Below are 244,829 nucleotides of genomic sequence, written 5' to 3' on the forward strand. Positions count from 1 at the left end.
GTTTTTGCGCCTCGGCTGAGAGTTACATCATATGTGTGATTGCACAAGTCTTGTAGAAACAGCTCCAAAGCTTTAGCTGCAAATTTTAAACAGTTAAAACGATGAGAACAAGTACACACAAAGCTGTATGAAAAAAAACCAAAAAAAAAAACATCAACTTACAGACAAGAAGAGGGACAGCCATTGCTATTTTCCCGACATCTTCATCAGTTTGCATAATTTTCTTAATCCTTGTCTGAAACAAAATTTGAGGTTCAACTACGTTAGAGAAAGATAATCAAGAAACCAAGACAAGAACATCTCAACCCTATACTGAAATTACAAGACACTATAAGTCTATAAGAACTCAAATCTTTAATATTAGCTCATGTTTAGTGACTTTAGTCCTAAACAAGATATCTCAGCAGATTATTTTATCCCTAGCCATGAACAAACTAGCCCTACAATCCCAAGGCAACATACCGCAATAACTCACAACCCTAAAGAAGAACCGTGAAGAAGAAAACAACAAAAAAGTCAACGAAACTACATTCATAAAGTGACAAGACACTCTTCTTAAAGGCTATCTTCATAAGAAGAAGAGCAAAACCTAACTAACATGTATAGAAACAAGAAAACAGAGAAACTGATTTTGTCATACCGCTGGAAAACGAGTTTGGAGCTTCTTCTTCATGGCTCTTGTTTTGTTTCAAAGGAAAGAGAACCAACTCCGTAAGTCAGGGGGGGGGAGAAACAAGATAAAAACCCTAAAAATATAAAAAGAAAATCTTTACTTTCCGTGCTCTCTGGAGTTTTATATAAGAAGATAAACTCTAAATATACTAATGTTGATACCTATCTAACACGACAAGAAAAAAGGAAAAAAAGTTTGGATTTTTTTTTCTTTCTGTTAAAGTCTCTGTTTCTGACCCGGTCTTTCTCGGACCCAAATCAGCCGATATGGACTACTTTCTTCTTCCCCAATTCTTTTTTGGGTTGAAAAAAGGAAATAAATCATTTACCTACGTGGGTTCTTTTTCTACCTCAAATTATAAAACAGGTTATGAATCATTTGATCTCCTAATCAAAAGTATCTATAAAGCTTTTACTAAGTTTGACCAAAATAAAAAAAATATTTTACCAAGTTGAAGACGTGTGCAATTGTGAAATTTAAATCCTAAATTATATTGTACAATAATAAAATTTTGTTACTATTGCTAGAAGAGTTTTGCACACAATCCAGTATATAATTTTAGACAAATATATAAACTATTTAAGAAATATTTCAATGAAAATATCTTATATTGAAGCATATCATAGCATAAATTTCATTGAGTATTTTAATGAAGTTTTTCTTATAAACATCTATTAAAAATGATGATAATAAATATTTGAGATATTTTGAAAATAACTATTTTATAGTTCTTTAAAATAAAATTTAATTAAATATTTTAATATTAAAATAAATTAATTTTAGAGAAGTTGCATTGCATATACAAACATAATTTCATAATTTTCACTGATGAAAGTTGTACATTATGGCTCTAGTTTTAATATTTTAATAACATTTAAAGGATGGAATTGGTCTAATAACATATTCTCTTCGTTTCATCAAAATAGATTTTTTTAGAAAAAAAAAGTTGTTTCACAAAGATGTATTTTTGTGTTTTCTATTAAAAAATATAAATTTCAAAAAAATTAATTGACTTTATTGAATTATTATTGATTAAAAGTTATTGAAAATTATAAAAAATGATACATTTATTATGTTAGTTTAATATATTTTCTTAATATGTGTAAGAATATTAAAAAGTCCTTTTGTAAAACGGATGGAATAGCTTTTTATTGTTATTATTTTATTTTATTTTTGAAAAAAAATAGCTTTATTAACATAAAAGGGAAATAAAATGGAAAAATAGGACAGCCACACATGTTAATCTCGCAAGCTAAGCATAACCTCTCTCTAGTCTAGTCCACAAACCTTTTGAACTGGACTCGCAGAAAACCAGAAGACTGATCACTGTATCTGATCTCAGACCGAGATAAAACAAAACATAGAGAGATATGTCTGTTTCTCTGAGTAACACTTGTCTTCCACTACGCACAGATTCAGTTCCACAAAAACCTCTAGTTCTCAATGGAGTTGTCCGTTTTCATTTACAAAGATCATCTCATGTTTCCTCATACCGTTTCGGTTTCAACTCAAACCCATTCTTCAGAACTCATACCCCAAGATTCTCCAAGTGTTCGCCTCAGAGAGTGTCCGATAAACGCAGAGAAACACAAGTAACTACTGAACAAGAGGAAGAAGAAGAGGTTGTCGAGTTTCAGAGGCTATTCTCTAACCTTAACCGATCAACACTAAAGCGAGAATCCGGTACAAAGTTGTATTCTTCATTTTTTCATTCCAGGAAGCATATTTGGATTGAGGTTTGGTTTAAGTCTCAACTTTTTTCAGGAAGCTTGTCCAGTGCTATCTTCTTGGTTGCTGGCACTACAGTAAGTCTTCTTCTTTCTCATAACTTGAAAGTTGAAACGGTGGGAAGGAACCAAACTTGTAACTCTCTATCCCTTTTCTTGATTTAGGTAGGTGCAGGGATACTAGCTATTCCAGCTGTCACACAAGAATCAGGTTTCTTGGCCTCTGCAGTCGCTTGCATTCTCTGTTGGGCGTTCATGGTGATTTACAGACGCTTCTTGGTTTCTCTGTTTTTGTTTTTTTTTCTTGCAAGTTGGTCATTAGAAACATATGTTTGGTTTCAGGTTGTCACAGGTTTGCTTGTTGCTGAAGTGAATGTCAACACCATGTCTGAGCTAGGCTCTGGAGGCGTATCTCTCGTATGTTCCCTCTCAGACCGACACTTCTTAGTGATGTCCTGCTTTGACTTCTTGGTGCTATTTTTGGCAGGTCTCGATGGCGAAGAGGACTCTTGGATCTTTTGGAGTTCAAGTTGCATCGTAATCACCCTCTCATTCTCATTTTATAACTTGCTTTCCTTAGTTGTTCTCATGTTTGAAACAAGCCTTTGTGTTGTGTAGTTGGTCCTACATTCTCATACATTACACCCTCCTCGTGGCCTACATTGCTCGGTCTTCAGGCATCCTTACGAACTTCCTCGGCATTCCAATGTACTCAACCCCAAAATTGATTCTTATATATGCAATGACAGCTCTGAGTTTTGTGGTAATGTACTTATTTCCCTGAGAGTCTTGTAGATGGGAGAGTGCAACTCTTTTCTCACTTGTTCTTGGAAGCATATGCTTCTTTGGAAGGTTAGCTTTCCATTTTAGAGCAGAATAGTTGTAGACTCGAGTAGATAATCAGAACTTTCTCCATGTGGTTGTAGCCAGAGATTCATAGGTGCAACCAATGGAGTTCTGGTGTTTGGACTAATTGCATCTTTTGCAGCACTCGTGGTGAGAATATTTCGTTAAATACCTTTCCGAGGAGTTAAATGAAAGTGAAAACCAAACAATAGATGACTATTTGTTAGACAGTTGCGAGTGGAGACTTGCATTGGGAAGCTCTTCTCAAGGCCAACTTTGAAGCTGTTCCTATGAGTATACCCATCATTGCCCTCTCTTTTGTTTACCAGGTAGTCTCATGACTCAACTTTAAGTTGTTGACTCCAAGATGAAGAAACTTTCTAAACTGAGTGTGTTTTTTTTCCTTGCAGAATGTGGTGCCGGTTCTCTGCACAGATCTTGAAGGTGACTTGCCGAAAGTAAGGTGACATCACACCCTGCAGTAGTGATAATGAAACTCACTGAACCAGTCTTGACTAACTCAGGTTTCTGAATGTCTTTTATCTTCAGAACCGCGATTGTTCTTGGCACAGCCATACCACTTGGCTTGTTTCTTGTGTGGAACGCTGTGATTCTTGGATCGTTTCCAGATACTGGTGTGGCAGCTGAGAGGATGATCGATCCTCTGCAGCAGTTGAGATCAACCAGTGTCACCGTTGGTGTAAGTTAAAGTTGTTCTTTGCTTACTAATAAACTCTCAACAATCACTTTTAACTCTTTGTCTTGTTTTTGATCACACAGCCTTTTGTGGAAGCTTTCTCTCTAATAGCAATCGCAACTTCTTATATAGGATTTGTCTTAGGCCTCACTGACTTCTTCTCTGATTGTGAGTATCATCATCAAACAACTGAACTTCATCTTTTCTTTTCAAATCTACTGCCCTTGTATAACCTTTCCGTATTTGGAAATTTTCAAGTACTGAAGCTCCAGACCAGACAGAACAAGCCTTTTCTTTACCTTCTTACACTGGTTCCACCGCTTGTCCTCTCCCTACTGGACCCAGAGATTTTCTTCAAAGCTTTAGATTTTGCTGGGACATATGGAGGTACAATACAACAAGTTTCTTCTTGAGAGTACCATTAAACCCAACAACAAAACTAACTGCTGTTTGCTTTGTAGTTCTGGTGTTGTTTGGAATCCTACCAGCTGCAATGTCTTGGTCAGATAGGTACGTGGTCTCATCATCAACAGCGACACAACTCGTACCAGGAGGAAAAGTAACGCTTTCTCTTGTCATGGGAGCTGCAGGATACGTGATTGTTTCTGAAATTATAGAGAACTTTTCAAAGTACTTGAGTGTTTCTTAACATAATGTAAAGGGATAATAAGCATTGATAGCATGTAACATAGGTCTTGCAACTAGAGAATAAGCATCTCAAGCAAACAACAAAAGATAACAAAACTTGGAAGGAAATCAAAATGTATCGTTTGGTAGGGGGAGAGGTTTTTAAAGTCTCTAGATCTTGTTGAATGCGACGATGTCAACACTCTGGATGTACTCGTTGTTAGGTTCACAGGTGAGGTAGTCTTCAATGAGGTTGTCTGGGGACACGAGGTCATCAACGATTGTGAGCATGATCGTGAGCTTCTTGATGCCGTAACCAACTGGAACCAGTTTTGCTGCAACAATTTAAACATTCGATTAGAAAACTGACCAACACAATCACTGCAAGCATAGACAAATGGAAAAATGGTAGACGTACAAGCTCCCCAAAGAAGACCAGGCATCTCAACAGCGCGAACACACTCCTCAAGTTTCTTCATGTCAGTCTCGTCATCCCATGGCTTAACTTCCATGAGCACAGAGGACTTTCCACCTAACAAAAAGTTCAAAATTCAAAAGAGAATAAGAACTCATTCATTTCTGCTACTCATACCCCTTGCTTTACATTACAGAGATTGTTATTAATTGACTAAGTGACTAGATTCTCAATGAACACTAGCTAAGCTAACAATAGTATAAGTTCTGCTCTCCATAGAAGCAAAAAGACACAAGCTCGTATACTAAATTGAGTTGTTTCAAGACAATGGCTTACTCTCTTTGGGCTTTTTGGTGTCCTTCTTGGCAGCCTCCCTCTCCTCAGCTGCTTTCTTTTCCTCCTCGGTCTCGTCACCAAACAGATCCATGTCATCATCATCATCATCAGCTGCAGCTGATGCAGGTGCCTGTTCACAATTTAACGAAAATATCTAAAACACACAACAAATAGCTAAAATACGTTACCACTTCCAAACACATCTAGTAGTCCTATCTAAGTCTCCTATACCATATTCAAAACATTCCTCAACACTATAATGATTAACCTTTTCAAGGTCTATGCTTTCTATTAACAATCAAAAAACTAAGATCATATCATTCAAGTAGAGGTACCTCAGCTTGAGCAGGAGCAGAAGCAGCAGAGCCACCGATACTAACTCCAACGGCTTTTCCAGGGAAACTGCAAACAACTCAAAACTCGTAAGCTCTTGAAATTCAAAAAGTTAAATCCAAATCTTAATAAATTTGATCTAAAGGACGAACCTTTTAGCTAGAGATGAAGCGACGCAATCGAACCACCTGCTAGCATTAGGGAAAGCATCGCTAGGTTTCACCGAAACGGCAGCGTATACCTTCACATCATCCACAGACAACTTATCTCTGCGAAAAATTAAAAAAAAAACTCTCTTTAGACTTCGATCGAAAAGCAATTGAAAGAAGGAGAGTGAGAGAAACTTTACCCGGAGATGTAGGTTTTTCCGGCGAGGTGCTCCTCCACGGATTTGAGGCCTTCCTCTGTGTGTAGATCTGAGAAGGTAATCGCCATTGATGCTGATTTAGGATTAGGAGGGAGGAAGTGGAAAGAGAGACGGAGATTGAACGAAGCTGCTTTTTAAAACCTATTGACTGAGAGAAGAAACCCTAAACCCGATTTAGAAATAAAACTGGTTACGGGCTAAGGTGGATTTTTATAATTGGGCTTCGTTGTGGGCCTTTGTATTGCTACGGTTTAGTGCTAAGAGATATATATTCCGGGAAGAAGAGAACACATTTGAATTTGTTAGTTTTTTTTTTTGGTTATTGTTGAGACTGTGTAGTGTTGTATCGGATAATCATTAATCAGGGTTTGCTCTGAATTTATGAAACTTAAAACATTTTACGGATTGAATGATTTTTTTTTTTGTTAAATTATATTCAATCCAAAAAAAAAACTCAAAAGACTGTGTGTTACATTGGGTGCTTTTTAAAAAAAAATAAAAGTGTTTGAATTATTAGAGTACACAAGACAGGCCCACGACAATACCAACAAGCTCATTTCTATGTTATAAATCCACGTGTGTTAGGGTTCCTTTGCAAGTGAGTTAGTAGTATAAATAGGATTGTAATGTGTTGTGACAAAGTAACTTTGCTGCCTTGAAAGGCAGCCTCACTTCTCCTTAATGAAATATCAATTTAAGTTCTTGTGTTCTTGGTGACAAAGCTAAAGCTTCTTCTCTTCTTTACTTTCTTGTTCAATAAAGCTTTAATAAGCTATCTCCATTTCTGTTTAAATAAAGCTCTATGAGCTCAATCTTTCTAGTTTCATAAACACTTACATGAATGTGAATAAAGAATAACCTAATGAAAGACTATCCTAACTGCTTATTCTTGATCCAAACCAGGTCATTGTTGATCATGATGTCTCTACAGTTATGGATTGAATGAATATGAAAAATGGATGGTTCTCTACATATTAGTCACAAATTTTGGTTTTCAACTTGTTATGTCTAAGACCAACCATGCAGTGGTCCTGAGCATAGCGATTAGCGAAGTAAAACATTGGTCTATGGTCACCAAATATTTTTTAACAAGTTATATTGAAGAAGATTTTCATATTGTTAGATAAGATACAATATTTATATAAAAAATTTATTTTGTTAAAAACTTACTAATATGTTTATGCCCGCCAATATTTCAGGGACGCCCCTTCCATGCGAATAATCATATGTCGGTGTATATGACATAAAGAAGTCTTCTTTGGTTGGTTGAAGGAGGCTTTTGAAAAGGAAAGACAATTTATCATAGTGTTACTATTATCATCCTATCTCATTTTTGGATCTCTCAACCAATTTGTGATCGATCCATTTTTGTCAGAATGGCCTTATCAAAGAATTCTTATAACGTATATCGTATTCACAACTTTTTTTCTCCTTTCATTATTCACCAAACTGTGTAGCTTTTCTATCCATGTTTTTCTTCTTTTAAACGTAGAGCGCATCACTTTAATAAAATGAGAATGATCTGTAATATTCGTTTCATCATGCAAATTTGGTACGATGGAGATACGGCAACCGCTATTTTTAGAAAATACTGATTTTAATACTACATAAAAACAAAATATAGGAAACAAATTATATAGACCATCGCTGGACATAAGAAAAATGTGTAAATATATTAAGATTAAGACAAAATTAATTCAATGATGTTACGTTTCTAATTATTAACTTCTGGTCGGAAGCATATTATGGGACTCGTCTCTGAAACGTGAAAACCAACGCGGTTCTTTCTGTTTTATTAGTGCCGATTTGTCTTGTTCTGTATCAGTCTTGAACTCGTTTCGTTTATAAAACGCACGTAAAATGTAGTTCATACTTTGTAATACAGGGACTAAAGTTTCAAGATCACTCGTTGCTTCAGCTCTCTAGCTAGTGTCCTTGTAAGATCTTCTATTCACTCTCTTTTGCCATCGTAGTGTAATCTTCTTTTAGCCTGTTCTTGTTTGTTTCTAGTAGCCAGAACTGGTCATGGGCAAAGCCGAATTAAACATTGGTCTTTTAGTCCCAACAAGTTTTTGAAAAAAAATTATATAGGCCCTCAATTTTGTAAACTATCTTGTAGCATCTGCATAGTTTTGTTATTTTGACTCGAGAGCTGAGTTTGGTACCAGATGCTGATTATTTTGTTGATATTAGTTCATTTACTTGGAACAAATGGTTTTTTTCTTGCATACATCTGTTCTTGACTTGTATACGGGTTTGTGGTTGAACTAATAATTGGTACGTTTTACGAGAATTTTATTTCTTAGGATTTGGTCCAGCTTTTGGGCTCTTTCTAGAGCCATTGGCTTCAAATCGCGTCGCAAACTTATTGGCTGGAGGTGACTTAGAGATGGCAGAGAGGAGAACCAGCAACGGAGGAGACGTTGTTATCAATGTTCCAGAGAAAGAAGGATTTAAAGATTCAGCACCATCACCTTCTTCACATGTACCGGCTTCACCAAACTCAGACACGGTGACAACCAAACTACAGCCGTTAACCATTCTCCTTCCTGAAATCAACAAATTCTCTGGCAGCGTTCATAAGCCGCCTAAGATTCCAAGTCCCGTCACCGAAGGTCTAACTCGTAGGAGATCTCTTTCGAGGTCAGTTTACTCCAAGTCCAACTCAAGGTTTGGTCAACAACAATCTTACCGTTTTGACAAGACTATAGTCGAGGAAAATTCTGGAACCCCTACGGAACCGTTTGGTTCTGCTTCATTTTCAAAGCCTTCTCTTCACAAGGCTTCCCCTAGTAACAAATCGAATAAAAGCACTAGCTCAGTAGCCCTGAGTAAGGTTGATGAGGACGAAACTGATGAACATGAAGAAATCTACAAAAGGGTTAAACTACACCAAGTGAAGCGTAGAGGAATAAGACCTCTAGCTCTTCTTGAGCTACTAGTTTTTGTGGCTATTCTCACCACGTTGGTTGTGTGTTTAACTAATGGTTCGGTGAAGAAGCATCGCATTTGGGGTTTAGAAGTCTGGAAATGGTGCGTCCTTGTGATGGTGACGATAAGTGGCATGTTCGTGACAAACTGGTTCATGCATTTCGCGGTGTTCATCATAGAAAGAAACTATCTCCTACGTAAAAAGGTCTTGTACTTTGTCCATAGTTTGAAGAAGAACGTTCAAGTCTTCATCTGGTTCGGTCTGATCCTGGTTGCTTGGGTGTTTTTATTCGAGGATGACGATAAACGCTCTCGCAAGGCCAAGAAGTTTCTCGACGCTATAACTTGGACTCTCGTCTCCCTTCTCGTAGGTTCAGCCATTTTCTTGGTGAAGACGTATGCATTGAAAGTTCTTGCTTCGAAGTTCAACGTCAGAAACTTCTTTGAGAGAATTCAAGAATCTGTCTTCCACCAATACGTACTCCAGACTCTCTCGGGACCTCCGCTTATAGAAGAGGCAGAGAGAGTTGGACGTGAGCCAAGCACTGGCCACCTTAGCTTCACTAGCACCAATGGAACGGTGGAAGAGAAGAAAGTGCTTGATATGGGTAAGGTTCACAAGATGAAACAAGAGAAGGTCTCGGCTTGGACAATGAGAGTTTTGATTGAAGCTGTGGGAGCTTCAGGTCTCTCAACCATATCTCATACTTTAGATGAGTCTAGCAATCGGAAGAAGAGATCTGATAAAGAGATTACTAATGAGATGGAGGCTGTGGCTGTAGCTTATGATATTTTCAACAATGTTGCTCAGCCAAACTCGAGGTAAGTCAACACACAATACTCTACTTTCTTCTAGCTAGGTTTCATCTTAGTCATTCAAACTCAAGGTTATAAAATATGGTAGCCAACCGTACCATTTCATGTTATACAATTATTTATATAGATTTATATAATTCGAGAGTATAATAGCGTTTAAGAAGGCATTATACACTTTATATGAAGATGCATTATTTATATAATTCGAGAGTATAATAGCATTTAAGCAGCATTATACACTTTACGTGGATGCATGGAATATTCAAAAATCTAAAATATTAATATTACTAAGTTATTATTTATATTAATTTTTACTTATTTATTTATATGATTATAGCTATTAGTTTAATTGTTTTTATACATAATATGAAGTATATGTTTTTACTAAGTTATTATTTATACATAATTTGAAACTATTTATATATGTTAAACTATGTTTTTATACATAATATGAAGTATATTATATGTTAAGTTTTTTTTTTTTTTTTGAAACACTTTCAGTTTTCTAAAAGGTGAAAATTATATATGAAGTATATTATTATATGTTCAGTTTATAGAACACTGACTAAACTTGACCTTGCTTGTTATTTTTCAGTTACATAGAGGAAGATGACTTGCTGAGATTCATGATTAAGGAAGAGGTAGACCTTGTACTCCCATTGATAGAATGTTCCGAGACCGGAAAAATCACACGTAAAGCTTTTACAGAATGGGTGGTAATATTCTTTCAAACACTTCCCTTGGTTTATTAGTGTCCATGCCTATATAGAGATATTGTATAAAGTTTATAGTAGGTCGGTGTGTAAGCATGTGTTGATGTTTCTTGACAGATTAAAGTTTACACAAGTCGGAAAGCGTTAGGGCACTCACTGAACGACACAAAAACAGCGGTTAAGCAGGTGGACAAGATTTTGACTGGAGTCTTGTCTGTTATCGCTTTCATCATTTGGTTGATACTTATGGATATAGCAACGACCAAGTTCTTGGTGGTGTTCTCCTCACAATTTGTTGGTCTTGCCTTTATGATCGGAAGCACTTGCAAGAATATATTTGAATCCTTTGTGTTTGTCTTCGTGATGCACCCTTATGACGTCGGTGATCGTTGCATTATCGACGGCGTTGTTGTAAGCGACTCTAAACATTATTTCCTCACTATGTTATTCATTGAAAAACTAACCCATATATATTTGCCGGTGTTAAAAAAATTGTTAAGTTGTAACTAGACACGGATTATTCGAAATTTATACGAGACGGAACCTAGTTGTTAATAAATTATTGATTTATTTTTATATTTTTTTATTTTATATATTTTACATTTATATTAGATATTTGTTTTAAAGTTTAATTATAAAATTATTTTTATGAATTATAAAAATTAGATATACAAAAAAGTAATTAGACAAATTTGTGGATTAAAAATAATATTATTGTTTGATTTAGGAAATTTAGACTAAGTTAGATTGATTTAACCAAATTTAAATGGTTTAAACCAATTTGAGTCACAAATATTTGCTAATATTACTACTCCTATTTTTAGAATTTACACCACTGATATTTGCTAATATTACTACTCATTTTAAACTTCTAACCCTTCTTTTCTTTACTTTGAAGTTGTTGGTTGAAGAGATAGATCTGTTAACTACTGTGTTCCTCAAGATTGACAACGAGAAGGTGTTCTATCCAAACGCAACTTTGATATCGAAACCAATAAGCAATTTCTACAGAAGTCCAGATATGGGAGATGCAATATTATTCTCCATCGCATTCTCAACGCCAGCGGCGAAAATTGCCACTCTCAAGGAAACTATATCAGAGTAAGTGTCGAAACAAAAATTACCATCTTAAACTACTCACTCACTGTGTATTGACAAAACATTGGGGTGTGTTTTGATCAGATATTTGGTGCAGAATCCGCAAAATTGGTATCCTAATTTCCTTTTCTTGGTGGATGCCATTGAGAACGTGAACAAGCTGAACTTGAATCTGATCGTCACACACACCATCAACTTCCAACACTTCACAGAGAAGAGGCTCAGGAGAACTGAGCTGGTCATCGCGGTTAAAAGAATCCTCGAGGAGCTTGAGATCGAGTACACCTTACTTCCTCAAGATGTTCATCTCATTGGTCACAAATGATCATTTCCTTTTTCTCCTTTTGCATGTATTAATTCCACTTGTACTTGTTATTAGCGCATGATTTGCTTCGGTTTAATTGTACTCAAGAACTCGGTTTAACATTTTCAGTATTGATTTGTTAATGGATTTAAACCATTAAGCACTATATATTAAGTGAAATAATCTGATTTCTAGATTTGGTGTGGACAATTACCAATAACAAAGCGAATATATTGATGAGGAAGATGTTTCTTAGTAAGCAACATAGTTTCTCAAACAAACTAAACCGGAATAACTTGAGGAACAAGCAAACGAAATCCCAAGCAATGAAGAAAAGGAGACTGGTTCTTGAGTGTGAACATGGGTATGGTATTAATCTTGAAATTGAAACCGGTTCTTGTTCAAGTATGCCGGTATGCCACACCATGACCATGAATGAATCGTGCGTTCTCTTCGCTATAAACTTCTGTCTCCTTCTCCAGCCTAATCATATTTCAAATTTCATTTTGTTAGTAAATATTGATCAATAAGGAAATATAAACAAAGGAGAAAATGGAAGTTACGCGAGAGAGATGGTCTTGTTGAGCGTAGCAGCAGATAGGAAAGAAGGAGCGTTTAGATACATCAACTCTCCTTTCACTCTCTCTTCAATTCTTTGATCTATTTCATCCATTTGGACCTCAAACTCTTGGTCCGATGCCATCACCCATCCCCATGTGTCCGCAAATGACGGTACATGTGCAGTGTAAGCCTTCACGTCTGTTTACATTACATAAATATTCATCAGAATGAACCCACCACGTTTCTACAAAACACACACAAGAAGTCTTGCTTACGCTTGAAGACGTGTTTCATGGTGTTGTAGATTGATGTAAAGACCTCTTTATGAGTGAAAATTCCTGCTGGTCCAGCCTATAATTTTTTGAAAAATTTGACAAACATGTATATTAAAATAAAGTGTTTTAATTATCTTTCTCTTAAGTTATAAACAACATAAAAATGATGCAATACCTGAGTCACAAAAATGCCATTAGGGCTAAGCTTGGGTTTGAGGATGTTTTGGTAGAAGGATTTGGTGTAGAGTTGGTAACAAGGTCCACCTTCTACTGGGTCTGCTAAATCTCCCACTATGATATCAAACTTCTCATCCCTTTTCTCCAGTTCAGCCCTTTTCACATTCAAGTTAATAAGTTATTATAATTAAGAGAATTTCAAGTCTTTTTAATATAAACTCAACATAAATATTGTTTAAATTTGCTCCAGTGTCCTTACTTTGCATCTTTGATCACAAGTTCAAGCTTCTTGCTACAAAAAGCTTCACTATTAACGGTCAGAAATCTCCTGCAAAATTCAACAACTTCCTGAAAAGAAAAAGATTTATGTGTTAGCAATGAGTTTATGTCTCTGCTATAAAAACTGATCAAATATATACATAGAGAGATAAGAAGTTAACCTGATCAATATCACACATGACCACTTTCTCGATCGTCTTGTGTTTTAGTATTTCTCTTGCAGCAGAGCCTTCACCTCCTCCCATTATGAACACTGTCTTGGGGCTATTTAGAGAGCACACAAGGGTAAATCAAATAACTAATCCAATTGTACTAACATTTCTTCCAATATTAGTTAATCAAGTTTAACTAGTTTTGTTACAAAAATAGAAGTGCACCATACTTGGGATGGAAAAGGAGGGCAGGGTGGATCAAACATTCATGGTAGATAAACTCATCTCTCTCTGCACTTTGCATTTTCCCGTCAATCACAAGCACCTGTTTTAATTAAGTAACATATGCTTCATACTATCTAGTCTCCAGTAACATATAACGATGCTATAAGATATTTGTTCTTAATTTTTTTATGATATTTGTTATTAATAAAAGCTATACAATATTGATACTAATAGACGAAAATGTACCTTGCCGAAATGTTTGGTGTCCAGAAGAGCAATTTCTTGGTACTCACTAGTTCCTGTATGGAGCACACTGTTGAGAGCAAAAGACCACTTGAGATCATCATCGATGGTTTCTTCGTACCAATGGCAGTCCTTCTGGTTAGACAGGAGGGTTTGAATGGGTGAGGTGTCTTTGTGAATCTCCGGGAACCCATTTCCAAACATGATCTCTACGGCTTCTCCCATATCCAACAAGTAAAGAAAACAGAGAGATAGATATAGAGGAAATAAAAGAGAGGAGTGATAAAGATTCGTGGTGAGATATGTTCATAGAGAAGCCAACCTTTGCCCTTTTATAGAGGGTGCAACTGGAAGTACTTTTATATGAATTATACGATTCGTTCTGTTTCAAAAAAAATAAAATGAATTATACGATTCGCTAGGTCCCTCCTAATGTTCACTATTTACGATGGCAAAAAAAAGAAAAGAAAATATCTATATACATTCTCGTTTTCAAAAAAGAAAAAAAATTATACGATTCGTTAGGTCCCTCCCAATGTGCACTACTTCACTAGTTACGATTGGAAAAAAGAAACCAAAATATCTATATACCATCTCGTTTTATGAATGGGATAATGAAGTTTCTTTGTACAAATTATCCATCTCGTTAGCATGAGTAATGATTGCGACAGATATCCACTGCCATGATTCCGCGGCATGCTTATATTTTGCATTTTAACGTTTTTATCACTTCCTCATGGTGACATCATAAGAATAATCCTTTATATATTAAATAAGAAGCATTTTTTAAGACTTTCCTTAATTATCTCTTAGTTATTTTTTCAAGGATGCATGAAAAGGCTCCATTCTTTTTTTTGCTTACGTGTCGCGCTCACATCGATTCTTACAAAACCATTTAATGTGAAACCATTAAATGTTTTCTTATTTGATGATTTTTTTTTGCAAACTCCTTTTCCATGTCTTTAAGCAGTCGACGTTTTTTTATTTTTGTCAGACCGACTACAGAGTCCTTGAGCAGTCGACGTTCCATGTCCTTGATACTAAACGCATCGATGGGTATCGAAAGCATAGAAGAAGACGATATGAGGGTGATCGACGTTCTTTACTAAGGTTATAAAGAAAGAGATTTTGTAAAGCAGGCGCATCGACGATCTGAATCTCCATCGAAAAGAAAAAAAGAGAAGAAATGGAAGGTTTGATTCCATTTTTGTACAAAGCCATGGTCATGTATAAAAGAGAAGGAAGCTTTTCGTCAGTTTTTCTCAGCGATCATCATTCTCATCAACTTCCGGTTACTACAGGAGATTTCCTGGCGACTCCTCCGGTATATTTCGAACGTCAGACCTCAGGCGATTTCGGACTGACCGTCTTGGATTGCTTAAAACGACGCCTTCTTCACCATCTCGCTTGCCCACTAGGAACATCATGAAACATACGTAAGGAGTGTTCTTGAAAATACTATTTACATAAAGAGATACAAATCTTTCTTGACGTGTCCTCTTATCCTAAGGTATATTTCTTATGAATAACTACCCAAGGACTTAATAGAATGATTTTATATTATGATCTTGATTTTTAATTTGATATTATTAGGGACGTTCAAATACGTTATACCCAGATTTTCCAATTGTTCTGAAGACTCAGAGGTAATATATTTATTGACTATTAGAAATTTTGTTTTAAGTTGTAGACCTTTTATTATCTACATAACAATTCGTGTGTTTTAGGGTTCTGTTCTGATAGCTAGTAGTTCTGTGCGTGGCTCTAAGTCTAATCTGAAGACAGCTGCTAAACGTGAAGGATCCCATATCGAAAGTTTAGAGGCAGCTATCTACGAGGGAACTGTTAACAAATATCGACATTCGGATTCGATTAAGAAAGTGAAGACTGAAAATAGTGGCTGAAGAATTATTGGAAACCTGTCTACGATGAAGATAGGCTTTTCTCTTTTATTGTTATAAGTATTTTAATTGTTTTAATCTTCGTATTATGCTTGGTTTTTGGGTTCTGTTTAACAATTTTGGAAGTCTGAAGTGTTTTATTTTTTAACCTTTTTACGTACTCTAAGCATATGTTGGTCGTTTTTAATATAATCCCTCTTATCATATTTTGTCTGATCGGGTCGATTGGTTGAAGTTATCTAATATATTTGGGCAATATAAAATACCTTAAAAAGAATCATTATTTCTGTAAAGTTTATTTTCCATGGATATAGTCTATAGCTTTGTAAATATGAATATATCCCTTTTATAAAATATCCTATACAAATTGTTATAGCACATACTATATACAAGTACAATAAACAGAAGAGAGCAAATATATTTTGTCCTTTTTAAAATCGAATATAATATTATTGTACGTGCATTTTATTTGACCCTTAGATTCCTCAAATAAAGAATTATTTTTTAATCAATGTGAGTATAAAATTATTTTAAATTTGATATAGTTACTATATGTTAACATATATGATTTTTTTTTTTACTTTCAGGATTCAATTCCGTGCATTTTGATTAAACTTCAAAAAAAATTTAGACTATAATTTCTTATCGAATCAATTAATTATGTTATTTTGGTTTTTATATTAAAATAAATTATGTGTTTTAAAGGGTGGAATCACATTCAATTTTTTTTCTCTTAAATTTTTTTATATAATAAAAATAACTATATTTTATTTATTTAAGGTAGTTATAGTATTACTTTTCAAATGTTATTGTTCCACTAAAAAACCAGAAATTCCGGTGTTTTTCACTTTCTCTTCAAATATATATTTATGTCTTACAAAATCATAGTATATAACTTAAAATAATGATACATATGCTTCATTCCGCGCAAGGCGCGGGTTACTACCTAGTTTATAGTATTACTTTGATGAATATTCTGTTTTTCTTTTCAATTATATAATCATCTACAGTATCAAAATTTTAGCGTTACTAGAAGTAATATGGTTTACTCTTGCAGTTACAGTTTACTCTTGCATCTTGTAAAGATTTTTGAGAATGGCAATCCGATTGAAAAACTCACCAAAAAAGATTGAAAAAACCCTAGTACACTCTTTATTGACAAAAATATATATAATATATATAGTAATATAAAAAAGTGTGCTCCTCAAGTTCAAATGCTCTTTAGAAGGAGTCTCGAGCTGCTCTCACTCTAGTCCCAAGATATGTATGGATGTTTGTTGAACCGCTAGGACCGCTACTATTAAAACATGCAATTGGTGAATCATATATATCATATGGATGTAACAAAATAGATTAAATCGGTTGAAAATAAAATAATGTAACTAGCTCCCTCTTCATCTTTTGGTAGCCACTATTCAAAAACCCATGATCTATATTATATGATTATAGGACGGAGAGAATGGTGAAGGAGTGCAAAAAATACGATGCACCGTTACCAAGTGGATTGTGCAAATATGAAATACACATCAGTCTCTCACTGCGACACATCATGAAACAACACGCGCAGTCTCTTTCATCACAATATTTCCACACTGTCATTATCGCTGGGTCCACCCAGATACACGCGCTACAAATGTACACTTGTGTGTTCCCCCATGGACGCTTTGGACGATGGTTCGACACACTATAAAAGTTTTCTAACACATGAAGCCCACATAATTTGATACTTTGTGTTTTGTAACGAAAAGTTAGAGGTAGACTGTATAGATATTTCTTATATTTATGCTCTATCGGCTAATGTAATCAGTTTCATAAAGAATGAATGGTTACCACAAAAATTTGGAATGTCTTCCCACTTATATCAGGAATAACCGGATCATCTGTTACCAGACTACCTTATAAACTGTTTGGACCAAACTCAAACTTCTTATCGCTGCGACTAATTGTGTCAAGAGAAATTTAAATTCTAGAGTGTTGTAACACATTCCCAAGTCTCATAGCCATGCGGGCGTAGACTGTATAGCTGGATTACGTTTGAATGAAATTTGAAGTTTGTATATATACCATCATCGTAAGCAAAACAATAGTCCCAATTAACGATCAAATAAACATATGAATTAATTAGAGGAACAATAGTCCTGATTACGTATACTACACGGAACCGTAAATATATTTGAAGAAACATAAGAATTAGATTGGGACCCACGTATGTGGTATGGATATGCACTCTTGATTAAGCGTGGAGCTAATCCACTCAAAAGTGAATGATATCTTTGTTGGAGACTCCACTCTATATACTATAACCTTTTTTGTTTACTTCTCTTTTGCCCCTAAAGAAGAACTTTTAATCTTTGTCGAGTTTAGGTCCTTTAGTTGAAACAAATATCACTTATCATCAACATCACCATCATAAGTTATTATTCATAACCTGATAACCATCATCATCGATAATTTACCAACGTTAATACGATTCTCATGTATTTTGCGTACATAAGATCTTGAAGTGAAACCAATTCTCCTCGAGACACCCTTTGTATATAGCATGGTGGAGAAGCCAAAAAAATAAATAAGTGGGACATTAGAAATGGGCTACTATGTACACTAAAAAGGACAACCACTTTTATTCGTGTCTTCGAAAGTGGGCTGCCCAATGAATAGCTTGCCGACGGGTTGTCCTCCACACTTAATATTATATCATACTATATGTTACGAATAGGTCATTTAAAAAACAATTAACATATATAATTACCGATGATGTGAGTATACATCTTGGGTTAAAAGACCAATAAGGATTGCGTGAAAGCTGACTTTCGAATGATGTCAAAGCGTGCCTAACTTTCCTCCAACATATACGTGGTAAAAGTGGTTCCACTTATGACTTACCCGACCACACTCCAACTATGCATTGCATGTTTCTATATTGATACACCCTATTAGATCTTTTTCGGACTTTGAAGTTCGTATCGTATTTGAATAACTCGTTAAAATAACTTCAATTCAGACAAAACCTTAATTTTATTGCCAACCGGTTCGAGTTGTCTTCGCTATTTTCATTGTATAGCCTTATTTCAATTCTCAGAAGTTGGATAAAAAAAGGATAAAAAAGACTAGACGATTGCTTCTATTTTCTATAGTAGAATATTTTTATTCATTTTACGAATTACTTTTCGATTGTCAATGTTTCTTTACTCTGACCTCAGAAATGAAAATGGTTTCTCACCGGAAAATGTTAAATTATATCTTGAAAGCTACATTTTGAAATAGAAATTGAGCTAAAAGATTGAACTTGTATCGTTAAGGCTAATTTCCTAGATGGAAAGGCATAAAATTGAATCTTAGCTGGATAGTTTTTCACTGACTACATATTTTTAACAAGTATACAGCCGCCTTTGCTGGATACATGCATCATTGTAAGTTGGAAAACATTTTGATCTGAGCTTGTTTGAATACTGAGGAGCAAATGAAACTGCACAAGATGAACAAACTATCTAAAGCATCTCTTAATGCAATGGGGTTTTTCCCAATACCATCTAACATTAGTTCTTAAAGTTAGACAACAACATGTTACATGTACATGCACATGCACTAATCAGAAAACGGAAAGAATGTTTGGTTGTCGAGTAGTAAGTTGGGCCAAGGGGTGATTAACAACTTAAAATGCTGTTTTGTGAGCTATATATCGTTGTAGCACATGACCAAATCAATCTTTTTGAGCATCACTTGTTTACCTAAACCAAACCGGGGGAGGTAATACAAATATATACCGTATGAAATGATGCATGCCATGGGCCATAATGGCAATGGAAAGTATTTGAATATAAACCGCTCCGATCAATATCTAAGAAATTGTTAAATGTTTTGTAAACGGATTTTTCAGAACCTATACAGGGTAAACGAATCATTTGTTTATTTATTATATATATATATATATATATATATATTAAAATGTATCTAATTAGAAAATTTCTTTGACGAAATAATCAAAATTAAATATACGAAAAATAAATAAAATTGGAAAGAGAGAAAGTTATCTATTGTCTATATGGTGAAAATAATAGAACTAAATTAGTCATATTTCATTTTAGTGTTACTTGATTTAAAAAATCTAAACAAATTTAAATCAATTCAAACCAATTAAATCAGATTTTATCTATTCTATTAAAAGAGAAGTCATGACTTAGTTCATGTGTGATTTTTTTTAATTTGGACCACTCCTTAAAAAGTTATTAAAATTAACTTTGTATAAATATTTCATTTATTTGAATTATTCTAAGACAAACAAATCAAATAGATATTCCTATATTTACTTTAAAATTATATCTTAATAAAATATTTTCATATCTTTTATTTACAATATAAATATATAATTTTTTTTATTAAAATAAACTTTTTAAATAACTAAATAATTTCGTGTTTATTTAACATAAATGTATATTCATTTTTCACTTAAACAAAACTTTTAAATATTTAGTTAATGTCGTGTTTATTTTAAAATAAATTTATATTTTATCTATTCTATTAAAAGAGAAGTCATGACTTAGTTCATGTGTGATTTTTCTAAATTAGACCATTCCTTAGAAAGTTATTAAAATTAACTTTTGTATAAATGTTTAAATTATTTGAATTATTCTAAGACAAAAAAATCAAATAGATATTCCTCTTTTTACTCTAAAATTATATCTTAATAAAATCTTTTCATATCTTTTTATTTACAATATAAATATAAATAAATAAATATAAATATATATATATATATATATATATATATATATATATATATATAATTTTTTAATTTAAATAAACTTTTTAAATAACTAAATAATTTTGTGTTTATTTAACATAAATGTGTATTCATTTTTCACTTAAACAAAACTTTTAAATATTTAGTTAATGTCGTATTTATTTTAAAATTAAATTTATATTTCATCTATTCTACTAAAAGAGAAGTCATGACTTAGTTCATGTGTGATTTTTTAATTTGGACCACCCCTTAGGAAGTTATTAAAATTAACTTTTGTATAAATATTTAAATTATTTGAATTATTCTAAGACAAACTAATCAAACAAATATTCCTATATTTACTCTAAAATTATATCTTAATAAAATCTTTTCATATCTTTTTATTTACAATATAAATAAATAAATATATATATATATATATTTATTTATTTATTTATTATTAAAATAAATTTTTTAAATAATTAAATAATTTCGTGTTTATTTAACATAAATGTATACTCATTTTTCACTAAAACAAAACTTTTAAATATTTAGTTAATTTCGTGTTTATTTTAAAATTAAATTTATATTTCATTTTAACTAAAACGAATTTTTAAATTATTTAACTAATTTTCTAATTATAACTAAACACGTGTACAATTTTGTATTAATCTGCGATATTAATTTAATATAATATTTTTCAATAAATCTTTGATCTTACCAGTAAAAAAATTCAATTTGGAATTTTGTATCAAATGATTTAAAATATGAAAATTTAAAACAAATTAATTTAATTATTGTGTGTGAACTATAAAATTATTGTGGTTTAAAATGTTATATTAAAAAATTAATAATATGGTAAATATTACAATTAATCATGTAAAACAAATAATTATGTGTGTAAAAATAAAATAATCACCCGCACGGTTGTCCGGGTCGAAATCTAGTTTTGATTATAACACCTAAATCATATTTTAGAACTTTGGTTTCTGATTATTAATAAAGATTTGAAATATATATAAAAAAAATCAAGAATCACAAATGCATACTCCAAGTTGCTTTGATCCAAGGAAGTCGGACAGCAAAGGGTGCAGTTGTTTGAGGTTGAATTCGAACAAGAATTTTGAAAATAAAATATATTGTAAAATCGCAATATAACTGGTTTAAAAAAATTACAAATAAATAAAAGAAATTACTAGAAAATAAATAAATAAAATTTTTGTGTTATCCATTTTCCGAAGTAGAAACGTGTAAACTACCTCTGGTTGTAAAATGGCAAAATATCTTCCCTCAAACTTCTTCTCAGTCTCTCAACCATCCCCGTCGTAAACGAATAGCGAGCCAGAGGATAACCCCATGGCGTCCAGCTCCTTCGCCGTCCTTCCTCTGCTTAACTATAATAGCTCCACGACCAATAGATCTTCATCTTCGATTCGCTTCTTCAACCTCCCCAAATCGAAACACCGGTCTTCCAGACACTCAAACCCTCGTTCTCCACAGGTTCTTGTCTCCTTGTCATTGAACCAACCAACTGATGACGAATCCTCAGACGCCGCGCTTTTCCTCGAATCCAACTCAATCGCTGATTACATGCGGTTCAAGCGCCGCTCCGACGACGGCGACAACGGCTCTAGCGAGCTGCAGACAGCGATCGTCAGTTACAAGAAACGTTTCCCTTGGATTCTCCTCAACCCTTTTCTTCAGGTAACGCCACTCTTACTTGTTGTTTTCCACTTAAAATCGAGAGCAAAGTAACATACTTTCCATGTGTTGTTGCAGGTAGATTTGGTCTCAACGATTCATATTGCTGATAAAGAGTAAGAGCCTTTCTTCTCTTTATTTGTTCGTTATGTAGCTTTTTGGTGGGAATATAAATAGTTGAATTGTTGCTTCCTCTGTTTAAGCTGCTTGTGTAGTGTTTCAAAAAAAAAAAAAAGAAGCTGCTTGTGTTGCCACTATGACATTAAGGTTCATAGCTTAGTACTCTAATAATATGGTTTAGGCTGCGTTTAAATGGTTCTAAATTTGTTTAAATCGATCTAAATTAGTCTTAATATTTAATATGTAAGGGATCAAGCAATAATGTTATTATAGCATACTCATAAATTTGTCTTATTTATTTTGTTTTTATACCTAGTTTTGATAATTCATCAAAATAATATACTAATTAAACCCAAAAACTAAAATATCTCATATGTAAAAAATATATAAAATAACTCAAATATTCGTTAACGCTTAGACCCGTCTAGGCCTGAATATTCAGCCTAATTGCTACTTCTCTACAAAGCTCAGTAAAGCTAGCGATTTGTTGAACATTGGTACTGATTGATGATGTTTTTGTTTTTGCTTTTGTTTTTGTTTTACAGCAGTTTTGGGTCTGATAAAGGTTTTTGTTTGGTTTCTTGTGATGACAATGTTGTTATTAATATGTGGCTATGGGGTTGGGTGTGTGTAGGTACTTCACAGCTCTACAAAAGGAGCTTGAACCATATGATTCCATCTTGTATGAGATGGTGACTAGTAAAGAGTCTTTGGAAAACAGAAGAAACCCAATTGCTGCCAAGAGGCTCAAGACTTCACGTTCAAGAGGCTTCAGTATCCTCGGCTTCATCCAGCGGCAGATGGCAAGGGTACTAGCTCTTGATTTTCAGCTAGACTGTCTAAATTACGAAGCTAAGAACTGGTACCATGCTGATCTCGATTTCGAGACGTTCACCTTGCTTCAGGTTTGTTTCTTTAAAACTATCTCAAGAAACCCGCTAGTCATTTTCATTGTGCTGATTCATACGTGGTAACAGAAGGAGAAAGGGGAAAGCTTCTACTCATTTGCAAGGGACATGACTATTAGATCAACGAAAGCAATGATACAACCAGCTTTGGTAACCGAAGGTCTTGATACTTGGAGGTCAAAGCTTCTATGGGTGTCACGTGTCTTCCCTATGCCTCTCGTGGGTCTCTTCCTTATTGTGGCTTTCTGTGCTGACTTCGAGAATCAGACGGAAGACTATCCAGAGCTAGAAGCACTCTCACGGCTTGATATTGGTGCTGCTATGAAGGTCTTCCTCGCTAAGAGATTAACATCCGAGTAAGCACACATCTCTTTATAGCTAGTGAGAAGTTAACAGTTGTGTAATAACTTTTTTTTTTGTGTGGTGAAGGCTAACGCAAGGGACATCAGAGATAGAGGAGAAATCAGTAATCATCGGCGAGAGAAATCGAGCAGCTACCGAAGCTTTGAAAAGAGCAATAGAGCAAGGAAGCAAAAGAGTTGCTATTCTTTACGGAGGAGGACACATGCCTGACTTGGGGAGACGGCTTAGAGAAGAGTTTGATCTTGTTCCTTCTGAGGTGAGATGGGTGACAGCTTGGTCTATTAGTAACCCAGGGGACATGGAGACGACTTCGTTCCCGTTTCTGAGGACATTGGCTGATGCTTTGCGTTGGCCGCTGAACCGGTACCAGACCTTGGCGTTGCTAATTTTTTCGTCCGTTCTTGCGTTGGATCTTTGCTTTTGGGAGCTTTTCTTGGATTCTACCATTGACTGGGGTTCACAGATTGCAGCAGAGTTGTACAAGTTTGTAGATAACACAAAACTTGTGTGACAGCTATTTGTAATTCACACAATGATGTACAAACAATAACTTATAGTATTTAAACAAGCTAAGTCTACTCTGATACGTTCCATATCATGGTAGACTGCCACATGTGAAACTTCTCGAAGACAAAGCATGAACCTGTGGAGAGGCAAAGAGAAGAAACAAATGCAGAGGAAGTCAACACTTCCATTGACTATAGTGACGTGTCAAGGGAAGAGAAATACTACTTATCCCAGGCTTTGCTGTTGAAGTGTTTCTTCTTTAAATAAGATCCTACTTTGTGTTTGATGTTGTAGGAAGTGTGAGAGGCCATGAGTCTCTTTGATCATGATCTGACCATAATAAGATCATAATTGAATAGTTAAGATGGTCATAAAATCTTGATCTAAGATTCACTTCATTTGTTGTTATTATCTTGTATTTGGTGTTTGAATATCAATGAGAAAATGCTCTTTGACCAAGAGAACAAGAAAAAATATTCAATTTTTTATGGTTCTTATAAAAATACACCATTCATAAGGAATTAATTTTTCTTTATATTCCTTATCATTTCTTTTTTTTTTTTAGAGAATAACAAAACAAAATGATTCCTCATTATTTTTGAGAAGGAACAATCATTCCCACTTATTTTTTTAATTTTATTCTTTTTCATTCTTTATTTATTTGTTACTAGTGTTTCCCAAATGGTCACTAGTCACCAGTCACACATAAATAGTTTTAATTTTTAGCAAACAATCGTACACAAATTAAACGAATCTTGTAAAAAAAAAAAAACAATGGTAAGGGGGTCATAAACACACCACCAAGAAAAAGAACGAAAAACAGAACAATAAAATTAACTAATTTTTTTTTAGATTTCAAAGCATTTATGGGAAAGCAATTACTTGTTGAAAACATAATTAATTACTTGATATTTTGTATAAAGAAAACAAGTAAAGTCACGACTTGGTGAACAAGTTCTCTGGTATCTAAAGCTGCGCCCACAGACAGTTGAGAAAAAACGCATTATACAGCCCACTGCGTTTAACTTTGATACTCTCAAAAAGCTTCGTGAAGAAAAAAAAGATAAATTCTCTTCATCCAGATTCATCTTTTTACGATACTTGCTCTAATGGAGTCCGTCTTCTCAAACGTCGTTCGTGCTCCCGAAGATCCTATTCTCGGTGTAAGTCACTCTTACCACTTCCAACGCTCTCTACATCGCTCTTACCTTCCTTTTTTCTTGCGTCGTTTCGTTTATGGAGTTTAGAGAGTTTAGATCCATATTGTGTTTGTAGATTAACTCGTTGTGTTAAGATACTTATCGGTTACTGATAATTTTTATTTAGGCTTATGAATCGATAGTTTGCTTAACATACAGTAATGATCAGTGATCTAATCGATAATTTTATATATACTGATTAGATCATTAATGTTTGAGGTTTTATGATTTTGTTTGTAAAACAGGTGACGGTTGCTTACAATAATGATCCAAGCCCAGCTAAGCTCAATTTGGGTGTCGGTGCGTATCGAACTGAGGTTGTTTTCTTTTACTAAGCATCTTTATTGGTTAGCAGTTAGCCATTTTTTTTAAAGTTTTGGTTTCTGATTAGTTTTTTTTTTTTTTGACCTTGACTTTTCAAAGGAAGGGAAGCCACTTGTTCTTGACGTGGTGCGAAAGGCAGAGCAACAGCTTGTGAACGATCCGTGAGTTTTTCTTGTGAATTTTTCTCTTTTTAATTATTGCTTGCTTATTTTGCTAATGACTAGACGATTTTCTTTTAAGGTCCCGGGTCAAGGAATACATTCCTATTGCTGGACTTGCTGATTTTAACAAACTTAGCGCTAAGCTCATCTTAGGTGCTGATAGGTAAATCTATATTCACTCTCAATTTTTTTTTTTTGTTGGTCTCTTAATGTTTAATTTATACTCTCCTTTGTATTTGTTTATGATATTTTCTAAACGTTTCTTGTTTTTCCTGGGCAGTCCTGCAATTCAAGAGAGTAGAGTTGCTACTATCCAGTGCTTGTCTGGTACTGGTTCTTTGAGAGTTGGTGCTGAGTTTCTCAAAAAACACTACCACCAAGTATACAACTTCTCTCTGTTTAGTTTTTTTTTGAAGGTTATAGAATTAGGTAATCAAAGAGCTGTTGCTAACTGGGGTTCTCATTCTTCCAGAGTGTCATTTTCATTCCAAAACCAACTTGGGGGAACCATCCCAAAGTTTTCAACCTGGCTGGCTTGTCTGTGGAGTACTACCGTTACTATGATCCTGCAACCCGTGGACTTGACTTCCAAGGTCCGTTTTTAATTATTCCTTAAATTTTGTCTTCCAAGGCATTTGATATAAGACTTGACCCTCGATGCAAAAAAAAAAATAAAAACAAAAATAAACAGGCTTGCTCGAGGATCTGGGCGCTGCACCATCTGGAGCGATTGTCTTACTTCATGCATGTGCTCACAATCCCACTGGAGTTGACCCAACCTCTGAACAGTGGGAACAGATTCGGCAACTAATAAGATCTAAAAGCTTGTTACCGTTTTTTGATAGTGCATATCAGGTAACTCATACAAGTAGTCTTGCTTTGTTATGAAACCCACTATAGTATATGTTTGAATCCTCTCAGATGTAGAAATACTTAAGCCTAACTTCTTTTTCCTAACGCATTTGCAGGGTTTTGCTAGTGGTAGCCTTGACACAGATGCACATTCAGTCCGCACCTTTGTTGCTGATGGCGGTGAATGCTTGATAGCTCAAAGTTATGCCAAAAATATGGGACTCTATGGGGAGCGTGTTGGTGCCCTTAGCATTGTAAGAAACAAGACTTCTCCGTTTCATCTTTGCTTCTTTCCCTCTGACATTATTGTTAGACATACTTTTGCATCTTTTCTTCATAAGAATTAAATCATATGCATATCTCAGATGTTTAACAATGGTATAGTACAAGAATACGGTATCCAAAAAAGTCATTTAATATTTTTGATATAATGTGAAGGTCTGCAAGTCATCAGATGTGGCTAGTAAGGTTGAGAGCCAGGTGAAACTTGTTGTGCGACCCATGTACTCGAGCCCACCTATTCATGGAGCATCAATTGTTGCCACCATCCTGAAAAGCAGGTAAATGTTTATCCTGAAAAGGGAGAGCAAACTAAGAAACCCATGCTTTGGTTTGCAATTACATACTTCTGAAACATAGATTTCTACCAGTTCTTCCCACGCAGTAATTTGATAGTATTATGCTGTGTTGAGATTGTTATGCCAAGTTTTAAACTCTGGAATCATGCTTAAGTCACCAACATTTTCCTTTGTATTATCAAAGTTTCTAAATAAATCTGTTGGTTGATGTAATATGTTTCTGCTGCTTTATGTTTCTAACTTTTTTTGTATACATCTTGATAGTGATATGTACAATGACTGGACCATCGAGCTGAAAGGAATGGCTGACCGCATTATTAGCATGCGCCAACAGTTATTTGAAGCTCTACAAGCTAAAGGTTCATTTTTATCTCTTTTCAGGGCTTGCACTTGCATTATCACTATAGGTCCTACTCTGCAACGTGTTGTTCTTGACATTTTTTTTTCTGGCTGTGCAGGCACACCTGGTGATTGGAGTCACATTATCAAACAGATTGGGATGTTCACTTTTACTGGATTGAACAAGGAGCAAGTTGCCTTCATGACCAAAGAGTTTCACATTTACATGACGTCTGACGGGTGAGGCCAAGCTTATCTCTCATTCTTTTGTAAGATAGTTCTAACAGGTTTAGCAGTAATAACCAGATATGAATGATCTAGTTACATTATATTCTTAGGTACGTGAACCAAGATAGATGCTTATAAGTTCTCGAATATTCAGTCTTGCTATTGGAATTATTATAGTTGCATGAAACAAAGGAAATGTATATAACATATTAATTAATTTAGTTGATAACGGTTCTGATCTTGAAATTGAGAAATTGAAGGGTAATCTTGTGTATTGCAGGAGAATAAGCATGGCAGGTCTCAGTTCGAAGACGGTGCCTCACCTGGTTGAAGCTATACATGCTGCAGTTACCCGCGTCGCCTAAACTAAAGCGAGACGATATTTTTCTTGTTTCGTCGAATAAAATGAAATTTTCAAAAACAAAAAAAAAACATCTTCCTTGGTTTATAGACTAAGGATTTTTCCCATTGGTATCATATGTTTCCTCATATCTTTTTGGCCAAGGATGTTTGAACCAAACAAACCGAGTATTGCGACACTGAAATCTTCAATGTTGAAGGAAAATATTGGTTATTAGTATAACTACTTGCAATCTAATAATGACATATGTAATATCAAAGTTCACTTAATTATGGTTTGGCTTATTTGTTAAAGCACTTTCTAAAAATGTCGATGCAATATATATACATCTCATACTGTGATGGGTCGTAAAAACAATGATCATAAGCGCGACTTTTCAGAATGATAAGTTACACACAACGTGAGTAAACGATTAAACCACATATCGGAAGTTAATTAACCAAATCCTTTTCGATTAATTAGGATATACAGATATGTTTAGACTTGGTTAAGGGTCGGCGTCTTACATGCTCTCCACTAATCTACTTTCATCCCTTTTATTACCAGTTGACTCTATAAGTATTGATTCTATTCATTTTTTTAATTGAAACTTGAAGTTACATTTGAAACTAGCAAGTCAATTTTGAGAGTGATTGACCATGATATTCATATTCAAATCCAAAAAACTGCATTTTGTTGACAAAAATAAAAAGAATTGATGCTTATTTCTAAATAACTTTATGCTTTGGACAAATCTCTTAGATAGTACAAAAAAAAAATGACAAAATAATAACGGAATTTTTTTTTGCAAAATAGCATTAGTTAGATGATAAAATGATTAAACTACTATAAACCTTAAACTTTTATCCTAACACCACTACTAAATAATAAATCATAAACCACATTAAATCTAAACTCAAATATAAACAAAGTTTTTTAAAATTGTTTTAGTGATATTTCGATTTTTTTTTTCTGATGTATACTATCTTTGGAGCAGAAATGTATTTTACATATATTCCGAAGCATTTCTCTTTATTCTCTATGATCCAAGGCTTTATTATAATACTTACTAGGATAAGATCCGCGCCTTGCGCGGAATTAAGTTATTATTTTTATTATATTTTGGAGAATGAAACAATAGTTTGGCTTCATTTAGATTACGGGTGTTCAATCCGGATATCGGGTTGGTTTCGGTTCGGTTCGGCTTTTTTCAGTATTTGGTTAGTAAAATATAACTACTATTCTAAATCCATATTTACTTTGACTTTAGTCTTTCACATACTTTTGAAAGATTTCAACTGGACGACAAAATTTATCAGCCAATCTTGTTGCTTTAAATCATTAGTGTTTATATATATATTATTTAGTTTGAATATTTATTAAATAAAAATTCATATGCGTTATATTTTATGATCATTTGTAACTTATTATAACAAAAAAATAATCTATTGATCACAAAATTTTCAGAGTGGGAATATTCAAATTTCTAATAATATATAGACGTTTTGAAAAATTCAAATATAACATATAAGAAAAAATATAAATGTTTTTATTATATATTTAATGTGATTTTTTAATATCTTTCAATAATATAAAATGAAAAAAAAGAACAAAGATACCAAAATTATTATCAAATATTTATTATTCATAATAATTAATTTTCATATATACGTTAATCATATTAGGTAATTTCGTAGCTTCTAATTAAGGAAAGTGCAAAAACAATTTGGTAGATTATTTATCAATTCGATAGTTAGTTTAATAAAAAATATAATGTAAGTCAAGATGGACCAACCTATTTTTCTAAGAATAGTATATTTTATATAGTCATTTATTAAATGAGAATTTATAATCATACAGTTCTAGGATCATTCATATCATTTTATAACTGAATATTTAAATCATCGATAACAAAATTTTCAATGTGAAATCTTTAATAAATTTATAATTTATAAATGTTTTTGAAAATTTATTGAAAGTTTTAATATTAAAATATTTATGTAATCTTATGGTATATAGTATAATCTATATATATATATATGTTTTATTATTAAATGATATTTTTTACTCATATGGTTTTAAAATAATATGTATCTTCTTATAATATTAAATAAAAGTTCATATTAATACAATTTTATGATCATTTGTAACTTATTATGACAAAAAAAAATCTATTGATCACAAAATTTTCAGAGTGGGGATCTTCAAATTTCTAATAATTTATAGACGTTTTGAAAAATTCAAAATATAACATATAAGAAAAATTATAAATGTTTTTATTATATATTTAATGTGATTTTTAAATATATTTTAATAATATAAAATTAAAAAAAATAACTAAGATACAAAAATTGTTATCAAATATTTATTATTCATTATAATTAATTTTCACATATACGTTAATCATATTAGGTAATTTCGTAGCTTTTATTGAAGGAAATTGCAAAACATTTTTTGGTACGTTATTTATCAATTCGATAGTTAGTTTAATAAAAAGTGTAATATAAGTTAAGATGGACCAACCTATTTTTCTAGGAATAGTATATTTTGTATAGTTATTTATTAAATAAGAATTTATAATCATACGGTTCTATGATCGTTCATATCGTTTTATAACAAAATATTTAAATCATCGATAACAAAATTTTCAATTTGAAATCTTTAATAAGTTTATAATTTATAAATGTTCTTGAAAATTCATTGAAAGTTTTAATATTAAAATAGTTATGTAATCTTATGGTATATAGTGTTTAATATATATATATATATATATATATTATTTATTTTATTATTAAATGATATTTTTTACTCATATGGTTTTAAAATCATGTGTATCTTCTTATAATAAAAATGTTAAACCATTGATCATTAATTTTTAACATAATAATTTTAATAGTTTTAGTCATTTATTGTCGTTTTTAAAAATTCAAAATATAACATATACGAAAAAATTTAAATTTTATTTTTATAGCTAATTTGATTGTTTAATTTATTTTAATAATATAAAATTAAACAAAAAATGATGGAGGAGATATACATTGTTATCAAATCTTTATTATTAAACTCATTAATTGTCATATATATATTAGTCATTTATGGTAATTCCGTAGGTTTTATTTAAGGAAAGAAAATATCATATCATATCATTATATCATATAGTTTGACCAACTTATATATCTAACAACATATAAAAATCGAATGTGGACCTACTTATTTTTCAATTGAATGTAATTGACTACCTAATTGAGTGCCACCTATGCATTGGGGCCTCTTTTAATTAATACAAAATTGAAGTTACATCTTTTCAAATGTTCCTCAATTAATATATAAGGGATTCTTAGGTCCACCCCCTAGGGTGAACCTCTAGGTTCACCAACCAATAAGATTGTCTTATTTTATATTTGATATCTTTTAAAAAAGGAAACAAAATATTATCAAATTATATTATGTTTTTAAAATTAAAAGGTAAAAAAAAATAATAATAATTACAAAAAAAAATATTTTACGTCGTCAGCATAACATTAAACCCTAAACCCTAAATTCTAATCCCTAAACCCTTAATCCTAAATCCTAAACCCTTGGATAAACCCTAAACTCTAGGATAAATCCTAAACTCTAGGATTAATCCTTAACTCTAAATCAAAATCACTATACACTAAAACATTCAAGCGTTTAGGGTTTAAGGTTTTAGTCGTTTTTTATTTAGAGTTTAGGATTTACCCAAGGGTTTAGGGTTTACCCAAGGGTTTAGAGTTTACCTAGGGGTTTAGGATTTAGGGTTTAGGGATTAGGATTTAGGGCTTAGTGTTTTGTTGACAACATTAAAAATACTTTTTTTTTTATTCTTTTTTTCTGTATCTATTATCTTTTTTAACTTTTTTATTTTAAAAACATAATATAATTTAAGAATATTTTGTTTCCTTTTTTAAAAGATATCAAATTTGAAATAATGAAATCTTATTGTTTGGTGAACCTAGAGGTTCACCTTAGGGGGTGAACCCAAGAATGACTATTATTATAATTGCCTAATTGTTTAGTAGTCTCAATTAGTGAGCGCTAGCCCTTACATAAGACATGTTAAGCAGCATGCTTTATGCCTCTTATTCTCTTAAGCCACTAACCTGAGTACCTTGAGGTAGATTCTCTGGCTAGTTTTAAAGATAAAATAAGAAATGAAAAAGTCCCAGTATCTTTAACCCCCCTTCCATAGTTATATTCTTGTTTTCTTACAACATGCACCGCACGTTGTCTCTCCAGCCCTACAAAAACTACATCAACGTTTCTCTGTTTCATTCATGCGCACCAACTCAAAAACAAATTTTAAAAAGCTGGAAAATACATGTAAAACATAAAGTATTTTCTGCTTCTTTTGTTTATGTTAAAGAACAGAGACAAAGTAGAGCGAGTGACTAGTTCTTGATCTGTACTTTTCTTTTGCTTTCTTCTTTTCCATTTTTTGGATTACATTTTCTTCTTCTTCTTTTTGGTTACATATGATCTGATAAAAAGAACACAAAAATAGAGAAATAAAAGAGTGCGGGGGGATAGATAAACTGTGAGGAGTACTTGGGAATGGTGCAGTCATTTGGACGTAAACTAAGTTGGCCAAGATCTTTCAGTTTTAGAAAGATGTTAGATGGTCTGAATTCTGGAAATTCATCCTTCTCTTCTCGTGGGGACGGCAGGCAAACACCTGACCACGAACTTGCCGTACATGCTACACCATCGGCCCAGGGGACTCGTAGAGGCAACCAAAATAGAATATCAGGTATATTAGACCACTTTAGTGTAGATTGTATTAATTTCTTTTCCTATGTTCGATTCCTTACATTTATTTGTTGCAGATATGGAAGTGATGAAGGAAAGATTCGCAAGACTGCTGCTTGGAGAGGACATGTCAGGCGGTAGTGAAGGCGTGTCCTCTGCGTTAGCTTTGTCAAATGCCATCACCAACCTCGCTGGTAGATATCTAACATTACCATAATAAAACTTTAATGTCTAGTTCAGTATTTGAACTGTTGAATGATTTACAAACTATGTGGCTTTTTTTTTTTAATTAACTATGTGGCTTTTGGTATTGGCAGACTCCATGTTTGGTGAGCAGATGAAATTGCAGCCTATGTATCCGGAGACAAAAGAGATTTGGAGGAAAGAATTGGACTGGTTATTATCTGTGGTTGATCACATTGTTCAGTTTGTTCCTTCAAAACAAATGGCCAAAAATGGGGCAATCACTGAGGTTGAATGCATACATTATTAGTCATTATACGTACATAACCAAAAACTCCTTGTGCTATTTATCTTATCAACCCTTTTTTCTTTTGTAGATCATGGTGACAAAACAAAGAGATGATCTGCTGATGAACATTCCAGCCTTACGCAAGCTTGACTCGGTTCTTCTCGTGAGTTTTTAACTGCAACCGCATCGAATACCACTTGATTGTTTCAAAGGAATAACATAACATTATATTTCATTTTTATCAAACACCACACGATTTGTAAATAATAAACATAAATGAAAACGTCAAAGAGTATATATGATCATGATATATATTCGTTTTTTTTTTTGCTAAAATCATGATATGATGATGATGATATATATTCACACTTACACCTGGTAAAATACGGATAAACGGAATTTTTTGTCTATTTTAAGAAGATAACAGACTCAAGAATAGATTTAGATGAGTTGCAACCATATATTATACTCCCTAGCTTTTAATATTAAAACGGATTTTATTCGTTCCAATTATTTGACATTTTCAACATTTTATGTTATATGATTTTGTACTATTCCGTTTGTTTTATCATTGGCTGAATTCAGTTAAACAGACAATTAATATTGTTTTTTCTTAGAACTGTAAAAATTAAATATTTTTAATCTTTATGACAATGCTAAAGCGTATTTTTTAACATCAACAATGCTAAAGTTATATCTCTTTGTTGTATAACTCCTCTATTGCGGTGCCATCTTATTAATGAAATATATCTTTTGGCAGGAGACTTTGGACAACTTCAAGGACCAGAAAGACTTTTGGTATGTCCCAAGAGATGTTGAGGATACAGAGAACAATGGAGACTGGAGAAGGGATGACAACTGGTGGTTACCAGTGGTTAAGGTTCCATCGGATGGTTTGTCTGAGGAATCACGTAAACTGTTACATAGTCAGAAAGATTCTGTGTCACAGGTCCTTAAAGCCGCCACAGCCATCAATGCTGTAGTATTGTCTGAAATGCACATTCCTGACAACTACATTGACTCTCTTCCAAAGGTTATTTTACTTCTTCTTGATTAATGTTCTTAATTATTGTTTTCTACTAACGTTAAGATAAGAAACTGATGTATATAGTTATTGTGCTTGTAGAATGGGAAGACGAGCCTGGGAGATTTCCTTTACAAGAACATAACGGATGAGTACTTTGATCCTGACTACTTCATCTCTTTCTTGGAATTGTCAACGGAACACAAAGTTCTTGATCTAAAGAACAGGATTGAGGCTTCCATGGTGATATGGAAGAGGAAGATGAACCAGAAAGAGAAAGACGGAAAATCACAGTGGGGATCCTCTGTTAGCTTAGAGAAGAGGGAGCTTTTCGAGGTCCGAGCTGAGACCATTCTGGTTATGCTTAAGCAGCAGTTCCCTAGGATCCCACAATCCTCACTTGAGATCTCCAAGATCAGAAACAACAAGGTTAGTATTTTGTTGGATTTAATTGGATAATTTAGATTTTTATTTTTGGTTAATTTTCAGTAATTTTGAAAGATGTTTGGGTAATTTTGTAATTTGTTATAAGCCGATCCGAACTGAAGAAAGAACCGTAGAAAACCTTGAATAGGACTTATAAACATGGTATCGAAAATACGAAAAAAAACCCCCACAACCCCCACACACTCGAACAGGGCTGGAACGCTCATGCCAAGTAACAAACAACAAAGACAAAACAAACATCAAAACTTACTGAAACTTAACAAGAATTTCAAATGATGGCTTTTACAGGACGTGGGACAGGCTATTTTGGAGAGCTATTCAAGAGTATTAGAAAATCTGGCTTCAAAGATATTGTCAAGAATAGATGATGTTCTTGAAGCTGATTTGTTAGTTCAAAGACAGATGATGGCAGAGGCAGAGAGAAGGTCAGAAAGCGAGGGGGGATATGAATACGAAGAAAGCGAAAAGGGGCTATCAGCAGAAACGCCAAACTCGAGAAAACTATCTGACTTCATAGGGTGGAGATTGTCATCAGATACAAAAAAGCATAGTTCGATGAGTGATATAGAGTTCTTTTATAGAACTGAGCAGGAGAAGCCGATGATGAAGTCTCCAAGAGCTCTACCCAAGAAACTTTCGTATCTATCAAAGTTAGAGAACATGAGAAGCACGAGTGAGAGACACTGATAATGATAACAGGTAAGTGTAGACGAGAGCAATATGTATATAGAAGAAGAAAAGAAACAAAAAGAGGGAGCGAGAGAGAGAGAGAGTAGGGGAGGTTAAAGTGTGTGTAAATATAATGAAGGCACTGGTTTAGGATTTGGACATGACTATTGGTGTTTGATGACATTTGTGGTACCTACCTGGTTGATCATGTTTGGTTTTGCTTGTTTGACTATTGCTTCCTGTTGTGTACCATATTTTGGTTATTTTGAAGCTAACAGCATTGTATTGTATTATGAAGCTAACATTGTAATGTGTATAACATTGATTCATGATGGATTTTGAAGCTCAATTGGATGATTTGTGTATTTGACTTTGCTGGTGCTGCCCATCCTATCAAATTAAAATTATCAACACAGTCTTGTTACAAAAGTGTTGTCATATATGTATCCATTCATCCTAAAAATTTCAAATCCATTTCTGATCTTCGTTTAAATAATTATCAATTCAAAAGTACTGTTTATTTTAGGGACCCTTTATTTTATTCAAAACAGTTCAGAAAAAATGGATACGAAAAAGCAGGACAGAACAAAATATCCAAATTATCTACCTCATTTAAAAAAAAAAAAAATTTAAACTCTATTTCTCAAAAATTCCTAAGAATATACAAATTTACTCAAGAAAAATTTAACGTTACCTAAAATATCATATTAAATTTTATTTGTATTTAAATAAATAGAATTAATAATCAATCATACATTGTTGTTTTTTTGGTCAATCAGTGTTTTTATTTATTTTCCATATTTTTTGCCCATATTTAACTTATAATAACGGGGATATTCAACGTAATGGTATACGAACAAACCGAGCAGAGAGTTCGATCGCCGGCGGTAATCAGAATGAAGGAAGACATACAGAAAATGGTGGCCGTAGGGCTCGTGTGGGGAGCCACCAACGCCCTGATCCGCCGCGGAGCACTCGCCTGGGACAAAAAATCATCATCATCATCTTCGACGATAACAGAGTCTCCTCCTCTTCAGATCCCATCAACCTTCCGCCGCAAACTCCTCGCCGCTCTCCGCGACTGGATCAACCTCCTCCTCTTCTGGCAATACTCCGTTCCTTTCCTCGTAAACCTCTCCGCCTCCGCCGCGTTCTTCGCCCTCCTCGGCGACTCCCCGATCTCTATCGCCGTTCCGGTCACCAACGCCACGACCTTCGCCGCAACCGCCGCGTTCGGGGTTATTCTGGGGGAGGAAACTCAAATCGGACTTGCTTTGGTAGGTACGAGCTTTATTGTATTTGGAATCTGGCTTTGCGTTGGTCATTGATAATCAGATCGATACTGATCTGATCTGTGTGATTGGAACATTCTAGAACCGTCACTCTGTTTCCTGTGAGATATAGAATTGGTTTCATTCTTGTTCTAGCAGAGATAGATAGTGATAGTGCTTATTAAACTGAATATGGCATGCTTCGTTTGCATGGTCGCTGCAGTGTGCAACTATAGCAAGTTGTAGCTTCTTGTTCGTTTTGATGTCGCCCGACTGATATAACGAGTAATCCCAAGTAGTTACTTCTCTATACAGATGAAAATTTAACAGACTTAAAATTTAATATTTTTGTGAAATGCCAGACCGGTGAATAGGTGATGAAACTACTCATTGGAGAATTTTTACCAATCAGTTGGATTAGATCTAAAAGGATGACATAGACATTAGACTAACCATCCAGTGGGTTGTTTACCCAAAACTCTGAAAACCCAACTGATTAAGAAGGAAAATAGGCTAAAGTTCTGATGAAAAATTAGGACGAGCCAAGGAATCATTGATAACACTAAGGAATTTGGATACATTAATCATGGCATATACCAAAATGTATAAGAAAAACAAAAAAAAATACTGATTATTACTAAGATTTATTTTCATTTAAAGATGCTACTGGCATAAGACAAAATTGGTGATTAGACGATCTGAATCTATTCACCAATGCTCTAAGATTTATTTTCACGTAAAGCTGCTACTGGCATAAGACAAAATTGGTAAAAAAATCCCCATTAGACGATCTGAATCCATTCACCAACGCTGGGGACACCTTTGTAGACGGCAAATATAAGATAGTAACCCGGTGGTGCCAGGTTTCCATTGGGTGGTGCAGCGGCTTGGATTTCAAAAGAGTTGCCTCCCGAAGGGTTGACACTAGCCACACCCAAGAGGAGCATCCTCATGTTCATCGAGATACTATGCGTTGTAAAGGAAGGTGCTAACATGTGAGCCTTGAGATTCTCCTTGGTCACGTCCTTTTGGTTAAGCTCGACCTTCACCTTAAAGACTTTCCCGTATTTGATCTGTTTCGGCGTCCCGTTGTTGACGATCTTCGGCCTCATGTTGGCGAGAGCCGGGTCGAGGTAAGGCGGGGAGAATTTCTCAACGCGAAGCTCCGTCGGGAACTCGACGTTGTACCTGTAACCATCGTTGGTGTTGCTGCCGCCGACAAGAACCTTACCATCAGGTAGAGCGATGGCGATGGAGTGGTACATGCGTGGGATGGCTGAGGCGGCTAGCTCCTTGAAACGCGTGCCGCGTTTAACACGAGGCTTGTACAAGATGGGAGCAAAGGCAGGGTCCTTGCCGTATCCCCAGCCCGAACATCCACGTTTAGCTCCGTTGACTAGTATCACGTCTCCGTTAGGGAGGATGACAGTGTCGCTCATGACTCTTGGCGTAGGCATCATCTCGATCTTCCACCGCGGCTTACGGCTGTTGATGCTTATCCTCGCGCAATCCTTCAATGCTGGTTCGAAGTCCTTCTTACCCGCACGGTTATACGCGTCTTGTTTGGAACCACCGCAGACGAGGACATCAGCAGGGATGACTTTGGCGTTGTTCATGTAAAGTTGGATGGGGAGGAGCGCGGAGGAGCCTGACCCGGGGTAGTTACGGGTACCACCCGGGAGCTGAGGGAACTCTTTGATGACTTGGTTTGATTTGGGGTTTAGAAGGATGGAACGGTTGTTCGCGAAAATAAAGAGGTTGCCATCAGTGTTGAGCCATACGAAAGGGTAGAGGTTGTTCTCGTCCGGGTCGTCTGTTTGTTTTAGGAGCAACGAGTCGAATACCTTCTTGTTGTTGTGTCCTTCCTCGGGGATGTATTCGTAGTTCAAGGCGTCACGTCCTCCAATCACGAAGAACTTTCCGTCAGGAAGAGAGGCTTGCGTTGAGTACCATCTCTTTGCAGCTAGGGCTTGAGGGTATTCAATCCATACACAGCTTGGACAAGCAGCTAGGTACCTCGCCGTGTTGGCTCCTCCTCCATATCCTCCAGTGCTCACCAGTGTCCCGTTGACTGTCAGACCTCCCGATGAACACCACGTATCAGTCGTAAGCTATCATCAAAAATGTGAATGAAGATATTTTAATGCAAGTCCAAGTATCACGTATGCATGGCCGGCTTTGAAACTTTGAAAATTATAAACAATTTAGTAAAAAAAAAAAAAAAATTTGGGGATCTATGTTTATATATATTAATTCAAAAAATTTAGAGGTTCAAGACCAATATTTCACTTAGTTATCTACATGTCCGGCTGTGTTAATAAATGCATGCATGTGAGTAGGGATGATAACGTACGGATAGAGGCTTAATGGCACCGGTGTTGATATCAACGAGAACCGAATGAGCCCAACAATCGACCTTGTTAATCTTGGGGTCGACCACGTGACATGCTACACCTGGAGGCAGCTTAATCTGTGAGATTCTCCAGATGGTTGCGTCATAGAACTGGACTTGGTTGATAACTGGCATCAGAATGGCATGCATCGCTGACACACCCGAGTTTGGTAAGAATAATTCCCATTTACCAGGCCAGTTTGTCTGAGCTTCTGCGCCGCCTCGTCTTCTTCCTCCGCCTTTTCTACCTCCCCCTTGTTTCCCAAGCTTACGGTTGTGCGATCCAGGTAAGAACGGATTAAATGGTAGAGGAAAGACGGCTTCCGACACAGCTGCCAGTACAAGGACAGTTACTGTCCATATGAGTCTTGTTGATGCTCTCATTTTTTTGTAAGTTTTGTAATTTTTAGATTTTTAAGATTTTTAATTCTTTTTTTTTTTTGGTTGTGGAGATGAGAAGTTTGATGCTTATTTGGATTATGAATGTCGGAGTAATCAGCTCTGGTGTAAACGTATTTTATAGGTTTATTTTACTTGAGTTTATTTTTAGCTATTGCTATTTTTATGTGTGTGGTAAGAAGACTCTACATCAATCAATTTCTAGTTTTGTGGAGAGTCTTTGATAAAAGAAAGATTTAGGTTTCATATTACCTCTTTTGGTCTTTGACGTGGTCATGCAGTCATTAACAACATTATTTGAGTCTTTGATGACAACTTAAGCGGAGATTACGACGACAACAAGCAGTGTCAAACATGTATCATGCCGATTCGTTTCAGTAACTTCTACTCGTGTATTCAATGTGAAAATATACACCCTATACATTAACATCTACTCACCCTAGTGAGAGAATATGACCGTGTTATGGACTATGTTAGGGAATACGGATACATGCAACTCGTACTCATGTGTGCAAGTGTGGGTTCTCTTACGAGCGTTGTAAAGAATGATGTTACACTGCAGTGCACCAAATTTTTGTTTATGAAAATTATATGAGACATAATATGAATATCATGAATTTAGTGAACATGTATTTACAAACAACTATCTTGTATCTACATGAAGCAACGTAAACCTACCTAAACTTCTCTTGTTTTTAGGATCGGACCATAAAGAATCATCAGATTTAAGTCTTGTAGTCAATGAATTATCTTTTTAAATATAATTTCCGAAACTAAAACATAATGAAATGAAAGATAAAACATAATGAAATGAAAGATTCATCTTTCTTCAACGAAAGTTTGTACTTTGTACCCAAATTGGAAGTAAATGAGACACAGGAGGCCAAGCAACAAAATGGTTCTTGCTTGTTTTGAAGTCTCATATTACATATTAACCCATATTTGGTTCACAACTTACAAGCTTCCATGAAGCCTTTCGTTTGCAGATAAAACAAGAATAGATTCGTGGTTTAGACGCAGTTTAACATTACAAGCTTTATTTTTCGGATGGAGATAAATATATTACAAACTAGCTTTCACTGGTTGCTTCTGGCTTCACAGATCTGCACGCAATGTAGACAAGAACCACTATTTAATAACAAAAGCAAACCATCCAAGCACTGAAAATGTTTGAGACGTAGTGAAAGCAATCTACATAAACATTTAGTTTCTAACAAGACCGTAACAACTTTACCTCATGAATTGAATCAAGAAGAGGATCCAACATTTGTATACATTACCAAACTAGCAACTAGATTATCATTACCTATCTCACTTTTAAATGTCCTAAACTCATAAAAATACAAAAACAAATAAAAAAATTATAACCTTTAACCTCTTGAAACTGAATCAAGAAGAAGACCGTTTCCCTTCACAATCAAGACTCGCGTCGAAATTCTTCGAAGGGTATTTAGCGGTCACGACACCGACCTCGAAGACAAGGTTATCACCGGAGGATCGAATCCCGGTGATGGACCACCACTGGAAAAACGCTTTGACCCGAATCCCACGGAGCTCCGCGATCTGACCCTTGGTGATCCGACCCGTTACCTTGTTGGAGTAAGTGGCGAGGTAGTTGTCGGGAGGAAGCGTGATTTTGCATGTGCCGTGGAGGAAGAGGGAGAAGTCGCCAGAGGTTTTGTTGATGTAGTAGTCTTTGACGGATAGAGGGAGGAGACCAATCGGGAAACCGTGATCAGTGAGCTCCGCGTGAGCACGAGTCGGTGCTTTGGGGCTCGGATCTTGGAGGGAGAGAGGTAAGAGGATGAGGAGAGAGAGAAGGAAGAGAGATGTCTTCATGTTCGTTCGCGGCGGAGAAAACAAAGCTTCGAAACCGTAGAAGTGTTGCAGAGTTATCTGTTTTTAATTGACTTTTCAGTTTCGGAGACTTGGTTTCGTCCTTTTTGTTGACTTTTTAAACCTTGTTTATATACGGCATTATTAAATTTTGTGAAAATAATTTTTATAATCTACACAGATTTATTGGAAAGGTTAATTATGATATGATCCTCTAATTAAGTTCGAGGACATATATTTGAACAAAAAAAAGTTAGGACATAAATTTTGTTTGTAACTATTTTCACAAAAGTTTTTTTTTTTTTCAATTTTCCAAGTTAAACTTGATCTATCATTCCAAGCGTAACGAATTTTCACCTTACATGAATTAATATATACTGCTTTTGATTAGAATGTTAAGTTCATGGTTGAGATAAAAAACATTACAAATGCAAATAAAATCTTACTGTGTTTTTTCTAAAACGGCTGTCTGGATAAACATTACTGCATAAACAATTAAGGACGAAGGTACTATTATTTCATGTTTGTGTTCTTCCTTCGTTAGTGTTGAGCTTTCGCCTAACCCCTAACCTTGATAAATTTTGTTAGGTGGGTAAGATGGTTAAGTTGGTTAAGTTGCTTAATGGTTGATTTAAGCTTAATGTATATGTAAGACATAACCAACAGCTTGTTGGTTTAGTGTTAAAGGAGTCATGAGTCTGGAACGCATTCCGCCACTCGGATTCAGTTTTCACTGGAAATGACTATTTACGTGATTTGTGTTTTTGGCAAAGATATTGAAATCTCCGTTTTTGATATTGAAATCTCCGTTTCTCCTAACTTCCATATCTCAATCGGTTTCTTTATGTTACAAATCGAATACCCGGCCCACAAAGCATTCATAGTAGTCTAGAAGAGACTAGCTAGTTATTGTTTATTTGAGCACACAACCTAAAATACGACTTTAACTTATAAAACCTTAAACAGTGTCAGGGTTCGGGTTTGGCGGTGGTGGAAAGATTAAATCTGCACGCTTGAACCGCATCGTCAATGGATAGGAACACATACTCCTTTCCTATCTTCTCTACAAAATGTGATAACATCATCTTTTCCAAGACTTCAAATCTTGGGTTTATTATCACCATCTGCAATCAAAAAAAGTATATATATTATCTTTTTGAGTTTTTGTAAAATATTATAAGGACGCTTTTTAAAAAATGAAGAAGGGTATAAACCTTGATGCCTTTTGATACAAGTATTCTCCGCACTTCCAGTAGTGTTTCCATCCCAGTCATGTCAACGCTTGAAACCCCTAAAAGACAACACTATTATAATTAGCAATTAAAAATGAGAAAAAATAATATATATATATGTAGTGACAAAATCTATCAAGATATATATGTTTGATAGTGTGAAAAAATAAACTAGAATCACCAGAGAGATCAAGCAGAAGAAACTCAACGCCTTCAGGTTCATCACGAATCCACCTCAAAATCCTTTCACGGACGTAAGTACTGTTGGCAAAGAAGATAGGAGAACCCATTTGAAGAATGACATAACCAAGCATCTCCTCAGCACCAGGGTACTGTTCTATGTCTCGAAACATAACCGAGTTTGGTATTCTTCCCAACTTACAAGTCGAGGGCCGTGCAACGTACAACAACGCTCTTAGGACGGAGAATCCAACGGAAATGATGAGACCGTAGTCCATGCTAATGAAGGACACACCGAAGAAAGCAGACATGCAGACGACGAAATCAAACTTGTCAACTTTGAAGAGGTGGTACATCTCCTCGTAGTCGATGAGGCCCAACATGGCTGACATAATGATGGCCGCGAGAGCAACTAGTGGTGTGTAACTGAATACAGGCGCTAGGAAGAGAAGCACGAGCATCATGCAAAAGCCCATCACTATGTTAGACATTGGTGTCTTTGTCCCCGCGTTGTAGTTCACTGCTGTTTTTGAAAATGGCCCTGAAAGTTCAACCAAGATTTAGCATCACAAGCTGTTATATTAAAGTTAATTAAAATTAATTAATCACCGGTTGTCAAATAGCAAGACGTAAAGGAGCCGATTATGTTCATAAGACCAAATGCTATCATCTCTTTGTTACCGTCCGTTTGTTCGTTCTTCATTACAGCAAAGCTTCTTCCGATCGCAATCCCTTCCTGAAATTAACCATTTATCTTCTTATAAAAATCACACATATAGGTTAAATATAGGTCAAACATCAGCTATAAAGAAACCATGGTGAAGAAAATAATCATTTACAGCCAAAGCGATGAGCCCAGTAACGATTCCGGCCTTCAAAACCAGCGGCAGATACTTGGCATCGAAGGTCAAATATTGAATAGAAGGGGGGTTTAGTCCTTTCTTTAAAGGCCCAACCTGCATGCAGAAACATACTATTAATAGAAACCCTAGTTGCTGTAAATCTTGTAACCATTCCGCGAACTTTATCTTTGTTTGTTATTGTATACATTCTATGCATTGCTAGTGTGCAACAGCGCAAAGAAATGTGCTCACAGTTTTGATCCCGTGTTCTGTTCCCTTCACCAAATAAGCAACTAGGCAACCCACAAGGACGACCACCATTGGACCCATTGCTGACACCCAGAATAGCTGTGGTTTTATTTTCTTCTGCAATAGGTACAAACATATTATATTCTTGTGAGACAATTGAGAAAACAGTTGATTTTTACTATTCAGATATACATTTTAGAATAAAAAGGATATAGCATGTGGATAAATAAGAAAATATAGGTTTTATGGTCAACTGAAATTATTCAAATTATTATGGTTTTCCATAAATTCCAAGTCAAATTGGGTATATAAAAAAGGCAAGGAATGATTACAAAAGAAAAACAAAAAAAAAAATACAATAGTGGAAGATTTGTGAGGGACCAATGATTTTGTCTCAAATAAACGGATAAATCATTTAAAGAAATAAGATAAAGAGAAGAAGAAAGTATACGATGTATCGAGTAGATTGGAGGAAAATAAGAAAGCAGACCCCAGCAAGTGAACTTTGCCATTTCCACTGCACCAAGTAACACCCTCCCAGGTTAAATACAATTAGCCACCATATAGTTCTTATTGGATACTGTTTAACAAAGAAAAAGAATTGAAAGTGAGACCTCATCACGGTGGCTGAAGACTGAGTGGAGAACTGAAACGACGTCGGTTTTGTGCGTAAAATGGACTATACCAAAGACGCCCTTTAGTTGTTGGAGGAGAATAATGATAGCTGTCCCTCCCATGAAGCCTGTTATGGTCGAGTGTGACAAGAAATCCACCAACATCCCCAACCTATATACACATGCATTTCGTTAATTCATTTACAAGTAACTAAAAGTTAACTTTTTAACGTAATAAAGAATAGCATAAAGCCACTATATGATATAAATTATAGTTTTTTTACATCCATTAGAAATTATAGTTAAAATTTCCATTATGACATTGTGGTTAAGTAAAAGGGAGATAGAGCTTGATATATAGATTAGTAAAAATAAAATAAATAACCTGAAGAATCCCAAAGCAAATTGGAATACACCAGTGACGAAAGCGGATGTGAAGATCAAATGAAGGTAAAGATTGGGATCCGTTTTCAACAGTTCCTCCCCGAATGTCTCAGCGATAAGCAAAGAGCATGCTGCGACTGTACCCACCGCGAGAGTGTGTGAACTTCCTAACACGGCGTACACAAATGGCGGCACAAAGCTTGAATCTGAATTCACATCATTTGTACCAATAAAAATGGAAATATAAAAGAGAAAAAGACTAGGATAGCACCAAACCAAGTTTTTGTTCCCAAAGTAGCACTCAAGGTTCAAAGTCACAAAAATAGGTTTCATTAAAGAGGTAAATATACACTTATACTCTTTGGGTTAATTAATCCAAACCTTAGGGTTTAGAGTTAAGGGTTGGGTTTTGGAATTAGGTTTTAAAATTTTATAAAAAATAAATACTAAAATAAAAAATAAAAATTTTAAAAACAGTTTCAAAAAGTATTTTTAAATTATAAAAAGAAAATTTGAAAAAGAATAAAAAGAATAAAAAAAAATTTTCAGAAAAAAATTTATAAAATTTCGAATCTGAAAACATATAATCTGAAACTATAAAAAAAAAATTTTATTTTTATTTTTTTTGTTTGTTTATTTAATTTTAAACTAAAAATATTAGAGATATTTTACTCTTTAATGAATGTCATTTTTGTGATTTTCTCCTTCTAGTGCTATTTTTGAGACATAAACTTCAAAAGGTGCTATTATTGGAGTTTAGTGTCATAAGAGCAAATTAGTAAGAGAAACAAATTATGTTAAAAAAAAAATAAGAGAAAAAATATAATTGAGACAAGCAACACTGAATGTCAGTCTGTATGGACAACATACGTATTGCCAATATCCTTTCTATTTTTACGTTGAATATCTCATATTATTGTTTTGATTTATGTTTATTTTCCTCGAGCAACCTTTTTTTTTTAGTTACACAAGATCAGTAATTTTGTATTTACGATTTGGATTTAATTTCTCAGCTAAATGACTATATATATATATATATGTATGTATAGTGTAAATTGTCATAAATGAGCCTTTTACAAAAAAAAAAAGTTTTCATAAATGATTCATGAAAGAAAACCACCTTTTTCTAAAAAAGTTACTTTTGTAATATTTAAGTTATTTTTATATTAGTCGTTTCAGAAAATGAAAAGACACTCTTGAATTTGGCTGGCAAAGAAAAAGAGACTCTTGAGAAATCAATTTAGAGCAGGATTATTGCAGGTGCTAAGAGGAGTGCTTAAGGGTGGGTTCCACCAAAAAAGGAGAAGCAGCGATGCCAAAAACGCCAGATCTGGCGCCGGTGCTTAAGCTGTATCGCGGGCCCCACTGACACGTGGCGGCCCGCGATTTGTTCGTTTTATTTATTTTTTTTTTTAAATCAGAGAAAAAACCAAAAAAAAAAAAAAAAAAAAATTAAGCACCCCACTTAGGGTGCTAGGGTTAAAGATGCTCTTAAGTGGCTTCGTACTGTTCAGAATCAGATTCAGTGTTAATATTAATTTAACAATAAATACAAGTTTTAATATGGAGAAGAATAAAATTATTGGCACCATCGTGGCATGACGGCACGGTAGAATAAGCGTTGAAAGTAAAATCAAAGCGAATAACCTTAAACTAACAGGGTTGCTATCAAAGTGAAAGTCCATTACTATAACCTGGACCAACCATATTCAATTTATGCTGCTGGATTAGTTCCAGAGGTGAACTAGTCCGAGATTGACAGCTTGGCTCGCCTAATTGTAGTGCATTTTAAAATAATTATATTAAAAATACAAAGACATAAGTTCGAGGGAGAATTTTTTTTTTAAAAAGGGGAGAATTTAAAATTTACAAATATTTGTAAAACATATACCGATCGATTTTATAATCAACTAGAATACATAAATGAATATCACATATAACACACGTTCCTTCTTACTTTATTTTTATTATTGTGCAAAAATCAAAAATACACCTTTATGCGAAATCACTTGAGACAAAACTACTAAATCTAGCTTTCATGTATTAATGATATTCAAAGGATGCAATTAATAATTCATATAAAAAAAAGATTTTGCATGATAAAAATATATAAAAAGGGAAAAGATCTTACATAGGCCAATGATGGGAGGGATACCGGCAAGATTAGCATAACTGATACCCTGAGGAACGGCAAGGCTGGTGATGGTTATTCCAGCAAGCACATCGTACCTTAGTTTCTGCAGATTGTACTTTGGTAGCCACTCAAAGATTGGAACAAAATACTGCAATGTCTTTTTTGTTTTCATCAAACCATTTGGCTCTTGTGATATTGGTTTAAACGGATCATCAGGAAAGAAAGTTTCCTTACATTTACAACTAAATTTAAGAAAAAAGCTTCTCGGGGCTGAGAAGTTTACTCCTCGACCCTTTGGTGTCGAGGAGTTTGTTCTTTCACTCTCCATGGTTACAAAACCAAGCAAGCAAGAGGTAAAATCTTTGTCTTTTCTTTTCTATATTATTGAGTTGGTTGTAGAGAATGGGAGAGTATGGGTTGTGTTATATATAGATGGATGGCCAGAGATAGTGGGAGGTGATGTTATGGATTTATTCAACGTGATGAGTAAATAGTGTTTGTCTTTTTTTGGTAATAAATCTCCTAGTCTTATCTCTACAGCATTTGATTCGGTTTCTCTATATTTACACAGTGCCAGTAAGTAATTTGACAAAAACATCTTTCAAAACTGAGTGTAAACTGTTTCTCAAAAAAAAAACGGAGTGTAAATTTATGATAATTAGAAACAACGATATTGACAAAAGAAAACAACGATATACGGGGAAAATATTATTTTTCCTATTTTTGTTGCCAACAAATGTTGTAGGCCATCTTAATTATATGTTTAAAATATATTGTAAGAACATACTAACGCAACAATATTCGTTAAAATATTTCAAAAAGAAAAATGCTGACGTGTTGCATGAGTGGCTTGAGAATGTCTTTTTTGTCTAAATTAAATTTATAAAAAAAAAAAAAAAAACTAAATACATTTAATAAATAAATTAAACATGTGTGGCGTATCCACTGTCTCTTATGTATTAAATGATAAAGATTGAACATGTTTATCATTATCTATGAGAATCAAATCAGGACCTTAAGAAGTGGGAGATTATGATTATAAAAACTAAAAGTTAAAACTCTTCTTCAGGGAATAACTCATCCTTTAACGAAAGGGCAATCCATTGAATCTGAATCAAAGTTATATCCCAAAGATCGTCATCTTCCTTTTGCACCAAGATCTCTTTCATTGTACCAATCATTATGCTTAAAAGATTCAGACACAACCTCTTGAACATGTGTTCATTCTTCTCAACACTCGTAACTAAAAGGTTCTAAGCTCAACGCTTCCTACAATCTATTCTAGGTAATTCAAGAAGACGTTCTTGAGCATTTTCATTGCTATCTTGAGCGTTCCTTCCATGCTTGTTATCTCTCTTTCCACGTTTTCGCGCCTCAGAGTAGTCTAGTAGCTTAGCAGAATGTTTTGTAATGATCTTGCTGACAAACTCTATTATTGTGTCGTAACATGTATTAATGATGCAAATCAAGTTTAAACTCTTACATGGATACTCATCATCAAGTTGCATAATGACTTCTTTTACAAGGATGAAATAAAATTGCATATGGCATCGGCCATCTGAGAATCATATTCAGGTCCTTCCGTCTGGAAATGGCTAAAGCCCTGTTCGTTTCAAGAACGCAGCGGCAGGGAGGAGCGACCAAAATTTAAAGAGAAATAAAAGGAATTAATAGGAAAGAGAAAGCAAAAGAGAAAGCAAAAGTGAAGAAGGAAATCATTAACAGTTTTTTGACGCTGACTCTAGTCGCAGAGTTCTTAAAACGAACAGGGCTTAACTCCTTCAATGAGGTGCGTTTCGGTGCGTCCCGCTGCAGATTTAAGCTTCTTCTTGAGCTGGCTAACGCTGGTGAAGCCGTCTCGTGTTCCCATGACGAAGAGTTTGGGTTTGGGGGATGAGAGAATGGCCTTGTGGTGCCGTCCAAAGAGAACAGAGGCTAGTAGACCAAATGGGTATCCTAAACTCACGTATCCCACCACTTGCTCTACTTGCTCCACCGCTGATCCTGCGATTGGTACACCTGCCGTACTTGACTTCATTATTTTTTTTTCCTTTTATAATATAAAGAAATTGACAAGGAATATCAATTTTGTCTTAGAGTATTCATCAGAAAAGTTATTTGTACTCTGCTCAGCAAGAAAAAAATATTTGAAAACAATTAATTAATCTAACACAATGGTAGGCTACATAAACACACATTGAGACACATAAAAGTTGCAAACTTATATTAATAAAAGTTATGCTTGTAGTCTTTAAAAAAAGGCAATTCTTACAAATATTCATTTTTAAAATTTTGTCACAAAAATAGAATTCAATAAGAAAATTGACCAAAATAGCCCTTTTTATTTTGAAAATATTAATATTAATTTAATGTAAAACTATCCAAATCAAAGTAAAATACTTTATGGTAGTTGATGCAAATTGTTTTTTCTTAGTTGATGCAAATTCATTTGTATCAATCTACAAATGATATTAACAAAATAAATAAATGATACATAATGTCTTATTTATTGTAGTGTAACAATTATTTATTAATACTAGTATAGACATATGTACCTAATTTTTTTTAATTCCATAATGTTTGTTTTTATTTTTAAAATTTTTAAGTTAGATAAAAAAAAATATAATTAAACTTATAAACTTCAATATTCATATTGGTGGTCAATGTATTAAATTATGTTCTTTTTTTATAGTTTTATTTATGCAATTTTTTCTATAGTAATAATCTAATTAGGAAACTTGAATTTGAAACTAAAATTTATTATATTTAGACTGAAAAGAAAGCCTGTAGGACTATAAACAATCATAACTCCTAAAATACCAATAAAATAACAATAGCTTAGGTATGTTTTTTTTTTTAAAAAGAATAGCCTAGGTATGTCCAATCCGGTAAAAATAAACCATTTAAAACTGAACCGAACCAAAATAAAAAAAATAGTTTGGATTTTTGGTGGTGAGTTTTTTACCTGGACACCGTCAACAACGCATAGATCACCAACATCATAAGGATGCAAACTTAGACAAAGATAATGGATTCGAAGAGATTTTTGCAAGTGTTTCCGATTATAAAAGTCAGAGCCACCATTTGAGTGGAAAAGAAGAGCAAAACCTTAGTCGTTGCTACTTCTGGAAGCAGTGGCGAAATGACAAGGGTGACCACCATCAAGATCGCTGTCACAAATTCATTTTTAATACCTTAACCTGATCATTTAGCAACAACAAGACAAGTGGTTAAACTCAAGAAACACAGACTCTGACTGGTAACAACCAGTGGCGCTCCAATATTTTTGAATTCTTAAACAATGTGCTTTAATCAATCACTTGCATTCTGGGCCGGTCTTGGCAATAACTATTCTATAAGAACAAAGAGCAAGAAAGTGTTTGAGGAGACTTACCACCCATTCTGTGAAAGCTTTTCTAGTGATTTTCCCAGTCTCAGCAGCACCATCAAACATAGGAAACACAAGATCAACCTCTTCCTTAATCATGAACCTAAGCAAATCTTCTTCCTCTATGAAACTAAAACAATAACGAGAAGGTGTGTTTTTGGTCAAATACATTTGATCTTTTGGTTAAATCTGCATGGCCTATTCTGGTCTATATTCCACATACAGTCGATGCATGGATTACTCTTACAAACACCATCTATGTAATCATCATAAATATCAAACGAATGTGCTTCTCGACCCATATAAAACGACAATAGAAGAGTGTTATTCCAAAAATGTTTGGTCTAAAATCAAATGACCAAGAACTATCCGGTGCGAGAGTTTTGACACCGAGATCGTTATTCTTATACTTAAAATAGAGGATTAGTGCTAAGCCATCACCTAGACGATTGCTTGTATAATTTTTACTTTTATTTAAAAAAACTAGGTGTTTGCGCCGGGTTTTTGTACATTGATATGTTTCAGTAGTTTTAAAACTATTTTTGGTGTTTGATAAAAAAAATATTTATCAAACATATAAATATATTTCAATTTATTTCAATTTATGCATACAATGTTTTAAGATTATTTTAAAATAAGCAAAATTTGAATACATCTAAAAATATTTTAGCCTTTTGCGTAAATGGATCTTTTGACCTTTTTATTAATTTTTAAAAACTGGATATTATGTTCCTAAATTTTAGAAAGATATACAATGAATTTAGAATGCAATTTAAACAAAGTAAATATGACTCAAAACTAACCCATGATTTTTTTTAGATTTTCATTTGCTATATTCACTCCAAAAGTTCGGATTATTCACGAAAATGTCATTACTTTTTTTTTTAGAATGAGTTTTTTGTTCTATCATCCTCATCTTCTTCAAGTATTTACAATATTGCAATTGCCTTCAATACACCAACCATCATGAACAACCAATTTGAAGCTCTTAATGCATCTAAAATCGATTTATACTCCTTCTATCTCATTTAATATGAACTAGAAACAACATCTCTTTCATTTATTGGTGCTTACGATTATTGGTGGGTCGTTTTCGTTTGAGCTTCTGTGTGCTTGGAAAAAACTTTTGTGTGCTAAAAAAGTTATCTCACTAATTTAAGGTATGAAATCGATTTTTTTTTTCAGATCTGTTCGCCAGTATGTGTAAGTCTTCTGGCAGTAGAAAACTTACACGGAAGTTTTCTGGTCAATTCAAAAGTTAGTTTTGCAATTTACTTTTATGTTTGTTTTCTAGAGACGACTTTTCTAGAAATCGTCCGGTTTTCTTTGTTTACAAAAAATTTTCGAAAATACCACATAAGATTTTCTGGTAAGTTTTCTAAGATAAACATGTTAATTTTGTATTTGAACAAATTATGTTAGAAATTAGACTTTTCCTAGACGACTTACAAGAAAGTCGTCCAATAGGAAGTGACGTGGCAGGTGAGAAGTGAGCATTGTTTTACTTTATTGATACTATACTAGACTAGACTAGATAGATATTATTGGTTAACTACATTGTTTTGAAAAAAAATTATATTAATGCTCTGTTGAATATCAATATTTACCCAATTGTCCATTTAAAGTTGGAATAGTCTTTATAAGGTTTGCAATATATATGTATTTCAGTCTTATTTTGGTTCACTTTGTTCGGATTTTTTTTTCTAATATAAAGTAACTTTATCATCGAATATGGATAATTCTGTATGATTACAGTCCAGAGTTTAATCAAATCATGAATTTTCAAAGAAATTCAGGTTTCAGAGAAAAATATATATGTAAATTACTCATTCCAAACATAGCATATGTCATATCTACCGGTACTCTCCTGAAATCTGCATGTAAAACCACCCTGACTACCATTGTATATATTCCACGAACACAAATAGCATTGCTTATCACCAACTTCTCGGTTATCATCGTAGATATCAAACGAATGGGATTCTCCACCCCACTTAAAATTACAAGAAAAGCGTGTTGTGCCAAAAAAAGCTGGTGTAAACTTGAACGACCACCTACTATCCGGTGCGAGAGTTTGGACACCGAGATCGTCATCCTTAGACTTACAATGGAGTGTTAGTGTTAAGCCACCACCAAGCTTATTGATAATCTCCACCGTTCTCTTCCCACGAATACCATCAAAAAGCTTATTGGTAATCTCCCCTGTTCTCCCCTCAGTAATAGTTTCCACTTGTGACGCCACCAAATGGACGAATAGGGATATGACCACCACATAAACTTGCCATTTCTTCATTTTTGCTATACTTTTTTAAGTTCAAAGTGTATTCTACGAATACTATTTGTAGTGGTACTCATAAGAAGCCTTTGATGAGCCCATCTCGTTGTTGATTCTATTTGGTAATTTTTAGGGTCAATAGTACAATGTATATTGAAGCAAAAGTCAAAGCTAATACCTAATCAAAACGTTACATATCACTTTACAGATTTACATTAACATATATGTAAATATATTTTCCCATAATTGTTTAATTCATGGTTTAGTGTGGACGTGCATCGCTAAAAATCTTATCATAAAAGATAAAACCATTGATATTTTTTTTGTTTTGTTTTAGGTTTGCAAATTAAACTGACACTACGTCAAAACTATTGGTTAGAAATTTTGTAATATATGTGATTGTGCTACCAAAAAAAAATGTTGAGAAATGTTTGTAAGAAACTCTAACAAAAAAAATAAACTAAAAATTTATAGATACATATATTGGTTCAAATCTTTATACTCAGAAAAATTAAATGTAAAACTAATCCAAACGGAACTAGATTCAATAATAATTTAAGAACTAATCCCAACAGATCCAATGATCCACACCTAATCTGAAAACATGAATTTGTAAGATCAGGGGCGGATCTACTTTATATAAGAGTGCAATTGTACCCACCCACAATTTAATTAATGATCAATCTAATTTGTTGCACCCACATTAGAATTTAAATAATATTTTTCGCAATGATTAATATATGTCTCTCAAATCTCAATGATCAATATTCTTAATGACTATATTACTGATTCTTATTGACTGACTGATGATATTAACATATAATATGGTCAGACTTTATGACTTTAAAATCTTTCAACTTTAAAAATCTCAGAAATCCATGCCGAAGGGTGTCATCACTCGAGGAACTCTGTTTTTCTCAAATCGTCTGACTAGTGACCATTAACATATAAATATGGTCAGGGGAAAACTGATATACTTAATGACCATGTTAACATATAAATATGGTCAGGCGAAGTATGCCATATATTATTGACCATATTCTTACTAATTAATATATGTTTCTCAAGTCTCAATGATCGATATTCTTACTGATTATTACTGACCATACTAATATACACATCTGGCCAGGCGAATACGTACTGGCATATTAATAGATTTATATGTTAATATCGTCAGTCAGTATTTAATATGGTCAATAAGAATATTGATCATTGATAGACGAATAACTGATAGTACGTGACGGAGGATAGTACGTGATGGAGGAGAGACATAAACTTGGTATAAGCTTAAGAATTTTGTAGTACCAGTTGTTAGAATGTTAAAAGACTGTGAAAAAGTTGATTAAACAAGTCTTGTAATAAATTGTTTAAAACGATTTAATAAAGCAAAAGCTGTTTTTTTGAGAGATTGTCTCTCAATCTATTTTCTGAATTACTTAATTATTGTTGTATCTTGCACTTACATCAAGTGTGCGTTAGGGATATCATATGAATAGATTTTTGTTGTTGAATAATTAATCTCCCGATTCATTTTTGTCAACAAAGAAGCTAGTCCGTTCAAGAAAATGTTTGCTTACTTCTCTTCTATTAATAAAAACAATTCATCCTATTAAAAGCTTTAAAATATTTCACGTATAGGCATGTAAATATAAGTCAAGGATCTCTTCAGCTTGTAAATGAAACTTAACCTACTCTGGTTTAATAATGTGCAAAAATACAAGAGTATCTCCAATGTTTTATTCTAAGATAATTTTTTTGATAACATTTCTAAAATGATATTAATATTCATTATAGAGAAAAAAATAAAAATATATTAAAGTAGTTTTTCCTTTGAATATTATTATAGAGGCAAAGATAAAAATGGGTAGAGATGATCTACTAAGTGATCATTGTTTGATAACATAAATACATGGCTAATACAAAGCAAAGGGGGAAAGCCGAAACACTAAAGCAAGATTAAGGTTGAACATAGTGATTAGTAAAAGTTTTTATAGAGAGAGATAGATATTAGGTAGAGAACAAGGTGGCATATATTTCTAAGAACACTTGGATTATAACACTGTGGTGTTGAAGAGAGTTCAACGATAGAAAACACTGAAGAAGCTGTTGTAGCTCGGCCGCTGCAAAGATCTGTCTCTCAACAATCATCTCCACCATTGACTTCCTGAAATCCTGATACGGATCATGTGACTTCTTCACCACCGCAAAACTCTCCCCCTTAGAGTAGTCCGAGGAGAAGCTTCTAGAAGAAACGAGTGTATCTCTATCGTCACTCTCTTCTTCTTCCTCGCTACACGACCAGCACCAAGACCCACTTGACTTAAAACTAGAGGTAAGAAGAGGATCAGAACCAAACTGAGATGATCTCTGCTTCCTCTTTGTCTTAATCTTCTTCCTTATATCTCGAAAGGAACGGCTTCCTTCGTAGAAAGGGTTTGGAGGGAAGGCATAAGGCTTAGGTTTGTGACGGTCCACGCGTGGAGCTTTGGTAAGGAAGAATCTCTCGGAAGAGGTGGTGTGGCTTGCAACAGCAGAAGTGTCAAAGACGTCGTATAGACCTCGTGATCGGCAAGAGTTTAGAGATGACCTGACTATGCTTGGAACCCTGAGCCTCATTCTTTTGTCCATGTTTGACAATATTGATGGAGAGAGTGAGAGAGATAAGGAAAATGACTATTGAAGAAGACTCATGTATTAAAGGAGTGTATGTCATACGAGACTTGTGACTTGTGAGGTAAGGAGAGATAATCTGTTATTTTTTCTTTCTTGTTTTGGTATGCATATTTCGTAATATTGTTGATGATACAACATTTTACTTACCCATTATGCAATGTCTTTTGTCTTTTATCTGTCGTCTTTTACTTCAAACTATTCGAATAGCTGACTCCAAAAATATATGTTTGGAATTTTCCTTCTTGATCTTTTCTTTCTGTTTTTCTTTTGTGTATATTCTTTACTTGTTTTAACTAATAAAAATATATTTTAATTTGAAAATTTTGACAGAAAATGTGTGTTTGTAATGCTTGTCATCTTGCAGAAGTCAGTTCTTTTTAGCTTTTCGAATTCCCTACCATCATGGAATTTTCTAAGTTTTCGTAATATGTAAAGAGCAGAATGATTATCTCTCTAGTCTTTATTTTTTTCTTGTATATTTTCTTATTTGTATTTTTATTACTACATTATTATTTTGTTCAGTTAAAGTTCATATTAATACATTTTACTATTTTTGTTTGTGTGTGATAAACTTTTTTAAAGGGAAAAATGTATGATAATAAATTTGATGGTTTTGCATTCTATTTGGTATAACATAGTGTTCCCAGCAAAAGCGTAGATGATATACTTATGGTGATGAATTTGTTCCAATGTGCTTGCGATGTATCTAATGTGACTCTCTACCTATGTAAATATTGGTTGTGTTGGATAAAATTTTACAATCTTGAATTTACAAATAGGTGACAAGATGTGTCTTTCTATGCCAGCAAAATGGTTACAAGATGTATCTTTCTATACTGAAAAATGATAACAAGATGTATGTTTTTGTCTCCGTTGGTTTGAACTCAACATCTAAATGCTACTTAGTTTTAAACTAAGCCTAATCGGATTTTGATTTTGCAAGAAGACAAAAAAAACGAGTCAGATCATGGGCCCACTTATCCAGCGCCTATACATGGGCTTTAGCCCAACACGACAACCCTACCGGCAACAAAGTTACTACTGTGACTTAAACGCTGACGTTTTGAGCTTAAGAGAAATTAGCTTAGACCAGTTCCCCCACGAAGCTCGTCGTCGTCGTCGTCGTCCTGAGCTTGTAACCACCGATGGAGATCGATGATTCAGGTGACGTTCTCGATCTCACTAGCTGCCAGCTCCACAGTCTCGACTCAATCGAGTTACCTCCGACGCTAATTGAGCTGGACCTTACGGCGAACCGTTTATCGGAACTGGACTCGAGGATCGCGCACCTCTCGATGCTCAAGAAGCTTTCTCTTCGCCAAAACCTAATCGAAGACTCCGCCGTCGAGCCTCTCTCTCGCTGGGACGCCTTGTGCGATCTCGAGGTGATGATTATTCTTCACTCTCTGATTCTGCGAATCTTACGAATATGGTCTCGAGGCCATAAGATTGATCGTCAATGTATATGCAGGAGCTGATTCTCAGAGATAACAAGCTAGCGAAAGTACCAGACGTCAGCATATTCTCAAGGCTTTTGGTTTTCGACGTATCCTTCAATGAAATCACTTCGTTGGAAGGATTATCAAAGGCCTCTAGCACGTTGAAGGAGCTCTATGTGTCTAAGAATGAAGTTAACAAGATTATGGAGATTGAACACTTGCACGACTTGCAGATTCTTGAGCTGGGGTCTAATAGATTGCGGGTTTGTAATTGTCCCCTCCTTTGATGTTTACTAATCGCTTTACAATGCAATGAATAGGAAAGCTTTGTGGTTTATTCAGGTAATGGAGAATATGGAGAACTTGACAAAGTTAGAGGAACTGTGGCTGGGAAGAAACCGTATCAAAGTTGTGAACTTGTGTGGGCTCAGATGTGTTAAAAAGATTAGCTTGCAGAGCAATCGATTGACCTCTATGAAAGGATTTGAGGTGTGTGCATTGTTTTACCTTTTAGCAGATAGCCAGATACTCTTACCATCATTTTGTTAAATCTGATGCATTGAAAAATATGTACACAGGACTGTGTTGCTCTTGAAGAGTTGTATTTGAGCCATAATGGTATCTCAAAAATGGAGGGTTTGAGTGCGTTGGTTAACCTACGGGTGTTGGATGTGTCGAACAACAAGCTCACATCAGTTGATGACATTCAGAGCCTCACAAAGTATGTCACTTTCCTTGCTTCAGGACTGTTTTTTTTTTTGTCTTTTGGTGATTTTTTGTTTACATCCTGACTTTACCTTAACCTGTAGGCTGGAAGATTTATGGCTTAATGACAACCAGATAGAATCACTTGAAGCAATCACAGAAGCTGTTACAGGCTCTAAAGAGAAGCTTACCACTATCTACCTCGAAAATAACCCTTGTGTAAGTTTTAGATATGGCATGTCTGTTTAGTGATACGCATTTGATCCCATTGCTAATCTAGATAATCTTCTAGTGCATTAAGGAACATAACTTGAAGATCACAACTTGTTTGTGGTCTTCTGCATCTGTCTGTTCATTTATTTGGTTGAGACCCAATGTCTTGTTTAGATTATTAGTTTCTCTGGCTGGGGAAGTTGTGAAAAGGTGTCATTTCACATTGGATCCATCTAACTATATCTAGTTCAAGTATATTCATTTATGTGTGTTTGTATCTCTTCTCAGGCCAAGTCTTCTGATTACGTTGCTGTGCTCAGAAAAATCTTCCCCAACGTGGAGCAAATAGATTCTAACTTATTTGCTTAAGAAGTTGGATATTTCTTGTGTTCTCGTTTTTAGAGAGCCTGCTTTCTCATGGTTTAGACTTTAGAGCATGTGTATCGACTCCAAGAGATCAGGTGAAACGCAGTCATCTTCTGTTTATCATAAAGAAGTGCAAACGAGCAAATCATACCGTTCACTGGAGTGATATTTTATCAAAAAAACGTATCTAGTGTTCGCTTGCAAGCAAAATCAATACTTGTTTTTGGTCTGTAAGCAGTAGTATTTGGACTCTGTCTGTAACAGGTAATCCCGAGTAGTCTGAGGTTGTCTTTGTTTCGACCAACAGTAACTTGATTACTTTGACTTTCCCCTGGCATTCTTATCTTTCTTTTTTTTTGTTTCATGTGATTGTTTAGTATTGAAAAGTTGCTATGTTACTACTTTTTGGTTACTGGTTATATAAGTTTTTGGCTTCTAATTTATATTTGTCGAGAAAAGCACTTTGTATGTTCTTCCATCACCAGTGTGAAGTTCATGAACAGAACCAAAAAAAAAAGATCATTTTTCTAGATTTGGACAGCATTTAAATGGTACTAAACCGGCTTGATTTGTACCGAGATAACATGGTTGACGAGATTTTTACCTGTCTGGAAAAAGTCAACTGCGGTTTGGTTTGATTACTAAAATAAAAAGGACCTTTATTAGACGAATGTAGCGAATCAACACTTGACATGTGTTAAATCCACGAAGGCGCTTGTCTTCGGGGCCCAGTCGTGTGAGCGAGAGAGATTTGTTTGGATAGTTTTGTTTCGAAAAACCGCGAGTCTTCTTTGACCTTTGAAGTGGTGTCTGTCTGTCTGTCCCTTCTCACTCTCTTCACTCCGAGCTCACCTTCGCGGCGTTAAAACAATGGCGGCTCTAGAGAGGAGCGAACGTCGTCTGCGATGAGGAATGCTTTCGGGACTGTTCTCTCAGCTCTGATCCTCGTCCTCATTGGTGTCCTCGCTTTCTCCATTCGACTCTTCTCTGTGAGTTAAACTCACGTCTCTGCTCCTTTGATTTATTCCAATAAACTTGGCTCTAGATCCGACTATCTTGAATCCGCCACTGATCGTTGTAGCTTAAATGTTGTTGCTGATTGTTCCAGTAGAGATATTTTATAGTTGTAACTTTTACGTGCAGTCATATGATTCCTCAGATATTTGCTTGTCGTATCTACTTTGAATTAAGTTAATTCTTTCTTTTAGTTTTAATGGTCTTAATACTTTTGTTTTTCTTTGTGAAGTTGGTTGATTTCTTTTTCAGGTCATAAAGTATGAAAGTGTGATTAATGAGTTTGATCCTTACTTCAACTATAGAGTCACTCAGGTTCCCTCTCTCTTTTCTTTTATATCAGTTTTTTTTTTTTGCTTTGTGGACGAATCCTCATGTTAATTTATCATTTGTTGTTTATTTCAGTTCTTATCGAAGAATGGAATATACGAGTTCTGGAACTGGTTTGATGATCGGACCTGGTAATTTTAGGACCACAAATTTGGTCTATTTTCTTTGCTATCTTCAATATTGTTATACTTATTTTGTTATCTCTTTTGATTTTACGTATCCTCTTGGCCGTGTGATTGGAGGAACTGTTTACCCTGGGTTAACATTGACTGCTGGAACCATCTGGTGGTGAGTTTAGTTTCACTGATAACAGCAATAATTTGATATACACGTATGGGTAGTTTGAATTCATTAAACATTCCTCTGTCTGTGGAGACTGTTTGTGTCTTCACTGCTCCCGTATTTTCAGCTTTTGCATCTTGGGCAACTTACCTTTTGACCAAGGTTTGCCTTTTGCCTAACATGACCTCTCTAGTAAATTCAAGAACCAGTTGTACCAACAGTGTATATTTGCATTGTGACAGGAAGTTAAGGGCTCCGGTGCAGGACTAGCAGCTGCTGCTTTTTTGGCCATGGTATGTTTTTCAATTCGTATTCGTGGAATTTTTTTTTATCAAATGATGTATTGGAAGAGCTCTGAACACTAGAACATCATGTTTATTTCTTATAATATCTTCTTGCTTTGTTTTCTAATGCCATGTATTTAGCATTGGTGCATCATTTAGTGGAATTTGCTACAAAAGTCTGTTGATGTGATACTTCAGAATTTTTGTTTTGTTTCTTTTACTAAACAGTTATCTTTGCAGGTTCCCTCATATATTTCCCGATCTGTAGCTGGGAGCTATGACAACGAAGCTGTTGCCATTTTTGCTTTGATTTTCACTTTTTATCTTTACATTAAGATTAGGGTTTTCATTCAACAACCAACATCAAGCTTTCTCTTGTTAGTTTTGGTTTGTCTTTGTCGCCAAGTCCTATTATATTTATTCTTATCAGTGATCCTTATCATGAAATTTATGCAGACTCTAAATACATGGTTACAGTCAAGATTCCTGGTGGGTTCGTAAAATTTTTGTAAACCTTATTTGGATTTGTAAAGGAAATTCGAAATAGCATCAGCTTAAGCTATCATATCAACATCTATATTCATCCAAACAACGCTCAAACGCTTTCACGTGAAGCTCTGCATGATCATCTAACGTGTTATAAATATTGATAAGTAACACTCAGCTGCATTGATCTTGTTCATCTTGGTCTTGAGCACCCTATATATAAAAATTGTTCTTTAATATCTGTCACGATACTTCACGTTTTCGACGTCATGATTGCATTCACCTTGGAAGATAGTGTCTTGGTTAACCAATCTGAACCGGCTTTCATATTTTAAATCATTTGAAAATATGAAAATGCTATAAGTGAAAATTATAATATACATGGATTCTATGACTATGTTATTTCTTAGATTTTCTTACCACAACTACGTTTTACGTACTTATGTGAGTTGTCCTATTGAGCCTGTATATATGTATATTTATAATGTGGTTGTTGAGCTAAAAGAATAGATAATTTGGTTATATAACTTATGTTAGTATATGTGCAATTATTTTCCGCAGGTATATAATATATGCTTTGCTCACTCACGATGGGGATGCATTTTCTTTTTTTTTATTAGGGCAAAAAAATGTCAAAATTAGGGATAATTTTATATGATTTTCAAAATTTTGTCAACTAATATTAATACCCACTTACAAAAACTGATTACGCCTATCACCAAATCATTGTACGCAACCACTTCAATGGTTTACTGTTTCTTATAAAAAAGTTTCTAAGAAATTCATGTATAAGATGAAATGATGATCAGATTACCCGTTCGTACTGTATTATGATTCGTATAACATTGAGTATATTTTTTTTTGTAATTTAACATTGAAAAGAAATATATTTTACAAGTACTGTAGACTCTGTAGTACATATCTTGAAGACTTGAAATGTAGTACATAGATACGGATTTCACAAGATGGAGAAGTAATTCTTTTTTTGAACTTTTGCTTAGATGTAGAAGTTAATTAAGTACGTGGACTTGTGTAAACTAGGCATGCTTCAGCGTTATTATAAGGACATGGCTCCAAGCGAAAAGCACGTCTCTTTGAAAATAAAAGTCATGATACTGCAACATAAATTTAAATATTTTTACGTACGTTAAAAAAAGTCAAATGCTTAAAAAAAGAAGTCAAATGCTTAAAAGCCAAGAAAATGCCAATAGTATACAAATGCTGTTTAAATATTTTAGCTTTTGTTTTCCACCAAGTAAATGCTAATCGTCAAAATAAAATAATTTAGCAGTATATATTATCATCAGTTACTTTGGGTATTATTTAACAACATATGTACACATACATAGAAATTGCTTTGGAAGCTATTTTGCATGGAAAATAAATATTTTCTTCTTTTTTCACAAAATCTTGTTTTAGATTTTTTTGTTTGTTTCAAAATATTGTGTTCTTATAAATACGGCTTCTCAAACTAATTTTCACATTACATTTTTACCTAAAACTAATAACTTTGTATTATTCTCATATTAAATAATTATGGATGTATTAAACATAGGCATATTAATAAACTTGAAAGTTTCTTAATATATATATATATAATATATGTATATATATATGTATGTATGAGATGTGGCAACACGCCATTTTTGTAAATTGGAGGAAGTATATGACTAACAAATATATTTTAAAAGTCAAACATATCAACCACTAAAAGTCAAACATTTGTAAATGGAAATACAAAGTCAACAGCAATTGATCTTGGGATAGCATCATCAATGATGTATAATATGTACCCAGAGACATGTTCGGGTGTTTGAGGGCAAGACAAGATCAAGTGAAAGACAGCTTTCCTCTCCTAATTGAATGACATGTTTATATGTTACAAAAAAGAATGACAGATTTATTGAGACAAATTCAAATCCATGTAACAAGTAGCAATGACTCGAACTCTCGAAGAAACAAAATAAAACATACAACGACTCTTCGTTGATAACAAAATATATAAGGTAGTTATTGTTGACAACAAAACTTCTAATGTCTTCCATCTACCTCTAACGTGGATTACTTACTCTAAATTCTAGGTTTTCTTCGTTCGTCTTCTTATTACTGTTGGTGCTTAGTTACAATGGTATATCATAGAGGGGGGGACCATAGGAAAGATAAATATATGTTTGAAGTAACAAAAGCTACTTGAACGATCTTGAATTCATAATTTAATGAGAGAGGGATGTATCATCTTAAAAAATAATGATAATTATTACTGAGATAAGCAATGATATTTTTGTATACTTATACATATATATATATATAATCTTAGAATCTCAAGTTGAGAAACTTTCATTGGAGGTGAGGTGCTCTGATGGTGATAAATGTTAAGGATATCGATTACATTTCACTAAGTATAAACACACATAGGTACCTTAGAAAATTAAGTATCTAGTTAAAAATTATATATGTTACCGATATCGATTACATTTCACCATGTATAAAAGTAAAAACACATAGGTAATTTAGAAAATAAAGTATATATTTAAAAATATATACTTAAACCAAAAGTTTGATTAAGGGTTAATTAATATTTCTATACTATTAGGTCTGAGTTTTGAGTGAAGAGAAAACGAATTATGCAAATTAATGGAAAAAAACTATAAGAGATTTTTATCATGGTGCAAGAAATACTGTGAAAGTGTGGATCCCATAGGACAACTCAGAGTGCTAAAAATGGTGCAGTAATCCTCATAAAGAAAAATTGTCGGATTTAAAATCACATGTAATATTTCTCATAGTTTGTAATAACATAATTAACTTGTCTTTAAAAAAAAAACTAAAAGGAAATATGTATATATTAAAAAGATAAATTAAAACCTAGTAACTAAGATGATCACAATAAATTATAAATCTTTGCTATATATGAGATATAATATGTTTATAAAACATAATTGGTGTATATCTAGATGACTAGCTCATGTGTATATCAAACAGTTTAATTTATATACATTGTTTGGCAATCGTTGATGAGTTCGTTCCCCACAGGAGAAATCTCAAGAAAATGAGAAACGAACACAAGCCTCAGAATGATGATGTATTTTGGATATGAGATTGTCGGAAACCTAACATAGAAAAAATTCATGATAAGGGTATCCCGTGTGTATGCTATTTAACGGTAAAACAAAGATAAGAGAGGTTTCAATAAAAGAAGAAAATATAACATTTTATTAAGACTATCTCCGATTTAACTCTATTTTATGTATTTTTAAAAAAATAGAATAATTTTATTATAGATGTAGATATGCTTCAATAGAAGAAGAAAATACAGAGGAATGTTACATTTTTTTATATTTTAAATTACTCTATTTTAGAGAGAAAAAAAAGAGTTGAATTAGATATGCCCTTAGTATTGACATTGTTTTCATATGTACCAACTAGTTGAGAAATAAATCTTGACACTTAAATATGAAGTTGACTATTTGCAGGTGTCTTATTATATTATGAGTGAAAAATTCAATTCTAACTTTCTTCATTTTTGATATTATGTGGATTCAGATAAACCTTTAAGGTGTGTCTTTGTGGATGTTTCTGTAACGCCCCGACCGTCCATAGCTAATGGATCACCCACGCCCGCTCTCTCGGCCCGTGAGCCCCATTCCATCCGACGGTCGGTCGTTAATTTTTCCAAAGGCTCGAAATCATTGTTTACTGACCCTGCAATCACCATCCGACCTTTTCCCATGCTTTTGCTTCACTCGCACGCTATCGCGAATCACTTCCCGATAAGTCACCCATCCTTCCACTACTCCAGCTCAAGCACGCTTAACTCTGGAGTTCTTTCGGGATGTGTTCCGGAAAAGGTAAGTCAACTTTGGTGACATAGGTAGCCAAATCAATTCTCTTAAGCCTTTCTATATATCACAACTCGGGATGTTACAATTCACCCCCTCTCAAAGAACGCAACGTCCTCGTTGCGCCCTCCGACAGGTCTCAAGACGCCTCTCAGGTCGGAACTGAGATGGCTAACCAGCTCTGATACCACTTGTAACGCCCCGACCGCCCACAGCTAATGGGCCATCCACGCCCGCTCTCTCGGCTCGTGAGCCCCATCCCATCCGACGGTCGTTAATTAATTTTTCCAAAGGCTCGAAATCATTGTTTACTGACCCTGCAATCACCACCCGACCTTTTCCCATGCTTTGGCCTCACTCGTACGCTATCGCGAATCACTTCGCGATAGGTCACCCATCCTTCCACTACTCCAGCTCAAGCACGCTTAACTCTGGAGTTCTTTCAGGATGTATTCCGGAAAAGGTAAGTCAACTTTGGTGACATAGGTAGCCAAATCAATTCTCTTAAGTCTTTCTATATATCACAACTCGGGATGTTACAGTTTCAGTAATATAACCAGTACGTAATATAATGTCAATATGTAAATTTGGTATTATGTGGTTTTTGTTATACTTCAATATATATGGCCGGCCTTGAGATTTTGAAGGCATGTGGCTGTGTCTATGTAAAAAAAAAAATTTAGGAATCTATTCATATGTAATTTTTTTTTTAAAAAGTAGAGACCTATTGCAAATGTTTCACAATGCATTCCTCAGGGCCGGCCCTCATATAAGAGTTATTGAAAACTGATCAGCACACATAGAATATTGTTTGCGGCTGTAATCTACATTAACAATATCAGTTTCAGGGGTTACATACTCCCGCGCAGCTCGGTATATATAATATGGACCACTTACACTCCTACAAATCATACATATTTTTAAATATATAAAATAATAATTCAAACAGCGGCTATTAATAATGTTCCTCAATTAAATAACTATTTGACTTTTTATTTTAATTGAAGAAAATCCACTGCACATATATTTGAACCGTTCTTGTTAAGACGTGGACACGTTTAGGTCTACTTCTGTACTATATATAGAACCAGAAAAGTTATGCTTCAGACATCGGCAAATAATCTTATCTACTAACTCAAAACTCGTCTTGTGTTTCATTTCCCATAGCAATGGAAACCTCAAACATCACCAGTCACACAAATCTTCTATCGAAAATAGACCTAGAAAAGCAAAACCCTAATCACATTGTCCCAACAATCTCTGAGCTTAAAACAGAAGCAAGGTCTCTCTTCTCCTTAGCCTTCCCCACGATCCTCGCCGCGCTCATCCTCTATGCTCGCTCAGCCATTTCGATGCTCTTCCTTGGTCATATCGGCGAACTAGAACTCGCTGGTGGCTCCTTAGCCATTGCCTTCGCAAACATCACTGGATACTCAGTTCTTGCAGGCCTTGCACTCGGCATGGACCCACTTTGCTCCCAAGCCTTTGGAGCCGGCAAGCCAACACTCCTCTCATTAACTCTTCAAAGAACCGTGCTCTTCTTGCTCACTAGCTCCCTTGTAATCGTCGCTCTATGGCTCAACCTAGGGAACATCATGATCTCTCTCCATCAAGATCCAAGTATCGCATCGTTGGCTCAAACATATATCCTATTCTCTATTCCTGACTTGCTCACCAACTCTATTCTTAACCCTCTTCGTATATACCTTCGAGCACAAGGCATCACAAGTCCACTAACTATTGCAATGCTCGCCGGCACCATCTTCCACATACCGATGAACTTTCTCCTAGTTTCTTACCTTGGATTGGGTTTCATCGGTGTCTCAATGGCTGCAGCCGCTTCAAATCTTTTTGTTGTCGTGTTCCTTGTGGCCTACGTTTGGGTCAAAGGTCTACACGAGCCAACGTGGACCCGCCCTAGCTCAGAATGTTTCAAAGACTGGGGCCCACTGGTTAATTTGGCAATACCGAGCTGCGTGGGAGTATGTCTAGAGTGGTGGTGGTACGAAATCATGACCGTTCTTTGTGGTTTACTCATAAACCCTCAAACTCCAGTTGCAGCTATGGGCATTCTTATCCAAACGACGTCGTTGCTTTACATTTTCCCATCGTCTCTAGGGTTCGCAGTCTCTACCCGCGTCGGTAACGAACTTGGGTCAAACCGACCAAACACGGCTAGGTTATCAGCCATTGTGGCCGTTACCTTTGCTGGAGTAATGGGCATGACGGCCTCTGCGTTTGCTTGGGGAGTAAGCGACGTCTGGGGACGTATTTTCACTAACGATTTTGATATCATCCGGCTAACCGCAGCTGCGCTGCCGATTCTCGGGCTCTGCGAGCTTGGGAACTGCCCGCAAACAGTAGGTTGCGGGGTTGTTAGAGGCACTGCTCGGCCGTCTAAAGCTGCCAACATAAACCTAGGTGCGTTTTACCTTGTCGGAACGCCTGTAGCTGTTGGGCTAACGTTTTGGGCCGGGTATGGATTTTGCGGGCTTTGGATAGGTCTTTTCGCGGCGCAGATATGTTGTGCTGCTATGATGCTTTATGTCGTGGCCACTACAGATTGGGAGGGAGAAGCGATGAGAGCTAGAAAGCTTACGTGCAGTGAAAGCGTCGATGTTGTGATTACAACGCAAAGTAACGGTGATTTAACGGAACCATTAGTTTACGTTGTCACCGTCGCTGCTGACAACTAATCGAATGCATTGGGTTTTCCTATTCTTTTCTTTTTTTGACTTGGAATGATCGTTCCTTTTGGGGTGGGTATTTTGATAATTTGTAATTTTTTGGTGAGAAAGAAAACGAAAAATTATAATAACTATTTTTCTCCCCAAAGTAACTTTGTCCTAATATATGTAGTTTTGTAATGTATGTCATTTTGAAAGAAAAAAAGGCATGTGTAACCGGTTAATGATCTAAAATTCAAATAAGGATAAAAAACTAGTTGTACAACGCTTACATCTCACACTATATAATTATTTACAGTAGACTATATTTCCAACTTTTAATTTTGAGATGTTAAAGTTTTTTTTGATTAAATTAAAAAAGTTTTTCATGTCATGGATTTGCAACCAATCATGTGAAGTCCGATGAAAAATATCACCAAATACAGTTTTAAAATTGTTATCTAATCGAAATAAATAATTGTTTTATTATGCGTCAGAACATAAGGTAACATATATAAGATTAAGAAAAAATATATAACATTTTAAAATTAACAATAAAAATTTATTTTGATTAATTTTTTTTTGTTAAATTCATGTCATGGATTTGCAACGAATCATGTGAAGTCCGATGCAAAATATTACTAAATTAAGTTTTAAAATTGTTATCTAATCGAAATAAATAATTATTTTATTATGCATCAGAACCTAAGGTAACATATATAAGATTGAAACACAAATATAACATTTTAAAATTAACAATCTATACTATACTAAAAAGAGGATATAAGCTCCTCTTAAAGTGTCCACGTAGGCATAAAAAATCGTCCAATCAGAGAGTCCGAAGTTGTCACGTCATCTCATTTATTTTTTCGTAAAAAATGAAAACACAATGCAAAGGAAAGGATCGAACCCGGGTTATTATGACATAAATATATGGCAGACACCACTAAGCCATTGAAACTTTCTTGGACACATATACAAGAATCACTAAATATGTAATCACAAACTCTTATGTACATTTACAATGATATGGATTCAACTTTCAAGACTTCGATACTTTGTTTTGTAAAAAAAATAAGTAAGTTACTAAGCTAATATATTCTTTGAAAGTGTGAGAACATTGAAAAATATGAAAAAGCATAGATTTTTGTTTTCGTGACAAAGTTAAGAATTTTTTAAAAGTCATTTTAACATATAAATTTTCGTGACAAATATGAAAAATCATAGTTTTTTGTACAATTTTTGACAAAACAACTCAAAACATAATTCTCTAATATCTTAATAAAATATTATTTAAGGTGCAATAATAAATATATCAATTCAATAAATTTTGTAATTTAGAGACAAAACAATAACACAACAAATTTTGAAATATTTGTTTAACCTATCGATTTTTTTTCATGAGAATCCAACTAAACAAGATAAAAAAACAATTAGATTCATTTAATTACCATTTTATTCAATTTTGAATAATTTCAAATTGTAATAATGTATCTTTTTGAAGTTACAAAAAAATAATGTTCTTTCTTTATTACACTAGCATTATATATAGGTTCCATATACACAAATAAATATAATAAAACAACATAAGTTTGTTTTCCCCGATTCATATGAAATTTTTTTAAGTTATCCACCAAAGCAAATTAATTAAATTAATCAAATTGTTAGAATACAACAAATTAATATATAATTTATTTTAAATTAAATTATTTAAAAAGTGTATTTTAATTAAAAACAAAATAATAAATAAGTCAAACTGGTTTGATGATAATTTTTATGATATATATATATATTATGTGAAAGAAATATAAGCTTAATATAGAAAAAAAATCTTAAATACAAAAACTCTAAAATTAACAATGAATAAAATGATATTTCAAGATGTTTAAGAAATGATGGACTTAAATGATATATGAACTATGAATAGTAGTATTTTGTAAAGCTGACTTTGATAACACATCTGCACATCATTTCCAGTCCTTTTTGATGCCAAAATTCAATTTTTTCAGAGCAGTTATTCCACAAAGAGATCGTATGAGATATTGTTTTGATATTCAGATTTGTTTCTTAACTATTAAGAAGATTGATAATTGTAAAAATGTCTCCTTCGAATATTATATGTATATAACCGATCCCCAACATGAGACAACTTTGTTTAAAACGTAAATAATTTCATTTTTCTTATATTATATAATAAATATATATTATTTACTGATAATAAAAATATAGTTATTCATCTATCACAAATATCTATGCAAATATGTGAATCAAGTACAACAATCAAACAACATAATGATTTCCACAAAGAAAATTTAAAAAATATATTTATGTTAGGTAATCTTATTTTATATTCTTTAAATAATGTAATACAATATTGTACATTATTTTTTTAGAATTGAGAAATACATATATATCAGTTAGACAAATTAAGCGATAATTAGACAAATTTGATTTTTTTTTGCCAGCCAAAAGTTTATTATTAATTAGCATCAGTTATTTCAAGATGTTTAAAAAAGGATTGACAAAAAATAGGATGGACATAAATGATATATGAACTATGAATAGTATTTGAAAAAACTGTTCAAGAACACGGCTCAAATTCTAGTTGAACTTAAACTAAAAAACTGAATTTCAAGAACTCACGGGCAAACCCTAGCAGCCGCCTGAGAGAGAAAAAAAGAGAGATTTCTGATTAGCCCTCTCCGGCATCCGGCGAGTCTCGTCGGTGCCGTGAGAGGGTAGTTACTGTTTTATAATAGGTTCTTTTGTTCGATCTGAGGTGTTTCGGTGGTTATGAGATGGTGAGTGATGGTTTGATTCCGTCGGAGACCCAGTGATGCGTTTGTTGGTTTAAACAGATCCGGATCTTCTTTCTGGTGCGCGGTGCAGTACTAAGCCGGCTCTGATGTAGGGTGTTAATTCTTCCATCGGATTTGTTGAAGCTTTGCTCAGGCATGTCTCTGTGGATCCTTGTTTTCGTCATTCAATCTCGCTCCTGTTCCGTTTGCTTCAATGGTTGAAGCGGTTCTATGCGGCGCTTTATTCCTCCTTTGGAATGGGTCCGGTTTGGTGTCTTGTTTCTAGATTCCGGCTTCTTTAAATCTCTTGGATGATGGCTTTTATTTGATCAACTACAAGGGTAGAATTGGTTTGGCTCTTGGGGGAGCAACGGTTTTGTCATTATTTCTGGATCCTTATGGAGCAACGGTTTGTGTCGATTTGCTTCTATCGCGATTTTTTCGAAGCATGTTGTTTTTTTCTTCTTAGCTTAATAAGCTAATGCTACTGTTAGTCTATCAAAGTTCAAAATTTGTGGAATTGATCTTTTAGATACGGATCTCCAGCTGGTTTCTTCTCAAGCTGCTACTGTGGATAATAGAAGAACCAAGCTGCTGGAAAAGTCTGTTTATGCTTTAATAGTCTGTCCCCTAATCTTGGATCTTTGATGGCAAACATGCTACATAAAGCCTCCTTCTTTCATGCTGGAGAAAGGAGCTAAGCTCATCTGATGATTAGAGTTTATAGCATGTATCTCTCGATAAGTATGGTGTTGCTACGAGCATTGCTATCAGCGTTACGCGGGTTCATTGCTACCTATCTTATCTGGCGACTTGGGTCCCCACTGGCTAGTAATTCACTATCCAAACAGAGGCTGTCAATGGAGTCTCCATGACTGGCTGACGCAGCTTCCTCGCTGGCTGACGAGCTTCTAGCATGTTTCTTTTGTTCATGCTTTGTTTGGGCACCTATTGGTGTTCTTTATTTTCTGCTTTTTTCTTCTTTTTATTTTGGTAACATTTTTCTCCCAATCTTCTGTTTATGAGGTGTGTGTTATTAGGAAAAAAAAAAAGAACTATGAATAGTATTTTGTAAAGTTGACTTAGATAACACATCTGCACATCCATTTCCAGTCCTTTATGATGCCTAAATTTAATTTTTTCAGAGCAATAATTCCACAAAGAGATCGTATGAGATATTGTTTTGATATTCATATTTGTTTTTTGACTGTTAAGAAGATTGATAACTGTAAAAATGTCTCATTCGAATATGATATGTCTATAACTGAGTCTCCAACATGAGACAAGATTGTTTTAAAAGTAAATAATTTTATTTTTCTTATATTATATAATAAATATATATTATTTACTGATAATAAAAATATAGTTATTCATCCATCACAAATAACTAAGCAAATATGTGAATTAAGTACAACAATCAAACAACATAATGATTTCCACAAAGAAAATTTTAAAAATATATTTATGTTATGTAGTCTTATTTTATATTCTTTAAATAATATAATACAATTTTATACATTATTTTTTTAGAATTGAGAAATACATATAATATCTTATCCGCGCGTAGCGCGGTTAAAAAATCTAGTAATTATAACTAGAATTGATCAGTGGTTGGGTTTGGACAGTTGGAATTTTTTTTTTTGGGTAGAAACAGGTGGAATGTTTGTTGTGCAAACCAAACTACATGGCTTACATGATGTCTTTAGCTTGAGTTCACAGCTTGTTCTGTTGGACCAGCTCGTCTCATCAACTGGCAAAGAAAAGAATAAGCTAAGAACTAGATCCAGTTCCGGATCATATATGAAAGTTTATTTTAGTTGAATATCGCATAATTCGAGCATAAAATCATCTGTTGCAAGAATCATTTTAATTTGCAATTTTATATACCTGAAAATATGTCTCAAACTTTGCGCGGAGTTCACTGTGCTCCTTCTTAATACGACGCACTGCTGCTTTCATTCTTGAAAGTGAAAATATTATTTATGAAATAGTTTCGATCATTATATCTCATGGCTAAAATGAAGCTTTGTATGTAAAATAATTGAATAATCAAAATGAAAAGAACGTACTTACCCTTCTACATTGCCAGCTTGGAGAAGTATGTTTGCCTTCTCAAGTTCATTGTTAATTTTGATGGCACCGATGCTGAGAGAAAAGAAAAGTCAGCATTTATATTTCAATGTAAATTTTGTATTTAGTTTTAAAACCACATTGCAAAATAAAACACTAGCCTGGCGCTGCTGCTTTTTAACCGATTAATGCATTTGGTAATCTTGGGTAGCTCTATTGGCTCCCGCGCCCTGTTTAAAATATAATCAACATAACTTTAAAAAAGTACCAAATTATAGCCAAGGTCAATCTAATATATTAAAACATAAGTTATGACTTCTTTTCATGTGTGATTTTTTTAGTTTGGACCATTTCTAAAAAATATCATATTTTACATAAGTTCATTATTATATCTTTCAATATCTTTATCTTTTTATTGAAATACAAATGAATGTTTTTAAAATGTTCTAACAAAATCTTTTTAAAATCTTCTTAGAATATTTTTATATTTACTTTCGAAAATTAGTTAGTTTTAATTTAAATTATCATAAAAAATAATTAGAAATAAAAATTGAATATAGTTTTGATTTATAAACAAAAATTTAAATAAAATGAAATTAATTAATTTCAAAAATACATTTACTATTTTAATTTTTTTTCAATTTTTTTTTAATAAAATAAAAATCATGATTTTTTGATGAGTGATATTTTTATTTGGACCATCATTTAAATTTTCAGTTAAATGTATATCACTAATGCTAATATATATAATATTTTTAACTACTTTAATTATAATATCTTTTATTTAAAAAAATTAAAATTCTAACAAATCTCTTGAAAAAGATGATAATAAGATCTTAATTGTCATAAATTGAATATAAATATTTTCAACTAATTTAGTAATTAGTAATGAAATGTTACTACAAGAATAAAATTATATCCTATTTTATCAATTTTATAATAATATCTATCATTTTAAAATAAAAACGTTATATTGATCAAAATATGATAAAATTATTTTAAATTGATAAGTTAACATATTTTATTTTCTAAAATATAAGATATTTATGCTAAAAATATAATATGTTGGTAGAACGGGTTAATATTAGTAAACTATATAATACATGTATAAAAATTTATCTTATTTTAAAGTTTTTAATATACAGTAATTTATTATATAAAATTAATAAACATTAAAAATTACTAAAAAAATCTAGTGATTTGAATTACGGATCAAGATTATAATAAATTAAATACGAAATTGTTTTCATATATGTTGTTTCATGCATTAAAAAATTAGTTTCGTAATCAAACGCAAATTCAATTGGACAAATATATAATAAGCAACATATATATGTGATGATTTTAATTTACAGCATGAAAACTATAAAATTATTATATTTGGTATAATTATACAAACATTTAAATATGTGAGTAACATTAAAAATATATAATAATTATCTAAAACAAATATCTATATATATAAATGTGAAAATATATATCTGCACGGTTGTGCGGGTGAAAATCTAGTTTAACCATATATTTAACGTAAAAGGTTTAGTGAATGGACAAACACTAGAATTTAAAAAACATGACTGCATCCATTGCATCAAGTTATTGTCAAATGATTTTGATCTGAATTTCATTGATATACAAATATAGAAACCCAAACATAAGTAGAAAAAGATGTTATAAAAACTTATAAACAAGAGTTGTTTTACTTCGTATAAAAAATTATACGTAGAGTGTGTCCTCGATCTTGCAGTTGGGCATCTACGTACTCTTAACTCAATATAGGTTTTACAGAATTTACATCCCCACACAAATATACACAGATCCAACTCTACATTTACTTCGAACATTATATAAAAATCAATATTGATGCATTCCATGATTATATCAAGCGGATTTTGATAAGCAAAGAGATAGGAGACTCACAATTCATGCTCCAAAGCAGCAATAACATTGGGGGAATCTCTGAAATAGAGAGTTATTATTTCTACAATAAAATAAGGGCTTGAGTCTTTCTCCAATGCTTCTATCTGAGTATACTGACAATTGAGGTAGCCCTGCGTCAATATTTTTCAGAAAATTTAGACAAGATTTCTAATAAATGATGAAACGAATTTTTGATATTTTCAACAGCAACTTTTCAATATATTTTTTTTTTTTGTAAAAGATCAACTTTTCAATATTGTTATTTTAACAAAGAGCTAATGGTGACGCTATCAGTAGATGTTAAAATGTAAAAATTACTGGATTGTTTTTTTTCAAATGAAAATAACTTGGAATGTTATGCGTTCAATAGACGTTTATATGCTCATTAGATTGAAATATACTAACCTCGTTAAAGAAAGATTGTCTCATCTCTTGAAGTTTTAGATGTAGGGCTTTTAAATCCATTGAATATAATATAAAATTATATGTTGGAAATAAGTTTTTCTGAAATACAGAAGAATGGTATAGGGTAAAGAGTGAAATATGCATGTACTTCCACCTACACAAATCTATATATTTATACAGCTAAAAAATGAAAGCATAAAATTGTAAATTAATGAAACAAATCTTGCAACCTCTTGTTTATCTAGATTTGCAAGAAAATAAAGAAAAAGTGTATGTAGTTGAAGCAAAGCAGGTGATTTTGTAGGATTGCTTAGTATCACATTAGATTTTTTTAGTAGAATGTCTATTTAAAGATTTTATATGGATTTGAAAATCTAAATAAAATTATGCACTATTGAATTACTGATTTTAACTTCCTTAGTAAATTTATATAATCTTTTTTTTGTGATGCTTAAATATTGATTTAAATCACGTTTTATTGAATACAACTTCATAGTGAATTTGATTATATTTTTAACAAATAACCAAGTAAAGAAAAATTAAATTTTAAAAATTACAATTTAATTTTTTTTAAATCACATGTTATATTTTTAAAAAATTAAATATATATTTTATAGTTTTTTAAACTTTGTATATATTATTCAAATCGGTTAAAATACATAATCTGGAAACAATAGTTGAACCTAGGTGTAATGGTTCTATAAATCTGAAGTTTCAAGAAAGCCTGATACCAAATCTTGAAAAGTAAATATATAATCTGGAAACAATAAATGTTAAGAAACCTTGGTTCAAAAGACTATAATTCTTTCAAGAAAATACTAGAATTCTTTCTTTAGATGAAAGACAATGTGATAAAACGATTTAAATTGTTTTGCCGCTAACGTGTAAGAGCATCAGCGCCGGTGTATGATAATTGAGTCTCTCAACAAAACTAAAATATTATGGTTTAACTTTATAATTTTATCTATTTATCTTTTGAATAATTTGAGCAATTGAAAGTTGATACACGGAGAAAAATATTTTATGTTGAGACTTTAGTTTCTTGAAGACCAATCGATTCTTCCCTCTTTTCTTTTTACATTTATTTTTTATTTTATTTTAAATCACGAGATACTGGGAAATATGAACCGCTGCTGCGCATGTCCTAAGACCATGATTAACTTCAATTTCTTAATTGAGGTTCTTAAATTCGGTTAAGAGATGCTTCTTAGATTTTTCTAGATTTTAACTAAAAAAAGCTAAGAACTGTCTCTTAAATAAGAGATATAAAAACCGTCTCTTAATCGAAAAATGTAAAAAAAAAAAAAATGTCAAATCATGAATTAAAAATCTCGATTAAGAAACCAGATTTAATCATGCATGGATTAGTTTCAAATCATGAGATTCTCTGGTGGTACCGTAGAAGTCTCGATGTCGTGCAAATTTGCTTACAAAAGATTAGTTTTATACAATAGATTTTCGTCAGTGGTTTACAGATCAATTAAATGTAGTTTCTGAAAATGTTGATACTGAAATGGAAGATGAATGTACTTTTAGAGGGAAAACGGCTTATTCATGCCCGAACTAGGGGTTGCTGAGAGAATACATACCTCAACTTTTACTGCAAGTCGAAACATACCTACACTAATCAAAAATTTAAAATTCATGCCTGAACTATGGGTTGATAAAAAAATACATACCCCAACTCTTATTGCATGCCAAAACATACCTTAACTAATCAAAAATTTGAAATTTATGCCTAGTCTTTAGAAGTCAACGCTAATTTCAATCTATACTATTATTTTTGAAATAATTTTATAGCAACGGAGCTCTCACGTTAAAAAACAGAGTGGCTAAAGTTTATGTTATCCTTAATGAATTTTTATATATATTCTATTATATAATAAAAAAAAAATTATATTAAAAATCTTATATATTTTTAAAAAATTATGATGATTCTTATATATTGTGTTGTTATCTTAAAATAATAGTTTACTATTGTAAAAGTAAAAAAAATTAAGAGACATGATTTTTGCAATATTATATTTTCTTAAAAATATAGGATAATTCTTATATATTGTGTTGTTATCTTGAAATAATATTTTACTATTTTGAAAGTTAAAATTTAAGATAAAAATAATATCTAAGTAAATATTAATGGAGCAATATATTTGTATAAGGATATTTTCTAAGAAGTGATTTTAAGATATATTTGTATATATAAGAATTATCTTTTTTTTTAAATATAATATTGTAAAAAATCACTTCTTTTAATTTTTTTACTTTTATAATAGTAAAATATTATTTTAAGATAACAACATAATATATAAGAATCATCATAATTATTTTAAAAAATATATAATATTTTTAAAATAAAATCCATTTTATTTAAAAATTCATTAAGGGTAACATAGAATTTAGCCAATCTAATTTTTAACGTGAGAGCTCTGTTGCGAAAAATTACTTCGCAAATAAAATTCATTTTATTATATAATAGAATATATATAAAAATTTATTAGGGGTAACATAGATTTTAGCTACTCTAATTTTTAACGTGAGAGCTCCGTTGCGAAAATTTACTTCGCAAATAATAGTATAGATTGAAATTAGCGTTGACTTCTAAAGACTAGGCATAAATTTCAAATTTTTGATTAGTTAAGGTATGTTTTGGCATGCAATAAGAGTTGGGGTATGTATTTTTTTATCGATCCATAATTCAGGCATGAATTTTAAATTTTTGATTAGTGTAGGTATGTTTTGACTTGCAGTAAAAGTTGAGGTATGTATTTTCTCAGCAATCCCTAGTTCGGGCATGAATAAGCCGTTTTTAGACTTCTAGACCCAGGAAAGTCCATACTTTTGTCAACTTCTAGACTCATGATGATACATTTCTGTTTCAGAGCATATGCGATCAAAATGTGCATGTAGGTATTTGCCATTTTTATCAACTGCTAAATATTAAAATATTATTTACAATTCCATTTCAGATCTATGCTTGTTCAACCTGAACATTTGCAAAAAAAAAAAGTAAATTAATATTTATAGACTTTATTTTTTGGAATAGTTTTATTTTGTCATTCTTAAGTTCTTTCAAAAGTTCCTTTTTAATCTTTAAATGGTGTTATTTTGTGCATTCGATTAAAAAAGTGGTGTTGTTGTGTGCATTTATCTTCTTTAATTGTTCTAAGAGCTGTACACTGTAATGAATTTTATTTATATATTAAACCTTTGATTTACAAAACATCGTTATTATTAAAATATGTATACAGTAAGTAAATAAAATTTATAGATTTGACGAATAAAACTATTTGTGCATATTGTATATGGTTGTTGGTGAATTGAAGTTCCAGATTTGATGAGATCTAACGTAGGAAATAAAGAACCATGAGAAATAACACTTTTGAGCAGAGGTTTCGCTTGAGTGTTTAAGGAAATAATATCAAGAAGATAAAAAGAAATTTAGATAGATTATTTTGATCAAATTGAGTTTTGACAATAGTTATGCTATTTTTTTTTTAAATGCTATTTTATATAAAGACAATAAGAGTCATTTTAGATGAATCAAATCATCATTCACCTACGCTGCAACGTCATATGGCTATTCTATTAAATATTTGAGTTCCCTGCCTTTTTCTTTAACACAAGTTCCATGCCTATAGAGGACAAGATTTCTCATAGTTTTATTTATATAGTTCGTGAATCAAATAGTATAAAAAATAAACAAGCATTGATGGATACAAAACAACAGTCCACGAGAAGAGTGTTGTCCCTACCAGAAGCCAACAAGAAAGGAAATAAGAGAGAGTCACGGGCACTGAAAGACAATATCAATTGATAGAATAAAGTGCCACCTTAATTGTGTGCACAGAACTTTTCGTGTTTCTATACATCAGAATCTCTCAGTGGACTAATCACCAATATCACCCTTGCAATATAATTTATCTTCAGTCCATTATTGTTTTAGGATGGTGGCAGCATGCGGGTTTGGTACGCAGCTAGGAAAATAACGGAAAGAATGTTATCTACGTCGATGTGTTAAAGCATCCACAGCGATATATGAAACTTTTCTTTAGGTTTTATTTAAGTAGATAGTGCTATATATACACCGTTATGTTTACTGGTATGATTTAAACCATATCACATGAAACCAAAGAAACATTTGTTAGTTTTAATTTGTTAAAAATCAAAATCATCATAATTCTTTTGGGAGCTTTGTAGAAATAGCAGTATCTCAAATCAATTGGTAAATAAAACACTTCTTTTACAAATGTCGAACAACATTTCTGTTGGGAGTCTTATAATAAATAGAAGCATACACAATAAATACTTTAAAAAAGAAATACATATTCTGCAATAGTTACACACAAAAAACTATTAGTTCCCTAATATTTAGTAAATATATACAAGTAAATAAATTTACATATAATTTATTAATTAAATGAAGAAATACATAAAAGAAATATAATTAAGTAATCAATCCCTTAAAATGTATATAAGTCAGCCCAATCTTTAACAATTGTTGACAACCCATCGTCTTTAACCATTAAAAGCATCAGCAGTGGTTTAGTTTCTCAATTAGTATATTAGACATAAAATAATAACATAATTGAGCACTTTCATTAAAATTTAAATAGGAAAAAACTAACTTTATTATGTGATGACACATAGCAAAACAGTCTCTCGTATTCTCCTCAATCTTTTTTTTAAAAAGAGGTGTTTCTCTCCATCTCTCTTACTATCTATCTTCTTTCTCTCTTCTTTTGTATGTTGGTGGCTAAGGCCATTTCCAACAGCAAAATGTGATAGAGTATCTAACAAACAAAAGAATTGAAAGAAATGAAAAAAAATAGGAGAGAGATTAACAATCGATTCTTAAAACACATTCTACAAAATCCTCATGGGAACTTTTCTGTTTATGTATTATTATTGCGAACATCCATGAATTAAGCAAGAAGACAATAGAGAACAAAACGTATTGAGGCAAATACTCGTTTAGGATTTTTTATTATTGTGTGAATTAATTATCTTACAAATATTTAGACCCATATTTATAGCAGTCTCAAAAAAATTGATTTCCTTTATCCTTTAGGTATACATACTTATTTAAAAAAAAAAATTCCTAAATCTAAAAGACATGAGTGCTGGACTTTTACTAATGCACAGAGATTTAAGACACACACATGCAACCGTTATTAAAAATTTTAATGTAAAATTAAACTGTATTAAAATAATTATTATTTAGGGCTAAGGATCTAAAAATAAAAAACTAACCGATAAACTTGCTCTAAAAATTGATGTTTTCACTTATTCGTAAAATAAAGTAATAAATGAAAGTTGTAAAAAATTAAGAAAAAATATATCCTAAAATGGATTAAACATCCAAAATAGTAAAACTTTCAATACATATTTAAAATAGATTAACTTAATAATAAAATTACAATTTCATTCCAGTTACAGATTTGATTAGACCTTCATGCATAGCTAATCGTACAACTACTCAAAGAAACTGTGTGAGATACTCTCACTGCAACTACTTTTTAGTGTCCATGTTAGCTTCATATTTATGTTAGTTTCCATCTCATCAATGAACTTAACTTTTGCTCATGTTCAACACCTCTTTCTTTTTTTTTGTTCACCATTACACAGTTGATGCAACTTTCATTGACAACATAGAGTCTCTTTTTCTTTGCATAAAATTGAATTCACATATGATACATAACTCGTGATTTCCTTTTGTCTTGACAGTATACAGTATAGTAAATAAGAATGAGTGTCATATAAATGTGGGCTAATTCTCTTTTTCATTTTTGGTTTGTTTTTCCCTTTATGTGCTGAGTTTTTTTTTTTTTTTTTGCTAAATTGTGCTGAGTTTCTACAGCTTAATAATAGAATCTCTTTATTATAAGAAAAAAATAATCTCTTTATTTTTTTAATTTGGCATTTTGCCAGGCTTCTCATTCTACGTGGATGTGACATGGAACCGCCCCGTGACCTCTTCCCTTCTGTCACTTTCCACCTAATTCCATTACCGAAGAACCAAACACTCCACCACCTCTAAATAACATACACATACATGTATATATACATATACATATTGAGAAATCACATAAGCCATATATCACTGGCCGTACTTTGTATCTTTGGCGAAACCTATAATTAAAACAAAGAAAAACCTAATATATTGATTCTTGTCGTATAGATGCCCAAATTAAATTCATCACAAGCTCCCATATTGTTTTTCCTTATTCTCGTTATTCTACTTTGTTCAACGCAAACACAATGCCACACCAAAGGTCTACGATTACGACCAAGAAACCAGAAGAATGTGAACACGACGAGTCAGAGACAAAACCCTGAAGAGGAATTCATGAAATGGGTCAGATTCGTTGGGAGCCTTAAACACTCGGTGTTCAAGGCAGCCGAGAACAAACTCTTCCCTTCATATACACTCACTGTCCATAAGAATCAGAATAAAGGTGACTTCACTAATATCCAAGACGCCATTGATTCTCTTCCTCTCATCAACCTCGTTCGTGTCGTCATCAAAGTTCATGCTGGAGTTTTCAAGTAAGTAGAAGTTTTTCATTGTTTTTTAAAATAACAGCTCTATATATCAGGTGAATAGTACGAGTTTTGGTGTAATTACTGTTTACTCAAAACATATATTGGACGATCTTTTTTGTTATTATATAGATAAAGAAATCAATTGTGTGGTACATTTTGCAATTGATGAAAACCAAATTGGTACCACATCTTTAGCTTTATCTTCATTTAAAAAAATATATATATATATGTGGATGTAACTATATTCCGACAACCTGGACCGTAGATTCTGGAGTTTGTCTATTAAGAGCATCTGCATTAGTGAACTCCATGGGGAGTTCACACAGTTTTCGAAAAAAAAAAATATTAAAATAAACAAAACCAATGAATCTGCCTCTTGGGAGTTCACTGCACTGAATCCGGATCATAACTGTAGCGCAGGCTCCACGACACGTGGCGGCCCGCGATTGGTCCGATTAAAAATGCTCTAACATTTTGCAGTTTTGCAATTTGTTTTGGCTCTATTTATGAAATGATAACATATCTTTTCCTTTCGTCTTGCATTTGCATGAGCCAAAACTAATAATAAATCTGAAAGAGTCTAAACACCTATTGCCAATAAAGAGATGTAGCCATCTCTCTCAAAATCAACACTATAAGAATCACGTGAAACCAAGAACTTTGTAATACGCCTCAAAGGTTGGATTTATTTGTATTATATGTAACAAATTGATTTATTTGCTATAGCTATTTTTCTTAGATTTGTAATTAAATTGAGAAAATATAATAACACTGAAAGGGGAAATGGGTGTAGGGAGAAGGTGAACATACCCCCAATGAAGTCATTCGTAACAATAGAAGGAGAAGGAGCAGAGACAACAATAGTGGAATGGGGAGACACAGCACAAACACCTGACACAAAAGGCAATCCCATGGGCACCTTCAACTCTGCTTCTTTCGCCGTGAACTCACCTTTCTTTGTCGCTAAGAACATCACTTTCAAGGTAACTTGCAACCATTACCATAATTGTTGTGTTCAATTTCATTTGGTTGGATAAGTTTTGAAGCCCTATTTGCGGTCTTATTCTTATATGTATGTAGAACACGACCCCGGTCCCTTTGCCAGGCGCGGTTGGGAAACAGGCCGTGGCATTGAGGGTGTCAGCGGACAATGCTGCATTTTTCGGCTGTAAAATGCTTGGTGCTCAAGACACTCTCTATGATCATTCAGGAAGGCATTATTACAAAGACTGTTACATTGAGGGATCTGTTGATTTCATCTTTGGCAATGCCCTTTCTCTCTATGAGGTAAACATTCTCATCTAAACATGATCGAGATTTTGTGGCTATAAACGATTTAGTAATAATATTAATATATTTTAAAATTATTTAAGGGCATTATAACTTGTGTATACGGGCCCTGCACCTACGATCCCGCATAGCTATCCCCATTTACGTACATTGTGGTCTATGTTGCTGAACATTCTCAACACTTCTGTAAATAACATAAGTAGATTGGTTCTTGCTCTAAAAATTGGTGTTTAATTAGGGATGTCACGTGCATGCAATAGCGGATAAGCTAGGAGCAGTGACGGCGCAAGGGAGGGGCAGTGTGCTAGAGGACACAGGATTCTCGTTCGTTAACTGTAAGGTGACAGGGACAGGAGTTTTGTACCTTGGAAGGGCATGGGGTCCTTTCTCAAGAGTCGTCTTTGCTTACACGTATATGGATAATATCATCCTCCCTAGAGGCTGGTACAATTGGGGTGACCCTTCACGTGAGATGTACGTATACTTTACTTCCCTTTCACCTCACTACTTTTTTTTCGTTAAATCACATAGAACCAGACAATGTAATGATTATATGATCATATCAGTGAGCTTCTAAGATAAAGTTTCTTGAAACACTAAAACTAATGGACTAAAACACGGATTGAACCTGAAGCTTAACCAGCTGAGAGAATATATCATTAGTAGATATTGAAGCTTAAGGTCAATAACATAGGTGTGCATAAGTGTATATAGTCTAGTCTAGAATTTCCTGTACTCAAAAATGCTTTCATACGGCATCAAACATGACCATAAGCATATAAAAATGAAAATGTGAAAATGTGTGATGCAGGACGGTGTTCTATGGTCAGTACAAGTGCACTGGAGAAGGAGCAAACTATGCAGGAAGGGTGGCTTGGGCAAAAGAGCTCACCGACGATGAAGCTAAACCTTTTATTTCTCTTACCTTTATCGACGGCTCTGAATGGATCAAAGTCTAACCATTACTCTCTTTTTCTTCCTAGTTAATAGTATAATGTACATTTTCCCTTATATTATATTTTCTAATAAGAATAATTCACAAACTTAATTACGCACATCCCACATCTTTTGTTCATCTTCTTTCTTTATTTTTGTCAACTTTTGTTCATCGTCTTTATTTAGTTTAAGTTGGATATACATGCATTAACAAAAAGGAAAACCACTTGATAAAATATTACTCTCAGTTTATTGTCAAGTCATGTCGGAAGCGTACTTGGGTAAAAACATGTCACTTTCCTTTGTAATTTAAGGTTTCCCTAGCCTAGTTATCCCCACCACGAACAAGGGTTTAATAGATTGTTGTAATGGTTTTTGTCAACCTGCATAAACAGAAAAGCTGAGAGTCGCCACTTGTACCCAAGAAGAAGAAGTTACCATGAGTTCTGATGCATAAGAGACATGTTTTTCTTGAAACTCAAGGTAACTTTTTCTTGAAACATATGGTCAGCAAATAGATTGCTGTAATGGTATTTGTCTACATGCATAAACAAAAAAGTGCAGAAGATTTGGAGAAGAATAACTTAGGCCATGGCATAGATGTTTTACCGTTATTCAAATCAATTCAAGATCTATCTACAGCTGCTCAAGGGATAACTATATAGAGAAAGAGGTATGGCTACGTTTGATAAATTCGACAAGTAAAGTTGGTTTACTGAGAGTTAGCTTGACTTGACTGTGCAGGGAGTTAAGGGAGCTTTGAAAGTGAGAGAGCTGAACGACAGGTTAATGATGGCGGAGCGAGCTTTAACAGACAGAGATGGACTTTCTGGAAGACCATGGTACAAGCATATGGTATATGGACCAGCTAAGTACGATGAGTATGGATCCAAATCATTTCCTGGAATTGATGATGCAATAGATAATGCGAAGAGGGTAAAGACTAAAGCTTCTTGGGGACTTGTCCAACACGAGATCTGGAGAGTGTCTAGAGTTATAAGACATGCATCAATTGTCTTAAAGGGTGTATTGAGATGATATCAAGAATGCTCTTGTTACTTTGTTCTATCACCAACGTTGAAACATACTCATGACATGTTTTCCTCTGGTTCCTCCACACTGTTCCTCCACAAAGAAGTTGTCTCGAAATAGGCATGTTGCGTTCCCGACAGCTACATGTGTGTGTTGTATTGTAATCGGCAGAGTTTTGGGCGCAGAGTGCTTGTCTGCTGATGTTAATGTTTTGTTTGTGTTTCAAAACGAAATAATGGAGACTCTGCACTAGACCTCATGAATGTAGAAACAAGCTTGTCTTTCAACTTCCACACATCATTAACCAAGTAAATAAAAATATTATTTCGATGCATCAGTAGTTTTGAAGTTACTTAATGGCCAAAAATCTTAAACAAAATTTAAAAAATTTAAAAGTTCACGGACCAATCAACGACGACAAAAAAAAATATCTAAGTCTCAAATAATGCTTCAAGGCATATGTATATTGTTAAAAAGGTAAAAGAACACAATTCCAATTGTGTTTTCGTTCTTCTCGTCTTATTATTGGCTCCGCACTTCACAAGGATGGCTTGAAGATCACATACCAATGGTCTTTTGGAACTTAGTAATCTGGTTCAGGAAGATCCATGTCATCTGCCAAAAAGAAAACACCCGATCATCCACCATCTCAGAGACAAGCCTGAAGTGAGTCTTGAAATAGCATTTTGAAGAAAGGGAGAAACATACCATGACGTGAGGGGCGATCCTGACGCAGTACACAGGGAAACCTGTGTAGAATTTCAGAGGTCCTCCTGATTTTAAGGTCTGCATGGCACAGTCTAGCGAACCCGTGTATGGATATTTACCCTGAGCGTCCGGTTGCATTTTCTGGATCTGAGTCTTGACAAAGTCGAATGGAAGACTGCAAGCGGCAGCACAAAATCCCGAAACAGCACTTGCTCCTGCCCACAAGGGACCCAACAATCACACTCAGACATATAATTTACTTGGTAATACATCACCACAGGACAAAACTGATAAGGTCTTCCCGTTTAACTCTAGTGCAGAACTATTACAGCTAGTTTAGAAAGTTGACCAGAAAAAAAATGTAGTTTTTTCAGCTCAGCAATATACATTACAGTTACTAGAGAGCTGAAGGGTTAAAATGGAGCAAGGAGAATGCATTCGGATCAATTTGGGCAATGGCTGAGAGTTTAGAGATTCCCTTCACTAATGAAGCAAGGAGAATGCATATTCTCAAGTCTAGTTCTATACTAAACTTCATTAAGTGAAACACACAATTGTTTTATGTATGACAACACCACTCGTTGTAAATTGTAAATTTACTGGATGATTATGTGGATCCTTGGCTCTAACTTTTATCTACTTTTATTTGAAGGCGTAGTAGAAAAAAATTATCTTTGTTACTGTATGAGAGACTAGGAAGAGCAGCTTACCTACGACCGTAGAAGTCTCCCCAAGACCGAGATTATCTCTCATGTACTCAGCACTCTGATCATAAGAAGCAAGCATTCCCATGTTCAAAGCCATAGCTCTGACCACAGTGGGACCACAACCTTTCCAAAGCGCCAAAACTCCTTCATCAGCGCTAATACGGTAAAGCGCATGGAAAGCATTGGTATAGTTCCTGCGCTGAGCTAACGGCAAGGTGTTATCAGCTTGCATTCTGATAAGCGCCAAGTCAGCTGGACTACCAACGCAAGCACCAATAGCACCAGCTGTCAGACCACATAGAGCCTTCTGATACAGAGGTAGTGGCTTCCCATCGTTAGCCTCAATTGCTTTTGCAGTCAGCATCCTGATAAAGAAACATTCATCTAGATGGGCTCATGATAAAACACACAGAGAGATGATATTTAACTTACTTGAAGGATCCAAGACGGGCTGTGGTGTAAGTTGCTTGCCTTAGCAAACCAGCAGACAATCCCTATTGGAGAGAAAAAACAAAAAAAAAACTTAATAAGCTCAGAAGAACTGTTAATAAGCTTCAATACCAGAAACACCAAAGTAAAATGAATCAAGATAGATCTAATAAATAAATAAAAAACATAAAAAAAAATCTTGATACCTTGTAGAAAGCACCAATACCATCGTTCTTCAACATGTTCTTGGTCACACTGGCTGCAGATCCCTGACCTAGTTGAATCCTCACCTTCACCACACATTTATCAATTCATTAGATTCACATCATCGGTGAAGGATTGTACATTGTGATGCACCATAGCGTGATTCAAATTAAAAAAAATCCAGATCTGTAATTCAAACATTTCATCTACACAAATCAATAGCAACAGTTCAACACACAAACGATTATAATCACGTTCCGAGAAATGAAGTTTGATTCTCGAACGAAAACCAGATCTGAGAGAATCCAATCGGATCTGATGAAATCAAGCAAGAGCTCGTACATGAATGATGGTGATACATGATACGTGAATCGAGGGATATTTTACGTACCTTGATCATGTCGATCGGCTGGATAACGCAAGTGGCGAGCATACCGGAGGTACCGCCATTCACGAAGGGCTTCACGGTATTCCAGACACCAATCGGAGCTACTTTCTTCTCTTCCGCCATCTCCGGGGGATAGAAACACGCTCAGCTAGAAGAAAGAGAGATTCCTCGGAGAGAGAGAGAGAAAGAGAAACTCGCTTGGGTGGAGAGGAAACAAAGCAAGTGAAGCTTTACGTGCTTTTTATATTATCCCAACAGTGCTCCAGCTTCAACTAAACCGCACCAAACCATTATTTTTGGATTATTGAGAATTGAGATCTGAATCTATTTTATCTCAATTTTATTAATTTTGTACTTCCATTTTTGGATTTAAAGCTAATCCGTAGGTATTTATTACGCACTCACTTGAGTGATGAGTCTCGTTAATATATATGTAATCAATTTTAAAATTAGATAGGGAGGTCCGTTTCTAATTTTCTGGTTATCATTTTGTTAGTATTGTTTGGGTCAAATAGAATTCTAAATTTTGAATAGACCTTTTGTTGTTGTATTGTTTTCATTAAATACGATCGTTTTTTGGCATTTTCCACGCCGTAGTAGCTAGTGGACCAGTAGAGTTTTAGATTCTATTGCAGATTTGATAATACTGATGCCAATGTGTATAAAAAGCTCTTCAACAACAAGGTTGCAACTGGTGTTATACAATTAGAGGGCGGAGGGGAAGAAAAATACAAGAGGAAATAAATTGTAAGAACTAGAAATTGATAGTTTGTCAATATTATTTTCTCATTTATAAAAGTCATGAAAAAACAAACTTCTTATTTTGGCTTTTTCAGAAGATATTTTTCCATAAAGGAACACAGCATGGGATAACATGATTGGTATACAACATAAAGACAGCATGAACACTACATGGCCAGTTGATATATTTCCGACCGAGAATGTTTTTTTACATGAAGAAATAAATGGACATATCAAGAAGATGATAAAGAAAGTTTGGTACACCAAAAGCTTGAGCATGAACACTGGAACTCACAATTGTCGCTCTACAAATGAATCGAACCAAGATAATAACAGAACGGTAAAGAAAGTTTAACGAACTAAAAACAAACATTTAATCCACAAGAATCACAAGGAAAAAAAAAACAACTCTTTGGTTGTACATTGCTTGAGAGAAGAAGGTGTCAATACTCTTCACCTTCATCTTCTTCATCGTCTCCACCTTCAGCGCCCACTTCTTCATAATCTTTCTCCAGTGCCGCCAAGTCTTCACGTGCCTCTGAGAATTCACCTTCCTCCATTCCTTCACCAACGTACCAGTGCACAAACGCTCTCTTCGAATACATCAGATCAAACTTGTGGTCGATTCGTGAGAACACCTCTGCAACTGCTGTGTTGTTGCTGATCATGCACACCGCTCTCTGGACCTTAGCGAGGTCGCCTCCAGGGACAACCGTTGGAGGTTGGTAGTTGATACCACATTTGAAACCAGTCGGGCACCTGCAAAACAAAAGCATTGGTGTTTACAAAGGCAAACACTAAGGTAATGAAAACTCAACAGCAACTTGTCCCAGGTTGTAGATCATTACCAGTCGACAAACTGAACAGTCCTCTTAGTCTTGATAGTACCAACAGCAGCATTAACATCTTTAGGAACAACGTCTCCACGGTACATCAAACAACAAGCCATGTATTTCCCATGCCTCGGGTCACACTTGGCCATCATGCTAGCTGGCTCAAACACGGCATTAGTGATCTCAGGAATCGAAAGCTGCTCATGGTAAGCCTTTGCAGCCGAGATGACCGGAGCGTAAGACGACAGCATGAAATGAATACGGGGATAAGGAACAAGATTGGTCTGGAACTCGGTGATATCCACATTAATAGCTCCATCAAACCTCAACGACGTCGTCAGGGACGAGATGATCTGGGATATCAACCTGTTGAGGTTGGTGTAGGTAGGCCTCTCGATATCTAGTGATCTACGGCAAATATCATAGATGGCTTCGTTATCCAAGAGGACAGCTACATCGGTGTGTTCAAGAAGGGAATGAGTCGAAAGAACACTGTTGTAAGGCTCTACAACAGCAGTAGAAACCTGAGATCAAAAAGGCAATGCATCAAAACCAAAGTAGACTCAACAACTAAAGAAACATTCAATGAGATTAAGTACCTGAGGAGAAGGGTATATGGTGAAGCCAAGCTTAGACTTCTTCCCATAATCTACAGACAAACGTTCAAGCAACAGAGACCCCAAACCAGAGCCGGTCCCACCACCAACAGCATTGAATACCAAGAAGCCTTGCAAGCCAGTACAGTTATCCGCAAGCTTCCTCACACGGTCAAGACAAAGATCCACAATCTCCTTCCCAACTGCAATTACATAAAACATTAAAAGCATCCATATTTTTTTCAAGAATCCCTAAGAAAAACAAGAAACGGATTCTCACCGGTATAATGGCCTCTAGCGAAGTTGTTAGCAGCATCTTCTTTCCCGGAGATAAGCTGCTCCGGATGGAAAAGCTGCCGGTAAGTTCCGGTACGAACCTCGTCGATAACAGTGGGCTCGAGATCGACGAAGACGGCTCTGGGAACATGCTTCCCAGCGCCAGTCTCGCTGAAGAACGTGTTGAAAGCATCGTGCGCTACACCAACGGTCGTATCACTGCCAGGAACCCTAATCGTTAGGTTCCTCTCTCAAAAATCAAAATCGAAATGGGGGATTAGGTTAGAATATATATACCTAGGCATCATGCCGTCGGGCTGGATCCCATGTTCGAGACAGTAAAGCTCCCAGCACGAGTTCCCGACTTGAATCCCAGCTTGGCCGATGTGAATGCTGATGATCTCTCGCATCTTCTTCTTCTTCTCGCAGCAGAAACCCTAATTCGATGATGTTATTCGGCGGAGGGAGACGGAGGAAATGAAACGGTGAGCGAGACTTTTTTTTTTTTTTAAGTTTTTTTTACCTGTTTAGGTTTATATTAACGAGATTAATAATTCGTTGGGGTCCGCCGAGTTGTGACAGCCTGTCTTGGGTCCCACGGCTTCTCTTTTGTCCGAAGATGGATTAATTTGGCAATATTGCCCACACGATCCAGTTCATGGACATAGTATTCCAATTGTGGCTGCCGGCTGGCCAAGGTGAAACGCAATTTTAACTTTTAAAAGCCTGTAAGGGATATTTTCCAATTGTTTAAATCAAAAGATCTATCTGTATTATTTAGTAACACAAATATAATACATATTAATAATCTAGATAGTTAATTGACTTTTTGTGTTTTTATTTTTAGAATTTTCCAGCAACGGTAGAGTGAAGAAGACAGCTTCATAAAGTGAAGCATTCTTTGGATATTGAAGATGGTGTTGATGCATCGTCTGAGAAGATCGGGTTTAGTAATATATATTGCCAAAGAAAACATTCCATTCCAATTGATATGTGTGACTGGAGTGTTGAATGAGTTAAAGTAGGGTAACCGTAATAATATGCTGATAATTTAGCGATTGAAAAAGATCATAGGTATTGACAACGAGGAGCTGCAAACGAGCATAAAACTAACTAAAAGTAGCCCGTAATTTTGAGATACTAAAACCCGCATTAACTATAAGTCTGATTGGTATAAGGTCACCGAGATCAAGTATTACAGCACATGACACAGTCACACAAGTCCATAAAACCAACAATACGAGACAATGCAAGCCGTGAATCATGTAAATATTTACTTAGCAAGTATATGTGTGTATTATGACATCAATGTATTCAACTCCCCTCTTCCCTTTGATATTTGTTCAATGTAAGAGAAACATTTGATTTTAGTGGTCATTATTTAATTTCTTACTCTTTTAACTCTCTTGCACAATAATGTTCTTTGGGTGCCATTCAGTTTATCTCTTTTATTAAGTCCTTACAGAGCTAGAAAAACACTTGTTTTAGATTTTCTTACATCAGGAACGCATCTTATGATTTGCAGTTCACCCATGGATGCAGTTTTGTCGCACTGCCATGCCCAATGCGAGAAAGATTAGATGGAGAATGTTCCTGATTAGGTAGGAGCATTTGATCTTAGTTATTATATGGCTATGCATTTGTACATTGTCTTAGTTATATCTCAACTTTTAAGATTCGGTTCGACGTCTCTGAATCTCTATGAACAAGTTAACTACCACCCTACCAGTGTTTTCATAGCCCACATGACTAATAAGTAAAGAGAATATCAAATAGCTTAGCAAGGATGAGGCCGGGACAACCAACACATGGACACTAGGGTACATACTAGCCAGAGAAAGAACAAACATCGCTCGCGATCCACATTCCCTTAGAACAACCTATAAGAACCTGGTTCGAATTAGACCAGTTAATCCCTTGGTATCTCCTATGAATATTTGTTATGTTTTGAAACTATGCTTTACGAGATTTTCTAATCTTGGGTTTATTATGGTCACTTTTTTATTATGGTTCGGAGGTTGGCAAATAGTTGTCTATGCTGATTCAATGGATGTTGTACTCTTTTGTTTTGACAATTATTTAGATATTGATTAGTTTTCCACTGTATTTATAGATGTTAGTATTTTTTTCTCAAATAGTCATTTTTAAGTTTTTGTTACAAAAATAGTTTTCGATGAAAAAAATGACCAAAATAGTTATTTTTTATTTTGAAAATTTTAATAATTTTTTTTTAATTTAAAACTCTATTCTAAAACCCCACCTCTTAACTCTAAACCCAAAGTATATAATAATTTTTTTACTCTTTAATAAAATTTATTTTAATCATTTTCTTTATTGAAAACTATTTTTGTGAAAATAAACTAAAAAAACTATTGTATGGAATTAATTTCTCTAGTATTTATTGTCGTTTGACAATAATTATAAAACATTTGTTTTCATGTTGTTTACTAGAAACATTTGAAAATGCAACCACCCATTTTTACATATCCACACGACTTCATTTGAACTAACCAGACCCTAATAAAATTATAATTCTCCTAGCTCTCAGCTGCTATTGAACAATCAACTAAACTTATCCGATTAACTTCCAATCTCACAAATTATGTCGAGCCACTAGAGAGTTAATCTTGTTCATAATCATTTATGGTCCTCTTCACCCACTCGATCAGGTCAACAAATTAGCCGTACGTAAAAGGAATTGCAGTAATGTTGGTAAATTGAATTTGCTAGAAACTCTTATCTTTGTTTTTGTCGAGATATATAAAAGTATAATTGTTATGAAATTTGTATGTTAGTTTTGTTACGTTAAATCAAACATGAAATTTTATTGAATACTTCTTGAATTAACGATGGTAACAACAGAGATATATTCTCGAAACAAAGCAGTAAAGAAGATATACGAGACAAGATAAAGAGACAACAATAACTCCAAGCTGGTTAAATGGGTTAATGATGAGGCTGAGGTTTGAAAGTCTTCAACCAGTTGTTGAGGTGCTCCATAGCTGACAAGTCCACATTCTTTAGAAAATTAGGGCAAGTAATAGCTTTCGGTTGTGGTCCCACAATCACTCAAAGCTTAAGCCTAGCTTCACAATAACCAGACTGTGAGTTTATAAAATAGTGAAATCATTGTTCGGTAAGTCTAATAATATTGTGCATGTCTTGTGCACGGTTACATGAGACATTGGGTCGCATGTCATGAATTCTAGGTCACCGCTGATTTCATAGACATCGTTGACTTCATTGGCGTATACGAAAAGCAGATTATCTCCAACATGAAATTTTTTCTCTTCACTCCACTTGTTATAAAAGTCACTATCATAGATTTTTCATCCTTCCGAGTCTCCGACCTTGTAGGTCTTTCCGACAGGAAATATCTTGCTAGGTGTTGGTGGAGGAACAAGATGTAAGGTATCATGGATGACAAGAACTTTGAGTTTCAGTCCCAATACACATTGAGCTTGATTTGAGGTGACGAAGTAGTGAAAACCTGGTTCCGCGAGGTCACGACATTGTGTCATGTGTTGTAGACGGTTTTAGAAAAAGAATAGTCACATAACTTGTATTCCAGAGCACCAGAAACATGAGTTACATCGTTGATGTTGTGATCGTATTCGAAGACAGAGAATCTCCCACGTGGAACTCCTTATGGTCGGTCTCTGCCCAAGCGTAGTAGAATTATAATTCTCCTAGATTTCAGCTGCTATGAGTCAAGGTATCAGTCCACTAAACTAAGCCGATTAACTTCCAATCTCTCAAATTATGTTGAGCTACTAGAGAGTTAATCCTCTTCTCTAATTCAATTACTCGTACTTAATCCAAGTTGATCAATTCAAATAAAGGTGACTTTTCCCACTTTCCTAACCATTTATGGTCCTCTTTCACCCACTCGAAAATTCATCAAATTAGCCCCACTCGTGAAAAACAATAACGTGAAAACCTTTATTTCGAATTTTGAAAGACACGTTGTAATGGATGAAAATATCTGCAAGTTTCTAAATATAGAAAAAAAAACATTAAAGAGAATCAAAATCAAATAACATGGACAATCTCACGGGATCATAATTTTCCGGTTTGGCCACTTGCACAATATCCTAATAATTAAGTTACATTCCAAAAATCAAAACCATTTCTTAACCAAAAATATCGGTTTGATTCGCTTAATGTGTACCTTTCTGCTTTCCACCCTTAACAAAAACTACTAAAGCCGGTTAAGTTACAAACCGGGGATAAAAATATCACACCGGCCAGATCTAGATCCAGATCGAACCACCTCACGTACTTTTGTCTAATCTCAATCTCAGTCCCATAAGGCTAAGGCTGTCACAAAAATTGGCGGACCCCAACCAATTTATCAAATCCCATTTAAATAAATACACTCCAAAAATCAATAATGAAAAAGAAAATCTCATTTCCTCCGTCTCCCTCCGCCGAAAAAAGAAGAAGAAGATGCGAGAGATCATAAGCATCCACATCGGCCAAGCTGGGATCCAAGTGGGGAACTCGTGCTGGGAGCTTTACTGCCTCGAACATGGGATCCAGCCCGACGGCATGATGCCTAGGTATATATATTCTAACCTAATCCCCCATTTCGATTTTTGGTTTTTGAGAGAGGAGCCTAACAATTAGGGTTCCTTGGCAGTGATACGACGGTTGGTGTAGCGCACGATGCTTTCAACACGTTCTTCAGCGAGACTGGCGCTGGGAAGCATGTCCCCAGAGCCGTCTTCGTCGATCTCGAGCCCACTGTTATCGACGAGGTCCGTACCGGAACTTACCGGCAGCTTTTCCATCCGGAGCAGCTTATCTCTGGTAAAGAGGATGCTGCTAACAACTTCGCTAGAGGCCATTATACTGGTGAGAATCCGTTTCTTGTTTTTCTTAGGGATTCTTGAAAAAAATATGGATGCTTTTAATGTTTTATGTGATTGCAGTTGGGAAGGAGATTGTTGACCTTTGTCTTGACCGTGTGAGGAAGCTTGCGGATAACTGTACTGGCTTACAAGGCTTCTTGGTGTTTAATGCTGTTGGTGGTGGGACCGGCTCTGGTTTGGGGTCTCTGTTGCTTGAACGTTTGTCTGTTGATTATGGGAAGAAGTCTAAGCTTGGCTTCACCATATACCCTTCTCCTCAGGTACTTAAACTCATTATTTATTTACATTGAATGTTTCTTGGTTTTGATGCATTGCCTTTTTGATCTCAGGTTTCTACTGCTGTTGTTGAGCCTTACAACAGTGTTCTTTCGACTCATTCCCTTCTTGAACACACCGATGTAGCTGTCCTCTTGGATAACGAAGCCATCTATGATATTTGCCGTAGATCACTAGATATCGAGAGGCCTACCTACACCAACCTCAACAGGTTGATATCCCAGATCATCTCGTCCCTGACGACGTCGTTGAGGTTTGATGGAGCTATTAATGTGGATATCACCGAGTTCCAGACCAATCTTGTCCCTTATCCCCGTATCCATTTCATGCTGTCGTCTTACGCTCCGGTCATCTCGGCTGCAAAGGCTTACCATGAGCAGCTTTCGATTCCTGAGATCACTAATGCCGTGTTTGAGCCTGCTAGTATGATGGCCAAGTGTGACCCGAGGCATGGGAAATACATGGCTTGTTGTTTGATGTACCGTGGAGATGTTGTTCCTAAAGATGTTAACGCTGCTGTTGGTACTATCAAGACTAAGAGGACCGTTCAGTTTGTTGACTGGTATGATGTACAACCTGCAACATGTTGCTATTGTTTTCCTTACCTCCATGTTGTTGTTGTGAACACAGTTTTTTTTTTTTATTTGCAGGTGCCCGACTGGTTTCAAATGTGGAATCAACTACCAACCTCCAACGGTTGTCCCTGGAGGCGACCTCGCTAAGGTCCAGAGAGCGGTGTGCATGATCAGCAACAACACAGCAGTTGCAGAGGTGTTCTCACGAATCGACCACAAGTTTGATCTTATGTACGCGAAGAGAGCGTTTGTTCACTGGTACGTTGGTGAAGGAATGGAAGAAGGTGAATTCTCAGAGGCACGTGAAGACTTGGCGGCACTGGAGAAAGATTATGAAGAAGTGGGCGCTGAAGGTGGAGACGATGAGGAAGATGAAGGTGAAGAGTATTGACACCTTCTTCTCCCAATCAATGTGCAACCAAAAACTTTTTTCAAATTAATGTTTCTACTTATGATTCTTGTGGATTACATGTTTCTTTTCAATCTTGTACAATATTCGTTGCATTTTCTTAGTCCTGTGTTTTTTATTTTGGTTCAATTCGTTGGTAAAGCGACTATTGAGAATTTAAGTGTTCATTTCTGGAACCAAACTTTCATCTTCTTACAATGTCCATTTTTTTCTTTAGGTACAGTCTTGTCTATTAGGACATTGTAGAGATGTATTCTACTTTACATGAATTGAAAAGGAAATGGAAGAAGAGATCATATAGGGCAGAAGAGTTGAGATAGTGAAGGGAGATCCCAAATGGGATCAGTAGGATCGAAAATTGCATATTCTGCATTCGTGTTGTTGTAGTAGGTAGCTCCATTCATCGCATATAGGGACGCAGAGATTTCTCTTTCGATATCAGCTAGACCCAAATGTTGATCGGTTGAGTATTGATTGTTGAGATGTCCTTGTGTTTCTTCCCCTCCATGAGTCATAGGAACCTGATGGTTGAATCCAGAGACAAAGGGACAAGAGTAAGGAAGGTGGATACTTTCGGTTTCTGGTTGTGATATGATAGTTGAATCAGGGCGGTACACATCATTGAGCGGCATCATTGTGGTCGTGGTACTGGCCGTGGGACTAGTAGCAGGCGAAGTGTAATTGATGTTGCATTCGGCGATAGAAGAGATATGTTTGTTTTGCTGTTTTTGTTGTTGTTTCATGCTCTGCTTCTGGTAAAGGAGGTTTCTGATCTTCAGAGACAATGGCGAGTTGTTTGGAAAATGGTTTGCGAAATTGGTGCGAGTATTGGAGCCACGTAAGAGACAGGCGGCTTCGTCGTAGGCTCGAGCAGCTTCTTCTGCGGTTTCAAAGGTTCCGAGCCACATTCGTATCTTCTGTGTCGTGTCTTTGATCTCTGCCACCCATTTTCCTGAAGGCCTTTGCCTAACTCCAACGAACTTGGTCTTCTTGTTGTTGTCTTTGCTCTTTTCTTTTGTTTTCTTCTTTTGGGTTGTTTTTTGTTCCATTTTTTTTGTATGAATCTGTTGTACAGAGATGGTTGAAATGTAAGTATTTATAAGAATACATAAGTTGAGTTCTTTCACTTGTGTGCTAGTATGTTTTGTCTTAGTGGGTGCCTCGTGTTTTGAAGACTTGGTTCTTATTATTTTAGGTGATGATGCAGATGTTTTATGTTATGTGGGTTCCATGATTATATTACGTGCGCACCATATTCTAATTTCTTAATACAAAAATGAAATAATAAATAAGACAAACATGTTGTGTTTATTGCTTTAATTTGAAGACATGTTGAGCTTAATATATAGTTGACTATGATTCTGACAAAAAGTCACCGATTAGTGGAAACCCTCTATGAAGCTTACTATATATATATGCTTACTATATGGAGTATGTCTTAAGAATCTTGACATTAAGTAGACAACTATAAACAAGCAAAAATGGTTTCCCGAAGGTTTTTCTTCACTTTCTTTTGTCTCTTTGCAACGTTAATCGCAGTTGCTAAAGGAAACGACAACAACAGAAAGCTGTTGACAAGTTACCGGCCACAATATTCTCCTCCTCTATCTCCGGTTTATCGTTATCCTGTTGCTCCTCCTACTCCAGTCTATAAAACTCCTGTTGCTCCTCCTACTCCAGTCTATAAACCTCCTGTTGCTCCTCCTACTCCGGTTTATAAATCTCCAGTTGCTGTTCCTCCTCCTTCTCCTAAACCACAAGCCGCCTACTACTACAGGAGGTCTCCACCACCACCACCCTCTAGACATGGAAGGGTGTATCCACCTCCTCCTTCCAAACCATGGTGGTGGTATTTGAGGCGTTAAAAAGCGTGCGAGTGGCTGATGGATTGTTATCTGAAAGTGCATTCATGTTGTCTTAACTTTATTTTGACGTTTCTCAGTTTGCCAAAATTTCTCCATTTTCTGTTTTGTGTTTTTTTGTAGTGTGACTGAAGCTTCTTCGTTTATTATTTGTATATTCCAAAACTTGTTGACTAAATATCTAATGTCCAGTCTTCGTTTATGTTTTAAGGACTTCATATACAAATTCTTAAAAGAGATGTAATACATAAACCACATTTGACTTGCATCAAAACAAATTTCCTATAAAGAATCAAGATTGAATGTAATGTTCATCTACCTCTAATGACGTATAGCTTACAATACTATTCACCATACGTTACATATGGGGGCATCTTTGTGTGGGGTAGTTCACTGTGTGAGATTGCGAAAGGTGTGCATCTTCGGGAAACGCTCATGCATGGACCCAACCATTGACGCAAGAGTGTGAAGACGGGCATGATACATCGTCAGAGTGCATGCAGAATGGAGGGAAACGGTGAAGAGTTTGAAGACGGGAAGGATGTGTCACTAACCATTGAGAACGTTTTTTCCGGAAAGGACGTGATTCCCATGGAGCTACTGGATGAGCGCCACCAAGGAAGAAGATAGGTGACAAAAATGGAGGGGAAGCCGCAAAAGACATTTAGTCAGGCTAGAGAGAACAAAGATTATTTCAATTTGGAAAAAGCCAAACAAAAGAGTACACAAATAAACAATGGCGATGAGAGAAAAGAATAACCACCCCAAAATTCTCACTTGCATACAAAGACAAAAACTCCAAAAATCGAGAGACTTTCCTTCTGTTTTAGTTTCTCGTAAAAGCACCAAAAACTTCACTCTCCCAAATCCCAAAAAGCCAGCACCAAACCTTTGTGTTTTTGGGGAATCGTTCCCCAATTCACATTCTTTTCACTAACAATCCCTCCTTCCTAATATACATTTCATTTCATAACTTATGAAGGATAGATAGACCCATTCATCATCCCTCCCCACCAAAAAAAAACAATGTTGAAAAATGCAAAAGAAATGTAGTAAACACTTAAAAATGCAAAACTGACGACGCTCACAAGACTGAGACCCCATTTTGGAATGAATTTTAAGAGGAAAGCATGGATTGGAGAGCCATCTGCTGCTCGGGTTTCAATGTTGACCATATTGAGGCCAATGCCGATTGTGGCAGTGTTTGCTGCAGTTGCCTTATTATATTAACCATACGACCTCCCGTCTCTTCTGTCACCACATCTTTCCTGGTAAGCACCTGCCCAGCCAATACATACATTGAACTTTTTATAAGTATAAAAGATCAACGAATGAAAAATGTCTATGAGAAGCGTCACTACACGAACCTCAGCAAATACTGTTAAGATTTTTGGGAGATACTGGTTATTGGGGCCTAGAAGGTCCACATCTTGCCTGCAAGTTGATATCATCGTTCACACGTTTTAAATAGTCACAATGATTGCCAAAAAACAAGAAGGCTAAGCATATTAGAATGCTAAACCATTTGATTACCTCTCAACCATTGAGCAGAGCTGATCATGAACCACTTTGGCTTCCATGACATCATTACTTATAGGCAAACAGTTCAACCACGCAGGAAGTACCTAATATTTACCCAAAACAAGTTGACTTATTGATCATCAGAAACAACCACATGAATTCGTACTGAGCAAGCAGCGGGAGATTGCGTTATCATAAGCTACCTGAGAAGAATCGATACTGTCACGGTGAAATTGGCAGATCTTTCCCACAGCGGACACAGCATTATCATATGCCATGGCATTTTCAGACTGCCGAGCATTTGGATGCTGTATCACAACATTTAATCTTGACAGGGCCTCTGTTGAAACAAACAAAAAACGTGTTACAACTTAGCTCCAAAGCATGTATACCTCAAGAACTACCAGTGGCAAAAGGTATTACATACCTCCAACAAGAGGCTTGAATACAGATCCGCCAAACTCAGCACAAACACCAAGCCCATAAACGGCAGCCTTAGAGAAACAAGAGAGTCCACAAAATTGAGTATACAGCTCTAGAAACACCAGTTACCCAAAATGCGAGTATACCTGTCGAACATCTGCGCTCTCATCATTGCAAGCTTCCAGTACGAATGGAAGATAAGTATCATAATATCTGATAAACAAATAGCAGAACAAAACGCATAAGAACACTAGATACTGAAAACGTACAATGTACAAAGATCCAGTAAATGCAAATCCTTACTTAAAGGCAGCGTCACGGCACTGTTCAGCAACATCATCAAAGATGCATATTGCAATCCTTCTCTCTTCAGCTGTTTTATCCCTTCCCTGAGCTCAACGAATACAACCCACAATCAATATCAAAACACAAAACCCAGGCCAACTAAGATGATATCGTATCAGCGCCATTCCCACAGCCACATATTATAGAAACTCTATTCACCTGAACTACACATATTTAGAAAGTCTACTCATTTGACCATGGTGCAAAAATCTTCTACAGTTATTCACTTGTGCTACATCAATCTTAGTTATATGTTAGGAAATACACGAGCTTCTCCCTATAGCAAAAACAAAAGATACTCCTGACAATAAAATTCTCCACTTAATATCATGCAGCACCAAAAAGGAAGACTTGAGTGATGACAACCACTTACCCACATAGGAGTTAAATAAGAGGATAATTCATCGAAGTAAGGCAGAAATGAGGCCTTGAATGTCTTTACCAGTGTTCCCAATATTTCTCCAACCTATGTGCAGACAAATTTGAATAAGAGCATTGAAGATCGTATAACCACATCATACTTCCACTTGACAAAGGTTGAGTCATAGAAAACTAACCTGGTCAAAAATTTCTTCCTCTTGCTCATTTTCCTCTTTAATGAGCTCTCCCTCTTCAGCGTCAAAATCTTCAGCATTGGCCCTCTCTCCCCTCTCTTGCTTCCTACTAGAGCTTGCTGTCATAACTTGCTTTACTTCATCAATTATGGATCTAATTTTCCCTTCGTCCAAAAGATTTCCAGAGATCTGAAAAATAGTGACAGGTTATAAGATACCATTTCCAAATGCAATGCTACGATTAACTCTAAGAGGCACATAATAAAGACTTCATTCAAAATAAGTTATCTATCACATACAAAACTACCAAAGAAAGTGCAACATTATCAAATCGAAATGCTGGAGAGGGACATGCGGCACATAGTACAAGGAACGCATTGCTGATGAAAAGTTACCTGCAAGCATTCATTGAGAGCTTCCAACATACTGACACAGATCTCTGTATCAGGCTCCTACATAAAATTCAATCATCAGAAATAGATCAAAGCCAAAAGAGAGAAAAAGAAGAAAAAATGAACAAAATATACACTAACTTTATGCAAAGCTTCCAGCATGGCAGGAATAATGTAGTCAGAAATCTGCTTCAAATATGATATATCGGGCCCACCGGGCTGTTCTTTCTCTATTGCCAGTTTGGCTGAGCGCATTAGTTCCGGCATGGCTAGAAAGAATAGATATACAATTAGTTAGAATTATGCTATACAGATCCAAAAGATTGGACAATAGACAATACGTTTATAATCCAAAGGAGATTGAATTACTGGTTGACAAAAAAAAAAAAGATAATATGTTTACTGATTTACCTGACACAGCAGCTCTTCTAACTTCTTCGTGAAAATAGAATTTTAGTAAGGGAACCAGTGTAAGTGCAACCTACAGTATACAAAATCAGCCCACAAAATCAGCCCACCAGTTCTCCAAGAACAATAGCGGGTAGTCACAAAAACTGGAGTTATCTAACCATACTAACCTGATCAACCCAGGGAAAAAATCCTTCTTTTAACTCATCAGCATAGCAACAAAGCATGTTACAAGCTGTGGCTTTTTCCTCTAGGACACTAGTTTTGATTCCTATTCTTTTGTCCCCCAGGATAATCGTCTCCATGCTGCATTAAACAAAACATTAAAACATGTCACATCATAATAGGGGAACAGAAAGATCGCTCCTGACATTTTTTCACAAGAAAATAAAAATAGTTCTTTGTGCCAAGATTACGATATACTAAAAGTAGGGTATAGAGACATCACAACAATCAGACGGAAGTGTAAAGAAGAATGGAAAACCTTTCATCATCAGAATCCTCTGCTTCATCTTCTGAATCAGCAGATGTAATTGTTACATCTGGTTTAAGTTGAGCTGACTGAAGCAAAGGAGGCATCACCACACTCATGTATGGGAGGAACTCTTGGCCTAGACACTTGCAAAGCCGAGCCCATGCCTATGAAAATGTAAGGTAAATGTAAGCAAGTGAATTTACCACAACGGCCTAGCAAAGTTGTAATCAGAATTCACCTGTAACATATAACTCGTTATTGGATCATCTGCCTCCAATTCAGAACCTTGCAATGACATAAGCACTTCCATGACCTGGAACAGACATGCAAAACCGTTTCATGCGACATATGAATAGGACGAAAATCATATAGATAGCTTGACGAGAATAATCTATAGTACAAAAACGAAATCACAGCATATAACATCAATTTTGAAAATTGATTTGACCTATACCTGGATAGCATCTTGCTTAAATCTGTCCTTTCCAACTGCCATTCCAACAAGACTGATGCATTCCATGGATTTGGCACGAAGCATCCGCTTTGATTTGTCAGTTGCGTTCATCAAAATTGTTTTGAGATAAGGCATGACAACATCATAGTACTTTTGGAAGTGTTCCTGCAATTTTAGATCATGTCAGATTAGGAGTTGCATGAAAGGAAAATAATAGATGCAACATAACTTGTTCGCATATACCTGCGATGAATCAGCAACTGAAGCAAGAGCTGTTAACGCTCCTTCTTGCACCATTTGCTTTCCATTCTAATTGTAACAACATTATACTCCAAAGTTAAATCGTTGAGCGCAAACCATTAGTCATTTCTTGTAAAAAAAAGTTGCACAATTGACTTACTTGTAGGAGCACAAGCAACTTGCTCACAATTCCGTCTAAATAAGGAGCCAATATTTCAGGTGTACAATTTTCACTGAAGTTGAGCACTGCTGAAGCCGCATGAGCCTACATAAGATCACATAATACTGCTTTAGGAGAACGTCAGAAGATAATATACTCAGATAAACTGGTTTAGCAGGGATCTGACCTGCACTCGTGGATTCTGGATATCATCCATAGCAGCAGCAAGTGCAGGGAGCACTCTCTGATGATGTTGGTTCTGCAAATCTGGACCCAAATCTGTAGACAACTGTCCAATCGCATTAATGGCTGCCCACCTTACTCGAGGATGAGGACTTTGAAATTGGCTCAAAATCATGGACACCACTTGCTCTAGATTTTTAATCATCACCTACATCAAAGTTCAAGATACTCAAGATCAAAAAGAAAACTAATGTGTATGATCGGCAAGTCCTCGCCCAATAAACAATGCCAGTTGCCATCACAAAGCATTTACCTTTGAGCAACCTTCAGCAATCTGAGCAAGCGCAATCAAAGAAGCGTGGTGTTTCTGCCACTCAGAGGCAACCAAGTAAGCAGAAAACTGCTGATACGCAACCGGAACAATAGTGTTCCCTCCCAAGGCAATCGCTAACCGATCCAAACACTCTTGCCCCATGCTATAGTTGCTCGTCTCACCAGCGTCCTCGTCCTCAGTCTCAGCGCTGTACCAAGCAGGATCGTCCTCAATATCCTCAAGCATCTTCATAAGAGCCGCAAACAACCTGTCAATAAACTGAGGCAGTTTCCTAACCATCCCAGGAGCACGCTCACGCGCCTCAGCAAGAGTCACCAAAAACTCAACCGCCAGGTGGCGCGTGCTCTCCTCGAGGGATTCAGCCTCAGCGATCTGAAGCATCGAGGCAACGATATCAACAAGCTGCCGTCTGAGGAACCGTGGCTCAGTACCAGCCAATTCGATGAAAAGCTCTAACGCCTCCTGCGCGGTGGCTTCGTTCCCGTTGTTGAGGGACTCGGTCAACGTCCTGATCATCGCAGGCAAAACGTCTTGGAACCTATCGCGCTCCGTTGAGTTTGACAGACACTGAACGAAACTAATAACGGCGTTAAGCGCCGCGATTTTAACGTCGGAGCTAACGGCGTTACTACTCAAGCACTGGAGAAAGACGCCGTGTAGATGCTTGATGTGAGGAGTCAAAGTCTCCCCAACGTACTGAGATAATTGCGCTAAGATTAAAAACGCCGATTCCTGCAGTTTCGACGACTCGGACGCCACGCACTGGAAAACGAACGGAAGCAGCTCCGGCCATCCGTTCTCCGGGAGGATCCCCGAGGCGAGCTCGGAGACCGTATCGCAGATCTTCTTCGAGATCGATTTCGCCTCCTCGCGCTGGATGCAAGACATCATCGACGATTTGAGGGAGGATTGAGTGGGGAGCGAGAGGCGGGGCCAGAGGTAAGCGTCGTCGCGCGTGAGGAGCTTGCGGAGGAGGACGGCGGCCATGGCGCGGCCCTCGGGGTGAGGGGAGAGCTGGAGGAGGTGAGCGAGCTTCAAGGCGAGGGTGTCTGGATTGGTCTGCTTGGCGAGGTTGAAGAGAGCCTCGGCGGAGGAGCGCTGCTCGTTGGATGAAGACATGAGGTGGGAGATGAGAGTCTCGAACGGCGCCGTATCGGAGCCGAGGACCATCGCGAGCTGCGCTTGCTGATTCGCGTCGGTAGCCATGGGAGGTGGCGGCGGGAAAAACTAGGGTTGAAAAGCTGTCTCTCTCCTCTTATTAGGTGTGCGAGTCTAGAGAGAGAGAGTAAGCGGAATGAGGAGGGATGAGGTTTCTGAAGAGATAATTATATATTTATTATTTTATTTTAATTATTATTTTTATTTTTTTCAACTAGTCGTGATTTGAGGTGGTGTCTGGCGTGGGCCGCGCGGGTAGCCCATTTTAAATTAGAGAAAAGAAAAAGCAAAGTACTAATAATATGTCATTAGCTGTATTTCCAACTATTTATGTATTTATATAATTAAAAGTTGGCTTTTAATATTTTATTTACGGAATATATATTTATTAAGTAATAAAAAATTATTTAAGTCCACATTCTCAAATGTAGTAAGATTTCGCCTGGTCTAAGGAAAAAGATTTTTGGTTATTCGGAATATGCTTGGTCAGTTGTACTACTTTATCTGATGGGCAAATTCTCATAAATATATCATTTTACAGTTTTAGTCACAAAAACAGACCACAACAAAGAAAGTGATCAAAATATTACATTTAATAAGTAAAAAAATCCTAGTACTCTAAACAAATAAAAAATTAAAAAAATTAAAAAAAAATTTAAAAAAAAACTTCGAATTCGAACTTTTTCTAAATTTTTTTTTGAAATTTTTTTTTACGAATTTTTTTTCAAATTTTCTTATTTTAATTCGATAATACTTTTTGAAACTATTTTTAAATTTTTTTTCAAATTTTTAATATTTATTTTTTATTTTATAAAATTTTAAATTTCAATCCCAAATCCCACTCCTTAACTCTAACCCCCTAAAGTTTGGATTAGTTAACCCTAAGGGTATAAACGTATTTTTACCGCTTTAATTTGTGACCAAAATTTTTTTAGTGATATCTTTGGGTATTTCCCTTACTAGATTTTGACATACGCTTTTATTTTTCTATTAAAATGATAACTAATTCATAATTATAAGAAAATATGTTTTAACATTTCATTATGTAATAAATATATAGTTTTGTTGATTTTTTATGTTTAAATAATATTATTCTATGTTGAAAATGATTTTAAAATTTATAAATTAATCCTCATATAATTTTAAAAATGATTTTTTAATTATAATTCTACTGTGTATTTTTTTTTAATTTATTCGTTGTTTGAGAACGCGCAGTTGTCTCTTTTAAAATATTTATTTTTATAACATATAAAGTTGTACTTTAAAATTTATATCATGTGTTTTGTGAATTTGTTTAATAGTTTTTCTATATGTTTTGGATTACCAATATATGAGCAAAATATTAATTTTGATCCCCCAAATTCTTTTTTGTTGCAAAATTCACTTATAAGTTTTTCTATATTTTTCAGCGATGCCAACTTATAATATTTAGGCTTTCTAATGTTTTAAAAACTAACCAATTCAGATGCGAATCAGTGATTCACCATTAAATTAAAATTTACCTATTTGCTAGGAACAAAATCTATAATATAAGTAGTGGAGCCGATTTTAAACTGGTAGCAATATAATTGGTTTTAATGACTTGGGTGAATTTAATTTTTAAAAAAATTAAATAAGAAAATGGCAATGTCTTGTAAATAACTTGAAAATTATAGGATTCTGTTTTAATAGTATTCATTTTCTTACATTTTTAAATACTTTCATATTGTTTTATTACTCCGAAAAACATTCTTAAATTATTTTGACTTAATAGAAAATTTTACAAAATTACTGTCAGTATTTTTTGGTGTTTTAGTTTCAAAATTTTGAGTTAATCGTACAAAAAAATGTTTGATTTATGAGTTTAAACATTTTCTATGGAAAATTTGTTATAACCAACCAAAAGGCCCAAACAATAAAAACATTTTAAAAGAAAAACATAAAAATCATGTCTTTGAAAAATCATCATAAGCAATCAAATCATCCAAAATCCAGCATAAATAAAAATATCTCTACCAAAAGCATAAATAAAACAAAAGAGAATCCTCTAGAGAATATTCTCTCACTCAGGAGGACAATTGAGCATGACCTTGATGCTTTGAACAGTTTGGCTAATCAATCTACTCACTTTGTCTGCTGTATTCTCACTCACATTTCTGGTCTTACTATTTTCATCAGAGATAAGAATCTGAAAAGCCAACATGAGTACAGTTCCCCGATTGTTGTCGCTTGAGATGGTGAAGCCAGAAGGAAGGATTGGAATATTCAAAGGGTCGACTTCCCCAGAGGCAGCGATACTCATTGTAGCCATGTCGAGAGGAGAGTACACTATCATGCCTCCTAATGCGTCCATGTAACACTCTTGTAGCACCATCATCGTCTTGTGTGGTTCTTGTACCATATTCTGTCCAATATCCCATGGTGGTGTAGGCTAATATTGGATATAAATACAAGTAAAGATTATTAGATGATTTATGTATACAACAACGAAAGATTAGTTATTAAGAGACAGTTTAGGGATTGTATGTACCTGGAGTAGGTTGATGTAGTTTGTTCCACTTGATCCGGTGAAAATGCGAGCGGTCTCAGTGATAGCGTTTCCATGACAAAGAACGTCCCACTGTTTGCATGCAAACGTGGTTTGTTGTTAAGACGCGACTCAAGACAACGATAAGAGGGAAAAACATGCTAATCTGAAGCTAATTTCAATAGGGGATAATAGCATAGATTAGATGTTCCATTCTTCGAGACCATTGGATGCATGCATGTAAAGGAAATACAGAAACCTATAGAATGCCTTTTGTCGTAGAATAAAAATAAAATAAAGAAACCTGGTGACGAGTGTCGTTGCTTCTCAGGCTGTTGAAGACTTGCAAAGGAGTGAGAGGGATTGAGAGACAAGATGCAGCACTGGCAACTAAACCGGGTATTTGACCGGGTTTCATGTTCATCCGGATCAAGATTCTGACTCCGCCTTTCGATTGCTGCGGGAACTCAATTTTCCCGGACATGATCAACATTTCGCTGAAGATTTTCACCATTCTTTCCCCTAATTTCATCACACTCTTTCTTCCTTCCACTGTCGGTATAGCTGTCAAAACATTATAGCTTTATCATTAACATCAGTGAGACTTTTTCCACTATCACAAATTAGAATACAAATTATTCGACATTATAATGTTAAGTTAATTTTCTTTGATACCTGTGAGACTTTTTCACTATCACAAATTAAAATATTGATTATAAGAAGAAATACATATATAATTAGTAAAGTTAAGAATACTTGAAACATACTTTCACTCCAGTCAGTAGCCGGCATGATTAGGATGGTGGAGAGAGCCATTCTCTCACACATTCTCTCAAGGGTGACGATCCAACGCCTAGCTCCATAGCCCGAACCGCCACTTACAAGCTCTCGATACATCCTATGTGTATCGGCTGTATGGTCCACTTCCACATGCTCTATCCAACTTACCTGAAATATTTCAGTAACATCAAATAAGATAATATAATGTATACATTTGTACGGATTTATAGACATGTTGAGATCGTTTGAGGCGATAGACACCTCGGTGTGAGCATTGGGCAAGGATCGGATGAGACAACCAGAAGGACGTTTATAACAAGACGGACTGACTTGGTCAGAGTTAACGATGTGTTGTGACACATCAGCAATAATCCAGAGCCCTTCACCGATCTGTTGGCAGCATCTTACGATCATAAACTCCCTTGGTGGCACTAGTGGCGACAATATGTGTAGTTGCTCCCATATCTATCAACATTCAAAAATATATCACATATATTAAGATCGAATCAGATTTTAGAGTAGGACCATATATAGTTCATAACTAATTTGATTGATAACATTTTTAAGTTCCACAATGAAAATACTTCTTACCATTTGCAAGACATTGCAGTTTTCTTTTATTGGAAGCTCGGATCCGAGCGTATGAATCATCTCGGCCTTGTTCACGATCGTTGGAAAAAGCATTTTCCATTTCTCCTACAATAAAAAAAAGTGCATGTCACATTTGTCTATAACTATGTCCAGCAGGACCAGCACTAAGGAGTGTATCATTTTTCTCCAAAACACATTTAAACTATTGAAAACTGCAAAAATAAGAAGAAATGTCCGATTAAAATGCATTGTCTTCTAATTGATTCAGAAAAATATGTATAATATAAAGTTTGAGAATTCATATTAAAAACAGATATCAGATGCAAATGCAGCAGTTAATTTTCTCTAATTGATATAATCCTAGTATTTATTTTGCATAATTGAATACATACCAAATCTAAGAACATATCGATCAAGCTTGTTGCCTCAATAGGAACCACCGTGACATCTTTAGAAGACTCGACACGAGCACTCAAGTTCCTGAAATGTTTGATTGAGTGCGAGAACTTCTCATAGCTCTCTTGATCAATCACATATGTTCCTTCGATAGACGACATAACCCAAAGAGCTTCATCGGTAAGAAATAGCTGCTTAAGCTCTTCAACCGCAATTGCCGCAGTTTCAGACAGCTGCGGTATATCCATTTGGGATAGTAGTTGTGGTTGGATGGTTTGAGATTCTGATGAGCTAGGTTGCTCGAAGGGATTGTATGGATTCGTTCCGTATGAGGTGAGAGCTTCAAAAGTTTGCTGTCTTTGAACAGAAGTGAGTGAGTCCAACATGGTTTGTCGATACTTGTTCTTGGCTGCCACCAAGCTGTCACCCTAAAATTTATTTTAAAACATATGTATTAGTATGGATTATCAGTTAGAAAAAAAAAATTGCATTTTCATGATACTACTACTCCATTGCTTCAACTATATTATAATGGATTACTTTGTTTGAAAATAATCTTCTCGTTAATAAGTAGAGTTTACAAAATTATTATATTGAGCAATCGTTAATACATAAATAAAATATATACATCATATAACCAATAGTTTACTATTGATCTGATACGTGTAATCATATTCAACATACCAGTATCTAATTTTTAAGTTATATTATCATTTTCGAGTAGATATAAATATCATTTTGTTTCATAAATCAACATGAATAATATGATGATGGATCAAAACAAGTATCACAAAATTCTAATATTGATATATGTGTTGGTTTAATAACTCTAAGATCCAATCCGGTGACTAATCATGGTCGAACCAATAAATAGATCCAATCCAACTATGTAACTAGTTCATGGTTGAATCCAGTTCAGGTCGGTCAAATTTTAAAAACACTAGTTTAGAAATGAAATCGAATGATTACCTCTAGACGCAGCTTATGGAGATTAGGTTCGCGTTCCTCTCCGCCGAATGGAGGACCGCCACAAGGTGGGCAAGTCACATTCTTTAAAGCCTCTAACATCGCAGCATTTTCACATTGGAGCTTTTCATTTTCTGCACGAAGCAATATGTTTGAAGTTCTCTCATCTTGAGCCTATAGCAAATGAAAAATATATTAATAAAATAAAATTTAGTTTAATATTAAATATAAAGAATTTGCTAAGATAGTTACTTTGCTTTGAGTTCTTTTGTTCTGAAACCAAAATTTGACTTGGTCTATCCCAAGGTTCAACTCATTGCAGAACTTTTGTCTCTGTGATTCGTTTGGATGAGGACATTCTTTGAAATACCTTCATTCATAAGAAATTAAAAATCAGTGATTAAAAAGTCAACAAATTTTCAAAACTAATAAAGATTGATAAGTAGATTTACGCTTCTAGCATCTGGATCTGTTGAGGACTGTGACGATGACAAATCCTCTTCTCTTTTGACATGGCGTTTACTGACGTATAGTGTTCGTTGTCTTGGTTTCCAGCACCATCATAATCCATTTTGTTCTTCACAAAGGAGAAGTAGATTTGCTTCCGTAACAATGCTGTTTTTTTTGTTAATTCACAAGTATGTGCGCATTTATATGGACAAGATGGTGCAATGCTAATTAAAAAAATATACGTATATAAAATGGAAATGAAGGGAAAATATAGATATTACTATTAGAGTGAGTAACTATTAAATGTAAAAAAGGTAATTCTTAATTTTCTTTAATTCAAATATATATTAGAGATATATACTAGATTTGTCTTGTTTCTTTTTTACAAATATCAAGCTATATGGATTTTCCCATATTCAAATATTACACATTTGACCAGCAGATTGGATTGGATTCATCAAAATCATACCATCATATTAATATTGGTCCAGATATAGTGTTGGGTTTGCGAGTTGATCCGCCCATCCAGCGACGGATCAAATCATTTTTTATTCAGAAAAATAACTCATTTGACCCGTAAACAAAAAGTCTAAAAGACGCATCTGTCCTGCTAAAACCCGCCAGAACTGCGGGTAGTATTAGTTATATTAAAAATATTTATTTTAATTATATATTAATTAATTTTAAAAAATAAGATTAAAATAATATATTTATAATTAACATTTTATAAATATTTTTTATATGTTTAATAATTTTTACCAAATTTTTTTTAAAATTGTTTTACCAATCAAAGCTGTTAGTACTAGTAGTATTTGATAACGAGCTGTCAGCAAACCAAACTCCCAAAACGTTTGCCAGTGAACCAATCAGCATTTAGTTCGAAGTGAAACATTTTTTTTAATAATATATATTAATTCAACCCGAAAATTGGGAATTTTTGAACAAAATTTTCAAAGTCAAACTATTACAAAACTAGCTTCGTCCGCCCACTAAACCTGGCACATTCCGCTAGTCCGTTTTCGAAATTCCTTAGAATTGGTTACTGTTCTCAACCATCAACCAGAATCCCGAAAAAGTGAGGTTCTCTTTGTTGCCTCAGATGCCGGAATTTCTCGGTCGTCTCCAGAGTAGCTAACTACCAATTAACTCCACCGAACTTGTAACCGTCACTATCTTTGAAGCTCTCGATGACCAATAGGGAGGGTTCCGGACACTTACCACACCAAGGCACGGGTTGTACGCAGCGTCACACAACGCTTGAAACCACCTCCCAACCAAGCAAAGAGGTTGTAAGAAATTTTGTTAACAGCTGACGCAACCGCCAAATGCTAACACGTAACACCGTAACCGCTACGGTTAAGAGTGGAACCTATCAAAGGTATTTGAAAATCAGCCAAACGCTTACACACCGTAATAAGCATAGATAGCACTTGTGCACGGTGAGTTTAGATGGAGCACCACCGCCGAATTCGAGTCTAGCTTCGAGCTCACCAACTTCCCTGCAGTACTATCACCTGATCACCTCTCTTTCTTTCAGCTGAATCTCTCACTAGTCTTATGAATGATCTGATTCCTATTTGTTTCCTTCCTTTTGATCAAGTAGTGCCCACTATGATCCACATCACAACCTCTTATGCGTTGTCTCAGGGTGTATAAAGGGTTAAACCAATTGTTTCCTCCGAGTTAAACTGTCAGGAAGTTGTTTCTGTTATTTTCTTTTTTCATAGTGGAATCAAATTGGTAAGGTATAAATGAAATTGCTTCATGTCCAGTGCTATTAGCCTGCTGTAATTATTTGACTTTCATGTTCATGTTTGGTCAATTAATATGGCATATCAGTGTTAATGCGAGAGGTGTGACCCTAAGGGATGACTGAGAAAGTTTCCGAGCACAAGCAGGGTATAGTTTTCTTCCCCCTTATATATCATAAACAGTACATGCCAAGAAAGAATAGACACATATACACAATGCTCAATGACTGTAATCTTATATGTAAATCAAACTAAAAGAAACTCAAGGTCCTAAAATTATGAAGCGAGTTGACGAAAGCAAATGGCTGTAGTGTGACAGCCTTCTTCAGCCAATTACCTCTGAGCTCGAGTCATCAGAAGGCCATATCACGGTCTCCATGAGGCGCTCACGCATCAAAGCCAAGTTCTCATCGGATATGTCTTGGTATATCTTCCCATGGTCGCATTTCTACAAGCAACAACAAAACTATACATGATTAGTTTTGAGTATCTTCTGGTTCACATGGCAAAACCGGAGAGGCGGGAGATTGTACCTTGATCCACTTGCCATACAAGTGGAGCCGCGTGATCATCACTCTTTCCGCAAGCTCCTGATTTTCCTACAAGTAAGTTAATGACAAACTGTCAACTCCCTAAAGTAAGAAGAACTGTCAACACAAAGGCTAATCCAAACCCTTTTATAAATACTAGAGTCCTCACTAACTGCTCTCTAACCACCTCATCAGAGCTACAATCAGCTACAAACAGTCCTACGCTAGATATAGTAGAGACCTGCTGCTTAACTTATTCAACTAGGCTTATAGGATTACCTTGCCGAGTTTGCGGAGGAAACGTTTACCATCGGTTGGTCTGTTTGATACGACGTAACTGTTGTAAAACAAAAGCAGACACATAAAGATCAGATTCCAAAAAATGATCACTTAACATGACTAACCCCGGTCTCTTAGCCGGGGTTCTTAACTCATAATTTTGACACTTTTTTATTTATTTTTTGTTTTTTATATTTTTTGGTGAAGAAATTTAAGAAAATCTATGAACCATCTCTTAGCCGAAGCTAAGGACCCCAGTTAAGAGACTGAGGTTAATCATGGTCTAAGTGTTTTTTTGTTTATGCAATCCTAATAAAAAAATTTCAGATTTAGATCATGGAGAGAAGCAATAAGAAACTCACTTGTAGAACCAAGTGTATCGAGGAGGATTCATTTCATAGAGCTGATGAAGAACCGTCCTCACAGCTTTGTAAGTGAAATAGTTAATAAGTTGCTGCAAAACAAGAAAAGTCAAGAGACATAAACATTTTGACTCTTCTCAAAAAGACGATCTTTCTCACCGTTTTGACATCTCCAAAGGTATCATCATAGTTCCCAGCAACGTCCTCACTCACAATCAAGAGCTTCTTTTTGCTCCTCCGATTCGCTATCCTCGGTACACGCTTCGAAGAAAGCCTGAAAACAATGCCCGAACCAGTAAAAGAGCTCCCAAGTTCCAGCTTTCTTGTACTGCCAAGGATCTTCTTCTTGCTCCTCGTGTGAGCATCCTTACATAAACATGAATCCATCACCGATGAGTTAACAACAAACAGAGCACCCACCATTACTCCAAACAGCACAAAGATCAAAACTTTTTCCCCCTTTTTCGATCAGAAATCAAGAAACAGTTGGTGGAACAATGGTAAGAATCAGAGCAAGAACAAAACAGAGAAACAGAACAAAAGAGAGAGAAGACACGAGTTGGGTGTGTAAGATGGAAAATGGCCGTTGAATACTAGCCAGTCAAAATCAGGGACAAGTTCTTTAGATATTTTATTATATTTTTTTTTTTTTCTAAAGATATGATTAACCTTGGTCTCTTGGCCCGTTCTTAACTCATTATTTGACACTTTTTTTTAAACATTTTTTTGGCTAAGAGACAGTTCTTATATCTTTTATTTAAGTAGCGATTTTTATATATCTTATTCAAGAAACGATTCTTAATTTTTTTTAGTTAAAATATAAGAAAAACTAAAAACCGTCTCTACCAACAATGCAAAAGCAAAGTAGAAAACCACCGGGTGGGCTTACGGGTTCACATGGACACGTTTGTACTTATTGTCTTATTGTAACTTTGCGTAAATGAGGAACAACACCAAAGTAATGGACAACCTATATAGCACATGGCCATCTCAAAAGGAAGAGAGTCGCAACAGCCACGAGTTCGAGCTCAATGTACACGTGAATGGTCTCGAACTAAAAACGTGTTCTTAGTATTATAATGGTATGTGAATGGGTGAAAAAAAAACAGTTTTTCGATCGGATCTATGTGTAATGATTCTACTTGAAATGATCTATGTTCTTAGAATGCACCTTCAACTCTGTTATGACATACATTATACAACTAAAATAGTAGTCGGGAACTTGAACGGCCAGAGTCTTATTTTGGTGGTGATGAACGAACTCGGGAAACATTTAGTCATGTTGTCTAGATACAGATTTTTTTTCGTGGAAACGTATATGTACAAAGTTGACTGACTAACACTCGACTCCACCGTTGTGTGGTGTTGAGTGATTGTTGAGAGTAGTTACTCGGTGATTAGCATCTCAGCTTCATTCATCATTCCTGGAAGCTGCCCTTTTCAAAAAGTAAAACAAAAACTTCTGTTAGTCAGGTGCGGCTGGTTTTAAAAGGATCTAAGGCAATAAACACTCAGAGAAACCAAACCAAAAGCCATAACATTAGATCGAGGCTTGTGAATAGCATTCAAACAAACAGCATTTCAGGTTTATCAGCTACCTCTTAGGCTACCACTACGAGCTAAATTAGCAAAAAGAGAAGCTAATTAACCAGATACTTTCAGTTTCAACGGAATGCAACCTATCTACGATTCAAAAACAGCTATGAGAAAGTATCTTCTCTTATTGTCTCAAAAGAGATGATCTTTTAAAACCCTTTTTCAAGCTTTTTTTGCTTTTACCCTTTGTCGTTGGTTTGGTTTAAACTTTAAAGGAAAAAGCTTACATTTTGTTCATTTACAATCCCAAACACAAAGAGGAAACAATCTACAAATCCATCAACCCTTTCCAATGAATACACGTACTAATAGGTTCCAGTTAAAGATCCACTAGAGATTAGAACCCAGAAACTCAGAGATTCAAGAATCTAATCAGTATCCTTCTCCAATACATCCTCTAGAATCCTAAACAAAACCCATAAAGAGACTTCATTCATATCAGCTGAAGCAAATTTGAGCTGTCAAATTGATTAGCTATTACCAAAAAGTCAGGAACTTTAAATTAGCTTCTCGATCATCCAAGTCAAAAACCGATCAAAACTCCATAAAGTTCCCAACTTTGAGATAAATTTCAAAAACCCACAAACGCAAGATCTTATCTAGGTTAAAGAAATCAACTTTACCTGGAGAAAACTCTTCCAAGAACATCCAGAGACACCGCACGAATGCACAGTCCTGAACTGGTCAATACCAAGCTTCTTGTTGATAAACCCAACCTTGAAGTAGATCGAATCCGTGGGAGGCAGATCGACCTTGATCTCATCCACATCCAACCAGATAAAGAGCCGCTTCACCTGAATGCCCTCGAGCTCCGTGATGGACCCGTAGCTGATCCGTCCGGACACGGTCTTCTCGTAGCGAACGCGGTAGTCGAATTCGATTTCGCAGGACCTGGCTAAGCAGACGACGAACCGGCCGTCGTCGGAGAGGGTGAAGTTGGTGACGGAGTCGGGCAGGAGGCCGCTCGGGAGGCCGTATTTGGGGAGGAGGTCGTAGACGGTGGAGAGAGAGAGGGAGAGGGTCGTTGTGGTGAGGAGGGTGAGAGAGAGGAAGAGGGTTGAGAAAGAGAAGCGGTGGAGGGCCATGCTTTGTTGGAGGATTAGAGAAGAAGAAGGAGAGAGAGAGAGACTTCTGGAGATTTTGATGGTCTGTCTCCCTTTTGTCACGCAAAACCAACAAAATTCAACTCAAATCAAGTTTTTAATGTTTTTAAACATTTAAAAGTATATTAAATTTAACCATAAATATATTTTTATCACTAATCTACTAATAATAGCAATCCCAATTAATTTCAAAGGCTGTGAATTCACTTATGTTGAAAGGTTGTGTTTTTTATAAAAGATGTATAAAGGGTTGTGTCTTTTCTAAAAGTTCTATGTTGTAAGGTTGTGTCTTTTCCAATTAATTCATAAGGTTGTGAACTTTAGTTATGTTAGAAATGTTGTGTCTTTTGAAAAAGAAGTGTAAAAGATTGTGTCTTTTCTTAAAGTTCTATGTTGTAAGGTTGTGTCTTTTCCAATTAATTCCTAAGGTTGTGAACTTCAGTTATGTTGAAAAGTTGTGTCTTTTGAAAAATATGTGTAGAGGGTTGTGTCTTTTTTAAAAATTATATGTTGTAAGGTTGTGTCCTTCTAAAAATTGTCTAAGAGTTGTGACTATTCATAAGTATCTTTTAAAAAGCGAGAAGTTGTGAGTATTAGAAGAAAGCGACTATTATTTATCGGTATATTTTAGTTTGATCAACCCTTCTAGTATGATAACTCTGTTATTTCAATTACACCAAACAAAAAAACTCTGTTATTTCAAGTAGTACTTCTATTAATGTATTTGAAAAGAAGAGATCTATGTTATCACAAACTCATATGATACATTTAGAGGTTTTAGAAAAGTTACACTTAATCATCCATACTATTGCAATTACGTTCTTGCATCTACAAGTTTAAAAAAATTAAGTGCCATGAACAACAGAATGTTCACGGACAGTGTTAAAACGAATACAATTATTATAGGACGTTGTTTCAATTTTTATATCCCGATAATGTAGGAGTGATCAGATATAGAGATTCAAGAAAGAAAGAAACAGAGATAGGATGAAGAGACAATATATAATTTTTTTATAAGTTTCAGTAAGATATGGTCGAATGGTTAACTTTCTAAAAAATATACACCTATTTTATTATGAAAAGGTTCAAGGAAAGAGTTTAATGAAAGGATTTAATGGTTAATTTTTGAAAATATACTTCTTTAATGAATAAACATGTCTTGCTCAAGTGGATGATTTTTTTTTTAAGTTTCTATTATGAAAGGTTTCACTGATTAAGTTTATGAAAATATACAACTTTTCAATTATAAAAGGGTTCAATAGTTAAGTTTTTGGAAATATGCAACTCTTCAAAGAATAAACATGTCTTTTGATTAAGTGAAACTATAATATCATATTAAGGAAATGAAATCATGACCATTAGATTATTATAGATTAGGAACAAACTCCAATGTTGGATGTTAATTAATTATTTTCTCTATGAAAAAATGATGATATCAACGGTTAAAAAAAGACAGGTTTACTATTATATACAATTGTTTTATTATAGATTAATAATTTATATATATATACCCCTTTGTACATATAAACCAAATAATATAAGATTTTGGTTGTAATAAGTTATGCTATATATATATATATATTATTAATAATTTTACTGAAATCATATATTTACATATTATTTTCAGAAACATTTAATTTAAAAAATCCTATATAGAATGGTGATATAAGAAAACTTAAAAGTGAGTTCCCCCATATTATAACCCAAAAATACGAAATTAAATTAACTTAATTTTAGAAAAAAAATAATGGATGCAAAATATTATGTAACGGAAATAGAGTACAAAATATATGTTTCATAGAATTCTCCGCGATGGAAGATGTCTTTTTAAGAACAATATAGAATAATCATAAAATAAAGTAACCATTGTAAGAGAAGAATTTATTTTAACGAACATATGCCTTATATATATATATATATATATATATATATTTGTATAACTTACATATATAATTCACGTGTAAATATTAATCTAAACCAGTAAAAACTAAAAAATAGACTTCCTCGTGTAGAGAGGAGAATATTAGAAACCGTCATCTTCTCTGACGGCGCGCGAAGTAAGAGCCAACAGGCACCAAACCTTTTCCACGTGATTATTGCCAAAAAAAAAAAGAATACTCTCATTGATGTTTCTCGTGTATCATCAAGTTCATCTTTTGATGAAGAATCGATTTTTTTCTTCTTTATATCGTCTACCGTTTAGTCTACCATATGTTTCTCATGCTTTTATCGATGGCTTTTTTATGCTGTTGGTGATCTCATTAATCCCATGATATCTCTCTTGGGTTATCAACAAACATATGATCAAAAACAAAGAGCTGTTAATTGATTCATACTTTTTTCTCCTTTTGGGTGCAAAATGTACTGGGAAGTGTACTTCGATGACTCACAACTTTTTTGGCTTTTTTTTTTGTTCACTTCATCTAAAAAGATATCGATTGAAACCGCTATAGCCACCGTAAGTGACGCAGAAAACTTGTAGATTGTAGGACATAAAATTGAATGGGGGTAAGAGCAATGGCAAAAGAATGTAACAAAGATAATATATAAATTTTTTAAGAAATTTTATTTTGAAAGGGTTGTGTCTTTTGGTTTCAAAAAAAATGAGAAAGAGTCGTGTCTTTTGAAAAACACATATAAACATGAACTCTTTTTGTTGTGCTTATATCTTAACCTAAACATGTAAATTTTGTTTGAAAAACCGATAACATTTCCGAGTATTTATATCTCAATATTACTTCGACTGCATAAGAAAGGATGTGATGATTATACTTTATGATTCATGTGAGAAATCAAACCATGACATTAATTTAGACTTGTTCTAATTCAACCCTAACATTTTATTTTATTTAAAAAAAAAAAAGATAGCAATCGTGATCCATGTTTGATTTGGTTTGATGTTGAATCAATTCACCAACTGACTCTTGGTACTCACAACTTTTATTTGTGACTTTTCACATCGCAACCATCACAAAAGTCAACCGCTTGCATATCATTTAATTTCTCAGAACTATTTATGCATGCACACATTAGTATCAAGGATTGGTGACTTTTCATACTAAAAACTTAGGAACCGTTATTTTCAAAAAAAAAAACTTAGGAACCGTCAACTTAAACGCAGAATCTATAATATTCTATCTCACGCATGCACATGTCACTAAAACTCTTGAATATACAAAGCATATTATTCGTGCATGAATCTATTCAGAACATTCAAGCGTGTGTTTTTAGAGTATTGGAAGAAACATTTCTAATTTCCAGAACCTTTACGCAACAACGGTTACCGTGTTCCTAACAGACCATGTGCATATACATGATTATGAACACATGTTTGATCCATGTAGCATACATTTACCAAAAACTACAATCGTTTCCTTTTAGTTACTGTGAATTGGACAAATTTAGATGGCATACAAATGAGAAGGGACCAGTAAATATAAGTCAACAGGCTTTTGCTACGGTATCCAATTTCCGTGATATTTTTTCTCAGAAAAAGAGCATATATATATATATACAAACTAGTAATTCTAGTATGGTCTTTTAATAGGAAAATTTATTTAAATGTCATGAAAAAATAATTGAAATTTGTTCAGGAAATGGTTGGAACTAAAGATCATGTAACAATTGTAAGAAGAAACCTTAAAAGATGGAGACACACTTGTATGCAATATTTATTCTAATATAAATATAACCGGAACATAAAGTTTTATATAAATATATTTAATACTATGAATATATATTTTATATATCAATAATAAATTTGATTATTTATTAGGTATCAAGAAGAGTTGATTGTTGGTTTATATAATATTCTTTTATAATGTTTAATAAAAATGTTTCAAATATTCTAAATAAATCATTAACCGAATTAGTCGAACTTCTAAGTTATTATGAATACATAAAATGATAATTCTATTTATAAAAATATTTATGATATTAAATAAATAATATACACAAAAAATAATATACATTGACGATGATGCTAAAAACAATGTATTAATGTCATTTTGAGTGAAAATCTTGTTGGTCAAGAATCTTTTATTCTGTAAAAATTAATTCATGTGACTTTAGTTCTAATTTTGTTGGTATAACAATCAGTAAAATAAAATAAATGTTACTAATAAGGTTGTTTACAAATATTATTAGTTGAACAATATATAATATATGTATTTATGTGTCTTTTTCATTTAAATATTTTATTGATAATTTTTGGTTATTTTCTCATTTTACTTAATATTATTCATTTTAAAAGTCTATGGAAAGTCAGGATATATTTTTTTTCTCTTTTGTGGCGTATAAACTTCTTTGAAGCAATAAGAAGATGTTTTATATAAAAATATAATTTATGCAAAGTAGCATATATTTTTTAATTAATGTGTTCAAGATAATAACTTAGAACATGCATAGAACCTTCAATGTGTGTGTTTTTTTACCAACTGGTTATAAATTTTAAGTTATGGGGTATTTTCACGTAACAATTGAACAGTTTATGAATATTTCTTTTTATTATTTTCAATTTTTCTCTATTTAAAATTTTATTTTACATGAAAATGCATTTGTTTATTAAAGAGTTTTTTTCTTATGAAGACATGCATCCTATAATATACTAAAAAATGTTTTTTAAGTGTAAATTTTCAAAAATGTTTTTATTTTTAAGTTTAAATAATATTTCAGATAAAAATGAATCTGTTTACATCAATGTACGTTTAATTTTTTCTTGAATAAATTGAAGTATGTTTAGACTCTTTTTTTAATTAGTTTCAAATGTTTATTTGTTTTTGAAAATTTCAAATAACTTAGTTAAATGGATAATAAAACATATATATTATTTGGTATTGACATATTTGTAATTTTACTGCAACCAAACCTATAAACAAAATATAGATTTTTAGTACTATAAATAAAGTAATATAGTTTCATGAAAATAGGTTTGTAACACATGTATTTTCTCTAATCATAAAATATAACATATTTATTTTATAAAATGAGTTTCCGTGCGATATCGCACGGATTCCTTACCTAGTGTTCAATAAAATCAAATTAATAATATTAAATAAACTCAATATTTTATAATGTACATTATTAATTAATAAAAATATAAAACATCAAAATATTTACTAATTTGTAGAATATTGATAAGAAAGAAAAAATGAATAATATAGCTATGCAACTGCAATAATCAATGATGGTGGGATAATGAGACTAAATCCAAAAATCTAAACTGAATCGGATTTGATAAAAATAATTTTGAACCGAATTAAATACGATATAAATACGGAATGGATTTTGTTATACGGTATTTTAGGGTTATGAGTTTTATCCGTTCGAATGAATATCCGAAAAACTCCTAAAATTCAAAATTCCAAAAAGAAACTCAAACCAAACACGAACTCAATTTCAAATAAGTATCCAAAATATTCTAAAATACTATTAAGTACCTAATTTAAATATCTATTATATAATTAATTAACTCAAATACTTAGTTCATTTTTATTTTGGTATTTGGTCAAAATTTAAGTTTTTTATGTGTTAACAATTGCATTTGAAATTCAATCATAATAAGTATGATCTTAAGTTTAAACAATATTGTTTTATTTTGAAGTTTAAATAATGTTTCATACTTTTACAAAGTTGATAATTGCTCATTTTAACTTGTTTATGTTTTGTTTTCTCTTAAGGACTATTTTTTCCACAAACTTTTTGCTGGTGACAATTGTTAATATTGCCAATTTTGTGAACTAAAAGTGTTTATTTTTGAATCACAAACAAGTATATGGTTAACAAAAATTCGATGTAGAACCGAACACAAATTAAAACATGTTCAACTAAATTTATGATTCTGAACCGAACCTGAGGAAATTCAAATGAAAATCGAACCGGACTTTCAAAATATCTGAATAAGGTTAAATTTTAAGCCTCCAAAAGACCGAAATCCGATTGAACCCAAACCAGCCCCGATTGAACACCCAAACACTCTAAATGTATGCATCATTTGAAAATTCTTTATATATAAATAATAAGTTTGTGTATATACATATATATATATTAACCCAACTTATCATATGCATTCATTCTAATCTAGAAAACAAACCCTTCTTTGAAAAAACAGCTTCAAACATCACTACTTCTGCCGCCGGGGCTTAAATGTTCATTTTAGTTGGGTTCATCGTGGGTATTGTCATATGTGGATCTGTATCATTAAGGGGCTACTTGTGTAAATACGTGGCCTTCTTGCCTTTTTTGTATTAAATGCAAAAACTTAGCGAACAAACAAATTAATCCACGAAACCCTAGTCTTTTTTTTTGAGAGAGACTATTTTCAATGGCTATGGAAACACCAACATGTCTCATAGAAGCCATGTTGACGGATATTCTAGCGAGGCTGCCCTTGAGAAGCATCGCGAGGTTCAAAACGGTGTGCAAAACGTGGAAAACGACAATCGAATCTCCGTACTTCCGTCGTGTCTTTGTGTCTGCTCACCGAAACTCCTCTTCCTCGTGGTCACTATTACTGTGTGGAACAAAAGAAATCATAGGGTTCCATGGATGCGAGACATGGGATCTTCCAAAATCTCCAGCTTATTTCATCCCACCGTCTCTTAAACACTCTAGTTTCGGTTATTTCAGCTACGCGGCTTCTTCTAGTGGATTGGTTTTGATTAATGACAGCTCCTACTCGGATGAATCTTACTGCTACGTGGGCAATCCAGTTTTAAAACAGTGGATTAGAATCCCACCAGCTCCAAGTTCCTCCATTGTGTTAGGTTTGGTTACTCGAGTGGACGAGGATGGTGTCGTTTCCAGCTTCAAAGTGATTAGGTTAGCTTCGGTCCAATCTACGAATAATGATCTCGCCTGTATTTGGAGAGTGTTTATTTATTCCTCGGAGAAAGGATTTGGAGTTTCAAGGAAATTTACTGTCCGCACCAAATCAGAAACATGTATTATATTTCTCTTAATGGTACGGCTTACTTTGGCTGGGTGAGTGTGTATGGAGTACTCGTAGCTCATGATTTCTATTCTGAATCCAATGAGTTCCGGGTTGTGAAATTACCGGACTATCAGAGTGACAAGAAGGGCTTAAGAAGATTCTTGACTATGTCCGGAGGCTTCATCATGTATGTCACAGCATTTTATCAAACGGAAGATGATGTTATGAAGATTTGGAGGTTGAACGATGATGATGAATCTTGGAAACTTTTGTGGGTAATCAAGCTCCCGAGTATCAGTGTTTATGTACCCATGGCAATGCATCCATTTGATATAGGCACTGTTTATCTATGTAGTCATCATGATCGTCATTTGGTGTCATGTAACTTGCGGACACTAAACTATACAATCCTCAAGGATGGATATCAAGATTGTTTCATTGACCAGTCTGTTTGTGACAGCTTTGTGAATGGGGTATCTGATCCAAGATCATCTTCATATTTGTGGAATGGAGTTTCAGTCAAGTTCTTACCATTAGTTCTCCCACGGTGGATGGGTTCGGTGCCTTGTCCTCCCCAAGCTGAGATGATAGATACAGTTTCACTACTTTCTTATATGACTTCAACGGATAGAACAATGAAAAGGAAAAATCGCAACGACAATGATTTTTAGATGTAGTGGTATGAATGTGGTTTACTTTTTCTTGTTTGTGTTTAAGATATTAATATTGTGTCTAAGATATTTAGAAATTAATATAAAATGTTTTAGGGAACTTTGACGACCACAAGCCTAGTGAATTTTTGACTGCCATAAGAATGATAGAAGAATGGAAGGTGTGGATTATGAGTTACCAAGCACAAACAAACAAGTTTGTTTCTCTTACCACAAAAAAAACTTGAAAACAAGAGATGTAATGCAATCTTATAAAGTTACGGTGGTCTGAAATATTAGTTAGTGTTCTAAAAATCGATTAGACAGGTCCGCCTACATCGCGAATCATTCATAAGTAAAACGATTTTTATAAGTCGTGTAGACGGTGCCTATGTGTCTGCCTAAAACACTAATCCTGAAAAATGCCTAACCACTCTCTTAATATTTCTTGAACATTGGTTAGTAGACTTTTTTGAATCGGAAAGAATATAAGAAAGTAGTATATAAGATTTTCAAGTGTATATAATAGATTACGGCACGTTCATATATGTACAACACACTACATATATGGATTGTCTCCCATCTGAATACAGAATACGTCTATATTTACATGATCAAACTCTCTGAATCGGAATACCAAAACATCATCAGAAGTTAATAGTTTTCTGTGGCCATGACTTCTCAAGCTAGTGACTTAACTCCATTTCGTGACTCAGTATCATGAACTTCAACCATGGTCATCATGATCTCAATGTCTTTGGATTCCTTTGTTCGAAGCTCAGAATATTCAATTTTCTCACCATAGATCCTTTGCAAGAAAATATAAAACCACATTGCAAAGATGGTCACACCCACCAGAAACAAACTAAACTGGATATTAACCAATGATAATGCTCTATGAAGTCCTTTCACGCTAGAGCATCTAATGGTATATTTACCCTCTTCAATGTGAAGAAAGCAATCCTTGGGAACCAAACTTGGCGTCCAAAGCATGCAAGCCATTGACATAAGCCATATTCCTTGGAAAGAAATACTAAGTGACCGAACAAAACTCACCAAGAAGCTACTCGGTAAGGCGATACCCAAGAGTGTTGTCACCAAAGAGACAAAAACCACGAGCTGTAGCAACAAATGGTAGTGGCCCTCGACGCCCGTGTGGTCAGACGAGTGGAAATGGAAGAGAAAGAGTTGTTGGGCGAATGCGAGGGCCCCGATCAAGTTGATGAGGTCCCTATGAGCCACTGGTCTTGTTTTGTCAAAGATGATGGCAAAAGCGGCATATGTGATGAAGGTGATGGAGATGCAAGAGTGTTCAAAGTTATGGAGATGGTTTGATGGGATAGTTCCGTCATTGGGATCAAATGGTTGGTGGTTCTTTTGGCCAAGGAAGAGTTCCACGGAAATGGAAAGTGAGGAGGCTATAATGATCACGAGAGGCTCTAAATATCTTGGTTTGGAAAGGGGAAACCATGTACATGATACGTATGATTTTGGATGTAGAGAAAATACTTTGATGTGGTTAAAGAGGTGCCATAGACCAAGTGCAAAGAAGAAAAATCCTGGTACGATGTGACCCACCAATGTTCCCATGTTGAAGCTTTGAAGGATCCGATTCTGGAGGGTGTCTATAAATATAACTTTGGGGGGGGGGGGGGGGGGGGGAGGAGATGAATGAATTGAAGATGAGTATAATAACAGTTGAATGAGCAAAGATCTTGATTTTACTTCAAGAATTATGATGCTTTGTGTACAGTCTAGACATTGTATGTGTAAGGCAAGTGAGAAGACACGATTGGATTTGAATATTTTTATAAAGTCGATCTCAAGTAACTTGCAAGTATAAGCTTACAACACTACGTGTGTGTTTTACGTTTATCATTTTTATGGGTTTTCGTAATTGTGCTTAGGCTATTTGGGGGTCTCATTTCTAATACACTCCCGTTAGGCTTATCACGCAACACAACTTAAGAGAAATAGGAACCGATTGCAGAAGCGAAAGCCACAGTATGTTTGATCTATAATTTCTTTAAAATATAAAAATGAAAATGAATCATGCATAAAACCTATTGCTTGTAAATTTTATAAACTTTAAGCAATAAAAAATGTATTATTTTCAAGCATTCGTTTTTTTTTTCCACATCAATTAAAACTTTCGTTAAAGAAAATATTTACTCATCTCTTATGAGTAATGGATAAAAATGCCATATCATTGTACGTCGTAGAAAAATAACTTCAGGTGGCTAAAACGGACTAAAAACGGAAAGTAATCTGTAAAAAAAAAAGAATTTGGTGGCAATAGAGGTTACACGAAGCAGAGAAAAAACGACCGTTACGGCGATAAAAAGGTCTCCCTAGGATTAGGGTTCCCCCGAACCCAGATCCGCCGTCGGAAGGCACCACGCCTCTCCGGCGAGAACTCTTTACCTCCCCCCTTCTCTCTCTCGCATCTCTTGCCATGAATCAGAAAAAGAAGAAGCACCGCCCGCCGATTCGAGGCTCCACGAAGATGGCTCGACTCTCGGGTGTTGTGAAAATGTCCAAGGCCTCGGTTGCTGCTAGGTCGCAGAAGAAATCCCTCCCTCTCGCCGGCGAATCTTCCGCCGATGCTGTAATTGTCACCCTTGTGACAGAGGAGGTTCCGAAATCTGCTACCGTCGCGTCGCCGGGTTCGCCAGGCTCCGATTCCTGCTACAATGCAATGCCCTCGGGTGTTGAAGATTCAGATCTTCCAGTGGAGATGGAAGCTAATACCCCAACTTCAAAGGGGGAAGATAACTCTGCAGCACTCCAGGACTCTGCGTCCGCTTCAGGGGAAGAAAGAGATACTCACATTATCGGTGGGGATAAGCGCTTGGAGGGTTTTGCGGCTCCTCCAGCTCAGAATTACGCAAATCTTCTCAAGGCCTCAACTCAGCTTGAAGAGCTTGGTACTCCAACAGAGCATGTCACTGGAGTTCCTTTCGTCCTCATTCCGGATGAGAATATTGAAGCAGCTAAGGAGGAGTTTAAGGACTTCATCTACGCTAGATTCCATGGCGAGTTCCCTGCAATGGGTCGCATCATTGGTGTGATAAATGCTATCTGGGCAAAGTCTGGTCCTAGAATATTCGTCCATAACCTAGGAAAAGGATGCTACTTACTACGGGTAATAAATCCAAAGGCTAAAGAGTGGCTTCTCTCTCGAACGTGTTGGAATATAGCAGGTTTTCCGATGTTTGTAGCACCTTGGTCGCCTGACTTCACTCCGGAAGAGGCGCCATTAACTTCAGCGGTAGTTCCAGTAGAGCTGAGGAATGTGCCGTACCTCCTTTTCAATAATCAAAGCCTCAGTCGTCTGGCTACGGCGATTGGTAAACCGGATTCTCTGGCCCCTGAGACAGAAAGAAAAGAGAATTTTGAGGTTGCTAAGTTGTATGTTAAGGTGGACCTTACCAAAAAGCTCCCCACAAAAATCATCTCAGGATTCTCCAATGGTCGTGAGTGTGAAATCTCGGTGAGTTATCCATGGCTTCCAGTGAAGTGCTCAGTATGTGGGAAGCATGGACACTCTGATGAGAGGTGTAGGTTAAGGAAAATGGAAGTTTCAGATTCCCGAAGACGTGAGAGAAGTGTCTCTGTGGAAAAGGAGAGGATGAGGCAGCACTCTAGGCCTAGTCGGGCAAGGGACAAGAAGAAAACCTTACAGTCTCCCAAGGAAAACAGGGCTGTCGACACGGCCTTAGAGGAAGGAGAGATCAGTCTGAGTGCCAATCTTGAGGAATCTACTGTGCCAATCAGCAAGGAACTACCCGAAGCTAGCAACTTAGGCTCAGAAGAGTTAGATGGGAGGGGTGTGAATGTTGGAGAGCCTCCCGCAAACAGATCTTCAGGCGATACACATCTACAATCCTCGGCTTCTGGTCATCATGACTCACCAGCAGAGGAAACTGAAGCACCTTTTCTTCTGGTTCACGGCAGGAAGAGTGGCCGCAGGGCCAAACCCCACCAATAATTCCATATGTCGATGTTTTTTGCGTGGAATGTAAGAGGACTGAATAGTGATAGACGCCACAATATGACCAAGAATTGGATTAATATCCATAGGCCACTTTTTGGAGCATTTTTGGAGACCCATATTCAAGAAAATAATATACAAAGGATTGAGAGGGCAATCCCGGTTGGTTGGAAATACTTTGGAAACTATAGTCAGCACGCGGCGGGGAGGATTGTTGTTGTTTGGGATCCGTCCGTGTCTGTATTTATCTATGAGACTTCAGCTCAGGCTGTCACTTGTGGAATTTTTATTATGGCAGAGAATGTGGCTTTCACAGTCTCGTTTATCTACGGTTACAATGAAGTAGAAGAGAGAAGAACGCTATGGAATGAGCTCGTCTTTCTTCATGACTCCACTGCGGTTGCACACTCGCCTTGGGCCATTGTAGGTGACTTTAATCAAATAATGAGGACTAGCAATCATTCGGGGTTCCCACATACCATTATCGACGACTCGGGAGTGAATGATATGATCGCAGCAATGCAGGAGGCTGAAATTTTCGAGGCTCAGTCAAAAGGCTCACCCTTCACCTGGTGGAATAACCAGGAGGATAATCCCATTTCCAAGAAGATTGACCACTCGCTTATTAATCAGGCTTGGGGAAATGCTTTTCCGGACTCTTACGCGGAATACTTGGAACCTGATCAATCGGATCATGCGCCATGCTTGTTCCGAACCCCTTCTCACAGGCGTCAGATACGTAAGCCCTTCAAATTTTACCACCATGTGATTGATCATCCTGACTACTGCGAGACAGTGAGAAGTGCGTGGCAGCCTGGTATGATCGCTGGATCAAATCAATTCAAGCTGGTGCGTTCAATGAAATCTCTAAAGAAGGAGATGCGACGACTCAACAAGACGCATTTCAGTGGTATTTCGAGGAGAGTCAAGGAGCAGAGTGCGAAAGTGGACACCCTCCAGAGGGCACTGCTTACCAGCCCAAATCGCCCTACGGCTATAGAGGAACACCATGAGCGTGAAAAACTCAACAAATTAAGGACAGCAGAACACAAATTCTATAGACAAAGGTCAAGGGTTAGATGGGCAGATGTTGGAGACAGGAACACTAATTTCTACCACAAGACTGTCGATCAAAGGGTAAACAGGAATCACATTCACTTTCTAAAAGACGAAGAAGATCAGTTTATTGGGACAGCATTGGGCATCAAAACTCACTCAGCAGGCTATTTTCAGAGTATTTTGGGGCATACAGATATGTCTACTTCTCCAGCGAATGTGAATGACCTGCAAAGCTTGCTGGATTTCAGATGCTCAGACCTTCACCAGGCGTACTTAACCAGAGAGGTCAAGGAGGCAGAGATAAAGGCCACTCTCTTCTCTATGCCACTTAACAAGAGTCCTGGTCCAGATGGTTATTGTGTTGAATTTCTGCGTGCTTCTTGGGATACAGTTGGTACTGATGTTGTTGCTGCAGTTGCTGAGTTTTTCAGAAATGGACGCTTGTTGAAAGATCTAAACACCACTGCTATTTGTCTTATTCCGAAGTCTCCAGAAGCCTGCAAGCTAGGGGACTACCGACCGATAAGCTGTTGTAACATTGTCTACAAGCTCATCACGAAGATCATCGCCAATAGGATGAAACCGATCCTGCAGCTATGTGTAAGTCCAAACCAAACTGCTTTCCTTAAAGGTCGAAGTTTAGGAGACAATGTTCTCTTAGCTACTGAGCTGATAAGAAGCTACAATTCTGATCAATGCCCCAAGAGTTGTATGCTGAAAATCGACATTAGGAAAGCTTTTGATACGGTCTGTTGGGACTTTGTTGTGAAGATTTTGGAGGCGCAGGGGTTCCCTCCTTTATTTGTCACTTGGATCAAGGAATGTATTACCTCCCCAAGGTTCTCTATAGCAATTAATGGTGAACTTGCTGGTTTTTTCCCCGGGAAGAAAGGACTGAGGCAAGGTGATTCAATCTCTCCTTACCTGTTTATCATGATCATGGAAGTGTTGTCCAAGCTGCTAGGGAGAGCTGTTGATGAGAGATCTGTGAGTCTTCACCCACTATGCTCAAACCCAAGAGTAACTCACTTGATGTTTGCGGATGACCTTCTTGCATTCTCCGACGGATCTGTTCATTCTATCTTTGGTATCAAAGAAGTGATGGCGCTGTTCAAATCATGGTCGGGGCTGGAATTAAATGCGGCAAAAACAGAGATCTTCTTTGGAGGGTATCATCCGCTGGAAGCTGCATTAATTAGTGACTTGGCCGGCTTCAAGAAGGGCTCGTTCCCCACACGTTACCTTGGTTTGCCGCTTGATCCAAACAGAATCAGCTTCGCTACTCTCCAACCATTCTTGGAAAGAATAACCTCAAAACTAAATTCTTGGACTGTGAAGTGCTTATCATTTGCAGGGAAAGTCAGAATGGTGGTGTCGGTCATCTATGGTATGGTGAACTTCTGGAGTTCCGTCTTTGATCTGCCCAAGCGATTCTATGCCAAAGTCGACTCCCTATGCTCTGCTTTCCTATGGGGCAACAGGACAACATCAGCTCAAGGAGCTAGAGTAAGCTGGGATAGTATTTGTAAACCTAAATGTGAAGGCGGCCTTGGGATAAGGAAGCTTGAAGAGTTCCAAGAGATCTTCCAACTCAAAAGGGTATGGAATTATTTCGCAACAGGTTCATCTCTTTGGGTTGAATGGTTGAAGCAGAATGTGTTTAAAAGGAAAAATTATTGGGAAGTGCAGAGTTCTCAACGACTCTCGCCAACAGTAAGAGGAATGATCTTGATAAGAGATAGGGTAAGGGAGTTTTTGCGTTGTGCACTTGGTGATGGGAGGGCGGCAACCTTCTGGTTTGATTGGTGGTCTGATCTGGGCCCTTTGATCTCGGCCTTAGGAGAAACGGGACCAAGAGATCTCCGAGTGCGACGCTCTGCATCCGTAGCTGATGTCGTTGTCAATGGGGAGTGGTCTCTACCGGCTGCGAGATCAGAGGAAGCAGAAACCCTGCAAATTGTTTTATCAACTATGCCCCCTCCTTCAGCATCACGAGGGCCTGATAAATACGTATGGAGGAACAATGCTGATCATTATGTTCCCAAGTTTTCTTCAAAAGCTACTTGGAACAGAATTAGGGTTGCTTCCCAAGCAGTTTCATGGCACAAACTTATTTGGTTCAGGGAGGAAATCCCAAGATGCTCCTTCATTGCATGGCTAGCCATTCTTGGAAGACTTCCCACCAGAGATCGTTTATTATCTTGGGGATTAACGGTTCCGCTGAGTTGTGTCCTGTGTTCTACGGGGCTTGAGTCCCATGATCACCTGTTCTTTCAATGTCCCTATTCCATTGCGATCTGGACTAAATTCTGCGCTTCATTTATAACGGCCCCACCGGTATCTATCCTCTCGTGCATCGCTTTGCTGGACCAAGGCCCGCTGGCTTCCTCCTCTGCTGCACAATCGGTTTTCAAGCTTCTGTTGCAGGTCATCTCCTATGTTCTTTGGCGGGAAAGAAATTTCAGAATCTTCAGGGACAACGCATCTCCAGTTCAGGCTTCTGTGTCCCGGGTTGACAGGATGATTCGCGATCGACTTCTCTCCATCATTCCACCGTCTTCACGCCCTCCACCAGCCCCTTCCCTGCTGCAAATCTTCTTTTCTTTCTCACTCTCTCCTGTCTAATGTTGCTGTTTCTTTCTTTTCTTGTAATAAGTGGTTTCCACAACTCTGTAAAATTGAAAACTGGTTATAAATCTTAACATTTTGACCAAAAAAAAAAAAAAAATAAAACGGACTAAAAACTTGGTATAACGACACGACGAAAGAAAACAATTGACTTGAAGTAAAGTGGGTATATATCGCAATGGTGGACGAATTTAAATCCGTGTTTTGACCTAGTGAGTTAAAGAAAAAGTCTTTAGAAGCTAACAGGAATATTAGAAGAAAAAAATTTGATTGAATCGGTCATGCGGGCTCATGCCTCATAAAACGAATTATTCTTTCGTTTGAATCGGTCTAGTGGAGGATAAGCTGTTAGTTGAATCATCATTGGTGTGACAGAATAAATGATATAGCTTTACAAAATAGAATAGCTGATAATTATGGAAAAATGTGGTTTCAGATATATGTTAGAGGAGTGATTCATTAATTAACATATGAAGTAATGTCTATAATACATTTATTTTATTTTGCAATAATGCAAAAACTTTACAAAGTGTAGTTTAGAAATTATATAGTTGGTATACATATAAAAACCATTTACACTTTTTGCTAAATTTGTCATTTATCTGATTTTGAAATAAAAATTGTGAGTGCTATAAAAATTGGTATTCGATTCGCAGAAATATGAAACCAAAGATCGTATGTTATGGTTAAAAATTATTTTATTAATTAGGAGGAGTTTAAGTTTTAGACTCTACTTTTTTTTTGGAGTTCAAAGTTTGCTTTTACTAATATTAATTAATTATATTTTTTTTGGTAGGATGCAGGGGAAAAGATCCCCTACTTTTATTAATAAAATAAAAACAGACTACGGGCAAATTTGCCGAGTCCTCGCAACCTCATTCAAATCCTCCAACATAATAGGAGCAACATGCTCTGGAACAGAATCAAAGAAATGTAAACCAAACTGTAAAGAAAACGCATAGTTAGCTAATCCATCTGCTAGACGATTAGTCTCCCTATACACATGAGAAAAGTTGACTATCCAGTCTCTTGATACGAAGCCATAGCACAAACGTACTAGGAAGGACAGGGGATGAGAATCATGAATCCCTGTCTTAAGAAAACCCACCACACTCTTCGAGTCGACTTCCACCTCAAGCTTGCGAATACCCTTATCCCATGCTATACACAGGCCATAGTATACACCCCACAATTCTGCCAGTGGAGCCGAACATATACCAATGTTTAGTGAGAAGCCACCTATCCATTTTCCCTCTTCGTCCCGTAGAGCTCCACCTGCCGTAGCTAGACCAGGGTTCCCTCTAGAAGCTCCATCAGTATTCAACTTGACCCATCCATTCTCCGGTACAAACCATGCGATTTGCCTCTCGACATGTACTCCAATGGCCGATGGCTCTCTTACTTTCTTGTTCGCTTTTATCACTTCCTGAGCCTTGTCTTTCACAAACCTCACCCTATCCCGGCACTTCCCTATCTCCCCAAAAACATAACCGCACCTCCATTTCCAGCACCACCACACTGTCAGCGCAAATAGAGAGGGCCATTGGTCTCCGTTGACTGACTTGTCGTTTGCGAGATTCTCATATAACCATTCAAATAAGGTTAGATTAAAGAATCTTTGTTGTCTAGTTGGAAGCACAAGTTTCCTCCATAGTCCTGCAGCCGCTGGGCAGTCGCGAAGAACATGGAGAATAGTCTCATCACCAGATTTGCATAGTGGACATGTACCATTCTCGCTTATGTGTCGTCTTTTGCGCTCCATATTCGTCATGATAACTTGATGGGTTACTAACCATAGGAAGACTCTGACCCTTTCTGGTGCCGTAACACGCCACACTCGACTATATAGGTCCTCCATATTTGGTCTCGGAACTGCGTCTTTGGTTAAGAAGGCGTACGCAGCTTTTACCGAAAACAGTCCATCTTTAGCTTCTCCCCATGACATTCTGTCCCGAGCTCCAGTCACTTCATCAATCACCAAGGAAGCTAACTGAAGCCTGTTCTGCAGCGATGTATACGGCTCAATCTGTTGGAGTATCCATCCAATACCCTGTTGCCATAAGTCTCGAGTTTTCGCTTCCTCTAACTCCTCCGGTATGTCTATCAAGCTTAAGGCCTCCAATGGTTCCTTCAGCAACCACCTATCTCTCCAGAACCGAACTCTTCGACCATCTCCCAGTATCCAACTCACTCCTGGAGCCACAACTTCTCGAATTCCCATCACCAAGCTTCTCCAAGTTGGCGACCACCTTCCCTGAGGTACCAACCAGGAAGCGTCGTCTAGCTCTCCCACACGGAACTTTTTACATAAAATGTTAACCCATAAGCCATCTTCTGTATTCAGCATCCTCCATCCAAGTTTAGCTAATAGAGCAACATTCATCTCCTTTGCTAACCGTATACCAAGCCCGCCTTCTCTCTTCGGTTTACAGATTTTCTCCCAAGACACTAAATGTTGTTTGCGAGTCCCATCTATACTTCCCCAGATGAAAGCCCTGGCAATCTTATCCAGTTGGTTTAAAGTCGATGAGGGTAAGGCTATCGTGCTCATAGTATGAACCGGGACTGATGATAGAACCGATTTCGTTAGCGTTATTCTCCCTGCTAAGCTCAAGAATCTCCTTTTCCATCCAGCTAGTTTAGACGAAACTTTCTCAATCACTGCGCCAAACGTTTCTTTATTAATTCTTTTCTGCAGAACAGGCATACCCAAGTACTTCCCCAAGTCCTTCGTGCCTTTAATCCCACTTTCATGGCTTATAGCGCTGGCAAGATCTCTGTGCACATTCTCAGAGAAAAAAATTAGTGATTTTTCCAGACTGACTTTCTGTCCAGACGCCCCACAGAAGCTCTCCAAGACCTTACGTATGACCCGAATCTGTGATATGGACGCTTCAGCAAACAAAATCAAGTCATCCGCAAAGCAAATATGCGATAGAGATGGTCCTCCTCTAGACAACCTGATCGGTTTCCATTCCTTCTTAGCAACCGAGAATTCGATCAGGTGACACAATCTCTCCATACATAACACAAACAGATACGGGGACAAAGGGTCTCCCTGTCTAAGTCCCCGCTGTGGCGTAAACGCTTCTGTTCTCTCTCCATTCCACAGTAAGCTCATCCCAGGATTCATCACACACTCCATGATCCATTTAATCCAAACTTGTGGTAACTTTGCTGCGTACAGAGTATCCTCCAAGAAGTCCCATCGGATTCGATCATAAGCTTTCTCTAGGTCCAGTTTGAGAAGCATCCAACCTTTCCTACCTTTTTTCCTTCGCATCGAGTGCACCGCCTCCTGGACCACCACAATATTGTCGGTGCTCAGTCTGCCTGGAATGAAACTAGCTTGTGCCGGCCCTATTAACACTGGCATTAGACTCTTCAACCTCAACACCATTGCCTTTGTTATTATCTTAAACAAGACATTACATAAACTTATAGGACGAAACTGCGCAATCCTTTCTGGCTTAAGAACCTTCGGTATAAGGACCACCATTGCATCATTCATCCCCTCCGTTAGCTTTCCAGATTCAAAAAACTCCAGCCCAAACCGAGCCACAGATTCTCCTACCACATCCCATGAGTCCTGGTAAAAGACGGGTTGAAACCCATCTGGTCCTGGAGCTTTATATTTACCCATTGATCTAGCTGAGGCTTCCATATCAGCCGCCGAGAACGGTTTGATCAAACACTCCAGCTCATCGCTCTTAAGATCAGTAAATCCCTGCTGCGGCAATTTGTCAGTATCCATTGAAATGTCCTGCGTCGAGTATAACCTCTTGTAATACTCAATTGCTAGCTTCTCCAATTCTTCCGACTGTTCTATCCATCGGCCATTCTCATCTTTCAACATCTCAATCCTATTTCTCTTCCGCCTGACAATAGTAGTTGTGTGATAGAACTTTGTATTTCTATCCCCGAGGACTATCCACTTCTCTCGCGATTTCTGATACCAAAGCACTTCCTCTTGTTCAAGAACAATGTCAAACTCTTTTTGCAAAACCGTCTCCCTCGCTATCAGCATATCATTTGGGTTCCTCTCCAGCTCCTCCTGAATCTCTTTAATCTCTCCAAGTAATTTCTCTTTTCTTATAGTAACATTCCCAAAAATTTCTTTATTCCATTTCTTGAGTTTCTCCTTCAAGGATACCAGAGCCTCAGGAGTACTCATCTCCCCATTCCAGGATGCTAAGAGCAGCTCCTTAAACCCGTCATGTTTGAGCCATGCTGCTTCAAACCTAAACGGTCGCCTTCTTGGATTCCCTTTCCGTACCGGCTCCAACTGAACATAGATTGGTGTGTGATCTGAAGCTAAGAAAAGAAGATGGGAAACCACCGCCTCCTGCCATCTTACTCTCGTCTGGGCGTTACACAACACCCTATCAAGCCGTTTTGCCACAAAGTTATGCGATTCTTTTCCTCTTCTCCAGGTAAACGTACTTCCTTTAAATCCCATATCCACCAAGGCTGAATCATTGATCCATTCCCCAAACGCCAGCGAGTCCGGAGAGAGTCTACCATTGCCGCCTGTTCTCTCGTCCAACCTCACTATAGTATTGAAATCTCCACCTACTAAGACCGGCTCATCAATATCCTCTAACACGGCTTTCAACTGACCCCAAAGACCACTCCTGCGACTGACCGTAGGCGCCGCATAAACGGCTATAATGTGGATCAGCTCTGTCCCAATCACCACCCTCGCATGTATGTACTGATCAGATGACCCCACTATCGTGATCGCACAAGCCTGATCCCTCCACAGAAGCCATATTCCCCCACTCTGCCCAACAGCATCTATACGAAAGGAGTTATCAAACCCCAGACTTTGACAAATTCTCATCGCCTTGTCACCCCCCGCATGCGTCTCAAACAATGCAAGAATATCAGTATTGAACTTCTTCAGTATATACCGAATAGAACGTCGAAAATTGGGTTTATTCGCCCCCCGGCAATTCCAAAATAAGCAATTCATCATCGTAAAAATCACAATCTCAACACGAATCACCGGGGCGTCCCGTCATGCAAGGGATACCACCCTCTCCTCCTCCTGAGAAGTCGTCTGTATATCAGCTCTGCCATGTTCTGTCTCGCTGATAATACTCTCCATCGGGTTTTCCAGTTCTTCATCTCGCAATTGAAGGCGCGCAGGCATACATCTCCCATCCTCTACCCTTTCTCTGAGTCCTCCACCCGATCTCCCGGCCTCACTGTTCTCCACTCTCAATCTCTTCCCAGATTCTGATAAACTTATCTCTCCCTTGGTCGGACCAAATACCAGTCCTCTAACCGGCCTACTGTTTACTCTTTTGAGTCTCCCCCTAGCCGACTCCACCGTTTTCTTGTTGCCAGGCCCTCTCTCTCTAGTCCATGTTTGCGATGTAGGCAGTAAACTAGCCTTACTACCGAAAGTCATAATTAACTTCTCCTGCAAGGCTCCCTTCCCCTTACTATTTTGAACGTTCATATTCAGATTCTCCTTATTCTCCTGTCCAGAAGTCCCATCCTCTCTTACTACATCCAGCTTCGTACCCGTATCCAGTTCTCCATATTTGTTTGATAGCACAATCGTCGCAGCTTCCTTTCTGCTCGGATTCCCACGGTTATTCCTATTCATCTCCCCATTCGATTTCCTTGCCGTACCTGTCGTATGCTGAGATGAACTCGGTGTTCCTTTTCGCGAACCTTTCGCCAGTATGAAACCGTCCTCCTGCAATTGTGGAGCTTGCAAGTTCGCTGTCTCAACCTTTCTTGTTGCCACTGTTTGCGTCGTTGGACTCGCCGCACGTTCCGCCAATGTTCGTGGACAACCATGTATCAGGTGTCCATAGATTCCACACCTTGGACATATCTCAGACAACCCCTCATAGGCTACAAAATATCTCTCACCATTGATGAGAACCGTTCCTTTCAATGGTTTTGCTAGATTTACTTCCACGCACACCCTAGCAAACCGAGCTCTTTCAAAATTCAACGTCGTCGAGTCCACTCGAATCGGCTTGCCCAACCCCTTGGCAATCCCCATAAGGATCGATCGATGGTAAAAGTTCACTGGTATATTCGTCAACCTGATCCACACTGGTGTTGTTACGATATCATCCCGCAGTGGGTCAAACTCTGGCGACCAAGCCCTAACCATAAGATAACTACCAAACGCTCTCCATGGTCCTCCTGTTAATGCCGCTAGATATTCCTCCTCTTTCTCGAATCTGACCATAAAGAATTGTCTAGGTAAATCCATCACGTACATGGCACCTTTTGGATTCCATAACTCTCTTAACTTCCTGTTCAAGGCAACAATCGGGACGTTTCTTCCCAAAACCCTAACGATCATACACTGCTTCCACATTCCATTCATCGCTTCCAAAACCTCATTCTCGATCGTAATGGATGGTTCTCCGTCTTCTCCATTCGGAAATTCTACCCGTACCCTCTCCGACACAAAAGAATCTGCAATCAAAACCTCCGGTACTGGCATCCCTCCCTCAGCCGTCTCCACCACCTTCGCTGCCCATGAGGTTAACTTATCTGGCGGATCTCCTGGCGGTCTCCCTCTCTCCCCCACATCCATCATAGTTTCATCCAAATCTGCCGTACTCGAAACCCTAGTGTCGCCAATCGCCAAAACCCTAGCTTCCTCCATTTTTCCCAGAGCTGACTTTAAATATATTAATTAATTATATGGCGTAAATCATTTTCACCGGATTTCGAATTAACTGGTCTACCAGTTATTGTGGTAAAAGTTATATGATTTACTGATGGTTTTGGACCTTTTGGTTGAAAGATCTGCTTTCTGTTAATGCATTAGGGTTTGACCTTTTCAACATGACTTCAATCCTGGTTTTTCAATATGACTTCAATCCAAGAAAACTCATGGTCATAAGTATTTTAATATTATTTCCGTCTTTCCATTTTTGTGTATGGGTCCACTTAGAACATGATTATCGGGTGAAATCCTTTTTGGGTTTCTAAAATTTTTTTGTTTTGTTTTATCTGATTAAATAAAATAAAAAACAGAACCGGGTCGCTTCGTGGGATCCGCAAAATAGTGTAAAAACGGACCGAAACCGTTCTTTATCTCGCGACTTATGAAATCTGTTTTTATCAAAAGCGCGAAATCCACTCCTTAAGAAACACGTTAGTATACCGCGTTAAAATGCTATTAGAGGTCCTCTTTAACCCTTGGAAACTTTTTCCTTTTTTTTGAAACCCTTGAGAATTAATTTTAAGGAATTACGATTTCACAATTTTTCCAAAACTACATTATTATATAGGGACATAGGGTCTAAATAGAAGACAATATGTAGGCTAATAGAAAGAGCGTAAAGCTCTTCTCATATGTGTACATATATGATTTTAAAAAATAATAATAACAATGGCATGCTTAGCCTGAATAGTAAGAGAAAAACTTGGGTTCATCCAAGTCTTTCTCGACTAGTAAAACAAAATCCAACGGAAAAAAAAGTTGTGGAAAAGCACAAATTTGCTACCACTTATTCCATGTATAACAACAAATAATATTTGGTCACTTCAAGATGCAATGATACAAATAAAATTAGTTGACCCGTCTGCAGTCTCTACGAATCTCACCTTCAGTACCCGTGAGAGTCTTTACGTTTCCCATCTTGATCATCGATCTAGCAAAAATTCTAAAGAACTCACTTTGGTTCTCTGCGAAACGATTCACCAAAGGTACAGTGGGAGCTCCTCTTGAGGAAAACAAGATTTGATCTGATTCAAGTACTCCACGGTTGTTTTGAAGGTTCTTGAAATAGTCGTTATCAAATGAGTCAGGGCTCGTAGGATCAAGATTTACTAAGGCGGTGGGACTTCCGCCTCGCGGGCATTGTCGTCGCAACGTTTGCAAGAATGCCGGTTCAACACTCGGGTCCGACTGTCCGTTGATACCATCAAAATTGTTCACACGATTGGTTATCGCTGCACACTGAACCCTCCCGAAGGTATGAGCACCTGTACATTTATTATGATTCATAAATCTATTAGATTTAATACTTCAAAGTACTATTGCAGTCCTGATCTTTATACATTATGAATTATAATCATATTTCTATAAGACGGTCAAAATAATTAAAACGCGAATGTACCAGATAAAGCGACCAGATCGGTAGTGTCGAGATTATGTTCGGAGAACTTAGTGGTAAGGATATCGAGAGAGTCAGGTCCTAGTGGAAGTGCAGCCACGGCGTCGTCACGGTTTGCTGTCCGACCATCTCTCCTTCCTAACAATACGTCCCATGACGGTCCTCCCGCCTTGAATGAAATGAAAGTTCAAATAGTTATATTAAAATGCTTACGTAAAACTGGAATATAAATTCAAGACATGTCGCCTATGATGATTTCTACTAATGCATGTTATGGACATAAAATTAAAAATTTGAAAGCACGTAGATTTTGAGAATTATCATTACCAGTGAGACAGATATTTCAGCTGTGATAGCAAGGATATCGGCACAAGAGACAACTCCAGGGCAAACATTCTCGAGAGCGGTTTTGATTTCATCGATCACCTCGAAACCGCCAAGAGAACCAGCGTTTTGGAAAGCTTCCTTTTCACCCTCTACTCCATCCGCCAGAGCAGCATCCAATAGTACCGAACCATCGCACCCCTACACACTTTAAGGTCAATGTTCTGTGCACTAGTATATGTCTACATATAATTATCTTAGTCATATTGTAAATCTATAACTACATATTTTCCTATGCCATGTAACTTATTTAGCCCATGACTAGAGAAAAAAGTCAAGGAAAAAATAATATTTTAGTTTATAGACTTTTTACCATCGTAATATGAAATCATGTTAATGAAGGACTATGTAGTCCAAAATATAATTAAAAATTAAAAACTTTAAATTTGATCTTAAAAATCAATGACTCCACTAAACTCACAATTTACAACACGTTGGTACTTTGTATGGTCAATCAGTGACGTGAACTATTAGTACCTTTTGAAGCCAAAAGAATTAATAGAGTTATGACCTTATCAATATAAACAACGGTTTGTTTATATTCAACATGAATAATGATATTTCTTTTTATTCAACATGAATCATGAGACCAAATGCGCATTGAATCAATTGGTTTCATTTTTTTGGTCAATGAATCAGTTGTTTTCATTATAACCTCAAAAATGCTAATGAATAAAATAGATCTTACGTTCACGAAACAGTCGTGAAAGTGAAGGCGCATGACTTGAGCAGTGAGTCTAACGTCGCTGCGGCTTGCTTGCTCCAACAGGCCCCGAGCAATGACTGTGACATTAGGGCAGGTCGTGGAGTAAAAATCAGAGGTAAGCTGAGCATTACCCAAAACCCCAAACATCAAATTCGAGATCAAAAGCAAGGCAATAGTATTGCTTAGACCCATTTTTGGTCTCTTTTTGTTAAACCGAGTGATAAGAAGGCTAAAGGAATTTGTGGGTAGATGCTAAAAGAAATATTTTCGTAGCCTTTTATAGAGAGCTTGTATCTAACGTTAGAAGAAAATTCTGCATGTTTTAGGAAAATAAATTTTTGAAGGATAAATAATGGCTAAAAGCAATATATAGGTTTCAAAAATAAAATATATAGTAATATTTTTATAATCCAATCATCAAAATGTTTATGAAAACAAAATAAAACTTTGTATTTATCTCTCATCAATAATAGATAAAAATATCATATGAATTTACGTCATGAGCTAATTGTTTTTTTGACATAAAGAAAATACAAAATTTTAGAAAATATGATGTAATATAAAAAAAGCTACAGATTTGTAGTAACCAAAATCCGCGCAAGCAAACAAAAATTCCCGTAGTAAGAAACAAGAAAAAATACGTCAACACGAATTAATAATGATGTGTTGAAATTGGATCATGCTTACTATTCCTCCCGCGTAGATTTGAAAGTAGTTTTAATTTTCTTGTGTTTCAAGCCATCAAAATGGAGCCAGTTTTCTCAAAATAATTGGACAGTGTTGTTGTCATCTGCTTAAAGATTTGATTCGTTGAATTTCACGGAAACTAGTCGTTTTTGAACTTTATTTTGCCTACCTTTAATATTTACCGGCCGACATATGCGATGAAATTTGATAATGAGACCATCTTACATAAGAGAAATGCTGCAACTATTTTGCCTTAATTGTTAGGAGTTTTAATTTTTATATATCTTGGTTGATGAAGCATATGTTCAAAAATCTCTGTATCAAAGGTTATAGCCCTACTTGAATTCTTCTGATTCCTGACTTTTGATTTCTTGTGTTTATGTGAGGTTTAAACACACATTTCTTGTTCATTTAAGTTATTTTAGTTGCATTTAAATATTATTCTGATTAGCAAAAAACAAATGAAACATTATTTAGGTTGTGTGCATGCAAGAATCATGAAGTGTATGTGCATATGAAACTGTGCATAACATCTATTGGAGCGGATTAGAAGCAAGAAACATAAGATTGCACAAGTGGCCATTTTGAAACACACAAGGACTGTTCAACTCCCAAACATTGCAGAAAATAGGAACACTCAGGCTAGTTATTTATAACCCTACAGTTTTTCCTAACCTCCCCACTAGATCCATTAACAAGATTCGTAATACCACCCATTTTGATCATCGAACGAGTGAAGTCCCTGAAAAACAAGTACTGGCTCCGACTATAAGCCTCCACAAGTCTCTTTGTTGTGTTCACGGCCAAATCACTCGAGAACAGAATCTGATCCGAACTCAAAAGACCTTTCCCTTCGAGGAGGTTCTTGAAATAGTTGTTGTCGAAGGCGTAAGTAGAGTTCCTGTCTAGGGGAGCTGTTTGGTTTCCACTTCCTCCGGCGGGACAAACTGTTCGCAGATCAGACAAGAGTGTTGTCTCAAGTGTTGCGTCCGGAGATCCTGCACCGTCAAAGTTGAACAGCCTATTGCTGAAGACATCACATTTTGCTTGTCCAAAGGTGTGAGCTCCTTTGTAATGAAAAATGTACATGCATAATTAGTGATAACTACTTAGAAGAAAATAATACCGAAATAAAGATAATTGTATATTGAAGAAAATCGTAACGAAACCTGATAAAGCTACGACGTCGGCGACATTAAGGCCAACAGCTACAAACTTGGCAGTAATAGCGTCTAAGGGTTCAAAAGGAGATGGTAGATTATTTGCACTGCTCTGATTTGCCACAAGTCCATCTGTTCTTCCTAACGCTACTCTCCACTGAGGCCCTCCGCTCTGCAAATCAAATCCCGTTATGGACGACGGCCAAAATATCATAAAGATATATAACAATAGTTAATATACGAAAGCATGCATCATGCATCTGTAATTATATAGACGACCAAAGAAAATAAACACTTATCTCATGTTTTAGGGCATCCGTATTAGAGAATCAATTTATAAAAATTACCAAAAATAGTAATATGCATTGAAGGTCTCTCAAAAAAATATCATGTCTAGTACTAAAAATACTGGCAATGGAAGTCACTATATAAACTTTTGTTTCTTAAAAGCTGTAACTTGTGTTAATTATATGAAATCTCTAACTCGAAATTTGACTAAGGATCCACTGAAATTAAATTAATAATTAAGGCTTTGATGGTTGTTAAATATTGGGAGCGAAAAGGCTTACTAAGACAACCGAGTCGCGAGCGGCTAAAGTGAGTATATCAGCACAAGAAACAACACCAGGACATGCATATTCCACATCGGCTTTGATCGTATCAATTACTTCAAATCCTCTCGCAGAGTTTAGATTTGGGATCGCTAATTTCTCGCTATCGTCTCCATCCAGCAATACAGACGCATCACACCCCTGAAAAGTCCACGCTAAAAAACTGATGACAAGTGTTTGGAAGTATGCAAAAATTGTTACAATATTTAAAACTTAAACATAAAAACAAGAGTTCGATAGTAGAGATAGCAATACATACATTAACGAAACAGTCATGGAAATGAAGACGAATGAGAGAAGCAGCCATCCGAGTATCTGCCTTCAGGGCGTTCATAACTTGTCTGCGGACAATTAAAACAAGATACGGGCATGATTTAGCGTAAATGTTAGGGTTTAGCTGTGCCTTAGCCCCTGAACAAAGCATACACAGGGTGAAAACAGTAAGCAATACATGTCCTCTCATTGTCTATAAGATGGCTTGTTTAGATGAGTTACTAGAGTGATAGTTTAATACGATGTTGAAGAAATGTGGTTCTACTTATAGAGAAAAAAAATAGGTAGCAAAGGGCTTAATTGTGCTTCTGTTAGTGGACTATTACGAGAATGATTAATGGATGGTGACGCATGGAGGCTTCGAAATATTAATTTCTTGTGCTCAAGAGGACGCATTAAGCTCCATGTTTTTTTTTTAATTCTTGTAAAATTAGGCACAAAGAAGCATTCAAATTGATAAGACTCATGAACTTTCTATCTTGTTTTGTATGTTGGCCGGTTTTATATTACGTAATCCACTAAAACTAGTGACTGTAATCAACTTTGTATAGAATAGGGCTGCATGTATTTAAATGTATTCTTAGGACGCAAGTGGACATTGTGTGAAACAATTTTCCCCACTGGTACTTACAAGTTACATGTATCTTTTTGATGAGATTGAGCCTGATAGGAACTATGCACATGAATTTAGTTAGAATTTATTCTCACTATACATAAAGAAACAACATACTCATGATGATATATATTTAGAGCCAGTTAAATTAAAACAGGTTTAGAAAATCCATTGAATGTTATTGGATCACTACTATTTAAAACATAAACTTCAACGGATATTTCCTTAATTAAAACTATATATTCCAATTAACAGATTTAAGTAGCTTAACCTAAAATATATATACTTTTATATAAATAATGAACGAACTTGAGAATCAATGATTATACCTAAAACCAAAAAGATGTATATCAATTATCCATTGAAATGCTTACAAATGAGAAGATAATTGATATCTTAAAGTGATTGACTGATTGTTAACAATCCCGAAATGGATAAAACCATTCATTGATAGTTAACTAATTGTGTAAACACACCAAAAAGTACTTAGGAACACTGACGACTACCTTGATAATGATGGTATTCCACGTAGTAGTCAACTTATTATGATCGGTTTTAGCGGTAGTGTTACTTTCCCACTTGAACCTAATTATATAATTTTGCAGTGATTTTATATAATTCTTTTGTTTACAAAGTGCATCGTCCAAATTGTTTCCACTTCGCGCTATTAGCAATATCGGCACGCCAAATAAAATATAACAAAAAGACACGTGTATTTATACATATTCTTAATTCTTTACTTATGTAAATTCCACATTCGATCCCACTAGAGCTATTTTAAGGCGTCTTCTCTTGTGGCGTGGTCAAGAATCAAGATGAGCATCTGAATACGGATGGTAGCCCCAAAATATACAAATAGAGAAATGAATCAAACTGCATAAATGTGGGATAATACTTGACAGGAATGTGGGAAATAGTAAAAGAAAGGGAAAATTGGAAAAAAAAAGACACTTTGAACTTAGATTTGTCTCAATAAGATTTTTAGAAGATTATTTAGGAAAATAGGATTTAGATTAATGTTAATACCATTATACCCTTAAATTATTCAATTTCTTTTAATTAAAAACTAATAAATAAAATATTTAGTAATTTTCTTATAATAGAATAAAATAATAAGAAAACAGAAAGTATTCCTCCTCGATGGCGGTTGAAGGTGAAAACAAATTAGGGTTTCAATGGTTCTTCGACGATGGGATCCAGGGATTCAATGGTTGTTATGGAATCATAAAGAGCATCATCACGAGGGCAGGATCCGAAAGATACATAAGAGTCAGGGAGATTTGGCAAAAAAATATCTTCCGGGGTCGCGAAGGATTGTCTCGCAAAAAGGAGATATCGTATGGAAAGATCTGGGAAATTACCAAGATATTCTGATTGGATTTTGAGCTCAGACTTCATCAAGTCACAATCTCAGATTCAACGAGAGTGTTTTGGCGAAGGGAGTTAGATAACTGGGTTTGCTATAAAGAGAGATGTGCTTACAATTTTTTTTAGCATCACTCTTACAATTGGAAAGTCTGGAGACATGAAAAGCGGTGAAGCAGAGAGGTTTCGTGAGCAGTCATGGGTTTCTGGTTCTTGGTTTTTATATGTTTTCGTTCTTATCGGTTTTTCCTTTGAATTTCTTTTGTTTTCTATCTTATTTCTGATGTTATGGTTAAGGGTAGAAACTTTGGATTAAAACTGGCTCTTCATGTTGCTGTTATTGCTGTCTCTCGGATACAATCATTATAAGCATTGTTCTTTGTTGTTTTGTCCATCTCTGTGAGTTGTTCAAGTATTGGAATGCGCTTCATATTGTTGGTGTCAGTTGGCTAGGTCATTCTTACTTGGAGTTTTGGCATGTTTTAGTTCTGTCATCAATAAGGGATCCTCGGCTGTGTCTGGTAACATCTTTCTTTGGTTACTGGTATTGTTCTGTCTTCATTTTGTTAAGAGAAACATTTATGGGGTATGGATGTGGCTCCTCTTTATCTTTTAACTGCCAGGATCTTAAACTTGGGTATGGATTTGGGTTCTTGGGTTTTTTCTATTCTCGGTTAGGGTCTTGGCCTTTTATGATTGTTGTTTTCAATATAGAGCAGGTAGTGTGTTTGGTCTCATTAAACCACACACATCCTCTAACTAAGTGCATGGAGAAGCACGTACAGGTGATTAGGAGATTATATCACTTCGAGGGTTACAGTTGTAAGGAACAGATATTGTATTTGGCCCCATTAAGCCACTTGCAGTTCAATTTAAATAAGGTCTTAGACATGTGATATCCTTTCTTAATACCCGACCAAGCACGGCAGCTTATTTTAACGTATATTACACAGAGTTACGGGTTTATGGATTTTATCAGCTATGAAGATCTGTGGTCCGAGAATGTGGCTGGATTTAGTGTTTTGCTTTTTTATCGTTTAATAAGCTCTTTGAGCATTTTTGTGTGTTTCTCCTTTGAGTTTTATTGCCATTGATGGTCTAATATTAGGCTTGAGTGCTTGTATCTGAATTCCAAATCCAAACCTGAAGCAGAGTAAAAACATAATAGAAAAGTAAAAATAAAGAAGGGCCCATCTGGTCTCGAACCGGTTACCTATTGATCTGCAGTCATTTGCTCTACCATTGAGCTAAGGACCCTTGATATTTAACCATATAAATCACATTAAATATCAGCTTCAAATTACAATCACATGATTCATATGATGCATAAAAAAAAAGATTGAAAGAGAAGTTATGGTGCGAGATTTCCACTCTTCATTGCAACTAGACATTCATTCATCAGATTTAACATAGATTAGAACCATGTGGTATTGATAGAGAGAAGAGATGATTATGTGAATGAAGAAGAAAGAAACACAAAGAACAAAGAGAAAAAGATCATGGGAGTAGGAGGAGGAGAAAAACGTGGGAGAATATTCTTTGAAAGATTTAGGGTAGATTTAGTTTAGATTTAGGTTAGATTTAGGAAACATCTTTAACTGAATATGGAAGTTTCCATATTTTTCGGATTTTCCTAGAATATATATCCTAGCTTACGCAGAACACAATAGAGTAGATGAGAAACATATTCTTCCTTAAGTGCCACATAAGGTAAAAGGCAGAATAGGTTATGGCACACAATATAGATAAGGTATATCAGTGCGTTGTGGTTATATGTCATTATCAAGCTGTAGGTATACTAAAGACATCTTTCTTGATTATAATGTTTCAAATTATAGATGTGTTAGAATATATAAGAAAGACTAGTTTACGTTGTATACCCTGAATATATCTATGTATAAATTTAGTATCTGATTTCTAGGCTAAGTAGATAACCAGAATTAGTATTCTTACTGTAGTTAGAAGATAAAATAAAATATGATTCCACTTTAAAAAAAAAAACTTTTCAACATATATATTGTCATACTTATGTTTCCAATAGTTTTCATATTTTTTAACATTTTTAAAATTCAGTTTACTATTTTCCCCATAAAAGAAGGGTAAAATACGTCCAGAATTGGCCAAAGTATCAGAAGTCCTATTGTGACAAATAAAAGTTCAAAGTGTCCATTTTTCCAATTTTCCCTAAAAGAAACGATCCAGAAAAATAAACTTTGAAATATCCTCGATAATCTTCATCTGCATCTTCTCATGCTGTAACAGTATAACTCATGTAAACTCCATAACTTTAATGTAAGCTTTTTAGAATATCACATTAACGCGCCAAACGAGTGGATTGGCACATGAATTGAAATCGCATAAATCAACGGCGTTTTGTGCAACTTCTATAAATTGAAGTAATTCAAAAATTAGTGCTTAAATTTTTTTCATTATTCAACTTTATATCCTTTATATAGATGGAAAAGTCAATATTCTTCTTTTATGTCCAAGTTAGGTGTCCGGTTAGTATTATGGACATTAACTAGCGCAGCCCACTGACCAACATGGGCCTAAACTTGGGACGCGTTAACTGTTATTCAGACGCAAACCCAAAAAGAGAGGAGTAGCAAAAGTAAAACAAAACTTCATCTAAGTAAAGGATTATAGAATCACGGACATCATTCATTCTGTCTGCAAGCTCAGCTATCTGCAACTGTCTCAAACCAATACACATACACTCTGCTTGTGCTACTGAAGAAAAACATGCAATCAATTAAAAGAAAGAAACTTAAAACTCTATCATCCATAGGTTCTTTCACTACAATGATCTTCGCTTTTACTACAATCTTATTAACCAGGGAACTTATCATCAACAAGATGAACCAACCAGGTCAGAGAAGTAAAAACACGACCTGAACCAGCAAAAGAAAGCTTATCATGATTCATGACTTCATACGAACTTCACCAGAGGAAAGCGACTCTCCTAAGTCCCGACTCTGATACCAAAAGCCATAAGGGAACTAGACTAAAGCCTAATAAAGACAAGCACATTTTGACATATACAATCTATCAATAACGCCTGTGCATATAAGAGACTCACACCACCTACAATCATAGGTTCCCTTCCCTCTTCATATGGCTGTTCCTTGTCCTCTAACAGAATCATTCTCGCATGCATCTTCAACCTTCGCAGCTCCCACTTCATTTTCCTTACTCTGATCCATACCAACCATAACCTGATCAGCTTCCTCACATTGTCCACCTGAAACTTCCCTACAATTCTTTTCAGCTTGGGCCTCTTTTGCTTCATTCACCGTAACATCTTCTCCACCTACATGATTCTCCTTGGTGTCACCACTAGTACGCGCATCAGACCCCCCAGTATCATCCCCCTCACTCCCAGACTCATTCTCAACAACCACGCTCCTCGTCTCAAGATACTGCAACCTCCTCCTCAAATCCCCCACCTCCCTTTCCATCAAGAACAGCCTCTCCTTCAAAGTCAAATTCTCTTCCTCCAGCTGCGCAATATGACTATCCTGATCATCAACTCGACTCTCCAACACATTGTTGTACTCAAACCCGCCGCCACAACTCGGATAAATCATCTCAAACCGGCTCAGATCATGATCCAATCTCCTCTCAACCTCAACATGCTCCTCCACATCACTCCCACTCGATCCTCCCTCATCATCATCATTTCCATCAGGTCGCAGCCTAATCAGCCCCTTCATTGAGCCGTAACCGTCAACGCCCCACTCCTCCTTCGCCATGTCTCCCAACACCTCCCTAGACGGCGAAAACATCGGCGTCGGAAGCACAGCTGGCGTCACGGGGCACGGAGACACCAGCTCCGCGATTCCGCCGGATTTCTTGGCGCGGATGATAAACGACGTCGTGTTCCTCGGCGCGTAAGGGACGTAACGGTTATTGTTATTGTTGTTAGCGTACTTCTTCTTGGGGTAAAACTTTTTAGTTTTTAAACGGTTCTGAGTCTGCAGCTCGTTGAGCGGCGGCGGCTTGTAACCGCCTCCGATCTGAGGATTGTACGTCCTCCTGATTGGATCCCTCATCTTCTTTCCTTTCCAATTGCTGTTGTTGCGGTTCGTTTTCGAGGAGAAGTTGTTGTTGTTGAAGCTCCGGGGATGATTCATCATCAGAGGCTGGTTGTTGTTCATCATAACCGGTGGCTGCTGGTTCAGCATATTCATCATACCGATAATCGGATGGTTTAAGCCTTGAGTCTGGTTTAGCAACGGATTCTGGTTCATAATCCGAGGCTGAACCGGGTTCATCCTTTGCGGATGCGGATTCATTAGCTTAGATGGACGATACAAGACACGCGAACACTAACGGTAACGGAATATAATCAATGAAGCAGAGATCAATTTGTGAGTGCTTGGAAGTGCAATTCCCAAATAAAACCAGAGATTAATCAAACAAAGTCAACAAGAGAACTCTCTCGGATTTAAGTTTTGGTGATTGGGATGTAGTAGCTCGATTTCGAATTTTAGAGTTTTTTTTTTTTTGTTCAATTTTAAGATGAAATTTTTGGGAGTTGAGAATCTTCTGTAATTGGATCTGGGGACTTGGGAAATGATGAAAGGAACTTGCTTAAGAGAGATTCTTTAAATAGAGGCCAAGGAAGCCTCGCTGGGGTAATCAACGACGGAGATGCGATACGTTGAATCCAACGGCTTTTATTTATTTATTTCAAGGGTTGCGTCGGTTACGGGTTTCTTTGATTATTATTATTAGGCTAGCTAATAGTTATATAAATTTAGTCATTTCTCATGTGTAAATCTAACTCTAATAACTTTGAAATTTTGGCAATAAATCTGACATATTTTTCTGTCTTTAACTGTAATAAAACTTCTTGAAGTAATAAATGTGCATTTGGGTTTTGGATGAATGAATATATACATTAATCCCAAAAATTGGAATATGTTAGCTCCTATAATAAGTAAGGGAAAATGACAACATGTTATGGTACCATATGGTATCAAGCCGTTTCAGTCCATCGTGTTTGAAAATGCCTAGAAATTATATGTTTGACATAAATAGAATTTGAAGATCACGTGAAGTTTCAAATGAATGTCTTCTCTGCTACCAATACCACCCATGCACAAGAATTTGTCGGGAGAGTTAACAAGCGCAGTGAAGATAGATAGATGGTCAAATTAATGGAAAACTCTTTTAGCTTGACTTGAGAAAATTCATTTTGCTAGAAACGCATAGTTGACTTGGTGCTCTATGAATTTGACGGGGAGAGATGTTTTCCTTGTAACCTTAGTGCAATGTACCAGATCTTGAACCTAGATGTACGTTAAAACCCACACACTTTTTATCAATTACTTTACCAAGAATGTAGCCAGAAAATGTATGATCTATCGAATCCTCTTTTATCAGTTCCATGGAATCAATTTTTTTTGTTGTAACTAAAACTGTTATTGTCACGAATATAGCACAGATTCGAACAACAAGTGCACAAATAATTTTTACCGACACAAGCAGTCTCAGTCGATCACGAATGTTTGACAAGTCCAATAACTTTTTTTAATTGCTTCTAATCTCCTCAAGTTCCATGGAATTTACATCACACCGGATCCAAGCAAAGAGGTTAATGCTACCACGTTGTCTGTCATTCATCTAACTGATCATTTAGCAAAGATGAGTAGATTGTCCGCTGAACATATATGCATCAACTTAACTGTTATAAGTGACTCTAACATTGCCAACTCGTTGCAAAATTCAATTATGTGCATGAGTTAGAACATTCATTCATTGCAATAACTGACGAATGTAGCATACCGAATAAATCTCAAAACTACCATTTACTATAACCCCAACAGCCTCAATAACGTCGATCTATATGACCAGAGAAACTAAAGACAGACTCATACTGATTAAGAATTGAATACCATAGACAAAGACTGACACCATGTACTACAACTTCCCACTACAGCCTTGTAACTTGAGTCAAGTAGGCTTCCCTCTCTATGGAAACGCAGGAAAAGCATATCCAGACCCATGGTGTCTGCTTCAGGGAAGCTCATGGACCCTTCCTGATATTATATGACCTCACATATTAGAACGTAACTTCCTTCTTTTCCCTCACCACATTTGCAGTCATCTTGAAAATAAAATATAAAAAAAAGTCAGGAAGAAGAAGAAAGGAGCACATACTTTCTCTTCCTACGATCAATCCCAGTAGAAACCATATTCCTCGGTTCATTCTTAGCCGTCATATTATTGTACTGCATTGGAGAAGGAGCTGGAGAGGGAGCAGCAGGCGCAGACGGGGCAGGTGGTGGTGGAGCTACAGGCTCAGGAAGAGGCCGTGGTAGAATGTGCTTCAACCTATTGTTTCTGTAGTTCTTCCAATAGTAAAACTGTTGCCTATGTGCCAACTCCTAAAAAAAAACAAGAAAGAGACAAGAACATAAGTTTTGCCTAGTGTAATATGTTTTGTTAATGAATCTTATTACATTAATTTACCTTGTTTGCAGGATGGGCCATAGCAGTCCTGAAGTTGGGGTTTTGAAGAAGTTCGAGGAAATACAGACAGTGTGGATACCTGTAACAGATCATAAACAGAATAACATCAGAAAACAGACAAGACAAGCTTAACTTCATCAGATATTACACAACTCACATTATAAACTTGATGTACTCTGGTCGCTGCCAGTACTGAAGATACTTCAAGTATCCAATAAACGCTTCATCTTCAAAATACCTATTCTGTGCCAAGTCTGCCAAAACATAACCCAAAAAGCTCTTATCACTTAAAGCCCTAGAACGATACCTAAACTCTAGAACTTACAGTGGATGTAAGTAGGATTAGCGAGACACTGAACGAACTCGAGTTCAAGTAAGAATCTTTGCCTTCCACCGTCGGGATCATTGTAAGTGTTCTTTGGCCTGTCACAATCAAATAGATGCGAAATTAAATAGGCATAAACCCCCAGCAGAAATGAAGCATATGAAAGAGGCAAATACACTCACGGGGATGTGGGTTCTGATGTATCATCCATCTCCTTTGGTGAAGACATGCGACGAGTAAGCGAGGGTGCGACGGTTACAGAGACGACTCGAGTTACCGGGAGAACAGACGGAGACGGAGGCTTTTATGGTTCAGGAATTGAATATTTGGGTTATATTACCAAAGCTAAACCGGTTTGGAATCAGACCGGTGTAATTTAAACCGGTTGCATTTATTATTTATTGGTCGGGTCGGTTAGTTGAGAATTTAATTAGTTGGGTTCGGTCAAAATCTAGCTGAATTTAACAGTTTTGGCTAATAAGATTTCAAAATTTTATATTGAAAAACAGTAGTTTGGTCTAAATTGTTTATTTTTGAAAAAAAAAAGGTTTGGTTATTTTGGCTTTAGATTTTTCTTAATCGATATAATTTTTAATTTTTTTTATAAACTAACCAGTTACTGAACTAAAAACCAAAATTTTTTAACTTGATCAAACCTAACCTCCTAACCAAATTGAACCGAAAACCAAACTTTTTCGGTTCGGTTAATAACCGTAGGCCTAGTTCATGTTATCAATCTCTTTGCTCATATAATTCACAAACAGACGATACTGAATTTGAAGACATGTCATCTTTAATGCAACCACATCTTGCCACAATACTTGGTTGAAGTCAAGTTTTGAAACAGAATTTTGGACTAGAAATCAAATATAAATCTTGTACTCTTTCTTCTTCATGCTAACTATGGACAATGGTTAAGAGTTTAAGAAAAATGAGATTCTATTCAGGTTTAAGACTGGCGCCAACTTTGTAAAGCAAAATGGGAGAGAGCTACAACTTTTCCATATGTACCAAAAAAAAAGAGTTAAACATACCAGTGTCATCAGACCCTGGACTCAAACTACACAACTCCTAAATACAATGTCATCAAGTTGTTTAACGATGCAAGGCTTCACCATAGCTTGTGAATCCCAATTTCTAAATCTGACGAGATGGAGACAAGTTGCTGAGAAGACTGCCACTCAGCTTTGAACACCCTCTTCTTATGAGCCTTGATCGAGAGAGACGGGCTCGGTGCATTGTACCGGATATCAAAGATGTGGATCACAGGGTCCGAAGAGCCAGACGAGATGTGCAAACCATCCGGAGACCAAGACTGGTTGATTAAAGCAGACTGCGACTCGCTGCTCTCTTGCTTCCACCCGAAAGAAAACAGTTCCGTCTGAGGCAATCTCACATCATACAACCGAAGTTGCCTGTCTAGCTGCCTGCAAGCAAAGTTACTTTTAGGCATTTTCTTGGAAGGTTTTATCTATAAAGACAAATCTCCCAAAAAGACCAAAAAAACATGAAGAAAATGATTAAAATAAGTTTAATTAAAAAAAGTAAAAACCATTTGTACATTTACTCTATATATATATAATAAAAAATATTAAAAAATAAGAAAAAACGATTTAAAAACAAATATTCGTTTGACCAAAAAAAAATATATATATATATATATATTCGAAACTTTTTATATAAACCCAAGAGTTTGCTTTATACCTTGTGTGAACCATGACGAGATTAACATCACGAGGGTTAGGCAGCAAGTTTGTGCATCTGTTGTCTAGTTTATGCTGAAATGTGGTTTTCTCTGCTCGGGCATCGAACCCGACGAGTCTCCTGTCGTCTCCACATGATAAGACGAGATTGTTGTGGCGCATTCCAGCGACTCCCATCACGGATGACGAGTGCAAGTCCCTGTGGAGAAGCCTCGACTTCCATGCGTGGCGCTCACGCTGTTCGCGCCATAGCACTACCGCATGGTCACACCCGCCTGTGATGAAACATGGATCGTCCCACGGCGTGAACATGATTCTGTTGATGAGTCCTTTGCTGTGTGGCCTGTCCTTCAGAAACTTTGAGTCACAACTCTGCACATGAACAAAGATTCAACTAATTTGAGCACATATAATCAATCTTTTGCAATCAGAAGTTTGAATAAAGTAAAAAGGCTAAAGTGCCTAACAGCTCTTCATATACTCTTTTTTTACCTCTCTAGCTTCGTTTAGATATATGGTTGATATCTGAGCATGACCTTCATCTGCTGTATATACAGAGAAGAGTTCACTTCTGTGTGGATGCCAAGCTATATCTTCTGCCCATCTCTTCTGATCTAATCCTACCCGATTAACTGTCTGAAACAGAGTAGGTGAGGACCTGCTCATTGGTGGAAGGAAGCAAAATTTCAATCCAATATAGATAATCAAAATTCCATGAACATAAGAGTGCAGGCATACCTATTAGAGTGAAGCTTCCAAAAATGAACCACACAATCCAATGCACTGAAGAATAACCAAGAAAAAGAAGAAGATTCAGCACATTAGTAGAGAGTATATTAGATGAGCTAACTTTGTCTTCTTGATAATGCCATTATCAAAGTGAGTTTGAGTTTCATCCACAAGACTATACAGTAGATTGTCTCTTTTATTCAGTTTTTTTTTGGAAAAGAAACAGACAATAGTAATGTAAGAGGAAGCACCTTGTAGCAAAAAGATCACGGTTCGAAAGAGAAACAGCAACACTTCTCATTCTTTTCGTGTGGCCACTTGGTAGCACAGCTACGGTACGAGTTTTAATTGTGGGACGCAAAGAGCTCCTACCTATAAGCGCTATCAACTCATCATTTCCATTGAACTCTGCAATAAAAAGATTCAGACCCAATGAGATACTTAAATGTAGCAAATCAACCAAAAGAGAAGGCTTTTTCTATTACCAGACTTTTCCTGTCGAGCTTGTCCAGAAATGTTAGAAGAAACTCTGATCCTTGGCTTCGCAAAACCCTTATCAATGTGGCTATCTCGAGCTTGAACTTCCCTCACCACTCCATTAGATATAGTGGAATGAGATCTCTTGGCTTCTTCCCTTGGGAAACTATAACTCCTTCTAACCGCTGGTTGAGCTTGTGCGCTCTCACTCACTTCTGATCTGACAGAAGCTTTCCTCCTGAAAGAAGGCGGTAAAATAATGGGTGGTAACTTCAACGAATCCATCTCACTGCGTGCACGTGGAGCAGATGTTTCATACTCCATCTTCTCCCCACGAACATACGGAGTAGAGGAGGTTCCATTAGCAGTCTTCACCTCATCAAGTAAACTCCCAGTTCCACCAGACACCTTTGGTTTTGCCTTGGAAAGGGAATCACTTTCAACACGATCAAGTTGTAAAAACTTGGTCTCCGCATCCTCCATCAGTTTTCTCTCTTCAGCAAGCTGCAAAACGTTAAAAAAAAAAAAAATCAATAGAGACAAAACAGGACATGTAACACTCCAAGGAGAACAAAAAAAAACATGAAAACAACAACCAAAATAACAAAAGCTGGAAGCTTGAAACTGAACTCTAACTGAAACAGTAATCCCAATTAGTACAAAACTAATGCACACCCGACAATAAGCAGCTTCGAATCAGAGCTCCGGTAATAAAAAGAGTACCTTTCTCTCGAGGATTGAAATCTGATCTTTACAGAGTTGGATTGACTTAGCACGCTGGTCCATGAACTCTAACAAACCTTCTTTATCATCTGGGATTTGACTAGCCAACGTCCTTGCTTCCTCTTCTTCAATTCTCCGTTTCTTCATCGCCGTCGCCGCCGCCATTGCGCAGCCACCGTTTCCCTCTTCCCGACCGATCATGAGAAGAAGTGTGGGGATTGATTGATTGATGTTTTTCCCTCTCGTCGTTTTAGTTCCCCCACAATCACTTTCTCACATGTAGCGGTTTGTGCCACGTCACTAGGGATAGATTATAGAGTCGAACGAAATGTTTTTAAATATTAGTGTGACGGACCATATTTGGAATTTGAGACTAAGATTATATAGAGGGATAACGCATACTATATCTATACATATACTAAATCTTCGCAAAGATATGACATTTATTGAGAGACAGTAAAATACATGGCTGTAAAAGTCTTAGGGGGGAGTGTAGGAAACTATTACACTCTACATTAGCATTACTGTTATCACATTTCTAAAATATCTTCTACAACGAGTGTCACATGTTAAAATTGATATTACCTCCTAAATGTTGTAGTGTGTAACTTACACACAAAAAAAACTTGGTCGAGTGGTACGGCCGTACCGTACAAACCATACAACAAGTTTGGAAAGGTGAAATATTTGGATTCAAAATTTACCATCTCGAATATATTAACGCTTCTGTCAAAAGACATTTAATTTTTATTGCGAACAACAAAATTTGTCAAATTATGATGTAGTTTGCAAAAAAATTATTGCGAACATCATAATCTTTCGGAGTTATCAAAAAAAATTATGATGTAGTTTATAAATTGTAATATTGCACACCTCAAATATTAGTTTTAACAAGTCAAGTACAAGTCAGAAAATTTATTACTCATACAATACAAGTCAAATAGCAAGTATACACAAAATAGCGAATACTCATCTTGTGCCGAGGCCTAGATACAGCGATACCGTACAACGAGTTTGGAAAGATGAAATATCTGGATTCAAAATTTACCATCTCAAAGATATTTGGGCTTCTGTCTAAAAACATTTAATTTTCATTGCGAACAGCTAAATCTGTCTGATTCTCTTGGATTTCCGATTATCAACAAAATAATTATGATGTAGTTTGCAAATTGTAATATTGCACACCCCAATTATTTGTTACAGTCAATTTTAGTTTCGTAAGGTTTCTAGCTATTTTCCCAATTTTTCACATCTTTATGGGCTAGTTTTCATTCCAGCTTACAAGTCAGTAGACAAAGGAACAAGAGATTTGTTTTTTAGCTGTGATTGTGTTAAAGCCCAATAATATTAAAAGGCCCACTAAAAGCCCAATCATCTGTCTCTCTCTTGCCATGTTTGTGGAATCTCCAAAGTCAAGTCGTCAGAGAGTAAGTAACTAACAATGACGATGGACGATAATAACTCCGTCTACGTCGGCGGCCTCCCTTACGACGTCACCGAGGAAGCTCTCCGCCGCGTTTTCTCCCCTTACGGCACCGTTCACGACATCAAGGTCAATTTCATCTCTTCCCCCTCTCTCCCCTCTTTGTTGCTGCTACAAGTTCCTAAATTTAGGTTTTTGATCTGTTTGGATGAGAATGTGCAGATTGTGAATGATCAGAGTGTGAGAGGGAAATGCTACGGCTTTGTCACATTCTCTAATCGTAGATCGGCTGATGATGCTATTCAAGACATGGATGGGAACGTATGTTTCTTTTTAAAAATCTTTATTGTTGTCCAAAACAAGAACAAAGTTTGAGCCTTTCGTTCATTGTAATCAGATTATTGGTGGGCGTGTAGTGCGTGTGAATGAGGTGACAACGAGGTTTGGTGGAAGGTTGAGTTCAGGTGCTCAGGGGAGGTTTCAACCACAGAGCCCTGATGAGAGAAGTGATTTTAGTTGGGAGAGGGATCGGTACAGAGAAAGGGATAGGTCTCAGGAGAGGGGAAGAGATCGTTATGAGCATTCACGTGGTTTTGAGAGGAGAAGTGATCATGGTATGGTGGATAGGAATGGTTATAAGGAGAGAGGTTTTGAAGGTGAAGAAGGAGGAGATTGGCGTGGGGATAGTGGTAGGGGAGTCAATGGGAATAGTGATCACGAAGGAAGGAGCCAAGAAACAAAGAGAGAAGATAGGTAAAGCTTATTAACTCATACTGTTCTTTTACTTTCTTTGAACTGTGACATTTGTTTCTCCTATGAACTTGGTCTAGCTTGTTGTGTTTATGTCTGATTGATTGGTGCCGATAAACAAAAAAATGCAGAAGGTTTGGTTTAATGGATTTGATGTTAAGTTTTTGTCTCTGTGCATGAGGAATGTTGTGGATTGCACTGTAGCTTCTTTTACAAATCTTTCTTGGAAGCAAGCACTTTAGGAATTTCGATTGTAATGGTGATGATTCACTTTAGAGTAAATTATGAGGTCACCGCTATATCCTATAGAATCAGGTTATGCCAGCAGGTAGAGATTGTAGTTGATGTGACAGTAAATTATCAAACTAGGCGAGCGATAGTTGCACCTTAGCATTTAGATTACGTTCTTTCAGATTCGTTTATGCATTGCTTGGATTTTAACTTGCACCGATTGCTTTTGTAAGAACTCTTTGATTGCTATGTTTTAGTTGAGATGTCTGAATCCTTGTGTGATTTTGCTGAATTAACAGTTCTATGCTTGATGGTGGGCGTGGCAGAGATGGCAAAGATCACATCTCTAACTCAAATGGAGATCACAGTTTTCAGGTAAAGATGATATATGTTAGACATGTATTCTTGCATAGTATAGTTCATGTGAAAAACTGCGTCTTGTATACAGGTTAAAGGAGATATTGAAGCGCTGATTAAGACTCGTGACCTGCTTCATGATGAGGTATGAGGTCGCTTATCATGAATCGTTTTCACAATTTAGTATAAGCCAATGGAGCAACAGTTTCCTTACATAATCGTGGTAGATGGAAAAATGATTGTCTAGTTTCGCTCTTAAGGTACTGGTGATGGAAGGCAGATTGAGAGCAAAAGAAGATCTGTGCGCAGAGCTACAGCAGAAGTTTGAGGTATGTGTCTACTATATTCTAACCCAATATGTTTTAATTTTACTATGGTTTCGTTCTCATTTGAAATGGTTTAACACAGACATTGGAAGATTTATTGAACGGTGAAAAGAAACTGACTTCACAACGCCGAAAAGAATTGGCAAAGGTAAACAAACATAGATTCCGGTTTCGTTTACAAAGCCAGTTTTGTCTTTGTCGAGTAAGTTCGATGTTTGGTTTATGTTTTTGGTAGCTACATAAATCATATTCAAGGGTCAGAGAGTGCAGCGATAACCTGAAAGACTGCGAACAGGAACTTCAGGTTAGCTTCTAAAATGTGTGCATTCTAGTGATTGTCATTACATAAGGATTAGGTCTCATTGAGACAAGTCTCTTTTTTTGCAGTCGCTTGTAAATTCAGTAGCTAGAGAAGGCGTGGTTGGTGCTGATGAAGGACTAGAAAACGGGTATGCGTAGTACAAAGTTGTAGCGTAATGACTGCAGTCATTGGCATGTATGTTAAGTGTAGCTTTGGTGTGTTTCGAGCCAAGCTAGGTTCATTTGGTGCTGGTTTTCTCAGGTCAACTGGTTTTGGCTTAAATGATTAAAGAGAATCACTATTAACTACGTGAAACTTTCATGCCCTTTGTAAAAATCTTGACTCTTATATTTTCTCATCAATTAACAATAGTGTGCGAAGCTTCATATTTATCATCAAATTAGATTCAAGCAAGAGTCCAGATTCTTAAGCATCAAGAACTAATCTAATGTTTAATTGGATTCTTATCTTCTGTGATTCATACCAAACAAAACTAATCAATCATTATATAGAAATGGATTATATGCTAAACTACAACAAATATTAAAAACTTTTTCTGAAAAGTGACATCATTGAGACAGTGAAATGTCATTTTTTTATTGGATGAAGTTGACAAATTTTTGTTTTCTACTGTCTGCTTCACTCTTTACTACTAATAAAGATACTTGGCAAGAGCTAAACTGTTACAAATAAGAAAACAAGAAGAATGGTCGACAAAAAAAAAGAAAAGGATGATAAACAAGTTAAAACAAGATTGACCCCGACCATCATATCCACCGTCCATTCACTCGTAATCACAAACTTTTTTTTAAGTTGGATTAAGATGTGGCCATCCTTTGACCCATCGTTGCTTGTAAAGCCAAGTTAGCCAACCAACGCTCAAATCATTATAGGCGACGATCTTAAACCAACCCCTTTTAAGATTTTCTATGCTTTTCTTCGCATATAGAAATGCACAATATTCATAACATATTTCCTTAATCGCTAGTCGCTACTTAGACGTCTGAGATACATGTGACTGTTGCCCCCAAGAATCCTCGGTTTTTGTTTTGTATCTTGGATTATACAAAACATGATGGTGCCATGTTAGATGTGATTGCCATCCGGAAAAAATTAGCCACTGATCTTGTGTCTAATATGTAGTCATGTTGCCAAAAAATGATCACAATTCGTTTAGTCAATCGATTAGCCAATTTATGCGACTGTCAGCGACTATAGTCAATGTATTCCTTGATTTGTACGTTTAGTCGCACATTTTTGGTAGATGTTATTCTTGGCGACCGACGTATATAAATCAATGTAGTTATGAATAATTTAGTGGTTTGACAATTATGATTAATAAGGTAAATTTGTTAATTAAGCAAAAGTTTTAGTTGAAGTCTTGTAGATAACACTCTTGAAAAAGTGTTACTCGAAAATTAGAAAGTTAAAATGTACTTCAAGCCTCCAATACGTAATTATGACAGTATAACATACTGGGTCGGGGCATGAGTCATGCTCATATCAGCATGTGGTTTCGATATTTCATTAAACTCAAGTTAAAAATGGTATATCAAAACTTCTTTCCATCATCCACTTATCTCTAGTTTGACCTAATAAGTGAACTTTAAACTATTTTATATTTCCACCACAAAATATAAATATTATACAATACTTTAGATTTTATATTTGCAATGATCAAATAAAATATTGAAACTATACTCTCTCTTCTATATATAACATACAACATTGAAGCTGATCAAACACTCCCCAAAAAAATGGAGAAAAGCCAAAGATGTAACAAAGACACAAACACCAACATAGGCTTCTGCCTTCTTCCCTCTGAGCTCATACAAAACATTTTATTCCACCTCTGTATACCTGAGATCATCCGAATGAAACTACTCAACAAGTTTGTTCTAAACACAATCTCTGACCAAACCTTCATCAGACAACTCAACCATGGATCACAAAGAGACACATGGATCTTTGTCTATACAAGGCGTTGGCGTCGCGACAACGGTGTGCTTCACGGCTTTTCCAACCGTTCTGTACGGTGGTTCAAGATCCCCGTGAATGAAATTTTGACCGGTGAGGTTTTTCCCGGTGAAGATTTATATTTACTAACGGCTAGCGGTAACTTTCTTCTATTTGCTTCTAATACTCATAGTGGAATCCTAGCCGTTGATTTGGTGGACAAGAGTGTTAGAAGAATCAACTCATGTCCTTTAGGTCCACGTGGCACGTCCTCGTGGAGACGGTCCGGTATGAAGCTTGTACCCGATCCATCAAATCCAAGTAATTTCCGGTTTATGTTTGCTGAGATGGTAAATAACCGACCGGTTTTGTTTACTTATCATTCTAAGACAACCACGTGGACTACTAAAGAAGCAGAGGAAGTAAATAATTGGGGGTTTAAGAAAAACAATAACGTTTTCTTAAGCTTATCAAACCGACCTCACGAGAGTATTGTGATGAGCGTGGACGATGGGTCGATGATGAATCGTGTTCCATCGATTTTGAGGCCAAGGATGAACCAAGACGCTATCAGAGGATGCCCGTCAAGTGTTGGATTCAGCAGGAACGATCTAGAGAGTCAGTTGTTGCACATACATGGAGATGAATACAAAGTTGTTATTAGGTTAGAAACAATAGAGTTATCAAAGCTGAAGAGAATGAAGAGCCTAGAGGTTTGGGAGATAAGTTCAAACGGTGAGAAATGGGAGTTGGTGTCAAGAGCTCCAAGTGAAGTGCTCAGCAACAAGCTTTGTGGTGTGATGATGGGGTGCTTAGAGAGGAGACTAGGGGTGATTAGAGTGGCTTTGATGACGAACCGTGAGGGGTTGTGGAATATTATATGGTTGGATTATGATAAGGAGAAGGATAAGTGGGAATGGGTCCCTTTACCACATTGTAGATTCTTGCAAGGCTCAAATATGGCCGGTATTAGCTTTTCTTCTGGTCTCACTTTTTCATTGTAACACACTTCAAAAGTTTAATATAAATGTCGATATCAACCACCCGACCATACGCTTTTTTAATATATGATTGATGAATATAATAAATGAATTTCACGAGCTGGGGCAGTGTCAATGTGTCATGCTTCTTGAGGTTTCAAGTCAACCACGGATGCAAACTCTATGAAATAATTGAATCACAGGCTTTGAAAGAAAGATACAAGTCGAAAATAATTGAAAAGATACAAATGGTTCAAAACAAAATAAATTGCCGTGACGCCATAAACAAAGATTCATTTGAATCTTTACAAAAGAAGATTATATTGTCAAAAACTAGTAAAAACATATAAAACCCCCACATAAGCAACCATATAATTATATAACATTTTCCTTTTTGTTTTAACATGTGAGAAGATTAGATCATGAATCGATAAGCGCAGAATGTGAATGCCCTAATGGTTGAACAAATGTGATTCTATAAATGTAATATATTGTAGATGCTACAAAAGCAGAAACGAACAAAAATATGTAAAGCCGGCGTTGTAATGCAACATTCATCATCCACAAACGACGATGGAGATCCAGTCAGATTCCATCCAACCCACAACCTCAACTTTTCTTTATCCAAAGAGTCTTTATAAGCTGGCTACGTGGATCTGAAGCACATTTCTCTCGCGTAAAAAGATAATTTAATATAAGTTTGCACTAAACAAGTGTATCAACGTATGCAAAGTGCACGTGGAGTACTGTCAATATAGTAAGAACCATAATATTATACACAGTCTTGTTCAACACCTAAACGAGTTCTCTACCACTACGAACTAAACAATCGATTTTAGTCTTTAAATGGCGCGGAATATAAGACAAAGAAAGATCAACGAAACACACTTTGAGAATTGAGACGCAAACTCATCTAAGTGGGTGGAAAAGGCCGATCAACCTAAAGGAGTGAACATCATCGTCTCTCCAATTCAAAAGTGGACATTTGCAAGTACCCTCGTATGGGGTTATTAAACATTATTCTAAATAAGCTATCTTAGTTGTGTTAGTCGTGTGATATAAATAACAAAATTTAATGTGTACATATCATGCTTTTATGAAGGATTTATAACTTAGTTGGTGTAAATAAACAACTCATGCATCAGTATCTCCTTTACCCGGACCACTGGTCGGTCTCTTAACCACGGTCACAGACTGCTGATAACCAACACCACCACAGATAGTAACAAGCAAACAAACCAAACCAACAGGAGTGGCATGCTTATCCCAAATCACAACATTAATCACAACGGTCAAAAACTTATTCACCACGCCAGTCACGGTAAAAGCAGTAGCCGAGATAGCTTGCCTAGCAGCGAACCCAAAGAAACTGATGAGAAAACCAAACACACACGACAACGCCACAGCGAAGAACGCAACGGGGTCGAACACGTTCCCTCCGTTAGAATTAACCGCCGTTAAAACCTCCGTGTGCTCTCCCGTGAGAAACCAGAAGACAGGCGCGATCATGAGAGACAATAGATTATTGTAGAGAACGAAGCCCCACGTGTTGAGCTCGAGGCTCGAGACCATATGCTTGATGTAAACCATCTCCGTGGTGATGGTGACGAGGTAGCCCAGGGCCCACGAGTAGGCCGTCAGGGTGAAGGCGGAGTCGTTCGCGACGTATCCGACGGCGCTGGAGAGGATTACGAGGAGGGAGAGGAAGGTGAGTCCCGAGGGGGGAGGCTGGGAGCGGAAGACGATGAAGGTGTCGACGTTGGCGTGGCGGAGGAGGTTGGTGTTGGTGAAGATGGCGAGGTAGAAGACGACGGCGGCGGGGAGGAAACGCTTGGCGGTGGGGAGGGAGAAGGGGTCGTGGCGGAGGAGGCGGAGTTTGCCGAGGAGGAAGACGGAGAGGGAGGAGGTTAGGTACTGGAGGGCGGTGAGGAGGGCGGGGTAGTTGAAGTGGGTGATTGCGAGTTTGTTGATGACGGCGAGGAGGCTGGAGCAGAGCGCGTAGCTGATCACGAGGCTGCTTGTCGCGTAGTGTTGTTTGCGGGAGGGTGGCATTGTTGGTTTGGAGAGGAGAGAGAATGAATCTTGATCGAGAGACTGAGAGTTTAACTGTTAGAGGAGGAAGGAGATGACTTCATCAGTGTTGTAGTCTTTGTCGTTTGTTACTTTCGAGGTTGGTGTTCGGATATTTTTTTTTTTCCCAAATTGAAATTCATTCATAACTGAAAAACGACAGTTCCATACATAAGCTGGCGGAAACGAAACATCCCCAGAGACAAGAACCCAAAGAACAGGCAGCTAAAACCCACACCCGGGCTACTAAAAAACCATTGAAATACTAAACTTGATAACCTGAGAAACTGAATATTCTAAGACAAAGAAGAAGATGAAACAAACCAAGGACCTTAGACTACCGGAGGCTTCAAGGGGACAGCCAAACGAAACGAGGACAGGCCTCCAATCAGGACAAACCAACAACACAAGGACTGCAAGACAACCAACCCGAGAGACAGAAAAGGTCCATCCGCTAGAATTCACAGCAGAGCGAGGAAATACGCCTCAAACCAAACCTTTTCACCGAGGAGAAGTCGAAGGCATCACAAGGGACCTCGGGACGCTTCACCGTTGAAGAAAAAAGCCATAGCCACAAACATCTCCAACCAAAGCCAGAACCACGTAGAAAAAGCCATAACCTTGAAAGCACAATCTGAGAATTCAACAATGGAGGAGAGAATCCAAACTCGGAATAGAAGCATTTGAACATGCCACGCATACACCCAATCGAAATAACGACCCAACCGAGAATTGAAACCTCTGAAGCCACAGTGAGCAATAAAGGAGCTAGAATTGAAGAAAGCCCATAAACGACGTCAGCGAAAGCACCTACAATGCTCCAGCAGCTATGCCGCACCGTCAACAGGTCCTCGACCTGACATATGGCGCCAGACTCGTCTCTGAACCCAACTCTCCAAACCAAAACCTCACATGAACTAAGCAGAGATCTGGAGACACTCCTCAACAAAGAGACCCAGACTAGCATAAGACACAAAAGGGAGCACAGAAAATCAAATCGATTAATCTCCATCTACCACCACAATTGTCTTCTCTACAAAAACTCTTCCAACGGACAGAGACTCAAGAAACACAAGCTACAGATTATCCTCGGAGTGGTCACAGACGGGAAAGACAGGCTCGAGCTTGACCGCTAACCTTCAATGGCTCTGGAACCGGTTTGAACATCTCACCACTACCGCACAGAAGCCGACGAGCCCACCACCTAGCCAATCTCCCACCGAGCCAAAGCACACCAGAACCGAAACTAGACCATCGATTCCCTTTTAAGCCCAGATCTGAAACCACTAACAAAAAGGATGACCTTTTCCGAAATTAAAACCTTAGATTAAAAGCCTATGAGAATACGAGACCGCTCCCGGCGACGGTGAGAAGCACCGACCGCCGGAGCAGCAGCTGAGCAAACGCAAAAGTTTTCCTCTCTCTCTCTCTCTAGCAGCCTGAGTCACCGAATGCACGACTGGTGACACTTTGTTGGTGTTCGGATATATAGAACCTATTCATCATTTTTACATTTTTGGAACTAATTTAGTTTTGACATAACCTTTATTTACGACTTATTTAGGCTTGTTTACAACCGTCCCGCCTCGCACTACAGTTAACACTAATAAAAATCTCTATATATACCATATATTTATACGTTTTTTATAACTGTTAAAACCATACTGCAGTTAACCTGCTCGTTCCGCACCGTTCAAACCGCAGTTACCATTCGGAGCCTTAAGATATTTATCAGATTTCCAAATTGTTTGTGTAGTTTTATCAAAGTTTTTGTTCAAAATTTATTAAAGTAATAACCTTAATCGTCCAATTTCTAATTTTAATATTTCTAATTTTCAGATTTTTTTCCAACGACAAAACTACAATTTCTAAAATTGTGAATCTTATTTTCTATTTTTTTTACTAATGAATACAGTCCAAACAGTTTTTAGTTTTTATGTATTAAAAACATTCTAAATAATGTTTACAAGATCGACAAACGATCCACCAAAAAAAATAATTTTAACAAAGAAAAACAAATAGTATTAAAAAAAATTATATAACTTTGGGATGTATGTCAAACATCAGTTATTTTTTAATTAGATTTGGATATTCGATATCCTCTAATTTTAGATCAATTAGGGATAATTTGATAGATTATACTGGATCCGAAATCAGGTAGTCATTCGAATAAGGTCCCGTCTTTATGCTCAGCCGAAATTTGGAAGGATGAGTGATCTAGAGACTCTAAAGCATTTAGAGGGTTCGCGAGATATTGAAAAAGAAAGAAACATTTCAATTTTTGAGTTAATTTCCTTTTTTACCTTCTCGGTATCGTCGGTATCTAACTTTTATATGTAAGTAATGTTTGCGTCGTGAGAGGGTTTTCAGATTCCGATCGAAAAGAAAACTATTCTCTCATCAACATCACAATACTCGCGATACTCATTGAGGATATGGCTGCCGTAGGAGTGGAGTCGATGCGTCCGGAGACAGCGATGGAGGAAACCTGCAACGTCAAGATAGCGGCGGCGAAACAAGGGGAGGGACTTAAGCAGTACTATCTGCAGCACATCCATGAGCTCCAGCGCCAGCTCCGCCAGAAAACTAACAACCTCAATCGCCTCGAAGCTCAGAGGAATGAACTCAATTCTCGAGGTCCTTCCTTCCTTAACCCTAATTTCGGATCCGTTTCTTTGTTAAAGTCTTTCGATTTCGTTTTCTTTGGATCTGGGTGCTTTAAAAATGTGATTTTTTAGCAGCAAGAAGCTACCTTTTAATTCAGATTCTTTGATTCTGTTTGACAGCTATCTGTGCTAGCCGCATAATCTATAGTTTGGTTCATTGTTTAAGCTGAATGTTTAGAGTTATCTAGAACATGTTTATTAGTAGTATTCTGCTAAATGAAATGACGAAAGTTTCATATTTTTGGCTTCTTGTATATTTTCTTGAATGAGATTTCAATTTCAAGAAGATGTGAATGTGAATGCTGTTGTGGAAAATGCATGGCTGTTAGTGTTGCTACATTGGTGCTTGTTCTTTCTTTACTCTCTCCATATAGTTGTTTATATATACTTTCCGAAGGAGTCCATATAACAAGTCATTTCCAGTAATCCTTGAGTTTAGTAACACTTTTGATTTTACAAAACAGCCTCGGTTGTTATTATGACCATCGTCTTTGTAATTTCTAGTTAATTCTAGTTTTGAACCTCTCTGACACTAATTTTTTTTCCTGAACCAAACCAAACAGTACGAATGCTCAGAGAAGAGTTGCAGCTGCTTCAAGAACCTGGCTCCTATGTTGGTGAAGTAGTCAAAGTGATGGGGAAAAACAAGGTCTTGGTTAAGGTACGATGAATCCTTATATCATTTTGTTTTAGAGTTAAATTGGCGTTGTATTTTTTGTAATCTTATGAGGTGTCAATGTGGCTTAATCTCTCTTCATTTTCTAGGTTCATCCAGAGGGGAAGTATGTTGTTGATATTGACAAAAGCATAGACATAAATAAAATCACACCATCGACAAGAGTTGCTCTCCGTAACGATAGCTATGTTCTTCACCTCGTCCTGCCAAGTAAAGTTGATCCGCTGGTCAACCTTATGAAAGTTGAGAAGGTTCCCGACTCTACATATGACATGATTGGTGGTCTTGACCAGCAAATTAAGGAAATAAAAGAGGTATGCTTGCTTAGTGATACAAAAAGAAAATCAATAATTCGCTGGTTAATAGTCAGCTATCCATTCTGTTGTTTCATTCTTCTTGACAATTTAATTGTTTATCAGGTCATTGAGCTGCCTATCAAGCATCCTGAACTGTTCGAGTCTCTTGGAATTGCGCAGCCAAAGGTACACATGCATTTCGAAGCTTCTCTCTGTACTGTAACGATGTTAAGTGGATTATAGATGATTTCATCTTCATTTCTTTTCTAGGGTGTGTTGTTATATGGTCCACCTGGAACTGGGAAGACACTTTTGGCTCGAGCTGTGGCACATCACACTGACTGTACGTTCATCAGAGTTTCTGGTTCCGAGCTGGTCCAGAAGTACATTGGAGAAGGTTCTAGAATGGTCAGAGAACTCTTTGTGATGGCAAGGTTTGTATATGCTTGACCCTTGATCTGAAATCTCAAGCATGGTAAACAGTGCTTGTGAATACTTTTGCATGCTGGCTTAGCTTACTATTGGTGATGGCTTATTGTTTTCCAGGGAGCATGCACCATCAATCATCTTCATGGATGAGATCGATAGTATTGGGTCTGCTCGTATGGAATCTGGAAGTGGAAACGGTGACAGTGAGGTGCAACGGACTATGCTTGAGCTTCTCAATCAACTTGATGGATTCGAAGCGTCAAACAAAATAAAGGTACATGTTGAAGGTTTCAAGAACTCTGAAAAAGAGTCTATGGTATACTTATTTATCCTCTTCTAATGACTGTTACAGGTTCTGATGGCGACAAATCGAATTGATATTCTGGATCAAGCTCTTCTCAGGCCAGGAAGGATTGATAGGAAAATCGAATTCCCTAATCCTAATGAAGATGTAATGCTTGTGCTTATTATTGCTTGAGTAGATAGTTTTTGTAGAACATGTTCGGCTAATTTGTATATATTTTCTAAAATGTGTTATTGTGTTGCAGTCACGATGTGATATCTTGAAGATTCACTCAAGGAAAATGAATCTGATGCGTGGGATTGATCTGAAAAAGATTGCAGAGAAGATGAATGGTGCTTCAGGTGCTGAACTGAAGGTAAAGTGTCTTTGTACTCTTACTTCTCTCTCTGTCTCCCTCCACAGTTTCTTTGTCTTATGCTGTTGGTTAACTATGGTCAGGCTGTGTGCACGGAGGCGGGCATGTTTGCTCTGAGGGAGAGGAGAGTACACGTGACACAGGAAGACTTTGAGATGGCGGTGGCGAAGGTTATGAAGAAAGACACAGAGAAGAACATGTCTTTGCGTAAGCTCTGGAAGTAGGAATCTATTTCGTTTGTACTCAAAAAGGGAGAGCCACAGATTCATTTCAGACCTGAGAAATAAGTGTTTCTTTTCATCACGTCTGGTTCTCTATGTTTCTTCTTTAAGCCTTTGAAAACAAAGTGTGTGTTTACTGCCTAAAACACTAGTTTAATGTTCTTAAGCATAACAGTCTCCGTATTCCATCCTTGTCACAACTTAGAGATTATTATTATTCAAGAAAGAAAAGCCACTACAGAGTACATTAATTAAAAGAGGAAACCGTAATCAAACTTGTTACAGTATGATGCGGCCGTAAGTTTCTAATGATCGTCAAACGCACGCAGGAGACCGCGTGGGACTAAAGCTGAAAAAGATCTAACGGTGGAGAAAGGTGCGTTGAAAATTGAGAGCGATCAAAAAGAAGGGAATCTAACGGTCGTAAGAATAGCGTCAGACCTAAGCGAAAACCCTTGCAAAAAATTTCCTCTTTTAAAAACCCCATCTCCCTCTCGCCGCTTCTCTCCTTCTTCTCAATATCATCTCCCCGCACGCTCGCTCACATCGTCTGATTCTTGCGATTCAGAAAACATGGTAAGCTTCTCTTCTGCTCGTGCGATTAGATTGCGTTCCTCGATCTAGGATTTTGCACTCTCAGATCCGTTATGTTTATTCGTTGATTTCTAAATTGATCGTTGTTGTCATGTGCAGGCTCTACCGAACCAGCAAACCGTCGATTATCCTAGCTTCAAGCTCGTCATTGTTGGTGACGGAGGCACAGGTTCTCTTCCGCCTTTTTTTTTCAATCTGTGAAGTTTAATCGTAATATTGAGGCGCAATTGAGATTTTTGATGAGGCTGGTGTTCCTTTGTTAATAATATATTTGTGTTTCGATGATCTAGATATTGCGATTGGATTCGTATATAATTACTCAGTAGTTCAATTGATTCCGTAAGATGATTGAGATATGTGTGTGATTATTTTGCTAAGCTTGAGATTTCTCTTTTGTGGTTTGTGCAGGGAAAACTACTTTCGTCAAGAGACATCTTACTGGGGAGTTTGAGAAGAAGTATGAACGTAAGTATTAACGAATATTTTACTCGTCAATACGCATTGTCTATTTATTCTTCATTAATTAAACTGAATTTTCTGATTGATTTTGGGGTGTGTTGCAGCTACCATTGGTGTGGAGGTTCATCCTTTGGATTTCTTCACAAACTGTGGCAAGATCCGTTTCTACTGCTGGGATACTGCTGGTCAAGAGAAGTTCGGTGGCCTTAGGGATGGTTACTAGTAAGTAGATTCTCTTTTCCTTATATCTTGCTTGTATGTTCTTCAAGTAATCTCCTTGGATCACTTACTAGATTAAGGTTAATATGTGATTGTGTATTTTTGTATAGCTATGGCTATGTTGTTGAAAGAATCTCCTAGGATCACTTTATAGCATAAGGTTAATATATATAGTTTTGAATAGCTCTGGTTATGTTTTTGAAGTAATCTCTTACCAGCGTAAGATTAATATGTTAAGTTTTGAATAGCTCTGGTTATGATGTGATTGTAAGTTGACTTGCTTTGCTCTTTCCGTTTAGATATATAAAACTAATTTTTTTTTCGCAGCATCCATGGCCAGTGTGCTGTGATTATGTTTGACGTCACAGCACGTCTCACATACAAGAACGTTCCAACATGGCACCGTGATCTCTGCAGGGTGTGCGAGAATATTCCCATTGTTCTCTGTGGGAACAAAGTCGATGTCAAGAACAGGCAAGTCAAGGCCAAGCAGGTGACATTCCACAGGAAGAAGAATCTGCAGTACTACGAGATATCCGCAAAGAGCAACTACAACTTCGAGAAGCCCTTCTTGTACCTCGCTAGGAAACTTGCTGGCGACCCTAACCTTCACTTTGTCGAGTCACCAGCTCTTGCTCCCCCTGAGGTTCACATTGACGTTGCTGAGCAGCAGAAGAACGAGGCTGATCTCATTGCCGCCGCTGCTCAGCCTCTCCCAGATGATGATGATGACGCTTTTGAGTAAACAAAAAAATCTTCCAAGAATGTCTGCCCCCGTGGGGAAGCTTTGCGTTGTCTGATTCTCTCTTTTGTTTTGGTTTTGTTCTATGTTGCGTTGTTGTTACATATAGAATGAACCGAGTGTTTTAGAACTGATATTGGGGAAGTATTGAGATTGTTCCGGTTTGGAATAGAGTGAGTTGTTTTTGAACCCGAAGAGAATATGCAATCAAGGATCTTTTTATATGCGTTGTCATGAACCTCGAATACTCTTAGCTTGAATCTGTTGAGCTCGAGATTGTTTGCATGTTGCTGTGTCGACTGTCTGTTTTGTTTGCATGTATGTTGCTGTGTGTGATTGCTTGTTTACATGTTGGTGCGACCTGTTACTGCAAGTCACAGCTCGTTTGTTGCTGCGATCTGTGACCAATAGCAAGTCATACAGCTTGTTGTTTGCTTCACTATTGTGCGACTAATCGCAGCGATTGACAACACACTTTACAATGTTGAAAGAAGATAGAAGTTAAGAGTCTGCAGTAGTATGGTGCAGTAATCATTCATATATGTTCAAACTCACATTTACAAGCTCAGGAAGAAAAAAAAATCAAATAGCTGTGTTTGAAAATAGAGTGACATTTTGTACAACCTTAACCTTAGTTTTCATTCTATGTAACACAGCTTGTAGATGTTAAATGATGCTGCTATCTGTATGTAGTACTGTTATCATCAGAGATAAGGTTTCTTATCTGCATCAGATGTTCCTCATTCGAGATGTTCAGTCTCAGACGGAGGTTTGTGATCCACGTTTCTTGTTCCCACGTTATATTCGGTCCAGATGCGTGCAATCTCTCGATACTGCATCGGTATTCATCCAACTCTAGCCTATGAACATCAGCAGCTTCTGAGCCTTTTGGTGTAAAGCCAGACTTCTTCTTGATCTTGAAGCTTCTGTAGCGACAAGATGATGACTCAGTGTCACTGGAGCTACCGGTTTCTATGGGAACGAAAGAGACAGTACTTAAACCATCCAAGTTACAACTACCAACAGAAGAAGCAATACTCTCTCTATCTTCTTCTTCTTTGACTTGTGGAGTTTGATTGTGTGGCGTAACCAAAGAGTAGGTCCGTTTCTTTGAACCCAGTGCATCAGACACATTGAGCTTGTCTTTGCTCTCAGATGAAACATAGTCGCCTTTCAGATTCACCTTTCTCCTTAACTTTCCTGTTGAAGTCTGTGCGCTTAATCTCGGTGAACTCTTTAACCAAATGGTATAAACAAAATGTCAGCTCACAAAAGCCTTTGAAAGATACAGATATTGAAAGAGAAAAGAAACAGGTACCTGCCCGACCATGATCCACTCATTGTCTTGCCAAGACTGTCTGACCCGAATGTCAGATTTGTTTGCCTTGACCTTGACTGAGGAACCAAGTAATCTAACCAAGACACAATCATCCTCCAAAACCTTGGAAACGATAGCCATCTTCCAGGAACAGCTTTCAAAAACCTCAAGAACGTCACCAGGAACCCAAGAATGAAGAACTTGCAGAGGAGGAGGCTCAGGTCTCATACTCTTCCTCGGTACCCTCTCTGTAGCGTCAACGCTATCATACATGACAGTGTAATAATGCCCATTACCGGACATTATCTCAGCAGATCGCCAAGCACCAGATGGAAGTGAAGATTTGGTCAACACTTCCACTTTAGTTCCTTTCTTGAATCTCATCATTCCTGCAATTTCAAAAAAAAAAACATGTGATGATGTGAATATCTTTTCACATTCTAACTGCTTATGATGATCCAATGCTAATAGTACATACAAATATCAAGAAATAAGCTGGACCAATAGATCCATGAGAATCTTTTACATCCAGAAACTTCAATCTATTGTCAGATTCTTATGCTTAATAATCACTAGAGATTGCAGAGAAGTCTACTATTTTGCAAAGCAAGAAAACAGTAGAGAGAAACATAGCATGGATTATTCAGATGTTAATGAAATTGAAAAGTATGATGATGACTCAAATGTATATGATCAATCTTCATTACTGAGAAAATTGAAATGAAACTCAGAATTTCAATTTAGAAAAAAGCATAAAAGATATTGTGTTTACCTTAAAACAAAAAGAAGTTTGGTCAGTGAATGTTTAGCACGCAAAGGAAATCATGATTCTGTTTTCACAAACAAATTTTTTTTTTGCTATTTGATTTTCTGGGTAACCAAACAAGGATCAAAGGGGCTAAAGAACAGAGAAAAAAAAACTTATATGCAAAAAAAAGAGAATAAGTTTTTCGCTTATTACACATCAGCAAGCAAAACAAAATCCATATGATTAATTTTAAATGAAAAACATTTGAAATAATAGTTCAAGAGTAACAATCCCCCTTTGGGCTCTAGCACTTTTATCCATCAAGCCCGCATGAGACATGGCCTTTTGTTTGATAGTTTTTTTTTTTTTTTACTAAATGGGTGATGATGATGATGGGAGAAATTGGTGAGTGACAATGATTTGATGTTTTATTGGAATTATATATGTAAAAAATAAATAGTTTTTTTCTTAACGTTGTGCATGGCACAAGAATGTTAAACGTTTTTTTTTTTTTGGTAAAATAAAAAGGTGTTTTCACCAGTGGCGGAGGCAGAAATGAGTTTCAAGAGGGTCAATAATATTACCATAAGCAAATGATCAATCCAAAATGTTTATTGACTAGGTGCACATAGAGTATTTAGACTTGGATCATGAGGGTCATAATACTAAATTATCTATGAAAAGTGAATTATATAAGCATGAAAATTAAATTTGTCAAAAGTCACATGGGTCAATTGATCCCCCTCATGTCAAGCTAGCTCCGCCACTGGTTTTCACCTCTTTGCCGGGAACTCAAGCAATGTAAATAGTCTCTTCCAGCGCGAATCGAACCCGGGTGGCAGAAGTTACGCCCGCAACTCCTTTACCACCAGAGCTGACTCGTTCTGGTTAGAATGTTAAACGTTGGTATCTAGAATGGAAAGTTGATTTATAATGACAACTAACATTTACGCAGAAATCATTTACGAGTGGAAGTAATTGGCTCTGGTTCATGCATAAGAAGCAAATAATATAGGAAACAAATCAATATAGAGGTTAGTTCGTAATTGCTCAATTTATAACTAGGGATTAACCCGGGCTACGCCCGGGATTTTTATATTTTTCTAATTTAAGTTGTTAAATTATTTATATTTAGGTTATGATATATATTTATAAAAATGTTAAGATGTATGTCATAATTAAAATTTATTTTTAAATTTTAACACGTTAAATTAACATATTTTTTACTATTTAAATATTTTTTGTAATTTTATTGGCTATCTAGTTATCATATTTAGGAAAACTATCTGTTGAGTGTTGGAATAAATGTTTTAGATATTTAATTAAACTGCAGAGTATTTTCGGATCGACCACATGCTTAACAATCGATCAATCCGTAAAAAAGATGGTCGATCTTCTTGGCGAGGTAATTACAATTTTAGCAAAAATATCTTTGATTTTCAAATTTAAGTATATAACTATTCTTTTGAATATTATTTTTTTATTGTATTTTTTTGATTAAATTATTGTATTATAATGTTTATGTAAATATTTTTTGTGATGTTTGAATTTGTGTTGTTCGTATACTTAACCTAGATGATATTGATGTTTAACCATTTGTTTTTTTATTTATTTATTTTAATCAGAAATTGTTTTTATTTAAAAAATTATTCATATATAATATAATAGTTTAAGTTTGGAAGATTAATCTATATATATAAATTATGTATATTTTTAAAAAATAATTTAAGATATTATATATTGAGTAACTGAATTTCTTATCTTGAAAATAAAATATTTATATTTTTGTCTTCATGTTATACTCACCAATCCATCATTGATATTTATAACTCAGTATGTTTTTAAAAAAACTTAGTTTTAAGTAATAAACGAATTTAATAAATTAAATTCATCACCCATAATGTTCTCTAAACTATATTTGAAAACTCTCTAAAATTATATTTTAAGCATAATATTACTATTATTTAATTTTAAGCATAATATATGCAAAACCAACTTAAATTATATTTACAATAAGACTATCCTAAACCGGTTAATAAACCAAAAACAATATTAAATCAACATGAACCAATACCTGATTCGGCGAGGAAAGAAGTGTTTCAGGATAAACGCTTGAATGATTATTAACTGTAATGGTTTGATCATGAAAGAGTTAGTATGAATATTAACAATTGTAAGAATACCTTTGAGTCTATGAAAAGCAATTCAATTCCCATGAATAAGTTTGGCTTTTGGAAGTTGCGGGTTTCCCAACAATGAATCCACCTAACAAAAAATTTGTTGTCATAAAAAATCTCATTCAAGGTCATTAAAGGTTTTTGGGACTGCAAAAGTTGATGGTGAAACCATTTTTTTGCTCGAGTGCTTTGAAGTTTTCCTTGATAGAGTGAGGTTGATATTGATGGAATAATGAGTTTTATAGGGACTTTCTTGATGTAAAACTATACATTTTTTTGTCAAATGTGGTATTTCCATTTTTATATAATTTACTACCATTTTAAGATAGATGTACAGTTTAAGATAGATGTTTAAATCTTAATGTACTTTTTCCATTTTTTTAAATGTTTATTTCCATTTCTTATATTTTAATTTACGTAATATCTATATTTTATATTTTAAAATAGATATTTAAATCTTAATGTACTTTTTCCATTTTTTAAAATTGTGTATTTACTTATATTATATATTTTACATTTTTAGATAGATGTTTAATGCTTAATGAAGTTTTTCCATTTTTTTAAAAAATTGTGTATTTACTTATTATTATATATATAATTCATATATTATATATTTACATTATTTACTTATTATTTATTTTCCTGTATATGTATTTCCATTTCTTGTACTTTTTATTTACTTAATATTTCTATTTTACATTTTAAGATAGATGTTTAAATCTTAATGTACGTTTTCCATTTTTTTTTTAAATTGTATATTTCCATTTGTTATACTTTCTATTTACTTAATATCTATATTTTAAATTTTAAGATATATTTTTAAATCTTAATGTAATTTTCCATTTTTTAAATTGGGTATTTACTTATATTATATATTTACTTTTTTTTTTATATTGTGTATTTCTATTTCTTATACTTTCTATTTACTAATAATTTTATATTTTAAGATAGATTTACATTTTAAGATAGATGTTTAAATACTAATGTATTTTTTCCATTTTTTTAAATTGTGTATTTCCTGTTCTTATACTTTCTATTTGCATATCTATATTTTACATTTTATGATAGATGTTTAAATCGTAATATACTTTTTCCATTGTTTTTAAGTTGTGTATTTCTTTTTCTTATACTTTCTATTTACTTAATATCTATATTTTACATTTTAAGATAGATGTTTAATATTTAATGTACTCTTTCCATTTTTTAAAAATTGTGCATTTACTTATTATTGTATATATAATTAGTATATTTATAATATTTAATTATTATTTATTTTTCAATATATTGAGTATTTCTCTTTCTTATACTTTATATTTAGTTAATATCTATATTTTATATTTTAAGATAGATGTTTAAATCTCAATGTATTTTTTCATTTTTAATGTAAAACGGCAATGTTTAATAGAAGAACTTGGACAAATAGTCAAATAGTTATATTTATGTTTTTTTTTTAATATAAAATAGAAATTTTACATTATGGAGATAAGCCGTTTTTTTTAGTGAAAAATGGTAATCTTACATATGTTTAATGTAGTTTTTCCATTTTTTTATGTTGTATGTTTACATTTTATTGCTATTTTTAAATGTAAAATGGTAATCTTACATATGTTTAATGCAGTATTTCCATTTTTTATGTTGTATGTTTACATATTATTTATTATTTTCGAAATTATATATAATGTTTTTTTATACAAAATAGTAATGTTACATTATGGAGATAAACCGTCTTTTTTTAGTGAAAAATGGTAATCTTACATATGTTTAATGTAGTTTTTCCATTTTTATGTTGTATGTTTACATATTATTTTTTTAAAAATAAAAATGTAAAATGGTAATATTACATTATGGAATTAAACCGTCTTTTTTTTTTAAATGAAAAATAGTAATTTTACATATGTTCAATATAGTTTTTCCATTTTTTATGCTCTATGTTTCATATTATTTATAATTTTTAAAAATTAGTAATATTAAAATGTAAAACTATATTTTATGCCACGTGTCATCTTTCGGGAGAATTTTTTTTCGCTGATGTGGACGCTCTATGGAGCTTCAAAAGGTCCCAAGATATATTTTTAAATCTTAATGTAATTTTCCATTTTTTAAATTGGGTATTTACTTATATTATATATTTACTTTTTTTTTTATATTGTGTATTTCTATTTCTTATACTTTCTATTTACTAATAATTTTATATTTTAAGATAGATTTACATTTTAAGATAGATGTTTAAATACTAATGTACTTTTTCCATTTTTTTAAATTGTGTATTTCCTTTTCTTATACTTTCTATTTGCATATCTATATTTTACATTTTATGATAGATGTTTAAATCGTAATATACTTTTTCCATTGTTTTTAAGTTGTGTATTTCTTTTTCTTATACTTTCTATTTACTTAATATCTATATTTTACATTTTAAGATAGATGTTTAATATTTAATGTACTCTTTCCATTTTTTAAAAATTGTGCATTTACTTATTATTGTATATATAATTAGTATATTTATAATATTTAATTATTATTTATTTTTCAATATATTGAGTATTTCTCTTTCTTATACTTTATATTTAGTTAATATCTATATTTTATATTTTAAGATAGATGTTTAAATCTCAATGTATTTTTCCATTTTTAATGTAAAACGGCAATGTTTAATAGAAGAACTTGGACAAATAGTCAAATAGTTATATTTATGTTTTTTTTTAATATAAAATAGAAATTTTACATTATGGAGATAAGCCGTTTTTTTTAGTGAAAAATGGTAATCTTACATATGTTTAATGTAGTTTTTCCATTTTTTTATGTTGTATGTTTACATTTTATTGCTATTTTTAAATGTAAAATGGTAATCTTACATATGTTTAATGCAGTATTTCCATTTTTTATGTTGTATGTTTACATATTATTTATTATTTTCGAAATTATATATAATGTTTTTTTATACAAAATAGTAATGTTACATTATGGAGATAAACCGTCTTTTTTTAGTGAAAAATGGTAATCTTACATATGTTTAATGTAGTTTTTCCATTTTTATGTTGTATGTTTACATATTATTTTTTTAAAAAATAAAAATGTAAAATGGTAATATTACATTATGGAATTAAGCCGTCTTTTTTTTTAAATGAAAAATAGTAATTTTACATATGTTCAATATAGTTTTTCCATTTTTTATGCTCTATGTTTCATATTATTTATAATTTTTAAAAATTAGTAATATTAAAATGTAAAACTATATTTTATGCCACGTGTCATCTTTCGGGAGAATTTTTTTTCGCTGATGTGGACGCTCTATGGAGCTTCAAAAGGTCCCTTTTATTAGTAAGGATTTTCCATTTTTTATGCTCTATGTTTCATATTATTTATAATTTTTAAAAATTAGTAATATTAAAATGTAAAACTATATTTTATGCCACGTGTCATCTTTCGGGAGAATTTTTTTTCGCTGATGTGGACGCTCTATGGAGCTTCAAAAGGTCCCTTTTATTAGTAATATATGCCACGTGTCATCTTTCGGGAGAATTTTTTTTCGCTGATGTGGACGCTCTATGGAGCTTCAAAAGGTCCCTTTTATTAGTAAGGATTCATTAACAATGTCATCAATACAAAATACGTTTAAAAAGGACGATAGATATGTTATTTATTTCATATCGGTGAGCAGCACGAGCAAAGTGCGTGTTTGAGTGTGCCAAAGACAAAAAGTTTACAGAGAAACAGAAGAAGAGAAAAGCGTTATGGGGATGGTGAGAGGTCAGGTGGCTTTATATAGTTTATATAATTCCCACTTCACTTTTGAAGACATTAAAGATACTGAGAGATTGTAGGCTCCATATTAACGTACCAAAATAATATTTTAAAATGATATTGTCGTTGTCTTGCATTATCTTGATTCAGAATGGATAATGGAACCAACTGTTTTTATTTGCTCATAATTATTTGGATGCAATAGGGCGTGAAAAAACAGACACAAATTCATTGTTCATTAAAACAATCTCTCAAAATTTCATTACAGAAAGAGCAACACACTTGCTTTATCTTGGATAGAATGATAGTAATGCAAGTGGTGTTACGTTGTTGTTCCTTCCACGCATGAAACTTTACTCTTACACCCTTCACTACTGATCCACTCCAACACCGATGAACAATCCTCTCGTCCTACGAAATGCCTTCACAAAACAGATTCCACAAACCATAAACAATCAGAACAAAAAAAGAAGTGCCTAATCAAGTGTTTTGATCTCTGTACCTGTTTCTGGGACGGTAACCCTTTAGTGCATTAGCTTCTCGAGAGTTTCTCAAGTCTTTGTTCATCCTGAGAGAGTCTGGCACCACCAGCAGCGTCTCTCCTTCCTTCTCATATGCATCATAAATGAACTCAAGTATTGTATCCTACAAGGAGGCCAAAAGGATATTATCACCAGCAAAACCAATACTAACATAAAGAGAGATTGAATAGAACCAGACACATGTATATATATATATACCAGAGGTCTAGAAGCATTGAGCCAGTGGTACATAGGCTCACACCTGAACCATGTCATTTGCCTTTTTGCAAAGTTCCTGCCCATCAATCAAGCAAAGATATGAATGCCTGTGCAGAAGAAGCTTATATGTAACACTAGATATTTTCAAGTCTATGCAGAGGAAAATCAACCTGGATGCTTGCTGAAATTTGTTTAAAAACCCATAGAATTCTCCAGGGGAGCTTACACCTCTTTGTCTACGGCATTTTGATAGATATTCCATTGCCTGAAAACAAATGATATGATAAACTCATCAAGGAAAACATTTTTTCACAATCAAATAAAGAAAATAAAGAGTTTTTACCTGTCTGTAACCAATGGCACGAGTTGCGGAACTTGTGTTTGGAAGAAGACCAAGATCAAGAAGCCATCTAGCTTCTGTCAACACTCCATTGGCACCTGATGTTGAGAGACAATAAACATCAAACGCAAAAAAATGAATTCTGAAGAGTTATTAATTACTATTATTAAGGAGCTGCACTTGTTTTACCTGAAAGCATGTCTTCACATCTGAAATCAATAGACCTGTATAGATCAACACGTGGGCTTGACAGGAAAAAACAAAGGAAGTCATAGTCCAAATCTGTCTCTATGTTTTGGATAGAGATATCAGCAGATGAACCATTCTCATCAAAGTCGTTGTTGGCATCATGAGAATTCAAATTTTCTCGAAAGGAATCGTATGGAACGCGAAAAGAAGACGGAGGAGATCCAGTTGACTGCCATGGAAACAAAAACATACAAGTTATAAAAGCATAGACAGTCTATTCTACACTTTACCAAGATTAAAATGCATAGTCCATAAGAAAATAATGACAGTTCTCCATCCTATCAAGCAAGACAATCTATAGCATGGTTCAAAAAAAATCGGTTTAAGATCCATAAATTTAATCCTAAGCCGAAACGATTTTCATAAAATCCGATTTATATGATTCAAATCAGTTTAAACTCTTTTAAATCGGTTAAATTAACCAATAATGTTAGTACAACTCTATAAATTTGTCTAGTTTCTTTTGTTTTGTATATCTAATTTTGATATTCATCAAAATAATTGTTTGGTTAAAGCCAAAAACTAAAATATTTTATAGCCTACGCCCTGAATAATCTGCCTAAATAACAGTTGAAGCTGAGAATTGTCAAACCTTGAGTATCTCAAGGCTACGCCGTAGTCTGTACCAATCATTACGAGGTAAAGAAGAGGCTTTTTGATCACCAGCGTTGACCACAAACTCAACAGCTCCATCCCAGTTATACTCGTTTTGAAAATCAATTAGCATATCGTGGACCTCAGAGACGATCTCTGGAGAAGGTTTAGGAACATCTGGCTTCCCATATATAAACCTAACATCAACTAAAGCATTATAGGATGTGTGAAACATATACAAGAGAGGTATATAAATCAATCTCCTGACAGACATACCATCTCAGGTACAATCCAGTGCCACCTGTAACTATGGGAACACGCCCTCTACTAAGAATGTCTTTAGTAGCTTGACGCCCATCTTCGAAGAATTGCCCCACAGAGTAGTCTAAATAAAAAAACATACAAAATGAGAACTTTCTGGATTTATGAGTATCATAAGTATTAACAAATGAGAGATGAAACAAACCTTGAGATGGATGCAAAATGTCGATCAGATGATGAGGCACCTCCTGTACAAACAATATGCATAACGTCAAGCAGTCAAAGGTATATACTTTCATACAACAACATCAGATCAAAATGAATATACATCAGAAGGATAACCTTTCTATCGGTTGCTGATGGCTTGGCTGATCCAACATCAAGGCCTTTGTACACCTGTGTGTCCAATCAAAACAAAGCAAGAACCTTTTTTTTTTAAAAACACCAAAGTTGTGGACTTTGATTAAAAACTTCAACTTTATCATTTCAGACACGATTGGGTCAAACAGACAAAACTCTTGAACTGAAAGTACACAGTCTTGGGTTAAGTAAAGTATTCAACTTTATGTTCAAGACCCTATGCACTCTTAGTGAGCTTAACCAGAGAGAGCATACAAGTAAAAGATTGAAGTGTGACATTGGCACCTGAACGGAGTCAGCACTGATGATTTCGCCGTTGAGACGCTTAGCTAGCTCCAGGGCGAGTTTGCTTTTACCGGCGCCGGTGGGACCAGATATCACAATCACCTTCTCCTTTTCTGAGTTTCTCTTCCCGTTCAGAGAAACAGAGCAAGTCGTGGCGGCTCCGGAGAATCTCCGGCGCAATACAAGGCACGGTGGTTGCAGTCTCGAGGAACACGTACGGGTTAAAGCTACGCCACTGTGAATAATCACCATTATAGGTGGAGTCTTCGAACGTTAAAAGGAAGCTTCAAAAACTTGAAGAAAGCTCAGAGACGGAGAGAAGAAGACAGCGAGCGAAGGATTAGAGAAGTACGGTTCGGTTAGGTTTACTGATTAAACCGAATCCAATTTATGAACCGAGCTGGATATGGTTTAGTTACATTGCGGCTCGAAACGACGGCGTTTAAATAATGTTTTATCGGGTTTATTAATTTATACATGTTACCAACAAAATGAAACATCATCACATTAGGTTATTGATCCAGGAATGAATGTTACAAGTTTTACAATAGGCAAAATTGTGATTAAATTTTATAAACAATACAATTATAGGCAAATATTCGAATTAAAATTATAGATCGTAACGTTATTCAACCTGTGATCACAAATCAACGAAAGGTCATATTGCTTTATGTTTGCATGTTATTAGTGCTAGTAGTAGGAGCACTTGAAAAAGCCCAAAGAACAAAAGCACATAAAAAGAGAACAAGAGGGATTATGTGAATAGCTCTCTCTCCATTGACAGACTTGTAACTATTGTTGTGGAGCATCAGGTCCTTCTTGGCGACGTCATAGACCGAGAGATCGTCGGGGCTTGAAGAATCCGGCAAGAGGTTAATCAGAAACTCTTCGGATGGCCGAGAACTAATCTGTAACCTCTGCATACTTGTAAACAAATAGTATACTCGGCGATGTCACCTAGTATGGTTTCGTGACAACTTTGCGGTTATGTAAGGTTCTCTATTCATCACAGTTTCAACTCTATATATAAGAGTTCAAAAGTCAAAGCGTATCCTTAGAGAATTTAAGATAGCATATTCAAATTCCCGAAGTTGTGGCTTAAGTTATGATGAATCTGATCAGTGAACTTTGCTTTCAAATATTAAAGCTGTTATTATAATTTTCTATGACAAGACTAAGATTCGCTTAGGCTTCCAAGAAGAGTTGATAAAATATGAAAACAAGGAAAATATAATAATAGTATTTACCAAAGTATGTACGATCCTAATCAATATCACTTTAATATCCAGTATTAGCAGGCTAGTTAAATTTCTTATAGAATTATCCAATCTTATAGTATATCCCTACATGATATTAAAGTGATCTTGATCAGTAGAATCATACTTTGGATATATATAATACTTTGAAATGTAAAATAACATGTAGATGACCAAAAAAAAAAGATGTAGATGATCTTAAACCAAAAGTGTGCGTGTGAAGGCACAACCACAATGCATGCATATTCCAAAAATTATACACGAACATTTACTAAACATGTATCATGTGGAAGTGTAAGTGTAGTTAATTCTTTTTCTTTTGATCAATTAGCTTTATGAAAAAATCACATACAACAAGAAGTTACATTGTTTGACCAATTTCTAATAATTCTATTTTCATGGATACATTACAAATCAAGATATCGAGCGTTGACAAATAAACAGCAAGGATGAACTCTTTCAAAAGTTTAAGATATGTGTGTTGTTTGGAACCTTGCAGCGAACTTGAAGGTGCACATGCGCTCTTTTTTCTTAAGTCAAAACTTGTGTTCTTATGACATTAGACTTCTTCTTTTGCAATTTTCGATTATGCTTAAACAAATATCTAGTCAGAAATATGTGCTACACCAAAAATATCAAACAAAACCTTATCTTCCCATTCCCATATATAGTATCAAAGTCCATGTGCTATCCATAAATCGATATCAAACTTTTCTTCACGGCTTTTATTGCAGGCATATCCAATCATTTTAAAACCTGTTTTGACTTTTGAAGATTCAAAGGTTCTTAGAAATCACTCTACCAATTACGATTGTACTTGAAAAAGCCAATACATGGAAGCAATTTATTTGAATAATCATCCTCAGCTCAATCTTGAGTTTGCAGTTCCTTTCTTGTGGTTAAAGCTTTCGACTAAAGTTTAATCTGAAGAAGTCAAACTGAAATACTATAAAATTAAATTGGAAGCATCTTTTGTTTGTCAGCCAACCAATGAGAAGTGATATCGTATGACTGATTTACGTTGACCAAGTGTGATGAACGAAAGATGGAAGGCCAACCAAAGCATACACGGTTTTAACTTTTAACTAACCGTAACCTTTGACCCAAAAAAAACTAACCATAACCAAGCGTTGACTTGGAAAATACAGAAGAAAATAAAACAATACAAAGTCTTTTTCCCTAATAAAAATAAAAACAAAATTATACTCTCTCCATTCCTAAAAAATCTCTGTTTTAAAATTTTCATATTTTTTAATAAAACATATTGAAATTTAGCTATAAATATATAATTTTTTGTAATTTTATATTTTTTAAATTTTAAAACCAATAAATTTTAAAAAATGTAATTAATTATTGAAATTTCACAATTTTTTATTATTAGTTAACAAAAATTACATTGAAAATATAAAATATGTATATTTTTGAAATAAAAGTTTTCTCTAGAACGTTGATCTTTTAGAAATGGAGGAGGGAGTAATATTTAACGATGTTCTCTCGTGCAAAACTTTTTTGCTCAAAATTATAACATACACATTCTTTTTATATGCTCAAAGATTAAGCAAAATCGATCGAAGATGGCACAACGGGTTCAACCGATAGTTTATGTAAATAAGCGCGAGTCCACCAATTAAGGCATGTTTCCGACCGGCGAAACCAGTCTGCGAAGGCAAACCTAATTTATTAAATTATTACATTTCAGCTGCATTTTCAAAGTCAACAAATGCTCACGTCCGGCAAATATTACATGTACTATATTTTAGTTTTTGATATACTTTTGTCCTTGAGGTAGACAAACCAACCGATTTGAATCTGACCACACATTAGGATTATACAAAATTAAAATTTTGAATCTGACCAAAATAGAATACACGTTAAATTTTATACTGTATATGGCAGTTTTCCCTAATGAATTTTTTTTTGATGCACGCACTCAGATCGATTGAAGTTGTAGAATTTGTCAAATTATATTTTTTGGCATATCACTTTCCATAATTACAAATATAAATTTACAAAAATACTACTCTTAAAATTGAACAATATAACCTACCACAACTTGCACATGTTAGACAATGACTCATTTAAGATAATTTATGACAAACCTAACTTATAGTTGTACATTGTACAATATACGTCTCTATATAAAATATAACTTTATAATATTTGTTTAACCAAAAATATTCCAATTGGCCATGAGTCCAACAACTCTTTTTTGCTTTTGATATTACAAATTAAAAATAAAATATTATTTAAAAACACGGAATCTCAATTGCAGACAAACAACTTAAAAATATAATTCAATTCAACACAAGAAAAAAAAACACAATAAGATACAACCTGTTGTGTCTTTTTAATATATTTTATTTAAAATATTGCCTTCCTCCTTGTGAATTCAGCTCACGAGTTGCTCAAATGAAGTCAGACAAGCTCTAAAGCCTGTAATGGAGGACAAGAAAGCAAACATAATCGCCACCATATCCATCATAGCCCTCCTCACCGTCATAATCACCGCCAGAGTTACTCTAAAACTCTCCAAAACGTTTTACCTCATCGCCGGCGTCGACATCTCCCTGATCCTCGCCGTGATCTGTTTCCTCGTAATCCGCCGCCGCTACAACAGAGAGCGAAAGATCCTAGTGTCAAAGTACGTCTCCGAAGGCAGAGAGCTCCGGATCGAGTACAGCTTCCTCCGGAAAGTCGCCGGAGTCCCGACCAAGTTCAAGCTCGAGGATCTCGAGGAAGCCACCGACGGGTTCCGGATCCAGATCGGAAAAGGCGGGTCGGGGTCCGTCTTCAAAGGAGTCCTCAAAGACGGAAGCCAAGTGGCCGTGAAGAGAATCGAAGGAGAGGAGAAAGGAGAAAGAGAGTTTAGGTCAGAGGTAGCCGCTATAGCTTCCGTGCAGCACAAGAATCTAGTTCGGCTCTACGGTTACTCGTCGGTGAATCGCCAGAGGTTCCTCGTCTACGCGTACATACCTAACTCGTCTCTCGACGTGTGGATCTTCCGGAACAGGAGATCAAGAGGATGCTTGACGTGGGACCAAAGGTACCAAGTCGCTGTCGATGTAGCGAAAGCCCTAGCTTATCTTCACCATGACTGTAGGTCAAAGATCTTGCATCTTGACGTGAAGCCAGAGAATATTCTCCTCGATGAAAACTACAGAGCGGTGGTTACAGACTTTGGACTCTCCAAGCTGATAGCTAGAGACGAGAGCCGAGTTGTGACGGAGATTCGCGGCACGTGCGGATACCTAGCCCCGGAGTGGCTTCTTGAACACGGTATCTCTGAAAAGTCTGACGTTTACAGCTATGGGATCGTGTTGCTTGAGATGATCGGAGGGAGGAGGAGTATTATGAAGGTAGAGGTCGAGGAGACAAACAAAAACACGAACAAGAAGAGCAAGAAGAAGAAGCTGGAGTACTTTCCGAGGATAGTGAACCAGAAGATGAGAGAAAGAAAGGTAATGGAGATTGTAGATGAACGGGTGGAGGCAGGTGATGAAGGGCAAGTGATGAAGCTGGTGTGTGTGGCTCTTTGGTGTATACAGGAGAAGGCTAAGAATAGGCCTGATATGGCTATGGTGATTGAGATGCTTGAAGGGAGAGTTCCGGTGAGTGAGCCGCCGGATTCGCAGCTTGTTGTGGTCGATCTTTTGGCTGCGGGCGATGATGATGATGCAACTACTGGTGTGCGACGTGTTGTGGAGGTACCGAGGTTGCATATTCAGAGGGAAAGGAATTTTCGTTTGCCGTCTATTTGTTCTAGTATCATATCTCCCATTTCTCCACGGTAGAGTTTTGGTTTTGTTCATTTGGTATGTAATAATCAGACAGTTTATTAATAGGATTGAACACAAGGTTATGGTTTTAACTGGAAGCTATCTCGCATCTGAAATGAAATAGTGATTCTACCAAGCTAAAGTCCAACTCAAAATCAATATGTAAAATAAGCACAATTTATAACCAGCATTGAACAAAATAGATTTGATTGTTTCAAATAAATTACCTTTCAATTAAATAAACCGAAACCGAACTGAGAATCATTATCTTAAAAACCGATACCGAATTAGATCCAAAAATTTGTAGAATATTAGTTGGTTCCTTTCTAACATTGTATCCAAACTGAAAACCGAAATAAAGAAACAAAACCAAACTAATTTCATAAATAACCAAACAATTTCTATATCGAACCGAAGTGAACCAAAAACCGAACACCAAGACAGAAGCATAACACCAGAAAGTACAATCCTAGGAATTAGGATTGTAAAGCCTTAACCAAGTTTGGTTGGTTCAAAAGTAAACCGAATCTCCCAAATTCTATTGTTATGGGACAGACTGGATCAAAACAAAAGGATGGGGATAAAAGTGAAAAGAACTAATTAATAGTGGGGGCGCTAAGAAAAATGTAAGTGCAAGCCATATCAAAAGTTTAATGGGTTGCTTGCTGGCTGCTGCTGAGCCACTGGCTTCCTTAGACTTCTCCGTCGATAAACTATAGCCGAGGCACGGTCTCAGGTAACATCTATTTCTGTTTTGTCCTGTGACTTTCACCAATACTTTCTTCATCTACTTCTGTAATATATCGTTTTGATATTGGTCTGAACTAGACTGTGTTGCTTTCCCCAAGTGCTTCTTCTCAGCATTGCTTGTTATCCGAAATGAGTATCTCTGGTGCTGCACTTGGTTCAGGTTAGTATATTCCTCTTTTGTGTGAGTTCAAAATGAAGAAACATAGAACAAAATTAACTCTCAGTTATTTCAGGAAGAATTTTAGGAAGAGCGGTAGAGTTTGGGAAAACTCATGTGGTTAGGCCCAAAGGGAAACACCAAGCTACTATTGTCTGGTTACATGGTCTTGGCGACAATGGCTCTAGGTATGTCTGCCACTGGTTTTTCAATTTGGAATATTATTTAGCATCATAGTCTAGATCCAAAGCCTTTTCTGAATGATTCAGTCAGTTTAAAAATTTGGCAGTCAAGACCTTAAGTCTATTTTTTTTATTTTTAACCTGACTGCAGCTGGTCTCAGCTTTTGGAGACCCTTCCCCTTCCCAATGTGAGTTATAAGCTTTAGGTGATCCTCAGCAGTTGCCTTAATCATGTTCCTATTACTTTACCTTTATCAATACTAACTCATCTTTTTATCTGTGTTGTAGATCAAATGGATATGCCCGACTGCTCCTTCTCAACCTATAAGTTTATTTGGTGGTTTTCCCTCCACAGCTTGTAAGTTATTTTGCTACATAGCACGCAGTCTTACATTCTGGTTAGTGGAAAGTAGTACTAATCGAAATAGAGAGGGAGGGTTTGATGAGTTGCTTCTGTAATTATATGCAGGGTTTGATGTTGTGGGCATCAATGAAGATGGACCTGATGATGTAGAAGGACTGGACGTGGCTGCCGCACATGTTGCAAATTTGTTGTCGAATGAGCCTTCTGACAGTAAGTTTTCCTTGCAAACTCGCCTCTTTGTTCTCCTCCATGTGGTTACTTAAATAGTAAAAAGATCTAGTAAGCAAGACAATTAGAACTTTGATGTATGGTACATTGTTGTAACTGAACAGTAAAAGTTCAAATATAGAGAGAGACATTATTTTTGAAATTCATTTTTCTAAAGAAGTGTGTTATATTTCATTGCTCAAAGTTAAGTTAGGTGTTGGAGGGTTCAGCATGGGTGCGGGGACGTCTCTATACTCAGCGACTTGTTTTGCAGTCGGTAAATATGGAAATGGCAATCCTTACCCTATCAATTTAAGCACAGCCATAGGCTTAAGCGGTTGGCTTCCTTGTGTTAAGTAAAGTTTCCTCTTTGTCCCTAAACGTTCTTCTAGTTTAAGAACTTTTTTTATAAATTAACTGGATATTTGAATGACTTTGGTATGTTTATTATCCTTTGTTTCAAAGGACACTGGCTGGCAAACTAGAAGAGGAACAGATCAAGAATCGAGCTGCGTCCTTACCAATTTTAGTTTGCCATGGAAAAGGTAATATTACCCTTGAAAACTTTGAAAATGTTTCATCACGATACAAGTAAAAGAAGGGTTACATTTTGAAGATTATGTTTGGTTTTCCAGGTGATGATGTGGTGCCGTACAAGTTTGGGGAGAAATCTTCAGAGGCCTTGATATCACATGGGTTTAAGAAGACAACGTTCAAAGCCTATAGTGGACTTGGTCACTACACCATCCCACAGGAGATGGATGAGTTGTGCGCTTGGTTAACATCCAACCTCGGCCTCCAAGGTTGAAAAGGCTTTTCACTTATGTCACTAAATTAACCCCTTCAAACTCTTGAGAGTTTCATTGATTTGGATTGGATCCTTCGTATTTTCACTTTAAGATGTATAACATCAAAGCATTATATAACTAGTCTTTGAGAGATTTGTATGGGTTGTTCAAAAAAAAAAAGAGACTTGTATGGTTGTATTTAAATAATAAATTAAAATATCTCCGTCGGTTTGCGCGCGGTTAACTGATTGCAAATTCGACACGTGTGAGAGAAATAGCTCGACACGTGTGAGGAACAGACTCGTCGGAGTCATCGTTTCTCATCAAGCGCGGGGGAGAAGAAAGAAAACAGAGATGCTCTGTTTCTCTCTTCTTCTTCTTCTTCTTCGTATCACATTCTCTTCAGATCTGTAAACTCTAGAACTTAGCCGAACGGACTAACAACACTCTCACGATGAACCTAAGAACCCACGCGTACGCAGGCAACCCCTTAAGATCCAAAACCCCAAAATCCACCGACTCCTTCTCACCTTCCTCCGCTTTCAAATCCCTAAAATCCCTAATCCCTTCAATCCCCAATCACCCCACGCCTTCCCCCGATTTCAAAGTCCTCCCCTTTAGCAAAGGCCGCCCACTGGTCTTCTCCAGCGGCGGAGACACGACGCCTCTCTGGCATCTGGGATGGATCAGCTTATCCGATTGCAAGGCTCTGCTAGCGACTCGCGGGATTGATCTCGACGAGAACTCGCTTGTGTATTTAGGACCCAAGGCGGAGGAAGATTTAGTATACTGGGCGGTTGACGTGTCGTCTCAAGAAGAACACGGCGTCGTTTTGGAGTTAGCGAGTAGGAAGCTCTGTTTCGTCGAGGTTAGGACGTTAATGGTGGCTGCTGATTGGGAGGATCAACGCGCTATGGATGAGTTAGCTATTGCAGGACATGTATGTTGAAAGTATCTTCTTTTTAAAGTCTCCTCCTTTAATATTGAGATTATGTATTGTTATGATGATAATGACAGGCGAGAGCGTTGCTTGAATGGCACAAAGTCTCACTCTTTTGTGGAGCTTGTGGAGGTTCAACTGTTCCGAAGGAAGCTGGGAGAAGAAAGCAGTGTTCTAACGAGGCTTGCAAAAAGCGGGTTTATCCCCGGGTTGACCCGGTTGTTATAATGTTGGTTATTGATCGAGAGAATGACCGCGCGCTTTTGAGTAGGCAAGCGAGGTTTGTGCCGAGGATGTGGAGTTGTTTAGCAGGGTTTATTGAGGTATGAATGAAAGCAGACAAGCCTTCTCTGTTGTGTGTATATTGTTTTTGATGCTGCTTCTGATAGCCAGGGGAGAGCTTAGAAGAGGCTGTGAGGCGAGAGACATGGGAAGAGACGGGGATTGAAGTAGGAGAAGTTGTCTATCACAGCTCTCAGCCTTGGCCTGGTAAATTGACTTAGTTTAGGAACTTTTGTTTCTAATGCCAAAAAATGCTTTAGAAACGAGGATATGCTTGTCTTAAATCGCAGTTGGACCAAGTAGCATGCCATGCCAGTTGATGCTTGGGTTCTTTGCTTTCGCCAAGACTCTTGACATAAACGTAGACAAGGAAGAGTTAGAAGGTAGAGTGACTTCCACTTCCTGCTCAGAGTTTCTTAACATTTCATCACGTTGACCTTTTGTTTAATGTTGCGGCAGATGCTCAATGGCACAGTAGAGAAGATGTGAAGAAAGCAGTGTCGTTTGCAGAGTACAGGAAGGCGCAAAGAACAGCGGCTTCAAAGATAGAGCAGATGTGTAAAGGTGTGGAGAGAAACCAGAGTCTATCAACTGATTTCAATGTGGAAAGCGGTGAGCTCGCTCCTATGTTCATCCCGGGTCCAACTGCCATAGCTCATCACCTGATCTCAACATGGGTGGATCAGGGTTCTGGCAATGTTCACTCAAAGCAACAACCTGGTGTTTCTCTCTCAAATCTGTAGATAGAAAGAAAGTTCCAACAATGATGCTTTTAGAGAAATCAAACTGTTGCTGTTGATGATGCCTATTTCGAATTGCAGAGAGTACTGTTATTATTAGGGGTGGGCCCTTCGGTTATTTTATCGGTTCGAGTTCGGTTCGGTTTAGTTGGTTCGGTTCTAGAATTTTTCCAGCTGAAGTAAACCATAGTTAGTTTGGTTTGGATCGATTTTGGTTCAGTTATGTTAGGTTCGGTTTATATTCGGTTTGGCTTGTATTCGATTCGGTTTGTATTTCGGTTCAGGTCGGTTTAATCGGATTTCTCTTAGTTTATTTATTGTACAAGAAATCATGTTTTAATACATACATGTATGGTTGTCATGAAATAATCGTGCTGGACATAATCAAAAATTAAGTATGTAAATTAAATTCAATTTAATTAGATTTGGCTTAGGTTTTAATTTTAGGGTTTAAAAGTATACGCTATTGAAAAAAATTAACATGGAAATTATGTGGGCTTAATGACGAATATTACAAAAGTTAGACGAAGTGTCATGAAAATCAAATTATATTAGGATTTCCTTCGTGCAAAAGGAAATTACGTGGACTTAATCTTAGGATTTTAATATCTTGATATTACTAATATTTTTAATTTAAATAACTATAAAAACACTTCGGTTTATCGGTTCGGTTCGGTTTAAACCAAACAGAACTGAACCGTTCGGGTTAGAAAAATCTCAACTGAAAAATTTGAAATGGACTTTGGTTTGGTTCGAATCGGTTTTGGTTCAATCGGTTCGATTCGATCGGTTCGGTTTTTTTGTCCACCCCTAGTTATTATGTTTGTCAAGAGTCTTATTATTATCTTAATTTCATGTATTTATCAAAATGGAATTTATAATTAACTCTTATAAAACATATGAAGTACTCTCTCTCTCTCTGCCCCATCCTATTCAGTATTCACCACTATGGTCGGTCACCTCCTGCCGGCAAAACCTATAAAGCAATTTGTGAAGACTTTGCGACTGGTCCGAAAATTTTATTACAAGTGGTTACTTATTTCAAACAAAAGAGATATATGTAAATGAAGGATTCAACATAGAAGACAAACACGTTTCAAAAGGAAAAGCAAATATATGGATTAAGGATTCATTAATTCCCAAGAACAGATATGCTGATGGTCAAATCGTTGATCATCAGAAGCAGCACTGAAGAAAGCTTTCCTCATTTAAGTTTACTGAGCCGGTTTCTCCTCTTCTTTAGTTGACGAGGATAGATACCTGCCATTAAGCACGTTTAGAATATTTTCAGAATAATAAGCTAGAAACACAAGGTTAAGCTAAGCAAAACTATACAAGCAATTGCATCATTAAGTGTACATTCTGGCTTTATTTGTAAAAACAGTAATAAACCTAGAAGCAAAACTTGTTTTTGAGTTCGAGCCGAATATATAAAGGGTTCTGTGAACTTACCCTTGGGCTCTAGCCCAACGCGAGAGCTGATAGAGCTGAACAGTCTCATTGGAAGCATGGCAGGCAAGCAGTAAATAGTTGCGTGGTTGAACCATCCAAGCAAATCTCATGAACAATGCAGAGTAAATGCACATGGCTGTAACAAAACAAATGGCATTAGAGAGAGAGAGGCTTAGCTTAGCTTAGCTAATAAACCCTTCTTCACAATAATAATATTTCTTACCTGAAGTCATGTTTCCAGAAATCATCTCAGGGGGCTTTTGCATATCCACCAAACCCTGTTAGTTGTTCAAAATCAAAAAATCAAAACGACAAAGAGTGAATCCATCCACAGTGGTTTGTTTGATAAAAAGAAGAAGAAGAAGAAGACGTACAGCAGCAACAAAGCCCCAGTTAGCGATGGGACCCCAGAAATGGGTTGTTTTAGGTCCAACCGGACTGTTCAAGAACGCTTGGAACCCTGATGCTGCCATTTTATCCACCCTGCAATCATTTATTATTCACGATTTGATATTATTATTACTAATCATTATAATCGAAATCAAAAGTATTCAATTGGGGATTTTTTTTCAAAGTCAAATTCGACAGAAGCACAATAACATATCAATCAATTCCCCAATCTCAAACACGAACAGAAAGCTAGCAATCGGTTTTAATTTGATTCATCATCACTCAAAAAGACGATCTACGTTGGGATCAACACAAACAAACCTGAGGGATGCGATGCGATGCGATGCGAAGAGGATTTGAGAGATTTGAGAGAGGAGTGAGCGAGGATGGATGGAATAACAAAACAAGTCTCGAGAGACGCGAGTGGGTTGGGCCTTCTTCGTTAACTACTTTTTTTTTTTTTTTTAATGTGAACCGAATCTTACCTATTAAATTAGAGTGAGAGGTCGGTTTGCCAAACCGGAGTTACAAAAAGGATTAGCTACTGCTTTGGTTTTGACCCGTGCAAATGAATAGTTAAACTCGCGTAACGCATGTCCATTTGGGATCGTTGCGACAGTTTGGAGTTTGGACAAATCAATGAAACAGACAGTACGTTATGTTTGCTCTTTGTTTTTTCCTATTTTTTGCCAAGAAGAATTTCACTTTTCTGTGGTCATTGTCGATGGTTGAGAAGGCCAATCGGTTTTTCAAGAATTATAAAAAACGGACTAGCGGAATGCGCCGGGTTTAGTGAGTGATTGTAATATATTGATTTGAAATATTTTTTTCAGATCAATCTGAACCTCCGTTTTATCGGATTGAATAAAATTTATATTTCAAAAAAAGAAAAGTTTACATGTTACCCTGATAAACGAGTGTTTTTTTTTTACTTTTTGCAGATCCGTTATATGGAATTAGTCATTATTATGCTAAAGCCGAAGACCAAATAGTTTCAATGGTATATTCTGAATGCGCACGGGAGAGGGATAGGCAAAGGTTTTTTTTTTAGAACTATAATAACAAAGTCTCATTCATAACTGAACCCAGTGAGGCTTTTCTATGCTTACGTCAAGCTGTCTCCTAGAAAGGATTTGTCCCCAATAACTAGTATATCATTAGCTCGTAATGTTAAGCTCCACTCTTGCTCACCTATAGCCTTTCGTTAGTTCTTACATTTCCGGAATCTTAATCACATTATTTCATTAATCTTTCAAGGAATAGATCTTCCGAGTTGATTTTCTTTTGTTCGACGTACGCTCATATACATATACAATACTTATGGTTCAAATCCTTCTTCCAACTCTTTTAATAACAATACAATACATTACAGTAAAATAAAGGGTAGGAATCTACAGTAAGCCTTTTCGATATGATTGGTACAAGTTACATCCTACAAGGAAGAGAATAAAACAAATATAATAATACAAAGACTAAGAAAGAAAGAAAATCAATGGGGAGCGTTAGAACGAACTTTGGTTTTAAAGAGGAGAATGTAGAGTTTGTCCATTGAGAAATAAAGAAAACAACCTGTGGAATGTGTTACGAATGACCCGAAACTTGACCCCACTATGCAATGCCATGCTGGTCCATACCCTTTGTCAAATTCCTGCATTTTGTTTTTCATATCTCACTTACATTACAACCTATTTATTATGTTTGTATATACAACATGCATGAATGAATCATAAACCTTCGCATCATCTCTTATGTAATTCAGTTAATTAACTGAACATCTCTCGTAACTTTGTTCTTCATCATTGACATGATATGTTTATAAAATGAAACTCGATCCATCAATTAATTAATTGGTCTTCACGGTTTTAAAATCATTCTTGCTATGTCTTTTCTTTGTATGTGCACTTAATTTTTTTTTTAAAGTTGTTGACCAAAAGAATGTTTATTTTCTATAACAAAGCTTCTAGCATTTTGTGATATTTTGAAATATGATTTCGATGCTAGTTCTTCAGTTGTTCCACCATTATGTTATACATTTGAATGTTCATAGGAAACATCTTTAGCAGAATATTTGTTTTCTACACTTTTTAGTGTACATAGTTATAAAAATCATTCTTCTATTTACTAATTGTCAACAAAAATAATTGCCAAGAGAGCTTATAGTCAAAGTACAGCGTTCCTTAACGTGGAACAACATAAGAAGGATCCAAAATAAGTTGAAAATAACAAAGGGATAAGAGTGAAAGAGTACCACATGGCTTTTTTGAGGACCAAACATTATTTATTCACCCACATTAATTTTTTTTCTTTTGCAGCTCATGGAGACACCAGTCATTTGATTGATATGAAAAATGAATTGGTTAAGCGGCATGATGTGTCTCTTTCCCCCTCATACTTTGTATTCATTTAGATGTTTGGTGTTGAAAATGAGTTTTCTGACTAGTTGTTCGTATAAATGTGGACTGAACGAAAAATCCAATAGAAGCTATATTCATCTCATTAATTTGTATACCCATTCCACCTATTTAATCGTCTACAATAATTCTAAGACTATAATATCACACATTTAATGCGATACTCAACTTTATAGACGTTCTAAAACACTGTCAAATGCTGAACCTAAACACACAAAATGAGTTTAAATATCTGTTATTTGTTGTGTATATCAGTATATATCATAGACCTCACTCCAATCAAATCACAATGACCAATATGAAAACACAATAGATGCTTCTGATGCAATTGCAACCACTAGACTGTACGTAGATCTATTAATCCACATTTGTATATCATATATTCGAGTTATTGTAAGTTTTGGCATCGCAAATTTTATTTTCTATTCATGAAAACCCGCCTCTAGTGATATACTTTTGCATTTAATCAAATGATAAAATAGGAGAAAGGAACAAAAAGAAACACAAGAAAGGAAGAGAAGAGAAGTGTTACCTTCTTGAGATTGAAAGCCATGTGCTTGGAACTAAACTTCTCCAAACTATCTAAAGTCGTTCTCGCACACCTAAACGCATGTGCTTGCATAAACCCCGGCATGTCCGCCGCTAATATCCTCACCGTTAACATCTCCGCCGCCGCGGCTATCCTCGCCGTTGTATCCCTCTCCACGTGAGACACCGATTTTCTCCCTTCCTCCGCCGCACCACCACCATCACCGCCTTTCTTTCTCTCTTTACTACTAGTCTCTAACTCGAAGATGTCTCTCACCAGATGGTTTTGCATTTTATTTGGACGGGGGACTATGGGTTTTGATGCATCTTCTTGTGATAGTGATGATGGTGGGATCGAGTCTTTGTTGGGTTTGAATTTAGGGTTTATGAGTAACTGCTTCGATGTGGTAGTGGAGAACTTGTAGAAGCTCATGAGACTCTTCTTCTTTTTTGGTTTCTCTTCGGTTGCCATATTCATTACTATGTTTTAAAGTCTTTTGCGTTTGTGGGACTCTTTAATGGCTCATATGTGTTATTTATAAGGAAGCGGCAGAGGATGACAAATGAGTCCTCTCTAATATTCTCTAAGACATATTTCAATTGAATAGAAGTAAATATAATTTATAATAATATAATATAATATTTTATTTTATTTTATAATAATAAAATGGAATGCATGCTATGCGTACAATTTAAACATTTTCTCATATAACTATTTTTTTCTCATATAACTTTAAAATCTTGTAGTTTGGTGTGGAGAAGGATAAATATTGTGGAGAAGATAAATAATATAAAAGGGTGTACAAAATATTTACTAGTCTAGCTTCACATGGCATAATTAGCCGAGCTGCATATAATATAGCTTCATGATGGTATGAAGGATAAATATTGTATTATACATTGTTCTGATAGTTGTTTAAGCGATTGATTCGGTGGTGATACTAGAGCAAAACTAATAACAAATCATTACCTCTAGCTAGTCACAATTTTGGTAATTTATTTAATCACTGGGTAAGAACCCTTTAATAAACACCAAATTAAGCCGTATGATCAAACGCCAAGACAATGATAAGAACGGAGACAAATTGAATAATGTGGATTAGGAGATGAATTGGGTGATTGACAGAGAATCAAACCATGTGGGTTGTTCTGAGTCAAGTGAAATTAACTTTTTATTTTACTTGTCAGCAAGTCTAATCAACGTATATTGGTTTTTGGAATATACATATACGTAGACAGATAGATGGAAATGTTTATTTTTCTTGTTCTGTAGACAAACACACTAATTGTTCAGGGTCCCTAATCTGATTTTTTTTTTTTTTTTTAATCTGATATTTTATGCTCAACAAATCATGTTCCGGTCATATATGGACCCTCTTGTTCTTCCAGCCAATTTCGTTAGGGGTCTTACACAATTTGTTTTTAGTTAAGAACTTATGTGCATTTGGTTTATATATTTGTTTTTAGGTTGACACCAATCTCAATAATAGCCACAGATTTTCTGTGGTCTGATGATTATTCCGTAATGAAATCGAATCTGAACACACATATGACCAGTGAGTAACATATGGTTAAAAGATAACATAAAATTTTAGTTGAGGTATATATTTTTGAAAATTACAACTTGGTCTTCATTTCTTTTCACTAAAAATAAATAAAGTACACATATAGTCGGTAGAGTTGAAGCTTGACACGAGCTCTCTTCAAGTCCCTAATGCACGAACCCAAGCTTCCAAGTCATACTTTTTTTCCCCAGCTGCATGGTTCAAAGCTCCGGAGACAACCAACATGACTCAGTAATCAGAGGAATCATCATTATCAAAAAACATTTGGAAAATCCATCCCTAGCCCATATTTCGTATAATAATATATATAAATAAAACTGGCATACCAAAAAAGACTAAAATACATAAAAAGGATGAAGCGTAATACGACGTCGTAGTCAAGTCTCAGCTCCCAACCCTTTGAAAACGGTTCAGTTACAACAAGTCTCACGCTTTCACTTCCCAAAAGCTAAAAGCTTCAAGCTTCCTCCTTTATTTTCTCAAACATTTGTTAAGAGAATTGGGATCGCTTCTTAGGGTTTCCACCACGAGCTCTCTCAATCTCAGGTTAATTCAATCTCTTCCTTCTCTCATTCTCAGCTCTCAATTTCCCGTTTCCGATCTCTCAAAAAGCTGGTGAATTCTCGAATTCACCCTTTTTCAGATCTTTTGATATCATAATGTTGTGGAATCGAATCCCCTTTTGTAATTTCAAAAGAAAGATTGAATTTTTATATGAAATGGTTCTCTAGGGATTGTGTAGACTCATCATCATGTCTGGTGGAACTCCGCGTGGTGGCGGCGGCTACATTAGGCAAAGGCACAGCCAAGGTTATGCTTCTGGTGGGGATGATCTTGAGGACGATGCTTGCTCTAGGCACCAGCCTTTCTCCCTCGAGAGTCCTAGGTGTAAGACTTGGGTCGAGGTTCTGGAGAATGTGCTTTGGATTGCCTCTGCTGTGTTCATCGTTTATTTTGGAGACATGCACTCCAATATGATCTACATCTTATTACACGATGCTCGGATCAAAAGGTCACACCTTTTTCTCTTTCTGGATCTTGAGGATTAACAAGAACTTGTGCATAGACAGACGTTGTTAGTGTGTAAAGGTCTTTCCTTTTAGGTGGTTTTGGATAATGGTGATTGATTTTGATGTAGTATTTGTGCAATTTCGACATTGTTTGGGTCTAAATATAATGAATTCATTTGCTTTGGTTTGCTAGGATGCCTTTGTATTTGGGGATGTTGGGAATAGGTGTGAACGTTGTGATCATAATCTACGAAAGTATGTTGTCGTGGAGCATGAGGAGGTTCGATGAGAAATGGGAGCTGTGGAGTATCTCTGCTCTGCCTTTCATCACCCTCCTTGGCATCATTTCGTTCTGCCTGTAAGTTAAACAAACCCCCATATCTTAGGATCTACCACCGGGGAGTTTTGAGTCTGAGAAAGTATTGTTAAATGCAGGCTCTCCTTTGCTCTGTGGCCTATATGGGGATTCTTGACTCTCCCTCTTCTGGTATGACCTCTTAGACCATACTAATATATAAATCGTTATTCTTGAAGAGAATTCTTATCGGGTTGATTGATACATTATGTAATGTTTGTTTGCAGTTCACATTGTTCATGGCATGCCTAGTTGTGTTCCCACATCTGACAATCATCAAACTCAGGCCTCAAAACGAAGAACTTCGCATAGATTGAGAGAATTGGAGTTAGTTACTGGGAGAGTGAGTGGATGGATACCCCTTTCTGTCTTCTTTTCTTGTTGAGAAGTGAATAAGTGTGAAGAGGAAAGGGAATGTGGGTTGGTTTGAGGTATATATAGATGATAGATATAGATGAACTCATTGATGATGATCTAAAAGTGAGAGGGATCTTTTTTTTCTTCTTCTTAATGTCTTTTTGAGTCTCTTGAGAGTACATTTGGTTCATGTCTTGTTTCATTTCCAAATGCAGTGAAGTGAAAAAACATTCTCAATCAGCTCCTTCAAACTCTTTAGTTTCATCAAAAATTTAAATGTATGGACAAAGCGGATTAAAAGAAAAAACATTTGCAAAAAAAAGTCTTTATACCTTGAAATAGGCAAACAAACAATTCAATGCAGGAGTACTAATCAATGTTTATAGCGTTATTAAAAATTAATGAGATAAATTTAAAGGAAAAGGTTATTAAAATTTTATGATAAAAGCAAACTGTAACAAAACTGCGAAGTACAAATGTAAAGAGACATCGGTTAAAAGACAGAAAGAAAGAAAGAAAGAAGCATTTAGTTGTGGTTGGTTGAGGATAAGAGATGGGACACGTAATTCGACAGCTGCTGATAAACCCTCCTTCTTCCTCGTCCCTTCTCCTTCTCCGGTGCCGGACTACTCTCGATTTCAACTATGTCTTCTCTCTGAGAACCTCAGTTACCACCTCAGTTACCAAAAGCAAGGGCAGATTCTCTTGTCTTTTCTCCGGCGGCAACCAGAGGGAGGTTAGTTTTACTTACGTCCCTTGATTGTCTGTGTGTAAAGCAAAATGGGTTTCAAAGTAATTGCTTAAAGATTAATAGGGAAGTAATCGAATTGTCTGGAAGGTTTATGGGTTTAAATGATTCAATTTTATGGCATTAAAACGAAACATTTACTCTGTTTGTGACTCTGGAACTTGAGAATTATTCAGGATAAGAGGGGTGGTTCTTTATCTAAAATGGATCCAGAGTTCGTATTGATGGACTTTGAACAGAATTGGGATGCATTTGCCCAACTCGTTGCTACAGGGTAGTCTAAAACTTGATGTAGCAGCTGACTAGGCTCTTGTGAGTTGGTTAAAGTGGAGTGCGTGAGGGTTTGAGTGTTCTTCTTCTGTCTGTGTTTTAGTTATAGCCTTGCATTAGTCTTATCACGCTGATTTGCTGAAGTTGTATATGAGCATAACAGTTTCTTAGCTTGCTACTTTCTAATCATACATGAACCACTTTGTTTTTGCAATAACTTCCTTTAGTAATTACGTAATCACACCTTTTTTTTTAGCTTAAGACTTAAATCTCTTTTCAAGCATTTCCTTTGGCTAAACATTATTGATTGCCTTTTGTTGTTCCTGATAGAACAAAAGAGAAGTGATGTGTTTTAGAGACGGAGAAGGTTAGCATCATAGCTTGGTGGCTAATACTCTTGCTCCTCAATTTTTGTTTTTGATTGTGTGCAGGAGCAAGCTCGTAAAGCATTGGAAAGCGCTCTTGGTGGGAAGAAAAATGAGTTCGACAAGTGGGACAAAGAGATCAAGAAGAGAGAAGAATCCGGTGATGACGGAAATGGTGGCAAGGGAGGAGGAGGAGGCTGGTTTGGAGGCGGCGGCGGCGGCTGGTTCAGTGGTGATCATTTCTGGAATGAAGCACAACAGATCACCATTACTCTCTTAGCAATACTTTTCGTGGTATGTGTTTTGTTTTCCTTTGCTAAGAGAAAGACTTGTTTGTTGTTGTTTTTTTGTTGATGGTTTGTAATGGTTGGCAGTATATGATAGTTGCTAAAGGTGAAGTAATGGCTGCATTTGTGTTAAACCCGTTGCTGTACGCGCTGCGAGGAACACGAGAAGGTTTGACTTCTTTAAGCTCCAAGCTCATGGGAAGACAAGCTTCTAAAGTGAATGGTGCTAGCTCAGAGGAGATATGGAAGGACAGCCAGGTCTCTGCTAAAGAAAGCGTTGTCCGAAAATGGGGAAGTGACTGAAACAAAAAGTTCATGAAGTTTAGTCATTGAAGTCTTTGAATGTTTTTCTTCTTACGGTTTCTGTTAAATATCAAGATGAGATCAAATGCAATGGACCTCTTAATTCAGTTTTTGTAATAAATGATATTTAGGCCTGCTACTTCGGTTTTCCGACACCAAACCGAATCTTTTTTTTTTTTTTCAGTTTACTGTAGTTTTTAAAAATAATTCCGAAATAAACTGAATAATATTACGGTTTGGCTATCAATTAATTTTGGTTTTAAATTACCGATATTAACCAAGATTTTTTTTTTAAAAGAAATTGATAATTCGGTTTAAATTGGTTAAGATCGGGTATTTTTGGGGTTCAGTTTGATTGAGTTTGGTCTTGTTTGTTTTGGTATTATTTATTTATTTATTTTTAAAAGATCGGTTAACTGTTCTGTTCGTTCAAACCGAACGAAACAAAATTGATTTTCAAAAGCATTTCGCACCAAACCGAATTCAAAACCAAAAGTGAACCAAAAACCAAAAATATTGATTCGGTTTGGCTCAAATCCGCATGAGTAGGTACATTCTCCTGTAAACAAGAAGAGTAGTAACTTTTTTGATCTAGCCTTGGTAAACAGCAAATCAAGTCTCTCGGCTATGTGACTATGTCTTCATATGCCATCTTCAATAAATAATGACCAAATCATAGATGAGGAAGCTTGAATAGAACAATGTAGAAATCATATCCTATGGATAAATCTAAAATGTCAGAATGTACAACATCCTTGTTTTGAAGCATATGACTATGTCATAGGAGTTTCAAATTTGACTTCAAAGTTTATTTTGAGTAAGAAACTGAACAAGAAAAGAAACTCAACCAATTGTGTGTTTTCTTTTGTTAAAAATCCTTAAATAAAACTAGCCAACCCACATCTTAGTTGTAGTATCTAAGACGTCAGCAAACCCACTACGTAATGTTTTAAAATGTTGTAAAATGTTTTTAAGATAGAAAAATGAGTGATGTAAAGTTGAAAAGTAACATAGAAGTTTTGCAGAAACTAAAATATAGGCAACGTCATCAATGGAGGGAGAGAAACGGTATGAATGGAGACGCGAAATATCGTTGTCATTTGGATGCTTTAAAGTTAAGAAAGATGCTGAGGTTTATACCCTTTTCTTATTGTTAAGAGCAAGAATATTCCCATGATGGACCGCAAAAACTAGCAACCATTTGTGCAATACCTCTTTTTAATACTATATCTAAATCAAAAGTGGTAATCGTCAAACTATTACTAGCAAAATGATCATGGAGACAGAGATAGATCATTAAGAGCTAATGTCCCACATGTTTTTTATCATGATAATCTGAGCTGGATTTATTAAGATTTTTTTTTGCAAAAATACATGTCTAAGATTATACATTTATACATTCATATACTATAGAAGAACATATTCAATGTTCAAAATTTTTTAAAATTCATCAATGGAAAATCATAACTGGTTGGTTAAACCAGAATAAAATAAGAAAAATTAATAAATAAAAAGTGATGTATGTGAGTGATATTTATAAACCGACCATGCCCATGTGTAATAACCTCACCCACAGTTAGCAATAAAGAACCACATTGAAAAGAATAAAACCAAAGAGATATTCTCCCAAAAGAAAGACACAAAAAATGGATATTCCAAAGAGAAACCTTTGAGAATATTCTTCTAACACCTATTATAACCTCATCACCTTCCTTTCTTCTTCATCCCTACACTAAAGGTTTTCCCAAAGAAACAAAAAAGAAGCATGAAGTTCGGTAAGAGTCTGAGCAACCAGATAGAGCAGACACTTCCTGAATGGCGTGACAAGTTCTTGTCTTACAAAGACCTCAAGAAACGACTCAAGCTCATCACCTCCACAACTCAAGATCGTCCCACTAAACGTCTCCGAGTTGACGCCGAGTGTTCCCTAGGAATGTCGAAAGAAGAGATCAGTTTTATTCAGTTGCTGGAGAACGAGTTGGAGAAGTTCAACAATTTCTTTGTTGAGAAGGAGGAAGAGTACATCATCAGACTGAAGGTAACAATAATAACAAACATTTTGAATCTTATTTGATTCATTACTGATATGTGCGTTGGGGTAAGAACAGGAGTTGAGAGATAGGATTGTAAAAGCTAAGGACTCAAAGGAGAAGATGATGAGAATGAGGAAGGAGATTGTTGATTTCCATGGAGAGATGGTTCTCCTTGAGAACTACAGTGCCTTAAACTACACTGGTAACTTGTAACCCAAGTTTCATATCTAATCATGGTCCTTTAGCATATTTTATTTTATCTCTAGGAAGAGACAAATGTTGAGATATGTTTTGTAAACTAAACAGGATTGGTTAAGATACTGAAGAAGTATGACAAACGAACCGGTGATCTCATGCGCTTACCTTACATACAAAAAGTTCTTCAGCAACCCTTTTACACTACTGACTTGTTGTACAAGCTAATAAAGGAATCCGAGGCCATTCTTGATCGATTTTTCCCCGCTACACATGAAGCTGAGGATCCTACTGATGCAACAGAGTCTGAGAATATCCAAGCAGAGCTCTCAGAGCACAAGTTCATGGAAAGCCTCCACATGAAAAGTACAATAGCTGCTTTGCGTGTGTTGCAAGAAATCAGGAGCAAAAGCTCCACCGTGAGTGTCTTCTCGCTGCCGCCGCTCCAGTTAAACGGATTAGATGAGACATGGAAGAAGATTCCGTTGTTGGAGCAAGAAGCCAAATAGAGTGAGAGAGATGGATACACTTCTTTTCCACTTAGAAGCTAACAGATTATAAAACCAGACACATTATCAATGTGGACATCTTTTGTCCTTATTATTAAGTTCTTTGTGGTTGTAACTTTGTTTCTGTGTTGTGTGTACTAATCGATGTAGTATACCACTTCAGATTTGTTACTTGTTGATTCTCTTCTTTTATTCAAAGCCATTTTGCTCAATGACTTAACTTAGTTTCACATTCTAGACTTAAACTTCCGAATGTCACAACTTACATGTGATGATCTAGGCTTGCTCATGAATGCCTAGATCATAAAAGCCCATTATAACCCAAGTAAACATAAAGCCCATAAAAGCCCATTATAAGTAAAATCTGCAAATGCCTTGGCTCCACTCTAAAACCCTTTCATTTTCGATTTTGGTATCGCTTCCTCTTCCTGGTCGCCTTGAAAATATCAGGTATCTTGCTTGATCCTTTCTTATTGATTTGAATCTTCACCATGTGGATCTAGTTAGAGACTGATTACATATTAACCAAGATTATGAGGTTTAATACGTTCTTTAATACTGTTTTTTTGAAAATTTGCAAAAGTGAGGGAACGATGAAGGTGAAATCATCTGTGAAGAAGAGGTGTGAGTCTTGTCAGACAGTGAAACGCCGTGGAATTATATATGTCATATGTTCATCCAACCCTAAGCACAAGCAAAGGCAGGGGTACTGCTCCATCGCTCATGAAGGAACAATACCAACTCCCTTGTATGTGTTTTTTTTTCTTTCTATGGGTAATTATGGTTCCGACAAAGATACTAAAGAAGCAAAGTCTATGTGTTTTATTTTGACCATTGACAATACAAACTGAGTTAGCTAGTATGTTTTCATTGAAGAGATGGAAGTGATAAGAGACTGAGAGTTGAAATGTATTTTGTGATTTAAAAAACAGGTTTTCTGAGTCGGTTTCTAATCAGGAAGTGGTGAAGCTGCCTAGTCTGAGAGTATCTGCCAGTATGGCGCCTCTTTTACACAAGAGGCCTGAGCCAACAACGATTTTCGGGTGGGGGGCAGGTTTTGCATCCATACTCTTCAAACAAGGGACTCAGTAAGTTGATCAGGCATTTCTTGTTTAATATTTTTTACAGTTGTAATTGCAGTTTCTTGCAGGTTTCTGGTAAAGGTGAAACATCATCTTATGTCTAAACACTTTTACTTTGGTCAGTTGTAGGCTCTTCTAGACCGCGCCTTGAATGACCTGAACAACGAGATATATGACAAGCTTGAGTGTTTTTCTTGCAGTTTTTTCTTTGAAACATATGTTACTTCAGCAATTTAATAAATTACTTTCTTTGTTTTTGCAAATTAATTTTTCCCTATGTTTATCTTTCGAATTTATAAGGGTATAAAACTGTTTAACTTTTTGTATAGAAAATACAGAATGTTTATTATTTGCGAGTCAAAAGTAATATTTTGAAACGACAAGAAACAAAATTTAAAAATAAAAATCAAATCACTAATCCAAACAAAGGGAAGCTATACTACCATTTAAATTCAAAATCAGTTTGTGCAAACTAGTTCCTTTTCAACACTTACATACACTCTGACGACAATTATTATATCAAAACGTTTTTGAAACGGATACCATGTAGTCAGATTACCTCTTGTTGTTACCACAGATTTCAGAAAATAATATAAAATGAAAGCCCACCAAGTAGAAGCGAATCAAAAACAAGGAACTAGAAGCAAGTAGATATGTGGAAGACGAAGACTTTCACGACAACGACCCCTTCTCTTTCTCCACCGCTGAGCACTATGCACGTGGCTCCCGTACTGCGGTCACAGAAAGCCCATTCAGTGAGCATATCCCTGGTCCCCTCACTATCTAATCGTTGGACACTTCCACTTTTGGACATAGTGCCTCTTCCTACATTACTTTTGTTTTAATTTCCTTCCTCGATCAAAATCATTCACAGCTTGATTCCAAAGACTCAGCTCATCAATAATTGACGCATCCCTTTTTCTTGTAATGTCTACTTTTCTGCTGCCATTTTAACCAATTAATATAGAGGAGAGGATGAATGATAGTAATTGATAATTGTTTATTTCATAACAAACAACAAAACAGTAGATGGATAAATTATTAAATTCACTTTGTATATATAATATTCGAACATGATCATTTCTCAAAGGTTCATAATTGTCTGCCAATAAAAGTTAACATGATCTTAATAAGTGGACCATATGATGTAAAACGTTATGGTTGTTTTTGTTTGAATAGAGTTGTTCAGTTGAATATAGGCCATGTTAATTTTCTGCTGTATGTTATCAACTTAAGTTACACTAATTGTACTACCTTAAGTCAGTATCAAAGACAAGCAGCCAGGAATATAGGCCATCTTATCACCTTATAATGGGACCCCTATGAATCAAAGATAGAAATGGTTATGGTGGCAAATCGTTAGATTGTATCGTCAGCCTTAATGCACATGTAAACAATTGGTGGTGTATTGGCAAATTCACAGAATAATAAAAATAGGTTCACATCGAATTAATCTTTAATCAATTGATGAACGAGAGACCTTCTGAGTGGACGAGTGGCAAACCGTAAACTCATTGCTGGTTGGAGAAAGCATAATGCATGTTACAAGTATGATTATAATTTTTTTACAAAAAAAAGTATGATTATAATACTATCAAACAAGTATTGTAATGTTTTTACAATGACTTTTTGTAACTCTCAAACCAGCACTTAACCATATGAGTGGTGGTTGGAAGCGTACACAAAACAAATTGGCAAAGAAAACTTTTGTTTTTCTTTAAGCTAAGAACAATATGTAATCCACTTTATTTCCTTATCTCTTTATGGTAAAAGTTCAGAACAAATGATGTTCCAGGAGCTTTCAACAAATCAATATTGAAAAAAGCTTGTCAGCCTAACGGACGGAACATAGATGCACAGCCTAATCCTAGACGAAAAAGTCAATTTGGTACACAAGTTGGAGCCAATCAAACAATAAAAATCTTAGAGCATCCGCAATGAGAATCTTAAGGTGAATCCTTTCTTTGTGAATCCTTGCACTATTTACGGATCCCGACGACATGTGGTAACCCGCGATTGGTTGATATTTATTTTATTTTATCTAAAAAAATAATAATAATAATACTTAAAAAATCAAAATACACTTTTTCTAAGAACTCCCTTTGAGTAACACCATTGCGGATGCTCTTAGAGAGAAAAAACAGATAAAAATCTAATTAGTTAACAAAAAATAAACAAAAACCTTCACGTGATAAAAAAAAACTAATCGACGGCGGAGATTGCTTCTCCTTCACCTTCCTCAACTAAACCATCTCACCAGTGTATATATAATGGCACCGTCTTCACTTCACTCAGCTCATAAAGTCTCGAGCTTTCGTTCCTAGAATCAACCTTAAGAATCTCAGAACTCGACACAGAAAAAAAAACATGCTTCTACGAAGCGCGTCGACTCCACTTCTCAACTCGTTAGTTCATGTCTCGACTCCAAAGGAATCACCAATCGAGACCATTGAATCTGTTCAACGGCCCCGATCTCTGACGCTCTCTTCACCTTCCTTTTGCTGTTACAGCCCCATGTCTATACACTCCAGCGACGAGACCACGAGGAGGGTGAAAAGAGGCGTCAGAGAGCGATCTCCGTCACCTGACGACGACGAAGCCGCCGTCGAGCAAGTTCTTGAACAGTGCTGCTCTTATGGAGGACGTGGAAGAAGGAATCGGCTTCGGGATTATCCGCACGTCTTCTTACGACGGTGGTTTAGCGTTTTGGACATTAGAGGAAGAAACTGAATTTAGCGGCGGTGGCGGCTGCGGCGGTGGGTTTGTTCACGGCGGAGGAAAGGGCGGATCCGATGGTGACGATAGCACAGACGTTCATTATCGTAAGATGATTGAAGCAAACCCTGGAAACGGGATGTTTCTTGGCAACTACGCAAAGTTCTTGAAAGAGGTAACACTTTTTGTCTTTTTTTTTTTTCTTCCTTTGTCTGAAAGTGGACGTGTTTTTGAGTGCTGATTTGTATTTTGATTTGAAACAGGTTCGAAAAGATTACTTGAGAGCAGAGGAGTATTGCGGGAGAGCTATTCTGGTGAACCCTAACGATGGAAACGTTCTGGCTATGTACGCGGAGTTGGTGTGGATGATTCATAAGGATTCATCTCGTGCTGAGTCTTACTTTAACCAAGCCGTAGCAGCTGCTCCTGATGATTGGTAAGAAAGATTATTTTAACTTATCAAACTATCTCTCTCTTCTTTTGTGCTGATGTGTTGTTATTGTTTGTGTGCAGTTATGTACAAGCTTCATATGCACGGTTTCTTTGGGATGCTGACGAGGAAGAAGGTGGAGAGGGGGAGAAGGAAGAGAGGCACGAAGACGAACTTGTGACTCAAGCTTCTCGAATGAGTTTCTTCAGCGGTCTGTCTCCAATTACGGCCATGTCTTAACTAAGTTGTCTCGGCGTATAGATTTAGGTGAACTGTGTTATGTGACGTTTATGATCTATCTAACCCTTTTGTTTAATATTAATTCTTTATTTTTGCTTCGTTTATATGTGTGCTTCTCTGCTTCAGTTTTAGAATTTGTCTCAGTTGTGGTAATAAATAAAAGTTTTGCTTTCGATAAATACAACGGCTTATAGATGAAAATGGCTGGTCTTGAACTGAGACGAGACATACATTAAGCATATAACAATGGAGAACAACCGTGGAGTGATTGATGAAATTCAGCAAGAGTTTGTGATTCATCCTATTTTGTTAAATCTCTTCATGATTTACAAGAAGGGAAAGCCATTTCTTGTGTTTTGTTTGTGCTATAGCCTTTAGATTACTAGAGCAGGCCAGTCCCAGAGTTACATGCTTTTGATTTTACTGCATTATAAAATGACTTGTGCAAAAAGTTACTGCAATGAAGAAAGCAGAAGTGGGCCTAGGGTGGAGATGACCAAGAGCAGCAGCTCTAATGGCAAGGGTGCCACAGCCCAAGACGCGCCTCACATAAATTGGAACAAGATTAAAGATGGCAGCACACTAGCAGAGTCCTAGTCTTATTTATCTAGAACTTGAAACATGACATCTTTTTACGCGTTAAGCATAATTAAATTGTAAAGCATGTTTCTCATAAGATAGCATGGTACAAGAAGTACCAAACCTGAGCCTTATAAACGGCTCAAGTCAGATGTGAATTTATCATAGAATAGATAGAATTGTAGGCTGTAGAATCATATTTATCATAGTTTGTATTTCCCAATTATCTCAATAATAAATGTGGATCCTATGATTATTATGTAGAATAATCCTCTTTAATTATTATCTTTGATATTCTGGATTATTTAGAAAACATTCAACAACAGAAAAACAAAGAGAGTAGAAAAATGTCAACAACGCACATGACATGAGTCGCTATAATAAAAGATTAAAATCGAGAAAAAAAAAAGATCATTGAAACAAAAAAAGAGAGAGAGACATGGCCACTGAAGGAGACGCGACGTTTCCTGCTGCGACTGCGACGAGCGATGCGGCGAGAGGTACAGGCGGCAAATTAAGGCGACAAACCGCGAGGAGGCACTCAACGACGACGCCGTATTCTCGACCCCCTCAGAACCAGGCACAACGGAGGCCGTGGATCTCGAGAATCGTCGATCCCGCTTATCGGATTATTTCCGGCGGCGCCACGAGAATACTTCCCTACTTCTTCTCGAATGCAGCCTCCGCTCCTAGTGCTCTCACAGCTCCACCAGAAGATGAAGATCGACACCAAGGTCTTTGGTCTAATGTTTTTGAGGAGTTAATTGGAATTTAACTTAAATTAATGATTGTATCTATGTAGTTCAGCGAGTATCTAGGGTTTTGTTGAACTTGCCTCATTGCTAGAAAATTAGACGCCATAAAATCACCAGGGATAGGCTTTACTTTTTTTTGGTGCATGATTGTAATGGTCAATTAAGATGCTCTGTGTGTGAACCGGGCTTTGTAGTCTGGTGGTAAAGGAACCTTGGCTGAGATGTCCGCCATCACGAGTTCGAGCCCCGGCCACAGCGGATATAACATGGTTTCTGTTTGGCCTCCAGGACCTTCCTCGCCAGTTCCGGTTGGACGCAGTGGAATAGTCGGACTAAGTGAGAGGTCCAGGATACCTGGATTATCAAAAAAAAAAGAAAAAAAAATGCTCTGTGTGCTTTAGTGTTAGTAAGTAGCTTTTAGTGTGAAGTGAGTGATGGATGTATTGACTCCTTGCTTGAATAGTGTCTTTGAGCAACAAGTGTATCATCTTTTGGGGATGTATATACAGTTTTACTCCAGAGAAATAACTTGTCTGATATAGTATTTCGTTTTTTACTTCATTTTCTACTAGATGAGTTGCAAGATGATCCACAGGAGAATGATCCCAGCAGTGTAACACCAAGTTTAAGTGTAAGCGTCTTTCAACTCCTCTGTTAATATCTGATTGGGGAATATACCGCTCTAGCTAAGCTGGTTTTTTTTTGTCTTTGCTATAGTGTGTTTTTTGGTATGTCATGTACGATTTCATCAACTAATGGAAGTAAATATCATTCTTGCTCATGTTTTTTTTTCTTGTAATCTTTGACTTTTTGCGCTTGTGTGTGTCTGTCTGCATTTGTTAATTGATGGGATCTCTAAAAAATTTCTATGTTAAGAAACTGTTACTCTTACCGTGGCTGTTTTATATTGGAACCGGTAAATGGAATAAACAATGGTTTATAAATGCATAGAAGTGATTTTTGTATAATCTAAGAGAGATGTGATCTTACTGCTCCGTGCTCTTTAGTTGGATTCATTCGACATGAATGACACGATTTATTTCTCCTGCTAATGCATGACCGTACTCTCTTCATTTAATTCCTGCTTTTGTGGTTTGCAATAGATACATCATTTTTTTTTCTCTTTTCAGAAACCGAAGCTAGCAACAATTGAAGAGGGAGGTACTAGTGGTACAGCAAACGTCAACGAAAGCAATTTCAGTATCAGTGCACAGGCTAAAGGCAACATAGCTTTGAATGATGTCGTTGCGATCTCGGAGCTTGAAAGGCTGATGGAAGGAAAAACGTTTTCACGGTATGTTTATTATCATGTCTCTACATTAGTTGCATTTCAAATGATGCTCGATGGAAATTCGCTTCCTTTTGCTTGTTAGTTTGTTAACGCTTATATTCATGACTGGGTCATTAGATTCTTATTGAGCGACTGCTTATCTTTCCTGGCCTTTCTGTTATCTTTTTTTGCACTTTTGTTTGTATTTTGTTTATATAGACGAATTTTACACTGACCATCTTTTCATTTATTTCCAGGGCGGAAACTGATCGTCTTATAGAGATATTAAATTCAAGGGCTACTGATCTATCTGATGTCGTGAGAGACGAGCGAGTGGAGATCCCTCTGAGAGAGGGAGTCAAGAAAAATATGAGTTTTCTTGATAAGAGAAAAGAACCAATTGGTGCCAAGGATGCTAGCAGTGAGCTTTGGGCTACGCCAACACCACTTGCCAAGTCAATAGTAAGTTGCTTGCTATCCAGCGTTTTTGTTTGTTTGGATGTTTATATGAAATAGTAATTTGTATTAAACATGTTTATATATAAAGTTTAGAGTGAAGTTTGGCATACTCTGGGAGTAATTTGGAATGTATCCGCATGGATTTGGTCTAGAGGTCTGTGTGAGATTGGACTGTTTGTGTAATCATATGAAAAGAGCTATGTAATTTCACAAATTTGCTTCATCAAAGAATTGATTTTTTTTTTACTTCACTAGTCCTTATTTCTGGAACTGTTTTCATATACTCACTTTTCTCATTTTCTTTGTTATAGACTCTTGACGGAGTCAAACAGGTGCGGGATGAAGCTGGTCTATCACCAGCAGAACTTGCTAAGGCATATATGGGAGGCCAGTCACCATCAAGTAGTTCCAAAGGTTTTGTAGCAAGAAATGAAAAGAATAGTCTAGACGGGGGTATGTTTGTAGCAAATTATTCTGGTGCATCACCATCGAGCAAGCCTTCCGCATGTTGGCCTGGTGTCAAGTTAAATGAGCAACTTGGTTTTGCGACTCCTCAAAACCAACGAGAAAATTTTGGGATTCAAAGTTTTCCAAGGACCCCATATCCTAGATCCATCCTCTCAAGTTCTAAGTCAAAGGTGTGTATAGTTTTTTGTTAATACCTATTTGCTCAAAGTTTTTTGGTATACTTGAACTGTATTTTTTTCTTGGCTCAGCTGATGCAATTGCAAGACAACAGTAGCAAGCGCCTGAGCACCCTCCAGTCTCCCTCCCAAAGTGCGCAGACAAGATATGGCCAGGTAAACTCTCCCAGTCGGCTATACAATTCTGATTACTCTGTACGATTTATAATATAGTGTGGACTTGCTATTTATTTTTTTTACCTTAGAGACGATCTTACTGAAAATGTAGTATTGTTCCCGGATGTGTTGGATCCCTGTCAGTGTCCAAGGATCCTCAAATACAAAGATAGGGAAATGGTCTGATTTAAACATTTTATTATAGTTCGTACATACTTATTCAAACTGTTTAATAAACCTCTCTCGACTTCGTCCAGAGGTAGGCAGACAATGAAAACTGGAAGTTCTCACTTCAAAAGGTCCCAATGCTCTCCATGAAATTAGCTCTTGAATCTTAATCCTCTTTTACCTGTTGAAATGGTGTTGGGAATCTAGGTAAGATGGGATCGAATGAAAAGGGGCCGTAACAGTCCGCTGATTGTTTCAAAGTATGTACTTTTATTGTTGCCATTAGATTAACGAAATCGTCTTCCACTAGCATAAGCAATGGTTGACTTGTGATCTAATTTATACTTAAGGTAGGTGAAATGTTAGGGTGGTTGAAGGGATTTAGGCAACAGAAGAATAGAAGTATGCGGTTGTGCAAATGACTAGTTCTAGACATCTTTGCCTGGACTTTTCTGAGAGTTATTTTCGTCAAACATTCATAGTGCTGATTTTTCTTGCTGTTGTTGACATTTTGCAAAAACTTGGTTCTAAATTAGAGTCATCAATATCCTGCCTTTTTAATCTTTCTTGTGTTCTTTCTATCTGCTGAATCCTATAACCTCTGTTGAAATCTGACAAATCACTTTCTAATGTGCCCAGCTCAAACTTAGCAAGGGAAGTGATAGTGGAGTTTTTGGACCCAGTAGAAGAGCTCGCCAGAGCGCCACCATGTCTCCTTATTCACGACCTTCCAGGGGACGTTTTGAAAATTCTGCTAACATGAAGAGCTATGAAGCAGGGGAATCAAGTATATCTATGCCGCAGACAACAACCTATGGGAAGCATATAGGATTAGAAGTTGGTACACCGACTGTGCCTAGACATTCTAGTCAGATCGCTAGGACGATACTGGATCACCTTGAACGGACGCAACCCACCCCGAAAGATAAATCTGCTGAGTTAAAGCTTGCCACTTCTTGGAGATATCCACAATCTTCAAAAACTGTTGAACCAAGCAACTCCAACATCAACAATGTGACAAAAGATGGCTCAGTCAAGTTGAATGAAGATATCCGGAACGTTATCTCTAACATTCCGCCATCTTCTGTGGCTAAACTACCTGAAGTTACCACCCGTGACGCTCAAAATGCAATAACCAAGACCGCTTCGGCATCAAATGGAATATTCAGTGGAAGTAGCAGTGGTACCACACTCCAATATGAGTTAGGGAAGCCTAAGGGCTCTCTCTCCGGAAGCACACATGAAAAGGTACTTCTAGCACTTGTCTTCTTCTTAACGCATATTGACTTTTGAGTGTGAAGAAACTCTAGGAAACTGAATTGCAGCTGTTGACTTCTTCTCAGGACAGTACAATAGCTGTTTCCAGTTCATTAGGAGGCGAGCCGGCGAATCTGCCGAAACCGCCATCTCATTCACTGGGAAATAATAATAATAATAATAATAAACGGCTACTCTCATCGATCTCAGTAGCCAAGCCTAACCAAAGATGGGCATTTCCTTCGGGCTCAAACGCTAGCTTCACATTCCCAGTCTCTTCATCCGATGGAGCAACATCATCAGAGCCCCCAACTCCATCCATCATGCCATTCACAACAAGCACAGCAGCAAGTGGTGATGGTGTTGCCATTACAAGTCATCATGATGAAGCAACAAAAGATGATGAAGTTCCTCAGTTTAGTTTCGGTGGTAACAGAAGAGGAGATAAGTCGCCTCTGGTGTTCAATTTTCCATCAGTGAGCGAAGAAGTGATGAATGAGGATGATGAGAAGTTAGGTATCAAATATACATTTGGGTCTAAAAAGCCGGAGAGAATATCATTCAGCTCTGCAGGAAGCGATGGTGTTTGCTGTTAAAACAAGGACGATGGTTTTTGTGATCGATCTTTAGTACCACAGATTGTGTTTTTTTTAGTTTGGGAAACTACTCAACAAAAAATTGTGAGATATTAACACTTGTTAAATTATTGGTTGAACTTATTTTTACAATTTACGATTTAATTGTTTAGCAATATTTATATGAAAACCACTAATATTATATATGCTATAATATTATAGGTGAAATACACACTGATGCTTTTAATCACAAGTATACGATTTTGAAACATGACAGGATTGTCTTTTTGTTACATGTAATGTTGAAGGGATGGATCATCAAGGATCATATTGCTATTATTCAAAAAGTTCTACTCAAACTTTGTCATAATCAAATCTTCAATAAGAATATATGAGTTTTTATGTATTTATAGTGGGTACTTTTTTAAAAAGAATTCTATAGATGATTATCTATTTATTACTTGATATAAAATTAGGAATAGATAATACTTCACGCGCTAAAAATAAGAAAAATAACAAACAATTTGATGGAGAAGGAAAAAAAAACCTAAGCAGACAAATATGGTGGTGATAATAGTTATCCAAAATAAGTTTATTCAACAACTACCGAACACGTGCGTGTCTTTGCGTACCTTGCGTTAATGAACCATAGAGAACCTCTCTTTGTCCCTATAAATATAAGTCCCTCCTTCAACACTTTTTGAACCATATCAACACACATTCAAAAAGTGTCGTAGATATCTTCTAAGACAACGTTATCAAGTTATCGTCCAAGAAAACAGAAGTGGAGGTGACCTGAGTTACAAAAGATGGCTGGATTTTTCAAAACGGTGACATTTATGGTTTTGGTTTTCGCTGCGGTTGTTTCCGCGGAGGACTACGAGGTTGGTGATGATGCCAAATGGGCGAGACCTTCCGATCTCGAGTTCTATAATACATGGGCTTCCAAGAAAACTTTCCTAGTAGGCGACGTGCTCGGTTAGTTTATTGCCATGTCTTTGTTTCGCATTTTTATATACATTAAGCATAGGTCATGGACTCATGGATACATCACGTTTACTCCATCACGCAACGTTGAATGACTCTTGACTATGTGCAACATTTTTCATTGGGTATTTAAAAAATAATACTAACAAGTTTTTGATATTATTATTATGACAGATTTTGAATTCGATGCTGAGAGACATGATGTGGCTATCGTAACGGCAGATGAATATGAAAACTGCGAGAAAGAGACACCCCTCAGCCTCATCAAGACTTCTCCTGCCAAGATTATGCTAAACGACACCGGGCCAATATACTTCATCTGCACCTCCGCTGACCATTGCCGCTTTGGTCAAAAACTTACCGTCAACGTAGTTGATGATGCTAGTGGTGCTGGTGGACATAGCGGTGGCGGCGGTGCTACCCCTCCAGCACCTGGCGGTGCTACCACTCCCACACCTGGAGGTGCTACCACTCCAACATCTGGAGGTGCTACCACTCCAGCATCCGGCGGTGCTACTACTCCAGCACCTAGCGGTGCAACTGCCCCAGGTTCTGAAGGAGCCTCTCCCACCACCCCAGGAGCCGGGACTACTGCACCTACCGGCTCCGGTGAAACAGCTGCACCACTTCCGGCTGAAAGTACCGCTTCTTCATTAGGTGGTGCTTCTTTTATGGTCGCCTTGGTTTCTGCTGCTGTTGCTCTCTTTTGAGTTAGATAATATTGAGTATACGTGTTTGTCTCCGCTTGTTATATATACCTATGTAATTTAACTGTTTAAACCTTTTAACAAAAAAAAATGTAATTTAAATCTCATGCATTTTACTCGTTATATATGGGAATACGATTTCGTCTTTCATTCAGCGTGGCTTTTGACAAGTTTTTTTTTTGATTAGGATGCGGTTCGATACATGATTATGCTCGGTTATAAATTTAAGATTTGGTTTACATGTCATATATTTCATGGGAAATATGACATTTTCCTCATCCAGTTTGTTTAGTTAATTCTGGTTAAACAAGTTTTTTTCCTTCTGAATATATCAATCACTCATGATGAATGCTAAACATGGACGGTTTGTGAACCCAAGTTCATAAATTGCACTGAACATATGTAGGCGATGTACGAATTCAAGATACCAATGTGATTGTTTTGTTCAGTGGAGACGTATCCCACAGGTAGTCAATAGTGTTTGAAAGAGTTTTCATACATCTTTACTCGTCAATTTGACTATGCTTTTAGAGTTGATAATCCAAAAATGCCAAAAAGTTCGTATTATTTTTACGTACCACAGCCTTCCACAAGAATTTGACACGTGAGATTGTCGTGAATCAGAAAACCATAAATTTGTTTTGTTTTCGACAACCAAATGTCATTTCACCTTTGATAGTTAATTTAAGCATGATAACTTCCAACGGTTATACCAAAGTCTTTGGTAATCTCACTGCTTCTTTCCTTTTTTTTTTTTTTTTGAGCAAATAACGATTGATTAAGAAATAGAAGATCAGTCTACAGCAACAAAGGCAGGGGAAGACATAGAAGACAAAGCTGCTTTAGCTAAGGAGTCAGCTTGAACATTCAATAAACGCGGAATAAAAGTAAACGAGATAGACGCGAGAGAGCGGGACAAAACATGAATATCATGCAGCACCCCTCGCAGAGCAACATCCTGTCCTTGAGTCTTCAAGAGCAAAATGAGGTTCTTTGAATCAGAGTTCACCGAGAGACAGCAAACATGTGAAGAGACTGCAGCTGTGACTGCAGCTTTAACCGCCAACGCTTCAGCCACAAGAGCCGAAGGAACAAAACGCCGGTATGAAGAGGAGCATTCTGTAATGGAATTTTCAGAATCTCTAAGTTGCCATCCAAGTCCACAGTTTCCTGTTGCTTGATCCCATGCTGCATCAGAAAAAGAAGACCAAGTAAACGAATTATCAGCAGGTGGAAGTGAGGGAACGCCCACATACTGTGGTAGGGAATGCTTAATGCTACACGTCTGAGCAGCCTTCCATTCTTTTGCATCTCGTACAGCTTTAAGAACTGTACTTTCCTCTGAGAAAAATTTATTTTCTTTCCTTTCTTATCAACAGTATATCTAAACTTATAATAAATTTGTTTTACTGTCGTCAACATGATATCTTCACATTTGAATAATTTAAAACGTTTGACTAATATAGGTAGCTACGATATTCGATAAGACCTATATATAACAGAGTCTTGAAATAGCAAGTCTTGGAATTACCAAAGTAGATAACCCGTAGAAAAAGCTAAGTAGTTCTAATTTGTAAGGATCTTTTGGTTTAAATCTACAAAAGTTGCAATGTATAATTCTGTTGATAATTTTGGGGTTAATTTTCTATATAGACATATATATACATGATACGTATTTGCAAAATTATTCACATATATGAAATTTGATGTTAATTTGCTAGATAGATAACTTTGTGTCTTGTTTCTTTTTTTTTTTGCACTTTCAGCCTTCATCGAAAAAACATAGCAAGGAAGAGACCAGAGGTTAAAAACGATACTTTAACCTATCAAGAAAAAGATAGAGATGATCAAATCAAATGAAAGCAATAAACATCAATCACAGGCAAAGAGTGAAGCAATAAGCTAATTGTGCTTCAACTTTATGTTATTCTGTACATTACTTCAAAGTTTTTCTTTTCTTTTTGCTAGTGTAAAGAAAGAGAGAGAGTAGAGTTGGCTACATGACTGATCGTGTAATAAGAGAACCACAAAAACAAGCCTTCCATGACTGTGCCATCTAGAAAGTAGCTTTGTTTTCCATCCCAAACTGTCATAAGTCTCTCTTCACCTATAGATCAATCAAACACCTTCTTTCTATCTCTCTCTCTCTCTCTCTCTCTCTCTCATCAATGTTTCTTTGAGATTAATGCTCCTCCTTTTTTTCTTCCTCTTCATATAAACCACATATCCTCTCCTCCATATCTTAACAATTTCATAGAAACCCTAAATTGAGAAAAGAGAGCTAGAGAGAGAGAAAGATGGGAAGAGGGAAGATAGAGATAAAGAGGATAGAGAACGCCAACAACAGAGTGGTGACGTTCTCAAAGAGGAGGAATGGGTTGGTGAAGAAGGCTAAAGAGATCACGGTTCTTTGCGATGCAAAAGTTGCTCTCATAGTCTTTGCAAGTAATGGTAAGATGACTGATTATTGTTGTCCTTCCATGGATCTTGGTGCTATGTTGGACCAATACCAGAAGTTATCTGGCAAGAAACTATGGGATGCTAAGCATGAGGTACTCTTTCTTTCTTTGATTATGATCTGAAGTTTCTTTGTCTCAAAAAAATATTCTATGGCCAAAACTGTGAAAACGGTTTTCAATTTCTTTGCCTAAAACATGTCAGAAGATCCTTAAATCTTCAACCCTAGATACAGATCTACTCTAATGTTTTGTCTCAAAACATATATTATGTGCCAAACTATCATGAACTGGGATTATTTAATGTTCCTTTCCCCAAATATGTCAAAAAGAAAAACCTGGAACCCTAGATGCAGATCTACAAAATTTTGTTTGTGTGTCTAGCCTTCCAACCCTCTTTATTGATTCTCTTGTACTCAACAAGACATTGAGCCACAAAACATGGAATTTATTCTCTTCTTTCTGTTTTGTTTCTTTATTCATGCTTAATTTTTAGATCTTGATTATTAATATATATACTTATATATTCTAGTATATATCTAAACATGTATTCACCAACTGTATTCTAGTAATACCAACACCAAATTTTGAGGGAGCTTGTTAGATCTATATGTAATTCTGTTTTTAGGTTATGAGGTTATTGAGAGGAAATTTGGTATGTGATATTGATGAGTGTCTGAACAGTTTAATGATTTTACGTGTGTATTTGAAACCTGGATAAATATTTTCAGTTTACTCTTGGCGATAGATTTTAGTTCAAATTATTATATATTATTAATGATTTCTGACAATCACAGGTTAAGTTCTCACAAATGATCAGATATCTCTACAAAGTAGTAATAAGCACATAGAGAGTTGTATACCATTAAAGTTACCGCCTGGTAGTATGTATATATATATATGTGTATGTAACTATGTATGGGTATGTTTTTTACATATAGGATAAAAAATGAAAGACTTTTCATGGATAACCAGACATGTTTCTTCAATATTATATTCACATATATATTTATGTTTAGTGTTTAGGTAAGTAAACATTTCGTTTGATAATGTTCCTTTACAAATAGGATAAAAAATGAAAGACTTTTCATGGATAACCAGACATGTTTCTTCAATATATTCATATATATTTATGTTTAGTGTTTAGGTAAGTGAACTTTTTGTTTGATAGCTCATCTAATATATATGCTCAATAATTTTGGTCTCCAGAACCTCAGCAATGAGATTGATATGATCAAAAAAGAGAATGATAGCTTACAACTGGAGCTCAGGTCAATCCTCACCCTTTACTGTCATTTCTTTACGCAAGTATATATATGCAAAACAGTTGATTAAGGTAAGTGTTGAAATGTCCGCACTAACTGATGAAATGCATAGAAAATGTGTATACAGGCATTTGAAGGGGGAAGATATACAATCTCTCAACTTGAAAAACCTGATGGGCATAGAGCATGCCATTGAACATGGCCTCGACAAAGTCCGAGACCACCAGGCATATATACATCTACATGCATTCATACATGTGTTTATTTTGTATTCATAAATACGTTATTCAAATTAACTTTCAACTTTGTCTTCTTGGCACAGATGGAGTTCCTCATGACAAAGAGGAGAAATGTGAGCTATGTATATAACCGATTTTTATCTTTACGGATTGAAATTTTTATTAACTAATGCTTATATACCTTAAACATTTTTGTGGCAGGAGAAAATGTTGGTGGAGGAGAATCGGCAACTCAGTTTCCAGCTGGTATGTATAAATAATACCAGTCATTTATTCATAAAGACTTTAGCGTATGATTTGGTTTGAAACTATATATTAGTATGTTATGTGTTGATTTAATATGGATATGGTTTTGAAAATTGCAGCAACAACAAGAGATGGCTATAGCTAGCAACGCAAGAGGAATGATGATGAGAGATCAAAATGGGCAATTTGGATATAGAGTTCAGCCGATTCAACCAAATCTTCAGGAAAAGATAATGTCTTTGGTCATCGATTGATCATCAAGATTTGCAAGCTCATAACCCATCTACTATCTGTTTCAGGGTCCTTTAATTTGTCTTTATGAATGTGTGTCCTTTTATTCTCGAGCCACATATAGACTCACTATCGGACTTTTACTTATGCTTTTAATGTGTGTTGTTTGCTTATGTATTAGTCGTGTTGTATCATGTATGCGCTTAAATGTTTGAAACTAATTGCATTTGTGTGAAAACTAATTATTCCCTACTAAGGTTTCCGTGATAGAAATTTTAGGCATCACATGTATTTGTATAATGTGTTTTAGACTAAAATTTAATTAGCGGGAACTCAAGCAGTCAAGCTGTATAATGTGTTTTAAGGGTTTAGGCCAACTAATAATCCTCTTATCCTTTGGTTCTCTTCTGAAAGTGAAAGGTAACATACACTTATGTCAGATACACATGTTGGTTTGCTATTTTTCATAACATTTATCATATATTCTGTGAATAACTCTATAATCTTCATCCTTATGTAAAAACATAAAGGACGCGCCATTCACATGGGCAAATAAACACTTCGGTAATTCCACGAGTCTAGAAATTCACAATTCGGATAACTAGCGTAAGCGATTTATCAGGCTAGGTCCTATAATCAGTTTTTAGGAACATTGCAATATATATTGACCTGGTACATGTCTACATGACTTTGGCAAAGCTAATCTCTATGAAAATAAATATCGTCATCCACCAAACTTGAGAAAGATCCATTTTTCCATAATATAACTTTTTTCCTCTTCCCGTTTTTCATAGAACCACACATCTACACTGATTTTCAGGGAGGATTAATGTATGGATATAAGATATTTATGTACACTTTTATGCGAATAAGATAATAGGCATGAGGTGAACCTATTGGGTCCACTTGGAGAATTTTATTTTTCTAACTTCTGTTATCACAGGGAAAAATATACAAGTTGATTTGCTTTCCCAATCACTGTCTGAACAAATCATACGTTGCAAGCGAATCATGCAACGCCGAATATTTCATTTTCTGTATTTATTGTATATTTACATCAGTTGCAAACAAAGAAACAACATAAACATCAATTATTAATTTTCGTGTATCTCTCTCTCTCTTTTAATTTAAAAGAATGACATTATCTTATTCCTGAAAAAACTATGGAACTTTGTGGGCACATGCGGCTGCACAAGTTCACAACATCGAGATCTGTTGAAGCAAGTTGAACCGCGGAGATAATGGAGCCACTTGTATAGAGTTTCTGTCAATTGCACTTTACGATCTTATTAATATACTACATTTCGTGGCTTTACATAAATAGAAAAGAGTAGAAATAAAAAAAGAGATTGGCTTATTTAAGACATTATCACAAATACTTTTCAACAATCTCGATTGATGATAGTTAAAGATGCCAATCTCATTTCTTACAAAATGTTAAATGCTTAAATACATTAACATTCCAACAAGTGACAAGTAAAGCTCCCTCTCTTTTTTAGTTTTTTCGTTGAAGAAAAATTATATCTTGAGATAATATCGATCATCCGCTGACACGATGACACGTGATGCGGTCGTGCGAAAATATCTATAGATCCTTAAAAATTCTCTACGTCTCCGAGTATGGTCAACACGCCGACCAGTGGAACGTGTTTTAACCCGATGAGTTTTACAGCATAGATCCTACGTGGCAACCTCATCCTTCCTTTTTAACTTGTCAACGGCCAAATCTTTACTATTCTTCTTACAGAACCAAAGAATGAGATGCACCGTACCACTTACGCAACACATGAGACATGACCCAACCCGTATGCGACCGAATCTTCTTAAACATGAAAAATTAGAAATCACCTAAAATATTATGCGTAAAGATACAATACCGATTATATAATAGAAAAAATCAAACACAATTAATATAATCTCTTAATAGGGAGATTATATTAACGCCAATAATCTCTTAATATAAAGAGATCACCAATACAATTAAATATAAAATTTTAAAAAACATAAAAAGAAGGTTCTATATCTCCAAACTCCAATAAACTAAAATAAAACAACAAATTAAAATACGGTGGAATAGGATAAAATAGTTAAAGACTCCGAGAAACTTGTAAAAAAAAAAAAAACTTTGCAGCAACAAGAAAAATAAAACAAAAAAAATGGCGTCACAGGGGTGTTTCAATGGAACTCAGGGTATAAAAAGGGTTCATCCTCTGTTTCACTCTTTCACATATCGATTATCTTCTCTTCCATTGATAACGAAACCTCAAGCTCTCATTCTCTCATCACAGCTTCGTCTCTTCCCTTCCTCCTCCTCTTCTTCTGGTATTGCATCTTTTCATCAAGCCTCTTCATACAAGGTACTGTTCTATAAAACATGATCGTTAGTTAGATTTGACTTTAACTTCTCTATTGATAACTTTTAATCTTCTGATATGACAGAGAAGCCGAGAAGTCTCTCCTAGGTACAGAGAAAAAGAAGAGATGACGATTAAACCGGCGGTTTGTATTTCCAATGGAAATCTAATCATCAAAAACCGGACGGTCCTAACCGGTTTACCAGACAATGTCATCACCACGTCATCCTCCGAGGCCGGACCGGTCGAAGGAGTTTTCATCGGAGCTGTATTCGACAAGGAAGAGAGTAACCACATCGTACCGATCGGTTCACTTCACGAATCCCGGTTCATGGCTTGTTTCCGGTTTAAGCTCTGGTGGATGGCCCAGAGAATGGGCGAACTCGGCCGTGACATTCCTCTAGAGACTCAGTTCCTATTGGTCGAATCCAACGACGGGTCCCACCTGGAGACTAACCAGAAGCTTTACACCGTTTTCTTGCCGTTAGTCGAAGGCTCGTTCCGTTCGTGTCTTCAAGGAAACGTTAACGATGACGTGGAACTCTGTTTGGAGAGCGGAGACGTGGACATCAAAACGTCGTCGTTTACTCACTCTTTGTATATTCACGCCGGCACGGATCCGTTTAAAACGATAACGGACGCTATACACTCCGTTAAGTTGCACCTCAAGAGTTTCCGTCAACGTCACGAGAAGAAGCTTCCGGGGATCGTTGACTACTTCGGGTGGTGCACGTGGGACGCGTTTTACCAAGAGGTGACTCAAGAAGGCGTGGAAGCTGGGCTACAGTCTCTAACCTCCGGCGACACGCCGCCGAAGTTCGTGATCATCGACGACGGTTGGCAAACCGTGGAGAACGATGTGAACTCGGTTGAGAACAAACCGGTTTTCCGGTTAACCGGGGTCAAGGAGAACGCCAAGTTCAAGAACAAGGATGAAGGAATCAAGAACATTGTTGATATAGCTAAAGAGAAGTACGGTCTTAAATATGTTTACGTGTGGCATGCTATCACGGGTTACTGGGGCGGGGTGCGACCCGGGGAGGAATACGGGTCTTCCATGAAGTATCCGGTTGTGTCAAAAGGCGTGGTGGAGAACGAACCAACGTGGAAGACCGATGCTATGGCGGTTCAAGGGTTGGGTTTGGTTAACCCGAAGAATGTGTATAGATTTTATAACGAGCTTCATAGTTACTTGGCTGATGCTGGCGTGGACGGTGTGAAAGTTGATGTGCAGTGTATATTAGAGACTTTGGGAGGTGGTTTGGGCGGTCGAGTCGAGTTAACGAGTCAGTACCATCAAGCTCTTGACTCTTCTGTTGCTAAGAATTTTCCAGACAATGGATGCATTGCTTGTATGAGCCATAATACGGATGCTCTCTACTGGTTAGTCTTGTGTTATTTTTTGAATTTGTGTGTGTTTGATTTGAGTGAAGTTTATGGAATGGGATTTTGATGGTGCAGCTCGAAGCAAGCAGCTGTGATTAGAGCGTCAGATGATTTCTACCCACGTGATCCGGTGTCTCATACAATACACATTGCCTCGGTTGCGTACAATAGTGTGTTCTTGGGAGAGTTTATGGTGCCTGACTGGGATATGTTTCATTCGGTGCACCCTGCTGCGGAGTACCATGCCTCTGCTAGGGCCATTAGTGGTGGACCTATCTATGTTAGGTGCATATCTATCAAAGTCATTCTAATTTCACCCACTGAATCATGACACTTTTAATTGGAACTTACATTGTTTGTTGTATATGTGCTTGATGAATAGTGATGCTCCTGGGAAGCACAACTTTGATCTTCTAAGAAAGCTTGTGTTGCCTGATGGATCGATTCTCCGTGCTCGATTGCCTGGTAGACCAACACAAGATTGTTTATTCGCCGATCCTGCCCGGGATGGTGTCAGGTAATACATTAGCCATGGCCAGTCTTGAGATTTTGAAAACCTTAAAAAAATTAGATATATTTTAATAAAAATAAGTTTTTAAAGAATTTTGGAGCTATGTTGATATATATATATATATATATATATATATATATATATATATATTAACTCTAAAAATAATTGGAGACCCAAGACCAATGTTTCACTTGGATATGCCTAACATCGGCTCTGAGATTGCCCTATAAAGATAAGTAAGTTTTATTTGATTGATCATTTTCTTACCATGCACTGTTTGGTTTCAGCTTGCTAAAGATATGGAACATGAACAAATACACTGGAGTCCTTGGTGTGTACAACTGCCAAGGAGCAGCATGGAGTAGCACAGAAAGGAAAAATATCTTCCACCAGACACAAACTGATTGCATCACTGGCTCCATTCGTGGTCGTGATGTTCATTTGATATCCGAGGCCTCTACTGATCCAAAGGCCTGGAACGGAGACTGTGCTGTTTACTCTCAAAGCAGAGGTGAACTCAGCGTTATGCCATACAATGTGTCTCTACCGATCTCACTGAAGATACGTGAGCATGAGATCTTCACTGTGAGCCCCATTAGTCATCTGGCTACTGATGGTGGTGTCTCATTTGCTCCACTTGGTCTTGTAAACATGTATAATTCTGGAGGAGCTATTGAAGGACTTAAATATGACGCTGAGAAGATGAAAGTGGTAATGGAAGTCAAAGGGTGTGGTAAATTTGGAGCTTACTCATCAGTGAAGCCTAAGAGATGCGTTGTTGAGTCAAATGAAGTTGGATTTGAGTATGATGCCTCCTCTGGTTTGGTCACTTTTGAGTTGGAAAAGATGCCTTCAGAGACCAAACGATTACATGCCATGGAAATTGAGATATGATTTGATGAATTACAATTTGATGTAATAACACGGTTATTACAATTTCTTTCCATGTGATACAAACAAAGTAATAATAATATTTTTTTAATTCAAAAAAATTACAAATATATATTTATTGGTTTAACAACTAACATGGTCACGCCAGTCCAAGAACAAGAGAGCAGCTGCATAGTGAGACAAAGCACCCAACAAAACAAACACATGAAAGATCTGATGACTATGTCCCACACGATCAAACCATCCCGGTTTAAACCTCTCAGGCACTCTCCCTACATAGAACCCTGTCCCAACAAGATAGAACACTGCCATAGCCAACTCATAAACAAGCGTCGCGTTCCTTTGCGGGTTTCCCCAGTTAACCACTAGGGCATGGACACCTGGAACGATACCGAAAAGCCCCATGACGGCGAAGAGCAAAGCGCGAAAACCGCGGTACTTGGGAGAGGAGAGTGATGGAGTGAAGAGTGTGATGATTGCGAAGATTCCCATAGAGGTGATGCCTGTGAGGTAGATGACGTACCAACGAGGAGTGCATAGGAAGATGTAGTACATTGCTGGAAAGAAGGAAGTGATGATCATGACCGAGATACCGGTATAGTCTATGCGGAGGAGGACAAGGTTAAGGTCTTTGGAGTGGCAGCAGAAGAGGTGACAAATGCTGCTTGAGAGTAAGCAGAACATTGAGCCTCCTAAGAAGACGAAGAATGGCCATCTTGTTACATTCCTTGGACTCTTTGCATCCTATACAATCATCAACATTGATACCATCATTAACTAACTACATTTTTCAAAAACTAGTAATTTATATCAAAGATATGTTATAGTCACGTTATCGAGTTGACTTAGTAATTAATTAAAGAAGACGTACCACGGGGAAGAACTTATCGTGATGCATAACGTTGGCAATAGTAAGTGCCACAAATAAGATGAAACCTAGTAAATGTCTGTCAAAACAAAAAGAAAAATTAATATCATCAGAAATTAAACAATAACCACAGAGAAATAAAAGTGAAATTTTGTTATAATATATACTAACGTCCAAACGTTGAGGGACTCATTGTGGAAACTGAAGACGCTGAAGAAAGCATCTCTAATGGACCAATCAGCTCTGTAATAATTCAATATAAATTCGTTATCCTTCATGTAATCCGGAAGCTCACTAAACGATATTAGTTGACGTCGTCTTGTTGCCTTATGCGATATCTTCTTGTTCTTTTTCTTGGTTTCGTCTCCATCTTGACCATCTCCAGGGACGATCTTGCTCTTGCACTTGCTGTTACCGCACGTTACCGTCTCTGCTTCGTCTCTCTGATCATCTTGGTCCATATGAGACCTAAAATGTCTATTATTCAAGACACTAATACTTTCTTACTTTCTTTATGATCCAGAGATCAATGGAAAAGAGAAGAGGGCGTGATAGAAGATCTGAGATATGAGAGGAAAATATATAAATGAAAAAAAGATTGTTATTGAAGCTATATTAACGTGTGAATTTAAAGTCTTAAGAGTGAGAGAGAAGATGGGAAAGGCAAGGAGACAGCTGCAACATTTAAAGAAGAAACTTAAGTATGCAGGTAGAGGTTGGTGTCGTGTTTTCATCTTTTAGTTGTTTGTTAGGTTATCAATAAATTTTATTTCCTTTTTATTATCTTTATTTCTCTATTTCGCATTTTATATTATTTTTTACACGAAAAGTGACTTTTGTTTTACACTACTTTTCGAGATATGCGAAATCCTTTCAGTACGAATAGAGTAAATTTAGGTGATTTGAAGACCGACCGACTCAGATTTTACTACCGGCTTGTGCCTCTTATAAACATGAATAATGCCTCGTACCCACTGGATCCTTTTTAGTTCTAGAAAGAAAATAAGATAAATAAATTAAAATAGTACATTCTTGTAGTTGGGGGCTTTATATTCAGCAATAAATTCTTTGTAAATTAAGATTGCTGAATGGTGTATTGTTTATTTGACTTTACAGTTTTGAGTATATTAAGTTTCAAAACAAGATTCGATTACTTTTCTTTATTTTTCTTTCTCAAATATACTACAAGTTACTAATAGGATAACAATATAAGTACATGTACTTGTGAGTTATTAGTCGACTGGGTATAATAACTGTGAAAGCTCTTTTAATCAAGTGGTTGACAAATAATTAATGATTAGGAAAACATACATGCTTCATTTTCAAAAACAGTTATACATTTTCTAATGAAAATTGTTGCAAAAAGTTCAGAGATATTAGTGTCATTTTCAACTAGCTGAGGATAGCCTTTTTGAATGCCTCCTCAATGACTAATGAACTGAGATTTAATTTGTTAGATGACAAATTCTAGAGAAGATAAATAAAATTAATCGTAACTATAATTTATTTGGAATATAAATAAAGGTTGTCAAAAATAGACAATTTTTTCAGAATGAATTATAAGCTTTATAACATGTAATTTTGTTTTTTTTTTGTCAGCAACGTGTAATTTTGTTTTTTTCATCAACTACATATAATTTAGTTATATCATTACAAACATAAAATTTATCACGTCGCGAGATACACATGATGGTCATGTAGCTATCAGTAAAAAAATGTAGTTATCAGTATCTCGGTGCCAAACCCTTCTCTTAACAAATTCCTAAATAGTAACTATAAAATGTAAAGTCTCGTGACATGTATTACACATCATATTTGTCTGTGGTTCAACATTGTGACGAATCACGGTTCACCATAGGTTTGAAATGCTTATTTGCTAAGCCGTTTTGAGCAAACAGCAACAAGGAACGGCTAATCTCCCGTCCAAGTTTCCCAAAAGAGATCGCTCCTGAAACACCCCAACAAAACCAAATCAGGTACGAAATCTCTACGCACGTGTCTATATTTCTTGGGAAGCTTATAAGATACTTCCTCCGCTCCGTTAAAATAAATTTTTTAGAAAAAAAGTTTGTTTCACAAAATGTATTTTTTTGTGTTTTCTATGAAAAAATTAATTGACTTTATTGAATTAATATTGGTTAAAAGTTATTGAAAATTACAGAAAATGATATATTTATTATGATAGTTTAATGTATTTTTTTAATGTGTGAAAAAACTAAAATATCTATAATTAATACTATGTGTTTGACAAAAAAAAAGATATTAATTAATATGTAGCTAGTCTGTTAATTATAGTTGAGAAGAAAATGAAATTAGCTTTTGAAGACTAGTAGGTCAACATCTTTAGTAAGCTTTAATTTATGATCATGTCCATGTGTTTTCCCTTTTCCCTAATAAAATTCAACGAATGGTTTATTTATTTGTTTTTCTTATAATGATTAAATACCGGAATCCTTCCTTTTCTTTTGTATTATTGCACAAAATAAGTAGATATGGTGGATGTCAAACAGACAAACCATACGAAAAGTTCGGTATTTCCGGCAGCTTATGTACGACCAAGCAATAAAGAAACCAAACCAAACCATGTGGTCTATGAAGTATGAATAAAATAGTAGTTCGCATTTGGTACCAACCATTATTGATGATTGGTGATGGTTTCAGTCTTCGAGAAGCTCTAGTTTCTTCAGGGCCTCACGAACATCTGAATCCAAGGGTGCGTGAACCACGTTGTTGCTCTCCAAGGAGATCACGTCAGTGAGTGGATAGCTCCTGTTAGTGTGCAAAGCGTTGCTTGCGCTGCAAGACACCCCTTCTAGTACAACGCTCTTGTGAAGCCCTCCGAGCAATCCTTCGTAGTCAGTGTCACCTGATTCTCCCACGAACACAACCATCTTAGCCAGGTCAATGCCCCACCGAACAAACAAATACCTGGTTCACCATAACTGATTAGTAAGTAACAGAAACCATATAATTACTTCCTTGTACCACAAGTTTTGTACTTGATACTACTTATATTCCTTAAAGATAGATTTTATAGTGTTTTCACACATATTATTAAAACACATTAAATCACTATTATAAATGTATCATTTTTGCAATTATCACTTTTTAATAACTTTTAACCAATAGTAATTCAAGAAACTCAATTTTTTTTTTCAATTTCTGCATAGAAAAACATAAAACATTTATCCTTCCTTCTGAAACCATTTTTTCTCTAAAACATCAATTGCAAAATTGAGAGAGTAGTAGTTACCTTAGGGCTTGTACACGAGAAGCCAGCACTGGTATCACGTTTATTCTGGTGCCACTCTGACTATAAACGACATGACAACGCAACGCCTGGATCCTAAGCACTTTCCTGAGCTCTCTCACTGGAGGTACCTGAAGATAAAAAGACGTAACAAACGAACTTAAGAAGAATCAAGAAGACGTTCTTGATATGTTGCACTTGATTAAACTTACAGCTGCAGGCTTCTTGACAGCAAAGGTGTAACAGTAGTCAGTCGAAAGATGTTCAGCAAGAGTGACAATCTGCTCATCATCATCACCACCAGATCTTTTCTCGTTAACCGAAGACGCCCAACGGATCAAAGTCTTCCTCAGCCCTTCACCACCCCAGCGATACTCTACATGGGAATGGTAGTAAAAGTCAACAACGAAAGGACCATCTTCAGAGCTGAGAGATGTGTAGTAGAGATCACTCCCGCTGTTGCACACGAAAGCGTCGAAGTCATTAGGACTTAACCCTCCTGACTCCAAGAAAGATGTTATCTCAGAGATTTTAAGAGATGTTGACAATATGAACCCGACGGATCCATCAGCTCTCTCCTTTTCAACCGCCTCTAGGATCCTTCTCGTAGCAGCTAGTGTGTCCTTTTCACCGTCAAAGTCAAGAGCAATGACAAAGATAAACTTCCTTCTCCGCACCGCAGGGAACTTTCCAGAACTAACCTCTGACCTCTCCAGTGATGATCCCATTTTGCGGCTACTATCTTTGCCTTTAGACCAGTTTAAGACAGCAGCTTCGATTTTGCTCTTCCGGTCCATGGAGGAGCTCACTTCTTGATTCATTGAACCGTCGTTCCCACTTCCACCGTCAAATGAGAACCTCAAGTTCAAGGATATATCTCTGAAGGAATCACCGGGTGACTCAGGTTCTGAGTTATCACCATCATCATCATCATCGTCGCTTTGCCATTGTGGATGTCTTGGTTTGAAGCTGGTTATGCGGGATAGATAAGTTTTGCAATGCTCTGGCCAAGAGAATTGGTGAATGTTCTTCAACCCGTTTTGGCGACACTTTGCCCATAGGTGCTTATCAGCAACAAGCTTGAGAAGCGCTTCGGAAAGAGATTGCTGGTCATGAGGATCCACTAGGAGACCATTGTCCAGAATCTGGAAGAAAAGTGAAACAACCAAGAAGGTGCATTATGTAATAGTCTTGAGGGATACAATGATTTATTAATAAGAATACATACCCGGTGTATATCTACAGGACCGCCATTTTTTGTAGCAACCATTGGCAATCCATAGGCTGCAGCCTAGAAGGGAAAAAACACACACACATAAGTCATGAAACAAACACATTTGAACATATAATAGGCTAATTAGTGTTTTAGTCTATTCTTTATTATTCAGAAACCAAGTCACACATGATGTAACACCGTTTTTTTTTTTGAGAAATAAATTCAACATTCATTCAGAAAAGAAGAAGAACATAGAAGAAGGAAAAAAAAAACCTCAATTAGAGTAAGTCCAAATGGTTCTATGAAAGCTGGATTGATGAATACACCCTGCAAAGAATCCACACACAATAATTAATCTACTAAAGGGGACAGAAGCATCCTAAGCAAAATGTTTCTTTTGTGAATAAAAAATCTGACAGATCAAGTGTTGGATGGCCTTGTTTTCATGGTGAATAGCTCAAGAAACTTAAGACGACAATACATCTGATGATCTTGAATTAAGTAGCATGATATAGTTATAATGAACTGCTGAGAGTACCTTAGACTTTGCAGCTAGGCGATATATGTCAGGGACATCAGACTGTTTGTGATGTTTAGGGTAGGCGACTTGACCGTAGAGATCATACTTGTCAACTAGCTTCAGAACAGAAAGGAGAACAGAAGAACTCGTGCTCGACATTTCATCAATCCCATCACGGTTGCCCATAATAAGTGCCTGCAAACCAGAAACATGGACGACAATGAAAACAAAAAGGTCATTAAAACAGAAACATAAAACAAACAAACTAAAGAGTTAAAAGAAATATCTTTACACATACCAAGTTAGCAAGCTCTCTCAGCGGGCGACATTCACCAAATGCTTTCACTAACGTCGTGATATTCTTTTTGGGGTCTGGCCTCGCAAGGGCAAGTATCATAGGCTTCCGGGAATTTGAAAAGAAACGCATTATCTGCATCACATGTTGAATTAAGAGATCAAGTAAGCTCTTGCTTGACAGAAACATAATTCAATAATATTTTTATATTCAATACGTGAAGCTGATAAAATCTGATGTAGATGCTATTATAGATTCAAGCAAGAACCTCAGCCCATATTGGTGGATCCCGAGAAGTTGGATGTTCCTCATTCCCATCTGCATCTTCCATATCACCATCATGTGGAACAATATGATTGAACTCCATCCCTGGTGGAATTTTCTGCAGCAAAAAATAAATAAACAGAAAATACTCTTATGATACTACAGAAGAGCAGGATCGGTCCTCGGTAAAACCAAATGAAACATTCGCCTTTAGCCTCCAAATTTTTTGAAGAAAATTGCATAGACAAAATGGTCTCAAATTTGTAAATAAAAAAATATATATTGAATTCTTTAGTAAATCGTCTAGATCAAGAAAATAGCTTAGAGCTTAAGTTACTTACAACCATGCGAGGCATGAACCGTCCATAACAGCTAACATTCCTCTTGATCCTTGCTCTCAACTTACGCTCCAGTATGGGATCAAACCCATCATACAACCTCCACTGCTCGTCTATCTCCTGCCTCGTGCTAGTTATCACCATCTCAGAAACGTCAACAGACAACTCCTCACCCTCTATCCGCCTCATAATCTTATAAGTCGAGTTGATCTCTTCTTTCGAGAGCCGTCCTTGCTTCAAAAGCTGCTCCAGCTTATCTCTACCGAGCGAGTGGCCAGTGAGAATCATAGGCACGTTAAGCGCACCCGACAGCAAAGCAGCGGCGTCACCAGCATCAGCGTAGTGTCCATGGATGGCAGAAGGCCAAATAGGCTTCCCACTACCACCACCAACAACTTGTTCGCCGAGAACGTTTGACATTTGTATGATGTGGCTCATAGCTCCATCGACGAACTCGGCGATGTGAGGCCATAGAAGCTCTTTTGGAATGTACTTGTCCTTTGGACCGAAGGGTATTCTCACTATATAAGCGCCGCTGCTCTCCCCCATCTCGTCCGAGAGGTCTTCAGAGTCTCTAGGAGTCAGCATTTCGGTTGGTTCGCCGTAGCTATAGTCAACATCTGGTGAAGAGACTTGTCTGGTAAGCAAGTCGACCCTGTAGACTCCTGGCATTGATCCTAAAGCACGTGCAAGCTCCACAACGTATTTAACCTGTAACATGAGAACTAACCAACCGTTATTACCAGATTACAATCACTTAGATTGTCTGTAACATTTACCTGGCCACCGGTATCAGAATCACGTCCGAGCTCCATGTTTTCGCCACGTATGAGACCATGAAGACTGCATGCATATATACTGAATGTTAAATAACTATAATGTTTCATCACTAATCAAATTCTCAATTGGTAGATCATTTGCAACATGTTCACTTAGATTTTGAGGACATGCCTTATTAAAACAAGATAGAGCTTGTTTCCCTTCTGTTGGTTAGCCCATATCTCCATGGACTCAGCAGAATTAATCCTCGCCAGCCTGCTTTTGATTCCATGAGTTGACACATCACTGACGATGTCTCCTTTCTCTCCTTCTGAAAACTCCTCGGACATATCATCTGTTACCTCCCTGCGACCTCTCTCACGCTCAAGACGGCGCTTGGCTAGCCTCTGTGCTTCCTTTTCCTCATGCTGCACAAACATAAGAAATGGCAGATAGAACATGAGTTGTCAATAATACACTTTAAAATGCTAATGATCAAAGAGAAGAAACTATGACTTATCTTGTTGGGAAACCATAAGCACAAAATAGTTCAATAACATCAAGTTCATAGCTAATTCCATAATTCAATGATACAAGGTCATAAAGCAGGACATGATAGCTATTGAAATTAAAATTCAAAGCCAGATTCTTTTTTTTTTTTTGAATATCATGAAAGTTCGGGACCCGTAGCACCACAGACCCAAAACTACATCGTTTAATATTAGTTTCGTCCCAGCAGTCACTCGAACCGGACACAATGCACATAATCCTTTCGAGTTGAGCTAATGAACTCTCTGGTAACTCTAACTGCCGAATTCAAGCAAAATCATTTTTAAAGACTAGTCCCCAGTGATTCCTTACAAAAAGTTTGCTCTTTTTATATTGTTAGTCTTACTATTGAAAGAGATTTAAAAATGCAAACAGAAACACTTTAAAAAGGCGACCAGAATTAAAAAAAAAAACATGACTTCAGAGTCAAACAATTCAGATCAAAGTCAACACTCCATAGATATGATGCTAGATTACTTTTACATAAGAAACCTCTAATTTATTTAAAAAATTACAAGCAAAAAAGGGTGAAAAAAGCTTTTAAAAAAAAACAGAACCTGCTTCTTTTGACGAGCGAGATTCCAGATCCTCCAACACATGTTCTCCAACCGTGTGTTCCTCTCTTGCGTACTCCTCGTAGCAACAGCCTAATACAAAAAAAAAGGCCACCAACTTTATCATAAACTCACAAAAGCAAAAGAAGAAAGAGAAGCAGAAGAGCAGTGGTGCTTTACCTTGGTCCATGACTTGTGAAGATCAGTCTCATCGTACCCAGTAATGACTTCCTCAACGAAGTAACGGCTAGGAGTGAACCTGCCTCTCTCCCTTAACAAAAGCGAAGGGCGAGCATCGTCGAGAGGCTGACCAACGTCGAGAATCGCCTCCAAGTAACTGTTCACCCAATCGTTCCCAGCCATTTCTTGCCTTTGCGAAGAATATGCTTAGAGAATGATTCTCGTACCTTTTGCTTTGTTGATCGAAAGAGACAAAGATCCACTCAGCTTGGAGTATGTGGGGTTAGTGAAGACGATACACAGACAGGTCCACTCCACACGCATCCGTTTCGAACGGCTCAAAACTCTGCCGACCTTTTTTGTTTTTATATTGCAATAGTTTTTTTTTTAATCAAGGAAAGAAAACTGTCATAAAATATTGTTCTTACAGAAGTAAAACTTGTTTTGACTGGATTATAACATAATTAGGAAAGTAAAAAAGTCCTGTTTTTTTTTAATTAGGTGTTTGAATTGACTAGTGATAACCATATTTTATATTTCTGCTTGACCATATTCGTTTTAGTTCAGACTAATATTTAGTTTCCTTATAGTATATATTAACAAACATGAATATAAAAATGAATATGCCTCATAGTCCGATGATAGATCTTCTGACAGAGAACGAAGAGCATATCTTACAATATTAAAAGCAAAATAAGCTCAAAGGAGAGCTATGACACGTAAGCTTAAAAAATCATCCAATTAGGGATAAGCTATTTTACACATCGTTTATTCAATTCTGAGTTTCTTCTATGGCTTTAAACTACTTAGCTCTGGCCCAAAAAAGAGCCCACTTCAATAGCCCTAACTTCTGAAACGATGATAGCTTCTATCGCCTTCCCCTCAGACACTTCGTCTTCTCCGCTTCGAGTTCTTGCGACCTCCGTTACCGCAATCTCACTTCTTATCAATCAATAGTTTTGTTAACTTCACTCTTTATGATTTCGTTTCGCATCCCTCCCTTTCTCATTCTTTATATACTACTGTTTTTTCTTTCTTTTGCTACAAACCAAAACACTCAAATCTCCTCAAATCGATCTCAAGCTCTAGCATGGCCAATGATCAGGAAGTTATGTTCTTCAGAGCTATATCACTAGGTCCCCACGAAACCCAGATATGCTACCGTCTAATCCATTTCTGGGAGCTCCGAACCCCACTGAAAAAAAACATTTATTGGTCTGGAAATTCTCCTCATCGACGAACAGGTTCGTGAATCCTCCAAAATTTAGTTTCCTATATTTTCCACTGATTTTATATATCGTTAAACATGGTTGTGTTTCCACTGATTTAATATATTGTTAAACATGGTTATCTTAAATATTTTCCTTCTGTCTTATGTTAATTTTTACATCTTCTTCAAGGAACTGTTATTCAAGGATTCATTCCATCAGGATGTGTTAAAAAATATTTGCCTGACATGAAACAAGGATCAGTTTACAGTCTCTTGACCTTCTACGGATCCAAAAACAAAACGGTGCACCGGGTTGCTGATCATAGCGTAACCGTTTCTTTCTCATAGAACTCTATCATGTCGGTTCTTAACGACAGTCCCGTCCCCTTTGACGAAGACCGTTTACGCTTCCATTCATATGAGGATTTTGAAGCTAAATGTGATCTCAAATGTGACCTCTACGGTGAGATCTCTAAATTTTCAATACATCTCTGAGTTACATGGTTTTATGATTGGGTGCAGTTTTTAGCTTTTCTTCCTGCTTATATAATTAAATCTCTATTCTTTTTAAAGTAGAGTGAAGTAATTTGTTTAAGTTTTTAAAGAGTTTTGGTTTGTCTTAATATTATTTATAATCATTCTCTGAAGTAACTCTTGGAAGAGAAACCTGTCGATGAATGAAGTATGGTTTGTATTGTTAACTAGCACAACTTATTAACCTTCACCCTTTGATTTTGTCGAGCATCAAAGCGTAGCTTAGCATAAATAGGATTTCTGTTTCAATTTCATGTGATGATAAAAACTTAGACATTTTATTTTGGAGCCATCTAACTTATACTCTTTGTGAACAATGTAATAGATGTTGTTGGACACATGAAGCTGGTCAATGGACATGAGAGCGTCCCATCCTTAACGAAGCGGAGATAGCAACTATGCGGCATCTTTTGGTTCATGTGCAATCGCATGAGTATGTGTTTTCTTATTTCTTAGACACCACTTCTTTGAGCTTCTCTTAACCCGTCAATATCAATATTTTGCAGCGGACCTGTTTTGATCAATTGAGCAGATAATGTTTCCAAATTTTCACGAATTCTGGTGAGAGAGTATTGTTCTGGATATATTGATATGCAATTGATTTGGTATGATCCTTGAAAAACGTTGCCATTCTATGTCTTAAATCTAAGTTGTTATATAGAACTGAGTTATATCTTATACCTTTTTAATGTAAGGATTTGGGTTGTCATGTATAGCTAGACCACGCCAATGTGATGGTCAAACATACGAGTTCGTGTTCACACATGACCTAGCTATCGTACGTTTGATGCGAGTACTGAACTTTTTTTAGATGGAAAGGGCATTGGCGCCGTTCACACCAACTCATTGAGACAAAGATGAGTGGCATCCACTGCAAGGCGCTTGGCGTTTTATTCAAGCACGCACTCTTTGGATCATCTTCTTGACATAATGACATTGGAGTTGAACACAATCTTTCTCAAGTTTAACATGCTTCCCTCCTTGAAAACAAGTGAGTCTCTATAGGCTGATTTTTGGTGGCTCATAGTGGAAGCAACAACACGGAGTACGATTCATATCTCCAAGACCAGTATAGATATTAGTCAGTGGTGTTGGTTGAGATATGGTTTTACTCAGAATGCAGTGAGTGGGATGGAACTTGGGAAAGAAGCACGTGGCTCAATTTATCAAACACTGTGACATTGTGGTCATCTGCTTCTCCTCAGTTCCGACAGACCTCAACAACCGCAGAGGATGGTGAAGGTTTTGTGTTTCTGCTGAAGCTCGAACTCAGTTACAAGCGATGCTTGAAAGGGGTTGAAACCAGTCTTTTTTGGCAGTATATATACAGAGGGGTATCGACATATGGAGAGTGGTGAACCGAGGCGGGAGATTGGGAATATGATGAAGTCTGGAGAATGTTGTTCAACTGATGCACTGAGATTTGAGAGGCTTGGTGGATGTAAGATAAAGCTTGGTGAATGTAAAACAAGATTCTAATGATTTTAATACACTTATGCATTATTTTTACAACAATCATATATCGTTTATTGTATGTGCTTTCTAGGATCATATATGTGTTGGCTAATTAATACAGTTTATGGCTTATCTTAATAAGAAAAAAAAAACAGTATGAATCTATTATCATTATACTGCAATATGTAATGCTTAGAGATATTAGTTTAATTTTATTTTTCTTTTAGCCTGATTAGCAATTAATATCCTATAACTACAAAATACTACGAACATTAAACTTCTCTATTTTATTGTAATTTAGAATTATTACCCTAAACAAAATTAGTAATGTAACTTTATTAGATCAAATGTTCATTTATATTTTACACTTTCAAGGTTCGTTTCTTGAAAGAAAACCTTCGATGAACCTGAGGATTCTAATAGCATCTTATATTATCACTTATCTTCTAAGTGTTATAGTTATGTGGTTAGGAAGATTACAATAACTAGCTAGCTAACAAAACCTTCATAAAACTAATATATACTGTTTAGAATAAGATGCTTTAAATACATTTCTTCATTTTTTTTTTTTACCAAAAGAGAAGTCAATCTTCTAGAAATATCAAAACTATTAATATAATTGGCTTTTATATATCAAAAATGAGAAAACATAATTTTGATTGACAGAATTTAAATACAAAACATTCACAGATTTTCAATTTTTAAATGATTTAAATAAAATGTTATCTGCACGGAATATATATATAATTTTATATTTCTATAAAAAAAATTTACATAAAACGAATTCCTGCATCCACAACTATATATTTTGATTACTGTTCTCATAAATTTTAATTTCTATTTTGATCGTAAAGACTAAAATGTAAGTCTGCAACTGTAAAAGATTTAAAATAAGAGAAATTCTATAAAAGTATCTTAAGTAAACTTTGTTACATTTTTAATACTCGAATTATTTTCAACCAAGTTTAATACTTCAATTAATTATTTTGTTCATTTTAATACACTAACTTTAAAATTATGTCCACTTTAATATTCAAGATATGCTCATTTTAAAGAAAATTATTAAAAAGTCTCAAACAAAACAAAAAAAAAAACTCTACAAAATTCAAAACCAAATCTTAAAATTTGTAATTTTATGTTAATTTATAGGAAAATAAACTAAATTGAGGATAATCTTAAACTTTTTTAATTTTAGTTAATATCAACTTTAATTTGTATACTGAAACTTAAAAAATGAATATTATTCATTTATTTTCCAATCAAAATATTTTTTTTTCTAATTTTCTTAAATTTATCCAAATTTAGTTGATTTTATTGCTACAATTCAAAATAGAATTTTTTTTAATTTTTGGTTTTAATTTAGAAAATTTTATAAATTTCATTTGAAACTTATTAATATTTTTTATTCAAGTAACATAGTTTGAATATTAAAATGAGCACAATATTAAAAATTAATGGATATATATGAACCAAAAAAAAATATTTGAAGTATTAAACTAATAGTACAAAAATAATTAAACCAATTAATGAAATTTAGTTGAAGTATTTTGTATAATTTTCCCTTAAAATAATCTTTATGTAAATTATTTACCACAAAATAATTGACTAAGTTTTTTTTTGTCTCTAAGAACAAAAAAGAACACAAAACCTTTTTTTTAGCAACAACATAACACAATATCTAAAGATACAAATACATGAAGATCACTAAGAAAATCAAAATATGACTCTTAATTTATTACTTTTAAACATAATTTTCTTAAGCATATTATATATGTACCTATTTAATTTGATCAACCAAATCCGCGCGTAGCGCGGTAAAGTAACCTAGTTCTTGTAATGTTATTTATTTGCTTAACTTGGTTTAAATGATATAAATTCATCCATTCAAGACAGTACTATACAAACAAAACGTATGAATTAATGTTGAACCATGACTTTTTTACTGTTCTTTGCCTACCATTATCAACTTAGTAGTTAGATATTAACTTTCATCTATACTAGAGTTTATACTTTTATATGATCTAATTAATATTAATAATAAATTTATCATGCAAATACAATAATGTTAGAATTTTACCTTGCCAATAATAAATCGAATCAAATATTAAAAATCCTAACACTATTGTATTTGCATAATAAATATTATTATTATTAATTATATTATACATGTATCAATATTTATATAAGTATTGTGTTTGTCAATCATGTTTTTGAATTGTAAATTATAAATTGTAAGTCAACCTAACCCCTAAATACTAAATCTTAAGAAAAATCACTAAACTTTAAACCCAAATGTTAAAGTATTCTTGATTGAATGTATTTTGAAAATTGGGAACCATTTTATGGTATTTCAAACAATTTTTTTATAAAATTATAGAAAAGTTAATAATATTAGTTAATATGTTTTGTTTTAAACTCTTTTAGAAATGCGATTTTGTGAATTTTGATGTACTAATTCTGTCATAAAACTTGTTTTACTGCTATTTGAGAATATTTCTAATTTAATTTTACCCAAAATTTTAGTTTACCGTTAGACATTCATTTAGCAGCATAAGCTATAATTTTTCGATCCAACCATTTTTATATAGACCATGAATTGGGATAACAAAGAGTCCAGTCTACTGTCTACAATAGACACTCTTAAAGATATGGTCTCGGTTTTTATGGTACTATAAACTCAGTCTACACTCGTCAAACATTTTTATTGTTAGTATTCCATTAAAAGAATATATATAATTCATCATATTTATGCCTTATGATATTTTGATATTCATGAACTATCTATAAAATATTTGAAACTTTTTGTCCAAAGATTTATGGTACTATGAACTCAGTCTAAACTTTTTGTCCAAATATCTGACGCACTTGGACCAGTTCTGCTTGGTTTAGGTTTTCCTTTTTTTTTTTAATTCCGGTTTCTGTTGATTATCCCACTTTGATTTTTCTTTTTTTGATGAATCACCCGGTTTGTTTTTTTTTTTTTATGAAAGTACAGTATTGCATTTATATAAAACATTACATAATGAGTTTGGAGATTAAAGCAGTTGTAGATGGATATAACCAAGTTATTACATAAAGCCATTTGGTTTAGTCTTGTTGCTTTTGTCAAGCAATCTGCTTCAGTGTTTACTCCTCTTCTGATCTTTTGAAACTTATAGTAAGAACTTGATTTCACCATATGACATATAATTTGCAGCACAAGCTGCAACTTCGTTACCCATTCATTTTTTGTGAAGTCTATGGATTATGGATGCCATAGAGATTGGAGTATAATGATTTTGAGTCGTCTCTGTTTCAATGGAACTAAGAAACGGGGTCTAAACTCGCTAAACCTTTTGTTATTGGTCTAAAATAAAAAGTGAATAGAATCCATCCACCCATCCTATACATTTTTTTTTTGTTAGATGGTAAATATCATTCAAGAACTAAGGTTTGGTTATAACATTAGCTAGCTGAACCCAAATCTACTTGACAGCACATAGGAACCGCAAAAAGTTTTAAAAAAACCCTTAAGAAACACACGCGTTAGAACCAGAACAACCATAGCGGTGTTCATGGAGCTAACAAAAATATAGAGCAACCGACAACATATAAACTCTCAACTTAAATATGCTACTAGTATCATGACGGAACCACGAAGAACATGAGCAAAGCTAAGAGAGGAACGCCTGAGCACTCACCCGAGGGTGGCTCCTATTGGCTTCAACGGAGGCGGCTGGCAACGGCTCCAGGACACTATAGGAGGAGGACGCCGAGCAGAACCAGACACGAAGCTTTCTCGGCAGCAAAGCCCCAATGTGAACCCGATAATACTCCACCTGACATGAAGAACAGACCTGTCAAGCGCAGGCGGTAAATTTGGTTCTCCAACCGGTCACGCGATGTTGAGATCTCTCCTCAAAAAACATGAGGAGAGAAGTGAAGCACCATAGGAGAAGAACATATCTCTCCTGAGGTTGTGCTGGTTCGGTTTCGGTTTTGGGTTCGGTTTAGTTCAGTACGATTTTGAAAAGTAATTTGGTTTTCGGTTCTATTTGGATTTCGATTTTCAAAAAAAATAAAAAATTTATAACCCGAAAATATCCAAAATAACCGAAAATAGCTGATTTTTTTTTGAAAAATTAGACCGGAATTAACCGAAAACCGACGGTTCGATTTTTGGAAAACCAAAGTCGCAGGCCTAGTTTCAGTCATTATGAGTTTTACATACTACTTTTGGCTACAAGGATTATGCTTCACTCCAGTGATCTCTGTGATTTATGTTGCTTTGTACATCTAATCGTATCCAGAATTAACTTTTCTAAACCTAAATATATATCAAGAGAAATAAATCACAAAATATTGCACCACAATAAATGATGGGGAGTATTAAGATAAATGATGTCAAGCTAATCCAAAAACATAGGTTCTCACTTCTCAGACAGTATTACAAACTGAAAACTCAAAACATGTCTGAAGAAAACAAAAGATTTCAGGCAAAGAACAAGAAGCTTTCTAAGCAGCACCCTTTCCCTTCTTCTTCTGGATCTTCTTCTGGTAGAATTCCAACTCTTTGCCTTCAAGAATGTATCTGCACAACAACATTTACAAGATTAGAGACCATAACCAAATTTCAAGTTAAAGAGATTTTAAACAAAGAAAAAATCGATAAATGAAATACCCATCAGCTCTTCCGCACTGGCCAGGCCTTGATGAGATGCATGCCAGCAAACGACCACTTGCAAACTGGTCCTCGATGTGGGAATCAAGGCTACGACCTTCTTGACGGCTCTCAATCTTTCTCTGGACGTGGTTGCTCTTCTTCACCTCCTCAGGAGCAGCAGCAGCAGCTGGAGCAGCCTCTTCACCATCCTACAATATTTAAAAGTCTCATCAGCTTCATTCGAACTGCCACAACATAACAAGGCCCAAATAAAATATATAAATGAAAAGAATGTTCTCACCTCTCCTTCCTTCTTGGCAGCAGAAGGAACAGTCTTCTTCTTGCGACCAACCTCAACACCATAGTGCTGGAGATACCACTGCTTGAAAGGAGCAGCATCCACCTGAACAATGGCGCTCTTCACTAGTGTCTTGGTACGGACCAACTCGTTGTTGGAGGCATTGTAGACGACATCAAGAACTCTGGTCTTGCGGGTAACAGCCTCACTTCCCCAGGAGTAGTTACCAGTGTCGAGCCTCAACGCACGCCACTTGACGTTACCTCCACGAACACGGATTCTTCTGACCGTCTTGTTGCTGGACAACTTAGTGTTGGCTGGCTGCCTTCCCATCTCATACCTTCATTAACACAATCAATCAATTATTAAAAATCAGAAATGAACAAATTAAACAAAACAGACAAAGATTAATGCTTTCCACTAATATTTTGCTAAAGACAAAAACTTGACATGAAAATAATAATCTATTAACGCAAAACATTCAGATTAACAGATAACAGCATCATCTAAGTTCAAAATGTTCCAGCTAGCTACTTCAACGTTCAACAGTATCTCAAAACGTTTTTAAACAGAGCAGAAACATTTCGATCTGAATATAATTAAAAAATAAACTTACTTTCGCTTCTTCCTCCATCCCTTCTGCTTGCCTCCAGTGGCACGCCTCTTGTGGATTGAGTCACGAGATATACCTATCAAAAACCATGTTCCATATATCAGATTCTAGCACAAAGAGACCAAACACATAAAAGGGAAGAGAGAGAGAGAGATAGAGAAGTGAATGTTCGTACCCATGGTTGCCTTTCTCTGTTAAAATTGCGCCGGAGATGTGAGATTTTTGGACACAAGTAAGCTTTATAAAGTGGGATGTCTGAAAAAACCCTAGTAGTCGATTTCTCTTTTTTAAAAGGCCTCTCGCATTCGGCCCATCTAACTATTCCGGCCCGTTATAATGAAGAAAATAAAACTCTATAAATCGATCACAATCTGGCCCATAATAGAAAAGGAGAAAAACAGTGAATGGCAGGCATAAAGAGGATATGGTGATAGAGAGCATCAGAGGAGGTTAAGTAGATCAGTTAAAAAGGTAATAAGTCCACGGCCATACGAGGTTAATGTTATTATGATTGTAAATTATAAAGCCAAAATCATCACTTATTGTTCAGGAGACTTGCAAAGGATATGAGAAAACATAGAGGGAGAAATATAGCGATATCATATAGTGGTTATCAAGTTCTTCATGCTGCCACTCCCCAAAAGTGGTCTAGATGATTTTTTTTTTCTTGAACATTGGCTTAAGTGGTCTAGATGATGCCATGGAGTTGTGGGTAACGGAAAATTTAGTCTATGAAAGCTTTTCATTCTGCATGCACAAATGTGATTGCACAACTACAAGAAAACATAACTGACTATTAGACAAAAATTTATGATGCTCTTAAAGCACCTTTAATGATGAGACGTTGAAAACTCTCTTAGAGCATGTGCATCGCTGGAACCCCACTTGGGGTTTCAGATTTTCAACTTTTTCTTTATTTTTTCTTTAAAAAAAATAAAAAAAAATAAAAAAAGAATCAATCGCAAGCCACCACGTATTGGGGTCTGCGAAAATCATAAAAACCTAAAAAAAATTGATCCTTATCTTATAGTTTTTTTTACCAGTCTTTCTCTTTTTTGCGGGATCCACGCCTGAAAATCCCTCTAAAAACCCCGCGATGCACATGGTCTTAAAGTTCTTAAATTTTTTAAAAGAAATAATTTTATTTAACAAATTCAGTTGCCCACTAACAAGATGCTAGATGGAGAAATAGTTCCTAAAAAGTCAGAGAAGATATTTCTGCAAAGAGCCAGTTCTAGCTCTATTTCCTATTTTATCAAATATCACTGGTGGAATTGCTCTTAAACATATTTTATTATAAATTAAAAAATATAACACATATCATCGAAACCTTCTAAGTAAAATTCTTCAATAATTTATATTGTACAAGATATGAGCCCGTTGCGTTGCAATGAGTTTTGTTTGATGTTTTAATTTAATAAAAACCATAAAATAATAAATCATTTTATTATAGTATTATGATTGTTTTTTTTGCATATATTGTTTGAGATTTATTTTATAATTGAAACTCGTTTTCACACATAAGTTCAAGTTAATATTTGTATTTTATAATCATGGTGTATAGATTAGTTGTTATAAACTTTATACAAAGGATTAGAGAAAATAATATACGTAAACACTTAAACTGAACACAATCCGAAATAAGAAATAAAAAGTAAAAAAAATAAAAATTAAATACACCGATCGAATCAATGACAACATTATACATGTTCTTTTGTACTAATTTAATATTTTATTAAATAAGTCTTTAAAGTTTTATTTTGCTATGATTCTTTTAAAAAGAAAAACATTATATTTTATAAATCTCCTTTTTATTTACAATTAAAAGATAAAATAAAAATATTAAATACTCTTTTACAATTTTAATTAAGATTAAAAAAAAGTAAATTACTGTCATATAACCTATTATAATTATCTACTCTTTAGAATTTCAGAAAAAATATTGCTATCAAATAATTATTTTTAGTTATTAATGAATATTTTTAAAATTGCTATTTTTACAATTCATATCAATACTAATTTTACACTTCTTTTGTTAGTTAAATAATTTTTATCATCATGTTCATCACCAAATACTCTCTTAAAAATAATATCAAACAAAGTTTTACAATTCTCTTTTGGTTAGGACTTAAAAATATTATACAAATTTCTTTGGTTTAGGATTTTTTTTTACAAAAAAGGAAAACAACTATAAAATATTATTTTGCAGTTTCGTAGGATTTTAGAAAAAGAAATTAATATTACATAATCTTGTACAATTATATTTTGTCTAGGATTTAAAAATAAATAAAATTTCTATCAAATAACTATTTCCAGTTAATATTAACTATTTTTAAAAGTTGCAAATTTTAAAATTCGTTTTTTTCAATAACATTAATATCTTTACAATTTTTCTTGTTAATTGAAGTAAAAATTATTATTAAATAAAATTTTACAATTCTCTCTGGTCACGATTTAAACAAAAAGAAAATTTTTTAATTGGTAATATTATAAAAGAATTTTCTTTTAGAAATTTCTTTTATTATGCTTTTAGGAAAATAAGAAGTTATTTTCACATAATGAAAGTTTTTATTGACGTATTCACAATCTAATTTTTTAATTGACACATATCACAATCATATCAGGTGAAATATTTAAAGTTAATTTTGGTTTATATTCATAACACAAAATTATTAAAAAAGTAAAGTTAGTTAATTATAAGAAAAATAAGATTATTTCTACGTTTTTATTTTATCTGGACTTTTAAAAAGGAAATTAATAAAAAAAAATTCTTTTAGATTTTTATACAACTATTTTATTTTTAATAGAAAAATTATGTTTAATTATTTATATGTTTTGTCTTATACATACAAACACATATTTATCATATTTACACATACTCATGTACGCCAATAACATCAAAATTAAAAGTTATGATAGCATCATAAGATGTAATAAGGATAATAAAAAGTTGAGTTGT

At 35.8% G+C, this 244,829-nt stretch overlaps 58 protein-coding genes, 1 long non-coding RNA gene and 4 pseudogenes across 85 annotated transcripts in view; 30 read left to right on the forward strand and 33 right to left on the reverse strand.

Moving 5' to 3' along the window:
• LOC103851275 (dr1-associated corepressor) overlaps nucleotides 1-1,549 on the reverse strand; it is a 2,496-nt gene extending 947 nt beyond the window's left edge. Inside the window, exons 1-3 of the mRNA XM_009128117.3 lie at nucleotides 641-1,549; nucleotides 163-235; nucleotides 1-76 (exon numbers count right to left, since the gene is read on the reverse strand). The exon at nucleotides 1-76 is cut by the window's left edge and continues 18 nt beyond it. Coding sequence (XP_009126365.1) covers nucleotides 1-76; nucleotides 163-235; nucleotides 641-673 — 182 coding nt within the window. The 5' untranslated portion in view covers nucleotides 674-1,549. The remainder of the gene's footprint in view (nucleotides 77-162; nucleotides 236-640) is intronic.
• A 360-nt stretch (nucleotides 1,550-1,909) lies between these two features.
• LOC103851277 (tyrosine-specific transport protein) lies at nucleotides 1,910-4,647 on the forward strand. 3 transcript variants are annotated; one of them, XM_009128119.3, is made up of 14 exons: nucleotides 1,916-2,356; nucleotides 2,438-2,478; nucleotides 2,566-2,658; nucleotides 2,743-2,817; nucleotides 2,888-2,937; nucleotides 3,019-3,108; nucleotides 3,196-3,252; nucleotides 3,327-3,396; nucleotides 3,474-3,575; nucleotides 3,657-3,709; nucleotides 3,796-3,946; nucleotides 4,027-4,111; nucleotides 4,202-4,330; nucleotides 4,405-4,647. In XM_009128119.3, exons 1-14 carry the CDS (start codon nucleotides 2,044-2,046, stop codon nucleotides 4,590-4,592), a joined length of 1,497 nt encoding a protein of 498 aa, XP_009126367.1. In that variant the 5' UTR covers nucleotides 1,916-2,043; the 3' UTR covers nucleotides 4,593-4,647. The 3 variants fall into 3 exon arrangements, with proteins under 3 accessions (XP_033141626.1, XP_033141625.1, XP_009126367.1); XM_033285735.1 differs by having other exon boundaries at nucleotides 1,910-2,356; nucleotides 2,743-2,937; nucleotides 3,478-3,575; XM_033285734.1 differs by having other exon boundaries at nucleotides 1,910-2,356; nucleotides 2,743-2,937; nucleotides 3,331-3,396.
• LOC103851276 (elongation factor 1-beta 2) lies at nucleotides 4,578-6,236 on the reverse strand. The gene is made up of 6 exons (XM_009128118.3): nucleotides 6,004-6,236; nucleotides 5,807-5,923; nucleotides 5,657-5,723; nucleotides 5,322-5,451; nucleotides 4,989-5,102; nucleotides 4,578-4,905 (listed from the first exon to the last, which is right to left on the reverse strand). Exons 1-6 carry the CDS (start codon nucleotides 6,087-6,089, stop codon nucleotides 4,742-4,744), a joined length of 678 nt encoding a protein of 225 aa, XP_009126366.2. The 5' UTR covers nucleotides 6,090-6,236; the 3' UTR covers nucleotides 4,578-4,741.
• Nucleotides 6,237-6,467: 231 nt separating this feature from the next.
• LOC103851279 (mechanosensitive ion channel protein 9) lies at nucleotides 6,468-12,187 on the forward strand. Its single transcript, XM_033285743.1, has 5 exons — nucleotides 6,468-9,774; nucleotides 10,364-10,484; nucleotides 10,599-10,892; nucleotides 11,380-11,582; nucleotides 11,664-12,187. The coding sequence occupies exons 1-5, from the start codon at nucleotides 8,411-8,413 to the stop codon at nucleotides 11,902-11,904; spliced, it is 2,223 nt and encodes a 740-aa protein (XP_033141634.1). The 5' UTR covers nucleotides 6,468-8,410; the 3' UTR covers nucleotides 11,905-12,187.
• Nucleotides 12,054-14,127, reverse strand: LOC103851278 (thermospermine synthase ACAULIS5). Its single transcript, XM_009128122.2, has 8 exons — nucleotides 13,799-14,127; nucleotides 13,558-13,652; nucleotides 13,337-13,439; nucleotides 13,156-13,244; nucleotides 12,895-13,051; nucleotides 12,720-12,795; nucleotides 12,447-12,642; nucleotides 12,054-12,366 (listed from the first exon to the last, which is right to left on the reverse strand). The coding sequence occupies exons 1-8, from the start codon at nucleotides 14,018-14,020 to the stop codon at nucleotides 12,285-12,287; spliced, it is 1,020 nt and encodes a 339-aa protein (XP_009126370.1). The 5' UTR covers nucleotides 14,021-14,127; the 3' UTR covers nucleotides 12,054-12,284.
• A 237-nt stretch (nucleotides 14,128-14,364) lies between these two features.
• On the forward strand, nucleotides 14,365-16,098 carry LOC103851280 (annotated as a pseudogene).
• Nucleotides 16,099-21,658: 5,560 nt separating this feature from the next.
• Nucleotides 21,659-24,106, forward strand: LOC103851282. Its single transcript, XM_009128124.2, has 5 exons — nucleotides 21,659-22,120; nucleotides 22,196-22,233; nucleotides 22,872-23,142; nucleotides 23,215-23,501; nucleotides 23,575-24,106. Exons 1-5 carry the CDS (start codon nucleotides 21,773-21,775, stop codon nucleotides 24,017-24,019), a joined length of 1,389 nt encoding a protein of 462 aa, XP_009126372.1. The 5' UTR covers nucleotides 21,659-21,772; the 3' UTR covers nucleotides 24,020-24,106.
• An 832-nt stretch (nucleotides 24,107-24,938) lies between these two features.
• Nucleotides 24,939-28,329, forward strand: LOC103851283 (aspartate aminotransferase, cytoplasmic isozyme 1). The gene is made up of 12 exons (XM_009128125.3): nucleotides 24,939-25,178; nucleotides 25,460-25,531; nucleotides 25,638-25,699; nucleotides 25,779-25,862; nucleotides 25,980-26,079; nucleotides 26,172-26,292; nucleotides 26,391-26,554; nucleotides 26,668-26,805; nucleotides 26,990-27,111; nucleotides 27,394-27,488; nucleotides 27,588-27,708; nucleotides 27,977-28,329. Exons 1-12 carry the CDS (start codon nucleotides 25,125-25,127, stop codon nucleotides 28,059-28,061), a joined length of 1,218 nt encoding a protein of 405 aa, XP_009126373.2. The 5' UTR covers nucleotides 24,939-25,124; the 3' UTR covers nucleotides 28,062-28,329.
• A 3,559-nt stretch (nucleotides 28,330-31,888) lies between these two features.
• LOC103851284 (rop guanine nucleotide exchange factor 10) lies at nucleotides 31,889-36,841 on the forward strand. Its single transcript, XM_009128126.3, has 7 exons — nucleotides 31,889-32,804; nucleotides 32,881-32,997; nucleotides 33,121-33,275; nucleotides 33,364-33,438; nucleotides 34,036-34,308; nucleotides 34,402-34,728; nucleotides 35,035-36,841. The coding sequence occupies exons 1-7, from the start codon at nucleotides 32,609-32,611 to the stop codon at nucleotides 35,431-35,433; spliced, it is 1,542 nt and encodes a 513-aa protein (XP_009126374.1). The 5' UTR covers nucleotides 31,889-32,608; the 3' UTR covers nucleotides 35,434-36,841.
• On the reverse strand, nucleotides 36,214-40,043 carry LOC103851286 (aldehyde oxidase GLOX1-like). The gene is made up of 2 exons (XM_009128129.3): nucleotides 39,040-40,043; nucleotides 36,214-38,797 (listed from the first exon to the last, which is right to left on the reverse strand). Exons 1-2 carry the CDS (start codon nucleotides 39,460-39,462, stop codon nucleotides 37,469-37,471), a joined length of 1,752 nt encoding a protein of 583 aa, XP_009126377.2. The 5' UTR covers nucleotides 39,463-40,043; the 3' UTR covers nucleotides 36,214-37,468.
• LOC103851285 (transmembrane protein 234 homolog) lies at nucleotides 36,215-36,877 on the forward strand. The gene has a single exon (XM_009128128.3). It carries the CDS (start codon nucleotides 36,261-36,263, stop codon nucleotides 36,741-36,743), a length of 483 nt encoding a protein of 160 aa, XP_009126376.1. The 5' UTR covers nucleotides 36,215-36,260; the 3' UTR covers nucleotides 36,744-36,877.
• A 240-nt stretch (nucleotides 40,044-40,283) lies between the features above and the next one.
• Nucleotides 40,284-41,413, reverse strand: LOC103851287. 2 transcript variants are annotated; one of them, XM_009128130.1, is made up of 2 exons: nucleotides 40,846-41,413; nucleotides 40,284-40,580 (listed from the first exon to the last, which is right to left on the reverse strand). In XM_009128130.1, the coding sequence occupies exon 1, from the start codon at nucleotides 41,314-41,316 to the stop codon at nucleotides 40,867-40,869; it is 450 nt and encodes a 149-aa protein (XP_009126378.1). In that variant the 5' UTR covers nucleotides 41,317-41,413; the 3' UTR covers nucleotides 40,284-40,580; nucleotides 40,846-40,866. The 2 variants fall into 2 exon arrangements, with proteins under 2 accessions (XP_009126378.1, XP_009126379.1); XM_009128131.3 differs by having other exon boundaries at nucleotides 40,358-40,580; nucleotides 40,853-41,412.
• A 674-nt stretch (nucleotides 41,414-42,087) lies between these two features.
• On the reverse strand, nucleotides 42,088-48,505 carry LOC103851288 (probable sulfate transporter 3.5). The gene is made up of 10 exons (XM_009128132.3): nucleotides 46,946-48,505; nucleotides 44,816-45,020; nucleotides 44,431-44,602; nucleotides 44,268-44,333; nucleotides 43,820-43,933; nucleotides 43,565-43,681; nucleotides 43,335-43,461; nucleotides 42,727-43,266; nucleotides 42,528-42,604; nucleotides 42,088-42,437 (listed from the first exon to the last, which is right to left on the reverse strand). The coding sequence occupies exons 1-10, from the start codon at nucleotides 47,274-47,276 to the stop codon at nucleotides 42,282-42,284; spliced, it is 1,905 nt and encodes a 634-aa protein (XP_009126380.1). The 5' UTR covers nucleotides 47,277-48,505; the 3' UTR covers nucleotides 42,088-42,281.
• A 1,751-nt stretch (nucleotides 48,506-50,256) lies between these two features.
• Nucleotides 50,257-52,629, reverse strand: LOC117131757 (S-protein homolog 3-like). The gene is made up of 3 exons (XM_033284190.1): nucleotides 52,379-52,629; nucleotides 50,343-50,466; nucleotides 50,257-50,301 (listed from the first exon to the last, which is right to left on the reverse strand). Exons 1-3 carry the CDS (start codon nucleotides 52,627-52,629, stop codon nucleotides 50,257-50,259), a joined length of 420 nt encoding a protein of 139 aa, XP_033140081.1.
• Nucleotides 52,630-54,464: 1,835 nt separating this feature from the next.
• Nucleotides 54,465-56,083, reverse strand: LOC103851290 (transcription repressor OFP8). The gene has a single exon (XM_009128133.3). It carries the CDS (start codon nucleotides 55,237-55,239, stop codon nucleotides 54,619-54,621), a length of 621 nt encoding a protein of 206 aa, XP_009126381.1. The 5' UTR covers nucleotides 55,240-56,083; the 3' UTR covers nucleotides 54,465-54,618.
• Nucleotides 56,084-56,327: 244 nt separating this feature from the next.
• LOC103851291 (protein phosphatase 1 regulatory inhibitor subunit PPP1R7 homolog) lies at nucleotides 56,328-58,419 on the forward strand. Its single transcript, XM_009128134.3, has 6 exons — nucleotides 56,328-56,669; nucleotides 56,756-56,986; nucleotides 57,066-57,212; nucleotides 57,302-57,444; nucleotides 57,533-57,647; nucleotides 57,930-58,419. Exons 1-6 carry the CDS (start codon nucleotides 56,430-56,432, stop codon nucleotides 58,008-58,010), a joined length of 957 nt encoding a protein of 318 aa, XP_009126382.2. The 5' UTR covers nucleotides 56,328-56,429; the 3' UTR covers nucleotides 58,011-58,419.
• Nucleotides 58,420-58,683: 264 nt separating this feature from the next.
• LOC103851293 (protein DETOXIFICATION 52) lies at nucleotides 58,684-67,635 on the forward strand. 6 transcript variants are annotated; one of them, XM_033285738.1, is made up of 5 exons: nucleotides 58,684-58,996; nucleotides 59,254-59,336; nucleotides 59,427-59,795; nucleotides 59,876-59,926; nucleotides 60,158-67,635. In XM_033285738.1, exon 5 carries the CDS (start codon nucleotides 65,412-65,414, stop codon nucleotides 66,936-66,938), a length of 1,527 nt encoding a protein of 508 aa, XP_033141629.1. In that variant the 5' UTR covers nucleotides 58,684-58,996; nucleotides 59,254-59,336; nucleotides 59,427-59,795; nucleotides 59,876-59,926; nucleotides 60,158-65,411; the 3' UTR covers nucleotides 66,939-67,635. The 6 variants fall into 6 exon arrangements, with proteins under 6 accessions (XP_033141629.1, XP_033141630.1, XP_033141631.1 ...); XM_033285739.1 differs by having other exon boundaries at nucleotides 59,274-59,336; XM_033285740.1 differs by having other exon boundaries at nucleotides 58,684-59,643; nucleotides 59,693-59,795.
• A 3,661-nt stretch (nucleotides 67,636-71,296) lies between these two features.
• LOC103851735 (pseudo histidine-containing phosphotransfer protein 2) lies at nucleotides 71,297-79,629 on the reverse strand. 2 transcript variants are annotated; one of them, XM_018656635.2, is made up of 6 exons: nucleotides 74,099-79,629; nucleotides 73,694-73,824; nucleotides 71,938-72,006; nucleotides 71,780-71,851; nucleotides 71,594-71,666; nucleotides 71,297-71,483 (listed from the first exon to the last, which is right to left on the reverse strand). In XM_018656635.2, the coding sequence occupies exons 1-6, from the start codon at nucleotides 74,240-74,242 to the stop codon at nucleotides 71,409-71,411; spliced, it is 564 nt and encodes a 187-aa protein (XP_018512151.2). In that variant the 5' UTR covers nucleotides 74,243-79,629; the 3' UTR covers nucleotides 71,297-71,408. The 2 variants fall into 2 exon arrangements, with proteins under 2 accessions (XP_018512151.2, XP_018512152.2); XM_018656636.2 differs by having other exon boundaries at nucleotides 71,299-71,456.
• A 421-nt stretch (nucleotides 79,630-80,050) lies between these two features.
• LOC103851295 (probable pectinesterase 53) lies at nucleotides 80,051-82,988 on the forward strand. The gene is made up of 5 exons (XM_009128138.3): nucleotides 80,051-80,644; nucleotides 81,435-81,624; nucleotides 81,722-81,928; nucleotides 82,170-82,405; nucleotides 82,743-82,988. The coding sequence occupies exons 1-5, from the start codon at nucleotides 80,277-80,279 to the stop codon at nucleotides 82,888-82,890; spliced, it is 1,149 nt and encodes a 382-aa protein (XP_009126386.1). The 5' UTR covers nucleotides 80,051-80,276; the 3' UTR covers nucleotides 82,891-82,988.
• A 1,211-nt stretch (nucleotides 82,989-84,199) lies between these two features.
• LOC103851296 (mitochondrial dicarboxylate/tricarboxylate transporter DTC) lies at nucleotides 84,200-86,603 on the reverse strand. Its single transcript, XM_009128139.2, has 6 exons — nucleotides 86,339-86,603; nucleotides 85,950-86,033; nucleotides 85,747-85,808; nucleotides 85,318-85,679; nucleotides 84,608-84,822; nucleotides 84,200-84,514 (listed from the first exon to the last, which is right to left on the reverse strand). The coding sequence occupies exons 1-6, from the start codon at nucleotides 86,456-86,458 to the stop codon at nucleotides 84,458-84,460; spliced, it is 900 nt and encodes a 299-aa protein (XP_009126387.2). The 5' UTR covers nucleotides 86,459-86,603; the 3' UTR covers nucleotides 84,200-84,457.
• A 632-nt stretch (nucleotides 86,604-87,235) lies between these two features.
• LOC103851297 (tubulin alpha-5 chain-like) lies at nucleotides 87,236-89,454 on the reverse strand. 2 transcript variants are annotated; one of them, XM_033285458.1, is made up of 6 exons: nucleotides 89,079-89,454; nucleotides 88,786-89,000; nucleotides 88,509-88,708; nucleotides 87,925-88,433; nucleotides 87,713-87,835; nucleotides 87,236-87,630 (listed from the first exon to the last, which is right to left on the reverse strand). In XM_033285458.1, exons 1-6 carry the CDS (start codon nucleotides 89,189-89,191, stop codon nucleotides 87,450-87,452), a joined length of 1,341 nt encoding a protein of 446 aa, XP_033141349.1. In that variant the 5' UTR covers nucleotides 89,192-89,454; the 3' UTR covers nucleotides 87,236-87,449. The 2 variants fall into 2 exon arrangements, with proteins under 2 accessions (XP_033141349.1, XP_009126388.2); XM_009128140.3 differs by having other exon boundaries at nucleotides 87,302-87,835; nucleotides 89,079-89,415.
• LOC103851298 (tubulin alpha-5 chain) lies at nucleotides 87,506-95,106 on the forward strand. The gene is made up of 6 exons (XM_033285457.1): nucleotides 87,506-87,516; nucleotides 93,222-93,343; nucleotides 93,424-93,638; nucleotides 93,716-93,915; nucleotides 93,985-94,493; nucleotides 94,582-95,106. Exons 2-6 carry the CDS (start codon nucleotides 93,231-93,233, stop codon nucleotides 94,895-94,897), a joined length of 1,353 nt encoding a protein of 450 aa, XP_033141348.1. The 5' UTR covers nucleotides 87,506-87,516; nucleotides 93,222-93,230; the 3' UTR covers nucleotides 94,898-95,106.
• LOC108870752 lies at nucleotides 91,014-93,091 on the reverse strand (annotated as a pseudogene).
• On the reverse strand, nucleotides 94,977-96,349 carry LOC103851299 (ethylene-responsive transcription factor RAP2-11-like). The gene has a single exon (XM_009128142.3). It carries the CDS (start codon nucleotides 95,962-95,964, stop codon nucleotides 95,209-95,211), a length of 756 nt encoding a protein of 251 aa, XP_009126390.1. The 5' UTR covers nucleotides 95,965-96,349; the 3' UTR covers nucleotides 94,977-95,208.
• LOC103851736 (repetitive proline-rich cell wall protein 2) lies at nucleotides 96,343-97,801 on the forward strand. Its single transcript, XM_009128611.3, has one exon. The coding sequence runs from the start codon at nucleotides 96,397-96,399 to the stop codon at nucleotides 96,778-96,780; it is 384 nt and encodes a 127-aa protein (XP_009126859.1). The 5' UTR covers nucleotides 96,343-96,396; the 3' UTR covers nucleotides 96,781-97,801.
• LOC103851301 (importin-5) lies at nucleotides 97,510-103,703 on the reverse strand. The gene is made up of 20 exons (XM_018656800.2): nucleotides 102,246-103,703; nucleotides 101,937-102,140; nucleotides 101,750-101,854; nucleotides 101,593-101,658; nucleotides 101,350-101,514; nucleotides 101,134-101,208; nucleotides 100,905-101,059; nucleotides 100,591-100,726; nucleotides 100,424-100,493; nucleotides 100,154-100,281; nucleotides 100,016-100,072; nucleotides 99,624-99,809; nucleotides 99,440-99,532; nucleotides 99,025-99,110; nucleotides 98,868-98,934; nucleotides 98,726-98,792; nucleotides 98,502-98,638; nucleotides 98,311-98,402; nucleotides 98,145-98,211; nucleotides 97,510-98,056 (listed from the first exon to the last, which is right to left on the reverse strand). The coding sequence occupies exons 1-20, from the start codon at nucleotides 103,470-103,472 to the stop codon at nucleotides 97,895-97,897; spliced, it is 3,345 nt and encodes a 1,114-aa protein (XP_018512316.2). The 5' UTR covers nucleotides 103,473-103,703; the 3' UTR covers nucleotides 97,510-97,894.
• A 402-nt stretch (nucleotides 103,704-104,105) lies between these two features.
• Nucleotides 104,106-110,747, reverse strand: LOC103851303 (homeobox-leucine zipper protein HDG8-like). Of its 2 annotated transcripts, XM_009128144.3 has the most exons (10): nucleotides 109,116-110,747; nucleotides 108,916-109,033; nucleotides 108,667-108,837; nucleotides 107,694-108,125; nucleotides 107,302-107,406; nucleotides 106,972-107,175; nucleotides 106,698-106,878; nucleotides 106,235-106,494; nucleotides 105,934-106,023; nucleotides 105,368-105,834 (listed from the first exon to the last, which is right to left on the reverse strand). In XM_009128144.3, the coding sequence occupies exons 1-10, from the start codon at nucleotides 109,232-109,234 to the stop codon at nucleotides 105,466-105,468; spliced, it is 2,049 nt and encodes a 682-aa protein (XP_009126392.2). In that variant the 5' UTR covers nucleotides 109,235-110,747; the 3' UTR covers nucleotides 105,368-105,465. The 2 variants fall into 2 exon arrangements, with proteins under 2 accessions (XP_033141346.1, XP_009126392.2); XM_033285455.1 differs by having other exon boundaries at nucleotides 104,106-105,834; nucleotides 106,698-107,175.
• Nucleotides 110,748-110,982: 235 nt separating this feature from the next.
• Nucleotides 110,983-112,661, reverse strand: LOC103851304 (chaperonin-like RbcX protein 2, chloroplastic). The gene is made up of 5 exons (XM_009128145.3): nucleotides 112,195-112,661; nucleotides 112,036-112,127; nucleotides 111,674-111,731; nucleotides 111,398-111,463; nucleotides 110,983-111,312 (listed from the first exon to the last, which is right to left on the reverse strand). The coding sequence occupies exons 1-5, from the start codon at nucleotides 112,456-112,458 to the stop codon at nucleotides 111,190-111,192; spliced, it is 603 nt and encodes a 200-aa protein (XP_009126393.1). The 5' UTR covers nucleotides 112,459-112,661; the 3' UTR covers nucleotides 110,983-111,189.
• A 510-nt stretch (nucleotides 112,662-113,171) lies between these two features.
• Nucleotides 113,172-114,816, reverse strand: LOC103851305. Of its 2 annotated transcripts, none has more exons than XM_009128147.3 (2): nucleotides 114,255-114,816; nucleotides 113,172-113,471 (listed from the first exon to the last, which is right to left on the reverse strand). In XM_009128147.3, the coding sequence occupies exons 1-2, from the start codon at nucleotides 114,714-114,716 to the stop codon at nucleotides 113,454-113,456; spliced, it is 480 nt and encodes a 159-aa protein (XP_009126395.1). In that variant the 5' UTR covers nucleotides 114,717-114,816; the 3' UTR covers nucleotides 113,172-113,453. The 2 variants fall into 2 exon arrangements, with proteins under 2 accessions (XP_009126395.1, XP_009126394.1); XM_009128146.3 differs by having other exon boundaries at nucleotides 113,172-113,466; nucleotides 114,255-114,811.
• A 6,240-nt stretch (nucleotides 114,817-121,056) lies between these two features.
• LOC103851306 (F-box protein At3g26010-like) lies at nucleotides 121,057-122,336 on the forward strand. The gene is made up of 2 exons (XM_033284191.1): nucleotides 121,057-121,553; nucleotides 121,670-122,336. The coding sequence occupies exons 1-2, from the start codon at nucleotides 121,057-121,059 to the stop codon at nucleotides 122,334-122,336; spliced, it is 1,164 nt and encodes a 387-aa protein (XP_033140082.1).
• A 423-nt stretch (nucleotides 122,337-122,759) lies between these two features.
• Nucleotides 122,760-123,978, reverse strand: LOC103851307 (transmembrane protein 45B). The gene has a single exon (XM_009128149.3). The coding sequence runs from the start codon at nucleotides 123,903-123,905 to the stop codon at nucleotides 122,997-122,999; it is 909 nt and encodes a 302-aa protein (XP_009126397.1). The 5' UTR covers nucleotides 123,906-123,978; the 3' UTR covers nucleotides 122,760-122,996.
• A 6,116-nt stretch (nucleotides 123,979-130,094) lies between these two features.
• Nucleotides 130,095-137,028, reverse strand: LOC108870753 (annotated as a pseudogene).
• A 254-nt stretch (nucleotides 137,029-137,282) lies between these two features.
• Nucleotides 137,283-140,140, reverse strand: LOC103851308 (peroxidase 58-like). The gene is made up of 4 exons (XM_009128150.2): nucleotides 139,171-140,140; nucleotides 138,426-138,623; nucleotides 138,102-138,267; nucleotides 137,283-137,967 (listed from the first exon to the last, which is right to left on the reverse strand). Exons 1-4 carry the CDS (start codon nucleotides 139,378-139,380, stop codon nucleotides 137,552-137,554), a joined length of 990 nt encoding a protein of 329 aa, XP_009126398.1. The 5' UTR covers nucleotides 139,381-140,140; the 3' UTR covers nucleotides 137,283-137,551.
• Nucleotides 140,141-140,421: 281 nt separating this feature from the next.
• LOC103851309 (peroxidase N-like) lies at nucleotides 140,422-146,270 on the reverse strand. Of its 2 annotated transcripts, none has more exons than XM_009128152.2 (4): nucleotides 141,906-146,270; nucleotides 141,605-141,787; nucleotides 141,045-141,207; nucleotides 140,422-140,873 (listed from the first exon to the last, which is right to left on the reverse strand). In XM_009128152.2, exons 1-4 carry the CDS (start codon nucleotides 142,107-142,109, stop codon nucleotides 140,518-140,520), a joined length of 906 nt encoding a protein of 301 aa, XP_009126400.1. In that variant the 5' UTR covers nucleotides 142,110-146,270; the 3' UTR covers nucleotides 140,422-140,517. The 2 variants fall into 2 exon arrangements, with proteins under 2 accessions (XP_009126400.1, XP_009126399.1); XM_009128151.2 differs by having other exon boundaries at nucleotides 140,422-140,942.
• A 360-nt stretch (nucleotides 146,271-146,630) lies between these two features.
• On the reverse strand, nucleotides 146,631-148,257 carry LOC103851310. Its single transcript, XM_009128153.2, has one exon. It carries the CDS (start codon nucleotides 148,190-148,192, stop codon nucleotides 147,008-147,010), a length of 1,185 nt encoding a protein of 394 aa, XP_009126401.2. The 5' UTR covers nucleotides 148,193-148,257; the 3' UTR covers nucleotides 146,631-147,007.
• A 1,374-nt stretch (nucleotides 148,258-149,631) lies between these two features.
• Nucleotides 149,632-151,038, reverse strand: LOC103851311 (mediator of RNA polymerase II transcription subunit 31). Of its 2 annotated transcripts, XM_009128154.3 has the most exons (6): nucleotides 150,882-151,038; nucleotides 150,700-150,797; nucleotides 150,532-150,628; nucleotides 150,375-150,453; nucleotides 150,063-150,289; nucleotides 149,641-149,941 (listed from the first exon to the last, which is right to left on the reverse strand). In XM_009128154.3, the coding sequence occupies exons 1-6, from the start codon at nucleotides 150,926-150,928 to the stop codon at nucleotides 149,929-149,931; spliced, it is 561 nt and encodes a 186-aa protein (XP_009126402.1). In that variant the 5' UTR covers nucleotides 150,929-151,038; the 3' UTR covers nucleotides 149,641-149,928. The 2 variants fall into 2 exon arrangements, with proteins under 2 accessions (XP_033141351.1, XP_009126402.1); XM_033285460.1 differs by having other exon boundaries at nucleotides 149,632-150,289.
• On the reverse strand, nucleotides 149,643-155,465 carry LOC103851313. The gene is made up of 11 exons (XM_009128155.3): nucleotides 154,332-155,465; nucleotides 153,617-154,112; nucleotides 153,383-153,539; nucleotides 153,141-153,185; nucleotides 152,895-153,060; nucleotides 152,404-152,774; nucleotides 150,882-152,126; nucleotides 150,532-150,797; nucleotides 150,375-150,453; nucleotides 150,063-150,289; nucleotides 149,643-149,941 (listed from the first exon to the last, which is right to left on the reverse strand). The coding sequence occupies exons 1-7, from the start codon at nucleotides 154,530-154,532 to the stop codon at nucleotides 151,811-151,813; spliced, it is 1,752 nt and encodes a 583-aa protein (XP_009126403.1). The 5' UTR covers nucleotides 154,533-155,465; the 3' UTR covers nucleotides 149,643-149,941; nucleotides 150,063-150,289; nucleotides 150,375-150,453; nucleotides 150,532-150,797; nucleotides 150,882-151,810.
• Nucleotides 155,466-155,686: 221 nt separating this feature from the next.
• On the forward strand, nucleotides 155,687-158,114 carry LOC103851314 (zinc finger CCCH domain-containing protein 25). The gene is made up of 9 exons (XM_009128156.3): nucleotides 155,687-155,883; nucleotides 155,977-156,075; nucleotides 156,152-156,507; nucleotides 157,035-157,110; nucleotides 157,184-157,237; nucleotides 157,353-157,421; nucleotides 157,501-157,566; nucleotides 157,654-157,722; nucleotides 157,806-158,114. The coding sequence occupies exons 1-9, from the start codon at nucleotides 155,773-155,775 to the stop codon at nucleotides 157,875-157,877; spliced, it is 972 nt and encodes a 323-aa protein (XP_009126404.1). The 5' UTR covers nucleotides 155,687-155,772; the 3' UTR covers nucleotides 157,878-158,114.
• Nucleotides 158,115-158,339: 225 nt separating this feature from the next.
• On the forward strand, nucleotides 158,340-160,767 carry LOC103851315. Its single transcript, XM_009128157.3, has one exon. It carries the CDS (start codon nucleotides 159,477-159,479, stop codon nucleotides 160,677-160,679), a length of 1,203 nt encoding a protein of 400 aa, XP_009126405.1. The 5' UTR covers nucleotides 158,340-159,476; the 3' UTR covers nucleotides 160,680-160,767.
• An 832-nt stretch (nucleotides 160,768-161,599) lies between these two features.
• Nucleotides 161,600-164,204, reverse strand: LOC103851316 (GDP-fucose transporter 1-like). The gene has a single exon (XM_009128159.3). It carries the CDS (start codon nucleotides 162,705-162,707, stop codon nucleotides 161,790-161,792), a length of 918 nt encoding a protein of 305 aa, XP_009126407.1. The 5' UTR covers nucleotides 162,708-164,204; the 3' UTR covers nucleotides 161,600-161,789.
• Nucleotides 164,205-165,030: 826 nt separating this feature from the next.
• Nucleotides 165,031-167,898, forward strand: LOC103851317 (26S proteasome regulatory subunit 8 homolog A). The gene is made up of 9 exons (XM_009128160.3): nucleotides 165,031-165,362; nucleotides 165,955-166,052; nucleotides 166,157-166,381; nucleotides 166,487-166,549; nucleotides 166,634-166,797; nucleotides 166,910-167,066; nucleotides 167,145-167,243; nucleotides 167,341-167,451; nucleotides 167,535-167,898. Exons 1-9 carry the CDS (start codon nucleotides 165,161-165,163, stop codon nucleotides 167,673-167,675), a joined length of 1,260 nt encoding a protein of 419 aa, XP_009126408.2. The 5' UTR covers nucleotides 165,031-165,160; the 3' UTR covers nucleotides 167,676-167,898.
• Nucleotides 167,899-167,986: 88 nt separating this feature from the next.
• Nucleotides 167,987-169,918, forward strand: LOC103851319 (GTP-binding nuclear protein Ran-2). Its single transcript, XM_009128162.3, has 5 exons — nucleotides 167,987-168,248; nucleotides 168,366-168,435; nucleotides 168,675-168,731; nucleotides 168,830-168,947; nucleotides 169,272-169,918. Exons 1-5 carry the CDS (start codon nucleotides 168,246-168,248, stop codon nucleotides 169,687-169,689), a joined length of 666 nt encoding a protein of 221 aa, XP_009126410.1. The 5' UTR covers nucleotides 167,987-168,245; the 3' UTR covers nucleotides 169,690-169,918.
• A 262-nt stretch (nucleotides 169,919-170,180) lies between these two features.
• Nucleotides 170,181-172,768, reverse strand: LOC103851318. 2 transcript variants are annotated; one of them, XM_009128161.3, is made up of 3 exons: nucleotides 171,777-172,768; nucleotides 171,005-171,393; nucleotides 170,181-170,920 (listed from the first exon to the last, which is right to left on the reverse strand). In XM_009128161.3, the coding sequence occupies exons 2-3, from the start codon at nucleotides 171,389-171,391 to the stop codon at nucleotides 170,366-170,368; spliced, it is 942 nt and encodes a 313-aa protein (XP_009126409.1). In that variant the 5' UTR covers nucleotides 171,392-171,393; nucleotides 171,777-172,768; the 3' UTR covers nucleotides 170,181-170,365. The 2 variants fall into 2 exon arrangements, with proteins under 2 accessions (XP_009126409.1, XP_033141350.1); XM_033285459.1 differs by lacking the exon at nucleotides 171,777-172,768 and having other exon boundaries at nucleotides 171,005-171,756.
• Nucleotides 172,769-177,829: 5,061 nt separating this feature from the next.
• Nucleotides 177,830-180,813, reverse strand: LOC103851320 (tRNA dimethylallyltransferase 9). The gene is made up of 11 exons (XM_009128163.3): nucleotides 180,503-180,813; nucleotides 180,200-180,253; nucleotides 180,063-180,105; nucleotides 179,873-179,981; nucleotides 179,595-179,793; nucleotides 178,943-179,171; nucleotides 178,757-178,851; nucleotides 178,584-178,678; nucleotides 178,414-178,489; nucleotides 178,176-178,318; nucleotides 177,830-178,095 (listed from the first exon to the last, which is right to left on the reverse strand). Exons 1-11 carry the CDS (start codon nucleotides 180,752-180,754, stop codon nucleotides 177,996-177,998), a joined length of 1,395 nt encoding a protein of 464 aa, XP_009126411.2. The 5' UTR covers nucleotides 180,755-180,813; the 3' UTR covers nucleotides 177,830-177,995.
• Nucleotides 180,814-181,138: 325 nt separating this feature from the next.
• LOC103851321 lies at nucleotides 181,139-181,537 on the reverse strand. Its single transcript, XM_009128164.3, has one exon. It carries the CDS (start codon nucleotides 181,423-181,425, stop codon nucleotides 181,171-181,173), a length of 255 nt encoding a protein of 84 aa, XP_009126412.1. The 5' UTR covers nucleotides 181,426-181,537; the 3' UTR covers nucleotides 181,139-181,170.
• A 1,631-nt stretch (nucleotides 181,538-183,168) lies between these two features.
• On the forward strand, nucleotides 183,169-185,632 carry LOC103851322 (probable receptor-like protein kinase At5g20050). Its single transcript, XM_009128165.3, has one exon. It carries the CDS (start codon nucleotides 184,197-184,199, stop codon nucleotides 185,547-185,549), a length of 1,353 nt encoding a protein of 450 aa, XP_009126413.1. The 5' UTR covers nucleotides 183,169-184,196; the 3' UTR covers nucleotides 185,550-185,632.
• A 503-nt stretch (nucleotides 185,633-186,135) lies between these two features.
• Nucleotides 186,136-188,212, forward strand: LOC103851324 (acyl-protein thioesterase 2). Of its 2 annotated transcripts, none has more exons than XM_009128166.3 (9): nucleotides 186,136-186,270; nucleotides 186,363-186,444; nucleotides 186,518-186,629; nucleotides 186,775-186,811; nucleotides 186,912-186,981; nucleotides 187,093-187,197; nucleotides 187,400-187,550; nucleotides 187,660-187,739; nucleotides 187,830-188,212. In XM_009128166.3, the coding sequence occupies exons 2-9, from the start codon at nucleotides 186,414-186,416 to the stop codon at nucleotides 188,000-188,002; spliced, it is 759 nt and encodes a 252-aa protein (XP_009126414.1). In that variant the 5' UTR covers nucleotides 186,136-186,270; nucleotides 186,363-186,413; the 3' UTR covers nucleotides 188,003-188,212. The 2 variants fall into 2 exon arrangements, with proteins under 2 accessions (XP_009126414.1, XP_009126415.1); XM_009128167.3 differs by having other exon boundaries at nucleotides 186,163-186,270; nucleotides 186,383-186,444.
• Nucleotides 188,213-188,303: 91 nt separating this feature from the next.
• LOC103851333 lies at nucleotides 188,304-207,368 on the forward strand (annotated as a pseudogene).
• LOC103851325 (nudix hydrolase 19, chloroplastic) lies at nucleotides 189,007-190,310 on the forward strand. Its single transcript, XM_033285732.1, has 3 exons — nucleotides 189,007-189,411; nucleotides 189,495-189,587; nucleotides 189,664-190,310. Exons 2-3 carry the CDS (start codon nucleotides 189,509-189,511, stop codon nucleotides 189,945-189,947), a joined length of 363 nt encoding a protein of 120 aa, XP_033141623.1. The 5' UTR covers nucleotides 189,007-189,411; nucleotides 189,495-189,508; the 3' UTR covers nucleotides 189,948-190,310.
• LOC103851326 (mitochondrial pyruvate carrier 1) lies at nucleotides 190,924-192,347 on the reverse strand. The gene is made up of 5 exons (XM_009128171.3): nucleotides 192,108-192,347; nucleotides 191,771-191,879; nucleotides 191,620-191,674; nucleotides 191,397-191,532; nucleotides 190,924-191,204 (listed from the first exon to the last, which is right to left on the reverse strand). Exons 2-5 carry the CDS (start codon nucleotides 191,867-191,869, stop codon nucleotides 191,159-191,161), a joined length of 336 nt encoding a protein of 111 aa, XP_009126419.1. The 5' UTR covers nucleotides 191,870-191,879; nucleotides 192,108-192,347; the 3' UTR covers nucleotides 190,924-191,158.
• On the reverse strand, nucleotides 193,091-195,895 carry LOC103851327. 2 transcript variants are annotated; one of them, XM_009128172.3, is made up of 2 exons: nucleotides 194,730-195,868; nucleotides 193,091-193,434 (listed from the first exon to the last, which is right to left on the reverse strand). In XM_009128172.3, exons 1-2 carry the CDS (start codon nucleotides 195,201-195,203, stop codon nucleotides 193,276-193,278), a joined length of 633 nt encoding a protein of 210 aa, XP_009126420.1. In that variant the 5' UTR covers nucleotides 195,204-195,868; the 3' UTR covers nucleotides 193,091-193,275. The 2 variants fall into 2 exon arrangements, with proteins under 2 accessions (XP_009126420.1, XP_009126422.1); XM_009128174.3 differs by lacking the exon at nucleotides 193,091-193,434 and adding an exon at nucleotides 193,704-194,245 and having other exon boundaries at nucleotides 194,730-195,895.
• LOC103851328 lies at nucleotides 196,621-198,252 on the forward strand. Of its 4 annotated transcripts, none has more exons than XM_009128175.3 (5): nucleotides 196,621-196,836; nucleotides 197,022-197,302; nucleotides 197,494-197,658; nucleotides 197,736-197,787; nucleotides 197,883-198,252. In XM_009128175.3, the coding sequence occupies exons 2-5, from the start codon at nucleotides 197,043-197,045 to the stop codon at nucleotides 197,970-197,972; spliced, it is 567 nt and encodes a 188-aa protein (XP_009126423.1). In that variant the 5' UTR covers nucleotides 196,621-196,836; nucleotides 197,022-197,042; the 3' UTR covers nucleotides 197,973-198,252. The 4 variants fall into 4 exon arrangements, with proteins under 4 accessions (XP_009126423.1, XP_009126424.1, XP_033141622.1 ...); XM_009128176.2 differs by having other exon boundaries at nucleotides 196,666-196,836; nucleotides 197,033-197,302; XM_033285731.1 differs by having other exon boundaries at nucleotides 196,680-196,837; nucleotides 196,991-197,302.
• Nucleotides 198,474-200,228, forward strand: LOC103851329. The gene is made up of 3 exons (XM_009128177.3): nucleotides 198,474-198,748; nucleotides 199,462-199,689; nucleotides 199,770-200,228. Exons 1-3 carry the CDS (start codon nucleotides 198,566-198,568, stop codon nucleotides 199,983-199,985), a joined length of 627 nt encoding a protein of 208 aa, XP_009126425.1. The 5' UTR covers nucleotides 198,474-198,565; the 3' UTR covers nucleotides 199,986-200,228.
• LOC103851330 (SPX domain-containing protein 1) lies at nucleotides 201,751-202,934 on the forward strand. The gene is made up of 3 exons (XM_009128178.3): nucleotides 201,751-202,023; nucleotides 202,094-202,220; nucleotides 202,325-202,934. Exons 1-3 carry the CDS (start codon nucleotides 201,751-201,753, stop codon nucleotides 202,720-202,722), a joined length of 798 nt encoding a protein of 265 aa, XP_009126426.1. The 3' UTR covers nucleotides 202,723-202,934.
• LOC103851332 lies at nucleotides 202,972-204,153 on the forward strand. Its single transcript, XM_009128179.3, has 4 exons — nucleotides 202,972-203,172; nucleotides 203,306-203,470; nucleotides 203,655-203,810; nucleotides 203,928-204,153. Exons 1-4 carry the CDS (start codon nucleotides 203,093-203,095, stop codon nucleotides 203,941-203,943), a joined length of 417 nt encoding a protein of 138 aa, XP_009126427.1. The 5' UTR covers nucleotides 202,972-203,092; the 3' UTR covers nucleotides 203,944-204,153.
• Nucleotides 207,369-208,083: 715 nt separating the features above from the next.
• LOC103851334 (nuclear pore complex protein NUP1) lies at nucleotides 208,084-213,231 on the forward strand. Of its 2 annotated transcripts, none has more exons than XM_033285728.1 (8): nucleotides 208,084-208,502; nucleotides 209,096-209,154; nucleotides 209,654-209,817; nucleotides 210,051-210,255; nucleotides 210,564-210,890; nucleotides 210,969-211,052; nucleotides 211,860-212,468; nucleotides 212,546-213,231. In XM_033285728.1, exons 1-8 carry the CDS (start codon nucleotides 208,208-208,210, stop codon nucleotides 213,071-213,073), a joined length of 2,271 nt encoding a protein of 756 aa, XP_033141619.1. In that variant the 5' UTR covers nucleotides 208,084-208,207; the 3' UTR covers nucleotides 213,074-213,231. The 2 variants fall into 2 exon arrangements, with proteins under 2 accessions (XP_033141619.1, XP_009126428.1); XM_009128180.3 differs by having other exon boundaries at nucleotides 208,092-208,502; nucleotides 212,564-213,231.
• Nucleotides 213,232-213,745: 514 nt separating this feature from the next.
• Nucleotides 213,746-214,900, forward strand: LOC103851335 (blue copper protein-like). The gene is made up of 2 exons (XM_009128182.3): nucleotides 213,746-214,030; nucleotides 214,214-214,900. Exons 1-2 carry the CDS (start codon nucleotides 213,862-213,864, stop codon nucleotides 214,747-214,749), a joined length of 705 nt encoding a protein of 234 aa, XP_009126430.1. The 5' UTR covers nucleotides 213,746-213,861; the 3' UTR covers nucleotides 214,750-214,900.
• Nucleotides 214,901-216,807: 1,907 nt separating this feature from the next.
• On the forward strand, nucleotides 216,808-219,435 carry LOC103851336 (floral homeotic protein PISTILLATA). 5 transcript variants are annotated; one of them, XM_018656346.2, is made up of 6 exons: nucleotides 216,808-217,298; nucleotides 218,412-218,473; nucleotides 218,595-218,694; nucleotides 218,790-218,823; nucleotides 218,908-218,952; nucleotides 219,072-219,435. In XM_018656346.2, exons 1-6 carry the CDS (start codon nucleotides 217,044-217,046, stop codon nucleotides 219,095-219,097), a joined length of 522 nt encoding a protein of 173 aa, XP_018511862.2. In that variant the 5' UTR covers nucleotides 216,808-217,043; the 3' UTR covers nucleotides 219,098-219,435. The 5 variants fall into 5 exon arrangements, with proteins under 5 accessions (XP_018511862.2, XP_018511861.2, XP_018511860.2 ...); XM_018656345.2 differs by having other exon boundaries at nucleotides 216,809-217,298; nucleotides 218,580-218,694; nucleotides 218,790-218,819; XM_018656344.2 differs by having other exon boundaries at nucleotides 216,811-217,298; nucleotides 218,580-218,694; nucleotides 218,790-218,828.
• A 726-nt stretch (nucleotides 219,436-220,161) lies between these two features.
• On the forward strand, nucleotides 220,162-224,435 carry LOC103851337 (probable galactinol--sucrose galactosyltransferase 6). Of its 2 annotated transcripts, none has more exons than XM_009128185.3 (5): nucleotides 220,162-221,540; nucleotides 221,623-222,920; nucleotides 222,999-223,208; nucleotides 223,306-223,440; nucleotides 223,722-224,435. In XM_009128185.3, exons 1-5 carry the CDS (start codon nucleotides 221,340-221,342, stop codon nucleotides 224,326-224,328), a joined length of 2,451 nt encoding a protein of 816 aa, XP_009126433.1. In that variant the 5' UTR covers nucleotides 220,162-221,339; the 3' UTR covers nucleotides 224,329-224,435. The 2 variants fall into 2 exon arrangements, with proteins under 2 accessions (XP_009126433.1, XP_009126434.1); XM_009128186.3 differs by having other exon boundaries at nucleotides 221,376-221,505.
• LOC103851338 (heptahelical transmembrane protein 1) lies at nucleotides 224,397-227,108 on the reverse strand. The gene is made up of 3 exons (XM_009128187.3): nucleotides 225,365-227,108; nucleotides 225,197-225,272; nucleotides 224,397-225,069 (listed from the first exon to the last, which is right to left on the reverse strand). Exons 1-3 carry the CDS (start codon nucleotides 225,652-225,654, stop codon nucleotides 224,449-224,451), a joined length of 987 nt encoding a protein of 328 aa, XP_009126435.1. The 5' UTR covers nucleotides 225,655-227,108; the 3' UTR covers nucleotides 224,397-224,448.
• A 493-nt stretch (nucleotides 227,109-227,601) lies between these two features.
• LOC103851339 (sucrose-phosphate synthase 1) lies at nucleotides 227,602-233,601 on the reverse strand. The gene is made up of 13 exons (XM_009128188.3): nucleotides 233,119-233,601; nucleotides 232,942-233,031; nucleotides 232,028-232,263; nucleotides 231,856-231,919; nucleotides 231,080-231,787; nucleotides 230,743-230,856; nucleotides 230,478-230,609; nucleotides 230,198-230,374; nucleotides 229,933-229,986; nucleotides 229,672-229,734; nucleotides 228,656-229,588; nucleotides 228,447-228,574; nucleotides 227,602-228,121 (listed from the first exon to the last, which is right to left on the reverse strand). The coding sequence occupies exons 1-13, from the start codon at nucleotides 233,299-233,301 to the stop codon at nucleotides 227,851-227,853; spliced, it is 3,153 nt and encodes a 1,050-aa protein (XP_009126436.1). The 5' UTR covers nucleotides 233,302-233,601; the 3' UTR covers nucleotides 227,602-227,850.
• A 207-nt stretch (nucleotides 233,602-233,808) lies between these two features.
• On the forward strand, nucleotides 233,809-238,604 carry LOC103851340. The gene is made up of 4 exons (XR_001957344.2): nucleotides 233,809-234,362; nucleotides 234,519-234,791; nucleotides 235,188-235,295; nucleotides 235,369-238,604. It is a non-coding gene; the product is annotated as an uncharacterized LOC103851340 (long non-coding RNA).
• Nucleotides 238,605-240,644: 2,040 nt separating this feature from the next.
• Nucleotides 240,645-242,181, reverse strand: LOC103851341 (40S ribosomal protein S8-1). Its single transcript, XM_009128190.3, has 5 exons — nucleotides 242,046-242,181; nucleotides 241,874-241,946; nucleotides 241,261-241,597; nucleotides 240,978-241,168; nucleotides 240,645-240,887 (listed from the first exon to the last, which is right to left on the reverse strand). Exons 1-5 carry the CDS (start codon nucleotides 242,047-242,049, stop codon nucleotides 240,812-240,814), a joined length of 681 nt encoding a protein of 226 aa, XP_009126438.1. The 5' UTR covers nucleotides 242,050-242,181; the 3' UTR covers nucleotides 240,645-240,811.
• Nucleotides 242,182-244,829: the final 2,648 nt, after the last annotated feature.

Source organism: Brassica rapa, chromosome A02 (assembly GCF_000309985.2).
Source record: "Brassica rapa cultivar Chiifu-401-42 chromosome A02, CAAS_Brap_v3.01, whole genome shotgun sequence".
Taxonomy (NCBI): domain Eukaryota; kingdom Viridiplantae; phylum Streptophyta; class Magnoliopsida; order Brassicales; family Brassicaceae; genus Brassica; species Brassica rapa.

Bases quoted from the DNA above. Each gene is read 5' to 3' on its own strand.
- LOC103851277 (XM_033285735.1), top strand. From the start codon at position 2,044: ATGTCTGTTTCTCTGAGTAACACTTGTCTTCCACTACGCACAGATTCA. The intron at 2,357-2,437 runs GTACAAAGTTGT...AACTTTTTTCAG, and splicing joins AACACTAAAGCGAGAATCCG to GAAGCTTGTCCAGTGCTATC. The intron at 3,947-4,026 runs GTAAGTTAAAGT...TTGATCACACAG, and splicing joins CAACCAGTGTCACCGTTGGT to CCTTTTGTGGAAGCTTTCTC.
- LOC103851276 (XM_009128118.3), bottom strand. From the start codon at position 6,089: ATGGCGATTACCTTCTCAGATCTACACACAGAGGAAGGCCTCAAATCC. The intron at 5,724-5,806 runs GTTCGTCCTTTA...AGTTGTTTGCAG, and splicing joins GCTTCATCTCTAGCTAAAAG to TTTCCCTGGAAAAGCCGTTG. The intron at 5,103-5,321 runs GTAAGCCATTGT...ACTTTTTGTTAG, and splicing joins CACCAAAAAGCCCAAAGAGA to GTGGAAAGTCCTCTGTGCTC.
- LOC103851279 (XM_033285743.1), top strand. From the start codon at position 8,411: ATGGCAGAGAGGAGAACCAGCAACGGAGGAGACGTTGTTATCAATGTT. The intron at 10,485-10,598 runs GTAATATTCTTT...GTTTCTTGACAG, and splicing joins AAGCTTTTACAGAATGGGTG to ATTAAAGTTTACACAAGTCG. The intron at 10,893-11,379 runs GTAAGCGACTCT...TTTACTTTGAAG, and splicing joins GCATTATCGACGGCGTTGTT to TTGTTGGTTGAAGAGATAGA.
- LOC103851278 (XM_009128122.2), bottom strand. From the start codon at position 14,020: ATGGGAGAAGCCGTAGAGATCATGTTTGGAAATGGGTTCCCGGAGATT. The intron at 13,653-13,798 runs GTACATTTTCGT...TAATTAAAACAG, and splicing joins ACACCAAACATTTCGGCAAG to GTGCTTGTGATTGACGGGAA. The intron at 13,245-13,336 runs GTTAACTTCTTA...TTTTCTTTTCAG, and splicing joins TCATGTGTGATATTGATCAG to GAAGTTGTTGAATTTTGCAG.
- LOC103851282 (XM_009128124.2), top strand. From the start codon at position 21,773: ATGGCGTCCAGCTCCTTCGCCGTCCTTCCTCTGCTTAACTATAATAGC. The intron at 22,121-22,195 runs GTAACGCCACTC...GTGTTGTTGCAG, and splicing joins TCCTCAACCCTTTTCTTCAG to GTAGATTTGGTCTCAACGAT. The intron at 23,502-23,574 runs GTAAGCACACAT...TGTGTGGTGAAG, and splicing joins GCTAAGAGATTAACATCCGA to GCTAACGCAAGGGACATCAG.
- LOC103851283 (XM_009128125.3), top strand. From the start codon at position 25,125: ATGGAGTCCGTCTTCTCAAACGTCGTTCGTGCTCCCGAAGATCCTATT. The intron at 25,700-25,778 runs GTGAGTTTTTCT...TTTTCTTTTAAG, and splicing joins CAACAGCTTGTGAACGATCC to GTCCCGGGTCAAGGAATACA. The intron at 27,489-27,587 runs GTTCATTTTTAT...CTGGCTGTGCAG, and splicing joins TGAAGCTCTACAAGCTAAAG to GCACACCTGGTGATTGGAGT.
- LOC103851284 (XM_009128126.3), top strand. From the start codon at position 32,609: ATGGTGCAGTCATTTGGACGTAAACTAAGTTGGCCAAGATCTTTCAGT. The intron at 32,805-32,880 runs GTATATTAGACC...TATTTGTTGCAG, and splicing joins CAACCAAAATAGAATATCAG to ATATGGAAGTGATGAAGGAA. The intron at 34,729-35,034 runs GTTAGTATTTTG...TGGCTTTTACAG, and splicing joins CCAAGATCAGAAACAACAAG to GACGTGGGACAGGCTATTTT.
- LOC103851285 (XM_009128128.3), top strand. From the start codon at position 36,261: ATGGTATACGAACAAACCGAGCAGAGAGTTCGATCGCCGGCGGTAATC.
- LOC103851286 (XM_009128129.3), bottom strand. From the start codon at position 39,462: ATGAGAGCATCAACAAGACTCATATGGACAGTAACTGTCCTTGTACTG. The intron at 38,798-39,039 runs GTACGTTATCAT...TTTTGATGATAG, and splicing joins GTGCCATTAAGCCTCTATCC to CTTACGACTGATACGTGGTG.
- LOC103851287 (XM_009128130.1), bottom strand. From the start codon at position 41,316: ATGAAGACATCTCTCTTCCTTCTCTCTCTCCTCATCCTCTTACCTCTC.
- LOC103851288 (XM_009128132.3), bottom strand. From the start codon at position 47,276: ATGGAGAGTGAAAGAACAAACTCCTCGACACCAAAGGGTCGAGGAGTA. The intron at 43,682-43,819 runs GTGAGCACATTT...TTCTGCATGCAG, and splicing joins CAGAACACGGGATCAAAACT to GTTGGGCCTTTAAAGAAAGG. The intron at 42,438-42,527 runs GTTTATACCCTT...TTTTGATTGCAG, and splicing joins TTGTATCAAAAGGCATCAAG to ATGGTGATAATAAACCCAAG.
- LOC117131757 (XM_033284190.1), bottom strand. From the start codon at position 52,629: ATGAAGAAATGGCAAGTTTATGTGGTGGTCATATCCCTATTCGTCCAT. The intron at 50,467-52,378 runs GTTTACACCAGC...TTATTGTTTTAG, and splicing joins GATAGTAGGTGGTCGTTCAA to TTTCATAGAGGAAGAAGATT. The intron at 50,302-50,342 runs GTAAGTCTCCTC...TTGTTCTTATAG, and splicing joins AAGCTTTCACAGAATGGGTG to AATAGTTATTGCCAAGACCG.
- LOC103851290 (XM_009128133.3), bottom strand. From the start codon at position 55,239: ATGGACAAAAGAATGAGGCTCAGGGTTCCAAGCATAGTCAGGTCATCT.
- LOC103851291 (XM_009128134.3), top strand. From the start codon at position 56,430: ATGGAGATCGATGATTCAGGTGACGTTCTCGATCTCACTAGCTGCCAG. The intron at 56,987-57,065 runs GTTTGTAATTGT...TGGTTTATTCAG, and splicing joins TGGGGTCTAATAGATTGCGG to GTAATGGAGAATATGGAGAA. The intron at 57,213-57,301 runs GTGTGTGCATTG...ATATGTACACAG, and splicing joins CCTCTATGAAAGGATTTGAG to GACTGTGTTGCTCTTGAAGA.
- LOC103851293 (XM_018656580.2), top strand. From the start codon at position 65,412: ATGGAAACCTCAAACATCACCAGTCACACAAATCTTCTATCGAAAATA.
- LOC103851735 (XM_018656635.2), bottom strand. From the start codon at position 74,242: ATGCATATTTCACTCTTTACCCTATACCATTCTTCTGTATTTCAGAAA. The intron at 73,825-74,098 runs GTTAGTATATTT...ATATTGACGCAG, and splicing joins GACAATCTTTCTTTAACGAG to GGCTACCTCAATTGTCAGTA. The intron at 71,852-71,937 runs GCTAGTGTTTTA...CTTTTCTCTCAG, and splicing joins TTAAAAAGCAGCAGCGCCAG to CATCGGTGCCATCAAAATTA.
- LOC103851295 (XM_009128138.3), top strand. From the start codon at position 80,277: ATGCCCAAATTAAATTCATCACAAGCTCCCATATTGTTTTTCCTTATT. The intron at 80,645-81,434 runs GTAAGTAGAAGT...AAATGGGTGTAG, and splicing joins GTTCATGCTGGAGTTTTCAA to GGAGAAGGTGAACATACCCC. The intron at 81,625-81,721 runs GTAACTTGCAAC...ATATGTATGTAG, and splicing joins CTAAGAACATCACTTTCAAG to AACACGACCCCGGTCCCTTT.
- LOC103851296 (XM_009128139.2), bottom strand. From the start codon at position 86,458: ATGGCGGAAGAGAAGAAAGTAGCTCCGATTGGTGTCTGGAATACCGTG. The intron at 86,034-86,338 runs GTACGTAAAATA...TGTGTGGTGAAG, and splicing joins AGCCGATCGACATGATCAAG to GTGAGGATTCAACTAGGTCA. The intron at 84,823-85,317 runs GTAAGCTGCTCT...CCTTGTGGGCAG, and splicing joins GGAGACTTCTACGGTCGTAG to GAGCAAGTGCTGTTTCGGGA.
- LOC103851297 (XM_009128140.3), bottom strand. From the start codon at position 89,191: ATGCGAGAGATCATCAGCATTCACATCGGCCAAGCTGGGATTCAAGTC. The intron at 88,434-88,508 runs GTACTTAATCTC...TTTTGATCTCAG, and splicing joins CCATATACCCTTCTCCTCAG to GTTTCTACTGCTGTTGTAGA. The intron at 87,836-87,924 runs GTAATGATCTAC...TTTGTTTTGCAG, and splicing joins ACTGTTCAGTTTGTCGACTG to GTGCCCGACTGGTTTCAAAT.
- LOC103851298 (XM_033285457.1), top strand. From the start codon at position 93,231: ATGCGAGAGATCATAAGCATCCACATCGGCCAAGCTGGGATCCAAGTG. The intron at 93,344-93,423 runs GTATATATATTC...GTTCCTTGGCAG, and splicing joins CCCGACGGCATGATGCCTAG to TGATACGACGGTTGGTGTAG. The intron at 93,639-93,715 runs GTGAGAATCCGT...ATGTGATTGCAG, and splicing joins CGCTAGAGGCCATTATACTG to TTGGGAAGGAGATTGTTGAC.
- LOC103851299 (XM_009128142.3), bottom strand. From the start codon at position 95,964: ATGGAACAAAAAACAACCCAAAAGAAGAAAACAAAAGAAAAGAGCAAA.
- LOC103851736 (XM_009128611.3), top strand. From the start codon at position 96,397: ATGGTTTCCCGAAGGTTTTTCTTCACTTTCTTTTGTCTCTTTGCAACG.
- LOC103851301 (XM_018656800.2), bottom strand. From the start codon at position 103,472: ATGGCTACCGACGCGAATCAGCAAGCGCAGCTCGCGATGGTCCTCGGC. The intron at 101,659-101,749 runs GTAAGTCAATTG...TGTTACAATTAG, and splicing joins AGTTGCTTGTGCTCCTACAA to AATGGAAAGCAAATGGTGCA. The intron at 98,403-98,501 runs GTAGCTTATGAT...GGTAAATATTAG, and splicing joins ACAGTATCGATTCTTCTCAG to GTACTTCCTGCGTGGTTGAA.
- LOC103851303 (XM_033285455.1), bottom strand. From the start codon at position 109,234: ATGGATTATGATGGTGCTGGAAACCAAGACAACGAACACTATACGTCA. The intron at 109,034-109,115 runs GTAAATCTACTT...TTATGAATGAAG, and splicing joins CAGATCCAGATGCTAGAAGC to GTATTTCAAAGAATGTCCTC. The intron at 107,407-107,693 runs GTATGTATTCAA...TTTTTATTGTAG, and splicing joins TCGATATGTTCTTAGATTTG to GAGAAATGGAAAATGCTTTT.
- LOC103851304 (XM_009128145.3), bottom strand. From the start codon at position 112,458: ATGGTGGGTGCTCTGTTTGTTGTTAACTCATCGGTGATGGATTCATGT. The intron at 111,464-111,673 runs GTAATCCTATAA...ACTTACTTGTAG, and splicing joins TCCTCCGCAAACTCGGCAAG to GAAAATCAGGAGCTTGCGGA. The intron at 111,313-111,397 runs GTACAATCTCCC...TGTTGCTTGTAG, and splicing joins TGTATGGCAAGTGGATCAAG to AAATGCGACCATGGGAAGAT.
- LOC103851305 (XM_009128146.3), bottom strand. From the start codon at position 114,716: ATGGCCCTCCACCGCTTCTCTTTCTCAACCCTCTTCCTCTCTCTCACC. The intron at 113,467-114,254 runs GTAAAGTTGATT...TGAAAAGGGCAG, and splicing joins CTTGGAAGAGTTTTCTCCAG to CTTCCAGGAATGATGAATGA.
- LOC103851306 (XM_033284191.1), top strand. From the start codon at position 121,057: ATGGCTATGGAAACACCAACATGTCTCATAGAAGCCATGTTGACGGAT. The intron at 121,554-121,669 runs GTTAGCTTCGGT...GCACCAAATCAG, and splicing joins TCCAGCTTCAAAGTGATTAG to AAACATGTATTATATTTCTC.
- LOC103851307 (XM_009128149.3), bottom strand. From the start codon at position 123,905: ATGGGAACATTGGTGGGTCACATCGTACCAGGATTTTTCTTCTTTGCA.
- LOC103851308 (XM_009128150.2), bottom strand. From the start codon at position 139,380: ATGGGTCTAAGCAATACTATTGCCTTGCTTTTGATCTCGAATTTGATG. The intron at 138,624-139,170 runs GTAAGATCTATT...TAAAGTGTGTAG, and splicing joins TTCACGACTGTTTCGTGAAC to GGGTGCGATGGTTCGGTACT. The intron at 138,268-138,425 runs GTAATGATAATT...ATTTCATTCAAG, and splicing joins CTGAAATATCTGTCTCACTG to GCGGGAGGACCGTCATGGGA.
- LOC103851309 (XM_009128151.2), bottom strand. From the start codon at position 142,109: ATGAGAGGACATGTATTGCTTACTGTTTTCACCCTGTGTATGCTTTGT. The intron at 141,208-141,604 runs GTAAGCCTTTTC...TTTGATTTGCAG, and splicing joins CTCGCGACTCGGTTGTCTTA to AGCGGAGGGCCTCAGTGGAG. The intron at 140,943-141,044 runs GTTTCGTTACGA...TTCATTACAAAG, and splicing joins CGACGTCGTAGCTTTATCAG to GAGCTCACACCTTTGGACAA.
- LOC103851310 (XM_009128153.2), bottom strand. From the start codon at position 148,192: ATGAATCCGCATCCGCAAAGGATGAACCCGGTTCAGCCTCGGATTATG.
- LOC103851311 (XM_033285460.1), bottom strand. From the start codon at position 150,928: ATGTCTTCACCAAAGGAGATGGATGATACATCAGAACCCACATCCCC. The intron at 150,798-150,881 runs GTGAGTGTATTT...TGATTGTGACAG, and splicing joins ACATCAGAACCCACATCCCC to GCCAAAGAACACTTACAATG. The intron at 150,454-150,531 runs GTGAGTTGTGTA...GATCTGTTACAG, and splicing joins GAGTACATCAAGTTTATAAT to GTATCCACACTGTCTGTATT.
- LOC103851313 (XM_009128155.3), bottom strand. From the start codon at position 154,532: ATGATCGGTCGGGAAGAGGGAAACGGTGGCTGCGCAATGGCGGCGGCG. The intron at 153,540-153,616 runs GTAATAGAAAAA...TTTTTATTGCAG, and splicing joins AGCTCGACAGGAAAAGTCTG to AGTTCAATGGAAATGATGAG. The intron at 153,061-153,140 runs GTATGCCTGCAC...ACCAATGAGCAG, and splicing joins TGGAAGCTTCACTCTAATAG to GTCCTCACCTACTCTGTTTC.
- LOC103851314 (XM_009128156.3), top strand. From the start codon at position 155,773: ATGACGATGGACGATAATAACTCCGTCTACGTCGGCGGCCTCCCTTAC. The intron at 156,076-156,151 runs GTATGTTTCTTT...CATTGTAATCAG, and splicing joins TTCAAGACATGGATGGGAAC to ATTATTGGTGGGCGTGTAGT. The intron at 157,111-157,183 runs GTAAAGATGATA...TCTTGTATACAG, and splicing joins ATGGAGATCACAGTTTTCAG to GTTAAAGGAGATATTGAAGC.
- LOC103851315 (XM_009128157.3), top strand. From the start codon at position 159,477: ATGGAGAAAAGCCAAAGATGTAACAAAGACACAAACACCAACATAGGC.
- LOC103851316 (XM_009128159.3), bottom strand. From the start codon at position 162,707: ATGCCACCCTCCCGCAAACAACACTACGCGACAAGCAGCCTCGTGATC.
- LOC103851317 (XM_009128160.3), top strand. From the start codon at position 165,161: ATGGCTGCCGTAGGAGTGGAGTCGATGCGTCCGGAGACAGCGATGGAG. The intron at 166,053-166,156 runs GTACGATGAATC...TTCATTTTCTAG, and splicing joins AAAACAAGGTCTTGGTTAAG to GTTCATCCAGAGGGGAAGTA. The intron at 167,452-167,534 runs GTAAAGTGTCTT...AACTATGGTCAG, and splicing joins CTTCAGGTGCTGAACTGAAG to GCTGTGTGCACGGAGGCGGG.
- LOC103851319 (XM_009128162.3), top strand. The intron at 168,732-168,829 runs GTAAGTATTAAC...GGTGTGTTGCAG, and splicing joins GTTTGAGAAGAAGTATGAAC to CTACCATTGGTGTGGAGGTT. The intron at 168,948-169,271 runs GTAAGTAGATTC...TTTTTTTCGCAG, and splicing joins GGCCTTAGGGATGGTTACTA to CATCCATGGCCAGTGTGCTG.
- LOC103851318 (XM_009128161.3), bottom strand. From the start codon at position 171,391: ATGATGAGATTCAAGAAAGGAACTAAAGTGGAAGTGTTGACCAAATCT. The intron at 170,921-171,004 runs GTACCTGTTTCT...ATTTGGTTAAAG, and splicing joins AGTGGATCATGGTCGGGCAG to AGTTCACCGAGATTAAGCGC.
- LOC103851320 (XM_009128163.3), bottom strand. From the start codon at position 180,754: ATGGTGATTATTCACAGTGGCGTAGCTTTAACCCGTACGTGTTCCTCG. The intron at 180,106-180,199 runs GTTATCCTTCTG...TTGTTTGTACAG, and splicing joins CATCAGCAACCGATAGAAAG to GAGGTGCCTCATCATCTGAT. The intron at 178,096-178,175 runs GTACAGAGATCA...TGTTTTGTGAAG, and splicing joins GGTTACCGTCCCAGAAACAG to GCATTTCGTAGGACGAGAGG.
- LOC103851321 (XM_009128164.3), bottom strand. From the start codon at position 181,425: ATGCAGAGGTTACAGATTAGTTCTCGGCCATCCGAAGAGTTTCTGATT.
- LOC103851322 (XM_009128165.3), top strand. From the start codon at position 184,197: ATGGAGGACAAGAAAGCAAACATAATCGCCACCATATCCATCATAGCC.
- LOC103851324 (XM_009128166.3), top strand. From the start codon at position 186,414: ATGAGTATCTCTGGTGCTGCACTTGGTTCAG. The intron at 186,630-186,774 runs GTATGTCTGCCA...ACCTGACTGCAG, and splicing joins CTTGGCGACAATGGCTCTAG to CTGGTCTCAGCTTTTGGAGA. The intron at 187,551-187,659 runs GTAAAGTTTCCT...TTTGTTTCAAAG, and splicing joins GGTTGGCTTCCTTGTGTTAA to GACACTGGCTGGCAAACTAG.
- LOC103851325 (XM_033285732.1), top strand. From the start codon at position 189,509: ATGCCATGCCAGTTGATGCTTGGGTTCTTTGCTTTCGCCAAGACTCTT. The intron at 189,588-189,663 runs GTAGAGTGACTT...ATGTTGCGGCAG, and splicing joins AGACAAGGAAGAGTTAGAAG to ATGCTCAATGGCACAGTAGA.
- LOC103851326 (XM_009128171.3), bottom strand. From the start codon at position 191,869: ATGGCAGCATCAGGGTTCCAAGCGTTCTTGAACAGTCCGGTTGGACCT. The intron at 191,675-191,770 runs GTACGTCTTCTT...AACAACTAACAG, and splicing joins ACTGGGGCTTTGTTGCTGCT to GGTTTGGTGGATATGCAAAA. The intron at 191,533-191,619 runs GTAAGAAATATT...GTTTTGTTACAG, and splicing joins TTCTGGAAACATGACTTCAG to CCATGTGCATTTACTCTGCA.
- LOC103851327 (XM_009128172.3), bottom strand. From the start codon at position 195,203: ATGAATATGGCAACCGAAGAGAAACCAAAAAAGAAGAAGAGTCTCATG. The intron at 193,435-194,729 runs GTAACACTTCTC...AACAAAATGCAG, and splicing joins TGGCTTTCAATCTCAAGAAG to GAATTTGACAAAGGGTATGG.
- LOC103851328 (XM_009128175.3), top strand. From the start codon at position 197,043: ATGTCTGGTGGAACTCCGCGTGGTGGCGGCGGCTACATTAGGCAAAGG. The intron at 197,303-197,493 runs GTCACACCTTTT...TTGGTTTGCTAG, and splicing joins CACGATGCTCGGATCAAAAG to GATGCCTTTGTATTTGGGGA. The intron at 197,659-197,735 runs GTAAGTTAAACA...TGTTAAATGCAG, and splicing joins GGCATCATTTCGTTCTGCCT to GCTCTCCTTTGCTCTGTGGC.
- LOC103851329 (XM_009128177.3), top strand. From the start codon at position 198,566: ATGGGACACGTAATTCGACAGCTGCTGATAAACCCTCCTTCTTCCTCG. The intron at 198,749-199,461 runs GTTAGTTTTACT...GATTGTGTGCAG, and splicing joins CCGGCGGCAACCAGAGGGAG to GAGCAAGCTCGTAAAGCATT. The intron at 199,690-199,769 runs GTATGTGTTTTG...AATGGTTGGCAG, and splicing joins TCTTAGCAATACTTTTCGTG to TATATGATAGTTGCTAAAGG.
- LOC103851330 (XM_009128178.3), top strand. From the start codon at position 201,751: ATGAAGTTCGGTAAGAGTCTGAGCAACCAGATAGAGCAGACACTTCCT. The intron at 202,024-202,093 runs GTAACAATAATA...GGGTAAGAACAG, and splicing joins AGTACATCATCAGACTGAAG to GAGTTGAGAGATAGGATTGT. The intron at 202,221-202,324 runs GTAACTTGTAAC...TAAACTAAACAG, and splicing joins CAGTGCCTTAAACTACACTG to GATTGGTTAAGATACTGAAG.
- LOC103851332 (XM_009128179.3), top strand. From the start codon at position 203,093: ATGCCTTGGCTCCACTCTAAAACCCTTTCATTTTCGATTTTGGTATCG. The intron at 203,173-203,305 runs GTATCTTGCTTG...AATTTGCAAAAG, and splicing joins GGTCGCCTTGAAAATATCAG to TGAGGGAACGATGAAGGTGA. The intron at 203,471-203,654 runs GTATGTGTTTTT...TTTAAAAAACAG, and splicing joins GGAACAATACCAACTCCCTT to GTTTTCTGAGTCGGTTTCTA.
- LOC103851334 (XM_033285728.1), top strand. From the start codon at position 208,208: ATGGCCACTGAAGGAGACGCGACGTTTCCTGCTGCGACTGCGACGAGC. The intron at 209,155-209,653 runs GTAAGCGTCTTT...TTCTCTTTTCAG, and splicing joins GTGTAACACCAAGTTTAAGT to AAACCGAAGCTAGCAACAAT. The intron at 212,469-212,545 runs GTACTTCTAGCA...ACTGAATTGCAG, and splicing joins CCGGAAGCACACATGAAAAG to CTGTTGACTTCTTCTCAGGA.
- LOC103851335 (XM_009128182.3), top strand. From the start codon at position 213,862: ATGGCTGGATTTTTCAAAACGGTGACATTTATGGTTTTGGTTTTCGCT. The intron at 214,031-214,213 runs GTTAGTTTATTG...TTATTATGACAG, and splicing joins CCTAGTAGGCGACGTGCTCG to ATTTTGAATTCGATGCTGAG.
- LOC103851336 (XM_018656344.2), top strand. From the start codon at position 217,044: ATGGGAAGAGGGAAGATAGAGATAAAGAGGATAGAGAACGCCAACAAC. The intron at 217,299-218,411 runs GTACTCTTTCTT...TTTGGTCTCCAG, and splicing joins TATGGGATGCTAAGCATGAG to AACCTCAGCAATGAGATTGA. The intron at 218,953-219,071 runs GTATGTATAAAT...TGAAAATTGCAG, and splicing joins GGCAACTCAGTTTCCAGCTG to CAACAACAAGAGATGGCTAT.
- LOC103851337 (XM_009128185.3), top strand. From the start codon at position 221,340: ATGGCGTCACAGGGGTGTTTCAATGGAACTCAGGGTATAAAAAGGGTT. The intron at 221,541-221,622 runs GTACTGTTCTAT...CTGATATGACAG, and splicing joins ATCAAGCCTCTTCATACAAG to AGAAGCCGAGAAGTCTCTCC. The intron at 223,441-223,721 runs GTAATACATTAG...GTTTGGTTTCAG, and splicing joins CCTGCCCGGGATGGTGTCAG to CTTGCTAAAGATATGGAACA.
- LOC103851338 (XM_009128187.3), bottom strand. From the start codon at position 225,654: ATGGACCAAGATGATCAGAGAGACGAAGCAGAGACGGTAACGTGCGGT. The intron at 225,273-225,364 runs GTTAGTATATAT...TTGTTTTGACAG, and splicing joins GAGTCCCTCAACGTTTGGAC to ACATTTACTAGGTTTCATCT. The intron at 225,070-225,196 runs GTACGTCTTCTT...ATGATTGTATAG, and splicing joins ACGATAAGTTCTTCCCCGTG to GATGCAAAGAGTCCAAGGAA.
- LOC103851339 (XM_009128188.3), bottom strand. From the start codon at position 233,301: ATGGCTGGGAACGATTGGGTGAACAGTTACTTGGAGGCGATTCTCGAC. The intron at 230,375-230,477 runs GTATGTGTAAAG...TCTGGTTTGCAG, and splicing joins TGAGAGAGCTTGCTAACTTG to GCACTTATTATGGGCAACCG. The intron at 229,735-229,932 runs GTTTTTTTTTTC...TTTCCCTTCTAG, and splicing joins TTGGACTTACTCTAATTGAG to GCTGCAGCCTATGGATTGCC.
- LOC103851341 (XM_009128190.3), bottom strand. The intron at 241,169-241,260 runs GTGAGAACATTC...TAAATATTGTAG, and splicing joins CTGCCAAGAAGGAAGGAGAG to GATGGTGAAGAGGCTGCTCC. The intron at 240,888-240,977 runs GTATTTCATTTA...GTTGTTGTGCAG, and splicing joins CAGTGCGGAAGAGCTGATGG to ATACATTCTTGAAGGCAAAG.